General features: G+C 52.7%; 6 protein-coding genes across 39 annotated transcripts; 4 read left to right on the plus strand and 2 right to left on the minus strand.

The window, feature by feature from the left end:
• Positions 1-29,577: 29,577 nt before the first annotated feature.
• Positions 29,578-53,698, plus strand: ELN (elastin). 20 transcript variants are annotated; one of them, XM_072882420.1, is made up of 34 exons: positions 29,578-29,748; positions 36,504-36,554; positions 37,031-37,057; positions 37,245-37,277; positions 38,521-38,565; positions 39,197-39,289; positions 39,925-39,990; positions 40,076-40,123; positions 41,272-41,343; positions 41,586-41,612; positions 41,821-41,892; positions 44,936-44,977; positions 45,468-45,536; positions 45,832-45,876; positions 46,015-46,089; positions 46,180-46,239; positions 47,164-47,265; positions 47,358-47,408; positions 48,852-49,028; positions 49,110-49,169; positions 49,327-49,473; positions 49,584-49,643; positions 50,210-50,332; positions 50,546-50,599; positions 50,827-50,961; positions 51,142-51,189; positions 51,605-51,643; positions 51,828-51,887; positions 52,308-52,349; positions 52,478-52,504; positions 52,763-52,804; positions 53,023-53,052; positions 53,160-53,210; positions 53,314-53,698. In XM_072882420.1, exons 1-34 carry the CDS (start codon positions 29,670-29,672, stop codon positions 53,361-53,363), a joined length of 2,202 nt encoding a protein of 733 aa, XP_072738521.1. In that variant the 5' UTR covers positions 29,578-29,669; the 3' UTR covers positions 53,364-53,698. The 20 variants fall into 20 exon arrangements, with proteins under 20 accessions (XP_072738521.1, XP_072738523.1, XP_072738522.1 ...); XM_072882422.1 differs by having other exon boundaries at positions 52,323-52,349; XM_072882421.1 differs by having other exon boundaries at positions 47,361-47,408.
• Positions 53,699-55,464: 1,766 nt separating this feature from the next.
• Positions 55,465-65,148, plus strand: LIMK1 (LIM domain kinase 1). Of its 8 annotated transcripts, XM_072882352.1 has the most exons (16): positions 55,465-55,635; positions 57,908-58,004; positions 59,867-60,005; positions 60,394-60,503; positions 60,578-60,769; positions 61,599-61,704; positions 61,791-61,975; positions 62,052-62,235; positions 62,381-62,467; positions 62,704-62,835; positions 62,946-63,005; positions 63,083-63,148; positions 63,246-63,402; positions 63,526-63,581; positions 63,669-63,826; positions 63,927-65,148. In XM_072882352.1, the coding sequence occupies exons 1-16, from the start codon at positions 55,578-55,580 to the stop codon at positions 64,078-64,080; spliced, it is 1,941 nt and encodes a 646-aa protein (XP_072738453.1). In that variant the 5' UTR covers positions 55,465-55,577; the 3' UTR covers positions 64,081-65,148. The 8 variants fall into 8 exon arrangements, with proteins under 8 accessions (XP_072738453.1, XP_072738451.1, XP_072738454.1 ...); XM_072882350.1 differs by having other exon boundaries at positions 63,526-63,826; XM_072882353.1 differs by lacking the exon at positions 60,394-60,503 and having other exon boundaries at positions 55,476-55,635.
• Positions 65,149-76,036: 10,888 nt separating this feature from the next.
• On the plus strand, positions 76,037-85,951 carry SEPTIN4 (septin 4). Its single transcript, XM_072881892.1, has 12 exons — positions 76,037-76,108; positions 77,835-78,134; positions 78,356-78,449; positions 78,568-78,654; positions 79,548-79,671; positions 79,870-80,004; positions 80,094-80,211; positions 80,572-80,673; positions 81,052-81,148; positions 81,295-81,457; positions 83,716-83,815; positions 84,107-85,951. Exons 1-12 carry the CDS (start codon positions 76,073-76,075, stop codon positions 84,164-84,166), a joined length of 1,416 nt encoding a protein of 471 aa, XP_072737993.1. The 5' UTR covers positions 76,037-76,072; the 3' UTR covers positions 84,167-85,951.
• A 7,245-nt stretch (positions 85,952-93,196) lies between these two features.
• LOC140661028 (coiled-coil domain-containing protein 183-like) lies at positions 93,197-98,903 on the minus strand. The gene is made up of 14 exons (XM_072882609.1): positions 98,504-98,903; positions 98,280-98,401; positions 98,041-98,118; positions 97,119-97,286; positions 96,878-96,982; positions 96,562-96,684; positions 96,103-96,231; positions 95,900-95,960; positions 95,718-95,818; positions 95,280-95,440; positions 94,722-94,911; positions 94,452-94,577; positions 94,104-94,200; positions 93,197-93,419 (listed from the first exon to the last, which is right to left on the minus strand). Exons 1-14 carry the CDS (start codon positions 98,901-98,903, stop codon positions 93,307-93,309), a joined length of 1,974 nt encoding a protein of 657 aa, XP_072738710.1. The 3' UTR covers positions 93,197-93,306.
• Positions 98,904-99,172: 269 nt separating this feature from the next.
• SBDS (SBDS ribosome maturation factor) lies at positions 99,173-104,658 on the minus strand. Its single transcript, XM_072882135.1, has 5 exons — positions 104,484-104,658; positions 103,958-104,087; positions 103,046-103,246; positions 102,292-102,456; positions 99,173-101,643 (listed from the first exon to the last, which is right to left on the minus strand). Exons 1-5 carry the CDS (start codon positions 104,609-104,611, stop codon positions 101,515-101,517), a joined length of 753 nt encoding a protein of 250 aa, XP_072738236.1. The 5' UTR covers positions 104,612-104,658; the 3' UTR covers positions 99,173-101,514.
• Positions 104,659-104,779: 121 nt separating this feature from the next.
• LOC140660841 (S-adenosyl-L-methionine-dependent tRNA 4-demethylwyosine synthase TYW1-like) lies at positions 104,780-215,078 on the plus strand. Of its 8 annotated transcripts, none has more exons than XR_012045509.1 (17): positions 104,780-104,866; positions 107,119-107,279; positions 107,986-108,126; positions 108,686-108,787; positions 109,583-109,777; positions 110,593-110,874; positions 112,076-112,198; positions 125,825-125,951; positions 138,103-138,155; positions 140,882-141,000; positions 152,515-152,624; positions 158,835-159,012; positions 162,886-163,021; positions 186,939-187,049; positions 200,218-200,385; positions 211,647-211,823; positions 212,831-212,952. XR_012045509.1 is itself a non-coding variant. In XM_072882130.1 (17 exons), exons 2-17 carry the CDS (start codon positions 107,133-107,135, stop codon positions 215,023-215,025), a joined length of 2,232 nt encoding a protein of 743 aa, XP_072738231.1. In that variant the 5' UTR covers positions 104,780-104,866; positions 107,119-107,132; the 3' UTR covers positions 215,026-215,078. The 8 variants fall into 8 exon arrangements, 7 of the variants coding, with proteins under 7 accessions (XP_072738231.1, XP_072738228.1, XP_072738230.1 ...); XM_072882130.1 differs by lacking the exon at positions 211,647-211,823 and adding an exon at positions 214,984-215,078 and having other exon boundaries at positions 212,831-213,028; XM_072882127.1 differs by lacking the exon at positions 211,647-211,823 and adding an exon at positions 214,244-214,869 and having other exon boundaries at positions 212,831-213,028.
• Positions 215,079-217,627: the final 2,549 nt, after the last annotated feature.

Here is a 217,627-nt window from a genome sequence, read left to right on the forward strand (position 1 = left end):
TGGTGCTGAGAGCTAAACATTTATCTTTTCCCCTCTGGCACAGGACCTCTGTTTGCTGTATTTGTGTCTTCAGCTCACAGATTAGCCTGCTCCCGTTGGGTGATGTTGCATCTGCACGTCCATCCCACCCACTGTCCGGGCTCATCCTGCAGTGGTGGGGCTGGGTTGTCCGTGAACAAAGGTGACACCGAGTGGCTGCCAAGCGTCCCTAGGGACAGATCACCTCTGCTGGGAACGGCTTGGCCAGGGGGGACACCCTGGGCAGTCCTGGTCCGGAGCCCTGCTGTCCCACACCTGTCCCCAGTCAAGCTGCCTGCGGGGCACAGGTCTCTTGGGGCTCCCCAGGAGGTGGGGGCTCTGCCAACAGGAGCGCAGACGGACCCCGGGGCTGAGAAAAAGGATGGCAAAACACGAGAGTAAACATATCCCCTGCTGCGGCTGTTTCTCCTAATGAAGAGCAGGGCTTTGCCCAAGCCTGAGGACATGGAGGAAGGGCTGAGCAAAACTCCGCTGGGGAAGCACTCTCCATGCCGCAGAGCTGGTCCCCATGCAGAGAGTGGGGGGTCAAGCTGACAGTTTTAGTGAGTCCTGGGGGCAAAGACCTGCTGGCTGTTGCTCCTCTGAGCCACTTTTCCTAGAAAGCAGACAGCAATCCAGATGGGCACCGTCCGAGGAGAGCTGCCGAGGTCTCTGGCCGGGAGGGAGAGGGATGTGCTGCCAGTCCGGGGAGGTCTGATGGGTCCTGCAATTGTTCAAGCTCTGCACCGCTGCCTCCGGCCAACACTCGGGCTCTTCGGAAAGTATTTCTGAATGATTCCCAGCCATCGTTCCCATTTTGTTCTGTTTAAATTTTTCCTCCAAGACAATCTCGCTCATAATTGTTCTCAGATTTAGGAAACTGGCTCTTCCTGAGACCCAGAAAACATCTTTGCTTGTTGGGACAGTATCCTTCTCACTCACAGTGAGCTCCCTTGAACCATGTTAGTGTCTCAGGCTACTGCAGCATCCCAGGCCAGATACTGACCTTGTTTTTGCTGTCGGTGTGAAGTCCACACTACCACCACCCTGTGCTGGGCAGAAACGTTTTGGCTTCAGAAATCAACTCTAGCTCTTGGAGAGCCACAGACATTTCATGGTGGCCCAGAGACCCTCTGCTGCACTTCTGAGGGTCTGTGGCACGAGGGTGCTCCTGTGGGTGCTTTGGGGCTGTATGTCCCTCTCCCCAGGGACAAAGAGACCTCTGCCGTGTGGCTTCCCCAGCAGGAGAGTGATACCCTGAGCCTTCAGCAGGCCTAAACTGAGCTTCCCAGCCTCTGATTACATCAGGAACAGCTTTCCTTTAAAAATGCATCCTGCCAGTATCTGACTAGAGGATCTGAGCTAAAATAGCTGTTAAATGCACTGCCTAAGCCCTGAGGGGTATTTTACCCCTGCCCTTGGTCTCCTCTTCACCACGCTAAACCGCCCAGGTCCCTGCTCCTCCCTCGGTGGCTCCCAGGCTCCAGGACGGGACCGCTACCAGGGGAAGTTGGACCAGAGACATCAGTCTCCTTCCAGCCAACGCTTGCCACTGGATACTGGGAATCAGTCCCCCACTGCTGGGAGCCCGGTGTCTGCATTAGTGACTGGGAGCTAGACCTCCTTCATCAGTCCATCTCCGAGGCAAGACACAGAGATGCCTGCTCTCCCTTTGAGCCTCCAGGACAGCCCATCCGGGAGGCTGCCCACACTCCCCCGCAGCACCGCAGCGACGTGCTCGTTGCATCTGCCTGGGGTTGCTGCCAGGATTTGTCCATCTGCCCTTCATTTGGCAAAGTGCATGAGAAAGAGCTGCATGGAAATAGAGCGGAAAGGTGGGGAAATGGGGACAGAGGTTGGACTGTTGGATGGGGAGGAACTGAACAAGGGAGGACAGCAAGAGGGTGTGCTGAGAGATGAGCTATGGCTTGAAGGCAGATGCTGGAGCTGGTCCTGAGACTGTGGCCTTGCTAATGAAATTTGCTGGAGTGCCAAATGGGAAAGCATCGTGGACACGGAGAAGGAGCAAATTAGCCTTCTGGAAAGGCTGGGCTGGGAGAAATGTTAGGGCAATGTCAGGTGTCTGCACAGCACCCCCAAAGGTGTCCATGAAAGTGGAAACGGAAATGGAAGAACAGTCTGGGAACACAGGAGCTGCCAACATGGCCTTGGAAAGAATAAACCCTGTTGGCAGGGTGCTCGCAGCGGGGACTGGCTCGTACCCACGCCATCGAGCGGGCACTGCCGAGAGCTGCCCCAGTCCTGGCACCCGGCTCTGTTCACCCACAGGCACGATGAAGGGCTCAGCACGGGAAGAGGTGGGACAGGCGGGTGGAAGGAGAGCTGGTTTTATGAGAGGAGGCTGAAAGCGCTTGGCTTGTTTAGTCTAGGAAAATGAAGGCTGGGAGAGAGTTGGTCTATAAATACATCTGGGAGTAAACAGCAGGAGGGAGAAGAGCTATTTAGGCTAGAGGACAGTGCTGGCAGAGAAGCAGATGGCTATCAGCTGGCCGTGAAAATGGTTACGCTGTGAGCGAGAGGAAAGATCCCCTCCTTGCAAAAGGCGGCCCTCAGACAGCCTCTCCTGGGGTCAAGTAGGGGCAAACCCCACAGCTCAGCGGAAATCCTCGGCCCAACAGCCTTGTTGAAAATCAAGTTGCATCTTCATAGCCCTGAATGCCTCTGTGCTTTCGGGGCGGACATGGAAGGGAAGCCCCTCAGCAGGGCCAGCCTGGGCAGGCACCTGGCAGGGCCACCTGGGAGCATCATTGGGATGATGCTCGGAGCCCCAGGTGCCATCACAGCTGAGATCCCACCATGCTCGTCACTGGTGTGAGCCATGAAGCTGACAGGCACGTCAATTTGCGGAGCAGCTGTGGGGCTGGGAAGCTTGTGGTTCACCGGAAACTTAAAAAAAAAAAAAGCTGGTGCAGATCCAGTTTGGCTGTGGCCCAGATTAAAAAAACAAACAAACACGACATTTCTGGTGAACTAGAAACCCTGGCGCCCGGCCAGCACTGCAAATAGCCCGACTGGTTTCAAGATGGAGCTTGAAAAATTTATGAGGAGGATTAGCCGAGCGGTTGCCTGTGGTAGCAGGGGATGGGAATGGGTCCCTCAGGAGTGCTTCCTGGGCCGGCAATCGATCTGCGGCTGCAGCCCAGCGCATGAGGACACAAACACCCTGCCGCGGTCGGGCTGGGAGCGGTGGCCTGGCCACCCTCCTATGGGACCGCTCTCCTCCCTCCTGCACCGCCCAGCCCTGCTCCGCAGCCGCAGAGACCGCCCCGGGGAAATCATCCCTTGGAAAGCAGAGAGGGAAAGAATAGGTACGTGATTCCTGACCGTGCTGCCCAGGAAGGTGATGCTGCAGGCAGACCTTGTAGCTGATGTAGCTGATGCTCAGGAGGGGCTCAGGGCTGGTCTCTGCACAGCCATGCTAAGGTGATGCTCAAGGGCACCTTGCACATCGCTCCCACCCTCCTTGGTCCTGTTTTGTCCTCCAGCTCCCTCCTCTCATCACCACTTTGCTGTGCTGGGAGCCTCTGCTATCCCGTTACCCTTCCCCACGTGGTCTGGGATCAAATCTTCCCTCACCTTCCCGTGATGTGCTGACTCAGTGGGCTCCCGCAGCCTTTTGCCACCCAATACGCCCTCACCGCAGCATTGCCTGCGTGCTGGGGGTGCATGGTGCTGCCCGATCACCTTCACCCCGTATCCCCCTCCAAGCCCTTTTCCCAGGACTGATGTCCCCCCATCCCACATGCTCCTTTCCTCTCCTCCCACCACAGCCACGTCCCAGTGGGACATTGATAAAAGCCTCAGTGAGGGCAGCCCCCCGCAAGACCCACTGCCCCCATACTGGGCTGCCTCATGGCTTATCCCTGCCTACGGCGAGGTTCAGGGGTGAGACTGTTTTGCTGCATTCGTGGCTTTCAGCAGCTTTTTGGTGGGGATGCCACAGTCCCAGGTACTGATTTGTCCCCAGGGGGATCAGTACCAACACCGATGTCTTTCTCAGCCATCATCAGTGATGCAGAAGTGGGGCAAGAGCCAAGTGGGTGCAGAGAGACCCTGCACCCAATCCTGCACTTGGTCAGGCTCACAGAGCTAGCATTTGCTTTTTCTGGGCCATCATTGCCCCACTTCCAGCTTTTCGATGTTTCTCAGGCTTCCTATAATCACCCTTCCCCATCGCAAGAGCTCCCTGGGCACATGGGAAGACGTCCCGCTTCAGTCCCCGCGCTCAACCCCTCCAGATGCACGGTGGGAGTGGAGAGCAGGTCGTTCCCACCCGACGGCTGATGCATGATGTGTAACGCGACATGCACACCCGGCGCGAGCGCAGCCAGCTTTCACCTGCAAGCCCCAAGGAAGGAGCTGCACATCCCCGGGTGCTCCCGGTCGCACCCTCTCATGACATGTCACCGGCGGGATTCCCAACCCAGCTTCGCCATTCATGGCTTTCTCCATGTCACCCTATTGTTTCACATTTCTTATCAATTTTCTCTTCCCTCCCAGCTGATTTGGATGCTTTATTTTATTTTAACAGCTTGGCCGTTCCCCATCCCTCAAAGCCCAGAGGAAGTGGGAACGAGCTCCGCCGACGCTCTCAGCTGGGCAGTTGTGATGGCTGTAGTAAAGTGTTTTAAAAGAGATTTGAAGTATCACTCACGCTCGGGGGGCTCAGGGCCTCCTTCCAGCTGGTTGGGCTTAAAGCAGGTTACAGCTCTGGGAAATGGGGCCCTTTTAAAGTGTCAAATACACGGTACTTTTGCTTTCCCAGAACACGTAAGATGTAAACCTGCTACCCGAGCACGGCACGCTCCCGTCCCCATAACGTCATCGCTTTCAGACCCCCTCAGGACCCCTCTTTATGATGGGCCCTGCCTGTCTTGGATTCACCGCTCTGCAGAGTTCCCAGGCACAGGGATACACACAAAGATTTTATCTCCTGTGTGGAAATAAAGAAAGATTTTTATCTCCCGCCAGTGCTCAAGCTGTCCGCGGCCTGTGACCATGTCCTTCCTTCCCTGGGGGACCTTCAAACGTCCCTGTCCCATGCCTGCATGCTGGACCTCAGCTAATATCCAGCCCAGGCTGTGGAGAGCAGGGTGGGAAAGGGTCGCAGTTGGGTTTTTGAGTCACCAGCCACTCCTGCCCCTTGCACCAGCCTGTGGGTGGGCTCCACAAGCCCTGGCAGGGTGCAGGAGTCCTGACCCTCCATGCAGGGGACACAGCCACCCTTGGGGGGCACGCAAGCACCCTGACACCCTGCCCCAGGCTGCTTGGGCATCCTGGGCTTCACAGCCTTGCTCTGGCTTTGTGCAGCACTGTGCACCATGGGGCTATGGCAATACCAGCAGCACCGTGGGTGTCTTGCTCCACAGCACCCATCACCCGGGTGTCCCCAGCACCCCCAGCTCCTCTGGGTTCCTGCACACCCAAGAGGACCCTGGACATCCCAGGTTCGGGGCCTGTCTCAACACTTCTTGCACACAAGGTTCCCCTTCCTCTGCAGCCTGGGGGCCCATGGGGCGGGCTGGGTGACCCCCCCCACCCCAGGGTGCTGGCCCATCTCCCCGGGCACTGGGACGGTTGTGTCTGCTCAGCTTGGTGCTCTGAGTCACTGCTATGTTTTGTCTGTCCAAGGCAGCTCTGCTGGATTCAATTAGGGGCTGTGCTGCATCTCGCCTGCTTGTGAAAGCAACTGGGGCTTGGCCCCCTTGGCATCTGCTGCTTCGCCTTGGTGCTTTGCTGTCAGGTTTTCTGCACTGGGCCGGGCAAGGTGGCTTAAACTGCCCTCCAAGCCATGCAGCTGCGGCGAACACCGTCCAGGGCACAGCCAGGGGATGCTCGCAGTGCCGGGGCCAAGTGTGCGATGGGCTACATTGGGTGTTGGCAAGGGCACAGCCTTGCCCCTGCCCCAGCAGCACCCCCTTCTCCTACAAAAGCTTCAGCCTTGCTCCTGGGTCAACAGCCCACCCCATGCACAGTGCCTGGCTTGTCCTGCTGCCCCAAACGCCGGTGGGCTGTGCAGCGGGGATGCGAAAGACAGCAGTGCCCAGCACTTGCCTCTGTGCATGCTCGAGGACTGTGCCATCCCCTGCCATGGCTCTCCCTTGGGACAGGGCAGCTCCTGTCCCCACGTGCCCCACGGTTGGGCATGGGTGCCACGAGGTGCTGGTGCCCACAGCACCCGAACCTGCCGGTGCCTGGGCTGTGCATGGAACACCTCTCCACGCAGGGAAGTCGCTGGGCTGCTGAGTGCCAACCCCCCTTTGTTATGTGCTAAGATGCAAAATATTTTAATCCATGATTCTCTTTTGTGTTTCTTTTCTTTCCCATGCTAGATTCCTAGAAGACAGGGAATTTATGGTGTGAGTCCGCTCCAGCCGCAGAGAAAGCCCAGCCAAGGTCAACACCACGAGACAGGCAGCTCCTGCCAAGGGGGGAAAGAGCGATCGCTTAGTGCTTGGCCAAGGAGGAAATCAAACCAAAACCCTTCCAAAAGAATCTAGATATAAAACACCCCCCGCCCCAAAACCCTTTGGTGGAAAAAGACCAAAAGCCATAAGGACCGTGCCTGCATGGTTCCCCCCGCCCGGCCCCAGCCTGGCCCCGCGTCTCCTGCGCCCCAGCCCTCTCCCCTGGCACCGTGGCAGGGAGGCCAGTGAGCGGGGATGCAGCCGGTGGCACGGGGACGTCCCTGCTGCCATGCCCAAGCGCCATCGCTTGCCCAGAGGTCAGACAGCTAGGCCAGCTTTTGACACCCAGTTTCCAGGCTACCTTTTTTATTTAGGGGCCACTCCTGCGTGGCTGTTGCGTTTAGCATTGCTCCCCAGCGTCCTTCCCTGCATCCCACTGTGGTGCCTCTGCCTGGCACCGCCGGACACCGCTCTGAGACCTGCCGTGTGTGCGGGGGCCAGACATTTCAGCGTCTTGTGGCACACACGCTCCCAGCCTGGTCTTGGCAGCTGTGGGGAATTCGAGCCATTTCATCGCGTTAAAGGCGTGCTTTGGGGTGTTCTCCAGCACATGCCCTCTGTGCCCTTCCTGGTGTGTGTGTGTGTCTGCCAGTGCCTGTGCCGGGCTCTGCCACACGGACCCGTGCACGTGTCGGTGAGGCTGCGCGGTGGGACAGATGCCAGGGTGCTGCCCGTGCTGCCCGCTGCCTGCTGCCTGCTGCCCCTGGTGTGGCAAGGAAGAGAAGGGAGAGAGCATCGGTCCACGGAGTGAGTGGCTCTGGGGATCTGGATGGGGCTCGCAGAGCCTTCGCAAGGGCAGACATGCTGCTCCTTTCAAAGACATAAAACAGCTACAGAGGGGAAGGGACCAGTCTGTTCTCCCCGCTCGTGGCAGGCAGGATATCAAGTGGGCTTAATTATAGTGGGGGAAAGTCAGGTTAAACACCGGGAAAAGCTATCTGAGCAAAGCAGCCAGCGCAGCTCTGCTGGTGTGGAAGTGTCTGGCCCCGGGGCTGGGGCAGGGCGGGATGGCAGAGCAGCCAGGTGCCCTCCCGGACACTGTACCATCCCTCTTGGATCCCGTGGGCTTCCCTGGGCATTGGCGTGGGCACCGGGCTCTGCCTCTCTCCCAACCTGGGCCAGGCTGCTTGTCCACCTTCTGCCTCCTCCACTCTGCCCACATTTCCCTTCCCCTGGGAGTGTCACCCCTTCCCCTCACCCTGGGAGCTGGGATGGGGTCCCTGCCCTGGCCAGGGAGCTGCTGGAGATGGCAGGAGGAGGTGATGGTGGGGTGGGATGAGGTGGGCTGGGGAAGCAGAGGGGTCCCACGGCCAGACAAGCAGTGGCTGATCCCATGGGCTGCGGGTTGCTGCGCTGGCATCACGCAGCTCCTGGCTGCCCTGCCTGCTGGCCTGCCTTTACCCCTTTGCTGGTGTCAAAGCCTGGATCTCCATCCCAGACCCAGGCATGACATATGCAGTGGCCTGAAGCCACTCTCCAGCTCATGGGAGCTGTTGGGAAGGCAAAGCCCCCCATGTGCTGTGGTGTCTGGGACGTTTCTGTGCCTCCCACATCTGCTCGCTCAGGGCCCTTGTCACCACCAGGAGGGACTTGGTCAGGCAGTGCTCACAGCTTGCTGGCCCCCTGTGTGCCCCCAGACCTCAGAGGAGATGCCTGCCTAGGACAGAGGGGGTGAAGATCCCTGTTGCACAGTGTGTCCTGCTCTCCTTCCATATCAGGACTGTTCTCCAGGGCTTCTTCGGGGACAAGCCTGGGGTGATGCACTTGGCAGGATTTCCACAGCCTGCCCTGGGACACCAGCTCCATAATTTCTTACATGTTTTCTGGAAGCCAGAAGACACTGTCCTTTCTCCAACTCTGCGGGATCATCACCATAGCCTTCCTGCCTGCTCAAACCAAGTCTCAGGAGCACACACAGGAAGAGCCCCAGGCTGCCCAGACTCCTGGTGTGCAAGCTCCACTGGGGCAAAGACCAATGCTGGAAGTGTCCTCTGGCCATGGATCTGCTGGGGGGTGCAAGGGACGCTGCAGGGACATCTGCGCACATCTAGGCAGGTGAAGTTGCAGCAGATGAGCAAAGCCATGGTCTGGGCTAGCACTCTGGGTGCCAGTGGTATTGGTCTTCTGTGTGAGTTTCGCAGGGAGGAGGCTGCTTATTACCTTGTCCGTGGTGGTGGGGCTGACTGCTCAAAGCCCTTCAGTTCAGCATGCACGTGCACCCCATGCATGCTCAGCCCTGGCAGAAAGCTGACCAGCCATGATATATTCCTTCCACCGTGGGCAGCTGAGCAGTCTCAGAGCCGGGCACCAAACCTAGCCCAGTGCAAGACATCTGTTGTAAGAGGGGTCCCATGGCACAGGGGAACCCACCGCCTCCAGTGCAGCACATCAGGACCAATGGTGCTGGGCAAAAATCTGCCACCTTCTCCAGCTGGCTCTGCCACGTGTATGTGTGCCCTGTACTCAGCAGTGCTCAGGACAACCTGTGCCCGTGGGCTGGTGCCAGCTTGTCCTCTGCACCTTATCCAGGGGAAACGGCTTTTCCTGCGGGTGTCCTGCCCATCAGCTGCCGGCCGCCGCCGTGACTCATGCAGCCGGTTTCCTCTCCCAGCCCCTTGCACCTCCTGGCCTCTCCTGCTCACTCCCACCCTTCCTTGGCAGGGAAGGGTGTGAAATACTCAGCTTATCGTGGCCCTGCTTCCCGCGATTGCTGTGCTTCTCATGTGCACACACCTCCCTGCTCCACACCACCCAGACCACAGAGTGGGGGGACCGGAGCAGGCGATGGGTCTCCAGCCTGGCCACAACCCTCCTGCTGCTCCCTGAGCAGCACCCTGGGCATCCTGAGCACAGGCACCTGCCTCCAGAGGATGGCCTCTTGGGAAGTCCTTGAACCTAGAGTCTCCTGTGTCCTTGGCCATCTCCTTAGAGAAAGTCCCCTGGCACAACCCCCACACCTGGAGGTGCCCCATGCCCGTGGGGTGGGGATGGAGACTGACCCCCCCAGCTGACAGCTTGGGCACAAAAGGGCAGGTCCGGTGGCAGCCATGTGCCACCCATCAGGACAAGCATAGTCACTTGTCCCAGCAGCTACCTTTGGTGTCTCGTGGTGACCGCTCATCCCATGCCCAGCAACTGCCTCAGGGAGCCAAGGAGGGGAAGGCAGAAATTTTCAGCAGCAATGTTCGTGCAGTCTCAGCACAATTCATTAAGGGAAGAAAGAAAGGTTTTGTGGTTAAAAGTTTGGTGTCTAAGATGTTGGCTTCCGTTCCTGCCTCTGCCACGCTTCAGTCCCAGGCAAGTCACACGAAGCCCTCGGGGCTGCTCTGGAGCAAGTGCCATGGAGCAAACTGCTCCCCACCACCTTGGTCTGCAACGGGGCTGGTTAGACCGATGCTGTCCAAGCTGCTCAGCCATTTGGGTGACAGAGTCCCCCTACGTTTGTCCTAGACCAAGGAAGAGACTATTGCTTGTGTTTACTCCATTTGACTTCTGAAGCTGACTGATGTCTCCCTGTTTGAGGCCCCCTCAGCTCGGCTCCATTTAAGGGGCTTAGGAAGAATTGAACATTGCTGGAATTCTTCTCTTGCTAACTTTAAACATTCATTACTTTAAATGCTAATCCCCCAGGATTATCCCATTGGAGAAAGCAATGTAAAGCAACGGGGGAGAGAACAGTGCGTCTTCTCGCCCCTTGCACACCAGTTGATGGCTCTTTTGAGGAGGGAAGTATGAAAATGACAATATGAGCTTCTCTAAACCTGGCTTGATTTTTACACCTCGGTGTGGACTCTCAAACAAGCCAAGTCTGAAGTCTCTTGCTCCAGCTGGTTTTGAGTCGTACATGTCCAAAGTGTCTCCGTGGAGCGCGAGGGGGAAATGTGTATTTTTCCATGTGTGTGACTCAGAAATGACTGAACCCAGTCGGTTCCAATTTCTTGAAAAATCCACTTTTGGCTTGAGCCCAAGAGTGGAAACTTTCAACCAAAAAAGAGTGGATTTGAGCTCTAAATAAAATAAAAAAAGGCTTAGAAGGGAAACTGGATTTCAACCATCATTATGGCAATCACTTCTCATGGCCCTCTGACAGCAACAGCAGAGCAAGTAGTGAAAGTAATTCCCAAGGAAAATTCACTTGGATTCCACGGGCAGATCAGGACTCGGCTGCAGACGCTTTGTACCGGCCGTTCACGAGCAGGAGAGAGATCAGCCCTTGGAACGGCAGAGGAACAGGAGTGCTCAGCTCCAAAATGCGCGGAGGATGGAGGTCAGCCCCAGGCCTTGGCACCAGCCGAGAGCAGGGCAAGCGCTTTCGGACAAAGGCACAACCCTGTCCGGGGAGACATTTCTCTCTCCCCTTCTGGGTTGTGCCTTTGCTGCAATACACCCTGTTCAGTCAGGGAAGATTTATTCCCTGAGAAGTGCCTGAATAATTTCAAGCCACAATTAATTAAAGACTGCTGCAATCTGCTTGCAAACAGGAAGCAAGGCAGAGAAAAAGACACAATCTCTAGAAAAACCGACGTGTTGTGAATTATCTCTAATCAGGCTAACAATGACGGATGCACCCCCCCAGTGGCTTTCATCTGAAAGCTTATTACGCTGATCATTGCAAAGGCCCTGTGCTGGATGAGGATGAGATGGACCAGCTGATAGGCTGGGTTTCTCCTACATTTCGAGGATGCTGGATCTCGGCATGGAGATGCCGTCCAACTTGGCCGTAGTCACACCAGTAAATCAATGGCCAGGCTATAACCGGCAATGTGGCTCCTTGGCTCTGAAGAGAGGCCGGCAGATTTTCCTGAAAAGAGCAGACTGTTTATATTTGGGGAAAAAAGCTCCATTAATTGGAATGAAAGCCGAGACCGTGTGTTGCTCACCAAAGTACGCAGGACACCGTAGTATGGCACAGAGCTGCAGGCTGGGAGGGATCTCTGGTGCCTCTCATCCAACCTCCTCCTCGGAGCAGGGCTAGCTCCAAGGAGAGACCAGGTGGCTTTGGGCTTTGTCCAGGCCAGTTGTGAACATCTCCAAGGAGGATTTTCACCCTCACTGTGAAAATCTTTTTCTTCACCTCACGCTGGATTTTCCCTTGATGCAACATGTGCCGGTTGCCCCTGGATCCTTTGCTGCACACCTCCGAGAAGAGTCTGGCTCTGTCTTCGTAACTCATTAGGCAGTTGAAAACAGCAATTAGATAGTCCCTTAGCTGAAGAAATCCACTTTTCTCAGCCTCCCCTTGTGCATCGTGTGCTCCAGCCTCTTATGATCTTGGTGAGCACTGAACTCACTCCAGCATGTCACTTTTTTATAGTCATCCCAACCCAAATACAACATAAGTCCCACCAAGATCTAATCTGGGCATGGCACAAATGAGTGAAGGTACAAATCGCCATGGCTCTGCCCCACTGGTGTCACCACCTGATGCCCACAGGTTTCTGCTCACAGCAAGCATGGTCAACCAAGTGCCCAGCTCAAGGGGATGAGAGGCTGGGTAGGCGCCTGGGTTAAGGGGAGGGCAATACTGTCATCAAGCAATATGACTGAGGCCAAAACCATGGAGAGATGTGTGTGCTGTGGCAGAAGCCCATGTAGCTCATCACAGGACGTCTGGTGTGGGACATGGCTGTGGTGAAGGGAGATGTGAGGGGGGACACAGGGGATTGGTGAGGAGCACGGGATGACACCCATGATGGGGAGTGCCGTGCAGAAACATAATACATCAGTGTGGATATGCCAGAAATCTGATCAGATGAAAGGGTTTTGAGGGTTGATGTGGTTGAGGTTTGACTGACTTTGGCTGCAGGCTCTGCTTTGGGAGAAGGAGAAGTAGCTCCAGGACTGTGTAGCGAAACAGGCACCTCCAGAGCACTGTGGCTGCCTCCAGATTGGGATCTGCAGCTCATAAAAAGGAGGCTGTGGACTGAAGCATTGCATGGTGATGGCGGTGCTCAAGTATTTCTGGGTCAACTCAGAGGCTTCCTGTGCTGGAGTCACTGCAGCCACTGTGGAGGAAATGTGATGGGTGGGATGGGGTCCTCTCCATCCCCTGGGGAGCTGGGGCAGAGAGGCCCTGTGGAGGGATGCACTGTCTGAGCTGTGCTTCTCCTAACACAGGCCTGTGGAGCAGGAGCCCAGCACGGTGTGGAGGGCTTATTCATGTCAGTTGTGCTCCAGTCCTTTTTAGGCACCAGAGTAAGCAGTCTGGATATATCCCTTAATCATGACTGCTCATAAATCTTGCTGTTGCAGTGGGAGCCTTTCACTTACAGATATAGATTGGAGAGCAAATGCTACCAACTATTCTGGGAGGTGGCAGCTGATAGATGGCTCCAGAATTTACTATTTTAGACTTGGTCTTTGCTGTTGGGGAGACACGGTAGAAAAGTTGGTTGCAGAACGTGCATGTTGACCATATAGGTTTATTCTAAAACAAACTGAAGAATAACCCCTGCCAGATTAGCGGTTGAGGTGGAGTATTTCTCTTTCCTGTATTGGGAGAAGTTTAGGGACCCAGCCACTGAAGTCCACTGAACTGAAGAGCTCAGAGACTGCATGTGCCAGAGGGTGACAGGGTTTTCAAGGCAAAGGTACAAAACTATTTGGTACCCCTTGCAATAGTGGTTTGCTTATGAAAAATCACAGTGAGAATGAACAGAGCTTAAAGAGACCAGGCAGATCTCCAGGGAAAAGTGTGTCTGAGGACCTGGAAGTGCCCAGCGTAAATAAGAATTGCCAGAAGTCAAGCTGAGCTGGACCTTGTAAAGGCAGCTCAAACAAATAGTGAAAGACTCTCTAGCTAAGTCAATAAAGAGAAGGGGTCGGTATGCGGGGAGAAGAGTGGAGATTAAAGGTAAACTCAGGAACGCCCCCATCCTAAATGCATTGCATTTCTTGTGAGGTCAATGGTGCACCCACCATAGGGTGGCTCATGGCGATGTCCCCAGGAAACCAAACCCAGTGGTGGTCTCAGCCCAGGGCAACCCACCTGCCCCAGTCCTACAAGAAGAATTGGCTCCAGCTCAACGCAGCTCCTATGGAAATAGGTCAGTGTGGTCTGGGGAGGGCAAGCAAGAGCAGGGGGCTCATCAGCCACCCCCAGCCCTGAGACAGGTCTCCCTGGAGGCCTGGGAGCCTCCTGTCCCTGTCCCTGTGAGGAGGCTTTCTCAGGGCAGCAGCTTCTGGAGGTGGGGTGACACTGCACAGTGCAAAGGACAGAATCCTGCACTGTAGGACTAGCAGGAAGGATTTTGAATATAGGTTATTTTCTCAGTTGTAAAAGGTAATTAGGGGAAAAGCCGGGGCAGGGGAGCAGCATAATGGGATGTTGGCTAATTGCACATGACGATGAGACAGCAGCAGGTACAGGAAGAATCAGGACAGAGGGAAAAACAGCTATGAATTGTACCAGGGGTTTGTGTGAGCTCTTCGGGAAGGTGTGATGTCTGACTTAAGACAACAGCTCTGCACTCCAGCAGACACAGATGGGGCCACCAGGAAAGAGATTGCCCCCCTCCAAGACTCAGGGGACTGGAGGAGCATGGCTTACTGCAGAGGCTGGGGGAGGATCAGTCTCTGCATGGCAGCAGGCAGGTGGGCTCTGCAGCAGCTGGAGGATGCTGCTTGGAAGGGGCACAGAAGGGTTCAAGCTGGTGGAGGACACCTTTCTGCTGCCTTGGGGCTAGGAGAAGGTAAGGGCTGGAACAGACCTTCCAGGAGAGCAGTGGGAATAGGAAGGACCGTAAGATGGAGTGTGCTGGGTTTATGAGATACTGATGCTGCTGGGAGGCAGCAAGGTCTGCCCCATGAGATTGTGGTCATTACAGTGTGGTTACTAAATCCATAGACAGTATAGATTTTAGTAGTGTGGATTTTCCCCAGGGGGCTCATGGAGGACATGGAAACACTGACCTGGAGGAGCCATTCTGAAGGGGCCAGCCAGTAATGAATTTTAACTGTTAAGGCAATAAACAGGCATACTTGCACATCCTAGTGAAATTCAGGCACTGCCAGGAATGAGTATTTCATAGACGTTGGGAGGAGGAAATCTCTTTTCAGCGTGCAGCAGGAGTCTAACTCCTTGCTCTAGTTGTAAAGGACGAAGCCCAGGAGGTGCAATCTGCCCCCTCTCCCCTTGGACCAGGCTCAGCTTAGCTCTGTCCCCTGCTCTCAGCTCTGTCCCTTCCAGCACCCCAGCAGGGCTTTTTAGTTTAGCAAGACCCTCACTGCTCTCCCACCACAGCTCTGCCGTGGGACTTGGCCCCGCAGCCTCCACTCCTTCGCAAAGCAGAGCTTGCACCAGGGTCCAGGCTTGGTCCCATGTGGTCCCCATGCAGAGGCACATCGCCTCCAAGGAATGTGCTTTCTGGGTGGAAACTGTGTCATTGGAGAAATATTTCATATTTTCATTCGTTCACATTCCCCAAATGAAAAATGAATTGTGAAGTCTCATAAATAAGGGGCCGAGTTTCTCATTTACATATTTCTGTGGTTGTTGGAGCAAGGGCAGCCGCGGCCCTGCCAACCATGTCCTAAGCCTTCCCCTCATGCACCTTCGCTCCCGCTGGCGGCTGCCTGCGCTCCCTGGAACACGCTGCCCCGAGACCCGCGCACTCGGACGGGCTCTGCGTCTCTTAGGTCACCCTGCCTCCTGCCAAGCATTTCGTGCAGCCATGGGCTGCTGGCACGAGCATGGTGGGGAAAGCATGGGTAGCTGGGAGTCTCGGAGAAATCCCAGCCCGAAGAAGGTTTTTGGGTTTCAAAGAGGGGTTTGAGCAGGCTGGGAGGGTGTGCCGGGGAGGGGAAACCCCACGGCATGGTCCCACCTTGGCTCTGGTGACAGGGCACTGGGGTGAAGACAGGCAGCGGCTGGGGAAAGGGTGGCTGGAGAAGTGCATGAGAGATGGAGCAAGTGGAAGAGAAGAGGGCAGGGATCCCTAGGGGAGGATGACATGAGTGAAGGGGAGAGGGAAGGAGGGACAGGCGGGCACAGCCCAAGGCAGCAGGCAGATGAGCACAGGCTGATGTGGCTCTACCTTTGCACTGGAAACATGTGGTTGTCCCATGGCTCCCTCCTTGGGCACAGCCGACCACTCTGCCCTTGCTCACCATGGCCCAGCTGCACCACCTCTCCATCTCCCCTCCTCACCCTGACCCTCTTCTCTTGCTCCGTGGCCAGGGCCACTTTGCAATTTGTCTTGTCCGTCCTGCTCCCCCTCCCTGTGGGGACTCTGCACCCTCGGGGTCGAATGCGGCACTGTACCTCCTGGTCCAGCACTTGACACGGGCAGGTTGCAGAGAGGAGCAGGGTCTCTGGGCACCCTCTGTGTATCCCCCAAAAGTGTTTGTAGCAAGGCGTGTTGGGACTTCTATCTGGGCCATATGTTTTCCTCCCTGTTTCTCTGAAGAGGTTTGCAGGTCTCCAAGGGGCTCCAGTGGGTGCAGGGCAGCAGGGAGCCCTTCTGGGTGCACAGCAAGACCATCCCAGGGCTTGCACAGGGCTGGGAGCCCTCCTGGGCTGGGAGATGCATCTCCCCTTTGGGATGCAGCTGAACCCAAGCCGTGCACACCAGCAACCCAACCTTGTCCTGGTGCACACCCGGGCTCGGGCACGGGGCTTGGCAGGTGGAGATGCAGCACAGATGCCAGCTGTAGCCACAGCTGTCCTCTGGACCTTCTTGTCCCCAGGCCATGCTTCGCGTTTGGTGGGCCACCTTCTCCTGGCACTGCAGGTGGAGCCCAGTTCGTGTCACCCAAGGGTTAATGGCTATAAACTGTGCTGCTAAAGCCATCTTCTGGTTTCAATTTAACTTTGCATTTGCGTGTGGATTAGACTCAAGGATGTTCATATTCTCTTAATAATCTCCCCACTTAGGCACCGCAGAGATGAGCACTCAGCTGCCAGAGCCAGGGGAGGAAGGGGAACATTTAACGCTTGTCTCCCTGAAAGGTGACCCCACCTTCCCAGGCCTCAGCAAGCAAGGAGAGCCAGACACCTGGCCATGAAGCCATAATGATGTTCAAGGGGCAGGCGTGAGCTCGGCAGAGCCCTCGTGCAAGAGCCCCTGAGCTCTCCATCTTGCTCTTCCAAGGGTGCATCAGGAGCAAGGGACGTGGGGCGGCCACGGTCTCCCTGTCCTCCTGCAGAGCTCCATCCAGGAGATCACGATAGGATGCCCTGAGCCCTGGCAACGCCATATGCGAGACGGAGATTATCCACCCAAATCCACCAAGAGAGGATCAAGCCAACCCTGCTAAGCCCAGGGAAGCCCAAAGCCAACATTGCTTGTGCTGTTCGCCTGGCCCAGGCACACAGACCCTGGGACCTTGCCTTGGCTTTCCCCTGCCCCTCTCTTGTCAGGCTTCAGAGTCGTGCAGAAAAAAAGATGTTTTTGGAGTGGGAGCAAGTGTGTCCTGCAAAGTTGTCTAAACATAGCACAAGGAAACAGGAACGCAGGGCAAGGCTCTGAGCACAGCAAAAATAACACCGGGCTCGTTGCTCACAGCTCAGCCTCCTTGCCTTCTCTGCAGCCAGGTCCCAGGGATGCTGGGCAGGCAGAGCAAGCCAGGGCTGTCCCAGAGCCAAGGAACATGCCGGGTGCCTGACCGGGCAGGGACGTAGTGTACAGCTCTTCCCAAGCCTCCTCTGCTATGCTGGGGCTGGAGACACCACTGGCCCTGGAGATTCAGAAATCCACGTCAAAAGGGGTTGCAATGGCACCAGGAGCGTGCTTGGGCTCTGCTTGGCTCCTTGTCTCTCTGCACATCTTCCCAGCAGGACTGGTGCTGCCACTGACCTTGTCCCTGGAGGAGGGCAAGGGGTGAGGACCCTCGCCCCGTCCAGAGTCCTCCCCAGCAGACCAGTACCGGGGACGTTCTTCCAGACACTGGTCATGGTCCTGGTGCTACAGCAAAGGTAAGTCACAGTGCCACGGGCCTGCAGGCAAGAAAACTGCTGGGAGCACCACAGAGGACCAGGAGGATTAGCTCCACCAGAGGATGTTGTCCTGGCCTTTCTGAAGAGTCCCAGGCTACAGCTCCTCTCCACTATCCATCTTAGCAATGGGACCTGGACATGTTCCAAGTCATGGACACAGTCCCATGGACATGGTCTGTGGGCAACTTGCTCTAGGTGACCCTGCTTGAGCAGGGGGTTAGACAAGATGACCTACAGAGCTCCCTGCCAACCTCAACCAGTCTGTGATTCAGTGACTTCCCCTCTCTTCAGCCACTGAACATGCTGTTTTCAGTGCTATCTTCACCCTCCAAGCCCAGGTTCCTGGTGCATGGACCAGCAGGTGGTTCCTATCTCCCTATCCTTCAGTGCTTGCTCAGAGGACACAGGGGCTACATGGCCTGTGGTGGACCCTTGCCAAGGTGGCCCTGCCGTTCAGCCTGGTGCCGCTGGGCTGGCACACACGTTTCTTTGGGGAACAGCAGATGCACCACTGAGAGGATTTTTCCCAGTTCAGATCCCTGTGCAGGTGGCTGCCAGGTCCCCATTCCTGGTGACCTCCTTGGGCCACATGGTCTCACAATACTGGTGATTCTCCGCAAGTCTGGGCTTCTTGGGGCAGCCACACTGGCTTGCAGGATGCCGCAGGCTCTCTTTCTGCAGCTCCATAGCTCTCCTGCTCATCAGACAGGCACAGCTGCCATGGTTCCTTGCTGAGGGCTGTACTCCATCTCATGTTCAAATTTTGGGTTGATGGCAGCCTGGATACACCTTGTGCCAAAAGGAACCTGATCAGATTAGGTGGTCCTCATCAGAGCAGACAGGGTCCTCACCTCCCCATCTGAGACTCTTTAAAGAAAGCGGAAAGGAGAAAAAGGGAGCTTTTAACATAAAACATCTGGCATGTTATTCTGCCTTGCACACTAGGATGGGAGAGAAATGTGTCCTCCAGGCAGAGGGGAGGAAAGAGATCTCTGGATATATACAGTGACTGGCGCAAGAGCAGCTGGACCAGCCGTCTCCATGTGCTCACTGCCCCATGCTCCCATGTCCCCCCGGGATGTGCTCAAAGCTATGGCTTGGGGACGTGCCCTGCACCCTGCATGCGCCGGGGGAGAGCAGGCTGCAGGGTTCACGGCCATCTGGAAGAGCCTGAAGCCACCTGAAAACTAAACCAGGGACAGACCTGCTGACCGCTGCTGCGAGCCGACATCAGGCGAAGTCCCAAGTTTCCTCTGGGAGATGGAAACTCAGCACCCGGAGTGGGAGGGAGCCAGGAGAGTTAAGCAGGGACAGGCAGGCTGTAGGAGGGTGTTAGAGAACAAACCGTGCCTGGGAGCGAGCTGTAAAATACTTGGTAGTCTCTCAAGCAAGCTGGCAGGAAAACGAGTTCAGACGGACTCAAACATCATTTCCACCTGGTCTGAGAGCGGTCCAGAAGAGTGAGGCAGTGTGCGGAGCCGAGCTGAGATCAGAGCCTTGCAGTGACCCAGACTAATGCTCCCTTTTATCACCCGGCTTTAAACACGCGCTTTTATGATGTGTGAGAAAGGGGCATATGGTTCTCTAATTAACTCAAGAGTGCTGAGTTGTGAAGTGCTGCGAGGAAAAGCAGCTACAGCAGAGATGGCAGGGCGCATCGTCAGCACAGCCCGCTCCCTCTGCCAAGCAGCTCAGCTCAGGGGGAAGATGCCTTCACCCAAGGGCACTGCTGCTCCCGGCACTGTGCGTCTGGAGGGGCTTGACCAGCCCTTCCCTGGGTAAAATATTTGCCCTCGAATGTGTCACCTGAAAACCTCTGTCTGATGAAAATGACGTCGATACAGAGGACGTTCTCGTGCAGTAGTCCCCGGGGAAGCTCGCAGCGTGGCTGTTTCTTCTTTACTCTCATTTTGCTGGGACTTTGCTCTTCTCTTTTGCATTCCGATGCTCTTTGCATCCAGCTGGATTAACACACGACAGCAGCGGGGTGACCTTGGCCCTACGGCGTCTGCTGTGGGTGGCCCCTCACCCATCACGTCTGCACGCGTGGGGCTGGCGGGGACCTTCCCGAACCCACCGCAGAACTCACCATCCTTCCACCTGCTCAGGCTGGGGCTCCCCAGCCCTGTCACGGGGGCACCTCTGGGACTGGGAAACACCTTCAGCATTTCCAACGGAGCTAAAAGCCTGATGTTTATCTGTTTTACCTAAAAACAGTACTTCTGTGATTTCTATCCCTGAAATCAAAACTAAATCCCTAATAATTTGGATTCAAAGTGAAATGCTTGTTTCAGTTTGAAACGCAATGGCTGGGTTTGTTTTATTTGTTCAGCCATGAAATATAACCCAGTTCCATGCTAGAATGAAAAATCCCCCAAATTTTGCTTTGAAAGGGTGAAATAGTTCATTAATATTCTTTTTGTCTGAAGCCTCTTCAGCAAGCAGCTCACCTGGCCTGAGGCAACATTCTGCAGTAAAAGAAGTATTAATTATATTGAAATATTATCCATGTGTTAGCTACAAATTATGTCTTAATTGGCTGAGTTAAGCCAAAGCATTACAGTGGGCAATGGGATCTGGGTGGCAGAGCAGAGGTGAACTTGAAAGCTGTTCAAGAGCTTCATCCATGCATGTCCCCGAGGCAAATAGCCACTGTTTTCGGCACACGGCTGATGCCACGGCACTCACACCATGGGGAGCCGGCATTTCAAACACCAGCTTGCAGGAGCACGTGGCAGGAAGCATTGTCTCTTTTCAGACCCTGCTCTTGGGAATAAAAGCGGCGAGGACCTCTGTTATCTCAGCAGGAATAAAGGACTTGAGGGATGGAGTCACCATTGCTCAAAGCGACAGGTGGAACTTGGAGGCTGGGAGGAAAATTTAGTGATGGCTGTGACCCTGAGCAGAGGGAGACTGTGGAGATAAGGGGTTTGCCTCTGAAAGTGAGGAAGTTCTGGCCCTAGGGAAATGCCCCAAACACCAGGGTATGCCCCAACATACCAGGGGCTGCTGATGGACCTTGGCGAAGGACCGAACCAGAGACAGCCCAAAACCTGGAGGAGGAGATGAGCCGCGCGGCCAGCAGCAGGACCCACCAGTGTCAATTCCCACTCCTGTTCGGTGAGGTTTATCCCCGGCACCGACCGGCTGCCGAACCCAGCCTGGTGCCTTCCATTACCCCCCACTTCCCCTATGCCTGCCTGCACTCCCAGCTCCTCTCATGTCCTCATCTGACTCCTTTTGGCCAGCCTGCCGGGAGGAAACAGCGTGCATTGGTGGAGGGCCAGGGTTTCGCTTGTGCTGGAGCTCGCTGCCAGACTGCACGGCGAACGGCTGATCCCTCCCGGGGGGCTGTGTTTTGGGGCTCGCTCCTCAGCCCAGACAGGCTGATGAGAACCGAAGGACGTTGAGACCTGCCAGGTCTGGGCAGCGGCTCGCAGGGCTCTGCGGGAGGGGAGCCAAACCCCAACAGATGGACAGTTACGGTTTCCCCTGGGAAGCTGAGACCTATGGTGGGGCTTGGTGGAAAGAGAGGAGCAATTCAGTCAAACAGCCCCAAAAATGCAATGCATGCTGCCCAGGGCTCTTGCCAGCCTGCCCGTCACCCCAAACCTGGAGTCTAGCAGTGTTTCTCGCCTCCATCTTCAGGAGGAGACAGCAAGAAGAGGCTCTGGATTAGCCCTCACACATCCCTGGGAGAGATACAGGGGCAGCTCCTCAACATGATCCCTCCTGACTGTGCCAGGCATAGGTGGTGGTCTGGAGACGTGGGGGTCTACAGGCTGATGGCAAACTGGCTGGGGTCCCCCTTCCCTTCCTGTCCTACAGAGTGGACACTCAGAGGGAAACATGGGTTGTGGATGTGTTGGGAGGGATGTTTCCAGCACGGTCACTGCTTGGAGAAGAGCAGGACCATTGCTGGCCAAGTGCCCCACAGCAATGGGGAAAGGCAGCCAGGCTGGGCTGGGCAGAGTCCATCTGCAGGAGGATCTGGTTGCTGCTGCTGCTGCTCAGGGAGAAGGACTGAAGAACAGCATTGACTCCAGAATAATGGGATGGAGATGACCAGGACCACACTGAAAGAGTCTTGCAGGGACGTAGCTCTGGAGGAGCCCCAGGAGGTGTGAGGAGGTCCTGGCTGGTGCTGGGATGAAACATGCCCCTGATCCCACCGTGGACCTCTGTACCTCCTCTGCCCCTGCACTGCTCCCGTCCCTGGTGTCTCTAACCCCAGCTCAGCTCATTCAGGAACTTCTGGGCCCCCTTCCCACCAGCACTTCTGCCTTGGTGTCACCAGCACCTCTGCCTTGGTGTCACCAGCACCTCTGCCTTGGTGTCACCAGCCCTCGCTCAGTCCCTGACCCTCTGTTGTCTCTGGCCCGGTTTCCCTCTCACAAGGTCTCAGCCCTTCTCGTTCCCTCAGTTCCCGGCTCTGAGAGCTGGACCCTTTCATCCCACCTGGTATTTGACCTCTCCTCTTCGCTCTCCCATCTTGGACCAGACCGGTATCTCCTCCTTGGTCACTGCTCTGCAACACCAGGCCACCCATCCCTCTCCTTGTCCCTCTGTGGTGCTCTCCTTTTCTGTCTTTCCCTTGATTTTGGGACCTGGTTCCCCCACCCTCCTTAGCTCCCTAAATCTCTCCTGCATTGATGACCCCTTTGCTGCTGCAGATATCCCAACCGGCAGTGCCGGCTGGGTCCCCCTTGCTGCAGGTCATGCCAGTTGGCTGCCGGCTGCAAACCCTGTTCCAGCTCTCCTTGCCTTCGTCCAGCCACCTTCTCAGCCCACACTCTGGTCCCCTCTGCCCTCTCCTCCTGTCCCCACACCTGCATTGCTGTGGAAACCCCCCACCATGGCTGTCCCACAGACCCATAACCTCCTCCATCACTTCTCCAGGTTCCTCACCATCTTATTTTGTTAGAGACATTAAACCCCACAGCCACATTTCCAGTTGCCTGGGCAGAGCCAGGGCAGCTATGGGCAGCCACCCTGTACAGCAGTGGGTGCTTCCCCAAGGGGAAAAATAATGGGGAAACCCTCCATGGGGGAGCTGCGGGTCCCTGTGCAGCCCAGGGAGGCTGGCAGAGGGACCAAGCCACCAGTTTGCACATATGTAGCCAGTTGCAGCCCCACTGGAAAGCTCATTTTTAGCTTTTTGGAGGATTTCTGTCATTTCCCAGCAAGGAGATCACGAAATGGCAGATCTCAGGATTGCAGGGCTTTTAATCACACATGCGGTGCCTCTTTGGGAGTCAGACAAGAAGGCTGGAGATTACTGCTGAACCAAATCCCCCCCTTGACAAGCCTTTTGGCACAGAGAACTTATCTCAAGGTCACCCCACAGCTGATCTGGTCCCTCCCAGCCTCCAGGTCACCCCGAAGCAGGATGGGCCGGTGTCCTCCCCCCTCTGTGGGGAGTCACAGTTCCCTGCAAGGGGACTTTTTGGGAAAGGACATCCCCAGGGCACTGTCTCTGTGGATCCACAGCCTTGTCACCATTAGCGAATGCATCACTCACCTTGCAGGTTTTTTAATCCCCGTCTCCTGGAGTCAGGTGCCTGGGGGGACTCAGATTTCACTTCGGTGGAAGGAAAATTCTAAGCCCTTCTGGATGCATAGAAAAGCTGGAGGCATAAACTTTATGGCTTAAAAAGCAGAACACAAGAAACCATACCCAGTATTTGCTTTGCCTTTTTTTGCCTTTTTTTTTTTAATAATTCTTAATTTGAAGCTCTGCTCTTGATTTTTGGGCTCTGACTCACGCTCAGGATTATCAGGGCTCTGGGAGCCATCGACTGGCATTTGCAGGGTGCACTGGGAGAGGAGGGAGACAGCCCAGCCCTGCCTGCTCTATGTTTCCCCTCAACACCACAAGGATCTGGCTGCGAGATAATAGAGCTCCACCGCCTTTTCCTTAGGGCCCCTCTGTGCTGCAGACACAAACTGGAGCACAGGCAGTGTCTAAAGTTCATGTTCTGGCTGAGTGTTACCAGTTACATCTCTGTGCTCAGTTGCCCACAACTTGCTTCAGTTTTCCTCTTCTGGGTTGATATTTTCCAGCCTCAGTCTCTGCACAAAGGCGATTTGAAAGGAAAGTCTCTTTGAACACTCTTTGGCCATTTCAGAGTATGCAGGCAGTGAAAAGCAATATCTCCATAATAAACATACCCTTTTTTTTTTTTTTGTATTTGGAAGAATACAAAACAATCTTCCAATTTTTAAGTGGCTCTGCTGCTGAAACTGCTGGGGGTCAGAGCTGACATCTGGCAGGGAATCAGTCCTGACTGAGAATGACCGTGGCGCGTTCCAGTAAACACTGTGTTTCAGTTGCTAAAAGCTATATCCACCCAGGCGCAGCACGTTTTGCAGTGATGGTACCTTTTAATCAACACTTGGAAAGCTCACAGGCAGCCTGGAGAAGTACAAAAACAGCCACTCGAAAGATCTGACCGAAGGTCCGCGGCAGTGGGGACGGAGGCAGACAGAGGAGAGGTTTCACGCCCGAGCTGGGAGCGGGGCTACACCACGGCCTGGAGTTACCTATCGATCGGCAGATGTTCAGCTGTCCTTGAGAAGGACAATGTGAATGAGATGTATGGAGCCAGGACCACTAAATCCCTCCTTGGCCAGCATCGGATTATAACGGTTCAACGATATATCACTGAAGGTTTCCCAGAACTACATAAATACCAAAGAGAATTCAATATAAATCATGGAAGGATTTCGGTTGGGAGGGATGTCTGGAGGTCTCCAGCCCAGCCCCTGAGCAAGTTAGCACTCCAAAGCTGGGTCAGTCTGCTCAGGGCCTTGTCCAGGTGTGTTTTGAACATGTCCAAGGATGGAGATCCCACCACTGCTCTCCCAGGGCTGCACCACTCACAACACAATCCGAGCCTCACAGGTGCTGCATATCCACGTGTCTTCTCAGCACAAGGAGAGCTGGTTGCCCACAGGGGAAGGGGAGAGGAGAGGATGAGAAAGAGAGGCAAAGCCTGCAGAGAAAGCACCATCACAAACATCACCTGGTTGTTCATGCATGGCCGAAAACAGGAACCTGGGTTAGGTGTCTAGACTAGGGGCTGGGGCTGGTGTCTCCCCTTCTCTCCCTGAGGGGACTCCGATGACAAACATTCCCGAGAGATCTCGAGGTCCCTCTGTGGCCGTGGGAGAACGATGCTGTTTCTGTTGATCGTGCCAAGCAAGAGCATCCCACCACCCCACATGGCCACAGCTGCATCCTTGAACTGAGCAGCATCCTTGTGTTGGCAAAACCTCTTCCCATAACAACCGTGGGAAGTGCCTGCCAGAGAAAGAAGAGCTAATGGAAAGCTAACATTGGGCGGGGTACAGCTGGGGTCACACGAGCCTCATTAGTTACTCAATCAAACCCAACAGACGTACGTACAATGGGACCTGCCAGCGATCGGCGGCTGGCAGGGAGAGGCTGCCTAAGCCCCTGCAGTCCCCAGACAGCCCCTGCAGTGCTGGCAACGCCTCTCATGCTTTGAGAAACACCCCAGCACTGAGTGTACAAGGGGATAGCTGAGAAGATCCTGCCCATGCTGCTGAAACGCGTCTCCGCGGTGGCTTCCAGCCTTGTGCCGGGGACAGATGGCTCCCTCAGCTGCGCCGGGCGGCTGCCAGATGGATGTCCCGTGGGGCTGTGGCGTGGGCTGCACAGGGGGTGGTTGAATGTTCCCCCCAGGGAACATGTGGGGCGGATGCAATGGCATGCACAGGGGAGTGAGGGATGGAGACCCCGTCCCCAGACCGCGCTCAGAGTACCCAGAGGTCCTCAAAAGTGGGGTCAACGTTTTAACAGCCACCCATCCAGCCCAGTCTCGAGACCAAAGCTGTGACTTTTGGATGGCTGATGTGAGCAGGGGGGGTGATGTTCCCCTGCTCCAGAGTTCCTGCCGTGCGCCAGCCCAAGCACACGCTCCACCCTGGCCTCCCACTGGTGCCCTCCTGCCTGGCTGCCCCCAGCATGCCCGCCAATGGGCAGGGGTTATCCAGGTTTCTGGCCAGAAAACACCAGAGCTACAGCCGCAGCCACATGCTGGGGTGTTGGCTGGTCACCTCCCTGCTGCCCACCGCTCGGACCTGGCTGCAAATGTCAGAGCTGGCTCAGGAGAGAGCCGCGGAGGCAACCGTGGGCTGGTGAAAATACCTCTGAATGCGGGACTTGACAAGCCTGAAGGTTTCACTTGCCAAAAATAAGACTGAGCAGAGACTTGACTTGATTCCCAGGTACTACAGAGCCGTGTCTGTGCCTCATAACCTGCCTCCCCCTCCTGCCCCATGCCCTGGGAGGCATTTCTCTGGGATGCTGTAGCAGGCAGACTTACAGAGGTCTCCATTTCAGACAGCCTCTTCCGTTCAGAGCTTGCTTTTTGCAGCATCTGCAGGGGTGATAACCTGTTAGTTAACAACTAACAGCTGGTGAACCAAGGCAGGAAAACATAAAGATGCTCAACCATGGGAAGAGGCAGCTTCCCTGTCCCTTGGTGCTTTAGATGAAGACTGCACTGCCTTTCTGGAAGACGCACCATGGCCAAACACGAGGAACTTACTCAGTAGAGGGACGGGCAGGTGAAATGAAAATTTGGCCCACACGAAGGACCAAACCCCCGTATCAGCCTCAGCTTCCCTGAGACCATGACAAGGCCACACTATTTCAACCCCAGCATCCGTGCACGGCAGCAGCGAGGACCTGCAGTGGCTCCACTGCGTCCCCAGCCTCTCCCTGCCCCTTGGTCCCTGCAGCTGCATCTCTCCTGGCACCAGCACTGGCTGCCATGGCTGGTCCCTTGCAGAAATGCAGCCACAGGACACAAGTGTGATGTGTCCTGCTCACGGCCATCTGCTTTGGGGCGAGCAATCCTCTCTCCTCCAGCTCTCCAGGATGCCTGCATCCAAATGCAGAGCACTGGGCCCCTTCTCCATCATCACCTGCATGGCATGTCTCCTCTCTGCCTCTCCTCTCATAAGTTGATGCAAGGCAGGGCTTCCCGTGGGTGCTGCCCTGCGCATTTCAGGATATCCCCAGCTGCAAACACACCTTAGGTCCAGATGAAGAAAATTTCTTCCCCAGGAGGGTGGCACAGCCCCAGGACAGGTCCCCAGAGAGGTGGGGGATCCCCATCCTCGGAGGATTTGCAGCCAAGACTGCCCCGAGTCAGTGCTGGCGACGGCGCTGCTGGGAGCCGGCAGTGGGGCTGGACACCTCGGAGGGCCTCTTCCCACCGGTGTTTCTGTGATCTGCCCATCACACATACCTTTCCTTTGAGCGCATCCCGTGTGCTCCCGCACAGGCACCGTAAAGCCCCGTCACACCCCGTTAGTGAGCGCCGTTTCCTATGACAACGCCGTCAACAGCGCGCGGAGCAGGATTTGGGTCCCGGGGGGCGGGGGTGCAGGTGCAGGGCTCCTCCGTAGCTATGGCAAAGGGGTGTTTACTTCTGTGTTTTGCATGTCAGTGTTACGCCCGGGACAGCTCTCTGTGTGTGCAACAGCAGGGTAAGGCTGTTTGGCATCTCCCCCAGCAACTATGTCAGTATTTAGGGGAACCGCGTGCGACCTACACCTGCCAGCCACTGCGATGGACCCGCACAGGGGACCGGCTGCAGGAAGCATCCTCCTTGGAGCTGCCACGGCTCCCAGCAAAGCCCCCAGCCCTTCACCCACCTCCACGCTGGTACAGGCAGGTCCTGGATGTGGTCCCAGGTACTCTTGCTCCAGCCCTCGTGGCAGGTTTTCCACCCAGATATTGCACTATGCAGCAAACCCCCTCTTTTCCACGTGGGCGCCCCTGCAGGAAACGTTTTCTGCTTTCCCCTTTCTCGTCAGATCGTACCCATATCCGTGCCTTCCCAGCGCAGGCCAAATTGCACAGCTTTTCCCTGACACTTTGCAAACTTCGGGGAACGCTCCCAGCCCTTCCCCGCGGGCAGCTCGCGAAGCACTCGGCTCTGCCCTGGCCAAATTGCAAAGGGCTTGGATCTTGTTCCCCGGCGCGAGTGCCAGGGGCGGGGAGATCTTGCCTCGCATCTATTCTTTCTAGGTACAAAACATGCTTTCAAAAGTCAGAGCCATTTCACTGGCAAGAGATGGAAGCTGCTGGAGACGGCCAGCTGCCCCAGTTACGATTCCCAGCAAGGCCACTTTCCCAGCCCTGCTGTCTGCATGTTTTGCAGACACACGCATTGAGGATGCATCGCTCGGAGCCCCGGCCAGCCGTGACCGGGGTTCTGCATCCCCACGGGCCACATCGCAGCCCTGAGGCCACTGGAACTGCTGCAAAGCTGCCCATTCCTGCATCCGTCCGCTCCCGCGTCACTCCTCTCGAGCAGAGAGCTCGTGTTTAACGACTGCGTGTGTTTTTGCTCAAGCATTACGTCATTCAGCAACGACAGCCGGGCGGACGGATGGGCCAGCCCGGCTGCTCTGCCTCTGCCGATGCTCACCCCCTCTCCGAATCGTGGGGTGCTCCGTGCGCCCCAGCCCTCAGCCTTTTGCAAGGATGCAGGTGAACAGAAAGTGAGTGTCCATGCAAAGCCCACCAAGGGGCCAGTGGCTCCTGCACAGTCCCCCCCATCTCCTTGATCCCCCATCTCCCAGTGCCAGGTGTTGAGGGCAAAACGCTCCGTAATTTCCACCTCCCGGATTTCCTGCGGCCAGAGCCATCAGCACTTTCCCTAAAATAAAGTGGGAGCTGAGATAAGCCAGAGAGCCGGGCTCCGGAGGGACTGTCCTGAACGTGGATTTAGCTCACACTTCTTTAAGTGGGTGTCCAGGTTTGGGACTTCGCACCTCTCGTAGGCGGAGAGGAACCGGGTGGATTTGCTGATAATTTGCTGCCAATTTCCGCAGCCGTGGAAAGAGTGTGGGGAATTGGGGGGGGGGCTGCTCACGGGGAGCCCCGCGGGAAGGGGGTGCAGACAGGGCATCGCCTTGCACATGCTCTCACTCCCTGGGCAGTGGATTGGGGCTCACAGGGAGTCGGGTACCGGGACGAGCAGCGTCTCGGCTCCCGGCAAAGAGGGGAAGCCCCCGCGCCAGCCCTGCAGGGATGGCATGCAGCGCTCCAGCACGGCCAGTGCTGCGGGCTGTAGGGAGAGGGGTGTTTTGCGCTCCTTGCTCTTCATCCCCCTTGTTGAACTCGCTGCCTGCCCCAGCCGCTCCCCGACACTTGTCCAGAGATACCCCATGAGAAGGGGGACGAGGTGGCCAGCGGGGACACGAGGTGCCTGGCTTTGCACCAGCATCTGGTTTTGCGCTCAGAGCTGATGGCGGGTCGGAGTCCGGGTGGCCCCGGATGAACCGGGGCTGGAAAGAGGGGAGCAGCCCAGCTCAGCTGCAAGACACCCCCCCCCCCCGCCCCCCGGCACGGGGCTCCGGAGGTGGCTGGGGGACGCGGTGGCCATCGCTAGCCACGGCCAGCCCGGGCTGGGCGCTGCGTGTCCCCAGGACACCCCGGGGCCGGGGAGGGGGCACCGCTCCCGGGTCCAAGCAGTGAATTTTTCTGCGAGCCGCCGGTTTCACCCTCCCGCCGGCGGCCGCACACCCCGCGCCCGCCACCTAACGGCCACCGCCGGTGGTGCCCCCGCAGCCGGGCACCGGCGCCGGGGCCGTGCCGGGTCCCTTCCCCCGCACCCCGCGCACCCCGCGGCCGGGGGCGGCTCCTCGCCTGACGCCCCGCTTGCACCCCCGGAGCCCCCCATCCCCTGACCCACCCGGTGCCCACCTGCCCCCGCCCCGTCTGCCCGGTGCCACCCGGGACGCGGGACCCCCGGTGCCGCCCGGGGCACGAACCCCCGGTGCCGCCCGGGGACGCGGCGGCCCATCGGGGTGGGCGCAGCCCTCCCCTGCCCTCCCCCGCAGGCTGCCCTGGCAGCTCCCCCCTTCCAGCTTTTTTGGCAGAGGCGCGCCCGGATTGGAGACAGCAGCGACGGAGAGGAATTAAAAAAAAGGGGGAAAAAGGAAAAAAAAAAACCAAACAAAAAAAAACAACCCGCCAGCCCAATCGGCTGGAGAGGCTTGTGTGTGTTTGCCCTTTCCTCATGACGTAGTGTCCTGCGCCTCTCTCCCCCCTTCTCCCTCTCCTTTTCCCCTCCCTCCTTCCACCCCCCCTCCCCTTCCCCTCGCATCCTTGGAAGCAACAATTAAGCAGCTCTGGGATAAAACACACAGCCTGCGGGAGCACGGGGGCATTGCTTCAAGAGATGGCAAGGCAGGCAGCTGCACCCCTCCTTCCCGGAGTCCTCCTCCTCTTCTCCATCCTCCCGGCTTCTCAGCAAGGAGGTAAGGAAAGAAAAGGCTCCTTCCCCCGAGCCCCGGCCAGCGCTGTTCCCCGGCTCTGCAGGGACCCTCCACGGGCACCGGGGCTCGGCTGCTGCCCCCCCCGCCCCCCTCCCCAGCCCCCCGGGCAGCCCCACGTCTGCGCCGGCCGCGTGTCCCCGACTAGGGACAGGGAGCCCCCTTGCCCTGCCTCGGGGACTCCCCGAGGGTGGGAGGGCAGGCCCCCCTGGCTGCCACCTCCCTGGAGGGTTCTTTGCCCCCCAGCCTGGCGGGTGGAGTGTGCCATGCCCGGGTGGGGCGGGGTGTCACCGAGCGGGTGGCACAAGGCAGCCCGGGAATGTCACCGCTGCGCGAAGCACTTGTCGGGGGGAGGCTGCGAGGTGCTGCACCCCGGAGAGAGGCTCGGGGACACGAGAGGCTTGGGGAGATGCAGGCAGCGTGCAGGGCAGGGCAGCGAGGGGTGGCTGCCAAGCTCCCACGGGGATTGCAATTGTGAGGGACTGGGGGAGCTGGCACCCGTCAGCCCCCCGGTGTGATGGCGTGAGCTGGAGGGGCAGTGGGGCGTGCATGCGTGTGCATCCCGCGGTCGATGTGTGCAAGCTGCTGCGCAGTGTGTGGCCGCGACACAGCCTGCCGAATCGCAGGCTCGGGGTGCCTGGGGTGGCCCTCGCGTCATCCTCCTTGCACTTGTGTCACCGGCATCGGGTCCATCCACCAGGGCATGGCACGGTTCATGGCTCGCTGGCCGGTCCCTGGCTGGGCCACGGCAGGGGCTGCGTGACACCCCAGCGCATGCACACGCACATGCATACGCAGCAAACCTGCTGCCGGGGCGGGGAGGCGAAAGCCAGGGTGCAGTGGTGTGGTCCCGTGGTGGCACGTGATGAAGCCGGAGTGGCCAGCGCAGCAGGTGGCTGCCTGCCGGATGGCTTGTGTTTTGTGGTTGGGCCATGAGCACGCTCAGAGAGCGGGGAGAGCAGCTCTGAGCACAGATTTATAGCCCACTGCAATGTCCAAACTGGGCAAAGGCCTACAAGGTGGGGACAGCAGGGTCAGGGATGGGACAGCCACCGCCGGACAGCCAGGCGGTGGTCGCCCCGTGCCGTGCCATGGAGAGCATGCGATGGGCAGAGCCAGCATCAGTGATGGGGTCAGTGCCAGAGCTATCACATGGGGCTTCTCGGCCACAGAGGACCAGGGGAGGGGAGAAGGCAGGATCCCGTGGGCAGAGGAGGGCAGTGCCAGGGCTGTGTGCGGCAGCAGGCAGCTGCAGGCTGGGCCACCCCTTGCCCCGGGCAGAGCCCTCGGGGCTGCTCTCTGCAGCCTGCAGCATCATCTGCTGGTGCCCTGCAGCTCCCTGCTCTGCCCCAGTGTGGTGGGCTCCCGGGACCCTGACCATGGGCTGGTTTGCCCCCGGACATGCAGGAGGCGTGACCCCAGAGCGGTGCCGAGCCAGACAGTTGCCTGTAAAGCTGGGCCACTGTCGGTGCCTGATCCTGGGTAGCTACAGCTCAGGGTCAAGGTGCCATCCCTGATGGGATGCAGCTCTGTCCTGGACACTCTCCATCCCCGGCAGTGATGCTCTGCACTGGCTTGCTGAACCCTGGTGGCTTTGCTCCCCATCTCTCAAGCAGTGGCCAGCTGGGAAAGTCTCAGGAAGACTTTGGCCCTGGGGCAAGAGCCTGCAGCAGTTTCTGAGCGGTTTGGGGCTGTTGGCCCCACTCCAGTCCCTGGCTCAGTCTCCAGGGGTGTTTGCTGGTTTGGGAAGCAGCTCACAGCAGAGGTGGCCCTGGCCCTGGAGATGGTCCCAGTGCTGATGGGGACACCGGGGAACACTTCCCCATGGAGGAGTGACCGGTGTCTCTGCAGCCTGGTGTGCTGCGTGGCACCGGGCAGGCTCAGCTGTGCTCCCTGCCCTGCCAGCCCTCGGGGACTGAGCTGGGACAGAGGCACGGCCAGTGGCACAGGGTGGGGGGGATGCCAGAGTACGATGGGGTGCAGACACCTGGAGAGGGCTCAAGACAGCATCCTCCAGCACCCGCTGCCAGGGCAGCTCCAAACCGGCCTGGCAGGAAAGGGACCCTTGAGAGACCCCAGGGTCGAGGGAGAAAAGCGGTGAGGCCCCCCTGCACATACAGACTGTCCCCGTCCCCCAGTGCCCCTGCCGAGGGGCTGAGCCCCGAGCTTGCAGCAGCTGGCAGTACTTGGGAAGCTCCCAGCAGCGGGTCAGGATCAGCCCCCGGTGCTCTGCACCCCCCCGGGGGAGCAAAGTTGTACTGGGCACCATGGGGATGTGCACGGCCGGATCCAGGCCGCTGTGTAGGAAAGCTGCCGTATGTTTCCCTAAAAGGTGCCAAGTGCAGCAAATCCCGGTGTTTGGAGAGGGCTGTCCGTCCCGCAGTGCTTCCATCCACTCCTCACTGCTTCCCGTGCCAGAGGGGGGACAAAAGGGACCCGGGCGGTCCCAGCCCTGCAGGCTCTGGGACCACGGGGGACAGCTCGGGTGGGTGCAGAGAGGCTGGCACAGGGTGTGCTGGCATCCCTCCTGGGCACCATGGAGACCCTCCGAGGACACCCAGAGTCCCCAGGGTGCCCCAGGGCCAGTAGCGCCAGTTGTGGGGCTGGGATGGCATCTCTGCTTCCCAGCCAGGCACCTCCCCGAGGCACTGGCCTGCTGGGGCGGCTGCCTCTGCAAACAGCTTGCAGGGTGTGCAGCTTGTCTGCCAGGGCTCAGAGATGAAAGCTGAAGCCTTGGGGGGCTGGAGAGGAGCCAGGCTCTTGACAGCAGCCCCCCCTGCTCCCTCCCGAGCTGCTACCAGCGAGCTCAGGCCGGGATGCAACGCAGCTTCAAAGTTGCTTGGAGACTGCATGTTTCCAAAACCGATTCTCCCAAGAAAAAGAAAACAGTGGCGTGAGGGAAGAGGGGAAATATCTGCGGTGGTTATGCATTAAGCCTCCTCTGGGAGCGGTTGCCCACGGGCGCAGGGAGGGCGGCAAGGTCCGCTGGTGGGTCTGAGGTTTGGCCGCCCGGCGAGGGTGTGAGCTTGTGTCCTGTGGTGGATCCTGGTCTGTCTCAAAAGGAGGGGAAAATAAGCTGTCGAGAGAGAAAACATCTGTATTTCTGTCTTGTAAAGAAAGCTGCAAGCAGCGATGCAGGTAGAAATGGTGCAGACAATACAAACAGTGGTCAATCAGAAATAGTGCAGATGATAAAATAGTGCAGATATTGCAAATAGTGACCTGTGGTACAGAGCTATGGAAGAAAAAGTCCAGTTTCTGTAAATAAGGTTCCACACTGGATCCTGAACACCTCCAGGGGTCAAACCCTACCACAGCTGGGGCCGCACATACGGATGCAAATTATCCTGCCCCTGGCTTGAGAAGACATCCCTGGGGTGGGTGCTGGGGTGCTGGGGGCCAGCCCCATGCTCTGCAGGCTTACAGCCAGCCCTGTCCCAGGAGACAAGCTGGGAGATAGGAGAAACCCCCCTTCCCGGCGTCCCGGCAGGCTCGGAGCAGGGGCAGAGGCAGCGCACAGCTCCTTCAGTCCTGGGAGGCTAGTGACTCAGTTTTCCCTTCCCCGATGTGCCAAGGGAATGCAGGATGGAGAGGCCAAAGGGGAGCACGCCACACCGGGGAGCAGACCCCGAGCCGCTGAGGCTGGGGAAGGAGAGGGCTGGGGAAGGACGGGGCTGGGGAAGGACAGAGAGCGATTGCCGTAGCCTGGTGCAGCCTCGGGGCGCCCACGGTGTAGCCAGTGCCGAGCACGTGGGCTGCCGTCAACTTCCGAGCTGCGGTGGTGCTGCCGATGGGTGGGACTGGTGATGCTGGGGTGAATTAGGCTGCTCGAGGCTGGTCCTCAGCCAGAGAGCTGAGCAGGTCAGAGACCCCCGTGCCCCCTGGCAGTGCCCGCACTAGGGATCAGACCCCAAGCTGGGCTATGGGCTCTGCCTCCCCACCAGGACGAGCCTGGCTCTGCCAGTGCCGAGGCAGCTTGTAAAAGAGCTTCAAGAGAAGCGCAGAGCTGGCCCTGTTTGGCAGCAGAGCTGGTCAGGGAGAGCAGCAGGGGGGAGCAGCCTCCTGCGATGCTCCTGAGTGAAAGCCTCGGCTCCCCAAAGCCACATGGCAACCCCACCCCGGCTATCCCACTGCCCCCCGGCCATCCAGGCTCCTGCCAGCACTTGCTGACCCCTCCGCCTCCTGATCTGGGCATGGAGATGGTTGATGAACCGGCACATCCCCTGTAATCCTCCAAAAAGTGCAGACCTGCCATGAGGCACTGGGATGAGCACCGCGCCTTGGCCCTGGGATGGCGTCTGGGGGATGCCCAGGAAGGAGACAGTGACAGTGGCACCACAGTGGGACCCCCCTGCCAGGGTCCGCAGCGCCCAGGAGGGTGACGATGATGAAGGGCTGAGTATGGCAGCCATGGCTGCGGGCAGGTGTCACCTGGACCTTTCTAGGGTCCCCACACACCCCAGGAAGGCTGTGAGCCATCCTGCCTTGTCCCAGCTTCCCCAGGGGTCTCTGCCAGGCAGTGCTGGCACAGGGGGACGGAGGGGTAGGGGAGCTCAGCCCGGGTCCCCGGGGTGCCTGGCATCACCCCAGCACCAGGGACCTTGCCTGGCCATGGGGGGCTGAGGCTGGGGGGCACCACAGGGGCTGAGCGCAGCAGGGACCCTCCTGCTTGGGGGGGGACGGGCATGGGGTCCCTGTCCAGATCCTGGCTATCCTGCTGGCTCTCGCTCTCGGTGGCTGTGGGGTGTCCCCTCCCAGCAGGGGGGGTGGGGGAGGGCAGGCGATGTGTGGACGCTCGGAGTTTGTTTGGAAACAGGCAAGAAGTTGGGATTTGTTTTTCCAAGCCGGCGGGGGTGGGCGGGGGAATGTGCCGGGAAAAGGAGCCGCTCCATAAACCCCTGGCTGGCAGCCGGGCCGGGCTGTGCTGTGCCAGAGGGGTGAGCCGGCCGGCCGGAGTGATGACCGAGCACGTGTCCCCTCCACTCCGAGGGACATCAGCTGCTCCAGGGCCAGATTCGGCCCCTGGCCTTGGCAGGACCCTGGGAGGTGGTTTTGGGGGCCACAGGGCTGAGCCCCGCTCTTTGGCATCACTGGGGCACGTGGGGGCTGTGTGACGAGTCCTGGCACGGGTCCTCCGCCTGCGTGTGCATCCCGATGGCGGTGTGTGCATGCGTCCTGCCGGCGCGTGTGTCCTGACATCGTCTGTGCACGTACGGCTTGGCACCCCTCTTGCATGCGTGTGTCCTGACACACGTGTGGGTGCATCCTGGCACCCGGTGTCTCTGTGCAGCTGGGCTGGGGGTCCACCCCAGGTGCCCTGGGTGGTGGGGGACACATGTGAGCAGGGCCCAGGGGACACCCTCGTCCATGCCACGTTGCAGCAGGCAGCTCTTGGGGCGAAGTGGGGGGCTATGGGGCACAGCAAGGGGGGAACCCCAGAATTTGCACCACATCTGAGATGGAGAAGAGATGTGCAGCACAATGTGTCCCCCACCGTGGCGTGCCAGCCCTGCCACCTGCCTGGCACCTGCCTGCACTGGCCACCCTGCCCAGCCCCTGGGCACTGTGCGGCCTGTGGTGCTGTTGCCAGGGCTGTGCCACTGCATGTGACACATGCAGTGGTCCCCGTGTGCCCGTCCACCCTGAACTCCATCCCCTCTGTGCGGAGCAGGCAGGAGAGCTGGGTGCAGCTTGCCACAGGGGTGCTGGCCACGGCAGCTCTGTGCTTGCCTCCAGCAACCCCCACATCCTCCTGCCAGCCTCCCTGCAAGCCCTGCCAGCTGTCCTGCAAATCCCACTGCAAACCTCGCGGCAACCCCCCCAGTGCCAAAAACACACGCCAGCCAAAAGCGGAGCATCCCTCTGCATTGCAACCTCCTTGTGCTGCCAACCCACCCGCAAGCCTCCACCCCATCCATGGCCCTGATGGAGCAGGGGGGACCACCCAGGGGATGGCTGCCTGGTGGTCTGCAGGAGAGACCTTTGCCAGGGTCCAAACCAGCCAAAAAAGTTTGCCGTGGTGTCTGAGCATGACCTCTGAGCATGAGCTCCAGACTTCCTGGAAAGCAGTGGGACCTGGCTGCTTATCTCAGCTTCGCAGAGATGGGCAGAGGGACGCAGGTGCTTTCGCTGGGTCTCAGCACTGTCCCCCCGGTCCAACACCCCAGTGCTGCTGGCCTGAGCTGGCTCTTCCCGCTGGGACCTCAGCAGGCAGGGCAAGGCAGGGCAGGCAGCTTGGGCATGGGGCAGCCACAGCCAAGCATGCTCAGGCTTGGCTGGGACCAGCATGGGCTGCAGGGATGAACTGGGACAGCCTCACCCTGCCATGCATGACCGTGCCTGGACCCTGGAGGGGTCCATTAAGCTGGAGGTGATGGAGACGGCGCTGGCTGTGGTACGGGACAGGTTTTGGGAAGCAGAGCTGGACACCAGCCAGCCCCGCTCCGTGCCAGCCCCGCGTCCCGCCCTCCCATGCAGGACCGAGTCCTGCTGACACCTCCACCAAGATGCCCTCCCCGGCTCCCGGCTGGTCACCTCCAAGCCCTGTCACCACTGTCACACTGGGGAAACTGAGGTGTGCAAGGCAAGGCAGGGACTGGCCCTTGAGCCCTCACCCCGGGCTCTGCATCCCACCCCATCCGCAGGGAGCAGCTCCCATCCCAGGAGGTGCCCCCCGCCCTGACGCGCCGGATACCCTTGGATGCCTAGCGGGATTTTAACGAGGGTCTCTTCTCTTGCAGGGGTCCCTGGTGCTATCCCGGGAGTGGGAGTCCCAGGAGGCTTTTTCCCAGGTAAGGGGGTCCAGACAGCGTTGGGGGGGGCATCAGCCTGCTTGCAGGGATGGGGCAGGTGCCTGGGGGGTCCCCAAGTACCTCTGAGCCAGCATGGAGGGCTGGGGACCTGCCAGCCGGGATCAGGGGACAGGGAGACATCCTGTCTGCCCACTCAGCCCTGCGTGGCTGCCCCAGCACCAGCCCCATGGCGTGGGGACAGGACTGGGTGGCAGTGCCAGGCTTACGCTGGGGGTCACTGGCCCAGGGCTGGCACCTACACCCTGCCCAGCCCTGGCCACGAGAGGGGCTCAGAGGTCACAGCCTGTCCCCGGTGTTACAGCCAAAAGCTTGAGGACATCTCAGGGGGGATGCCGCATCCCCTGGCACCCTTGTGACCCTCTCTGCCTCCCCATGGACGCCCGGGAGCCTGGCATGGGTGGGTGGGTGGTCGGTGCTCACAGGGATGGGTGCTAAGACTGTGCTGTTGCTCGCAGGTGCTGGGGTTGGAGGTTTGGGAGCAGGTGAGTGCTGGGACCCCTTTGCCCAGGGTGTGCCGGGACGGGGAGGGGGGCAGCACCCCCAGCAGAGCTGCCTTGTGGCAGGTGGGGGGTCTGCCACGAGGCTGGCACCGTCCCGCAGTGTGTCCCCACCTCGGGGGATGCTCGGAGGAAGGATGGCTCTGACCCCTCTCCACTTGCTCTCTCCTAGGACTTGGGGCTGGAGCAAAACCTCTCAAACCAGGTAGAAAGACTTTCCTTGGCTCTTTTGCCATCCCCGGCCATGCCAGTGGCCAGGATATTTCCTGACCCCTGTTGCCCTCATGTTTCTCCCACGTGGCCAAGGGGACCCCCCCACCCTGGGCACCCCCATGGCCAAGGCACGCAGCAGCCGGCACTTTCCGCCCTGCCCTGCCACACTAACCCCCGCCAAGCCCCCACAGCCACAAGGGAGCCTTCCTCCCTCATCCCCCGCTTCGGCGCACTGCCCTCTCCCCTCCAGCCCCCGCGACTGCCCTTTCGGGGTGCTTGCTGCCTGCGAACCTGTGCCAAAGCTTCTCTGGAAGATGCAAAGCCGGGTAACGCTCGCTCAGCCCTGCCAGGAGCTGGTGCCCGTGGGAAGCTGGCAGCACCTCCGCCTGCCTGCGTTCGTGGCCGAGCAGCTTTTGCTGGGGCTTCTGCAGCCCATGCTGGGGCTTGCCTGGCCTAGAAATGAGGGGGCGAGAGGGGGCATCACCGAGAGAGAGACGAGATGCTAGCAGGAGGACGCAGAGCCCGCGGGCACCGAGCCTGGGGCACGGCTGGGAGGTGCTGGGGCAGCAGGGACCGAATGTGCAGGGGGCAAATCTGGTGCCAACAGAGATGCCGGTGCCCATCGAGGCCCCGGGAGAGATGCTTCTTTAGGCGGAGACCCGGGTCTCCGCTCCCTGCCCGCCCCAGGGGTACCTGCTGTGCCCCGAAGCAGGGGCACGCTGCACCCCCCCGGCCCCCCGAGCCGGCCCGTCTGCGCAACGGGAGCGCCAGGCTGAGGCGGGGGCCGGCAACCTCCATTTACTCAGATTTCAGCTCGTGGAAAGAAAAACAAGGCCCTTTATTTCAGCATAATTAAAACCAAACGCGGCGCAGCCGCGAAGCCCCAGCCGGAGCGGTGTCCGCGCCCTGAGCCAAAGGCAGTGGAATTTGCGCCTGGAGGGAGCGAGGGCTGATTAGCCCCAGATGTTGGAAGGCAGCACTGGCCGGAGCCAGAGGGACTCATTCCTCAGCCATAAACATTTCGGCTCCATCCCCTTGTGGCCTGGCGGGGTGGGGGACGGGCGAGGCAGAAGGGGACAGGATGGGGGACCGGGACACCGGCGGGCACATTTGTCACCCATCCCCGTGCCCCGTCCCCAGAGCACGCTCCCGTCCCACCGGGATGGTGCAAGCGGGATGCTCCTGCTCCCCTGGCCCTGGCCGTCCCCCCCGCCTCACCCCACTTCTCTTTCCAGGGGTCGGAGGCCTCGGGGGACTCGGCCCACTTGGCCTGCAGCCAGGTGAGCACAGGCCACCGGCCACCCCCGCTCTGGACTGTCCCCAGGGCGATGTCCCCAGACACCCACCCTGGGGACAGTACATGGCGTGTCCCCATCGGGTGCTCTCTGTAGCCCGCCTGGTGGGTCCCATCGGGGCTGGGCGCCCTTCCCAGACCCGAGGGACCGGCAGCCACCAACGGGCAGCCCTGCGGCCAAGATCACGGCATCAACCACGGCTGGGTGACCCCAAGCAGTGATAGGCGAGGAGGGACACGGGGTCCCCATGGGGTCTGCAGCAGGGGGACAGTGCCCGCGTGTGGTCCGGCCAGCATGCCCGGGCCAGCTGGGGACCCTGGCGTGCGCAGCAGCCGCTGACACCACAGGGTGCCCTGGGTGGCGTGGGCACAGCTGGTGACGGGTGCGATGTGGACGGGAGCAGGTATTTGGAGGGGACGCAGGGAGAAGGCAGCGCAGGACAGAGCAGCGCCTGCTAACCACCGCCTCGCCCAGCCTAACGCCGGCCCCCGGCACCCTCGCGCAGCCCCCCTCGGCGCACGACCCCTGTGCCCGCCACAGCCAGCGGGGAGGGCAGGACACCTTCTTGCCGGCCGCTTTTTGGGGATGCTCACGCTGGTTGTTCTCCTCCCCGCAGGTGCTGCGGGTCTCTTCCCCGGAGGCGCCTTCCCCGGGGGCGTCTTCCCCGGTGCTCCCTCCGCCGCTGCGCTCAAGGCTGCTGCGAAAGCTGGTGGGTGCTGAGGGCATCCAATGCGATGCTGGGCCAGGCGGTGACGCTGGGCAAGGCAGCGATGCTGGGCAAGGCAATGCCAGGGCTTGGGCAGCCCCCAGGGACCCCCGGCGTCCCCTGGGTGCCTGGGTTAGGAGAGCTTTCCCCGTGGAGCTGGGGGGCTGCAAGCGGGAGGTGCTGCTTTCGCGGGGATCCCCGCCGATGCGGAGGGACCCTGGCACATGTTGGTGTGCTGAGAAAGGGGCGTTGGCCGAGCCCGAGCCCCCAGGAGCGGAGGGCACCGAGCTGCCTGGTCCCTGTGCCCAGGTCTGGGGGACCCATCCCTGGTGCTGCCTCAGGGTGTCCCCTTCGTCCCTCAAGAGCTGTCCTGAGCTTGTCCCTTCCTTTGGCACCGCTCCGGCCACCTGCAGCCCAGCAGTGGCACCTCGCACTGGTACACTCCTCTTCCCAATGCCCCCACGTGCTGGCATTGGTGGTGTAGGTGGAATCGGTGGTCCTGGTGGCCTCAGGGTCTCCACAGGTAGGAAACACCCCTCGTCCCAGCACAGCCGAGCCTGGGGTAGACGTGTCTCCATGCCTGCCAGGGCGGGCAGGAGCCAGTGCGCCGGGGCTCAGGGGGTCTCTGCTGCCTGCAGGTGCGGTGGCACCAGGCGGGGTGCAGCCCGGGGTTGGTGCGGCAGTGAAACCCCCCAAAGTACCAGGTAGGTGCACGGCCCCAAAGCAGGGGGCCAGGGCGGGGAACGGCTCCAGCCGGGTGTTCACCCCTGCCTTTCTCTCACCTGGCAGGCGCTGGGATTCCTGGAGCTTTCCCAGGCGGCGTGCTCCCTGGCGCAGGTGAGCTGGGGGTCCCCGCCCCACTGGCAGCACCCTGAGCTCCGAGGGGTCCCCACCCTGCCAGCAGCACCCCGGTTTGAGTCGATAGCCTTGTGGCTAGCTGCACCCTGGGCGTTATAACACTTCCCCTGCCTGCCCTGCCCACGCAGGCAGAGCACCCTGCCCTGCAGAAGGCTGCGTGCAGCCCCGTGCTGCCCGCCTGCCTAACTCCCTGCCTGCCCCATCACTGCTGCCTGCAGTTTCCAAACCCTTTCACTGGGGCCGTAGTGACATTTCCACCGTGCCAAAGGCGAGGGGACCCAGCGTCTCCGGGGGTCTCGTGCCAAGCTCCGCGGGAGCAGGCGGCACCAGCACCGGGAGAGGAGCTGGCACGGACCACGCCAGGGCCGGCTTGCCCAGCCAAAGGCGGTGTGGGAAGGAGGGGGAGGAGGTGGCGGGAGGGGGAGGAATTCCTCACTGCAAAGTAATTTGGGGGAGGAAAACTTGTGAAAACAAGAAGTTTCGACATTGTCAGAACGAGAAGTGTGTTGCTGGTCAGGAATGTCTTTTCCATGTCTGAAAACACATGATTTGATAATGAGAGACATTTGGAAAAGGGAAAAAAAACCAAACCAAACAAAGAAACAACACCAAAAACCCAACCCAAATGGCTGCAAGGCCAAAGCGCTGCCTGTTGCCCTTGGAGGGCTGGGGTTTAGCGGGCAGGACCCCCCCTCCCGCTCCCCAAAGTGCCCCAGCTTGCACGAAGCCACTGCACATCACTGGGGCAGAGAGCGATGCCCGGGCTTGGTTGTACCATGGTGTGGGCTGGTGCTTTGCTGTCACAAATGGGACCCACTCGTGGGTGCCATCCACCCTGCAGGCACCCCGAGCTCCTGATGGGCAGCCTGCCCCCCCAAAGCACAGGCAGCCGCAGGGCTGGAGCAAACCCTTCCCCGGCAGCTCTGCCCGGGGAGTGCGGGGAGGCTGGCACAGGGGTGTCCCAGCAAGCCCCTGGGGGAGGAGGGTACCCTGTCCCAGGGTACAAGGGTTAGTGCTGAGCCAGAGATGGGTGACAAGGACCTGGGAGCTGGGTGCAGGTGTCTCGGGTACCAGCAACGCCACAATGCCCCACCCTGCTTACCTGGCCCCTCCGGTCTCTGCTGCAGGTGTCCGCTTCCCTGGTGTAGGGGTGCTGCCCGGAGTACCCACTGGTGCTGGAGTCAAGCCGAAAGGTCCAGGTAGGTCCTCTCGATCCCCTGGGGACGCCGGTGTGGAGGGCAGGTCCAGGGCTGGCTCCAGCTCTGCCCTCATCCCCATCCTGCTGGGGCTGGTCCAGCCGATCCTTTGGGGTCGCAGCCCCACAGGGCACGTGGGCGAGCAGAGCCGAACTCCGGCTGAGCCCACGCAGCCCACGCAGACTAGTTTGGGCCCCGAGGACCAGCCCTGAGGCTCACGTGGGTGCCTTTGTGTTTCTGCCTAGGAGCAGGAGCCTTCGCAGGAATCCCCGGTGAGTGTCCCGTCTCTCTCGCCCGTCCTTCTCTTCCTTCCCAAGCCTGTTCATCACAGCCATGGCCTCCACACACCGGAAGATGCCTCAGGGCTTCCCAAGCCACCCACTCTCTTCTTCTGGGGTGCCCCGGGGCGCTCCCCTCTCGCAAGGACTGGTGGCAGCCTGGGCGCGGGCTCCAGGTGAGAGTCTGCTGTTGGCTTTGCAGGACTAGGAGGTTTTGGAGGTCAGCAGCCCGGTGTCCCTCTGGGGTATCCCATCAAAGCTCCTAAGCTGCCAGGTAAGCGGCCACAGCCAGCGGGGCTAGGGGTGAAGGACCCCCAGCAGTGCCAGGAGAAGGACCCGCCGTTCCCTAGGGCTGAGCCACGGTGCCCCTGGGTCCCCTGGACCCGGCAGTGTCGGTGCTGGCCCTGGGACAGCAGGACAGAGCAAAGGGCGCTGGGCAGGTGAGTCCAGCAGCAGCCCTGCCTATCGCAGCCCCGTGGGCAGCTGCCTGGATGGTCTTGCTGCCAGCCCATGAGGATGAAGCTGTGCCTCTCTCCAGCTGTGGTAAGGTAGGAGAGAGCGTGTTCCGGGGAATGCTTTGGGCCAGGCCACCCCAGGCTGTCCCTGCCGGCTCCTCGGGGCACGAGGCACAGCCCTTGCAGGGACCCTCTGCTTTCTGCGCCTCTTGTGGGCTTGTGCCGGGCGTCACTGGGCACTCACCTGGGCCAAACATCCCGGCTCAAGGAGCTCTAGCCAAGGCCACCAACAGCAGGCAGGCGGTAGGGATGGAGCTCCAGGCAGCTCTCCCTCCCCACTGTCCGCCCAGATGAGGCTCAGCCCCAGCCCAGGGAAGCCTGGGGGTGCTCAGCACCCCTTTCCCAGGCTGGGCTGCTCCGGGGACCTCCATCTCCCAGCCCTGTGCCGGGTGCCAGCTCTGCCCGTCCCCAGCCGGCCGTGCCCACGCAGGGATGGTGGAGGGATGGGCAGTGCCGGGCAGCCAGTACTGGGTCCTGTGCCCTCCAAGGGCCGTGCTCCAAGAGCATCCCCAAGGAGGAGTGCAGCCAGATCTGGCAGGGGACCCGCATCCCTGGGGTGCTGGGGAGTGAGTAGATCCACGGACATTTTCCCACTTGCCGAAACAAGTTGCTGCGGGCAGGAAAGCCTTGGCAGGGGGAGCCCACCCCCGGGAGCAGGTCCCACCCCGGCACGGGCGCCAGCCCCGGCAGCTCTGCCGGCTTCCCCCCACTGGGGCCCATCACCGCAAACGGCGGCAGAAATACTTGGCCCGCTTCGGCTTCCTCCCGCGGAGGCACAGTTATGCTCGTTAGGGTGACTCGGCCCCGCCGCCATCGGATACTGTCTGGCCTCCCGGCCGCAGCCCGGCCCCAGACCGCCTTTCATGGGGTGCCCGGTGCGGAGAGCAAACTGCCGGAGCATGGCGCGGCCATGCCTGGCTCTGTCCCGCAGCGGCCTCGCCAGTGGCCCGCAGCCCGGACAGGACGCCGCTGCCAGCTGACCCACTTTATGAGGAGCCTTCTTTAAATAAATCAGGGGAGGACACCCATCGCCTTGGCCTGGGAGCCCTGCCAGCGCATCACGCCTCTTGCGGGGACCAGCAGGACAGTGGTGGTGGCCCAGCTGTGGTTTCCGCTGCTGGGTGCTGCCTGGCACCCCGGTCCTTGCCGGGACACTAGGGGATGCCAGTTTGTCACCTCTGAGGGCTTGGGGCTGGCAGTGTGGGGATACACTGGGCCGGCTGTCGAGGGTCTCGCTTTGATGCTGCAGATGGACCCGGGGGCTGCCACCATGTCCCCTGCACTGTGTCCCAGTTGCAGTAGGTCCAGGTCGAGAGGGGATGAGGGGACAGCACGGAAAATAACATTTTCAGTGGAAAGTCTCCTTTGTGGATGATTTACTCCAAATGCTCTAGCCAGCTCCTGCTCTGTGCTTTCCCCGCTCAGGAGGTGGCTCCAGGGCCACCCCGCTTGCTGGGGGCTCAGCCTGAGGCTGTGGCTGAAATCAGGGTCCCACCTGATGCCACAGGGATGGGGACTGCTCCCCGGTGCCCAGCTGTGCAGGGTGGCAACGGTCTGTGTGTCCCTTTCCGTGCCAGCCAGTGCGTCCATTGGCCCTGAGGCCCACCGGCAGCGACGGTGGCATCCCCATGCCGGCGCAGAATGGGAGCGCACAGCCCCGGGGCAGGGGCTGCTCTTGCATCTGGCTGGGGGCGGTGGGGAGCTGGGCTTGGACCCGGCAAAACCCTCGGAGACCCAAGGGCTTGGACTTTTGACTCTTGCAGTCACCTCCACGTGTGTCACCCAGTGCTGGACCCCTCCGCAGCTTTGGGGTGAGCGAGGTGCTGATGAGGTGCCCTGGGATGGGCAAGGAGGGGTCCCCAAGGCGGGGGAGACCCGGCACAGCTCGCAGCCACTGCAGCCTGGAAAGCCTCCGCCTTCCAGCAACGCCGTGCTGGCGTGGGACACGATGGGACAGCCTGGCAGGGTGGAGGGAAATCTGGTCCCCACATGCTGGCTGGTGGGAGGGGACGGTGTCCCGTACTCAAGGGGACATGAGCTTTGCCATGAGCAATCCCGTCCTGGCTGCAGGCAGCTGCATCCCCGCCCTGCCTGCAGCCCCTCCGGAGGGAGGGCTTCATCTGTTAGACACCCCCCACCCTCCGTGCCGCTCAAGGTGTCCCCATCAGGGATGTGGCAGCCCATCACCCCTCCTCAGGCTGCTGCCAGCAGCGATGGGAGCTCGGTGCTGCCGGCTCCCAGACGCACAGTCCCCGCTAAGTCACGGGCATCCCTGCGCCGTCCCGAGCAGTGGGATCCTGCTCTTTCGCAAGGAGACATTTCCCTGGCCGCTATGTTCCGACTCGTAATCCCTCCCCGTCCCTTCACGCCGACCTCCTAACGAGGTCACGTTTCAGCAGAGGCTCCCAAGCCCTGATTCCAATTAAAACCTTTCATTTGGAGCCGGCTGTGGCACAGCCAGCTGGGTACAGCTCTCGCCGCGGGGCTCCCGGGGGACCCCCTACCAAAGAGGGGTCATGGGAGGCTCCTGCAAAACCGGCTTCGGGCTCTACAGCCCTTGGTGCGGGGCTGAGAGCGGGTGGCTCTTTTTGGAGCCGCTGCTCCCAAGGCGATGGAGAAGAGCATCCCCTGGCCCGGCTCCATCTGGTGGGGCTGTATCCCGGAGGATTTACTATCCCGATGGAAGGAGCCCCGAGGGCTGGTGCCACACAGCCGGCTGGCAGAGAGGGGCTACACCGCGGGGCAGAGCGGGCACGGCCACCGGCAGCCAAGTGCTAACCCGCCACCTTCTCTCCTCTCCAGGTGGCTATGGATTGCCCTACAGCACTGGTAAGCTGCCCTACGGTGAGTGCTTGTAGCCCTCACTCTGCGGTTGTAGCTCCTCGCGGCTCCGCCGGCTGCCGCCGTGGCCTCGTGGCCACTGACCCCCGGGGCGGTGTGAAGGGCATCCCACTCCCAGGGCGAGGTGGTCCACAGGGGACCCCTGCCTTGCCCTGCCGTGATGCCTGTGGACCCGGCTGGGAGGAACTCGGCTCTCCTGGCATCCCGCGCTACAGGCCCGGGAGCCGTTAATCCGCAGGCACGCCGCGGCACCGGCAGCAGTCGGCTGGCTGGCTGGCTCTCTGCTAGGACGCGTCCTGAGCCGCAGCCAGCTCCAGGCAGGGATGTTTGAACTGGCATCTCAACCGGGGGGGAGCTGGCTCTGGCATCCCCCCCACATCCCTCGACGCCGGGGGGGGAGATCCTTTGGGCCAAGGGAGCTGCTCCGTCTGCCTCGCCCCCCTTCCTAGGGCCAGTGCCTGACCCGGCTTTGCCTTTCTGTTTGTGATTGCAGGCTTTGGCCCCGGCGGGATAGGAGCCGGCATTGGGGCAGGAGGAAAGGCAGGGTACCCCACTGGCACAGGTACGCTCCCTTCCCAGGCAGCCCCAGGGCAGGGGATTGGCACGGGCGTGGCTGGGGGACTGGGCACCCTGGTCGCTTTGCCGGTCCTCGGATGGGGTGTTGGGCACTGCCCAGCTGTCTGGTGGCACCAGGGTGGCAGTGACGCCCCAGGGACAGCCTGGAGGGGTGCATCACCTCCCAAAGCAGAGGGGGCGGATGCTGACGGGAGGGGGCGGTCCCCAGGGTCCCTGTGGGATGGGGGAGCCGAGGTGGGAATGGTCTGGGGACCTCAGCGGCTGCCCATGTCCTTCCCCAGGCGTCGGAGCACAGGCGGCAGCAGCAAAAGCAGCAGCGAAATATGGTGAGTTGCCCTCCGTGGGCACGTCCACCGCCCATCTCCCCACTGGGGCGGCTGCTCCCTCCCTCCCTCCCAGGCTGGGGGGATGCTGGCTGTGTCCTTGCATCACCGAGCTGACGGTCCTCTTCTCCCCTGCGGCAGGAGCCGGGGTCCTGCCCGGGGCTGGCGCCATCCCGGGAGTGGTACCTGGTGTCGGCGTTGTCCCAGGAGTTGGAGGTGAGGCGATGGCGGGGCACGGCCCTGGGGCTCGGGGATGGTCGCCTCCCCCCATCCCGCACCCCTGACCCTCTCCCGCTATCCCGGCAGTCGGAGGGCCGGCAGCGGCGGCAGCAGCAGCAAAGGCAGCGGCAAAGGCAGGAGCTTTCGGTGAGTTCCCTGCTGTCTCGGACGACCCGGCAGCTGCCTGCGGGGCCGGGCTCACTCTCGGGGCATGGAAGAGCCGTGCATTGGTGCCGGGGCTGCGTGGCTTCACCGCCTGCCCCACCAGCCCCTGCCCCATCTCCTGGGGTGCTCTCCCAGCCCCAGACCCCTTCCCCAGCTCCAGCAGCTGCTTGCCAGAGCTCGGGGCAAGGTGAAGACACTCTGCTGAGCCAGCGGCTTTTGCGGGTGGAAGGCAGCAAGGTGCGAAACCTCCCCGAGGGCTGCAGAGGGGCTTTACCCCCTTGGGGGCAGCTCCCAGCAGCCTGTTGGGAGACCCAGGCTTGGGCATAGCAAAGCCTGGTTTGCAAAAAGCAGCTTTTGTGGCAGCGGCTGGAGGGCTGGCTGGCCACCTCGCACGGGGCAGCACGTCCCCATCATGCGTGGTTTCTCCACAAGAGATGTGGTTTTGCTGTGCCAGGCTCCAGCGGGGTGTCTGGGGAGATGGTGTCTGTAACGAGCCATCGTTCGTTAGCAGAGGGATGCGCTTGGCGATGCAGATCTTGTGTTCGGTGCTCCCCTCGTTGGCTGTTTTATGGGAGAAAAGCGAGTAGCAAACAACTGCTCATTGGAGCATCCAGATGAAATGTGTCAGCCCTGGGAGCAGCTGGGATTTACCACCACAGCCTTGGGGGACCTCGGGGGGCCCCAAGCTCCTGGGTGGCCGGGTGGGCTCCAGACCCCTGGGTTGGGGGTAGGGAGCTGGGAATCCCACTCCTGGGTGCATCCCAGGTCCCCTGAGAAGCTGTTTTTTGTGGAGAGCCCACCTCAAAGCCAGGTGCTCCAGAGCTTCCCACGACACAGGGGGAGACCTGTGCCACACAGTGGCATGGGGTGTTTTGGCGGGGGTCTGACTGCTCTGCTTCCCTCCAGGTCCAGGTCTCGTGCCCGGGGTTGGTGGTGTCCCGGGTCTCGTGCCCGGCGTTGGTGGTGTCCCCGGCTTGGTGCCCGGTGTTGGTGTCCCCGGGGTGCCAGGTGACTGTTCCCAGGAGCCCTGTCCCCACCACCTGGCTCTGTAGGGGCCACAGTGGCTGGTGGCTGAGGGTCCCTCTCTCCCTTGTCCCCAGGAGTCGGGGCACCAGCAGCAGCGGCGGCAGCAGCAAAGGCAGCTAAGTACGGTACGTGCTGTGCGGTGCAAGGAGCTCCCCAGCAGCTCCTTGGGGACCCCTGCTGACCCTCTCCCCCCGTGGCACTCGGCGTGCCCCAGGCAGACGGGTCTCCCCTGGGGATTACTCCTGATGGCCCATTTCGGGGAAGCATCCAGGGACAGGATGAGTGCAGCCCAGCTCCCAGCTGCTGCATCCAGGCTTGGCTTCATCCCCAGGGCAGGACCTTCTCCCTCTCTGGGATTTCTGCAGGCTGCTTTGAGGAGGTGAACAGATGAGACCGAACTCGTGTCTTTGGACCTTGTCTGAGTTCTTGGATTTCATACCAAATCTGTTTTTCCAGCAGCAGACCTGACCCAGGGTCTGATGCCTGCGGGCTCAGCCTCGCTGCCCAGGTGGGGAGAGATCCCTGGCAGAGGGACCCCTGCCCAGGGTCACTGCCTTCTGAAAACCTGGTGGGATCCAGCAAGGGCATCCGACTTGGTCTAGCAAGACCCAGGCGCCCAGCAGGCATAACCACCCCCAAGGGAGCTCCAGCGAGGAGGAGCCCAGCGGGGACGAGGGACATCGCCAAGCAGCAGGGAAGCTGGGAGCCTGGGCACAGAGAGGAGGCAGAAGTGGCCCCAAGGCTCCACGCAGGGCTGGGGGATCCACGTGCTGCTCCAAAAGGCAGTGCCAGAGGTTACATGGCCGGGTCCCAGGACCTTCTCCCGCATCATACTGCAGAGCCCTGGGAGTCCCCTGGGAGCAGCCGTGCTCGATGGCAGCTTTCCTTTGAGTGCTAAACAGTTGCTGGCCATTTCTTCCATTTCTCTTCCGCATCATGTAGAAAAAAATCCCACCACGTGCCGAGGGAAGGACGGCATTTAGGGAGAAACTTGGCAGTGACAAGTTAACAGGTCTGTGCTCTGTGCTGGGGTGCCAGGCATCTGCTGAGCAGGGGGCCATGAGGAGAACCCCTCTGGCACTCAGCCCTTCCAGAAGTGACCCGATGCTTGTCCCTGTGGCACTAACGAGTGCCAGCGGGTCAAGGCTGTCACTGCCCTGGGCAGCTTCCCAGTCTGGCCAGTGCCCAGGGGACAGGCAGCTACTGGGGACCACCAGCCACTTCTCCTCCGTGGCCTGTTTGGCTGCAAGGCCAAATCCCCTCATCCCCATGATGAGGACGATCTGGAGCCCCCCATGATGATGAGGATCGTCGTGGTCCCCTGTGCTGGTGATTTCCCAGCCTCTCTTTTACAACAGCAGATTTACCATCCTCACTGGGGCTGGATGGGGCCTCCCTGAGGCTGGATGTCCCACCAGGGGCATCCACCGCTGTGCATCTGTCCTGGGACGAGGCGGTGGGGTGCTCTCCTCACCGCGGCATGATGACGAGAGCAGACATGTGTCAAGGTCCCACCTTTCAACTGTTGCTGCAATGAGATCTAACTTCCCCCCTCTCGTTGCCTGCAGGAGCTGGCATCGGCGTTCCCGGCATTGGCGGTGTTCCTGGTGTTCCTGGTGTTCCTGGCGTCCCTGGTGTTCCTGGCGTCCCTGGAGTCCCTGGTGTCCCCGGTGTCCCTGGTGTCCCCGGTGTGCCCGGTGTGCCCGGCGTGGCTGGGGTTCCTGGCGTGGTGCCTGGCGTTGGAGGTGAGTGGATGAGCTGGCACAAGCCGATGGGGTGGTGCTGGCCTTGCCGGTCCCCTGACTCTCTCCCTTCTGTCCCCACAGTGGTCGCCCCAGACGCCGCGGCGGCCGCGGCAAAGGCTGCAGCAAAAGCCGCGGCAATCGGTGAGTCACCATCATCCTTTCCCAGGGAGGAGGGATGCTTGCGAATGGGCGGGGTAAGGGGCACCCCTGGCGCTGTGGATGGCGGGGAGGTCAGCAGGACCCCTGCCTATGGAGCCTGCCTGCTCGGCCACATCCCTGAACCTCTCTGCTGGAGCAGGGCGTGTGCCCGGTGTCGGCGTGCCCGGTGTCGGCGTGCCCGGTGTCGGCGTGCCTGGAGTTGGCGTGCCTGGAGTTGGTGTGCCCGGAGTCGGCGTGCCCGGCGTCGGCGTGCCCGGTCTGGTGCCTGGGGTCGGAGGCATACCAGGTGAGATGGTGCCTAAGGGATGCTCGGGATGTTCCCAGTGGTGCCAGCTGAGGGGTGACGGCATGGCCACCATGGTCCATCCTGCCCCTCACGCTCCCCCTCTCCCCCAGGAGTCGGAGCTCCAGCGGCCGCCGCTGCTGCCAAAGCAGCCGCCAAAGCAGCTAAGTTTGGTAAGCCGGCATCTCTCTGGGGTTATCCCACGAGTCCTGTCTCCTGCCGCCTCCCCACCCCAGGCTGCTCCCTTCGTTGGGGCTGAGGCCTGGTGCTGCACACGGTCCCTGTAGGTCGGGGCGAGGGATGAGCTCTCCGCAGGGCTGTGTGTGGGATGAGGTCCTGGCTGTGTCAGGGGGTGCCCTCCAGAGAGCTGGGCTGCATGGAGGGTCCTAGGTTCACCATCCATACACCCTCTCATACATTAGTCCATCCACCCTCCCTTCTACCCACCCATCTGCACCACCAGCCAGCCACCTCAGTATCCATCTGTCCGCTCATCTGTCTGTCCATCCGCACCTCCATCCATTCATCCATCTCACCATCCATCCATCCATTCCACCATCCATCCACCCCACCATCCATCCATCCATCTATCCCCTCCGCATCCATCCACCCATCCACCCCAGCATCCATCCACCCCACCGTTTACCCATCCATCCGTCTGCCCACCCCAGCCTGCCACGCCTTTTCCACCACCTCTCTTCCTGAGCTGAAGCCCCAATCCTTCCCTCTCTCCTTACAGGAGTAGGTGGCCTGGCTCCTGGCGTGGGTGGCCTGGCTCCTGGTGTAGGTGGTCTAGCTCCCGGCGTGGGTGGCCTTGCTCCTGGCATAGGTGGCCTGGCTCCTGGCATTGCAGCTGTCCCAGGTGAGGAGGAGGAAGGCGGGTGGTGGTGGCAGCCTGGCTGGTGCGGGAGCAGGTCTGGGGCAGGAAAGGCGTGAGGAGGACCTCGGTGGTCTCCGTCAACTCATGGCCATCCCTTGGGGGATGCAGACAAGGCAGGAGGGATGAGTTCTGCCCAGCATTGCTGGAGAGGACCCCCCCAGGGACACTGACCCCCCTCCTGCTGTCTCTGCTCAGGGGTTGGAGCTCCGGCCGCAGCAGCAAAAGCAGCAGCGAAGGCAGCCAAATTTGGTGAGTCGTCTGGAGAAGCCCATCACTCGCGGCTCAGCCCACAGCAGGCAGCCCTACGCGCCCCGTGGGCATCTGGGGTCTCCCCATGAGCCCTGGCGTGGCACAGACTGGTCCAGGGGGAGCTGTGGGGCTTCAGGGGTGGGCACCCCACGCCAGGCGCATCATCCCACGGGAGTACGGGGATCACACAGGGGTCCCCCCTGTGCTGCCTCACCCCCTCTCTGCAGGTGCCGGCGTTGGAGGGGTGCCAGGCGTGGTGCCCGGTGTCACCGGCGTGCCAGGAGTGACGCCTGGCGTCGGCGTCGTGCCCGGGTTGGTGCCGGGTGTGGGGGTACCCGGTACCGGCATCCTCCCCGGGGCAGGTATGTGCTTTGTCACACCCCAGTCAGGGACCCACTTGGGGACAGTGGTGCCTGGGGATGCTAAAAGCCACCGGGCCACATGGAGGGTGGCGGGGGGGGATGCAGGCGGGATGGGGGATGGTGGCACACGGGAGGGGTGCAGGGGTGACCGTCCTAACTGCAGTGTCATTTGCTTTGCAGGCATCCCCCAAGTAGGGGTGCAGCCTGGTGCTAAACCTCCCAAATTTGGTACGTATCTCTGCCACCCTGCCCCAGGTCCACTTCAGACCCTCACCGGGCACCCTCCTCTGGTGGCCATCGGGATGCTGGTCTCGCTTCGTGTCCCCTGTGTGCCCCCTGGTGCCCCGGCGGAGGGTGGCTCAAGCGTGGGAGGTGGCGTGCTGTCACCCATGGGTGCAAAGTGCCGCCCGTGCCCCCTCCCCTGGACTCACTGGGGACATTTTTCTCCTGCTCTGCATTGCCTGCAGCAATGTGTCATGCAGGGGGTGAGCCCCCTCTGGGTCTTCTTGCTCTGGGTGCTGTGAGATGGGTGCCAGGGCCACCCAGGATGGGTGTCAGGGCCACCCCAGTGGGTGCTGGGGGTGCCCTGCGCTGTGGGTGCTGGGCTGCGGGGGGACAGGGGTTAATGGTGTCTCTCCGGCAGGCGTTCCCGGGGCTGGAGTCCCAGGGGTCGGCATCCCAGGTAGGTGCGGGCAGGAGCTGAGCCCAGGCAGCGGGATGTGCAGGCAGCGGGATGCTCCCCCGGGGTATGGGGGGAGTGGGGCTGCCCGAGGAAGGACAGGCACGTGTGGGGCTGGGCGAGGAGCAGATCAGATGCTGCCCCGCTGCCCGTCCCTGCTGGCGCTCACCCGGGGTCCCTGTCATAGGTGGCCTTGGAGTCGGTGGCCTTGGAGTCGGTGGCCTTGGAGTTGGTGGGCTCGGTGCTGGTGAGTGATGCCGGCCCCTGGCATCGGGGCTCCCCAGGGCTGGGGTGTGGGGAGCGGAGCGGCAGCAGCACGCTGGCAGAGTGCCAAAAAGGAAAGGGGAGGTATGGGATGCAGGGGATGCAGGGTTGCTTTTGTCCTCTCCCGGTCCCACGGCAAGGTCCCACCCCACACTGTCACCGTGCCCTGTGCCCCATCTTGTGTCTGCCGCCTGCCCTGCTCAGAAAGGAATGCCATCGCTGAGCAGGTACCGAGGGCCATAGCACCCATACCGTTGCCCATGCCACGGGGACAGGGGACGGTACTGTACCATGTCCCCAACATGCAGAGATGCGGGTCCCTGCCTGGGGACCCTCTGGGCTCATAGCGGGGTCTGGCTGCAGCCCCCGGTGGGGGCTGCACTGATGCCCCTCTCTGATGCAGGGATCTTGTATCCAGGAGCCGTTGGGAAACCTCCCAAGCCAGGTAAGGAACAGGGGCTGCTCCGGCTGGGGGGGCTGGAGGGGTGACCCCCATCCCTGTGCCCATCCCTGTCCCCATCCCATCCCTGTCCGCACGCTCCCCGCCCTCACCAGGGCTCTCCCATCCCGCAGGTTTTGGTGTTGGGGGGCTGCAGCCAGGTGAGTGCCGCAGTTTGGGGCTGGGGTGGGACTGTGTCCCCTACCACGCCACGCTCATCCCCACTTGCTGTCCCCAGCACGCCACTGCCCGGGAGAGCACCCCGAAGCCAGGCGGGTGCCCTGGCGGGGACAGGGGCTCTTGCAGCAGCAGGGTTGGGGTTGGGGTGGCACTGCTGGGGCTGGGGTGCGGCATGGTGCAGGCGGGGTTGGGGTGGCACTGCTGTCACAGGCTGTCACCGGCTGTTGCTCTTTCCCCAGGGGTTGGAGTTCCTGGTTTTGGTGTGTCACCGATATTTCCAGGTACCATCCCCAGCTCGGCGCCTTGGCATGCACCCGGGGCACACCTGGGTGCCTGGCTGGCTCGCGGGGACACTCGCGGCCCACGGAGCACGGGGACATGGTCACAGCCTGGGGAGGGACCCAGGGGACTGGGCTGAGCCGGGGGCTGCTCAGACGGGGGTGCGGGACAGAGCAATGTGGGTGCCCGGTGGGTGCTGAGGGCTTCGCTCTGCTTTCAGGTGGGGTCGCCGGCCAGCTGGGATTTGGCGGTGAGTGTCCTGCCCCCAAGTGGGGCATTGTTGGGGTGCATCCCCCCTGCACCCAGCGGCCAAGCTGGCTGGGGGTCCCGCTCACCCTGCTCTGCCTCCCCCCCTAGGGAAGCCCCCCAAGACCTTCGGAGGAGCCCTCGGTGCCCTGGGCTTTAGAGGTGAGCGCTGCCACGGGGGGACCCTGCACCCCCTGCCCTTCTCCCCGCCTCCCCCGGGGTCCGGGGGTGCAGGGGGGGCTCACCCTGCGCACCCCCCTCCCAGGCGGCGTGGGCTGCGCACAAGGGAAGTACTGCGGGAGGAAGCGGAAGTAACCGCCCGCCGTCACCGATGACCTCATGAACTTTGGTGCTACTGCATGGTCCAGAATGTAAATCCCAAGCAAAGCTGAGACACCCCCCCCAAAACCCCGGACCCCCCCCCCCATGCCGGGGCCATCCCCGGTCCCGCGTTCCCAGGAGGGACCCCGCGCCTCGGCAGCGCCCGTCCCCCCACCAGCCCCTCCGGCCCGCAGGGAGCGCGGAATAAACTGCGGGGAGCAGCCGTCCCCCTTGGTGCTATCGCTCCCTGCTGGATCTGGGGGGGGTCTTGGGGTGTCACCCCCCCGGCCCCAGAGCTGACCCCCTGGGGGGGGGCAGGATGAAGAGCACCCCACGTTGGAGGGAGGGAGGGAGGGAGGGAAGGGGGTCCTGGCGGAGGGGGGCTGCGTGGGGGGGATGTCCCCGTTGCCCTGGGGCCCCCCTCGGTCCCCACACTCCCCCCGGCCCGGGGGGGCCGCGGGCGGGAGGGGCTCAGTCCCTTCATGTTACTCACTTTGCTATAACTGGGTGGGATGCCCTACACAGAGGGACTCGCTTCCGACAGACTAATAAAGGACAAGTTTTTAAAGGACTCTGGCTGCGCCCCGTGTCCCTGTCCCCCTCCCCGTGGTGGTGGCGATGGGTGGCACTGCCCCTTGCCTTGTGCCTGGGGCTCTGCCCAAGCCTGGGGACGTGCTGCGTCCTCGGTCCGGGGATGCCATTTGCCCCACTACACGGTCACAGCCCTGGGACACTGGGGGTGGGCGAGGGGACAGCCTGGGGACCCAGGGGGATGCCCATGCCCCGTCCCACAGTGACAGCCTCAGGAATGAGGGGGACGTCCACGTTCTGTCCCATGGTGACAGACCAGGGGATGACCAGGGTGTCCATGCCCTGTCCCATGGTGACAGCCTGAGGGATGAGGGGGACATCCACACCTTGTCCCGTGGTGACAGCCTAGGGACCCAGGGGGACGTCTGTGCCCTGTCCCATGGTGATGGCCTGGGGATGCAGGGAGATGTCCATGCCCCAACCCATGGTGACAGCTTGAGGACCAAGGGGGACGTCCATGCCCTGCCCTTGGTGACAGCCCAAGGGACCCAGCGGGACATCCATGACCTGTCCCATGGTGACAGCCTGGGCATGAGAGGGATACCCATGTCGTGCCCCACAGTGGCAGCCTGGGGGATGATGGGGACACCCATGCCCTGCCCCATGGTGACAAGGACACCCATGCCTTTCCCACACTGACAGCCCGGGGGACGATGGGGACACCCGTGCCTTGCCCCATGGTGACAGCCCGGGGTAGTTGGGGACACCCGTGCCCTGTCCCACACTGACAGCCCGGGGGACGATGGGGACACCCGTGCCCTGCCCCATGGTGACAGCCCGGGGTAGCTGGGGACACCCGTGCCCTGCCCCACGGTGACAGCCCGGGGGACGATGGGGACACCCGTGCCCTGTCCCACACTGACAGCCCGGGGGACGATGGGGACACCCGTGCCCTGTCCCACACTGACAGCCCGGGGGACGATGGGGACACCCGTGCCCTGCCCACGGTGACAGCCCGGGGGACGATGGGGACACCCGTGCCCTGCCCACGGTGACAGCCCGGGGGACGATGGGGACACCCGTGCCCTGTCCCACACTGACAGCCCGGGGGACGATGGGGACACCCGTGCCCTGTCCCACACTGACAGCCCGGGGGACGATGGGGACACCCGTGCCCTGCCCACGGTGACAGCCCGGGGGACGATGGGGACACCCGTGCCCTGTCCCACACTGACAGCCCGGGGGACGATGGGGACACCCGTGCCCTGCCCCACGGTGACAGCCCGGGGGACGATGGGGACACCCGTGCCCTGTCCCACACTGACAGCCCGGGGGACGATGGGGACACCCGTGCCCTGCCCACGGCGACAGCCCCAGCGCCCCGCATCCCCCCGTTCCCCCGGCCCCGCCCTCATTCACCCACGAGCCCCGCCCCGCCCTCCTGGCCGCGCCCCACCCCCGGCCCCGCCTCCCCGCCCCTTCTCCTGGCCCCGCCCCGCTCCCTGGCCCCGCCCCTCGGCCCCGCCCGGCCCCGCCCCCGGCGGCCCCGCCCGCGCCGTGCCGCCGCCCGGCCATCGCCGCCCGCCCGCCGGAGCCGCAGCGGCAGGGCCGGGGCCGGGGCCGGGGCTGGGCCGGGGCGAGGGCAGGGCCTGGCGCGGCGCCGGGCAGCGCGGCTGCATGAGGTTGATGCTGCTGTGCTGCACCTGGAGGGACGAGCCTATGGGAGAGGACGAAGGTGCGTGACCCCCCGGGCCCCCCCGCCTGACTCAGCGCTTCCGCCGCCACGGGGCCCCGCGACCCCCCGGCTCACCCGCACCCCCAGCCAGCTCGCAGCCCCCGCATCCCCCCTGCATCCCCCTGCACCCCCATCCAGACTGCATCCTCTCTGCAGTCTCCCTGCACCCCTGCATCCCCCTGCACCCCTACGTTCTCCTCTGTACCCCCCATCTAGCTTGCATCCCCCATCACCCCCTGCACCCCTCATCCAGCCCACATCACCCCTGCATCCCCCACTGCACCCCTCTTCCAGCCTGCATCCCCCTTGCACCCCCACGCCCCCCTCTGCACTCCCCATCCACCCCACATCACCCCCTGCAGCCCCCATTGCAGCGCCTTTCCAGCCTGCATCCCCTGCACCCCCACATCCCCCTGCACCCCCCTACACCCCTCACCCAGCCCCCATCACCCCCTGCACCCCCCTACTCCCCTCATCCAGCCCCCATCACCCCCTGCACTCCCCTACTCCCCTCATCCAGCCCACATCACCCCCTGCACCCTCCTTCCAGCCTGCATCCCCCCTGCACCCCCATATCCCTTCCTGCACCCCTCATCTAGCCCACATCACCCCCTGTATCCCCCTGCACCTCCACATTCTCCCTGCACCCCCCTTGCAGCCTGCATCCCCCTGCATCCCCAAATCTCCCCTGTACCTCCCATCCAGCCTGCATCCCCCCGCACCCTCCCATCCTCCCCTGCACCCCCCATCTTGCCTGCATCCCCCTTTATCCCTCCCTGCACCCCTGTCCAGCCTACATCCCTGCCTGCACCCCCATCTCCCCCTGTACCTCCCATCCAGCCTGCATCCCTCCCTGCACCCCCACATCCCCCTTCTGCACCCCCCACACTCCCACATCTCCCCCTGCACACCCCATGTCCCCCTACTGCACCCCATCCAGCCTGCACCCCTCTGCATCCCCACCCCCTGCACCCCCACATCCCCCTCCAGCTTGCATCCCTCCCTGCACCCCACAAACACCCTGCACTTCTCTCGCTGCACCCCAGTTTCCCCCTGTAGCTCCTACGCCTCCTTCCCTGCACCCCCACATCCCTACTGTGCCTCCCATCCACTCTGCGCCCCCGGACCCCTCATCCCTCCCCACACCCCCGTTGAACGCGCACCCCCAGTACCTCTGCAGCCACTGTGCATCCCTCGCCTCCCTCCCTGCACCTCCATATCCCCCCGCTGCACCCCCTGTGTGCCCCCGCACCCCTTTCCATCCTGCAGTCCCCCATCCAGCACCCATCCTGCACCCCTCTGTATCCCTGCACTGCTCCTGTACCCCATCTGTGCCGCATCCCCAGCACCTTCTGTGTCCCTGCACCCATCCTGCACCCCTCTGTGTCCCCCCATGCACCCTGCATCCCCCAGCACCCATCCTGCACCCCTCTGTGTCCCCCCATGCACCCTGCATCCCCCAGCACCCATCCTGCACCCCTCTGTGTCCCCCCATGCACTTTATGTCCCACTGGATCCCTCCTTTACACCCCTTCCATCCTGCCCCCTTCATCTCCCCCCACACCCACCCTGCACTCTGTGCACCCATCCTGCACCCTTGCACCCATCCCGCACCCTCTGCCCCCGTCCTATACCCCATCATCCCTCCCGCACCCATCCCGCACCTCAGCCCCCCATCCCGCCCCTCCTGCACCCCAGCCGCGAGCACCCAGGCACTCCTGCATCCCCAGCGTCTCTGTGCCCCCCAAAACATCTGTTCTGCTGCTCAGCACCCTGCTGTGTGTCCCCCCCATCGTCCCTGCACCCCCAACCTGCCTGTCCCCTGTGCTGGCCGAACCCTGCACCCCTCCAGCACCTCCAGGGGACACCCTGGGTCCCCAATGCTACCCCCCGCACCCCGTACCCACCCTCAGCCTCCCTGTGTTCCCCCACACCCCTGTGGGCACCCAGCACCCCCTCCCCGGTGACGTGGGCACCCATGGTCACGGCAGTGCCCCCGGGGGACAGCGGCTCCGGAGGTGGCCTGGCACGGCGCAGGCCCCGGCTGGCACCACCGCGCTGAGCCCCTGCGCTGTCCCCAGCCGTGGGGACATTGGCGCCACGACCTTGTCCCCGTTACAGGGTCGACGGGTGGGGGCCGGGGGGTGGAATTTGTCACCCCGAGCAGAGGGACTTAATCCTGGGGGATGTGCCTGGGTGCTGCTGCGGGGAAGATGGGGACAGCCGGCAGGGTGACAGCCCTGTCCCCCTTGTGTCCCCCCCTTCCATCCAGGGACCGACCTGCCGGTGTGTGCAAGCTGCGGGCAGGGCATCTACGATGGGCAGTACCTGCAGGCGCTGGACGCTGACTGGCACGCCGACTGCTTCCGGTAGGAGCCCGCGGCCCAGCCAGGACGGCCTTGGGGACACCGGGATGCTCCGCAGGGACAGGGACAGCGGACCCCCCTGCTCCGGCCACGGCACGGACTCGTGCGAGGCCATCGCACGCACCCAGATGCTCGCGCGAGCGTGGCTGCGTGTCCTCGCGCCCGCGGGGCGGCGCGGGCAGCGGGGTACAGGCAGGGCTCACCCGTGATGCCGAGCCTGGCAGAGGGCTCTGCTGCCCGTACCCCGCTGTTCCCCCACGCTGCCCCTTCCTGCCCGGTGACGGTGACCGGTGACGGGGTGCGCGGGGCTGATGTCACCCGGCCCCCTCCCTCCCTGTTTCCTCTTTCACTCGTGCCCTCCCGGCAGCTGGAGCGGTGGGAGCCCCGAGGAGGAGGAGGAGGAGGAGGAGGAAGGTCCAGGGTCGGGGGGCTCAAGGGGTGGCTGGGACCCGGTGGGGGTCCCCGTGGGGCTGGGGGTGCTGAGCGCGGCGGGGCACCGGCGTGGCCCCCCCGTCCCGTGGAGGATGCTGGCGGCCGTGCTGAGGAAGAGCCGCGTCCTGAGCGCCGGAGCCAAGTGAGTGGGAGTGGGTCGGGCCGGACTCTGCCCCCGTGGACCCCCAGGGTGCCCTGCCTGCCCCCCCCGCGGGCGCTTTGCCTGTCCCGTGTCCCGTCCCCCCGTCCCCGTGCTCGGCTCCCCCCTCCCGGGGCCATCAGCCCCCGCGAAACCACGGCGGGGCCGCAGCTGGATCCGGCCCCCCCCACGGGAGACCGGCTTCCGGCAGCCCTGGGCTCGCCGCTGCAAAAGCCTTCCTCCCCCTCCTCCTCTTCTTCTTCCTGCCCCGCCGCTTGCAGCCGTGGAAGGGAGCGTGGGCCTCAGCCCCGTCACGCGTGGGAGGCGGCGGGATGCGGCCGCCCCGTCGGGGGTAAGGGGGCGGGGCCGCGCGGCCGCCCCCCATTGGCCAGCGCCCCCCCTCCCCCCCGGGGGAGGCTTCGGGCGGCGGAGTCCTCGCGCGGTGACGTCATGGGGTGGGGAAATTCCGCACCGTGACGTCACGCCTGGTTGGTATTCCACCTGCGCGCGGCGCCCGCCCCCGGCTGGGGGGGGCGGGAGGGGACTGCGGCAGCCCCCGTGCACCCCCATTGCAGCAGCCCCCTTGCACCCCCCATCACCTCCCTGCACCCCCCCTCTCCCTGTCCCAGAGCAGCTGCCTGCACCCCCTGCACCCCATCTGCAGCACCCAGGGCATTGCACCCCCGCGGCTGGCATGTCCCTGACCAGGTGGCGCGTCCCTCCCTGTGTCTGTGACCAGGTGGCACGTCCCTGTGTGTCTCTGACCAGGGTGGCACGTCCCTTCCCTCCGTGTGTCCGTGACCAGGCTGGCACATCCGCGACCAGGGTGGCATGTCCCTCTATCTGTGACCAAGCTGGCATGTCCCTGTGTCTGTGACCTGGGTGGCATGTCCCTCTGTGTGTCCGTGACCAGGCTGGCATGTCTGTGACCAGCATGGCACATCCCTCTGTGTGTCTGTGCCAGGCTGGCACGTCCGTGACCAGACTGTGACCGGTCTGGCACGTCCATGCAGGGCTGGCACCTCCCTCTCCCCATGCCTGTCCCTGCCCCATGTCCCCTGCCCTGTCCACCCTGGTGTCCCCGCACGTCCCCACACTGCCAGCCAGCACTGGCACCCCCGGAGCCACCTGCTGCACCCTGGGGATGGTGACACACGGATGCGGTGGCCCTGCAGCAGGGTAGGAAACAGGGGAAGCAGCTTGCTCAGAGAGCCGTGGGGTGGACGGGCACTGGCTGCCCTCTGGGGTGATGACGGGGATGTGGTGACAACGGGGTCCCCGTCCCCTGCCGCAGGTGCTGTGAGTGCGGGGCCTCCCTGTCCCACCAGTACTATGAGAAGGATGGGCGCCTGTACTGCAAGAAGGATTACTGGGCACGCTTCGGGGAGCTCTGCCACGGCTGCTCCGAGCAGATCACCAAGGGGCTGGTCATGGTGAGTGCTGGGGGGACACGGAGGGGGACACGGATCCCTGACCCACAGCTGAGCTCCCGGGGGAGGGGGTGCAGCCCCCCAGCACAGGTTGGGCTCTGGGGGTGGCAGGGGTGTCCTCTGTGTTTTAGAGGGACCCTGGGACCCTGGGGGGAGTATGTGCCCTCATACTGGGGCTGGGGGTGCAGGGGGGCGGCTCAGGGTGGTGGGGAGATGTCCCTGCAGCCATCCCCAGTGCGGCGGCACGATCGTCCCCGCCACGCCGTGGCTCAGCCTGCCCTTCCTTTGGCCCTGGTGCACCCTTGGGTGCTCCCAGCACCATCCGAGCCCTGGCACCACGCTCGGTGCCCCGGACGCCTGGTTCCCCGGGGCTGATGGCATCTGCCTGCAGGTGGCCGGGGAGCAGAAGTACCACCCCGAGTGCTTCAGCTGCCTCAACTGCCGCACGTTCATCGGGGACGGTGACACCTACGCGCTGGTGGAGCGCTCCAAGCTCTACTGGTACGTCCCGGCCTGGGTGGGTGAGACACGGCCCCTGGCACCCCCCACCCACTCACCTCCGTTCGGCCCCGCAGCGGGCACTGCTATTACCAGATGGTGGTGACGCCGGTCATCGAGCAGATCCTGCCGGATTCGCCAGCTTCCCGCATCCCGCACACCGTCACGCTCGTCTCCATCCCTGCCTGCTCCGACGGCAAACGTGGCTTCTCCGTCTCCATCGACCAGGGCTGCGGCACCGAGCACCCCCGCACCGTCCGCGTCCGAGAGTGCGTCTGTGTCCCCTCTGCCACCGTCCCCTCCCCGGGGCTGGGGGCATCCCGTGCCCTTTCTGCTGGTGGGATCCACCCCACAGAGACTTTTTGGGGTGGGAGGGTGAGGGATGGGGCTGGTGTGTCCCCATCAGCTGAGGGTGGCCAGAGGGGACTGTGCTGGCATGTCCCCAGCCATTAGGGTGGCTTGGAGGTGACGTGCTGGCATTGCCCCATCTGCCAGGGTAGGCTGTGGGTGCCGGGCTGGCGTGTCCCCGTATGCTTGGGATGGCTCGTGGGTACTGTGCCAGCGTGTCCCCATCCAGGAGGAGTGACCCGTGGGCAGCGTGCCTGCGTGTCCCCATCTGGTAGGGGTGACCCGTGGGCAGCATGCCTGCGTGTCCCCAGCTAGCAGGGGTGACCCATGGGTGCCATGCCTCCACGTCCCCATCTAGCAGGGGTGACTCGTGGGTACCGTGACTGTGTGTCCCCATCCCGGAGGGGTGACTCACGGGTACTGTGACAGCATGTCCCCATCAAGCAAGGGTGGCTTGTGGGCAGCGTGTCTGTGTCCCCATCCAACAGAGGTGACCCGTGGGCAGCGTGCCTCTGTGTCTCGGTCTAGCAGGGGTGGCTCGTGGGCAGCTCACAGGCACGTCCCCATCTCGCAGGGGTGACTCGTGGGTGCCATGACAGCATGTCCCCATCTCACAGAGGTGACTCGCAGGGGACGTGACAGCCTGTCCCCATTGGCTGGGGGTGGCTCGTGGGCAGTGTCCCAGCACATCCCCACCCGTGACAGTGTCGGGGCCAGGGGGCTGACCCCTGCTGCCTGCCGGCCCTGCAGGGTGGATCCAGACTGCATCAGCCCTGACATGAAGAACTCCATCCACGTGGGCGACCGCATCCTGGAGATCAACGGCACCCCCATCGGCCACGTCCCCCTGGATGAGGTATGCTCCCCCCAGAGTTCCCCCCGAACCAGCACTGCACCCCCCCAACCCCCCAAACCACCCCTGCCATCCTTTTCTGCCCCCAGATCGACCTGTTGATCCAGGAGACCAGCCGCCTGCTCCAGCTGACCATCGAGCACGACCCCCACCAGCCCCTTGCCCGCGAGTCGGGACTTGCCTGCAGCCCCCTGCCCGCCCCGTGCAGCCCCCTGCACTCCCCGGCCCCCCTGCCCTGCGGGGAGCCCGGCACCATGCGCCAGCGGATTGTCACGTAAGGCCACCAGCTCGCCCCCCTCTGCCATTCAGGTCCCTCCTTGGGGTTGACCGTCTGTCCGTCCGTTCCGCAGGAGGAGCTGCAGCACGGACAAGTCTCCGGGCTCCGGCTCGGTGGGCTCGCCCGCATCCCAACGCAAGGACATCGGTCGCTCTGAGTCGTTGCGCGTCGTCTCCCGTGCCCATCGCATCTTCCGCCCCTCCGACCTGATCCATGGCGAGGTGCTGGGCAAGGGCTGCTTCGGCCAGGCCATCAAGGTGGGGCTGGGTGACCACAAGTGTCACGAGCATGAGGGTCTCAGCTCCCGGGGATGGAGGGGGGGGTATTGTCTCCCCCAGGGTGTCCCCAGAGGTGGGGGTGGTAGCGGGGAGCCAGTGGCTCAGCCCCTGTGCTCCCTGCCAGGTGACGCATCGGGAGACGGGCGAGGTGATGGTCATGAAGGAGCTGATCCGCTTTGACGAGGAGACGCAGAGGACCTTCCTCAAAGAGGTGAGTGTCCCCTTTCTTTAATCCCCCTGGTTTGGGGTGGACACGAGGGATGGGGCTGTCCGATCCTGTCCCCCACCCTGACATGGGGTGCTGGCCACGACACCTGGAGTGGGGGGGGCCAGGCACCATGGGGTGCAGGCAGCCCTGCCTGTCTAATGGAGAACACGTGAGCAGCAGGTCTGTCCAGGTGGGTGCTGGGTGCCTCAGGGTGTCACAGGCACGGGGGGGTCCTGCAGGTGAAGGTGATGCGCTGCCTGGAGCACCCCAACGTGCTGAAGTTCATCGGAGTGCTGTACAAGGAGAAGAGGCTGAACTTCATCACGGAGTACATCAAGGGGGGCACCTTGAGGGGCCTCATCAAGAACATGGTGAGCACTGGGGGGGCAGGTCTGCCCCCCACCACCCCACAGCCCTGTGGGGCTGGAGGACCCCCTCTCCTCTCTCCTCTTCTCTGGCAAATCCCCCCTCCTGCCCCCAGGACAGCCACTACCCCTGGAGCCAGCGGGTCAGCTTCGCCAAGGACATCGCCGCCGGCATGGTGGGTGCCACCGGGGGTGGGTGGGTGGGGGGCCGTGGGGTGGGGGTGCCCCCACTCTAAGCCCATCCTTCCCCCAGGCCTACCTCCACTCCATGAACATCATCCACCGTGACCTCAACTCTCACAACTGCCTCGTGCGGGAGGTGAGTCCCACCTCGGTGCTGTCCTCCCCTGGCCTGGGTGGGGGTCTCAGCCCCCTGCATGGCTCCCCCCATGCCTCACCCCTCTCCATCCACCCAGAACAAGAGCGTGGTGGTGGCTGATTTTGGGCTGGCACGGCTGATGGTGGACGAGAAGAACCAGCCTGAACATCTCAAGAACCTGAAGAAACCAGACCGCAAGAAGCGGTACACGGTGGTGGGGAACCCGTACTGGATGGCCCCTGAGATGATCAATGGTGAGCCTGGCTGCGGTGCCGCGAGGGGGGATATGGCCAGCCAGAGCTCTGTCCCCAAGCAGGGGACACTTGGTGGGGCAGGAACAGGACGTGCGGCATGGCCTGACCCATCTCTCCCTGCAGGGAGGAGCTACGATGAGAAGGTGGACATCTTCTCCTTCGGCATCGTCCTGTGCGAGGCAAGTACCATTGTGTTTGGGGTCTCCCCTTGGGGCTGGGGTCCCCCCTTGGGGCTGAGCCCGCTCCTCCCTCCCACTTTCCCCCAGATCATCGGCCGGGTGAGCGCTGACCCCGACTACCTGCCCCGCACCACCGACTTCGGCCTCAACGTCAGGGGCTTCCTGGACCGCTACTGCCCCCCCGCCTGCCCCCCCAGCTTCTTCCCCATCGCCGTCTGCTGCTGCGACCTGGACCCCGAGAAGCGGTGAGTGGTTGGGAGCCCCCCACCCCGGGGGACCAGCGGGGCTGGTGGCGGGGGGGGACGGGGCCAGCAGAGCTGCCACATGTCCCCGCTTCTCGCTCAGGCCGTCCTTCAGCAAGCTGGAACAGTGGCTGGAGGCCCTCCGCATGCACCTGGAGATCCACCTGCCGCTGAGCTCCCAGCTGGAGCAGCTGGACCGAGCCTTCGGGGAGACGCACCAGCGGGGCGAGGGCGGGCTGCCCGCGCCCCCCCGATAGAGACCCCCCGCACCCCCTCTGAAGCTGCGGGAGAAGGAGCTGCACCCGCCGCCAGCATCTCCTCCGGCTGCCGCACCACCCCGGGGCTGGATCCCTGGGGCTCCCCGGATGAGCCCCCCACCCTGTCTCCTCTGCACGGGTTGCCTGCGCTGCTGCCCGCACCGCTGCCCGCACCGTCCCTGGGAGCTGGCTCTCCCCGGGGCTGCACGGCCCCTGTGCACCCCCCGACGCCGTAGCTGTTACCCCCAGGACAAGCCCGGCCGGCCACACCGCAGGGACCGTCCCTGCGTCCCCGTGTCCCCCGCCCTGCCCGGCTCACCTCGCCTTTGCACGCCTGGGGGTGCGTGGCCACCGCACCCCCACGAGCCCCGTGGGCTCCCCCATACAGAGCCGCGGCCTCGCGGCGGTGCCTTGGCTTTCTGTGAACTTGCACTGCGACGCAGGAAGGACCCCCCGGTTCCTTTGGGGGGGTACACGGCCCCCGGCCCCCCCGGGGGAGCGCGGCTCCCGGGGCAGCCTTGTAGCAATGCCCTCGTCCTCAGCCGGCCCCTCTCACGCTGCTCCTGCTGGCACCCCGGGCTCGGGGGGCTGCCGGCACCCCCGGCCGAGCGAGGGGTCCTTGGAGGGGGGACCCCCCCCGTGGCGTGGGGACAGGCACGTAGCGGTCCCCGCCGCCCCCACGTCCCTGCTGCCCGTGCTAATCCGTGACCGCGCATCCCTGGGAACAGAGCCGGGTGGTCCGGAGGGATGCGGGGACGTGGCTCTCGGTCCCCTTGACCTGGGGTGGTTGGGGGGGCGGGGGGGTTGCGCCGTGCGGTGCTTTTCATGCTCTTTATTCAGGTTCATTTTTCTGTAAGATATTTAAAGAGAAGAGTTTGTATTATTTTTTCATACGATGTAGCGTTTGCCATGTGTCACTGCCTCGGTTCTGCTTTCCCGAAGGGATGAAACTGTGAAGCCTCTCCGTGCACTTTTGCCCGGGAAGTCCAAGGCGACGTCCTCTCCGGAGGCGGGAAGGGAGCTCAAACTGTGATGTACCCCGAGCCGTGAGTCAATAAATCCTTCCCTGCTCGCTGCCCGGCCTGCTTGGGAATCGCTTGCCTCCCCCGGGGGGGCTGGGAGCTCTTGGGGAGACTGAGGCAGGAGGGGCTGGACGCTCCGCTCGGGGCGGTGCGGTGGTACCGGACTCGGCGGCATCCCCCAGGCTCAGTCACGGCCGTGGTGGCAGTACTGCTGTCCCCCTTTGTGCTGTTCCCACCCCATCGGGGGTCCCCTGCCAGCCCTGGGGCTGATGCCGTCGCTGCCTGCACCGCCTGGCCGGGCCCCCAGGGCCCCCCAGCCCTGCGTCCCTTCCCTGCCGGGCTGTGCCCCCTGTCGCCCCACGCGATGGCAGAGCCCACAGTTGTGACAGGCAGGTTACGGAGCTGCGTGACTGGGCGCCGTGGAGTGGCTTCGCCTTCGATGTAAAACAAGCCCCAGGGGACAGCAAGGTGGCCCGTGCCCCACGCAAGGGTGGCCCATGGCCATCCCATGCTGTCCCTCTGTCCTTGTCACCTTCCTAAACCAAATTAAGGTCCCCAAGGTAGGGGATCTCCATTCTCAGAGGGGTTCGAGCATCGGCGAGGGAAAACCTGGTCCCCAAGGAGCTCATGGGCAGGTGACAGGATGGGGACTGGGCGATGTCCCCAAGGATGGCCCTAGAGATGCTGCAGCTTGGTGAGGAGGGGAGGGGGCAGCGCAGCCCGAAGGGGTCCCGGGACCCAGGCTGGACCCCCCCCTCAGGAACACCTTGTGGTTTATTGCTCCGGGGATGCTCAGCCTCAGCATGGGAGGGACTGGGGGTGTTGGGGAGGTGACAGTGGCTCAGTCCCCCCCCGGCGTGGCTCCTTCATCTGACTGCTTGTCCCATGTCACCCCGGTGAAAGGACGGGGGCAAACACCCTGCCAGCGTCACGGTGCCGTCACAGCGCCCTTGGTGACATCGCGCCGTGCCAGTTCTTTGCTCTGGGAGCAGGACACCATCGCTCCCCAGGAACATCGGGGCAGCAGGGGACCCGTTGCGGCTGTCATCCCTGGGAAACACCATGGTCCCCAATCCCCTGCCGCCACAGGACAGCAGGACCCCGGGGGACCCCCAGCCCCGCAGTGGGAGCCCCGCATCCCCGCGGGAATCCCAGTCCCCCCGTAGCCCCTCACCCAGCTGGATGGAGCTGCGGAGCAGGATGTGCCTGGTGCAGCCAGTGCCATCGGGTGACTTGCTGGTGACCCTGCAGAGGTCCCTCGGTGCCAGGCACGGGGAGAGCCAGGCAAGAGCCAGCAGCTGGCCATGGCAGGGCCAGAGCGGTGGCAGCTCGGTCACCACTGTGACCAGCGACTCGTCCCAGACCGAGTCACCGGCCAGGAGTCCCCCCTCACCAGGCAGGGAGGTGGCTCCGGCACAGCCCCCGTGGCCCCACGCCACGGCCGTCACCCACCCAAAGCCCCCCCACGGGGGTGTGCAGCACCCTGTGCCCAAATCCGGCCACCGGCGTGTGCGGCACCCGGCCTCCCGCCGGCCACCCTCCCAGCCGGCGGCAGCCTGGCAGGGCTCCTCGCCTGCGCAGTCCCCCCCAGGCCAGCCCGACACTGGCGTGAGGGGCTCGCTGTCCCCGCTCCTGGCACCTGGCTGTCCCCCTCGGCTGTCACCTCTCAGGAGGGACAAGGGCACCCAGACCAAGCCGCAGGCCACTGAGAGCTGCCCCCGTGCCCCCTGTCCCCGCCAGGATCCTGCTCTGTCCCCATCCGAGGTGGTCCCCAGGGACACCCCTGGCAGGGCTCTGCCCAAGCTCGGCGCCGGCTCGGCGTGGTGGTCCTTGCTGCAGGTGGGGAGCCAGGTCTCCCCATGTCCCACGTCCCCACTGGCAGGCCAGCAGACAAGTGCCACCGAGGTGGTGGCCAAAGGCACCGGTGGCTCTGGCAAGGACACGGCTGAGCCAGCGTTGCTCAGCGGAGCCTCCCCCACCGTCCTCCTGCACGAGGGCCAGACCGAGAGCTCCGGCTCTGGCTGCGATGATGGGGACAAGCCATCAGCCACTGGGTTTATCACCTTCTTTGTGGGTAAGTTTGGGCTATCGGGTGGGATGGAGTGCGGCTTCCCCTGACATCTCAGCAGGGTGGGCACTGGTGCTGGTGGGACCCTCCTGGGGGGACAGCGGCTGCCTTGGGCAAAGGGTGACAGGCAGTAGGGTCCTCAAGAGGCTTAAGGAGATGTGCAAAGAGAGGAGGTGCTAGGGTCCAGTCGGGGCATCCAGCTCCATAGGGATGTGGGGAGCTTGAGAAGGGTTGCTGGGGTCCCACCAGGGTGCCCAGCTCCATAGTGACATGGGGAGCTGTAGAAGGGTTTCTGGGGTCCAGTGGGCACCCAGCACCATAGGGACATGGGGAGCTGGAAAGGGGTCATTGGGGTCTGGCTAGGGTGTCCAGCTCCATAGGGATGTGGGGACAGGTCCCCATCCTTGGCCGCAGGAAGGCTCACCCACACTGAAGGATTTTCCAGCGGCGAGTGGGAGGTGGCAGTGGGGACCTCCGGAGCCCTTTCCACCAGTGTTTCTGTGGCTCTGCCCATCCCTGCTTTGAGCTGGAGGCTGGACTAGAGATGTCCTGAGATCTGTCCTGTCCTACACCGCTCTGATCCACCACCCTATGCCTGGTGCCTGGCTCTGCAGGGTCTCTGTCATGGTTGGCGCCGGCCCCAGAGCAACCCTTTGTCCCCTGGGCACAGCATCCATCCTTCCAGCTCCGGACTGGGGACTGTGCATGGTCCAGGAGCACCTTGAGCCCTCCTTCTGTGATTTGGGCAGAGAGGTGTCACTGTCACAGCCCCACGTTCCCTGCCCCCCAGCAGCCTGGGCTGGGACAGGAGCCATCTCCTTGGGTCGTGTGTGTCACCGGGACCTGGTGGCTCCACGAGGCGAATCCAGACCCCAGAAATCCCCATGGGGCACTGAGGCCAATGCTGGCAGGTCGGTACCCGCCTGCCTCAGTTTCCCCTCTTGCTGGGGCATGGGACGGGGGTGCTGGATGTGGGGATGGGAAGAAGGGGCCATTGCTCCAGCTCCCTGTCCCCCCACAGACGGGGCTGACGAGAGGCACGTTGACGTCCTCTGGACCCTGAAAGGTGAGGCTCGCCCTGGGCAAAGCCAGGCAGGGAAAGCCCGTGGGCCACGCATTGCCGCCTCGCTCGCTGCCGGTTTTTGTAGGGGTTACGTAAACATGGCATTTTTAAGCACAGCACCGGGGATACATCTCTCCCGTGCTTCCCTGCAGCAGAGCTGCCTTCCCTGATCGCCCACCCATCCCTGCCCCTCTCTGCCAACCGGGGACACGTGGGTCCCATCCCTGACGCAGCTGGTGGTCCTGGGGGGAGCACAGGGACCTGGGGGGGGACAGTGGGAGGCCCTGGAAAACCTCAGCCGCTTCTGATGGGAAAACTTGTTTCTCCTTGGTCCCGCTGCCATCCTCCACTGGCTCCGGTGCAAACCCCTTCCCGGCTGTGGCTCCAGAGGAGGAGGTAAGCGATGGGCTGGGGCTGCGGGGTGGGAGCTTGGGGTGACACCGGGATGCTCCTAATTCCTCAGTGCCACCAGGTCCCCAGGCCTGGCACCCGAGATGGGCAGCACCGGCCAGGGAATCCTTTGCAAAGGGTTTGCTGGGGCTGGTGACAAGTGATGAGTTGTGGGAGGGCTCAGCTGGGGGGGCAGGCCCGAGGCTTGCGTGGCCAGGGCTTGGGGTGGGACCTCCTGGGCTTGCGGGTTTGGATGGCTGTGACTCTCTGCCCCCACTGCTGTGCCACCGTCCCATGGAGCTCACCCTGTCCCCTTCTGAGGGGCTGGCACTGGCCGGACACGGGGGAGCGCAGCCCCCAACAGCCCCCAGACCCTCCCTACCCTGCTTGGGAACTGGAGCTGCCTGGAGAGAGACAGCCTGGGGGGCCTGGAGCATGGATGGGGTGACCCTGGTGCATGGGTTTGAGGGGCTGGGAGGCCCTGGCACATGGCTTTAGGCCTTAGGAGACCCAGTGTATGCATTTAGGGGGCTGGGAGACCCTGGCATGTGGGTTTAGAATTTGGGGGACCCCAGCACATGCATTTGGGGGCTATTTGCTGCCCTGCAGGGATCTGTCACAGGGAGTGACCCAGGCATGGGCAGCTCTTACAGACTTGGATCAAGGGAAAAAAGGCAAAGCACAGGAATCAAACCCCAGGCTTTCGGGGTGCCACCCTGAGCACAGACCCTCAGCAACCTGGACCCCCTGCTCAGGATGGCTGGAGAGATCTCGGGGGGGCACCGTGGGGTGCACGATGTGGCTCATCCTCTCTGTGCTGGGAAAAATGAGTTTATCCCCAGCTTGGAGGCTGTTTGGCTGCTTCAGAGACTGGAAAGTGCAGCCTCCCTGCCTGGCTGCCACCTCTGCCCATCCTTTGTCCTTCGGGGTGGCTTTTGGGATGGACCCTTCAGGGCTTTGTCCCCTGGGACATTTTATTTGGAGCAGCTGCGAGGTGCTCCACTCCGGCTGGCATTCCTCGGCCCAGCCTCCACGCTGGGAAGGTCCCAAAACTGGACCCGTTGCAACAGAAAGAGCTAAAAATAGCAGTTCTCATGGCGGATGCAGAAAAGCATCTGAACATGCAGTCGAGGATGGGGCTGACCCCCCAGCCCCACCCCATGCCTGGCAGACGCCCTGTGGCCTCTAGCACCCTAAATCTTCCCCCACTGAACCCCACCTTTGAAAGCCCCCTGGTGCAACCAAAGCCACCAGGACCCACCTTGACAGTGGGGCAATGCTGGGTGCAGGCAGGAGGGAGCAGGCAGCCCCCTGGGTGCGGGCAGTGAGGACACAAGGGGTTAACCTCCCTGCGCCCGCCGGATGCAGCATCCTGGGCTGGGCTCTTTCCATCTTGTTTTGGTTTGGAGGAATAAAAGCTTTGGCAGCGGCATAGCCACTTCCCAAAATAACTCGGCCTCCCATGGTAATTATAGAGCTCTGGTCCCCGGTAGCGGCTCGAAGTGGCTTCTCGGCCCTGCTGTGCCGGGACCTGGTAACACTGCTGCCAGCCGGGGCAAGGGAGACCGGGGTGCCTCAGGGACCTCGGGCATCTCTTGAGCAGCACCAGCCTCCCTTGGCATCACCGTCGCTTCCCTTGTGTCATCCGCCAGCCAAGCAAAATGCAGCCCCTTGCATCCCCCCTCCCAGTGCGCAGCTGATCCCTTCAGCTTTTAATGCTCTATTTAAAGCCTGGGCTGCAGCTCGCCGGCCTTGATGGGCACTAGGCTCCTAGAGCCAGGCCCTGGCAAGCCGGCGGCTGCTCCAGGCTGTGCTCACTGGCATGGCTGAGAACACCCAGCTCATCACAGCAGTGCCTGGCCTGCCCTCCCATGCCCCATGGTGCTCAGCGCTGCTCCTTGAAGGGCAGGGAGAGACAGGGCTGAGCTCCTGGAGCACCCGAGCCTGTAATCCGCAGTAATCTCAGAGGAAAGCACTCGCTGCAGGGATTAGAGATGCAAACGGCCACCCTCGCCTACCTGCCCCTGCCTGCTCCCCTGCCTATGGTGCTGCCTGTAGCCCCCTGGCCTGCAGCGGGCAAGGAAGGGCTGCCAGGCAAGCAGGCTTGCTGCCCGGCCGCCCTAGGTGGACGGGGTCCGGGTGGCCTCTGGGGCTCCCCCACGCTGCATTGAGCCTGTGTCAGTTATTTATGGGAACGAAGGAACACGGAGCCATCTGGCCACAGCCTGGCCCTGTAACATCGGGGGCAACGAGGGCCTGGCCAGTGACAAGGTTGGGGACAAGGCTGAGATGGTCCCTGCAGTCACCCAGCCTTGGTGGGAGTCTTTGTGTGGGGCTAGATCCGGCTTTTCCTGCTGGGAAATTACCACTGCTTCGTCTTATGGGTAGGGAAACTGAGGCAGGGAGGAGCTGCACACAAGAGGGATGCTCTAGGGCTGCATGTGGCTTTGCTGGCATGGGGTGCGTTTGAGGGGGACGAGGACAGCCCCAGTGGGTGGCTGGACCGGGAGGCTGAAATCTGGGGATGGCTGAGCCTCTGCCAGCTGCTCGCTGCAGGCAACAGCCACTGCCGGCCAAGACTCCCCGGCCCTTTTCATGGCCGGGAACACAAGCACCCCACGCCACCCCGGCCGGCTGTGCCAGCGTCCTCCCCTGCCCTTGGCAGGGACAGGGGGGATACAGCCACGTGCCACTGGCACTCGCTGCCTTTGAAAGCACGGGCCTGGGACCGGGGGCATCCCGGGAAGGGGCTGCAACCCCTGGCATAGGATGGGGATGGGGACAGGGACACGGCCCGCAGGGTTACTGTTCCCCCTGCCAGATTTCCAGCCTGCCAGCTGAGCCAAGGCAGGGCTGTGGGCAGGATTGCCTGGCATCAGCCCTGGGAAAGACTCCAGGAGGGGGGGGCAGGCTGGAGTTTTGCAGAAAGAGCACTGGGAAAGACTGGGATCCGGTGCCCCATGGCCAGTGCAGTCCCCAGTCCCTGGTACCCGGCACATGGTGCCCGATGTGTGATGTGTGGTGCCAGCGCGTTTGCCTGGTAATCGGTACCTGGTGCATGGTTCCCAGTGCCCAATACCCGCTAACTGGTACCCAGTGCCCAGTGCTCCAAACACCCAGTGGCTGGTGTGCAGTGACTAGTGCCCAGTGCCTCCTGCCCAATACCTGGTACCTGCCGAGCAAGGCCCGGCACTGGTGCCCGCTGCTGGGAGGTCACTCCCTGGTGCTGGGGCTGTTCCCTCTCACCTGTACCAGTACCCGGTGCTGGGGCCTTGTACCCGCTGGCTGCTGCCCGTGCCAGGACCCTGCGCCCGGCGCATGGTGCACCGTGCTGGTGCCCCGTACCTGGCGCTGGTGCCCTGCCCCCGGTACCCCGTGCCAATGCCCTGGGCCCGGTGCTGGTGCCCTGCGCCCGGTACCCCGTGCCGGTTCCCTGTGCCCAGTGCCCCGGTGCTGGTGCCCCATACCCCGTGCCTGGTGCCGGTGTCCCGGTGCCGATGCTGGAGCCCCGTGCCTGGTGCTGCTGCCTCGTACCGCTGCCCCGTGCCCGGTGCGCAGTGCCCGGCGCCTGGTGCACGATGCCGGTGCCCGGTGCCTGGTCCCGGTGCCCGGTGCCGGTGCCGCCGGTGCCGAGCGGCCGCCCCCGCCCCGCCCGCCGCCCGCTCCGCCCCGGGCCGCCCCCGCCCCCGCCGGCTGCTATTTCTGCTAATCCCGGCGGCGGGGCCCGGCCGTGCCGCTCGGCAGCCGCCGCTCCCGGACGGCGCCCGGCGCCGCAGCCATGGTAAGGCCGGCGGCGGGGGGCCGGGGGCCGGGCCGGGCCGCGCCGCGCCGCAGCGCAGCGCAGCGGGGGGCCGGGCCCGCTCCCGCATCCCGGTGCCCTCCGTGAAGGTGACGGTGCGGCGGGGGCGGAGCGGGCCGGGGCCGCAGCGGGGCGCGGGGGGGGGCGGGCACGGGCAGCGAGGCAGCACCTGCCCGGACCCGGCGGGCAGCAGCCGGGCAGCGTCCCGGGACCAGCCTTGGGGGAGACGGGGGGGGGGGGTACAACGGGACCGCCTGCACGCCGCCCTTCGCCGTGGCATCGGGGCGGGCGCCTCCCGGAAGGGCGACGCTGCCTCCGAGCGGCACCTGCGTGTCCCCGCGACCTGCGGCACCCGCGGGGTGTCCCTGCGCGGGCAGGGGGGGCTGCTCTCCAAGCGTGGGTCACCCCGCCGTGCCTTGGGCAGATCCCCCGGGCTGCGGCCCCGGCGCTGCCGCGCTGGCCGGGCCCTCCTGCGGGGACTGTCGCGCACGCCTGGCGCCTAGCTGCGCGTTGGAGCCGTCTCTGCAGTTACCGGCAAGGTCCGGAGCCGCCAACGGCCTTCCCGGCTCGGCAGGAGCCTGTCCTGCATCGCTTGTCCTGCCTCGCCCCTCTTCGGTGGTGGCAGGTCCCCAGGAGCCACTGGGCAGGGCCACGTCCTCACGGGGACCTCGGGGCACTCGCCATGCCCAGGGTGGGGATGCAGATGGAGGGCTGTGGCCGTGGCTTGCGTGGCACCAGGGTTGCGGCAGCCGGGACAGCCGCCCTTGGTGGGGACCATCGCGGCTGTCCTTCCCCGGCAGCCGCCGTGGGAACGGGACCGGCACATTCCTCTGGAGCAGGACGCAGTGAAACCAGATAGGAGGGCTGCTGGCGGAGCGTGTCGCAACCAGCTCCGGCGAGCGCCTTCCAAAAAGGCTCCAAAATGTGGCTTTGGGGATGGACAGACCCAGGCTTGGAAACATCTGGGAGGGAGGATGACAGCGGCAGCTGGGCGACAGAGAGGAGCTGGGCTCCCTTGGCTGTGGACGTGGGGTGAGCTGGGGCTGGAGACAGGTGTGGATGCATCCAGAAGGACCCGCGGAGGTGGAGCTGATGTCCCCTGACACCGGTGCCACATCCGTCCCTAAAGTGGTCCACGGCTCGCCTGGAGAAGCGGGATGAGCAATGGTCCCCCTTGACCTCTGCTCCTGGCTCTTAGTGGGCTGGATCTTCTTGCCCATCCCCACGTGCTGAGACACCACCTTGCTTCCAGCCCGGGCAGGCCCCGCTGTCACTTCCCAGCTCGCGGGGAGCCGCTGTGCGTGGTCCCATCCCCGGGTCCCTGTGCAGGTGCTCACAGGTCCTCCAGGCTGGAGGATTCCCTGCAGGAAAGGGGCTGGAACTGCTGCACTGAGGGATGTCAGAAAGGCTCTTGTCCCACACGCTCGCCTGCTTGGTGCTGATACCCTGCCCAGGCTGGGGGCCCGTGCCACTGCCTGCCCCTGCATCCATAGGGTGCCCAGCACCCTGCTCCTCTTAAAGCTGTCGGAAAACTCAGTTTCCCAACTGGGATGCTGCCAACAGGGTGGGGGGGGAGAGCTGGGGGTAAGAAACTCTGATTGCAGCACGCCGGCGGGAGCATCCTCTGCGTCTGGAGGCAGGTCGGAGCAGGCGCAGCCCAGGTGCCAGCTGTCCCGGGGAAGAGCCGGGCTCCACAGGCTGGTCCCGGCAGAGCTGGGCTTCAGCAGAGGCCACTGTGCCCTTGTCCCACGTGGGGCTCGTGCCTTTGAGATGGGTTGTTTGTGCCCGGGATGGTCAGCCGTTGCGCCGTAGTGGAGTGGTGGGTGCTGTGCTGTGGGTGGCACATCTGGATGTCACCTTTAGGTGGGCTGGGGACACCTCAGCCAGCCTGGCTGTGGTGACAGCACCTCGCCGGGACCTTCCCTTCCTTTTCCTGCAGAAACAGGCTGGGAAAACACATCCCATGGAAATGTGCCAGGCGGAAAGATGCTAACAGACAGCCGGTGGCTTTCCCAGCTCAGACTTTGCCCACTGCCCCCGTGCCCCCCTCTGCCACGGCCCTCGGGCTGTCGCTGCACGGGGAAGGTGCGATGCAGCGTGACAGGCGGGGACGAGGCAGTGCGTGTGCCACCTCGCTGGAGCTGCCAGGCCGGTGACGGCCCCGGCGCTAAGTGCCGGCTCGCGCGCAGCCGGGCGTGTAATCCGCTTACGGGGGCACCGGCGCAGCCCCAGGCTCTTGCTGCGGTAAATCCCCGCTCCTGCCGTGGGAGGGTTGGAAAGCGGCGGGTGTTGGAGGAGAGCTGCGCTACACCAGGCAGGGGGGATCTGGGGGACAAGGGGCACTGCTGATGGGGTGCGGAGCCTGGCCAGGGTGGTGGGGTGGCGGTGGGATGCTGCAGCCTGCGATGGCAGGGGAAAGGGGCTGCAAAGTCATCGGGGAGGTGCGGTGTCAGCCAGGGATGGTGGCACTGCTCCCCTGGGACTGGCCTGAGCAGGGACGGCTGAGGCTGGGTGGGGACAGTGAGGTCTCTGCCACCAGCATTGGGTGGCCTCGAAGCTGGGCAGGGGGAGATTCAGTGCTGGAGTTAGGAGTGTGTCTGGGACCCAGGGATGCTGGGGATGGGCACAGAAGCATCCGGGCCCCTCTCCACGTCCGGCAGGCTCGCGGTTCATTGCACTTGTCCCAGCACCAGCCAATGTTTCGGGAGTTTTTAGCGCTTTCCTGCTGAACACAGCCCTTCCGTGGCCGAGCGACCCCGGCTCCATGCCTGAGCTGCTCTGATGCATCTCGATGTGCATCAAGGTGAATCACCATCCCAGGTGACCCCCGGCAGTGACAGCTCGGGTGCCCTCGCTGCCACCGCAGCTCCTCCTGAGGCACCGTTAACCCTTTGCTTCCCCAACGATGAGCTGGGGAAGCCAAGGCAGGACCTCTGGAGCTCCTGCCAGGAAACCCTGTGGTGGGCATGGTCCCTGCTTCTCCCAGCCCGGGGCTGGGTCCTTTCCAGCCAGACCCATCGGGCCCAGCTGGAGCAGCGACTTGGAGTTGTGTGGGGAAGCTTTAATTGTTGCGTGCAAAAATGTTGAGTTTTCAAGTAGGCTTTCATGGGAAACCAGGTTTCTCCCCTTGAAGAGGTGGGGGGGCCCTGCCGGGGTGGCTGCAGGGTGCTCCGGGGTGGGGAGTGGGAGAGGACCTGGTGTGCACTGGGGTGGAGGGGGTTTTTGTCCTGGGGTGGAGGGGGGGTTTGTCCTGGGATGGAGGTGTTTGCCAGGTCTGAATGCCCTCCTGGGCTGTAGCCAAGCTGTGTGCTCAGCCCAGGGGGGCTGCTGGTGGGGCTGCTGGTGGGGCTGCTGGTAGTACAGCCCCCCAGGACCTGCCTTGCCACCTCCTTGGCCAGCGGTGCTTTGCTGGCCCTTGACATCTCGACAGCCGGGCAGGAGCCGGGCTTGGCTCTGCCCCGGGGCTCCCGCTCCCCTCCCGCGCCCCCCCGCCGCTGCTCCGCAGGGGCCGTGCCTGGCTGCTGGGTGCTGTGGGCGCCCGGGCCGCGGTGCCGGCCCGGGGTGGGGTTATGCTAATGCCGCTCCCCATCCTCGGCGCAGCCGGTGCTGCTCCGTGTGCCCTCCCGGCCACGGGCGACGCCGGCTCTGCCATGGCCACCCGCCCCGAGCCGCAGCCTGGGCAAGAGGTACGGGGGCAGCGTCCCTCCCTGGCGGGGCGGGAGAGGGGGCAGACGGGGACGGGGGACCCGGAGCTCCCCGGTGCCGCGGGGAGGTGCCGCAGCCGATGCTCCGTTCCCAGGAGCATCGGCTTCTCTGGGGTGGGGGACAAGGGAGAGCCCCGGAGGGCCGGAGCCCCGGGGGATGGAGCGGCAGCGGGGCCCAGGGCGCTTGGCGGTGGGCGGCATCGTCTCCCGTCCCCGCGCAGCCCCCGCCAGCCTGTGCTGCGGCGGGGGCTGGTGCTGAGCCCCCCCAGGTCAAGGCCGGTGAGGAAGAGGATGCTGCGGTCACGCAGACCCGCTCAGCGCTGTCGACCCGCTGGGGCAGAGGGGAGCGCAGGGACCCTGCGGCCCCCACCGCGGGGGCACCCGCTGCCCCCCCAGCCTGGCACCGTGGCCCCCCCACCCGTGCTGGTGGCCGCAGGGCCCCCGAGGAGCGGGGGGCAGGAGTGCGAGCGTGCAGCCCCGGCAGCGCCGCGACCTTGTTTCCAGCCCGCTAATTGCGTGCATCTCGCCTTGCCGCCGGCACAGCCGCCCTCCGCGCTGATGGAGTGGGGACACGGGACAGGGATGGGGGAGGACACGTGTCCCCACGGAGGGCTCTTGCCTCGAGGCCCCCGATCCGGGGGGGGACTGGCTCCCAGGTGTGAGCCTGCAGGGTTGGGGGCTCCCCCAAAGCCTGTGTGCCCCCCATGTGGGGGTCTCCCTGCCCGTGGGTCTCCTGGCAGTTGCCGTGGCGTGGTGCCTGCTGGCAGGAGGGCTTGGGCCCGCGGGAGCCGCCGCCGGACATGCCCTTGGGAACGCGTCTCCTCCCGCCAGCGCTTGTAAACAGGATGTGGAGCCGTCCCAGTCCCGGCGTCCCTGTCCCTCGTCTCAACCCCGCCACCCCACAGGGCCACCAGCGTGGGGACCGCTGCGCCCGGCCCCCCTGGCCCCTGCCTGGGGCTGCTGCCTGCACCAGCTCCAGGATGGGCAGAGCCAGGGCAAGGGGGTGTCGGGGTCCTGGTGCGTGCGAGGACGTGGCCCGAGCGTGGCCGTGGGGTTTGTGGCCCCTCTGCACAACAGGTTGTGTTCCCCTGCGCCCTTTGCCTGTGGCGTTGGTGATGGCTGTGGGTCAGGTCCCCTGCCCTGGCTGTTCCCTGGGACTGCAGGGATGGGAGCCCCTTGTGCCATCACCCACTGAGACCCTGCGAGCGGGCAGGTGGGGGGCACCGGCATCTGCCTCCCCCCTGGGGCTGGCCCCACTGCCGGCTCCTCCACCACTGCTGTTCATCTCTTCTTGGTGTCTCTCCCTCCTCCCCGGCGCCCCCTCCCTGTCCCCCTGGCAGGCCATGGGGTGCGCGGGGGTCCTGGCTACCCCAGAAGACCCCGAGGAGCAGCAGCAGGGTGCCCAGGGGGAAGGTCCCAGTCCCTGTCCCCCGGAGTGCCAGGAGATGACTGCCATTCCCATGCCTCAAGCTGTAAGCGCCCAGGGTGCATGGGACTATGGCTGTCCCCCCTGCCATCCCCATGGCTGTCCCCAGGGTGGTGGCCGGTCCCCTGGGGCAGCTGTGTCCCCCCTCTCCTCCCATCCCTGCCATCCTTGGGGTGCACGTGTCTGGCTTCTGTGGCTTGGGGGCTCATGGTGCCGAGTTGGGTGATGCCACCTCGGGCTGGCACTGCCACCATTGATGTCACCTCCTCCCTTGGTCCCCAGATAAAGCGTTTCCTGAAGGAGGACTCGGAGGAGGCTGAGCTGACCCAGCTCCTGCGGGATTGCCCACCGGCTGACAGCCCCAGGAAGGTGGAGCCCCCGGAGAGCCGGCGGGAGCCTGGCCACCCCCTCTGTGGCATGGGCAGGGTCCCTCCTGACGAACCCACCGACGAGAGGGACGCCAGGATCTTCTCCCGGTCTCGGCCCTTGGATTTCCAGCAGCACATCGCCGCCCCCCCACCCCCCAGCCCCAACCGCCCGCGGAGCCCCTGGGGGCAGCTGGACCCCTACGACTCCTCGGAGGTGCAAGACGCGTCCGCGGGGAGGGGGGGACACGGGGCGAGGGGTTGCAGGAGTCACGGTGGAGGGTGCTCCCACCCTCCAAACCCAAGGGGTTCAGACAGCCATGGGCGCATGCTCCAACCCTGGGAGACCACTCTGGGGGAGGGGGAAGGGGGTGGCCACCCAGGATGGGGTTGGGTGGGAGGGTGGCATCCCCTGTCCCACGTCCCCTCTGCCCACAGGATGACAAGGAGTATGTGGGCTTCGCCACGCTGCCCAACCAGGTCCATCGGAAGTCGGTGAAGAAGGGCTTCGACTTCACCCTCATGGTGGCAGGTATGGGGCGGGCCGACTCTGGCATGGGGATGCTGACCCCACTATGGATCCCAAAAGCCATGGGGGGGGGGGGAGCGGGTACCGGCTGCCACCCCTCACCCTTGTGCCCCTGTCCCAGGGGAATCCGGGCTGGGCAAGTCCACCCTGGTCAACAGCCTCTTCCTGACAGACATGTACAGAGACCGCAAGCTGCTGAACGCTGAAGGTGAGGGGGGACAGTCCCAGCAATGGGGTGTCCTGGGTGTCCCGGGGGGGTAGCAGAGCCCTGCACTGCTCCTGGGGGGCTGCAGCCCCTCTCCCTGCCCCGCCGGGCTCCTCCGGGTCTCCGAAGCTGTGTGGCACGTTGCCAGCTGCCTACCGGCACTGGGGACTGCTCCAAGGCAGCGGGGACCCCCCCTGCCTGGCACGGGGACCCCCTGCAGGGACTTTGTCCCTGCTAGGAAAACAAGCCCCAGCTTGTTGGGGATCGGCTGGAGCCGCAGCAAATCCGGGAGGCCGTGGACAGTTGGAGTCCAGGGCGCAGTGCTGGTTCAGCTGCAGCCAGCTTTTGAATTAAAATTGCCCAAACTTGCCCAAATCCCCAGGGGTTTGAGGCAGTTGTTCAATTTGTTTTGAGGCGGTTGTTTGATTTGTTTCTGTTGCTCAGAGCAAAAGCCAAAACGTGTGTGGCCACGCGCAGACGATGCAAAGGGGCATCCTTAGGGGTGCAGGGACATGGAGGGATCCTGGGGCTAAAGGGGCATGTGCAGCCCCAGAGCCATGGGGTCACACGTGGGGGTACAGGGAGCCTCAAACACTCCTGCAATGATGCCCGGCCCCAGCAGACCCCCGTGCTGCCGGAGCCGGGCTCTCACGGGGTGCCGGTGGCACAGCCGCCGAGGGAGGGGTGCACACCCATGTCGGGATGTGGGAGGCTGTGGCACGGAGCATCCCGTCTTGGTGCTGGACCCTGGTGCTCACGGGGGCTGATCCTGCAAAGCCACCCCAGTCCCCCTGGATGGAGGGTGACACCGAGGGGCTGCAGCATGTCCCTGTGTCACCCCCATCGTCGCTCGCCCGGGGTGTCCCCCGCCGCCTCCATGTCTCCTGCCGCTGCAGAGCGCATCACGCAGACGGTGGAGATCACCAAGCACGTGGTGGACATCGAGGAGAAGGGTGTCAAGCTGCGCCTGACCATTGTGGACACGCCGGGCTTCGGCGATGCCGTCAACAACACCGAGTGGTGCGTCCCATGGAGGGGTGGTAGCAGGGTCTTCCTGGGGCCGGGCAGCGCTGCCGTGGGTGCCAGCAGCTCCGAGGGTGGGACGCCCACGGCTCCTCGGGGTGGGATGCTGGGCCATGGGAGGTGTTGCACTGGGGATCCAGGGAAAGCCCGGGGGTCCTGCAGGGGACTCCAAGGGTCACCTCCCTGTCCCCGCAGCTGGAAGCCAGTGGCCGATTACATCGACCAGCAGTTCGAGCAGTATTTCCGTGATGAAAGTGGCCTCAACCGCAAAAACATCCAGGACAACCGCGTCCACTGCTGCATCTACTTCATCTCGCCCTTTGGCCACGGGTATGGGCAGCCCCTGCCTGCGCTGCGGGGATGGGGGGGTGCTGGGGAAGGGGCTTGGTGGGATGGTGCTCACCGGGCTCCCCCCACAGGCTCCGGCCCCTGGACGTGGAGTTCATGAGAGCCCTGCACCAGCGGGTGAACATCGTGCCTGTGCTGGCCAAAGCTGACACCCTGACCCCTGCCGAGGTGGAGCGCATGAAGAACAAGGTAAGGGGAGGTCGGCCCAGCCTGGAGCCGTCCCAGCAGGTCCCTGGGGATGGGGGTACCCTGGGGGCTGGGGTCCCTGCTCAGCTGGGGGCTTTCTCCATCCCCTTGCCTGGACTTTGCCATGGAGCGTGCTCCATGCTTGCAGCACCGCAGAGGACCATGTTGCCCACATGGCCACCAAGGACACATCTCCCTGGTGCTCAGCTGGGGGCTGGAAGGGTCTGGGGGGGTGTCCATGACATCTAGTCTGGGGGGGGACAGGCTTTTGTGGGTCCTTGGGTGACAGTGGTGCTGTGCGGCGCTTCCCACCCCCTTTCCGAGGGCCAGAGCCCTGCCCTCAGTGGGGCTGTCTGCCTCCAGATCCGGGAGGAGATCGACCACTACGGCATCCGCATCTACCAGTTCCCTGAGTGCGACTCGGACGAGGATGAGGAGTTCAAGCTGCAGGACCAGGCGCTGAAGGTGGGTCTGGCTCCTCTAGCTCCATCTTTGGAGGGGCAGAGCCCCATGGCTGGAGGTCATGTCATCCTGGGGTACCCTTAGAACCCTTTGGGGCCACGCAAGCTCTCCGGCAGCCCCAGCATGGTGGGGTTGGTACATATTGCACTAGCCGAACGTGTCACCAAGACCCCACAGGTGCCACTTGCAGCTTGGTGGGATGGGGCGGGGGTGGAGAAACCTCTGTCATGACTGCTGCCATCCCACCTGGGGCTCTCCGTAGCTGGGGCTCTGGGATATCTTGACAAATGGGTGTGGATATGGCCAAAGAGATGCATGTGGAGGGATGTGGGCCATGGTGGACAGGACCGAGCCCTGCTAACCCCCGCGATCCTCTTGCAGGAGAGCATCCCCTTCGCTGTCATCGGCAGCAACACGGTCGTGGAGGCTAAAGGCCGGCGCGTCCGCGGGCGCCTCTACCCCTGGGGCATCGTGGAAGGTAACGCTGGGCTGTGTCCCCAGCGTCCCACTGGCCTCTTGGGGACAGGGACATTGCGTGCCCTGTCTCCATGCTGCTCAGCCCTGGGGGCTTTGGGGGGATGTGGGGGGCTGGCTGTGGCCCCCTGACCTCGGGCTCCCCTGCAGTGGAGAACCCATCCCACTGCGACTTTGTGAAGCTGCGGACAATGCTGGTGAGGACCCACATGCAGGACCTCAAGGACGTGACACGGGAAACCCACTACGAGAACTACCGCACGCAGTGCATCCAGAGCATGACCCGCATGGTGGTGAAGGAGAGGAACCGCAAGTACGGGGCCGGGAGTGGGGTGCCAGGCGGGGGGGGGGGCATCTCCTCTCTTTGGGGTGACCCCAGCCCATTGCGAGTGGTGATCTCCTGGGGTTGGTGTTGTGTGTGGGTTCATGCTGGGTAGCATGATGGGCTGGGCAAGGAAGTCTCGGCCGTGTGGTGGGGAGCCCCAATGTGGTGGGGGGCCCTTCCCGTGCCATTAGGCTGGGGCTGGCTGGGGGGGATGCTCCGGCAGTGGTGGGGGGACCCTGCATCCCCCCAGGCCTGGGGCTGGCTTGGGGGGATGCTCCAGCAGAGAGGGGGACCCTATGTCCCCCCAGGGCTGGGGCTCGCAGGGGGGAGAGGGTATGTTCTAGTGGCGAGGGGACCCTGATCCCCCTGGGGCTGGCTGGGGGGGGGATGCTCCAGCAGCGAGGGGGACCCTGCATCCCTGCGGGCCCTGGGGCCAGAGCAGCAGCCAAGCAAGCAGCCGGTGCTGGGGCTCTGCTGCTGGCACCAGCTGGATTCATGGCACTTGCATCCCCTTTAGCCACCCCAAGATGCTGGGGGGAGCCCCACAGCAGGGTCCCTGGGGGGACCCTCCAGCTGGGGGCTGGAGTAGTGCAGGAGCGAGTGGAGGCTCTGGGGGGCTGAAGCAGCAGTGCCGGCTGGGGGGGCTGGCGGCGGCTACAGGTGCCTCTAAGCTGGTCTCTCCATACGTGCCGCCGGAGAAGGCGGCATCCCTCCGCACTGAGGCTGTGCTGCGCCGACTGCTCCGCCGACTGAGCCAGGATCTGGCCGGGGCCGTGCTTGGCCCCTGCCATCCTCCTCCCCCTGCCCATCCCTCCGACCCCTATATAAAGTACTTGCTGGTATCCAACCCTGTCTCAGTCCTTCTGTGCCTGCGCAAGGGCCAGGCAGCCACTCTGGGGGAGAGCCGGCCCCGTGGCCACCCACCCATTGCCCACACAAGTTGCCCTCGGGGTGCCGGAACCACTGGTGGTGCCGAGAGGATGCCGTGTGCCAGAGGCATCACCCCGGCTCACCCAGGCAAGGTGGGGTTGGGGTGATGTGTCCCCGTTTGGTGGCACCCAGCTTTCCCAGCCAAAGGCTGCCCAAGGGAAGGGCTGCAGGGCAGGCACCCCCATCGTACTGCCCTCCCGGGGGATGTGATTTTGGGGTGCAGGAGGCAGCGGTACACAGTCTTTCCTGGGCTGGTGAAGCTGCTTGCCCCATTGCTGGTGCCTGGCTCAAGCCTTGTCTTGCTGCCAGGGATGGAAGGAGCTCGATGTGCTCCCTCCGGGTCCCCCCACGGCAAGGAGCCGTGACAACAGGCAGCGACTTCCAAAGCGGCTGAAAACGCAGCCAAAACGCATCCCCTGCCGTGGCACACTGGCACAGACCCCCCGGCACAACGGGACCCTGCAGGGCAGGGGTGGCCCAGCCCACCCGTGCAACATCCGCCACGTCCATCACCCCTTTGCACACGGAGGGGCTGCACCGGCGGTGGCATGTGGTGGTGGCACGTGGCGGCATGTGTGACCCGTGCCAGCTGCAGTGGCGGTGTCCCAGCCGGGGCGGTGTCCCAGCTGTGTCGTCACCCACTGGGGTAGCACGTGGCACCCACAGGGACCCGGCCGGGAGAGCTGGTCCCTCCCCATTGCTGTTAGCATGGGAGAAGCCATTGATTTGGCTGGCCGCAGTCCTGCGTGGTGGGGTGGCCCCAGGGGGACGCCCGCAGCTCCCTCCAGCAGGGATGGGCTTGAACGGGAGCTGATGCTCAGGACAAGGGGTGCAGGGCATCCCTGGGGCTGGCCAGGCAGCAGGGTGCCTGGGGAGCCCGTCCTGCAGCGGGACTGCGGCTGTGGGAGAGAAGGGAGATGCTGAGTTTAAGATGTTTTAAAGCAGCAGAGAAAATATTGGGTGAAGAGAGCCCAACCCCAGCTCGAAGCACCCAGTGGGATGCTTCCCAAAATGGGAGAGTGTGGAGAAAGTCAGGCAGGGCTCTGTGCCCTGGGGGGTCCCTGGGTCCCCCTCAAACTGGTGTGTGGCAGGTTGGGGGGTGCTGAGGTTTGGGGGGATGCCTGGAGCCGCTCATATCCCCCCTGCCTGGAAAAAGGCCCAGTGTGATGCTGGCCGGGGGGCTCAAGGTCTGTGCAGGCGGGTGCTGGGTACCTGCAAGGTTTGGAGTCTCCAGGGCTGCATCACCCATGGGGGAATGTCCCCTGTGGGGGGCCGGCAGGGCTGTGGCAGCATCGCCACCTTCTCTCTGCTTGCAGCAAGCTGACACGGGAGAGCGGCACGGATTTCCCCATCCCTGTCATCCCCCCGGTGCCGGATGCAGAGACAGAGAAGCTCATCCGGGAGAAGGACGAGGAGGTGAGTGTGGGGGAGGGCTGAGCCCCCCCGATCACCCCCGCCATGTCCCCAGCCCCAGCGGTGGCACAGCTGCCAGGGTCCACCCTTCCTGCAGCATCCCAGCAGCTGCTGCTCCTTGGGCCACGGTGAGGAGGTGTTGGAGGGGCATCAGGGGGTTTTCCCACCCCCAGCCCACAGCTCTTGGTGATCCCAATCTGCCTGGGATGCTTGACCCAAATATGTTTGCAAGGGAGCTGGCGTGGCTGGGGGCTGCCAGCGCCCTGCCATGATCCCTGCTCTGCTCCCTTCCAGCTGCGGCGGATGCAGGAGATGCTCCAGAAGATCCAGAAGCAGATGAAGGACTCGCACTAGCCCCCTCCTCCTCCTCCTCACCCCCCGCCCAGATCAGAAATGTTTACATCACGCTCCATCCTGCCTCGGCCCCGCTGCGGGACTCGGTACCAACACCGCACCCGCCACCTTAAGCTGCTGCAGTATCGCCTTACCCAACTGGCCAGTGCCCATCCCGTGGGGACAGCGAGGGGACAGGGCACCCAGCCTGGGGTCCCCTGTCCCAGCCAGATTGCTGCCCCGGCTCCCCCCCCACGCTGGGGACAGCTTTGTCCCCTGAGCTTTGGCTTTCCCTGTTTCCCCCGCAGTCCTGGGGAGGGCCACTGGCCAGCCTGCTCCCCACGTTGTGTCCCTTGTCCTCGTGTCACCTCAGGCTGCCTGCTTACGCTCAGCTTGGCTCTGGCTTAAGGGAAGAGGAAAGGGGAGGACTGGTCCCAGCCCGCCCAAACCCCCAGCTGCCCCGCTGTGGGGGACAGGGCTGCTCCCCCCCGCCCTTGGCTGGCACGGAGCAACAGCAGCTCCTGGGGACCACAGGTGACCAAGGGGACAGAGGGGCAGTCACCGTCCTGGCCGGGGTGGCAGCCAGCACTCAGCCCCTTGGCTGCCTCCATGCCAGCACTGGTGGAGGAGGGACTGAAGCTCGGCTGTGTCCAGCCCTGTGTCCTTGGCAGGGACCCTGTCCCCACTGAGCGTCGCCCCGTGGGAGCGCCCTGTGTCCCCGGGTGGTGGGAAGGGCCATGGCACGGGGGGCACTGGGGAATCACAGTCCCCAGAGAAAGGCCCTTGAACCCCAAATCAGAGGCCAGGTCCCCAGCCTGGCCCCCCCTTGACGTTGGCCCTGTAAAGCAATAACGACTGTCCTGCGCCCGTGGTGCTTCCCGACCTGCGGCAACAGCATCGTCCCTCACTGGCGTTTTGGCCCCTGGTGCCACTTGCTTGTCTGTGGCATCCCTGTGTGTCCCCAGAACGTCCCTGTCCCTGCTGCTTCCTGGCAGAGCATCACTGTGTGCCCCTGTGTGTCCCCCAAGGACGTTCCCATCCATGTTGCTTCCCAGCAAATCACTGCTGCGTGTCCCCATGTTCCCCCGTGATGTCCCCATTGGTGTTGCTGCCCCGCAGAGAGCTGCGGCGTGTCCCCCTCAGGGTGTCCCCATCCATGTTGCTTTCCTGCAGAGTACTATGTCGTGTTCCTGTGTCCCCCCAGGGTGTCCCCATCCATGTTGCTGCCCTGCAGAGCACTGTGTTGTGTCCCTGTGTCCCCCCAGGATGTCACCATCTGTGTTGCTTCCTGGCAAAGCATCGCTGCCTGTCCCTGGGTGAGCCCTGGCCCGCTTCTCCCAGCCAGCGGCCACAGGGCATCCCTGGGGACATGGCCCCCCCCCCCCCAGTTCCCTGCTCCCCCTGGGTACGGGGTAAGACGAAAGGGGACAGCGAGGCTGCCGGGTGGAGGCAGAACTGGGAGCAGTGGGATCACTGGGAGCTTGCTGGCATGGGGACGCGTCCCCTCCCTGGCAGGGCCACCCGAGCCGTGGTCCCCTGGGTGGGTTCACCCCTGGGCGAGGGTTTTGCATCCAGGTGGCTTGGCTGATGGGGGCTGCATCCGGCCGAGGCTCTGGGTGGGTGTTGCGGGGTGCTGGGGCAGCATCTGTCATGTGCCACCCGTGTCCCCGTGCCAGCCGGAGCGTCCCTTGCCCCCCGTGGGCAGGGACTCCACGGGCAGGGCCCCGCAGGGTGTATTAGCGCTTTCCTTTTTTTAATCTTGCTATTTTCTTACAGAAGTACCTACCTTCGCATGATGGTCATAGAGGCATTTATTAAAGGATAAGCAGAGTATAGGTTTATAAATTCTTATAGAGCTAGTGGAAATATTTTTATCCCTCCACAACCGTTCTCAATAAATATGGCTGACCCGGCTTGTCCGCAACCCTGAGTCGCTTCTGCACGGGCAGCGGGCACCCCACATCCCCGGGGAGGTGAGGATGGGGGCTGACGGTGACCAGCCCCGTGGCCTCTTGCTCCTGGCTCCTATTTCCCTGGCAAAGACTCAAAATGGGAATTGGGGGGTTTGTGCTGCACCCAGCTTGGGGTGGGGTGGGAGAGCCCCATGGGACCCAGCTCTGCGGATGAGGGGGGACACAAGGATGAGGTCCCCCCTGCCTGCTGCTGGCTCATCCCCCTCTCACGCACTGCCTTGGGGTCCCCTGGCCCTGGGCGCTGCTGGTGTTGGGGCTGCGATGGGAACTGGGGGGGCAGAGCGGGGACCCTGGGCCAGGGGACGGAGCTGCCCTCCCCGTGCTGCCCCCGGGCATCCTCGCACCCCCCGCGGTGGGGTGAGCCCTGCGGGAGACGCCACGGGCACCGGCACGGCTGGGTCCCCTCCGCGAGTGCCGACGCCCAGTTTGGCTTCACCAGGAGCTGGCGGGGTGAAGGGGCAGGAGGGGTGGGCAGAGTGGCACCGGGATGGGTGAGCCGTGTCTCTACCCGCCTTCCAGTGGGCTTCACCCGCCTGCACCCCGTTACCCCTCCCTGCACCCTGCTGTCCTGTCCTGCACCCTGCAACCCCCCCGCACCCTGCTGTCCTCCGCACAACGCGGCTGGACCCATCCCGCTCTCCCTGGGCCCCCCAGATCCTGCTGCGAACCAGCAGCTCCTGGCCCAGCCCAGCCCTGCTGTGCCCGGCCGGGGGTGGCAGCAAGCGGGGGGTGCGCAGGAGCAGGGGCCGGCGGTCTGGGAGGGCACCCGCACTCCTGCGGGCCTGGCCCCAGCCAGGGCAGCGTGTTGGGGCGATCCTGGGTCCCCCGCCGTGATCCCCCCCCGCCGTGACACCCAGCAGCAGCCATCACGCGCGCGGTACAGACCTGTCCCCCCGCAGGGCTGGGCTGTGGGGTGCTGGGGGAAGCACTTGCCCAGGCACCCCCAGGCCCTCAGAGCCCCCTCCCATGGGCATCCCTGCCCCGATGCCTTCATCACCCCGAGCATCCTCACCCGGCCCCCACCCGCACCCTTGACACCCCATTTGAGCTCAGCAGCCCCCGTGCTGTGGGTGTGCTTGGCCCAGCCCTGTCTTCTGTGCCCACTCCCTTGCTCGTGGGGTTTCCTGGCTTCCCCTTAGGTGTTGTTTTACTTCCATCCGATGGCCGCTGGACGTGCAGCGGGGCCTGCTGCTGCCGTGGCTCCACTTGCTGCCCTGGGATGGCAGGTGCTGGGGACACCCACAGCCCCAGCTCATTTGCTGTGCGCAGCACCCCGTGCTCCCTGCTGTCCACCCCACGGGTAGGAAGCCTGTGGATGGGGGATGACGACACACAGCTGGAAAACCAGCCTTCCCCCCACCCTGGGGGCACCCCCGGTCCCCTATGCCCCCCCTCTGTGCACTGTAGGTTCTCCCCGTCCCTCTTCCCCTGCACATCCTCCCTCCAGTCCTCTGATCCTAAATATCCTCAGCTCCTGTGCCCCCCTCCGCTGGCGCTCACCACCCCCACCCCATATCCCTGCCTGGCCCCACCCAGGTCCCCCCATTCCTCTTTAGCCTGTACCCGAGCCAGCTCTGTTCCCCTCCGCAGGGCTTTGCTCCCATTTGGTCCCCCCCTGCCTAAGCACCTCTACCCCCACCGATCACCTTCAGCTCGGCTCTGGTCCCCTCCGTGCCCACTCACACCCCCTGTGACACCCCCTGCACCCTCTGATCCCCTTCCCCCTCCCCATATATGCCTGGATCCTCTCTGGACCCCTCTGCTTGCTGCTTCCAAGACCCTCCCTGGGTTTCTGTGCCCCCCGTTCTGGCCTGCTCCAAGCCCCTCCGGGGCCATCCAGACCCCTCTGCCCCTTCCTCCGCTTCCCATGCGGCAGAGCCGCCTGCGAGGGCAGCGAGAGCTCGGGCAGGCTGTGCCCACCGTGTCCCCCCATGGATGGGACCTTGCCCCACAGTCTCACAGGAAAAGGAGCCTGGAAAGGGGCTCTGCTTTTGGCTGCTCCCTCAGCTGCTTTTGGTCACCTGCTGGGACGAGTGCCAGCTGCCTCCCTCCCAAGGTAAGATTGAGCCGGTCAGGTCAGCGTGGAGGTTTTGGCAGTCGCTCTCCTCCTTGCTTGTGTTTTTCAGATGACCTGAATCACAGAGCACTAAATACTTCCCATCAATATTTCTCCCAAACAGACACTGGCATCAGAGCCAGGGAGCTCCTGAGTGAGAGCCACGCCGCCCCTGCACCGTCATTTATCCCCGTGTGGATGGCGAAAGCCTGTCGAGTGCATGGTTGTGTTGTTTTCCTCTGCTCAAGTGGCCAAAGCATTTCAAAGGGGCTCCCCAGATGTCTTTGGCAGAGAGCTAAGGCCAGGCTCTGCGTTTCTCTGGTCTCTGCATCACCCAAGACACACCGGTTTTGGTTTTCCACCAAGCTGAGTGGTGCAGTTGATAACGCTGGAGGGAAGGAGTGGCACCCAGAGGGACCTGGACAGGCTGGAGGAGTGGGTCCATGTGAACCTCATGAAGATCAACCAGGCCAAGGGCAAGGTCCTGCACCTGGGTCAGGGCAATCCCCAGTACCAGCACAGACTGGGAGATGGATGGATGGATGGATGGATGGATGGAGAGCACCCTGCAGAGAAGGACTGGGGGATAGTGGTGGGTGACAAATAGGACATGAGCCGGCAATGTGAACTTGCAGCCCATAAGTCCAAGCATCTCCTGGGCTGCATCACCAGCAGCATGGCCAGCAGGTCGAGGGAGGGGATGCTCCCCCTCTGCTCCCCTCTCCTGAGACCCCCCTGGAGCACTGCGTCCAGCTCTTGGGGTCCCCAGCACAAGACAGACATGGACCTGGTAGAGCGGGTCCAGAGGAGGCCACCAAAATGGTCCGAGGGCTGGGACACCTCTGCTATGGAGAAAAGCTCCCTTGTGGGGAGCTGCCAGTCCCATCCACTGCCTGCTGCACCTTCTCTCCTTGCTGTGGGTCAGAGCTGGGGCAGGAAACCAACCCCATGGGGTCCTTCCCTCCTTTCCCAGCACTGCCTCAGTCCCACCATGCTCCCTCCTTCATTTTACAAAGATGCTGAAACCCACCTGTGGCTAGTGATGCCAATACAGGCTATTTATTGGGCCCAAAATCACCATCACAAACATTCACCCTCTTAACATCAACATGGAAATGGAAAATGTTTGTGCTTCCTTGGGTGGAAGCAGCTCTCACCCCAAAGGCTGGGATGCGTGAACTTGCCTCCTCCCGCATCCTACCCTTGCAGCTCCCAGCACTCCAAGACAGACCCCCCACGTTGGTGGTCCTGCCTGCATCTCCCTTCCCAGAACAGCCAACAGAGCCTCTTGTTTTGGCCCCAAACTGGCTGATTTAGCCTGGTTCCCCTTCTCCCCAGAGGATAAAAACCAGTGCTGAGGCTTCGGTGACAGTCCCAGCCTGTGCCTACCCTTCATTGCACTACATTCCATGTGATTTTGATCACATCTTTAAAAATAAAAAACCCCAAACCCACTCAAACCCAGCCTTCCCAGGGCAGAGATATTTCTGTGCGGTGAACGCTCCGATGCAAATTCTCCGATGTCCTATTTTAGGTTTCTCCCCAGCGCCGGCACTGGCTGCAGACATCCGTGCTGGAGCTCCCGTCGAGCCTTTGGCAGTAATTGCGGTGGAAGGAAATAAGGGTTTCTCAGGGCAGAAAAGGAAATCTCTCCCCTCCTTCCCTGGGCTGTGCCACCCCATGCCTGCCACCTAATGAAACCCCAACTGGCATCAGCCCTTCCTTCCCTCCCCTCTATTTATTCATTTATTCCTTATATTATTCATTATATTTTCCCATATTGGAGAGCCCCGTGCAGCCCCACCTCTTCTTCCAGCATTTGGGGATGTGCGCATGGGGTGAGCCCCAGCCTGGGGACCCCCCCGCGTGGCTCTCCTGCCCCACGGTCTCTGTGGGGTGGGGGCAGTGCCCTACCATGCCCCACGCAGCTCCCTGCCCATTGCAGGCAGGCTGCCCCAGGCAGGGAGGGCCCGTATGGCTCAGGGGTCACTTTGGCAGGAGGATGCCTGGGTGCTGCTCCTAACCCTGCTGCTGCCTTCCTGGGGCACCCATGGTTTTGTTGTTGTTGTTTTTTTAATCCAGAAACCGAGGCACTGCCTCTGGTTTCTTCCCACTCTCTCTTGTACCTCTTCGCCACTTGTCACATCCATTTCCACCGCCGCCTCTCCTGGGTCTGGGTAAGGCAGCAGCCGTCAGTCTGATTGCACCCGGCGCCGTCTGCCTGGCCGGGAGCACGCTGCGTGGCTGTGAGCGGTGGGGTGACATGCCTTCCCCTCGCCTTGCAGATGTGGCGAGGATTCGGGATGCTGTGTCCGAATGCATTCAGCGAATGCTCATGATGAAGCAGGTAGCCTTTGTATCCTCTGCTCACAACTTGATGATTTCAGTAGACCTGAAACCTCTATGCGTGCCGTTGCTCTTTCTCTCTTTTAAAGGCAGCTAAAACATCCCAGAATTACCTTGCAGCTGGCGAATGGGCCACAGACCAGATTCTCCATCCAGCTCTAGCAGAGAGAAGTCTTCAACATGTTTTGTGGCTTCTCTGTTCCCACAGCCAGAGTGGAAAGACCAGACCAAGAGCTTGAAACATTTTTCAGGGTTTATCCCAAATGATGGGAACCCCCGCTCTAGGTGAGGAGCGTTCGCTCTGCTCTTCACCAAATACCTTTTAGAGGCTGAAGAGGAGGGAGAGGAAACACCTCAGCATATGGAGGTCTTGCCAAAGCTTTCCAGTGTCTCTTCTTGCTCCTCTGTACATCAGGGGAGGGCACAAGGGACAAAGTACCACCATCATGCTCTAAAAAGTCATCCTTCATTTCTACCAGCCACAAAACGCATATTACTTGCTCCTTCTCTTCTCCTCGCCCTTCAGGCTATCAGAATGGGAGCTGGGACATTCTCAATTGTTGACCAACAGATGCTGGATCTTGGATTCAGTGATGTCACTGCTGAGAGGTGGGTTTCTCGGCTACCTGAGACTTTGGCAGATATTTGTGGGCTCATCTCTGCTCAAGCTGGCATTCTTGGTAAGAGGAGAGATGAAAACCTTTGCTTCCCCTTGCAGCACCTTTGGTCCTCACCAAGAGAGGAAGGGAAGCCCTTCAGAAGGTCCTGAGGACATCGTAAGAGGAAACCACCCCCCCACGTAGCTAGGTGTATAAAGCTAGAGTCTCTCTTTATCAACTGGATTAAAACCATCTGTATTTATTCAGTGGTGTGGTGACTGTGGTGACTGCGTGGTGACATGTCTAATAGACGTGCCCTGGAGCTGCTGCTTCTAAGCCAATTGAGATAAAAATTGATGCTCCGTAGTCCTGCTGTACCAGACCTTGTAAAGGAAGGCAAACACCACAGTTCATGCTGGCTCCTACAGCCTCGTTGTAGTTAAAACCATTTTGGCAGCAGCCGTAGACAGCCTTGAGAGAGAGAAGGGATGGATGGTTTGTACAAAAGCCCATGGACGGGCAGATTTTCCATGATTTCTGGTCAATACCACCATCCCTGCAACTGTGTTGCCCCAAGGTGCCAGGGGGGCACCACGACCCTGGGGAGCACCAATCTCAACATCAGCGTGGTAGCCCTCTGCACCAAAAGCAGAGATGCCAAGCCAGCAGGAGGGCTGGTGTTGTGCGGGTATTTTGCTTCTTAATGACACCTATTTGAGCATAGCCTACCCAACGTGGCCTGGCTAAGTTTCTTCAAACCCTGGGTGTGTTGAGCATGGACAGTTTGAGAGTGGCCCAGCACCATCCACCCTTGCTGTCTGCTTGGCCCCTTGGTTTGCAGAGTATTTTCAGATTTCTGCTGCCACGACTGGGCAGCTCCTCGCAGCAGAGGACTCCCTGGCCTGGACCCCAGCCCACACATGAGAAGGGGACAGGGACAGGTGGTGGATGGGTGTAATTATAGCGTGGTCTTAATTACAGAAAAGCCTGCCTATATGGCTACCGGTTCTGGGAAGCTCCATTAGAGGTGTTCACGGGCACGTCACGCTCTTTCTGGAGCTTCCTTTAAAAACCATGAGTTGTGCTGTATTTTGGCAGTACAATCCCCATACCTGCAGTCACACGAACCCCACCAAGAACATTTGGTGTGACCTGCCAGTCTGCTGCGAGGCTTGGCAGAAACAGCCATTCCTTCCCCCTAATGATGATGTCACAAGTGATGTCAGCATGAAGTACAGGGACCAAGTAGGAATGACAGTGAAAGCTTGGTCTGATGCTGATGTGCCCCTGCGGAAGCAGATGAGGTGCCAGTCTCCTGGGTCTCCAGCTGGGACTACAGGTCCCTGGCAGAAGCCCTCAGTGTTGGGTGTACTTGGGGAAACAGCACCACCTATTTACAGCGCTGTTTCACGAGTGCCTTTGTGGAGAAGACAACGCGGCCCCGGTTGGGTGTCTGTGACCCATCAGCAGGGCTGGGTACCCCACCCTGGAGCCAAAGCCTTGGTTGCTGCTGTCCTAGGTCACGCTGGGTCAGACCTTACCTCCAGGCACCTCCCTGCAGCCCCAAGGCAATGCCTGACGTTTGCTCCGAGTTTAGGGTTACGAGTACGAGTTGCACGAGTGTGTGCAGGGACCAGGGGAGGGCAGAGGCACGAAGGGTCACAGACAGGGAAGACGGCCCCCGCCTAGGGGCTGCATCTCAGATTTGGCTCTCCCTGTCCAAGGCAGGGTCTGTCCTACGCACGTGTGTCCACGCACGGACACAAAGGCACCCACCTTGAGGTCCGATACCCGTACAGGTCTCATAGGTGCCTCGGACAGACACCAGGACAGGTCCCAGAGCTGCCTGGGGGGGCAGAGGTCCCAGGAAGGTGTTGGCCCCACAGGACCAAGCGGGAGAAAGCCAGCCTGCTTGGGCTAGGAAAGCTGTCCTCACCCCAGCCCATCCCCACCTCTGCAGGGCGAGCAGCTGGGCGAGGGGCAGGGGGATGGGGCTGCCTCCAAACCCAGCTCAGCACCCCTCAGGGTTTGACCCCCATGCGGTTGGGTGACAGAACCCGTTCTAGGACCCCCCCGTTCCAGCTTTACCACAGGCTTGGGAGGAACGAAAAAGATCTCTATTAAACCTGCTGGAAAAAAGGGTACAGCAGGTGGTCCGGGGCATCCAAAGCTCTCATGGAGCAACCGCTACTTCTTCTTGCCACTTTTCTTCTTGCTTTCGATCAGGTGCAGCCCCTGCTTCTTGATGTCTTCCCGGGTGAGGACAAGGCCATGGTCTTTGTCAGCAAAATCAAAGGGGTCTGGAGAAGAGAGTGGAGTGGGGCGGGCTGGGGAGGGTCTGCAGGGCCACCTCCGCTGTGCCCGTGTCCCCGGGGAGAGCCAGCACGTTTTGGAGGGCTGGTGGCATCCTGGAGAGCCCTCGTGCTGAGCCCTCGGGCACAGGCACTGCCGACTGGCTCTTCCACCCCAGCATCCCAGGGTGACCTGCAGGACTTGGTGATGCCACCACTGTGGCCCATCTCCAACACTGCTGGGGCTTCCCATAAAGGTCTGGAGCTACGGGGTGGTGGGTACAGCTCCCACTTTGTTAAAAAAAGGTGGTAAGCTGCCAAAAGCTTGTTGTCTCCTCCAAGAGCATCCAATAGGAGGAGGCCACAGGCAGAGCCAAGCACTGATTATTCTTCACAACCAGGTGATTTTGAAGACAAGGGTCTCCCTCCTTGCCCCACAGCATCTCTCCTTGTTCCTGCTGTGGTTTGACGTTTACCACCCCCCTGGCTGCCTTCGCTCTCCCACATCCCCACCTAAAACCACCACCCATGCTCAAAGCCTTGCAGACAGCCAAGGTCAGCCCCAAGGTCTGGAGGCAACTCATGGGTTGGGGTCTGCTGGGACTGTGGGCAACAGGCAAGGACGCCCAGAAATCCCAGCGGGCAGGGGCTGGGACAGTCACTGTGGGACGTGTCTCTGCTGTGCTCTCCTACCTTGGACCCTACTGCCTAGGTCCTCCAAGGAAATCTTCAGGTTCTGTGGATCATTCGCAGTTGTTTTCTCCAGAAAATTTCTGACTTTCAGAAAAGTCTGTGAAAGACACCCTAGGTTAATTGCTGAAGGGGAGGTGGGTGTTACAACCCAAGGGGTGCCCCACCTCGATGTCCCCCTGGGGGGGGACACCCCGCAGTGCCCAGTGCCACCTGGGGCTGAGCTGCTACATGGCTCTTCCCTGGGGCCACCTCCGTCCTCCCAGCTGGGAGCATGGCTTGGGATGGGCCATCCGGGAGATCCCCGTCTGGGTCCCCGAAGACCACAGCAGGGACAGAGTCCCTGTGCACCTCGTTGTCCTCGTCAGGGCTGTGCCTGTGGGGTGGCAGGTCGGCCACCCGCTGCACCAGGTACTGCAGCTTCTGCTCACAGTGCTGGAGCTTCTCCTCCACCCTCCTGGCCTTGACAGAATCATCCTGGAGTCAGAGAGAGAACCACCACCTTGGTGAGGAAAATGAGCCACTTGGGGTGATGGTGGCTGCACCAAGTGTCACCACACAGTGCCGTTGCACCACCAAGCACTGGGCAGGGCCGTGCTCACCCCAGCGCTGCGTGGGTACCTGGCCGGGCACAGTGATGCCATGCAGCCGGATGAAGAGGTTGTCAATGCCGTTTTCAAAGTCGAGCAGGAGCTCCTGGTTCCTCAGCATCTGGGCTCGCATCTGCTCCAGCCGTGCCTCTTCCCACCGCAGGTTCATCCTCAGGTCCTCCTCCAGCAACCTGGAGCCAACCACATTCACATCCGTACAACTGCATAGGGGTGCAGAGACACCCCAAATCTGTTGCAAAAGCTGCTCATGTTGCCCCCCCACAACTGTTGCCCCCCCCAACAACTGCAGACCAGAGATGCTGCCTGCAACCCAACTCCGTGCTGGTGGTACCACTTCCCACACCAGGCAAGGAGCAAGGTTCCTCCTGCTGCCGCAGCGGGAGCTTCGGGTGCTCTGCCAGGACCAGAGCTGGGGGAGCACCCTGCTCAGAAAACCTCCCGGTGCAGGAGGGGTGGGTGGCTGCAGTGGGACGGAGGAAGGGGTGCCTTGTTGGGACACCCGTGATGCACATGTCCCCCACCATGGGTGGTGGCCTGGTTGGCACGACTGTCCCGGGGCCAGCAGCACCTGGTTGTGTTGGGGAGCTGGCAAAACTTCAGCTCAGCCTGCTTCAGCTCCAGCTCCTTCAGCATCTCCTTCAGCGCCTGCTTCTTCTCCTTGCACTCCTTGACATACTGCTCCAGGTCCACCGAGGACTTCTGCTGTGCCAGGAGCCTGCCGGGGATGTCCTGGCCAGGGGAGAGCACAAGGACTCAGCCCATGGCGCTCCTGCAGGGTACAGGCTCTGGGCCGTGGCCTCAAGGAGGTTTCTGCACCATGGACTGCTGCAAGCTCATGTCATGGAGAAAAGCAGCTCCATCCCTGCCCACACAAGAGGCCCTTTGAGGGGCGCCAGGGGCAGAGGAGAGCAGATAACCCCGCAATGAAACAAGGCGAGCAGAGAGGTCTCAGCTCCCCAGGGCTCAAGCAGCCCTGGGTTTTACCGGAGATGGGTTTTTACGTTACCCAGAGGCGGGAGCACTGCACTGCAGCCTTGGCCTTCTCCATCTTCTCGGTCACCAGGGCCTCGTGCTCTATCTGGGACTTGGTAGCCTCCAGTTTGGCGTCTGGGGTGGGAGGGAAGCAACAGGGAAGGATGCCTGCAGCTGTGCCACGTCCCACCCCCCTGCACCCCACCAGGCACTCACCCACCAGCGGGTCCTGCGGCTGCAGAGTTGGGAAGTCGGCGATGAGCTCGTACCTGGCTTGCTGCAAGGACGGTCATCGTCACCCCCTGAGCTGCTGGCACCTGGGGGGAGCTGGCCCTGCAGCCACCCCCTCCCGTCGGGGCTTGGCACTGATGCCTGCCATCTGCCCGCAGCCCTGCCTGTGCCGGGTCCCCCCAGCTCACCGCTCTCAGATGCCTTTCGCTTGCTTCCTTGAGCCAGAATCTGTCGATGTGCACCTTCTGGGCAGCCAGGGAGCGGTACCTGAGCTCTCTCTCCGCAAGGAACTGGGTTTCCATCTCGGCCATGTCCTCCTGGAGCATATCAGAGAAGCCGGAATGGACCTTTGTGAGCCAGCTGAGCTTCTGGGATGGCCAGCGTCAAAAATGAACCTCCCCCCTGTAAACAGGCCGGGAAGGAAACTGGGCAAGTAGGGCTGGAGGATGGAGCATGCTGCCTTCACCATGGCTGGTGCTACGGGCAAGATGCGGGAGGAGCTACGGAGGCACCTGGGTTCTGTAGGCAAGCCCAGCTCAGTCTCTTCTGCTCCTTATTGCAGGAAGACTCACCAGCCTGGGCGTGTGGTGCCGTCCGTGGGCTCTGGAGGGTGGGAGAGGGCCCCAAGGTGCGCCGGACCATCTCACCTTGGTTACATCAGCAGCTTTGAGGGCATCCAAGGCCATGAGCTCCATGTCTTCCAGCTCCCTGTGGTACAGCTCAGCCGTCCCGCACAGGAGGTCCAGGTGCAGAGGCAAGTGGGCCAGCTCCTGGGACACGGGGAGCCACAGCACATCATCCCACCGAGCCCCAGGGGTCCCCGGCGCGCTGCGACAGGGGATGGAGGGGAGCAGGAGGACCTTGCCAAGCTGGGAGGGCGTCCCACCAGCGCAGCCCCTGGGGCACCTCATTGCCTTGGCAGGGGGATCGCGTGGGACGATGGCACGGTGAGGAGCAGCTCACCTTCCTCAGGACATCCCGCACCGCCAGGTACAGGGCGGTCACCTTCTGTCCAGCGTGGATTTTCGTGAGCATCTTCTCAATGTTGTTCTCCAGCTGGCGAATCACCTGGGGCAGAGACGGGAGGGGGGGACATGGGGTGACCCAGCATGCTGAGCCCAGCGCCCACCCAGGGAACACGGAGATGGGTGTTGGATTAAAGCCCCCTGCGGGTGCTGCCACCGTGGGAAAGGGTCCCGGGTACCTGCACCTGCGCCTGGTGCTGCTTGTCATCCATCTGGGCATCCTGCAGCTGCTGCAGCCGCCTCTGCATCTCGTGCTGGGCTTGGCTCCGCTGCCTCATCTGGTACAGCAGCATGTTGCATGTGTTCACCCGGTCAAAGATTTCGGCCCGGAGCTTCTCCTGGGCCACCTGGATGGGCGCGTGAGAGTTCGCCAGGCTGGAGGCAGCGCTTGCTGGGCAGCCGTGGGAGAAGGGGGTCCTGCCTGGAAAACTCCCCCCAAAGCAGAGCCGGGGATGCTGAGACATTGCTCCAGGATATTGTTACTCCCTTGGCAGGACAGGGTCTGGGAGAGCTTTGCTCTGGCGGGGCTGGTTGGGGTAAGGCAGAGGTGGGCATCAACGTCTGCTGACGGCAGCAGCAGGTCGGGCCTAGGGACTCTGTGTAACGCAGACCCGGGGCTGGGTGTCAATAAAATCAATCTGTGCCCCAAATGCTGATGCTGGCAGAGAGTGGCGGCACCGCTTTGTCCCTGCAAGAGGCCCCGGGCAAAGGCAGCTCTGCTGGGCCAGTGTCTCTGTCTCCACGGGCTTATAACCAGGTCATAACCTTGGGACAGGCAGTGAAGGGCAGAGATAGCATCTCTCTCCCAGGGATGCAGCTGGACCCTGCAGGGACCTGGGGACATGCCAGGTGGGATGTCCAGGAGCTCTGCTGCGCAAAGGATCTGCTCAGGGAGCTAAAGGAGGACCTGCATGGATGGGCCCTACGGTGGAAAGGGACTCATGGGACCACCGGTGGACAGCCCATGTCTTGCTGCACCAGCCCTGTGGGGCTGTCCTTGTGCCAGCACCAGGTCCCTCCACTGTGCACCCTGTTCTTCAGAGCGTCCCCAGAGCCCCAGCCCGCTGCGAGCGGCCCGTGCCCGCTGGACCCTGCCGTTACCTCCACCGTCTTCCTGGCCAAAGCGATGCCCAAGTGCTTCTGTGCTCCACAAGCCTCGGAGGTGGTGAGCTTGTTACACTGCGGGCGGGAGAGGGGCAGAGAGAACATCACCGCCAGCCTAGGGACGGTCACATCCTACTGCTGCCCTGCACTGCCTGCTCCTGGAGAGGACCGGTGGAGGAGCTGGCTCTGCAGGGCCAGCACCAGGCAAGGGTACAGCAGATGGGAATTGCCGGTACCTTCTGGACAATGCCCAGGGCACAGATGTCCTCCTGCACCGCCTCACGCAGGCGGGGGAGCAGCTCTCTGTTCTGACTGAGCTTTTCCTCACACGACTGTGTGAAAAACTTCCTCCCTTGCTCTGGAGGACATTAAGGTGCTGCTGGTACCATGCAGGGCGATAGGGGGACCAAGAGCCCCCCGCCCGCCCCGGGCCGTCCCCGCGAAGCCCAAGGGGCAGCACCTTGCAAGGCGATGATGGTGCGCAGCTCCTGGACGCGCTGGCTGAGGCTTGCCCTCCGGCCCTGCGCGGCGCTGGCAGTCCTGCCTCGGCCCTCCGGCCCCGCTGTGCGGGCAGCAGCCATCGCGGCTCCAGCAGCCATGGCGGCTCCGCTGTCCGGTGGAGCCGTCGCCGGGCTGTGACCACGGATGGGGCCGAGCTCCCTGAGCTCCCTGTGCCTGCGGAACCGTTGCCGTGGCACCTCCAACTGCCGCGCGCCGCACACCTCCTGCTCGGCCATCGCCGCCCACAGCCCCTTCCTCTCCGCTTCTGCAGGCAAGAGATTAATTAACAAGCAATTACTGAGCTCTCTGAGGTAGCCGAAGGCAGGGCGGGCAGCGGGGATCCCAGGTCTGTTTCCCATCACCGTGGCTACGGCAGTTGCAACCTGCCCGGCCGCTGGAGCCCTCCAAGCCCCACCAGAAACAGGGCGAGGACAACTTCAGGGAACATACATGTACATGTATACCCAAACACGCTACCAGCGCTCACCTTGAAGCTGCCAGCTTATCTCAAATGCCAAGAGGAGTCTATTACCACCTAGATATGTACCTTCGGAAATTGCAGTTAATTGGCCAGGAAACGGTTGTGCAGGGAGTTACACTCTATTGAAATGGGCAAGAACAAACCAGCTACCAATACTGATATTTATTTTGATGCTTACCATACATTCTTGCTGAACTACAAATATGACAAGAAATGCAAGCATGTACATTTATTTGTTGATAAATAAAATCAAACTCCCTCTACCAGAGAAAATCATTAATGTTTGATTCATAGAAAAAGACTTTATAAGGAAATTGCCTTCCTAGCACCAAGCTCATAAATCAGCTTAGATTAAGTTTCTGTAACTCAAGATCTTTAACCTGCAGCCATCCTGTTGTGCTTGAGGTGTTAAGCATAGAAAACAGAAATTACAGGATTGTGAAATCAAGTATTACCGACACAATGTCATCTGAGGCTCTTACTCAGTGTCTCATTTGCAGATTTATGAATTGCATGTTAGTGCTAATCACCAGTGACAAGCGAACTATAAACATTATCATCTTCAGTGCATCACAAAGTGTGCATGAAGAGATGGCCATCTGAAAGACAAGCAGTTAAGGGCTCGCACACACGAGGCATCTTGCCAATCTGTCCCTGCATGTAGAAATCTCTATTTAGTCTGTGTCCACATGGCAAATGTAGTACTTATGCCACTAAACTTTCCTAGGCAGCATTTAAACACCATGGAAGATTACCTTGGGGACAAGAAAAAGCATTTCAAAATGGATAAAATGATTCAAGAATCTCTGTTTCACTGGCCCTCGGCAAAACTCAGACTTTATAACAGCAAGTCCTTCCAAAATACTCCTAAAGAAATTTAACCCAACCTTGCACAACCTCACGTCAATGGACCGCTGCAGAAATCAGCCTCAAAGAGGAAGCTTTTGACTAAGGATCTAGTCCTGCAGGCCCTCTGCACCTGACATGTCAAACCTCTCCCCCTCCAGTTGACTTCAACTCTCCCTGCATAAATTCTAGAAATTCACAACGTGCTAACGGTACAAAGGAAAAGGTCACGCCAAGCATACAAACCAGCGCTCTGTTTAATTGTCATATAACAGGCAGAGTCACGCGCTCTAAAAGTAAACAGCAAACAATGACAGCAACACACGCTCATCTGGGAGAGAGATCTAGTTGTCGGCTAGCCTGCAGCTCCTGACTTGCTGCGTGCTATCAGCACAGGAACAGGTACGTAATACTAAGGGCTCCTTAAATTCCTGCTGGTTTAGCTTTTAGTCACCCAAGGATACACGCTTTGCCTGGTGGTTTGTATTTTTAGTATCTCCTCCAGTTGTTGTCCTCTCTTCCCCTCTTCTTTGAAATACACAAGTTCAACTTAAAAGCATTTGTTTAACACAGCTGAAACAAGATTTAACAGAATTACCAAGAACTATATACTGTGCCTCAGGAGCTGGCTGGAAATTCTGGGCACGTATTAGAAAGCAGCATAAAAAGACAGAGGATAAAGGACAGCTGCCAGAACTGTTCTCTATCGCACTAAAAAGAAAAGGGGCACATACAAACAGTTACTGCCAGGGAATTACGGCCCAACAAAAGCCTGTCTAGCTCAACAGCCAGAGGCCACCACCGCCTGTCCGAGATTCATTTTATCACATGAACGAGAACAGCCTCACAAATGCAGGCTATGCCTTCAGCCTACGAAAAGCATCACCATGGCCAGAGCTACTTCCTATACTATTAACAAAAATAATAATCTTAGTTCTTTCTGTATCTATAATATATAAATATACGATAATTCATTTTTATTAATGTAGCTAAATATATTTTACGAATAAGTTATTTGAAGAACATTTTTTCTAAGTCAGCAAGTGCTGTTATATCCAGTGAAGGAAATCTTTAAGAATGGTCCTTTAAAGTACTCTAATTATCAAGCAGCCAATTATGGAAGTCTAAGTCAGTTTTCATGCTGCCAAGAGATCGGTTTAGACACAATCCACACTTTGCACCTGTTTAGAAGTGAAAATGCAGCTCCCTTTTCTTAGGGTTCCTCTCCTCAAATGCAAAACCCACCCCTCAGTGACCTGTGCAATCTTCCACTCAACACTGACAACTTAAAGTGAAAATGATTGGCATCATATCAGTCAAACACTCTTCAATAGCAACTCTGAAAGTAAACCAAAGCTAGAGTAACTTCCGTATCAAGTCTTAACTCCATCCTCATTAGTGCAACTCTGACACAAAATGTTCCTACAGGCAAACCCATTTGTAAACCAAGCAAGTGTAAAATGGTAAAAAAAAACCCAAACAAAACAAACCACACTGCATGGAAAAATCCCAAAGGATTAGTGTCAGAAAATATGTGGCAGCAAGAGATTGGAAAAACCATGAAGGCCTAACAGAAGAGAGTGGCTAATGCCACTCATTTTGTAGGATGTTGTTAAAGTAGAACTGCTCCAGGACGGTTTTCGTTATTCAAGCTTTTCATCTCCTTCCTCCACATCTTTCAGGCTGAGCACTTCCAGTGTTCCTTTCCCTTTTGTCTCACTCCGGATCAGCTCATCAATCTCTCTGAAGCAGCCTGGGTCAATAAGGCACACCTGAAATATTTCACATTTCATCAGTCAAGCAGTAATACTTGATTTTCATCAGCCCCTTTTCAAGGTCTAACATGCATTTTCATTAAAAAAAATATTGTTTAGTTACTAAGAAGGACTTTGCAGAGTTGATAAGCAATTTCTATCAAGTAATCTTTCCACAGAAGTTCTGCAGTTCCATTTACCCATGCTGGACATCTCTTTTCACAGTTGGGATTGCTAGATTCTAATCTGCTAATCTGTTCTCAGAAACATTTTTACTAACACTAGATTTTGCTTTACCACAGACTATTTTTTAAAAAAACTAATAAACCACTGTCAAAATACAGGCCCGACCCACCAAATAAATAAGAGTAACAGTCCATATAAGCAGAGAAACTTATCAGTGTTGTAGGATAATCACTGCTAAGAGAAATTACACTGTGCTGCTCCTCAGCTTGAAGCAGCAATCTCTGTATAACAGAGGCTACTTTCAAGCTTACCTCACTAGGACTGTGTGAAATTAAAAACTACAAACTACACCTCAAATTTAGAATCTCTGGTAAACTTGCAGTTTATCTAAACAACTTCCATACATTAATTCATCTTCTAGTAAAACATACAGGTGTAGTCAAATCAAATACGAAACCCAAGGACTGCTTTATTGCTTACAATTTCCAGCTGTTCATGGAAATCTTCATTCTCAATAACTTTAATCAGTGGCTTGAGCTTCTCTTTGAGTTTCTTCCCCTCCTTTGCTGGAAGAATAAATCGCAGCCTCATGTGAGCACGTTCAATTTGCATGGTCTCCTTTAACTGTCTGATCACTTCCAGTGCCTGTAAAGACATTAAGAAGAAAGAGCACTTACACACCTGCTTAAAACACTGCACAGATCAAAATCTCAAATTCTTTGCATTGGCTTCAGACACATTTCTCAGTACTGATCACTGCCACTCTGCTGCAGGGAGTTTGCTATTATGCTATTTTGATAAATTAACAAGAAAAGGCAGAGTTCTTGCTGTTTGTGATCACTTCAAATACTAAAAAAACCCTGTCTGAAACAATGTTAAATAGCAGTTATACTGCAGAACAACAGATACCCACGTGGCTCAGATGCAAAGCCTGATTTACTACCTCAATTAAAATAAACGACAAAACTTTTACTTCTGTTCCAGGCATATCCCTGTTGCTGCTTTAATTAGTTTCTTTCTTTCTCCCTTCCCTGAATTGTTAGGAAACAAACTGCATGAGTTTCAGAGGCTGCTTGTATCAACTTGTATTCAACTGCCAGGCGGCTGAGTAATCATTCTGCGGGCTTTAGACCACAGGGCTTTTTTGATGCCTCTGTGACTGCTAACAGAGAAATTACACTTGAAGACAGAAATTACACTTCTGAGCAGAAGCTGATTTTGCAAGAAAACTAACCTGCTGCTTCGTGCTCTTGTGTGGTTTGACGGAGTAGTGAATGTCCTTCATGGCTCTTTCTATAAGGATTACTGTGTATGGCCTCTTTGTTTCAGGATTCACACATTTGTCAGCCACGATAGTTGCGATGTCTCTAAACATCTGCTCCAGCTGTGTGTGTCGTTCTTTGTCCGATACCTGCAGCTCCCCTTTTGATAAAATCTGGACAGTAAATAATAAAAAAACCCCAGTTAATAAATATCACAGACTTGACTAAAGAGTGAAAACCCAAGTAACTGCGTTAAATTTAACAATTGCTTGAATGGTTTGGATAGCTGTGAACCGTATTAATAAAGTTAATCATTATGACAGACAACACTGGAAAGACTTCAGAGAAAAAAATCACCACCGAAACACAAAACTACAAAAAGAGAAGCGTAGATTTACTTGAATTCTCATCACCCACAAGTATTTTTTGCCACTAGCCATCATACCATCAGTCCACAGTTCATATCCTACCGAGAAGGACTAAGAAATTAGATCTGTTCTTAACACTTAGTTGAACTGTCCAAAGTAAGCAACTGTCCCCTTCCTTTCCCTGCATCCTTAATAATATATCTTAGATGAGAAACTCTTCAGTGCTGGTTAACCTTTTTTCTGTGCCCGTAGACATCAGTGCATAGAAGCTGTACGCTATACAGAACACTCACAACTCTTTTCAACCAGATGCATATATAAAATTTAAGACTAGACAACTGAGTCACCACTCCTTTCTACCCACGTCTTAACAAACAACCCTTTCGCCTACAGCAACGCTGCATTCTGTGAAAACCTTCCAGTAACAAACCCACCTACCATATCCGTATGACCCTTATGTAAAACATTTGGAAAGCCTTCCCCAAGCTTTTACAAAGCAAAGTGATCGAAACCTACCGTCTTACAGATTTCTGTTTGGTCATCCGTCCCAAATGCTTTAACGAGATCTTCCTTCTTCGCCACCTGGCCTTTGGAAACGTTGACAAACACCGTGTGCGTCTGCAGGACCTCGTCGAGATCTTTCTCCCTGGACGTTAGGACAGGGTTAGAAAACCCGTCAAGCCAGCAGCGTAAGAGCGCAGGAGATTTCAGCAGGGAGGAACGGGCCCTGCTGCCAAGGCCCGAGCCCGCGGTGCCCGGGAACTCCCGCTGCGGTAGCGTCCCCGTCGGGGAGGGGCAGCGGCACGGCACAGCGCCGCGGGGCGCTGGCGCTCCCCCTCCCCCCCCGGCTCCACACGGGCCCCACCGTCCCCCCCAGGCTCCACAGCCAGGCCCCACGCGAGCTCCGCGGCTCCACAGCCTGGCCCCACGCGGGCCTCTCGCCGCGGGCCTCTCGCCGCGGGCCTCTCGCCCCGGCCCCAGCCGGGCCTCCCCCCTCCGCCGCAGCCGGCCGCCCTCGGGCAGGCCCCGGCCCGCCACTCACGCTCCGCTGCGCCATCCCATGACCTTGTTGCGGTAGCAGGCGATCTCGAAGCGCTTCCCGCCGCGCCGCGCCCGCACCACGGCCACGTTGGTGAGGCGGATCTGGTTGGTGGGGGTGAAGATGGACATGGCGGCGGCCGCTCCTGCGCCACCGCCGGGCGCGCGCGGGGCGAGGGGCGGGGCCGCCCCGCCCTGCCTCCCCATTGGCCATCGCTACGCCTTCCCCGCCCCCCCCGTCGCGCCGGCAAAAGCCGTCCGGAGGGAAACGGGGAGGAGGTGGCGTGGGGCGGCCGGAAGGGGAGGGAGGCGGCACATGGCCTGAGGCGAGGCGGCTCCGCCGGTCAGGGCCGCGGGACCGGGAGCGTGGTGTAGCGGGGGGCCGAGGTAATAACCCTGAGGGAAGGGTGTGTGTATGTATGTATGTATGTATGTATGTATGTATATGTGTGTGTGTGTGTGGGGTAATAACCCTGAGGGAAGGCTGTATGTATGTATGTGTGTGTGTGTGTGGGGTAATAACCGTGAGGGAGGGGTGTATGGGGGAGTGATAGCTGTGAGGGGGCGGGCGGGTAATAACCGTGAGGGCAGGGTGTATGTGTGTGGGGTAATACCGTGAGGGAGGGGTGTATGGGGGGAGTAATGGTCGTGAGGGGCCTGTGTGTGTGGGTAACAACTGTGAGGGGTGTGTGTGTGTGTGAGGGTGTGTGTGTGTGTGTGGGGGGTAACAACTGTGGGGGTGTGTGTGTGAGGGGGTGTGTGTGTGGGGGGGTAACAACTGTGAGGGGTGTGTGTGTGTGTGTGTGGGGGTAACAACTGTGGGGGTGTGTGTGTGTGAGGGGGTGTGTGTGTGTGAGGGGTGTGTGTGTGTGTGGGGGGTGTGTGTGTGAGGGGGTGTGTGTGTGTGGGGGGGTAACAACTGTGAGGGGGTGTGTGTGTGTGTGGGGGTAACAACTGTGAGGGGGTGTGTGTGTGGGGGGTAACAACTGTGAGGGGGTGTGTGTGTGTGGGGGTAACAACTGTGGGGGGTGTGTGTGTGTGGGGGTAACAACTGTGAGGGGGTGTGTGTGTGTGTGGGGGGTAACAACTGTGAGGGTGTGTGTGTGTGGGGGGTAACAACTGTGAGGGGGTGTGTGTGTGTGGGGGGGTAACAACTGTGAGGGGGTGTGTGTGTGGGGGGGTAACAACTGTGGGGGGTGTGTGTGGGGGGTAACAACTGTGAGGGGTGTGTGTGTGTGTGGGGGGTAACAACTGTGAGGGGGGTGTGTGTGTGTGTGTGGGTAACAACTGTGAGGGGGTGTGTGTGGGGGGGGTAACAGCTCGGGGGGTAACAGCCGTGAGGGGGGTGTGTGAGTAATAACTGTGAGGTGGTTACTGGGGGGACGGGGGAATGGGAGGTCTGTGTGAGGGGCTTGTACAGAGGGGTAGTTACAGGGGTGGGTGTGAGTACAGAGGAGGAATTAAATGAGGTGGGCTTGGGGGGTGCAGAGGGCAGGTACTGGGGTAGGCAGAGGGCTGAGGGCAGCACGGGGGGTGGGTGCCGTGGGGTAATCGCAGGGGGTGAGGTGGAGCGGGGTGCCCAGGCTGCTGCAGGTTTCTGGAGCCCCCCTGGAGGGGTTTGCTGCTTGTGTGGGCTGGCAGCACTGGTGCTGCCGACACAACGGCAAGCGTTCTCGCGTCTTCTCCTCTGGGAAGTTCGGTGTTGCGGGTGGAGGGGTGACGGGCATCCCCTCAAGCTTTTGATCTGGTACTGCAAGTAACAGCCCAGGGGAAAAGTAAGATAACAAAGTTACCAGCCTCTTGGAAATACTCGGTTTCTGTGGTCTTGTCTGATGTCTGCAAAAACAAGATCCAAGAGGACTGCAGATAACAAGAGGAGGATGTTTGCATTTCTCAGTCAATAAGTGTCACAAACAAGCCTTATTTAAGCTCATGAATGTTTTGTGTGAAATAGGTAATCACAGGCACCATGCAAGTGCGCTCATGGCTACAACGTTACGTACCCTGAATGTTCTGAACCAACTTGAAAAATCTTGGTTATTCTGAATCAAACCTTACTCACATGCTAGAATTCTGAAAAAGTACTTTCAATTGAGTCCAGGTTTCAGCCCAGCCTTGAAACTCTGGGTCAAAGCTGTTGTAATCAGTGTGCTGTCTAATGCGTACAAGCAAGAGTTGTGTTCAGCAGCAAGCTCTGTGGAGATGATTTACCCCTTGAAATGGAGCTTTCTAGCTCCAGAGGTCTGCATGTGTCGGGTTGGTGCAAAACTAAAGGCCAGTACAATACAGTGGATGTTTTGCAAGCGCTGTTTACTTTCAGACACTTGCACAGCACCAGTATTTTCTGCCTTTCCTTATAACAGAATCTGCCCTATCTAAGAAAAACCCAGAGTTTCCGTATGACAGTCTAAAATGTTAGCTTGGATACAGAGATGAAACTTGGCTGACATGCCTCTGAGGAGGTGAAGGCTTCTTGATTCAATTGCAGTGTCTTGTCTTTACCCAAAAGCTGTTTTCTGCAGAGTCTGAGGAATAGCTAATGGCATGAGACTGTGGGTGCCGTATGATTATTTTTTGTCTGTTCATTCTAAATTCATACTGTAGGAATCTGCTCTTGCTAAATCTGTGATTTATTCTAGATTTAGATGTCTCAATGGATACGTGGAACTTCTTCTATGCTTGCCTGGTGTCCTTATGGCTGCACAGATTTTACATCTATTCTGCAGTTGCTTTTGGGATCAGCATTTGGATCGTCATTCAGTTCACCACCACCAAAACCAAAAAGAAGGTAACTGAACGTGTAAGTACTTTTTGCCTGAGAAGACCCCAAAAATCTGTGTGTGGAAGTGAGTAGTTGCCATGTAAAGGTACCCACTGGTGCAGTGAAACGTGCTACTTCACTGTGGGCCCACCTAGGTTGTTGCAAATCCCAAATGTGGTTTAGTTTGTCTGATGGTTATAATCCTCAGTGTGGATTATCTTATGTTTGTGGGTAACTAAATGCCTTCGTTGCTCTGATATTTGAGCAGATCTCAGCTAACACTTCTCACTTTGTTAGTGAGAGAATATGTCAGCCTTGGTTGCTCTGTCACTTCAAGTAAATCACTCTGCTTGTGCTTAGTGTTTTCATGTTCATGTTTCCAGTGATGTTAATGACAAGGTTGGACTGGTTTTAGGATGGGAGGAGGATTAGGCTATTCAGGAATTTAAAACCTCCTCGTGCACGTGAGTGAAGTTCTGCTGTAGGAGTTGGGAGGTTCTCGGGTTCAGCTGAATCCTGTTATCTCCCCGGTGTGTGAGATGAGTGTATTGTAGTGTGGCCAAGTTCAGAGAAATAGTTACTCGTGTGTTTCTCTACATGTGAGAGAAACTAAAATGCTTTGATGGTTGCATTTGTGTAGTGCTGAGAGTCTGGTCACAGGATTTGAATTTTAAATGCTTTTGGGAAAATGGGGTTAACATCACTTTGAAAAGGGATTGAATGTGACACAGCGCTTGTTTCATAGGATGAAAAATCCAATGGGAATCCCACTTCTTCTGAAGGAATAGAAGACAAACTAGTAAATGGATATGCCACCCTGCAGGCTAAGGAGGTCTATGTTGCTGGGGTAAAGATTTTCTATGGGTCTCAGACTGGCACAGCAAAGGTATAAGTTACTTTTTTTTCACATACCTGAAGTTGATTTGAAATATTGTTGAGATTCAAGTGTGTTGCTTGACTTGGAAACACTGTACTGTGTAAAAATCTGAAAGTTCATCATGAAGTTCATTAACTCAGAAGTCATTGCCCAACATGAAAGATAAGTGAAAATTATATAAAAAGAATAATTTTTCTACTCCCTGTAAGTGGGACATTGCAGTAGACACATTGATTACGAAGCTTAAACTTTATGCTTCCAATATACTCTTAATTTGCTAGCAGGTCTTCTTAGAGAAGTGCTGTTTTAGGTGCTCTCTCAAAAAGAAATTTCATTTGTGTGTGTAAATGTAAAATCATTAGTCATTAAAACTCATGTAACCCTCTTCTTTCAGCCAGTATACTTCATTTTTTTTAAGTAAGTAATTATAGGTCCAGTGTCCAGTTCTCATGTGTCGTTATTCTTTCTGTGCTGGGAGAAGTCTTGTTACTGGGCATAGCAGGGCTTGTTTGACCCTTACGATAGCTGGGTTGAAGTAATTGATAACGTTCTACATTTCTTTTCTCAGAGATTTGCCGAAGGTCTGGCTGAAGCAGTTATTTCCCTTAATTTGCCAGTGGAAGTCATTAGCATGGGAGACTATGATCCAGATGATTGTTTATCAGAGGAGGTAGGTACGTCATAAACATGAATAATAAATACAAGTTTTTCCTGGGATCGTGAAGGCTGTTTTCCTCTTGTATTTCTCTGCTGTTATCCTGTACGCTGTGTGTTGAAAATTGCTTCCCTTCCACGTAAGCAAGTATAGCCCATCAACTCTCAGCAGAAAATACCTACATTTTGAAAATTACTAGGAAAGGATCACGTAGAATATTTTGATGCTGACAGTGACTATGACTAGTTCTGTAACTCAGGTGTGAGTTATGTGAGAGTGGCTGCACCAGGTCCCCCTGTTCTGTCTCTGACAGTGTACACTTGGGGAAGGGTTAAAACTAGAATAAGTAGATGGTGATACTTCTGCAGCCTTCATAGACTTACAAGTTAGAAACTTCTTGTGAGGTGTATTTATATTGAGTAATCCTTGATGGATTTTTCTTCTGTGAATATTGATAGTTGCTTTTGGAATCCATGGGGGACTTTATTGCTACAAGAGTCTGTTCAAGAAGCTGTTGATTGGGGTGGGGAAGGTAGATGTCCAGTTCTGTTTTACCACCGTGTCTCTGTTAACTAGGGGAAAGACAGCTTGGTCTCTCTTGGCTAATTTAAGATGGCTTTGCAGGGAGGATGACCATTCACCACTGGGATTATCACCTGCAGCATCCCACACCAAAGTCTATTAACCCACTTAGTAAAAATCTTGTTTTTTGACTTATTCTAACTGCCCATGTGTTACAGCTCTCTTCCTGATGTACAGTGTTCTGAAAAATGTGTGATCTTTTCTATTCCGTTCTCTTTGTATTATTAGACAACCAGCAAGAACATTTGTGTGTTCTTGGTAGCTACATACACAGATGGACAGCCAACCGAGAGTGCAGCGTGGTTCTGCAAGTGGTTAGAAGAGACAGCGAATGACTTCCGCTTTGGGAAAACGTATCTGAAAGGCCTGAGATACGCTGTGTTTGGCTTGGGAAACTCAGTTTATGTTGATCATTACAACACAGTAAGTATCTCCTGCGCACCTTTCTTTGATTTCTGCTCCTCTGGAAGCCTAAGCTTTCTTAAATCCTACAAAACTGAAGGATACTGGTAGTTTGTGTGAGAATCGCAGCTGTTGTGTGGACTTGATTAGGGACTGGGTTTAGGGTGTGGGCAATGCAGCTTAGAAGCAATTGTGCTGCCCTTTTAAATGGGAAAGTTGTCCTGTAAGCACTGCATTAATCTGGAAGGTATGGTAATATACTTGGTAAATCCTTACTGAGTTAATTTCTCAGCTTTGAAAGCTTTCTATCTGTGCATGAGGGCACAGTACTGTAAACCCTCTCACTTGCTGCCTTTTTAGTTTAGAGTGCTTTTCTTGAACTTATGTACTTTGCTGTATTGTGTGGATTTTAGCTTTATTTCCTGCTGTAAAATATGACACTATCTTAGCCTGGTAATTAGTTTCATCTCAGTCAGAAAAATAGAGTGACTTGTCACCAGGTTGTTATGTTTGTATAGCTGGGGCCACGTGAAATGTTACACATGGACGTTTTGACCACCAAGCATTGCACAAGAAGCTTGTTCCCAGAACTCATCTCTTATCAGTGTGATAGCAGAGGTATTTTCAGATGGGAGCCTGAGGGTGTGTGGTGGTGTTCAGACTGACTTGTGGCCATGCTCTGAGTCAGCAGGTGAGAGGGAGTCCAGAAGTCCCTGCCTTGCAGTCCTGTGCAGCTCACTGGCTCTATTTCCAGGCTTGGTCCTTGCTTTCTTAGTTGCCTGCTTTGTTTAACTTGGGCTTCATTTAATTTCCCGCTAATTTTCATCCTATCCTAGGTTGGAAGAAATATTGACAGGTGGATGTGGATGCTCAGTGCCAGCCGTATCATGACTCGTGCCGAGGGGGACTGCAACGTGGCCCGGAGCAAGCATGGCAGCATTGAGGCCGACTTTGAAGCCTGGAAAACCAAGTTCCTCAGTCGGCTCCAGGCGCTCTGCAGAGGGGAAAAGAAGCCCTGCAGTGGGAAGTGCAAGAAAGGGAAGTGCAAATCTTCAGGGAAGCAGAGCAAGGAGAGCTCAGATCATGAACGTGGGGCATCAGAATACGAGAATACTGAGGTAGAGCCAAAATCCACAGGGCCTTATTTCTGGTTTAGTGCCCCTTGGAGCACTATTTGACTTCTCTCCATCCTCCTGCAGCCCAGAGGGGTGCTGTGGGAGCTTGATGCTTCTTTGTTGTGGAGTGGAGGGGGAAGAGGGATGAGATTCCATGGTGGATAACAGGTAGAATAAGTCTTCCAAAAAGAGTCACCAAAGAATTAGTGGTGGACGTAGCCTAGATGGCATCTATATGATAAGGGAGTCTTCCCCTTGAATAGAGGGAAGTATATGTTGGGTTCTTATCAGAGTCTTTGCTTTGTCCCATGGCCAACTGAAGCATTTAGTTCCCTGTGAGCAGTTAACTTGCTTCCACTTCAACTTGTTGAAGCTTAGGTACTTTGCCTACATCCCAAGGTTTTTCCAAAGGCAGCTGGGGGAGCGGTACCTGAGCAAGTCCTGTATTTCCTCTGAATGTGTCTGCCTGTAGTCACTGGTGTGTCTTCTGGAGTGTTTGTTGATTGCAGGTTTTGAATAAGAAATCCTCTCTTGCTCTACAGTGCAAGACTCAGAGCTGCTATGGCACTTTAATCCTCCCTGCAAGCCATTTATTGTGGGTTGGAAATGATTGCTATGGCCATGTTGAATTTTGTAGCAAAATAGGGGCTCTTCTGGCTGAGTGGGTTTGAGTGTGTTGGCCGCTGCAGAAACAAGAGGAAGAAATCTTGCTGTTACACCAATGCTGTTGTGCTGTACCTTGGCTGTGTACAGAAAGGGAGACAACTTTTCTGCTCTGTGAAGAGTTTGACTTGGAAGGCAAATCTCTCACGCCCTGTTCCTTCAGGCAGGGGCAGTTGGAGATGTTAAAGGGGTTTAGGCTTCTAGATCATCATAGTATGCAGTGGGAGTTGGACTCCTATCTGATCACATGAGAAGCGATTACAGAGGTGCGTGAGGAAAACAGAGCACTCTGGAGGCAGGATATCTGGACTGAGTTTCAGGTGGTCTGTGTGCTACTGAACTCTTAAAAATACACACTGATAAAAGCCCCAAGTTTAAGTGCATCTCATACAGTATACAGGTTATAGGTAGACTATTCCTTGTATTTCAGTAGTCTTTACTGATTGTAAGAACTGATTTCACTGGTTAGCGTAATGAAAATCTTACATTTAACATTCAGATACATTCCTAATTTTTTTTTTTTCTTGGATCTCTTCCACAGGCAGAGGAGTTGTTTGAAACCAGTAGTGAGGAGGAGGCTGATGCTGAGGAAGCTGGAGGCACTCATTCTGTCATTGATGTTGAAGATCTTGGCAATATCATGAGCCACATGAAGAAAGCAAAGGTACTGCTCTTACAGCAAGTGTAGAACTGTCAGGTCTTTGTCACTGATCAGTTGAATTGATTAAAATATTACCTGCTGGTTTTGAATCTGTAGGGTCTAGTTAGAGGGAGAGTAAAAATATGAGCTATTGGAGAACCTGTCCCAAAAAAGAACATTCTTGGAGGTGTGTTGGATATAGTTATCAGCTAACTGACTTGTTCACTGAGCAAATGCTGCAATGGTAACCTGTTATTTTCAGTCTTGTGTTATTTTCAGTGTTATTTTCAGTTATTTCAGAGGGAAATTACTTCCCCAGCCAACATCCAGATCTGAATGTATATTTCCACCACTGTGATTCATAGTCCAGTGTGAACACAAATCCTGTTACTGTGTCTGCCTGTGGGTATGTCAGCTGAAATGCAGGCATGTGTTGTGCTGGTATGTTGTGATGGGGAGTGGAGCTGCTGGTGGAGTGGTAACACACTGCTGCAAGAGCTTCTGTGTCTTGCTGCTGCCCTAAGATGAGGTGCTATGCTCACAGAGCAAGCCAGTGAGCTTGATCTGACCTGTGCTGAGCCTGTCGGACAACTGTGGTTCCTGCTTCATTTCAGGCTGTTTCTATCTCTGTTTCTGTGCGGTTCTGTTCATGTTTCTTTTTCTGTATTCAAAGAGACTGCAAACAAGATATACCAAACTCATTTATTTGGTTAGCACACAGAAAGGAGTGAGACTATAAATAGCTACTAGGCTAAGCCTTAGCGTGCTCCCCACACTATTTGCTGACCACGCAGTTGGAGGGGAAGAGTTGGCCCCGGGATGGACTTGTGATGTGTCGTGTTGCCATCTGCTGACTCTGTTTTTCCCTCTTAGCCATCTTTCTATGGTCATGTCTTTCCTTGTGAACCCTTGAGCTGATATCCGTCCTCCTCTCAACAAACCTAACTCTGTCTGTAATTGCACCTTCCTTATCTTGCATGCCTCTACAGCGTGGACTTCTCACAGCTCTTTCCTGAAACTTAACAATCTCCTCAGCAGTCTGAGCCAAGGTGACACCACTGGGCCACAGCAAGCCAGGGCTTGGATCACAGGAGGCTGCGTGCTTAGGAGGAAAGGGGGTTGCAAGGGGAGCATGGGGATCTGTGTCCCTTGCCTTAGGGCGGGGGAAGGAGGCAAAACATTTTCTGCTGCTTATAACACTGACACTAGGAGCGTGGCCCCACTGACTTGGGGGCAAGGCACACTGCTGGGTGTGTACTCCTGTCCCTGAGCTTGTATCGACTTGTGTGCTGCAGCTTGCAAGAGAAGGATGGATGAACCGTTTGGCTTTCCTTTGTTGGAGGGAGAAACGATCGATTTTTCTAACTGTGATGTGAAGTGCTCTTCCTGCTCTCCGGCATGTGCTCGCCACTAGAGGTCACTGACAAAAAGGGAACTGCGTTTTCTCTAGCAGCATGCCCTGGGAGGTGATTTAGAGCGGCTAAGGGAGGTGGTGGTGTCTAGCAGTTTTATGAAAAATAAGGCATTGAGTTTTCACTGACTGACAAAATATGGCAACCCCGTGATCAAAGAGTAGAGTAAACCAGGAAAACCGCATATCATAGTCCAGTTTATGAATAAAAAGTGAGCACGGCAATAAAATACTTCCTGCTCTTAGCATCTCATGCTCGTTGTTCTGGTAGTGAGCTCGGCTGAAGTCAATGTGGTATGGTTTTATACATAGGCAGTGAAAATTCATTGCTGTCTATGACTTTGGCTGATACGTGATTCAAACAACTACTTTCTCCTTAGCTTTCTTGTCGCTCTGCTTGAGCGGTGAGAGGCCTGTATGTTCTATGTAAAAGTTACTACAGAAGTGCAGGTATCTCTGTGTAGATCAGGTTCTTGTGGCTCTGACCTAAGTAGCCCCTCTGATCTGAGGGACAGCTTCCATCTGAGCACAGACGCTCATCTGGAGTTGTAAGCTGCAGTTTCTGATCTGCTGTCTTTTCCTCAGAGGAGATGGCACAAGAGTTGTTCTGCTGCGACAGCTGAATGCTGCTCTCTTGCCTCTGCAAATGGTTAAATCCTCAGAGTGCAAGTGTTGATGTGGGACTGGAAGTACACTCTTACTGCGCATGGAAGTGTCCTGGCCCTTTGGATATGAGCTACTGTCAGCTGATGAGACAGGAGGCTGTAGATCGGCCTTTCTTTGTCGCTGATACCACTGAACTGCACTGCCATAGTCATGTCCCACGTTTTTGGATTAATTTTGAAACCTTAAACGATGTAGTTCTCATTACTGGCCCCTTTATTCCTGTTCTGCATGGTTGATCTGCCTAGCTGCAATCTACGTTTCTGGTTTCCTGGTTCTGTAACCAGAGCAGGTAATGGAGAAAGGGCCCTCAGTGGTGACTTTGATGTAAATCCTCAGCTCTCTTGAATGGGGGTGTCGTTTTCAGAGTGATGGCAGGGTATAGGTGTGTAAATATTTCATGAGGGAGCCTGAACTGATGGCTATCCTTATCATTAGCTCGGAGAAAGAATGACTTTGCCTTGGTGGTGAATCTCCTGGGGAATGTGTGCATTGACTTGCAACAGGTTCATGCAAACACTTGAATTGTAAAATGATCCCATAGGTGCAGTTACTTACTATAATGAAAATAAATGATGAAGACTTGATATGAAAGACCAGGATGATCTGCATTTATGAAAGTAATTTATCATGATCAGACTCTCTTGCTCCCAGGCGGGAAGATTTAGTTGTTTAAATCCAGTGCATCTCAGTTTAAGTCACATCCTCACTTTAGTGGCTATGTGTTTGTGCAATGAGAAGTTTTCTTTTTCAGATGAGTTGTGTTGTCCCTTTAGCCATTTTTCCTCTTGCAGAATGCTGAACTGTGTAAAATTAGTCTGACACTTTTGTTTTACACTGTAGTCTGTTGGTTTGCAGTAATCCCTGCCAACACAGGCAAGTGCTTTGGGTTTTTGTATCTGAACTATGCATATACAAGCTAGCAAGTTTGAAGAAAACTTGTGTATTTTGGGGTTATATCACAGACACTTCTTCAGGTAACTCCGCATATGGATTTGAAATGTGTCTGACAGTTTTCAGCATGGGTTTGGTGGATGTCAGTGTTGTGTATTAACTCCTCTGCATATGGGAGATAGAATAGCAGGTTCTGCCTTGTGCAGTATAGTTAATTTGAAATACTTTAGGGTCCGGCTTTGATCTCTTTTGCAGGCATGTATTGCCTCTTGTGAGAATCACTAGCAGATAAGACAGATGTGCAGTCACAGATAGTCATAATTCCTTGTTGTCCTGCCTTTTATGGGATGGCAGAGTGAGGCTGTGGAGGTGAGTGTATCTAATAAATGTTTGCTCACATCTCTGCAGGTGATCTTAATTTAATTTTGCATCCATCTCCTGTTGCTTGACTTGATCGAAATCAAGGCTGAGTTTTGTTTTACAGCTTTTTTTTTTCCCCATATGCTGTGGCTTCATTGCACTTTACAAAGTATTGTCAAAGGGCTTGAGACAGGTAATGGATTCTTGCAGTCATTTGGATCAGGCAGATGGATTCAGGAGTTCAAGGTGAATGCCAGAACCTCTCTTCCTTGTAGAGCTGTAGCTATTACAGACTCTCCCTTGGAAAAGAGATGGATTTTTAAAGAGCTTCTGAGGGTAAGGGTACACAGTTCAAGGTGATGGTGCCTTCTGCACACTGAATCTGAGTGCAAAAATTGGCACAAGGTTGGGTGGCAACAGGAAATCATTCAAATATATAAAAAGATGGATGATACAAAAGTAAATTCCACGCTTTGTTTACCAAATCTCATACTATATGGTGATAACTACTTCATAGCTGCTAAAATCCAGCCCTTTTTTTCTGAGTAAATTTTTGGAACTTGTTGCAGGTGATGCTTATTAGGGTCCTGAACTGGAATCAATCCTTTATGTCAATACAGATAATGCCTGTGCTTTCATGAAGGGAATTGCTAGGCATGAAAGTCCAACAGTGTGTAATATGACCATGGCCCGAAGGAGCGCTGGGGAGGTCTGAGGCGGTCAGCTCTGAGGCTACTTCTCTTGAGTGCCTGATGATCCAAGGCTGTGGTGCCAGGCGGGGCTGGATGGTGCGCAGCTAGGTGGGTTAAGGTCTGGGTTTTCTCTGCATTTACTACCCTTCCAGCTGCTTGTTTTTAGGCTGAGAACCTGGGCCTGTTCTCCATATTGCTTTTATGCAGCAGCAGAAGGCAGTGGTGTTTCTTAGTGGCTTTAATAACTAAGTGGACTTTTAAGTTTACAGTTGTGGCACACTTTCCCTGTCCTCCAGAGTTACTCCCCTGAAATGTATTTATTGGATAAAATGTGAAATCTAATGGGTATGTTTTTGGCCTGCAAGACTGCTATTAATCATAGGGACACCATTTTTTTAATGTAAATTATCTCCCACAGCTGGGAGATTGTGATAAACTAGAAAGACAGATCAATCTAGACTTGTTCCCAGGGAATGAAATGGCTTTATTAACCTTCATATTTATAAACTCCAGGCATGAGTAATAGCAATAATAATATCCTAATTTTTTTGGATGGGTTGGGAAGTAATCAAATGGGCATATTTTGTTGACACAATTTTGAGATTAATGTTCTTGTTTTCTAAAACAAAAAGTTTAATGATGCTGATAGTCACATTTGCAGTGTAAATACAGAAGAGGGGTGTGTGTGAGAGAGCAAGACTGAGACTGAGTTTACAGGAAACAAAATATGTCCCAGAGAGCACGTTCAATAAGTTTCTGTTTAATTCTGTGTCCATTTGCCACAGGGGAGGTTTCCTGATCCCCTTTGGCACTCTTCCCTAAAAAGTCATCCTACGTTAGCCACTTAGCACCACTGGGACTTTAAATCACACCACTTGCAACGTTTCGGAAGAGCCCTTTGTGAGTGTGTGACTGCTATGGAAGACCAAACCTTGCTGACACTGGGCGAAGAAACTTTTAATGAAGTTGGCTGGAGTTTTATTTGAAACGGGGCAGTGATTGTGAAGGTATAAGGTATTTAAGGTATAAGGTTTACAGACAAAGTGTGGTATGCAACTTTGTGTTACAGGCAGAAACTTTTTAGAGTATGCAAGAATTGTTAGCCATATTTTGACCAAATTGAATAAGGCTGGGGTACTTAACTGTCAGATTTAGAAACAACTGAAAATGATGTGCACATTTAGAGCTCTCCAAAAACTTTCTCTAACTTTCAATGGGTGAAAGATTCCTATAGGAAAAATGTGCTCTTATCTGCAACAGCTGTCTCTGGGCTAGATATTGACCTCTGCTATTCTGGCTCAGAATTCAGATCCTACATTTTTAAAATAAGCTTTAAGAAATATCATTTAAGTGCTTGGGGACTACTAGCATTAAAATCTGGATTTGTCACAGGGACACTTCACCCTTCCCTGTGTTCAAATCTTTATTCTCTAAACCTTAGCTATTGAAAAGAATTACAATTCGTAAACAACATTACAAGAGATCTTGAGGCTTGCCTTTTCTATGTAAGACTTGGGAGTGCCCAATGAAAAACAGGAAACAAAAGAAAAATAAAGGTAACCTCTGGCTGGACATTCTGTCTTTGTGTGGTATGATACTGGCTTCCTTGACAAGCCTTTGTAAAGGACTTTGAGATCTATGAATGAAAGACTCTTATTTTTGCCCTGGGTGGTAGATCCCATATCCCTTGCTGTTCTTTAGTCTGTTGTAAATTAGTCAGTAAATGTGTAGTGAAGCAGAGCTGATAGATATAAAAAATTCTGGCAGTCTGAAGTCCCCCAAGTATTTGGCTTCCTCTTTTTTTTTTTAGCAACCTTTTCTTGACCACATCTGTTGTTGGAAATGATCAGGGTTTAGCCTGCAGCAGTCCAGCCCATCTGCTTACCATTTCTCACAAACTTTGTGTGGCATTTCTCAGGTGTTTATTTTTCCTGTGCATTTTTTAAGCCAGCCAAATAACATAGTTGAACAGAAGTCCACAAATCAATGCACAGAGTAATTATGGGCTGATGGTAATTACTGGGAGAAGCATGGAGGAAGTGGCCGATTGATGTCATTGCTGTATCTAAGGAGAGAGCAGCACAAGGCTGTCCTGTGGGAGCACAGCATCTGTTGCCAAATAAATATGCTGTTTGGGTAAGGGGTTAGGAGGTACAGTAAATGCGTCCATGTTCTGCTAGACAAACCCTGCAGATTGGTCATTCAGCAGTGCAACTGGCAGTAAGCCTGTCCACACGTGGTCTCCAATCAAACATTCTTATCTGCTGTGACTGCCCAGTGGTCAGTATAGTTTGTAAGTGGCTCTCAACTGCAACAGTATACATCTTTGTCTTGTTGAGTGTCCTGCCCCTCTGTGTGAAGGGCAGCACCAGTTATGGACAGTGGAAGCTGCTTTTTCTTTCCTGTTATAAGGTGAGCCACAATTTTGCTTCCTTTGATACTTGGGCTGCCAAAGCAGGTAAGGTATCTACCTTTCCTTGTTCATGTCAGAGCTGATATTCTGACATCCCTCCTTTGCTGTTGGTTGCAGAGGATTGGTTTGAGATGGGGATTGCATTTTGCTAGGTGGTGTGGATATGCAGAAGAGATGGAGCCTCTCCTAAAAGCCTTCTGAACAGAAGTGTGGCATAAAAGAATGGAAATAGCATTATCTGAGCTCTACAGAAGGAGCTGGACACTGTAACGTGACATGAAACTGTTTTTGTATTGCACAGAGTACTTACACATGTGCCAAACCATGCTGTGGATATTTCTTCTAATAGCCCAGTTAAGCTTATGCATGAGGAAGTGATGTTCCTTCTTTGCCGCTGGCATGGCCAGAGCGTCTGTGCCAGTAGTTCATGGCAAGGCAGTCTGGGTCTGTATCTGCACTAGCAAGTGATGCCTATGTAGGGGTTCATTCTGACCCAGCTCATTTGGGCTGGGTCCCTATGATGATCAGCACTACCGTAACAACAATAGGTCAGTAGTTTTAGAAAGAGGAGTGCTGTAACGTATCACCCGCTGTAAACAAGCGTGCAGAAGAGACCCAGGTGTGAAGCACAAGGCTTTGCTGGAGGAGCAGCTTGTGAGGTTGTATGCATGGAACTGTGCTGTGTCCCCCTTGGGAGGATGAAACACCAAGTCATTTCTGACTCTCCTTTGGCCTGTAATTTTGGAAAGTGGGGCTTTGGGCCTTGAGGGATGCTCTGCAGGGCTCTTAGGAAAACAGACCAAGACAGATATCCCATTGACTAGTTTACATTATCTTTCATTCAATGAAGATTGATTATGGTAGAAACCAGGCAACTTCCTTTTGACTTTAATGTATTCTTATGATAATCTCGTGGCCTCTCATCTAATTTCTGAAAAGCTGGTTCATGCTTATCATTGAATGGGCTACAGACCAAAACTGTTAATGTGGGTACTTGGAAGACTTATACGCAGCCTCCACTCAGGGAGGAGGCAGGTAGAGAACGTGTAAATAAGGACTTTCCTGTGCTGCTCTCTAATTAGTGCTGACTTCTGCTGATTGTGAGCTTGCATGTAGTCTTTGGTGAAATGGTCTTCCTGGGAAGACTAACCCAAGTGGGGAGTTGTGCTTGGGACTCTCACGGTCGTAGGAAAACTGTGGAGCTCTTCTGCTCAGCACTTTTCCTTGTGTTTCATAATCTGTATTAACGTTCTTATGGTTAGATGCTTTCCTGTGTTACAAGAATTCTGAAGACCAGTGAAAGCTGCATCTCTAAGACTGACCGCTGCTCACTGATGTCTGACTTGTGTCAGTGTGCTAGCATGCACTGGATGCCTCCCTTTCTGTGGAGGGCATTCAGGGTTTGTAATACAAAATAGCAGTCTGCAGTCCAGCCAGCTTTGCTTACAAGGGCTGGCTTTTCCACAACAGGTATTGTTACTAGGACATATACCTCTAGCTGGTATTAACTCAGATTGACTGGAGGCTTCTTCAAACATAGCAAATGATTGCAGCATCAAAATTCATCACACTTTCTTTTTTTAAATGTGTGTATGGTGTTTTGACCACTTGAAAGATTGGTGTTGAGATGAAACACCCTTTTTGTCCTAAGCTGGAAGGAAAAGAAAGAAATTATGGAGTGGAGAAGTCTTTTACAGAGCCATTTAAAAAAAATCTGCAAAATATGGCAAGATGTTATGAAAGGGTGTGTGCTGCATGTTCTGTGTGAGAAAGCAGAATAGACTGAAGTGCAAAATCTTACTGGTTTTAGGTTGGACATTTCAGGACACTTGCTAAATCATGTTACCTGGGTTTTAGTTGTGATTATTGTAGCACAGAAGAAAGGAATAAAAAATGTGAATATATGGCCCAAGTTTCAAATATAAGCCAGTCACTTTTGGGTGGAGACAGACACAGTTTTAGTTTTGATTCTTTTGTTTCCTTTGAAAAATCAGTCGTCTTTATGCTGCGTCCAGGGAAGTTTCCCAAATCAAACAAATGTTGACAGAATCATGCAGCAGTATGTGAAATGGAGTTGTGGTTTAACAACACCTTGTAAAAACCTTCCCTACAGCAGAGCAGTGATGTTATAGCTCAGTGAAGCAATCTTAAGCCCCACTGTAGCCCTGCAGATACACTTTTAGAGTTGTGATCTGGGAATTTTTTGTCCTTGAGGATTGTCGCCGATGTTGAACCTACAAGAAAATGGACGTTGGTGGGATCATTTATCCTTCTGCATTTCACAGAAGATGCACAGTGCTCTTTCAGACTGATTCATTTGGATAGCAGCATAAGTCTTCTGTTATTACTTGTCTGCATGAGTTTGGGCTTTAAAATGCTGTTGTGTATGTCCAAAAATCTCAGTATTGACTTTTCAAACAAAAGAAAACACAGGATTCCCTCTGCGGGGGCTGAGCTGCAGGTCTGTTTAAATAGCATCCTTTCTTTAGATGGCAGCTAGTACCTGCTGCCTCAGAATAATGCGAGGGACCTTCTGTTATTCTACAGCATAGTAAGGTAGATGTGGATGGAGACTTCCTTCCAGCTTGTTATTTAAAGTTCACAAAGGTTTCTATTCCAGGAGAAGAAAAAAAAGTCTCTTCAGAGGCGTTGTAGTGTGTGGTTTTTTGGTTTTTTTTGGTTGGTATCAGTCAGAACTTCTCAGGGGCTTTCTCCATTTCGGGGGCACTTCTTGAAAACACATGCCATGACTTTTGCTTTTGATCAAGCCACCTCCTATTTCAGTCATGGCAAGGTAATGGATTGCCAAGTTCCCCATCTCTCAGCTGTCATGCTTTCAACCCTTGTCTGCTCTTTGCTTCAGTTCAGGCTTTTGTGCTTAACTGGGCAGCGATGTATGGAGTGGGTACGTAGCCTGTGATTATGTAGACTCTAGTAGCTATTACCAATAAGATTTTCTTGCTGATGGGATGTTTGCTGGTTCACTGATTACTCAATCCATGTTTCCAGTATTCGTCTTTGTGCTCACTCGCAAATGCTCAAAGCCATTTTTATTGATGACTGACAGCAGTTAGAGTATCCCATGTCACTGTAAGATTGGCAGAGTGTTTAGTTCATGGACTGAGCAAATTGCAGTTCTGTCTCTATTTGTTACGCTTGCGTTGTGACAGCCAGAGCTTTGTACCTGGAGCAGAAAGGTTCCCACAGTGCACGAGCAGTCTTCTGCTCCTCTTCTGTTGTGTTCAAGAGTATCTTTGTGCAAGTCTACTCCCTGTCTTGTTCTTTTTCCATGTGTTTTAGTCTTGCAGGAAGGTTGCTTTGTAAGGAAATGAGTGCCATTCCCGTGTGCAGCCTGATGTCTAGTCAACTTTCAAAAAACCCCTGTGTGATTCTTGCCTATGGTGCCACTGACAGCTGAGCCTGAACTACGGGAAAGTTGTCAGCTTTTCTAGCTGTCCTCTTGCCACTGAAGTATTGCTTCCAGAGCTCTGCTTGGTGTGAACTTTAACTCTTCATTCATGTAATTCATGAACTTTAATACTTCATTTAATGACTCCCCTGGGAAAGTTTTACTAATACTCCTTGCTGCCAGGCAGTCTTTTCCTGATAGCCCTGCCAACATTTTTGCTTAGTGCTGGTTCTGTTAGTCCTGGCTCCAGCCCCTGATGTATTACTGTTTTCCTAATGTTTGTGCCTTTCATTTTTAAAAGATCTTGGAGCCTTTTGATGGATGAGGCTGTAAATCATGACAAGGCCAGGGGCTCCCTCTTGTTTGACCACTGGGAGATTAAGTAGGAAAGAAGTTCAGTGAAAATTGGAATATTCTGGGTGTCATTTTCCTTCCAGGAGTAAAAACTTCTTGGGGAGCATGCTTTTTTCAGCTGGGGCACATCAATAGATAGAGCCACGAGGCTAAAAATGCTAAATTAAGGTAGTTTAGGGAATACTTTTTTGCATGGAAGTTGTGCTGAACTTGCCTCTCCTTTTTTTTTCTTGCCCCTGCAATGTTAGCTTGAAAAGCATTTGATGTAATAAACCAGAAAACGCAGGGAGAGATCAAGCAGCTTGATGTCCTGGAGGGAGCGCTTCAGAGGAGGAGAAATAGTGGTAGCAGGTCCTGTTGGACAGTCTGACTGTATCTGAATGTGGCTGTGGATGAATTTCGTAGGCATATTTATAGGAAATCCTTTGAAACACTTGAACTGTGACTTGTTAAAGCGGCAGCAACACCTCTGCCTTGGCAGGGAACGCTGAGGTTCTTGCACGTGTCTGTTGGACACGCTTTGCTCTTGACCCATCAAAAATGGGCTTCCCCTGCCTGCCCATAAAGTATGTGCTGCTTGTGTCTGTTGTGCTGCCTGTATGGCAATAAAAGGGAAGAGATATTTTTTTTGCCTTCACCTGTAGAGGAGGTGATCCTAAGTCCTTACACACAAAGTTCGATTGCTTTTATTCAGTCTGCTTCAATGGCAGTAGCAAAAACAAAAAAACAAACCTCCAGCAGGCTGCAGCAAGAGCTGTGCTGAGCCTTGCGGTACCAAGAAATTGGAGTGTATTCCTAGGTTTTCTCATCTGTGAGTTCTCTTGTTTGTGAACACAGACCAGAGGATGACTCTTCAGTTTTTCGGCAGTGAACTATTTCAAGGGCATGAAAAGCTGGCTCTTGTCACTACTTGCTTGATTTGTTATGGAAAGACAGTAATTTGCCTTAGATTTACTACAGGGCTTTCTGCTAAATCACCAGAACTTGAGAAGTTTGCTCTGTGCAAAGTTAACTTTGTTCTCTCCACTCAAACTCTAAATAATAGATATGAAAGGTTTATTAAGCAAATAAGTAAAACTCCCAGGGCTGTGAATTCCATTTCCCACAAGAAATATCTGAAGCCAATCACTTGCCAAACCGAACAAGTCAGGTATTGCAGTTCAGAGAAAAACAAATGATTATTTTGTTTACAGGCTTTCACATCAGGATGCGGGGGGGGGGGGGGGGAGGAGAATATTATCATCTCTGTGAGGGGAAAAATGGTTATTGAAATAAATGTGTTTCTGCCCTGCCAGTAAGGCAATTTTATTTGTTCTTCTTGTTTAGGTGCTTTTCTCAGATATTGCAGTAACAGGCATAACAGGCAGGTAGAAATGCAAACCCTTTAAATCCAGAAGGACTTTTTCTGTATCTGAAGGCTGTCTTGGATGGGATGTCTCATTTGTACTTCAGTCAATTGCTGCATTTTTAATATTATGATGTGCTTCATAATGCATACTTAGTTCTTCTGGAAGAATTAACCTGGTTTGAGATTGTAAAGCAGATAGGCCAGGATGTGTTCACTCGTAAATCCTGTGTAGCATTTTGCTTTAAGTAGCTAACAAACCTGTGCTAAGACAGTGCCTTTCCTTTTTAAGTGGATGGCTGGGCCTAGTTCTGGATTAAATGATAGCCTGTGGGAGGAGAAACTCTTTATTTAAGACTTAATAGTTAAAAGATGAAGATTTTATCGCCTTTTATCTCCTTCCTTCCTTAGGTATGAGGCTTTTCCAGTAATATTAATATTTTACTGTTGAAGCATCTTGCTGATAAATGAAGATCAAGTCTCAAGAAATGAGCTTTTAAACCCGACCAATGACAAGTACTTAATAGAGCTAGCCTTTCAGGGAAGTTTTGAAGTGTTACAGAAACCAATGAAATGCTGTCTAAAAACTCAGAAAAGTGAGTGAAAGGAAGTAGAAGTGGAAGCAGCTTTCTCCTTCAGTAAGGACCACATTGTGTTACTGGTCATTTGAAAATACCTTCCTGCACAAGCTCCCTGAAACTGTGAGCAAAGTTTTATTCAAACTGAGTAAGAAAGGTAATAACCTCTGTCCCTAAATGTTTTGCTTTCCTACTCCCTTCTCAAGTGCTTATTAGGAACTCTGTTTTGTCCTTGAACCTCTGAGTCTGTGGGTTTTTTTTAAGTTTGTTGGTTGTTTTTTTTTTCTTCTGAGGCAGCTTTATTTTCTGAAATTTTGCTCAGGTACAAAATAAATCTGTCTATGTGTCTAGGAACGGCTAGATTACTTTCCCTGTTTGTGAAGAGCACAGTTTGGCAAGTCAAGAGCACTGGTTTCCTTAGTGATGCTAACAGTTGGTGGGTAGACTCAAACTGGAAGCGTTTGTATGAACTTCTTGATGTCTTTGGCACAAAAGAGGCTTGGATGTGAAATAGCCTCAGTTTTGTGAAAACAAAATATCCTCTGGTTTTTGTTTGTTGTTTATCCATAACTCCTTTAATATTTCAAAAAAGCCATAAAGGACTGACAGATTACAAGTTGCATGAAATATCAAAGTCATTATTTACACTTTCATGCTGCTTTGTGGAGACATGAAACAATAAATACCCATAAAGTCTCAGAAGTGACACTTACACAGCGGGGGGGTTCACCATTTCTTATGTGCTAGGGTTTGCTTCTCCTGCTTGCAACTTTATGCGAATACATGATATTCCTGCATTTGGTTTTAAGTAAGCTCCAACGGCTTAATTGAGTCTATAAAGCAGTGTCTGCTGGAAGCCAGACTTCGGTGGGATGCTGCAGCTCCTGTGTCTGGAGTTGACTGTGGGGTGGGGGGAACAGCTTTTTCTTGCAGGGCCTTTGGTGATCACGGAATTTTGGTGGTGCACATGGCTGCTGCCTTAGGTGACTTTTGGAGAACACAGCTTCTACTCTGTAAACTCCTGGGCTAACTCGTTGTAGTGATGTGGCTTTCTTCCCTGACCTGCCCCAAATAATTGGGACAATAGCTGCTTGTCACTCCAGGCAATTGCATGTCGGGCACAAAATGGTTTGTTCACTCTGGTTTGTGTTCTGCGGAGAGATGAGATTATTGTGCAATCGTGAAACACTTGGGTTTAAATCCTGGAGTCCCTCTCACTCTCAAATGAGATTCAAATACCTTGTTTCTTAAAATGTCCTAGAGAATTTTATTTCTGTGTTAGTAGAACACATCTTGTGTGTTGTGTGGGGTTTTTATTTTTTTATTTTTTAAAAAATTTACTGTCCTAAATTACTGAAGGGTCAGTGTCTAATGAGAAGAGGGATAGGATGCAGGATTACACGAATGCAAGAATTCATGTGTGGGCACTCATGTCAGTTTTAAGTTTAGCAGGTTTGTGGCTGAACTGTGCCAGAGTGTTTAAAATGTGATGCTTGAATCTAAATGGTTGTAATTCACTGTCTTTAAACAGAGAGAACGTGAGCTCGAGGAAGGAGATGTTGGAACAAGTTTGACTCAAGAGGACGCTGGGAGGAAAGAGGAGGGTGAAAAGAGAGAGATGATTACGCCGGCTCTGAGAGAAGCGCTCACAAAACAAGGTGAGTTTCTATGAAGACCAGATGGTAGACCAGGCTTTGAAGTCTTAGTGGTAGACTTTTAACAGAGCGAGTGAAAGATGGTGTTCTTTATGTTAAAGATACTGCTCTGGACCCTCAGTCATGGTAGGCTCTAACCAGAGGTGGGACAGAGATTAGGCAGGGGCTGTCTGTACCTCGTTGTTGCAGGGGAAGAAGCTAAAGCTGGGTAATACGTCTCAGTATGATGCATGCTATAACATGTGGAGAGTGTATTAGAGTTCACAGGTTTTAATGTATCTGCTAAGGCAGCTTGAGAGAGAAGATGATAGTCCCACATGCCTTTAGCTCCCAGAGTGTAGGTTTCTCAAAGACTATTTAAAAATCAGCTTTGCATCTCTGTTTTGCATCTTAGTACCCTGCTTTTATTTCAGTTTCAAACTCTGATTTTGTTACTGAAGCTTTGTTTCCAGAAAAGGAAGTAGTTCAAACTAACTGTAACAATCCACTAGATAATTAGATCAGTAGTTCTCCTATGAGCTGTAGATGACAGTTTTGATGAACTTAATGCCTTTTTTTAAAACAAAGGGCAAGCATGAGAAAAGCCAGACTGACAACCTTATAGTTCAGAAGCCTCGGTTCTGAGTTGCAGAGCCAGGAGAAGGGTGATGTGAGCTCCCTATGCTGCTCAGCTGGAGACTAAAGGGAGTTTAGTGTCATATCTTTTATCTCTTAGGATGAGAATGTGCTCAGATTTCTTGCCTGCTAATCAATAGTATCTCTCCTGATGTGTCTGAGAGGCACTTCTGGTTATTGCAGTGGAGGTTCCTTGCTACAGAGCTGGGCTCTGAAGTTCTAACTATGTTCTGTGTGAGTCCAGCAGCTGTGGGATCCCAACACCTTTGCTCCTCAGGATCTCAGCTGTTCTCCAGCCTGAGCTTTTGTAGGTGACTGGTGTTGTGTTCTGCCCATCAAGTATCTGACATGTTTGGCTGTTGGGGTTTTTCATTAACCTTAGCACAGCTCTAAAATAAAGAGCCATTCTTTAAATTTGTAGTCTGAAGGAATAAAGCAAAGGCTTGGCAAGGAGTGGCAGTGACTTTGCCTCCTCTTCATATCCTTAGTGGTGCTGCTGCTGGCTGGGACCAGTGGAGTGATTGTAGGAGGCTGGTTCAACACATCTTTTCAGCTTTGACTCTGAAGGCTGTAATGTGGTGGCAGTTACACTGCAGCATGCTGCAGAGCAGCTGGAGCACTGTTACAGCTTTTTATTTTTATTTATTCATTTATTTAGTTACTACTGTCTGTGTTTGATCCAGAAGTCTAATTGTTCTGTCTGCCCGCAAGGATGTTTGGAGGACAGGTGGATTTGGCTAGCAGGGCTGGGGGAGTGGGCTGCTGGAGACACGGCTGTCCAGAAGTAGGTAGCAGGGAGGTGAGCGTGCTTGTCCGCTGCAAGTCCCCTGTGTTGATAGGTTGGAGGGGCCGCTGACTCCATGGAAGGGTGCACCAAGTCCTCCTGACATCTCAGGTTTTGCTTTGGGACACAGGAACCCTAGAAGGGCTGTGGAGACTGCCGTTCTAGGTAGACTGTGACTACCTTCAGACTGTGGTACTGACTTCTGAGAGGGGAGTAGTGGGTGGTTTTCAGCACACTGCCCTGGCTTTTTTGTGGTGCAAGGCTCTGTGCTGGCTCTGTGTTGTGCCATGGTAGTTGTAGGACTGTTTCACACTTCCTCACTTTCAGACCCAGTCTGTATTGGTTCAGGTTTGGGGAATGAATGTAATGGTGCCTTTCTAATGGTATATAAAAAGTGGTCATTTGAAAAATGAAAACAGTGCTGGAGGGAAGGTCACCTTCCTACCATAATTTTTTTGACACAAAGGCAAGCTCCCCAGAGAACTCATATTTCCTTGTGATGTTCCAGGGACAGGAATTCATTATCCAGATAGGTAGGTATGTATTTCTCCATTCCTTCGACATTTGGGGTAGTGCCAGCACTGGATTACCTAGTGGGATCCACTTACTTAAATCTGCGGTTGCAAAGACTTAAGACTATTGTCTGTATCCTTACAGTTACAGCTGCCTCTTGCTGGCACAACCTTCCCCCCTTTCCTCTGCTACTCACGTAATTCTTTAATGGTCACTCAACAGTGAAGAGAATCTGCCTTTCTTTTTTCACGTCATACAACATTTTTTTTTCTGCAAATAACACACCAAGACAGGCTTATGTGGCTATAAAAATAAAACAACTCCCTCCTCCTCTCAGCACCATTCCCCACAAAATAACAAGTGCAATGTAGTCAAAAGATAATCTAATTTATTTAGCAACAACTGCTTTCTTTGGGTGTAGGTTCAGTGTCTTTTCAAGATTATCCCTGAGGGCATAATTAGCCCAAGAGAAGGAAAAAACAGTACTAGTGATTCAGGAGAAAGCTGTTCTTTTAAATTGTAGTTGCATAACAGAAGTTTGCCTTTGAACAGCATCTTTTCAGTCTATTGTAATGCTCACTCTTTTTATTTTGACTCACCTTCAGACAAATTTACCTTCCTGTAGGTAAACTGAATATTGCTTAAACAATGGTTTTATTTTAGCACTGGCATTGAATTTCAACTAAATATAGCCTCACCTATTGGGTTGTATAGGTGTTAGCTCTTGTGGTTGCCTGGTTGCAAATACTTTTGTAATAGTTGCTTTTAAAGTCGTAGCCAATCTTGTGTTGTGAGAAAATGCTGATTCCCTTTCTATCAGTGTTCAGTTTTGCATAAAGACGAAATACAGCACAAACTATTTAGTGCCTCCAAGTAACAAATATAGCTGGAGAGAGAGGCTGACAGTTGAAGTATTTGGCTCTGTGTTATATTTGCAGTGGTACCATTTTGCTGTGTTAATGCTTCAGTAATTTCATCTGTTAGGTAGATGTCATGAAATAAACTGAAAATAGAAGCAAACTTTTTGTATTAATGTTTCCTGTGATGATTAGTAGATACAGCCTAACATGTTCTCATTTGCTTTCTGCAGTTGCTTGTAGTTTCTCGAAACAATCCCTGCTGAGCTGAAAGGTTGTCTTTGTTTTGCTTGGACTGGGTGCCAGGAGGATTTTGTACACAGTGAAGTCTGCCTTTCCAGAGCTCCTGATCATTGGGCTCTTCACTGATTTTTCACGATTTTCACTGATTTAAATCCTTCTTTAGCTTTAGAAGGAGTCTCAAGCTGCTGCCTTAATAGGAAAGGTGACTGTAAAAAAAAAAAAAAAAAAACAAACCCATTGTGAATCCACGAAGGGTTCCTTCAGCGTCCCCTGTATCAGCTGTGCTTGTTTTACAGGTACAAAAATATTGATTATCTTTTACATTTTCCTGCTGCTATAAAGTCACTACAGCAATAGTGCAAAGGCCTGTGCTCTGTTTGGGTTGTTAACCATCGTTAGTCTTCACCGTTCTTTGATTTGCCAAATGTTTTATTGATAGTGATGGTCAGACTGAAAGCCAAGCAAATTGTCGTGTCGAATACGAAAGCAAAGGCTGGCAGTTGGGGGAATCATGGTTTTACTGCAGCTGACTTCCTGAAATATTTGGAGGTCAAACATGATGTCGCACAGTGACAGCCAGTTTCATCATCCCAATCAAGGTACAGTTGTATTTAGCAGTGCTTCAGGTCATCTTTGTGCTTCTCTTAAATGTCCAGGAATAAAACAGAGAAAAAACAAACTCAAACCCCTGAAGAGCTGATCATTTGCTTAGGAGGTTCCAAGGACCTGGATTTCTTAAGCTGCTCATACAATGTATTTCCGACATGCTCTTTGCTTTGTTCTTTTCTACAGTAGCGCTATTAAATACAACGGTGCTTTTTGTGGTAGGCAACACAATAGGAATGGATTAATGATACCCAAAGACTGATCCCACTGACATTGTATAAATTATTCTGTTGTGTCTCTGCTACCACAGGTACAGTTTTGCTGCAGTCCAGTTGGATTGTTCTGTCTTTACTGGTTAAGTGAGCCTACAATTTAGCACCAGGGTGTCCCGAATACCTCTATTTTACTTGTATCCAAAGGCAAGTGGTATTAGGAGACAGCTTGTATCTGAAATACTGTGGACTGCTTCAGTAACTGCTTGTTTTCATGCTTTGACTTCATGGTTGATATAAAGATATACTTTGATCTATGTTTTTCGGTGTGTATGGGCAATCAAGAGGCTGACTTCAGAAAAAAATATTGAAGACTGGGCTTTTTCAACTGCTTACCAAGCTTGTTTGAGATTAGGCTTTTAAAAGTACTTGGTGGCTTCTGCTGTCCATTCTTGGACTGAGGTTTCCAGTGCCTGCAGCTCTGAGCTCTTCTGACCATCTCAGCTTGTTTCACTGTGCTGAGTTTTTTGAGTTTCCGGACTTTGGAAATGACGGCAAAGACGTTGCACAGAGATTAGTGCAGCTGGATGTATACTTTTGCAGGCCGTGTGCTAAAATGTTTGGGTGCATCTTCAGGATTCGGCATGATTTATGTATAGCTATACAAAACTCCAGGTGGCACTAGCAGCTCACGGCTGGGTCAGGGATTAGTAACACTGGTGCAGTCCCTAAAATGTACCACAGAATTCAAATATTGGCCATGGGAAGATTAAAAATTAGTTTGCAAACCAGAAAATTATTCTTAGCAAGCAGAATACATACAATGACCAAAACCAGACAAAGTTAAGCCTACTAAACTTTCTTGCAGTTCTCTAGACAATGTCTGTGTAAATAAACAGCAAATACACAGTTAAAGGGGAAGAATCCAGGAAGCAGAAGATGCTGAAGTCCCACAGTGTGGAAGCTGCCAAGAGCTGGTGGTGAGCTGACTGCAATACTAATTTGCTGGTGCAGATGTAGCAGCTTATCAGGAGCAGAGTAGATGGTGAAAGCTCTGTTTTGTGGGCCTGATTCTTCCCTCATGTAGTTACTGGGGCTGGTGGAATTACCCCATGTATAATAGAGGAAAAGAAGCATAAATGCATTTATATTAGAAGTGCATCCTTTTTTTTTTTTTAAGGTTTTGGAAGGGCTTTGGAGAGTATTGGTCTTTGAAATTAAGTCTATTAAGCTGGAACAACATACAAGATATATTCAGGCAAGGATAAAATTTGCTGTCCTTTCTTTATAACATGACACTCTCCACAAGCATGGGGACAGTTCATACAAGTGGAAATGTGGAGAAAGAAGTGTGCCTGGAATGACTGAAAAGGAGAGACTCAATAAAACACAAACAAAAGAAGATCTTGTCTGTAGCAGCTTGTAGTTCTGTCTCTTACTCTTTATGTATTTGTTCTGGGTACTTGAGGAAAAGTGTTGTACAGGCTGGCTGCCTTCTTCCACTAGAAACTTTTCAGCCAAAGTTGACACTGATGTACAGTTCTTAAAGATGTTAAGTTCCTGCAGGTTTCTAGAGAGTTTTCTGAAAAAAGAAGAGAGACTGAGGCTCTTCTCCTCACTGAATGATGTGACCTCTGAGTTATGACCCATCCTGTTTGGCCAGCTGGCTACTGTCAGTTGGCAAGGATGCGATCCTAGGCTAGGCACACGTTTGCTGTCTGCTGCCCAGCCATCAGGCCAGCCAAAATAGGTAGAAGATGCAAGGGGAGCTGGAGGTAAGAGACAGGGCTACAGAAGACACTGGAGGGACCCAAAGGCCCTCTGTGGGAGAGTAGGTGAGTGTGAGGGGAAAGCCCAGGGTCCTGACAATGGAGCTGTTGCTTTGGCCCTAGCAGGGGAGCTGGGGCAGTGCAGGGCATGTGTTTGTAGGAAACTGGTTCTTCTGTGAGACAGCCTGTTCAAGAGTCCTGTCATGTTGCCTTTTTTTTTTCTGCTTGCTTTACAGCCCAAATGTGAATTGCATGTGCTCTCCTCCTCAGTGGAGCTTGTCTTCCCAACCTCCCAGACAGAGGCGTAGGGATCACTTTGCTATTCAGAACATTTGAGGGACTTTTATCTTGCAGGTCTTTATCTTGGATGCAGTGCCTGAGAGCAGTTGGAAGGTGACTTCTGGAGATGGCTGGTTAGTTTTGTTTTCTTAGGATTGTTCTGGTGCATGGTGATGGATGTTTGCTTGCCGCTTGCCAAGCCCCAAAGATCCCTTTTTGGGAGTAGGGGAGCAGCTGGTCTCTTGGGATGGCAAAGCCAATGTGGAATTTGGTGAAACTACTTGTGCTGAGGAATGGACATCTTTTCTCCATCTCGCCTTGGGTGAGAGGAGGTCTCAAGAATTTGCAGTTAATTCAGGGGATGGATTAAAATGGGATGGGCTGCCATGTTGAGGCCCATAGCCTCACTTCTGTAAGACGTGCTTTGCTGTGGTTGTTACTAGTGGAGGTCACCAACATGATGCGTTCATGGCAAATATTTTGCAACAGCTCAGCAAATGGTCTGACTTACCACCTTACTCTTTGTCAAAGGTGCGGCATACAGAAGGCTTTTCTTTTGTTTTTTCTTCAGTACTAGTTAATGTAGCTGAAAATATCAGTGGCCTCTGTGGCTGTTTTTGTCAAAGGCATAGTTTGACAAGAAATTATGCATTTGAGTATTGGAGGTTTTGTATTCCTACTGCCCAGGCAGTTCTGTGCTGCAAAGGAAAAGTTGCTCTTGAATTAAAATGGGCATCTGGGCTTAAGTGAAAAGCCAGATTTTAAGAATTTTTTAGCTCTTTTATGATCAGCTGTATTGAGGCTGGAATTTATTATAGCTACTGGCATTCCCACCCTTGAACTTTGCCAGTCTCATTTTCTTGATACTAGGTTAGGTTTGGTTTGCCTGCTGAAGGAGCTGTATTTCTTTCAGTAACCTTAGTAGGCTTTTACTATGTGTTAAAAATGTTCAAGATGTTCTTCGTTATGTGTACGATGAGAAGGATCTGAAGCAGCATTTCAGCAGCTCCACTGGAAGACCAAACAGAATCACAGAACTTTCCATCCATTTTGGAACGACAGTATTTTTGCATGCAAGGTGCAGTCCTGTAATCCTTTCTCGTGTTCTCACTCCTGCTTTGAGTTCATGGAAGCAAGTCTTTCCACAAATCATAAGCCTTTTGTACTTTAAGAGCACTTTCTTTTTTCAAAAAAAGAGAAAACCTAAAGAGTGGGTCTTGATGGGCTTGGCAAGGGTTTCTTGAAGATTGAGCAATGCTAGGAATGAAACTGGGGTTTCTCCTATCGTGCTTGGGCAATCTGAAAAACTCCACTACCCAGATTCCACTTCCTTCTATTTTGGTACAAAATGCCGATGTAATTTGATAGGTTCCTTTCACCAATGGCATTTCTTGGGTTTTTTCTTATTTTCTAGCTTTAGTCAGAACATTGTCTTTTGGGCCGTGGCTCAAGTGCGGGAGTTGGGTTACAACTTTCAGATGGTCCTTAGTGGTGGATTACTGCTGTGTTGCTGACCTTCGGCTCTGGCCCTGTTAAACTGCACTCTTGCAAGGCAGCAGGAAACTAGAAATTTTTTTCCCTGTAAGTATTCTCCTAGTGTGAAGTACCCCTTTCTGCTCTGAGTTTCAGCTTTAACAGATAATCATTGCTTCAGACCAGAGGGCTTTTATCGAAGGAGATTGCTTGATAGAACCATAGTGACTTGCCAGCTGTATATTAGTCTTAGAAGAAAAGCCTTCTGAAAGTCAAAATTTGAGTTTGTGAATCACAATGTGACATCAGAGCAGCTTTTACCAAGCTTACGGTGACTGCACTCTCAAAGAAGGATGGCTAAGTCTTTTTCTTGTACCTTTTGGTGATTTTTCAACCACTGATCTACTTCATTCTTTCATAATTAAATCTTTTGCTTTGTGCTTTCAAAGTCTTCGATTGAAGCAAACTTTTGGTGGTGTAGAGATCTGTACTGGAAGGTGCCTCTGGGTTTTCTTCTGAACATTTTGCCACGTTGGGATAGTCAGCAATCTTTGAAAGCTGTTCAGTATGGCTCTCTTAGATGCATTTTTTTAGACTGTGCAGGTATCACAATACTGTTTCTGATATGGACAGTTGTATTTGTAGAAATTTGGTTTATCTTGGCTATATCTGTTCTGCTTTCAAAATTAAAACAACATAATTGCTCACATGCACATAACTCATCCACGTTCAGGAGCTTAGCCTTGGTACGTGTTGGGCACTGGTAAACTAGCAAAGCCACAACCAGAATACCTTTATATCCTGGAGCATGACATGGATATGGTATATAGATAGTAGCGTCCTGTCTCAGGAGCTGAGAGCTCAGTAGGGTCCCTCGATGAAACTCAAAGAATTCAGAGAATGGACTTTAAAACTATTATTTACATGATAGAGTTGAAATGCTGCAATGTAGTTTTAAATGGTTGCAGAACAGTTTTGCCCCAGACAATGGAGCAGTCACCATCTGCGACGCTGGCCATCTCTTTGATTAAAAGTCTGTCTGTGGTCTGTTAAACTCCAGTTGGATTGTCAGGGCGAGCAATCACCAAATGTTTATCAGCCTAGTGTTATTGCCTGATAATGCTCATTTCACCCAAAAGCCTGTTTAAAAGCTTAATTCATGTCTTACTATAGTTAAAAATGACACTTAATTTCAGTGAAGTTTGGCAGGCTTCTAGGTCATTCAAAATTTATCATCTAGAGCAGGATCAACTAACACAGAGACTGCTGATTAGATGTTCTTGTGCCTGTAGTCAGGACTTGAGCTGATTACTTTGAGCCTGCTTATTATTTAAGGAATCCTTTGAATATTAGGCTGTAGAAATAATAAAATGAATTGGTTTTGTTCAGCCTTAGTATCTGTAGATACACAGGGACTGAGCAGAGTCCCATCAAGACAACAAGCTGTATTGTTTGGAAGGTGTTGTATCCAAATATTCACTTACAGTTATTGCTCACGAGTAATATGTCGTAAGAGCAAAGAAGTGAATGTGTTCACAGTGAGTCCTGGCATACATAGGTGCAGACTTCTGGGCCATCAGTAAGATTTGATTCAACCACCATTTGCCTTGGCAGAGCCACAGTGAAGTTGTGGCAAAGCTGATGGAAGACATGAGCTTTCAAAAGGGTTGTTCAGCAGAAGCTGTGATGTGGAAAGAGAACTGAGAAGACCCTCAGACTGGTTCTCAAACACATTTTCAGCCATGTTTGGTTTGAAACTCAGTGCTGCTTGGTTCTTGTACTTTCCCTTAACCCTTTGTCCTTTCTTTTAGCCTGAATTGGTTTGCTGCCTGTGTTACTAGCCAGCAGTAAAGCAAATACTTGAAGAAACAGGCTTTAGAGAGGTGGAAGGACTCTGCTCACTTGGAGATGTGTAAAGAGTGTTCGGCCTTGGTCACTGACATTTTATTGAATTTCCAAGTCTGAAAAAGCATGGCACAGCCAGCGTTCACCATGATGCCTTAGCAGGGTAACTACACTTTCTACCAGAGTTGCCTACGTGGTGAAGGCCTGAGTTCAGCAGCTTCGTACAGTGCTTTTAAGAAGTTCTGCAAGTATATGCTATTTCTTCCTGTAACTGTAGCTGTGACTCCTGGCAGCAGCAAACAAGATGAGTAAACCCCTTCTCATCACTAAAACTGGCTGAAGTTTGTAAGACTCTGTTTTGATGTTGAACGTGTACAATTTTCTTGGCCTTTATAGGAAGCTGTGGGCGCTCCACATGGTGGAAGTTGATTTAAGTAACTTAAGAGAAAATGCCGCAGCTTTGGGCTCCAGAGCTTGGCACCTTGCTCGGTTTAGCTGCTTCCTCTCTTCTCTCAAACAACTCAGTAGCAGATCTGGGCAAGCATGTCCTATTTCCAATTTCATTTTAATCTAAAACCCATTTTATAGCAGCCATATTACTTCCACTGACAAGTGATCTGTGAGAGAATAATCTTACATGAATGCTGTTGCTGGGTTATGAAAAATGGAGAAAAAAATATGGCTAGGGCTGTGCTGGTTGACATCAGCAAAGAGTCTGGCTTGGACAGCCATATTAGCAGGAGGAGGAATGCATCGCCCTTTTCCATGCTCATCAAGAAATCCTCTAAGGACATGAATTCTAGCAGTGGAGGGAGGTCTTGGTTAGATTAGACCTTGCTGGACAAGCCTGTTTGCAAAGAAATGCAGAAGAAATAAGCAGGACAGGACCAGGGTAGGAGGAGACGATGCGATGCAGTCAAATGCAGTTGTGTGTACTTAGCTGTGCCTCCGACAAGCGTCAGTCAGAAGTTGCCACAAGGTCTTCTGCGTCTCATCCAGTCCTAGGTAAAGGTGTCCCCAGTATTGCATGTGGCTTTGGAGACGATCAGTTCCATGTCACAAGTGCTGATGAGGGTTACAGTGTTGCCTTTCTCCAGGAAAGGATTGGATTATCTGCTGTGTGAAATACCAAGGCTTTTTGGTTTATAGCAGTTTGTTCTTCCTTGCTACATTGGCTTAACCCTGAAAATGCATGTGAGCCTTGGAGTTATTAATTTAGGGAGGAAAAGGTTGAAATACTGTTCATTCCTACTGAGCTGGAGGGGGAGAGGGAGCTCAGGACACGGGAGCAGCCTGACACTGAAGTCACCAAAGCCTCACTTAATCCAGCAATTGGCCCCTTTGCCATCTAACGGGGGTCCCTACTGCTTGCTCCTGCCAGCCACCTCCTGTGTGCTGGCCCAAGTGTTCGTACAGTCTCCTGGAGAGTTACCTCAGGGAACAGATCAGGCTAAAATTGCATATGTCCTAACCCCTCAGCAAGGTTAGAGCCAGCGTGAGGAGGCAGGAACAAACAGCAGATCAAGGAGAAAGAGGAGACCGGGCAGATCGCTGCTGGATTTAAATGGCAGAGTGACTAGAGCAGTGTGCTCTAGATGATGTATGACTTCTTGTTAGCCATGTGTGTCTTCAACTGCACCAGGTAAAAATCAAACCATGTGTTGTGGCATCTGCTGTCACTGTAGCTCCTGGCTCGCTCGGTGTCCTTGGAGGTGGAGGGGACTTTGGGGCGCAGTGGCACTCCCCTGGGATCTTGCTGTGCAAGAGATGTATGGTGATAAATGAGCAGGGCAGGGTAATTGTGCCACCTTTTGTTGTAGGAGGTGAAGGCCAGTTCTGCTGAACAGAAGGCTTTTTTTCCCCGTTAACTTCATGCTGGTTGGCAGGAAGGAGACTTGATACCTAAAATTTGATTTCCCTTGAATGTATTATGAACATCAGCCTAAAGCAGCTAGTTGAGATGTGCTGGGTTTGGGGACAACCAGGCCATTGACGTATAAATGCTACTGTGTGAATGACAGAGTGAGGCTTCTCAAATCCCTCTTATTTTTATGCTGATTTTGAAGTGACTTTTAATCCTTCAGACATATTGGTCTCTAAGCACTCTTTTCAAAGAAGAAAATAACCCTACTCAAGCAGTTTGGGTAATAATAGTACTTAGTGCTTAATGAACGTTGTGGAATTAATCCTCCTGGAGCAATAAATTTAAATGAAATTGTGTTGATCTTGGCTGGGGAACAGGGAAATGATGTGAAATCAGCTTTCCTTTGGGCGCAGAGGAGCAGCTTCCTCACTGTGGCTCCACCATGGCTAGTGGAGATGGAATTGGTCAGATTGGTGAACCTGTGAAGTTTGGGTTCAAGCTGAGCCCTGCATTTCAGTTCTCTTCCTCCACTCACAACTACGCTGTGAGTTAGATGTCATTCTCCAGGCTTGGTCAGACCTGTTGAGGAACAGTGGGAATGTGACTCCTTGGTCCTGAGGAGGAGTTGGTCCTGGGGTGACTGCTTAGGGCCAGGGAGATGCTTCTGGTTCCCTCCCTGTCCTGCTCCCTCCTATGTGCCGTCCCTTGGGGTCACTGCAGATGTCTTGCATCGCTGGGCTAGACCTGTTAGTCTGCTGTCCTGTCATATGGAAAAGTCTTGTGGCCACCCCCTGTTGGTTCAAACAAGACTGAGGAATACAAATAAATCTCCCATTAAGAGAAATGGTTTCAAGTTGGCTGAGGTCTCTTGGGTGGCCATGGCCTTTGCTCTGATGTGCAGGCCCCCTGAATCAAATGGAGAGCACTGTGGGTGCGCACCAACATCTTGTTGGTAGCGTCACCTTTGGGCCAACAGGGAAGAGCAGCATTGAGAGGGTGATGCTTAATAATTTTGTGTACCAATTTATTTATATGCTTTGTGTATCAATTATTGTAAGTTAATATTGGTGGTTTGATTTATTTCTTGTTTTCAGGTTACAAGCTGATTGGAAGCCATTCTGGGGTGAAGCTCTGCCGATGGACAAAGGTATGGTCTCTCTTCTGATTTTATAAATTAAAAAAAAAAAGCTAGAGACTTATTCAGGTATTACAATTTCTAGATGAAATATCCTTTAAAAATGTAATATTACTTGCACAAAAACGAATTTCACCTTCCAAGCTGTAGTTTTACATTTCAAGCTATGAAAATCCTATTGCAAAGACTGAGAACGCGACCATGGCAAAGAGCTGGGAACATAATTTTCTGTTGTTTTTCCTGGTATTCTGCTGTCTGCTAAAATATCTCTTGCCTACTGAAATATATGGCAGGAGCAGAACACCGCAGAGAAAAGTGGGAAGGTTACGTCACTAGCGTGAGGTCTTCTGAAACAAAGATAACACAGTCCGTCATGACACTCGAACAGGCACACAAGGGCATTTGCGCTTGTTGTTCTGACTGATATATCTGGTTTGCGACAGTCAGTGCTCCTCCACTGCCTTTCAGCATTTGTCAAGTAAGATTTAGATAGCGAGGTAACTGTCACTTGTTAACACTAGGACTTTTTAAAAATTACTCTGTGGGAGTGTGTGTATGCTTATAGTTGTGTATAATACGTCTGTGTATGTGTGTGTATGTACACATATATATGAAAACAGTCATCCTCCAAGCCCTGCAGTTGTGTATTGTAGGCTATGTAAGCCAGTGGCTTTTCAAGTAGTTTGCAGACTTGAAAATGTTCCCAGCAGAGGCACAGAAACCCTGTAGAACAAACTTCAACCACTTCAGTATGTTTGTTGTTTCAGCTGTCCTTTGCAGGTCCCCAGGAAGCTCAGAAGTTGAAAGCTGGTCTATAATGTTATACATTCAGGGAGTAACATTGATATAACATACGAAAGCCTTCAGCATTCGTGGGATGATAAACTGTGGGAATCATCACCTCATTAAAATGCCAGCACATCTCTAATTCTTGCGCTGTGGCAGTGATCAGTCCCTTGGTCTCTCAGCTCTCTTTTGCTGCATGATTAACTTTGTTTATTTTTGAAAAGAGCTCTTTGAATGGCAATCACCAAAGTGGGTGGCTGCAGCGAGGTTTTCTTATTGAAATGCCTGGTATCAATGAACTGTCTCATCAAAAGCCTTGTTCTTGTGAACAGTTTAAAGAGCCCACCGCTGTATTGTCATGAATATTTGTGAGATGTACTGATCCCACTGATGCTTCTGCTGTTTACTCTTGCAAATATTTCTCTTCTATCATTTTTAGTGTCAGAGAAGGCCATGAAATGTTTAAAGAAAAACTTGTCAAACTTCATTAATGCTGTGACTGAGAGAGAAAACCAGAGAACCTGTTTTTATTAAAGAACCGGAATTTAATGCAGCTCTGTAAAGCCATTTCACAAAATAAATAGCAGCTCTGTGCGCTTCGATAGGACCATACTATTTTTAGCTTAAGCAGGAATTGAATGTAAAATGTTCTAATAAATTGAGCTGAAGTTGGTTACAGGCAGTGGCTTTGACTCAGATTCACACCAATATGTGAATATCTTCAGGAGGCTTGGTTGAGATTTGTATCAGCAGAAAGCAGGAGCAGGGCTAGAAGGATTAGTATTAAGTAGAGTTTCATAGTGATATCTCAGATTAAAATGATTGTATTCTGTCATATTCTGGAAAAAAGCATAAACCCTGCAAATTTTAGGAAGAGTCTGTTGATTTGCCTGTCTAATGAAATCCAAAATATAACTTGCTGTCCTAGAATTTGTGAATCTCCTGACATCTCTATTGTTTGAGGGATGGGTAGAATAAACAGCATTTTCCATTTTGTTTAATCTCCCAACTGTATAACAAGGCTGTGCATATGTTAGGGATTACCTCTATATTCTTTTCCTGCTGCTCAGTGGAGACTTTCTCTTGGATCACCAGTACTCTTCAGGTAGAGCAAGGTAGATTAGACATTACTGTGTCATATTTCAGAATCTGTACTACTCTCAAGAGAAAATTTTTCTCATGTATTATTTAACTGAGATAATGAAGGACAGTCTTTGCTCCAAGCAACTTGCATGCTAAATAGGAGATACATCTTGGTGAGAAGGCTGCTGTGGTTCTGCTGTGAAGGAAAGAGCAGTGTCCTGCTGGAGCTGCTGACTGGTGTGGCTGAGGTATGACATGAGTCATACATACCTCACATATGAGTATGAATGAGTATGACATTCGTTATAAGGTCAGGGTATTTATTTAATGTAGTGCTAGAAGAAATACTCTACTAGAGAAATGAAAAGAATTGAGTGTTCAGTAGCACAGCCTTGAAATTGATCCTTGTTACTCTTTAGTGGGCTTCTACAATAATATTTCTTGCAGCTTAAGTGGCTTCACCTGCTGTCTTTTGTTGGCTGATTCAGGTAAAAGTTTCAGTAAAGCACATTGTTATGCTGTGGTGTTGCAAGTGAGAAGTTATTAATTATGTTAAAGTTTCTCTCCTCTAAAACAGTTGTAAATTTGACATCATAAATGCCTTGTTTCTGTAAGGATGTATATAAACAATCAGACTGTATACTGATCTGTGTGCTATGAATTTCTTTCTGCATCTGTCATTATTCAGACTTGCTCCACAGCCGTGACCTTGCTTGCAATGTCTGTCACAGGTGACTTTGAACACCAAAGTTACTAGTGACTGGAAACTGCAAACTGCAAATATGATTTCAAACCTTTGCACTCAGTTTTGTTACAGATGGTGTGTTTTAACTTCCTTGGTATTTGTATGTGTCTTTCTCTGCTGTTAGTCGATGCTTCGAGGCAGAGGAGGCTGCTACAAACACACGTTTTATGGAATTGAGAGCCACCGCTGCATGGAGGCCACGCCGAGCCTGGCTTGTGCAAACAAATGCGTCTTTTGCTGGAGGTAAAATACTGATGCAGTTTTACTTTGGGCCGGGGGCTCTGTTCCACTCTGTCCCTCTCCTGTTCCTCAGACCTAGAGTAGTGTTACTTGTGTGCCCTTTACACTTGGAAACTGGGGGAGGAAGGGTTTGAAAGGGAGCAGTGTTGCTCCCCCTTCCTACCTGTACTCCTCCCCTTCTGAGAGCTGTGGAGCCCATGGGTCAGGGATGGTATGGGGTGAGCTGGGTAGGTGGGCTCCACAGCTCAGAGGCTGAAGAGGACCTGAGGCTCCCCAGGGCCACCTCCCCTGAACTGTCTCCTGTGCAGCCAGGTCTTGGGCCCCAGCAAGTTGAGACTAGCCAGGGACCTGGGGGAGGCAGGAGATGGACACCTCTCCATCTACCACCCTGCAGTTCCCACTACTGTCTGCTCCAGGCACTTCATAGAGGTTTGGTTCCCTGTGGAGATCACTGTCTGAGACTCCCCATGGCTCCTGGTGCTCTGAGAACATGGGCTGGCTCATGTTGTGCAAAGCCACCAAGGTGCTAAGCAATGGGAGTATCTTTGTTTTGAAATTGGACCATTTTTCGTATTTAAAGTACCTTCACCCCCACCAATTCAATTGCATTCTCAGTGAGTGAAAAGTGATGACTTAGTAACGGTTGCCTTCCTAAAACAGTAGCTAATAAATGACTTTCCATTTTAGTCAGTAAAGTGACTCCTTTTCTCAGAGCAATTACTTTGTTGTTAATTCTCTAAAGGAAATGAGCTTTGCCTGGATCTGAACTGGGAGCTGCTCTAGCACTGCTTACTCACTGAAATGCCTGGATTTCCGAGGGAGGTTTTTGCTAGGCTGGGGGAGTGCAGGATGGGATCGGTGAGAGAGAGACTGAGAGGCTCAGCAGAAATAAAAGCAGTGACGTGAAAGTGTACTGAGTGGGAGGACATGGAGGTTATTCTTTGAGCTCTTTTGTCTCCTACCTTGCTAGCTAATTCAAACCATGGGGGCTGTGCTTCCTTTGGTATTTATGCCTACCCCAGGGGGCTGGCTGCCAATAACACCCATTCCATCCCTAAGCCTGGGTGTCCAGCATCCCAATATTTCCATACAAAACCAGTCAAATTCCTCTGAGTACCATTTTCAGTCTTTCATAGTCTTCAAGTTTTAATAGTGCAAATATTTCATGAGAATATTTAAATGACAGCATCAGTGTGAAAAAACTGCTATCATTTTGGAGGTACTTTGAAGCTGTCTCCCCTGTTAGCGTTAAGTATAAGTGTTAGACTCTGGTCATCCTGTTAAGTTTGCATTTGGGAGTCTATACCAAAATGTTAATTGGTGCTCTTGATGGGCTTTCATCATATCCTGGCTTGAAAGGACACAGCAAATGGCATATTTAATGTGCAAGTTTTGCTGCTTTTCTACAGAGCAATCTAATGACTGGGAAGAAAGTGTACTGCTCATTCCTTTTTTCCAATATATTAGCTAGCAATGGTGCATTTAATTCTGCAGTGGTGACTGTACTGGTAGGAATAAGATCGCCATGCATATTATACCTCTGTCCCTACACAGAAGGTACATAAACACCAAATAGAAAGCAATACCATCACCAGAATGAGCTATTTTGTTCCCAGTATTGCACTGCAGACCATTTAACACTGTTCCCCTTCAAAATGACCCAACTCTGGTATTTCTTAGCAGCAGCCTGTGTCTGGAGCATGGGACTGAACTGGGGAAGTCAAACAAGTGTAAGCTGCAAAGTGCAGTATTTGGGATAAATTGCCATGTGTGATACCTTCCATGTGCCTCTCACTCAGTCCTATAGCTGTCACTTGTCACTTCTAAGAGGAATCCTGGAAACAGTAGTCCTAATGATAATGAATGCTTATTTTACTAATGGTAACAACCTGAATGCAAGGAAACAGCTTTCCAGGGGACTGTACTGAAAAATATTCTCATTTATTTACCTTCTGCGGGTGAAACGTTGTCGTGGTTTAGCTTCAGTTGGCAACTAAGCCCCATCCAGCTGCTTGCTCACCCTCCCTCCCCGGTGGGATGGGAGAGAGAATTGGAAGAGCAAAAGTGAGAAAACTCTTGGGTTGAGATAAGAACAGTTTAATAATTGAGAAAAAGAAAAAAAAATTGTAATGAAAAGGAAAACAACAAAAGAGAGAGAGGAAAAAACCCCCAAGTGATGCAACCACTCACCACCACTCATAGGGTGTCCTGTCCCCGAGCAGCGATCGCTGCCTCCTCAAGCTCCCTCCCGCCCCCCGGTTTCTATGTGCGGAATGCCCTTTGGGCAGCTTGGCTGTGCCCCCTCCCAGCTGCTTGTGCGCCTGGCAGAGCACGGGAAGCTGAGAAGTCCTTGACCAGTATAAGCACTGCTTAGCAACAACTAAAACATCAGTGTGTTATCAATATTATTCTCCTACTAAATCCAAAACACAGCACTATACCAGCTACTAGGAAGAAAATTAACTCTATCCCAGCCGAAACCAGGACAAATGTGTTGCAGTTGTTAGACTTTTCCATATGGACTGCAGCTGTCTGTCTTCTCTTCAGACCTCTACTGAGTTGGAAGACTTAAGGCTCAGTCTGAGACTCATGCCAAGGTTCACTTTATGTACACCTTAAGCTTGACATAAAGCAGAACTGAAAGAGGCTTTCTTTGCTTTGGTTGCTTTTTCAGACCCTGCGCTTGGGCTGCTACAGCCTTCGTGTGGCTGTGAGCTGTTCCAGGTCAGGCTAATTTGGTGTAGGAAGAGGAGACTTCTGTGTTCACTCTCCTCCCTACCACTTGCATGTCAGCACAGTTCACAGACCCTGCAGCCAGGACTATCTATATATTTTTTTAAAATTATTATTATTATTTTAAACCCACCATGCCTTGCAGATTCTTAATCCTGTGAGATTAAATGTAAAATCGCAGGCATGGGTGGCTGGGTAGGATAAGCATGTTACCTTCTTCTTAGCAGTTACCATCTATGCTGTTGGAGACATACGAAGTGATTAGTTTTGATCTACTCTTGGCAAAATCTTTTTAATACAGGTTTTGTGCCTTGCTGGTCTTGTGCAGCTCTGCACACTAAGTTGCAGATAAGACCGCTGTGATTCTTTTTTTCTTGATCTCTTCTTTCAGGATTTTGACATTTGTAGAGTCTGCCAATGTTTCCAACTGCATAACCACCGCAGCTCTCCCAGGATTGCTGAGGAAAAGGCCAAGGAGCCTGTTTGTTTTCTCTTCCTCACTTTGGCAAGAAATGCTGTAGTTCAGCCACTTTCCCTGGGAATTGGATGTCATCATAGTTGGCTGGTCGTGACTGACACATCTTGGCCCTGAACCAGGAATCATGGGTGGAGCCAGCATCCAAACACCCTCAAAAGTTAGGTTTTTTTTATAAAAGATGTAGCTTGACTCTGCACTGGCAACCTTCCTTCTCCTCCTTGTCCCTGGTAGATATCAAGCCTGCCAGTGCCCCCTTACTGGTGTGACTGCTAGCTCATGCTTCCCTGCCTCTCCCCTTCAGAGAGCTGGCTGAGAGTTTGGTGATGCAGGTTTATAACGTGGCAGCTTCTTCAGAGGGCAGGAGAAGCAGAGTGTTCGTTTGTATGGCGTTCCCCCCGCAAGGCAGCCATCATCCTGTGTTGAACTCCTGAGGCTGTTGCATCAAGAGCGGGGGGGGGGAGGGGGGCAGAAACACCTTAATTACTGCAACATCCCTAAGTCATAATTCTCCCTACAAAAATAGTCTGTCACTATCCATTATTGCTCTCAGCGGGTCTCGCTGTGTTTGTAGTGTCTCTTTAGCTTAATTGTCTAAATGGAATTGTGCAAGTGACCAAATCTTTTAATCAATTAGAGCAAGTGTGGGAACTGAGGCTTTCTGACACTGTGTATTGCGGCACAATCACCAGGCAAACCTGATTTGATTATGTTTTCTGGCGGAGTGTCTAAAGCCCAATCAATTATTGTGGAGAGATGGAACAGCTAAATAAGATTTAAATTAATAGGGTTTATTATTTTTGCATCTGAGGAGGAGGCAAACCAGACAAAGTAAAATATCCTGTAAAGAAATTGGTTCATATTTCTTCTTCTGTAACTTTATGATGTTTATACCTGTACTTGAAGGTTTCAGCTTTAACTTGTACAGTAGACAACAGCTGAAGTTCTGTTCAGACAATCTAAATAAGTGTGTGGCCAAAAGCCAGTGATCACAGTAAGCCCTGCAAAATGAAGATATTAAATACCTCTCCTATGGGAGATTATTAATAAGGTCTTTAAAAAATTAAGAAGAAACTGAAAACACAGAGTAAAACAAAAGCTTCTTCTCATTAAGTAGCTTGACCCCAGAGGCTAAATTCTTCAGGGAAATGTGAAATACTATGATATCAAAGGAACTGACACTGCAGCTTTATAAAACTTAGAACCTGAGCCTGAAAGCTCAGAGAGTCTCTCTGCATCTCCAGCCTCCTGTCCTTGTTCTGCTAAGCTAATACTCTCTTCTTCCAGTGTTTCAACTTGGTTATTTTTTGTTTACAGAATTAATATATTGTGACCCAATATATAATATCTGTTTTCTTTGTGAAATATTTGATTCTTCACTGGTTTGTTGTCCTTTGGGCCTGTCTGTCTGCCAGGAGCTCTTGAAGTAGCCATATAAGTGGGGTGGGGGACAGGACATCATAGAATATAGCTAGTTCGTGCCCCTGTCAGTGGTAAAAAAAAAAAAAAAAGTCTTGGTGCCTCTATGTGCTGCTCTGCCAGCACTGTAATACTCTGAGGCATTTCTGGGAGAAAATGTTAATGTGATCCATCAGGTGAGGTGGGAGCAGACCCTGGTGGCTGTCTCAGCTGGGTGCCATTGGCACTTTGCTAGGGCGCTGGCAATGCTGTTGGTGCTTGATGTTTGCGCAGGATGGGGTTGCATCAGCTGCTCAGTACTGTGCAAAAGGGTGCGCTGCTCAGGGTGGCTCTCAGACAGACACTGTTTTGCCAAATCAGGCAAAGGGGTAAGTCACTGTAAATGCAGTTAGTCCCCAAAGTAGTATCTGCTGTGTGAGGATTCCCAGCTTACACTGTGCAGTGGGCAGTATTTTCATTCCTGTTATGCAAAAGGGTTATGATAAGAAGAAAAAGTACCCTGCCAGCAACTTAATGGGATTGAAATGTATGCTTTTCATCTTATAGCAGTGCACATATTCCTGGTCTTGGACTTGTTGAAGGCTTTTGTAGTTTTCATTATTAGTTTATGTATTTATGGCATCAGTAGTGAATATAAGCAGATTATTGGCTATGAAATGCTCATGTGTGTGTTAATAGTGGCTGCAGGTGGTTGGTGACTTGGTACCCAGTTACAGTAATCAGTAATGTGATGGAGTGATCATGGGCTTTGAAAGCAACCTTATACATCCTGACATGTAAGCTAGTTTTGAAATAACCCTTGAGACTGCTGAGCATGGTTTGCTGGGAAAGGAATGAAAAATGTTGATACAAGCACAGGGCAGACTTCTGGGAGGTGCTCAGCATTGCCTGCCTTTCTAAAAACTGCTCCTCAAAGTGAGCATTTTAGAGTTGGGATGTAGTTTTTCAGTATGGGGCATCTTCCATCCTTAAGATTTCAGAAGTGTGAGTTAGAATCATTTAGGTTGGAAAGGACCTTTAAGATTGAGTCCAACTGTAAACCCAACACTGCCAAGTCCACCACTAAACCATGTCCCTAAGCAGTACATCTACACATCTTTTAAATACCGCCAGGGGTGGTGACTCAACCACTTCCCTGGGCAGCCTGTTCCAATGCTTGACAACCCTTTCTGTGAATAAATTTTTTCCCAATATCCAGTCTAAACCTCCCCTGGTGCAACTTGAGGCTGTTTCCTCTTGTCCTATCGCTTGTTACCTGGGAAAAGGGACCAACGCCCACCTCTCTACAGCCTCCTTTCAGGCAGTTGTAGAGAGCGATGAGGTCTCCCCTCAGCCTCCTTTTCCCCAGGCTAAACAACCCCAGGTCCCTCAGCCGCTCCCCATCAGCCTTGTGCTCCAGACCCTTCCCCAGCTCCGTTGCCCTTCTCTGGACACGCTCCAGCACCTCAATGTCTCTCTTGTAGTGAGGGGCCCGAAACTGAACACAGGATTCGAGGTGCGGCCTCACCAGTGCTGAGTGCCAGTACCAGAAATGGGTTCCTCTAAAAATCTTCTGAAGTTCAGTCCCCTCTCAGTTCAGAGGAGCTGGCAAAACCAACGTGGTCTAAAGTCCTCACTGTTGGTACTATCATGAGTTGCTGCCAGGTGTTGTAATATGACCAGGTAATCTCACAAGGAGAAGACTAGATTTATTTTGATTGAGCAGCTGATTTGAAAAACCTTAAGAAGTTAGCGAGGGTTCAGCTGCAATGCACTCCTAGTGAAAATGTAGAAGTTATGGGTTGAATTATTTTGTTTAATCTAAAATTCATCAATTCATTTTGGGCTTTTTCACCTGTTTCTGAAAAACTTTTTATTTATGTTGATTTTAAAACATGAGAAAAGCCCAAATTTTCTTTTGAAGATACTGAATATTTTGTCATTTTAAATGAGTTTTCTTTGGGTGTTCAGATATCCAAACATTTGACTTCAGCTTTATTTCCCCAATTTTTTCTTCTCTAAAATTGTTTAAATTTATCAGCATTTGGGAATAATTCCATGCCTTTTAAAAAGCTTTTTTCTCTTCCCAAATTTATTAATAATAAATGATTATTTTTCTCATTCCTACAGCTAACAAAAGATTGCTCAGAGCAACATGAGAGATAATTGTCTGTTATTTAACAGGAAATTTCTATAGAAACATTGTGTTCCTCAGACAGCAGTCTAGATAGGGATTTTTAAATTGTTGTTCTTATCAAAACTTCTCTTTCTTTTTAAAGTGAGTGCCATCTGATTTGTAGAAAGTAAATCTGAGAGTTGAAGTCTTTACTTTAACCCTGCCACATTTGACTGCAAAATGCCTATGTAATACCGTAAATATGGTGATCTCTTTAATTGCATGTTGTCCTCCCTGAGTTTGCATGCCCAGCCAGGTTGGTTCCACCTCAGATGTGGTGAGCCTGCCTCCTGAGCCATCATTCAACTCTTGGGGGCTGCTGAATAGGACCAGTCCAGGACAGAACCCTGCAGATGCCTTTTGGGATAGATCTAGTGTCCTACTGAACCAGTGGTAACTAATCCTTGTTTCAAGTTTTCCACTCTGATTTGTTCTCTTTTACAAAACAGTGCTACTTACAGAGCGTTTCTTTGGGCAGGTTATGAGAATATTGGGTAAGATGGTGTCAAAAGCTCAACAACTTCTCCTTTCACTTTGTCTACAAGGACCAGTGATGGTCTTGGCATGAAATGTTCTCAGCAGGTTCATGGTGGCTGTTAGCTATCTCAGTGCTGTGTTCTGGGGCTCAAACACTTATTTAATCCAGTGTGTCCTGAGGAATTGAAAGTTAAGAGGGTCTGGTATAGAAATCTTTGGCTCCTGCTTGTTGCGGCCCAGGGGGTGAACGGAGAAGAACAGCACACCAATATGATGTGGAATCAAGCTCCTTTATTATCAACCTTTCCTTTGCTTATATCTGTTTTCTAAACTGTCCACGCGACACATTGAGTACGTGCACATTGTGATTGGTTATAAGCTTCTAGCATGCAGGTGCCATGCATATTGCGATTGGTTAAAAGCAACTTTCACGCTCCTAGCACGCGAATGCCATGCACATTGTGATTGGTTAAAAGTAGCTTTCATAGGCCGATAAAACAAACTGCAACAAGCAAACTGCAACATTTTGCTTACAGCCGCAGACTTCCTTAAACTAAGGTGTCTTTGTTCTTCTTCAAGGCGTCTTTGTTCTTTGTTCTTCTTCTTTTCCCTTTTCCTTACCTAAATCCTCTCATATACGTTCCACATATTCAAAGCCCCAACACCTGCTAAAGTGGGCATTGCATTTGCACTCTTCTGGTGTGTTTTAAATCACTTTTATATGCTCCTCACAAGCTTTCAGCTTATTGCTGGTGACTGATACTGTCATCCAATTCATCCAACATGCTCTATCTAGGGTGAGTTTAACCATCCTAGTGAAAACATTTCATTTAGATTAAATACCTCTAACCTGTCCTCTTCCTCATCCAATCTGGGTTCTTCCCATTGCTGTCAGGAGAAAGTAGAAGAAAAGGTACAAACAGGTTTCTTCTCATCAGAGAGAAACATTAAATGTTGTTTGCTTGTGCATTGGATAAGCTTTTTCCTTGGTCTTCCTCTTACTCCTCACATCATTATAGGAAAGTCTTCCTTGTTAGCCCTTTTATATGTCCTTTGCTAGTTGTATCTGATTTTTTGCCTTGACCTTTTTGATTATGACCCTGTGTTCTTGTGCTCTTCTTTTTATCTTCAGCTGGAGGATTGCAAGGTTGCAGAAGAGCCTGTGATTCTGCCAGACTGGTTTGTTGCTACTCTTCATGTCTTTGCTTTTTATTGCTGCAGTTTGCACTTCTGCCTTAATAGGGTTTAAAAAACTGCCAGTTCTCCTGAACTCCTTTGCCCTTAAACTCTTCTCCTCTGGGATCTCACCTGCCGGTTCTCAGGGTTCACTGAAGTCTGCTTTCTTGAGCTCTCTTGTTTTTCTTCTGTTCTTTCTCTTCCGTCCCTTCCTGGGAGCCATGTGCTCTGTCCTTTCATGATCACTGCCACCAGTGTTTCTTCACCTTCAGGTTCCCCACCAGGTATCAACATCAATCAGTTGATCACTGAAGTAAATGATACTTTATACCTGTGCTGCATTTTCCCTCAAAGTTTCTTGAAAGACTTCATAATACTCAGCATTGCTCACAGAAGAGAGTAACTATTTTAAAAGAGGGTATCAAGCAAAAGCTGATTTATTGAAATAATACACAAGTGACTGGGGAGGGGGATGCACTGCCCCACTGAAGAATACGCCTCCACAGAGGTCTGACTGACTGCCAGGGACACTTTGGTAATGCTGGCAAATAATACTGGTAGATCACAGGTCTGATGATAATGCAAATAAGGCTGGATTGGAGGCAGTCTTGTTAGCCAGGGGAGAGCAGGAGTGAGCTGGGAGCTCCCCATCGTGTTTCATGCAGTCTTGCATTGCTCCGTGGTGGTGGGGTGCTGTGGCAGTGATGGCTTGTCTCTGAAGTATCAAATCAAACCTGTTTTGCACCTGGAATCTCTAATAAAATAAGGGTTTTCTGGTGTGTATGGTTTTGGGTGAGACTTTTTTTGCTTGTGTTGTTTTGGGAAGGGAAGGAATACCATGCACAATTACCTGTTCAAGACTTGAGTAGCTGGTGAGGCAGATGATGGGGGGGGTGTCACAGAGCCTGCAGGGGAATGGGAAGGTGACAGTGAACTTCTCTCTGTGCCAGGGACTGTGAAACAATCTCATCAGCCACAAGACACTGCTTTTTTTCCCCCCTATTAGAAGAGAAACTGATTTTTGCCAAATATGCTGCTTTGTAGACATGACCTGGTATGTTTGTTAAACAGTTAGAATATGTTAAAAATTCAAGGACTGTTAGACACTAATAATTAATAGCTGTCCAGCATTCATCAAGAGCCTATTGATTTTCTGCCAACTTGCCCTATTAAATATACAAGGTACAAGTTATGTAGTTAAACATGCAAGAGTTTTATAAACGCCTTTTATAGTTGGCATTCAGAAAACTTTCCATGTTGGCAGACATAAAAAAGGGGAAATTCAAAAAGCAAAGCTGTTTTAGCTTAAAGGATCTTTGAGATGGTAAAGTAGTTTGAGAGCAGCATTTGAATCTTTGCTCTTGAAGTGGATGAAGAAATGTTTGGGCCAAAGGGCTGTTTTTATTGGTGCCAGGTCTAGAATTTGTGTGGTTTAGCACCGTCAGTGTGGAGCTGTGGGTCTTTCTCACTTTCTCACTGGAGAAGTCAGTGGGAGTCTTCTGATTGTCTTCAGTGAACACTGGACCAGCCACTTCATTCTGAGAAAGTGCTTCCCTCTGTCTTTTCTTCTTTAGTTAAATGCTGGGCATCATGTCCTAATGCCCGTGTGACTGGAAGGCTGAATACGGCAGGTAACCTCACAGTCATCTGTGGCTGACTTCTGGGGATGATGGAGAGTGGTGGAGGAAACAGATCAGCTCGTCAGAAAACAGAGTTTCAGGAGTGTATATGTTGCTTGATCTTGTTTTCTTGTCCAGAGCTATGTTAATCTAATAGTGCTATTTTGAAAGACACTACAAAATATGCTACTCTGCTATTAATTATTCTGTGAGCTGCAGTAGAATTGGTAGGGGAAAAGTGGAGGAACTGTTGTAGCATATTTTGGAAAAAAGCAGGAGAAGATGGAGAGAGAACAAGGAGGTGAAAGCACAGAAATTCATTGATTTTTCTTAGGATGATACTTAAGGGCTGAATTATCCCTGTTTGATACCAGTCTAAGTGCAGCAAGGTTAGTGGGAAATTCCTCTCACCAGGGAGAGGTCTGTGCCCTTGTACAGGCGCTCTGGGTTGTGTTTGTCCAAGTGCGAGCATGATGGGTACCACACCAGTTGCTTGCAATATTTCATTTGCTGGTCAGGATGCATTTTTTTTGCAGATGACTTTTACAATGGCTTTGACATCCTGTCATGCTAATGAAATAGGGAATGGGGAGAAACTTCATATATCTTCCAGGTGCTTGGGTAGATTTGCTTGGGTAGGCTTTTTCTGTTTTTGAAGAAAACAAAATATGGGTACAGTGGTCCTTTCCGGGTAGGCAAGGCGGGCTTCCTAACCCATTGTGACACAAGCTGTCCCTCAGATGGAAGATCAGTGTTTTTTATCCTGCAATCTGCTTGGCTCAGATAAATTAACATTTTATTTTTTGCATTTGGATTTCAGTAACGCAGTAGCTAGCAGATCTCAGAAGTGATGAGAAGCCCCTATTGAGGAAATCTGGGAGATTAACCAGATCCACCAGCAATGCATCTCTGGCGTACTGCAGACTTCCTAATCTCTTTCATATAGTCTGAAGTCATCTGCTCTCATCTGTCTTGTTACTAGAGCATTACACAAAGATTGGGTTAGAAACAAATCCTGTCCTTCTCAGGGTGGCAGTTGGTACCTTGGCAATGGAACTAAAAATGGCTTAGGACCTTGCTTTTCTAGTGCTTTGTGCAGCTGTGGTCAGAAGAGGAGGTAGAACCAGTTTTCCTTTCTTTACAGAGGTCTTTCTGGTTGCAGAGCATCATTTTAGCTTAAACCTTTTACCTGTGGTTCAAAATAGGTTTGTTAAGTTTAATATAAACTGCAAGGTCCATTCTTCCTTCTGGGGAGACCAGAGCCTGGAAGGAGAGGGGTATGAGAATGGTGTTCAAAGATGACATCCGAAAGTTGTGTCAGAAGCTAATGTGTCAGAGGGTATTGCTGAGAATTTCTTGTGGCTTTTAATATTATTAAACAATGCCGAAGTCCCCAGGGCGACAGGTGGGTTCTTCCATGTGTGTTTCAACTGACAGTGAATAACTGTCTCTCTTTCCTTCAGACATCATACAAATCCAGTGGGCACAGAGTGGCAATGGAAGATGGACCAACCTGAAATGATCTTGCAGGAGGCTATTGAGAACCATCAGAATATGATCAAGCAGTTCAAAGGTAACTTCTCCCACTTCTTCCCCATTAATGATGCTTTTGGAAGATAACCAGCAGTAGCATCTTCAAAGCATAGATGAAAATGTTCTGGTCATCTCTGATATGCTGGGAAGGAGGCATGAGATTTATAATATCAGAAAGATGGGTAAGTGAGAAGAAACTTTTGTGGCACACTTACTGTTTTCTGAGATGTTCTGCCTTGTTTTTGACGTTAGAATGTGAGTCAGCCATTGGGTATCTACTGCTGCCTTGAGGGAGTAGAGTGGAGTTGCCTGATAGGAAATACACTGCCCAGCCTTAATCCCCTGTGAGCTTTTGTGTTAGCTCTGAAACTTCTGGACTGCATTTTCCTCATTAATGAGTGAGCAGTAGCATTCAGGGTATTATTATTTTCAGGAATTATTCAGTACATCTGTTTGTGACTGAAGCTGCAGTTATACAGCACCTCTGAAAAGTATTGTATTTTGCTTCCCATAGGAACTCCTTGTGAGTTTGTTATTTATTCATTATATATCTATATATATAGATGGTTGGGGGTGTTTTCTGTTTTTCCCAAATGTGATTAAACTTGGTTACTCTGCCAAAGTCAGCTTTGTGTGCTGGGAGGGCTGGCCAGCTTGGCAAGACAGGTCTAGGACTCTGTTCTTCCTAAACTGACAGCAGAGGCTGTGCAAGCAGCAGGAGTGGAATGAAGCATCCATAAAATGTGCAAGATGAGCCTTAGTCTTGGCTGTCATTTTGGGAACCCGTTTGTTTATGTTGGCTGTGCACAGAGAGAACCCAATGGATTAAAAATGTGACAGGCAAAAAAACCTTCTGTCAGCAGAGCAGAGTAGCTCTGTCTCATTCACTGGAGTTATATAATAGGCGGAAAAATAACTCGAGTTAGGGCCTCATGAGCTTTGTTTTCATCAAGTGGCTGGTTTGAATCATCTTACACTCTCAGACCAGCAGCTCCAGGCAAGCCAGTTCCCTAGGAGCTCCTGGGCTGAACTGGATAGGGAGCAGCCAGAATAACCAGACCTGGCTGGACTCTGCCTGTTGCATATATGCAGTCTCGTGGACTGGATCACAGCTCTATAGCTCGTCCAGGGGAAAGCAGTGAAGGTGCTGTGGTGGGATAGGGAAAAATGGTGTTAATTTGATAGGGGAAGCTTTCCTTGGGGAAGAGGTAGCGAGATGAGAGGAGTCAGTGTGGGAGGTAGTTGGTCTCAGTAGTGCATCTTCCTTCAGACTCAGAAAAGCACAGCTGTCAGTGCTCGAGGCAGGGCAGTCTACAAGGAAGTGCAGGTCTCATTCCCTAGCCTCGGTGTTTTCTTTTGCACTGTAGCCATGTGGGCAGTGTGGGGAGAGTGCTGAGTTAAGGCAGGATGCCTGCAGTAGTGCTGCCTGACTGGCTGGGCCAGAGCTACTGCAAGGTTTCGTGGCTGCCTGTTAACTCAGCTGGTGGGATGCAGTGCCAGCACAGCAGGAATTTAGGGACACGTGGTTTGCATGAGGGAAGAGAATGTAGGATGTCAAACTTTGCCTGGAAGGCTATAACAACCATAGAAGACTGTTACAGCTATAAACAAGAGTATTCATGTTTAACGCTCAAGGCACTGAGCACTTTTCAAACTCTGCTCTTTTATTCAGTCTATTCTGGATAGCCAGGCTCTTAGATGAGTTGAAGTGTGGCAGGGCATGCTGAAAGGGTTGTGATCAATAGCTTGAGGTCAGTTTGGCTGATAACAAGCAGGGTAATTCAGGGGTTGATCTAGGAACCTGTGGTGTACAACATCTCCATCAACAGATGATGGGGATGATGATGCTAAATACACCCTCAGCAACTTTGCAGGCAATACTAATGTAGGGGAGGGTGGCAGGCACACTCAATGGCACAGCTTTACTTCAGTGGAACCTTGAGAAACATGATTGTTGTGCCAATAGATGCATGTGGAGTTCAGCAAGAAGTGGAAGGTTCTGTATGAGAGTGTTATAATCCCATGTTGGTCCATGCTGGGAGACCCACCTGCCATGGTAGAACAAGGAACAACAGACTTGGGTTTCTGTTTGAGAGGTTCAAGTTAGACATCAAAATAAGCTTGTTCAGCCAAGGTGATGCCTGGAGAGGTGGGGGACCCTCCAACCTTGGAGGCTTTCAAGTCTTTTAAGTAAAGCCATTATCACCCTGGTCCTAGTCCAGTGGCAATTGTGCTCTGTGAGCAGGAGGCTGGACTAAAGACCTGCAGGAGCCCCTCCTAACCAGTAGTTCTGTGATTTTTATTACGATTGTTAAAAATGGAAGTCTTCAACAATAACAACCTCCCTCCTTTTTATGAGGCAGGACTTGACTCAAAATAGTCATTTATGTTTGATTAGGAAGAAGCCACATGTTGTTTAAAGTGATGACTAGATTTGCATGCAGTTCTGATGGAGTATCGAGGGTATACTTGTGAAGGCAGGAATTGCCCTTGAGCTGTGCAGTACTGGTGCAGCGTGATAGAAGTCTTGCCCCTGCATGACAGAAATGCGTGTTGCTTGCACTAAAGAACGGTGAAAAGCAAAAGTTATCTTGCAGATGTTCGAAAGCCCTACCTTCTTCTGAAAGCTGAGTCCAGGAATCTGTTTAAACCCAACTTTAGACTAAGCAATAACCCCTTCCTTCCCTTACTACCCCATGGTGTCTTCCCAAAAAGGGTTGGGGAGAGGATAAGATTATAGATGGACTTGGCAGCATCTGAAAATATTCTCAAAGTGTCTAAAGGCCTGTAAGGACAGCCCAATTCTCTCTTTTTATAGCTTATTTTTCATTAAACAAATTCGTAAATATTCCCTGAAAATTGCACGTGCATCCTCAGCACAGTTACCCTTGACCTGGAACTGTGAAAAGGAGAAAGACCAAAAAAAAAAAAGGCTCTGGACTAGAACCGTGCTGCAAAGTGGAAAAAGAAAAGATGTGTTACTTTCTCGGAGTGATAGATGGCAACATGCTTCTTGTCTTGGGAGCCTAAAAGCAAAAGGTTTATTAAGGAGAAGAAAAATCAGGAAGAAAAGCCCAGTAGCTCGCTGTTACGTTTTTGTGAATTTTACATTGTTGCTTCCCTGAGGTGCATGTGAAAATATTGTTAGAGTAGAATCAGTGAAAGCAAAATTGAGTTGAAACACTGTGTGGTAAGCTGAAGCCAGGGAGAGTTAAAAGATGCGCAGTGTCTTGCAGGACAGAAGTCCCCTGGGTGCCATGCCAGAGCTGTACTCTGTCCAGGTCGGAAGTGCCTCAGGCAGAAAACTTGACTGTCTACTTCCAGCAAACTTAGCAGCACTCCGCAAATAGTAGGTTGGATTTTATTGTGGCTGATTTTAGCAGAAAAAACCACCACAACCCCACAAACCACCCCAAGGCTTGAGCAGTGAGATGGACTAGATTGCTTTGTTGAAGAGGGTGGACAGGTTGCAGCTGGAGTCTGCAGGGCTGGCTGGGCAGCCACAGGGACTCCAGAGGAGTTTCCAGCAGGGTGCTGCGTGCGTCTGCTGAGATGTTTGAACGCTGACCCCCAACATAGAGCAGACCAGACTATTTGGGCTACTGGAGAAGAAAAGCATGGGGAAAATGTCTTAGCTGGAGAGCCCTCAAGGCTCTTGAGTGTCTGGTAGTGCTGGTCAGATAATACCCAAAGCTATTTGAACAAACTGGTGCACTTTCTAGTACCAGTATGACAGCTTTTCATTCAGGTACATGCATACAGACATCTCAGTGCACCAAAGGAAATGGTGAGGTAATCTGATGCTTTATTAATTCCACGCATTGTAGTAAAAATGAGGTCATCTTTGAAGGAACAGAAGAATTCTTGGGGACCCTCTATCCTATAGGATAGGATCCTAGAGGGTAGCCCTCTGTCCTGTAAGACTCCCTATGCATGCTTTTAGAGATGATGATATGTTGTCTTCTCTGTTATTGTTGCCATAGTTTGTACTGTTTTTGAAGACCACAAGTGTTAGTTAATGTCACATAACTCTCTTTCAGAGTAACTGATACAGAGACATCTTACTGATAGGGAGCTAAGGTGTGAAGTAGTTTATTTGATGGATGCTTTTTCTTAGGTAGTGACTAGTAAATTTCTGTGCCCTTGCAAAGGGCACACACAGAATGGAAACGTAATTAAAAAATAGGAGAGTGAGAGTGTCTGATAATACAGCCCTAGTTCAACTTGGGGAAAAATGAAAAAAAAAAACAAACCAAAAACCAAAATGCATGACCTGAACTAGGAAATCCTAAGACTACCTGTGTGTCTTGCTGTAAGAGTGGATAAAACAGGTTCCTTGTCTCCCTAGTCACCCAGGCACTTGTGCTGACTGGTGTGCAGGGACTTGTACAGGGGTACCCGAAGTCAACAACCAGCCTCTCTAGGGTGATGTGCCAGATGATGCTTTTCTTTCCCAAATTTAAGTGCACCAGTCGGAGAGCAGCTGGAATCAGCTTTTCAAAGGAGAGGTGCTCATCAAAGGAGGCTTGGCTGCATGCTCTGCTGAGATCTGAGCTCGGCAGGAGCTGAAAGCTGTACGCCACTGCCTCTTGCAGAGGCTTCTCAAGTTCTGTGGCTCCAAGCTCTTGAACCTGTGTTGGACCTGCTGCATGCCATACAAAATCTGCCCAGGCTCTGACTTTGCTGAAGTTCATCAACTGAAGACAGAAGGAGGCAGAGGTTGAGTGCTATAGTAGTACGGCAGCCAAAAGTGCAGCAGAGTTCATGCACTCTGTGGAATACCCGCTAATCCTGTTTAGTTTATCCCTGTCTAGCTTGTGATTTATATTGTCAAATGATTGCATACAAAACCTCTACCCTCCGCTGGAGTGTATTTACTATATGCCAGATTTGCTGTAAACTGTTTTGAGAAAGTTACTCTCAAACTTTATGTGATGTTGGAATTCTTTTCTGTCTGCTTATAAAGCTGGCACGGTAATTATTGTAGTCTAATTGCAAGATGCTGAGAGAGAAAAATTAATTCCAAAAATTACTTACAGTAGCTTTAGGAATACGAAAGTTAGTCCTTTAATCTCAGTGTGTGGTTGAGATGCTTCTTTCTTTTCAAATAAAGTTCTCATTTAGTATTGTCAAGTTTCTGTGAAATAACCATTAGTCCTGTCACTTATTCAGGACTGAGCCTGGCTGGTTTAAAATGCACTAAGCTTCACTCTGATCGCAAACCAGCTTTTCTATGTGAGGCTGAAGCAATATCCATGAACACCTCTTTTTATCTTGGCTTTGCAGCGTAGCATGTAATTTTCTGTACTGCCTGAGCTCCAGCATCTAGGCAACGAGAGGTGAGCTAAGGACCTGGTTTCAAACTCAAGCCTCTGTTTTTTTAAAACAGACCAACCCCCAATCTAAAACCTCGGATATTATTCGAGTACATCAAGGCATGTCAAGGAAATGTGAAGTGACATATTTGGAACAAAAGGTTATTTGTAGTCAGATGATTTCATACGAGGTCCTAAGCACTTGGTTGGATGTGGATGGGCTGGAGGAGTATTTGCCTCTCCCCTGCCCTCCTGTGGATATAATAAATGTGACTGATTGGTTAAACCTGCAGACAGCATTTTCACGTGGACGCCACAGTTGAGCTCTGTGTGTGTTTTTCTATTTGTTCTGAAATGTCTCTCGCTGTTCAGAACAGTGTCATGTGTTGGGTTTTCTTTTTGAATGCATCCTCTGGGGAGTTGCATTTCACGTGGTTGCCAATATGGATTCAGACCTGGTTGTTGGTGCTCTACTTGGTGAAGTGGGCCCAACTCCTCTGGGGTGCTGGTCTTCATGGGGCTGGGGGACCATGGGGGGTCAGCAGCAGAGACAGACATAACCTGGTTTTCTTTTTTTAAGATGCCCACTTGAAGTGGCATTAAACTGGCTCCTGTGTTTCTGTCTCAGCATTCAGGCAGCATCATTGAGGTCTTAGCAATGGAAAGCTTGACTCAAATGTTACTAGAAAATTGCTTGCAGTAGTTAACAGGGCACGCAAAGCCCCAGGCTCCACATGTCTGGGCATACGCTGTTTTGTGGATTCCTGCAGAGCTGGCTCAGTGGGCGCTGGCTGTGGCCTGGTGTCCCCTCTGGTTCAGGAGGGCTCCAGCTGGTTTTGCTCAGCCTTCTGCATGCCAGGGTGTATTTTAGACATGGATGCGTGGTTTGGGATTGGGGTTTAGTTGATTTAAGTCTGTTTTCCCTCTTTTTGCAGGTGTGTCAGGAGTAAAAGCGGATCGCTTTGAGGAAGCAATGACAGCAAAGCACTGTGCACTGTCGCTGGTGGGAGAGCCCATCATGTACCCGGAGATCAACCGCTTCGTGAAGCTCCTGCACCAGCACGGCATCTCTAGTTTCCTGGTTACAAATGCACAGTTCCCAGATGAGATTAGGTAAGAGTTGGACAAAATATCTCCCTACTAAAACATTTGAGTGCTGACCTGTGTTTTTAATTCCATTTTATCGCTCATCAGACTCTGCATGAGCACTGACAATGAAAAAGCCCATTTGGCATCTATTTGATTTTAACCTTAATCTCCCTGTGCTCTTTCTCGTCTCTTTCTCTCCCCCAGTTTGATTTTTCTTTTCTGTATCTGTTAAAGTGTGATTACTTCTGAAAGTGAAGAGAATGTAATATAGTACCTCCCAGAGGTGCGAGGGAAGGAGAACAGCGAGTGAGCTGCTTTTTGTGCTTGGGGACGTGGATAACTGGTGTGAGTGTTTCTGGCAGCTAGAGTAGGAGACTGAACTCATAAATTGCCTTTTTGGTTTGTGTGCTTCTCTTGCAGTCTGATCTTTGCTCTGACTTGATAAGATCAGCTGTAACGGCTCAAAACAAAGACCTATACAGCCTGGCATCTCCAGCAGGACCAAGAGTGCAGGATAAGAACAGGTGAAAAGGACACACTCATCTGCAAAAGTGGGATCAGTAGTTTTTAACTTCTCTCTGAGGGACCTGAGCTAAACGTTCACAATGTGTTAATGAACTCTGAAAGAGTCTTTACAAATGCAAAGAATCCCTGTTTCTGAAGTTCTTGAGCATCCAGGCTGCTTTTAACAAAACCTGAAGCAATGTGGCAAGGAAATGCAGTGCGCAGTGTGAGCTGCAAGGTGGCCAGGAACTCGTCAGAATACAGTCAGCTAATAATGCTGACAAAGTCCAGCCCTGGAGTTACGTGAACGCGTTAGCGGAGCTGTACACAGGGTGGTTTGGTATATTGCTCAGCTTGTCATTCCAGCTCAGTGCCTCTCTGTGTTAGCACTTTCTGGTAGAGCTTCCTTTTCGCTTCCTTCTCGTGGTCTGAATATGGCAGTGAGGGGGGAGGGCATGCAATTTTTGAGTGAGTAATTATACACTACAAAGGCATTCCAAATGATTGAATAATTGTGTAATCAAGTTACTTTAAGTCATGTATTATGTGCCTGATAGACAGAAATTGCTCTTTCCTAAAAATAGCATTTTAAAAAGAGAGCACACACTATATTTTGAAGCAGCATTTCTTAGGATCTGTTGAATGTTTTTAAAAAGAAACAAAAAAGAAAGTGATAAAATGCTAGTCTTGCTGTCTTAAAAATTGCAACTGATCTTTGGCTCATCAAAGCAAATGATTGCTTAATGTGGGACTTGAAGTATGCACCAAGCTCGCTTTTCTGTTGTCAGCAGAGGGGAGCTATAGTCCAAAAGTTAGTCCTAAAATAGGCAGCACAGCATCCAGCATGCAAACGGGGAGCGTGGCCCGGGGTGTTCGCTGGGTTTAGAAGAGGGGCCCACTGGCTCTGCAGACCCCCTGGCTGGGTCTCCAATATGGTGCTGCCTGTGCCTTCCTCCCTCCTCTCCTTTTCCTCCTTTTGTATTTGGACTGCAGCTTTGTCTGCCTCCAAGCACACTTTTTTATAAAGTGAAGGCGATTTTGTGGCACGTGAGCTCGTATTGAACAGTTACCTGGCTCTTGTCCTCTTCCTCCTCTTGTTTCTGATTAGTGGCTGTGAACAAGAACCCGTGCGTGTTTGCATTTATGAGCATCAACAATAATAATGAGCAGATGCTTATTAGTGCTCATAAGCAAATGCTCGTTTTTATTATATTGATGTTTCTGTTCTTTGTATCATTGACTAGGCTGTGTCCTCTCTGGCTTGTGAAACCACCTCATGGCTGGTGGCCTGAAGTCAGTTTATTGCTCGAGTTGTGCTATGTGCTGTGCTACTTGGTCATGATTTCTGCCCAAGTTCATGTGTGGTAAATGCTGTGAATTTGATCTCCTGGATGTGATCTTAGCTGTCTAAGCTAGCTTGGAAATTACAACCAAAAATTAAGGAAGAATGTTGGAAAATCTGTTCTAGTACTGTGCAACTAAATTTCCTGTTAATTATGAAATGTAGCTGTGTTCCAGGAACATCAGTTTGTGCTCTGCTTCTCCCTGGTGCCGGCTGGACCCGTGACTGCCCTTTCTCCTTGTTCCTCTTTGGCAGAGCATGCAGCTCATGCTCCTGGCTCTAGTCTCAGCCATGGCAGAGCCCTGTGGACTGCTCCTTTTTGGAGCAATGTGGGGCTGAAATCCCTCCCTGGGATCTCTTCTAATGCCTTAATTTTCTTCAGTATAACAGTGAGTCTGGCTCTTGCCTGTCCTTACGATTGAGGTCCTCAGAGAAAAGATGATTGTTCTCAGCTCATGTTTTGAAAAACACTCGCTCCATCTTTAGTGGGGCCCCTTTTAATTAGACAAATGCAGCATTAAGTAAAGAAGAGAGTATTTTGGCTATGTTCTTTGAAACTGAATACTTCAATCCACTTATGCCTAGAACATTTGGTCATTTTTGGAGATTGTGGCTTTGGGCTGCCAGTCCAGACAAGCTTGTTTACAAAACAGATATTTTTATTTTTTTTAACCTAAAATGTTAAATTTTTTCTGGGCTATTTCATTCTTCTGTCTAAATACATACAGAGAGAATATGTTTAGATAGGTTGTTTGAGTATCCATGTTAAATGGATTTTTTTTTTTTCTGGACACTAAGAGCTCTGCTCAGTCTCATTCTTGACAGTTCTTGTCACTTGGTCACCTTTGGGGAGGGCAGGGGGTTTGTATTTTTTAGGTGGCACTGTTTGGCAGCTGAACAATAGTTTCTAATTTCTTCTCATCTTCTGTAAAGAATCAAATCAAGCTCGGACTATAGCCTGCTCATTAGCAGACTTCACAAAAAGTGCTTGCAAAATGTTCTCCTAAAACTGTTAAGAGCTAGAGAGTTACACGGTACAATTAGGATGCTGTCATTTCATCTCGACACCGGGATGGAGGATGCCACGAGGGGTGGATGTATGTTACACTCGCTGGCTTTATCAGTTTTGTCTGTGACAAGGGAGCTCGTTTTAGCTTGTTCCTCGTGATGCCCTTCATTATCCTTTTGCTAATGGACTGCGGCGTTGCTGCTTCTCCTTTATACCCTTGGGGTTTATGGAAAGGATTAGGCTCGACCCAGGCTCTTCACACAGTAGAGGTGGTTTAATCTTTTTAGAAGTTACTGGTGTTGAGCTCACAGATGCTGTGCTCACCGGCATTATGTGACCAGAAAGACTATACTGCAGGATTTATATGAAATAAGAGCCTTGGAGGTGGAAGGAGAACACCTTGGGGGATTGTGCCTGGTTTTAGTTTCTAAACAGCTTTGATTTACCTTCAAAAAATGATTTGACTGATGATGCCAGCTGCAGGTCAGGTAAGTTCAACATTTCCACCAATAGAAACTGGCTGGATTATGGCTGTATTTCTATTGAATGGGATTATTTTTCCATGGGCCAGGAAAAATAGGACTTGGGGAAGGGGCTGAGCATTATGGTTTTTAACCATGGGGGCTGTGGTGAGAAGCAGACCCTTTCAGTGCCCCAGGTGAACCCCTGGCAGCCTGCTTTGGGAAGCCTTTCTGAATGTGTTACAGCTACACTGGAGTGAAATATGTTCCAGTTCAGTGAAGAAAGATAATTAAAATGTCAGCCAAGGCCTCTGCATGTGATGTTCTTAGCTTTGGGGTGTATTATTTGTTGAAAGTAGGTTGTAACATCTTGCTATTAAGATGATGGTCGCTTGACAGAGGTGAACCACTGGACTTTGATAGTTTTCCCTGTAAATGCTGTATAGTTCCTGTTGCTACTGGACCAGTAGAGCAGTTTGTTCGGAGACACTGCATTTTATGTGCACTTTGGCAGGAAAACACAAATTCAGCTAGCAGTAATGTCTGAAAACAACAATTCCCTTCTCCTTTTTATTTCCAAGGAACCTTGAGCCAGTAACGCAGCTGTATGTCAGCGTGGATGCCAGCACCAAAGAGAGCCTGAAGAGAATTGATCGACCCCTCTTCAAGGATTTCTGGCAGAGGTTTCTAGACAGTTTAAAGGCCTTGTCTGAAAAGGTACCCAGTTAAGAATGTATTTTTAAATATTTTTTTCTTCCTTCTGCACCTTACCTACTCAGGACAAAAGTAGAAGACTTGAGAGGCTTAAGATGGACTGTGGAGTGGGTTCTAGATGTGTTGGGAGCATATTTACATGTTTTGTACATTAAGGTGTATAAAGTCCAAGTTTGATCAGTTTTCCACGTGGGGAGAAATTTAATGACAAAAGGAGAGCAGAATGTGTATCAAATGGGACAGTAAACTCTGCTGTGAATATAAAATGCTATGAGAGATGAAGAGATTATAAAATAATAGATGATCTCCTAATCGTTTATGCTGAAAGGAGGCTGCTGAAGGAAAACTGGAAATTCAGGGAAGCCTAGGAAGAGTCATAAAATCCCCATGTGGCACTTTGCACTGGTTCTCAAAGATTCCCTTGAAATTGCAGTACATAAAGGACATTAAAATGTGTGTGCTGGAGTTTACTAGCTCTAGTCACCCTCCTGCTACATAGAAATCTGCTTATTTCTGGAAGATTTACCCCAAACAGTAGATCTGAGCATAATAGCAAGGGTGACCCTTTACACTGTCAGTGGTTTGTAGTAGTTTGTGTCCGTCTGAGACAGCTGATCAGTGACCTGAAGGCACATGGGATCATGTCTGCTGCTGTCAGCTCAGAACTTAGTCTACCATTTAACAGTTTTTGTAGTAATTAATGAAGCACTCGTGGTTTCAGCATCGCATGAATTAAGAATATCGCTTCATGAGCATGTCTTCCCTCTCTTATTTACTGATACTGTGCTCTGATGGAAGCAAGTACTTCTGTTTACCGATTTGGCAGAAGTTGACATGTTACCTGCTGAGATGAACAGCCAAGAGAGACTGTTTCATTTGAATAATGAGTTTTTCTGCCTTCTGAGGTGACAATGTTGGACCATTTTCTGCCAAATGTACTTATATTAGTAGATCTGGGAGACTCAGTGTAATTGAGTGATGCTTTCTTCTGCAAAGGTATGTGAGTAGCTTGATCAAGCTGTTTGCATGCAAGTGTGCCGGCTGATCTTGTTAAGCAAAATCTCAGGCCAAACTCGGAGCTTACTGAAATCAGACACAAACTTAGTAAGTTCTCTGTGTGAGTAGAGGAGGCTGTGGAAAGAAGGGGAGCTAAAATATTGAAGGGAAAAATATTGAAAAAGTCTTTTGGGAACCTGCTTTTCCCCATCAGTTCTTTCCTTCTGCGTCTCTTGACCCTGGATAGATACGGTTCATTCATTGCTGTGTGTTGTCAGAAATTTCCTTGCAAAGAATTGAAGGTGAAAGTATTGGCAAGTCTGTCCATACAGCTAAAAATACTCTGGTCAAGGTGAAGAGGAGAGAAGAAAGAAGCTCAGCTAGCAGGTGCGTTTTTTCCCCTCAAAGCAACTGCACTTTGAAGGGTCCTTGAAACACTGATAACACAAGAGCCAATTAATGGTTGCTCCAGTTGGCAATACACTGTTCTGCCAGTCCCTGCTCAGCTGTGTATCGCATCATCACACGTGGGGGACAGCAAGAAGTCTTGGGGAAGCTGCTATTTGTTAGGGTTTTCTCTGAATGTTACACATCGTTGTGGTACCCCAAAATTATCTTGAACTGCTTCTGGGCAGAAGCACCCTCCTCTTTTCCTTCTGAGTGCATTGCTTGGTGTTCATCTGTGATGTTAAGCACCGTTCTGTAGGACTGTGATGAGTGAAAGGTGGTAAAAGCTAATGCATCTGATGATTCTTGAGAAATACGGCTCCTATTTCGGCATAGGTGGGGAAGTGCTGATGCATTGTGTTGGGAAAGTGATGCTAATATATCTGGAAACAAAATGCAAGTCCCATATTTTCACACTGCCTGACAAACCATCCAGGCTTATTCAATTCTCCTGAGACTGAGACAAGCTGGCATTGCAGCTGATATGAGTCACTGCTAATAAGAATCATGGATAGGTTTGATTTCTGCACATTTAAAAAATAAACAAAAATGGCCGAAGGGAGTTTTTAGAAACACAAGCTGTACCTTGCTGTGCTTGCTGCTGTGTTGTTTGGCAAGTGCTGTTCCTGCACTGTTACCCCATGTGCTTGTGTGTCTGCTGGCTGTCCCTGGGGCTCGGTGCTGCCGGGATGGGTAGCTAGAGACAGGTCCTGCTGCAAAATGTTGATAATCCAAATAGATGAGTAAGAGAAAGGAAGAGGAGAGGACACGGTCCTAAATGAGAAAGGGATGAGGATGTCCTTGGCTGGTCTCTTTCCTGCCACCAAAAAGCAGGCTGATTCTTGTTAAAAATAGAAATGGAAGGGCCTGAACAAAGAGGTGAGTTTCAAATTAGTTGCCCTAGTGAGAGGTAGTTATACGGATAGTGATTTTAACTGAAGTTCTGTGCAAAGTTCTTGAGCCCTTAATAAAGGAGCGAATTTACTAATGAGTTGTTCGCAGTATGATTTGACAGCATCATACAGCATGTTGCTACAACACTTTCAAAGGCAGTTCAGGAATAAAAGAAAAACAATCTTTTGTGATATTTCTTTCTGCAACAAACAGCAAGAAACCTCCTCCGCTGCTATTTGGAGAAAGTTTTGTCCTTTCTAGAGTGATTCTGATTGAGATTATTTTCATGTTAAATTTTTTTATGCTGAGAAATGTTTCTTGAGAGAGGAGTTTGTTAAACAGCAGATAGACTCCCAGAAGGCTCCATTTGTTTCTTGTCATGTGTCTTCCACCCTCCAAATTAAACTGAGAGGAAAAAGAAAGATGTTAACATGTACAATTTAGAACGTGCCCTTTCCAAACGTCACATTTGAGAAGTCTTGTAGTCTTGTCCTCTGACAGCCTTGAGTTCATCACAACGATTGAGAGGTGACTTGACTTGATGGACAAGTGCTTGGAGGAAGCACTAGGGATGTGAATCCTTATTCTCATCGTAAGGATGAGAAATCTCTGTTCCAGTGGCTGAAAGGCATTTCTTCCAGCCATTGCTTCTTCACAATGCTATATCCAAATGAGAAATGAAGTACAGATTAATAACGAAGGTCCAGAAGCTCAGGAGGGAAGAGGTAGGTTTTCCATCCCTTGAAGTTTTATGATGTTCATGCTTTTTTTCAAAAATACCATTAACCAAACGTGTTCTCTGAGCAAGAAAATAAGGAACTGATGTTCTTTGAGCTCTCATCCACCAGCAGCCAGACTTGTGATCCATTTATGTTTTGACTTTGTGCTCTGTTTCCCTCAGTGTTACTAGACCAGATTCTGTAGGTTGAGAGATTTTGAAAACTGTTGTTGTTCTTGTTGTCCATAAATCACCAAGTGTTTTCCCAAGTGATAGGGATGTTGGCTGAGACAAATGGGAATCCCCCACTGAGCTGCTGATAAATGAAGTGGGGATGCAGTGACCTAGTATGGCAAAAGTCCTTACGGATTTCTACCCCAGCACTTTGAAAATAACTGGAGAAAAGATGATGTTGGACATACCAGCGGAATGTGCCCTGTTTGTGGCTCAACACTACATTGCAACATCTCTGAGCGTGCTTTTTTCCACCTGTTGAGAGAGTAAGACAAGTCTTGAAGCAAGTGGCAGCTGCTCCATGGATGTTCATGGGCTTTTGATGAGCATTGGGGAAAAGGTCCCTGGAGTCGCTCATGTGCTCTGAGGAGCACTCTTCCAACCTTGACGTGGTGTCGCCTCTTCTGTCTGTATCTTCTTGACTTAATCATGATAAATCCTGTCCAATCTGCTTGGTACACTGTACCTTATAATACTTGCTGTGCTGCCAGACACCAAGTAGGCATTGCCGAACTGCTTTAACTTTCAGGGGACAGGTGCCAATGTTCTCTTAAACAGATTGGAGCCACGCACAAAGCAAACAGGGGAAAAACCCTTTAGGTTAATAGATGTTATGACGCTGCGGGAACTGATGATGAAGCAGAACCTTATCCTTCCTGTCCTTCCAGGAGGGTCACAAAAAGCAAAAGAAACAGCGTATTGGCACTTTCTGGAGTTCAGTTAGACTTGTGTCTTTAGACATCACATGCAACTCTTGCTTTACATCTTGGGTAAGACCTTGCCCTCATTTTTTTTTCTACTTCAAGGGAATTAAGATTTTCAGAGAAACAGGGTCATGGCTCTGTGGGCAAGGTGTAGCAAATGTCTCCTTTTTTTCTCCTTCCTTTTCCTATTAAAAAAGGACCAAAGAGGAAAATTCTTAGCTCTGCGTGTCCTGGGATATCACATATTTGACAGTGCATGGATTTGGTGCCTGTGGCTATGTACTCCCTGCTGGAAGGTGCTAGAGATGGTTTGTCCAGAGAAAGGCATGAAAAATAAAAATGTCTCCTATTACCATCTTCCAGTTCTGCATTTGCACGCTGCTTACAGGTAGTTGCTTTTACATTTCTAGATGATGAAGACGCCAGCTTGCATATTTAAACATTTTCAGGCTTGCATCTGGTGCTGTTTACTTTAGTCTTTTTTTTTTTCTAATGTGATCCTTTCTTCAGAGTTACCCTTGGCTTCTATGTGGTTACAAACGTAGTGTAAATACATTGAGTTACATCTTAAGCACGTTTTAGTGCTTATTATATAATCTATGACAGTAACAATTGCTTTTATGAAAAGAGCACATTTGATTTGCATGGAGATTATTTATGTGGTTACTAGGGGAGGGGAGCTGGTTTGTAGAGCCTAGTCTGATGTTTGAGCTAAGTGACTTTTTAAGGAGAATTTAAATGTAAAATTTGCAACAGATGTTAGAATCAGTAATCAATTTTGCCACTATAAATTTAGAAGAATTTGACTCTTCTGCACAGTAAATGCTCTCCACCAGCTGTGTGCTTGTTTTAATGGTTTTGCTAATGAGACTTCTGGCGTAAGCCTTTTGAAATGCAATATGATGAGTGTTACAAAGGTATGATGTTTAATATTAAGTTATTGTCTCTGAAATACATCATCTCCTTTCAGTTTAGCTTACAGCAAGCAGCAGTCCAAATGAGGCTTCAGTGAGATTCTTGGCCACGGAGGGAGTGAAATCTTGTTTCTTCTGTCTGTTCCAGTACCTCCTGGTTTGCTTGCAGGCAAGAAAAGGGGAAAAATGTTCATAAACACGCTTCACAATCAAAATGATATGTTAGTCCAAGCTGCTGGTTGTTGCTGTGCGTCTTATGAAGGCAGGATAGTGAGGCTGGGGGGGGAAGGCAAGGTGCCTCAGGCCACCCAGCGAGGCAGAGGTGGGGGGTAAAATCCGTGTTGTCTTAGCCCTTGCCCAATGCTTTGTCCATTATCCCACATCAATCCCCTCCTCATTACTGCCTCGTGCTTTGGGGTAGCCAGGCCCGTGGGCTATTTGTTTGCTGCTTGTTCTTGCCAGGGGAGCGGTTATAGCTACAGAGAGGCTGCCCAGCTGCCACCCTTGTTGTTTGGTGGAAGGCACTTCTCCCCTTTCCCATGTCTTTTGGAAATGGGCTCTGACCTATGAAGTATAAATGGGAGAAACAGAGGGCCCTCCTTCTCCTCTTCCGAGTTCCCCTTTCTCTTTCATTCCTTAACTAGCACACATTATTTAGCTTGCCTAGCTTTTCTGCTACTTAACATTTAAGAAGCATTTGCTATTCTTACCCTTTATTAAACATGATCTTTCTTTTGCCTTCAGCTCTTCCTTAGAGACTGCATGAGAGATGCCAGACTTGGCTTTTAGAGATCTTGGTTCAAACCAGTCTCTATTCCTCCTTCCAGCCCTTCTGTTATTTATTAACCCAATCGCTACCAAAGGGCTGCTGTGTTCCCGGGGGCTTGGCTTTGGGAGCCAGAACTCCCAGCTACCCCAACAGGCTCCATGGTCTTGGGGACGTCTTCTCACTTTTTCATTCTTTAGTTGTGAAATAGAGCAGTAGTCTTCACATAAAAGCACCCTGAGAAGACAGAGCATGTGTGTGTTTTTATGTGAACTCTTAAAAAGGAAAGAGCGAGCCTAAAATTCTGCTTGTGGCAACTAGGCAAAGGAAACTTGTATCTGCACTTTATTTTTAAAAACATGTTTTTATTTAAGCCTATAAAGTTGAAGTAACTGGGCCAAATGCCATAGATGGGGATTGTGCAGAGCATTGCATAATATTCCATTCTGCTAAATGTATTAGCTGTTGGATTTCTCTACTCACTGACCGATTATCAATGGCTCTAGCATGATGATTCAGATAAGAAGCATTTAATGGGTTCATTGAATCTATTCATTTGACATTTCAGGAAAGATGAGTTGACAAAGCATCTGCAAGAGTGATCTATTTTCTCATCTCGGATGTGACTGTATAATTCAGGCAAAAACACTGCAAACAAGAAAATGGATTTTATAGGAATATGGTAACAGGTGTGCTGGTGCTCCTCCGAAGCAGAGGGACATACTCACGGACTTGTGCAAGGCAAATAAAATCAGGAAGAGTTATTGCTTTGGAGTGGGTGAGAAATCCTCTAGTAAGGGGTTAGCTACGATGGACTGAATAGTGCGAGTGTGTTCAGATGACAGAGGCCGGTCTGCTGGGTCCAGGCTTGCAGAAGTAGCTGAAGTGACACATGCACTTGGTGCCCTGGGACTGTTCAGTGCTGCGTGTCGTCTGGTGGGGTGCGCTCTGGGAAAGCTTTCTTCCCTTTCAGCGTGAGATCGGTGTGCTTGGCTCAAACTGCTGCTGAAGGTGATTTGAACTAATTTAGTTGGTTTGGGGCTGAAGCAGCTGAGGAGGGCTTCGTCTCTTCCTCCGGTTTTCCTTTAGAGCAGGATCCTGCAGCAGGCAGGTGGTAATAGAGCTCAAGGAATGGTCCTGTCTTCTGTACTCTGCTCGTCAGTGATCATCTTCCTCAGCTCCCATTTCAGCTTCTTGGGGTTACCTGAGTGCCAGTGAGAGCAGAATCTGACCCTAAACTTCCTTTGTCAGATTGATTTTTAGCAATAAACCAGCTCATGTAAAGAAGTGCTGTTTTTCCTTGTTGCATGCAGACGTTTGTGCCTTGGCCCTGTTCCTTTGTATGGCTCTCCCCCCTTAAAGATCCAAAGGGAGCCGGTGTTGTAACTGTAGCTTGGGACACCTGTTGGTGGGTGTAAGCGATGGTTGTGATCAGTGGGGTAGTCTGTAACCTCCCAAACCATGTGCCCCATCCATTGTTTCCATAGCTGCTGAAGTTACCCATCTGGAGCCTTGTTGGCTTGTGAGTTGTGTGCTTGAGAGCCAAGTCCTGCATTTTCTCCTTGGATGAAACTGCTGTTAGGTTTGCCAATGTAAGAAATACAGGAACTACAACACATGGATTCAGAGTCTCCTCTGAAGCTGCTAAGTTGCTGGAGCATCTTTTGTATAAATTTGTGGAGTTTGTCTTGTACATACTTGAATACAGAAAGCCAGTAATTAGTAACAGTGACAAAAGGTCAAAGCAAACTGGCAAATCAGAGGTGATTTATTTTTCATTTTTTACACAATTAAGGCCTTTGTGATGGGTAACCTTGGCTTCTCTCAAATTTGTTCAGCCATTTCTAAGTGCAGTAGTCAGGTGCAATTACTGTGCTGACTAATTTGGGGATCTCCCTTTCTTGTTATCCCAGAAGAGCACTTGGCTGCTCATAAATCTGTTTGGTGGAGGAACTGATATTAGATGCACTGTAAATTATCTCCTCTAACTGCTTAGCTCTAAAAACAGAGGAGCATAGAGAGTATAGGTGGTGATGAGCCTTGGAACTGGAGAGTTGATGATCCATAGCACTAATGCAACTCTTTACAGACCTGCAAAAATGTGTCTGCTTCATTGCATTTATCTCATTCTGGCTTTGTGTGTTGAAATTTGCTTAACAATCTTGAGGAGCCCTATCTCCCTGTAGGGAGAGGGCTGGACTCTGAAGAGTCCAGCTTTCTGTGAAAGTAGGAAGATCTGAAGGCTTTTCGTAGAGACTATGTCTCTAAAAGAAAGCTTTAATTGGAGATGTCGGAATTTCAGGTAATGTCAAGCATGTACCCCTGAGGGCAGGCTCCTCAAGTGGGAGTAGAAGTCGCACTGTGCATCTAGAGACACTTAGGACTTTACTAAACCCTTTGTCATGATTTTTTTAAGAAGCAACATAATTTTTAAATCCATGTATCAGGCTCATGAATGCCTTTGAAACGTGCAAGATTTTATTACTGTTACGGATTGGACTCACTCCTTTACAGAAGGCAAAGACTGCATAGCAGAGCTATCGTCTTCGTCCAGCGTTTGCTAGGCAGTGTTCCTGCCAAAGGCTCTGGCTGTGCCAGCAGTTGCCCAAGTAGAAAGTTGCCATTTTTGTTCAGGCTGCCAGAGGGACAGATAAGTTACAGTTGTGGAAGGTGGGTAATTTAACAGTTAAACCTGTGCCTCAGTGAAACGAGGTGAGGAGATGGAGCTTATCAGTAGCAACGGGTGGTGCCTCATGCCTGGGGTTTGCATTCAGGCAGGTCTGTGAAGCTGGCCGCTCTGCAGGAATGGGACCTGGCAGTTAGACCCTGACACTAGCCCTGGTTTTTGCCAGGACTTTGGATTGCTTCTACAATCTGTTTTAAGAGATTCATTCTCCTTTCTTCTTTACCTAGCCTCTGTTGCATTGAGCAAATCCCTCTGATTCTGCACTAAATACTCCATTTTCATGCATTGCTTCTGTTGCAGTTGTCTGTGGGGAACTGACTTGCAAGTCTGTTGGAACAATACTGCACTTTGAGCCAAGTGGGGACAGCAGGATGCTGCCTGGTGGCAAATGAGAGCTCTTACATTTTGCATGATGGTTCAAGATAAGATTATCTGGTAGCTTTCAGAGATGCTCAGTTACTTCATGCTCATGTCTCTGCACTTGAGAGCACATCAAGCAGGGGAGTAGGGCTGAGAAGAGATGAACTTTGCACATGCCAGTGACTGACCTCCTTAGAGCTGGTGTACACATGGATGCCCCTCCTAGTAGGTATATGCAGTCCAGATCAGGGGTGCAGTCGGTGATGGCCACCCAGTGGTCGTGGGTCATGTAAAAGAGCTTGTAGTGGTTTTCATCATGTCGAGACAGGAGAGATGGCTGCCTGCAGTGGATTGCTGGATGCCTCTTTGCGTGGCTGCAAGGGGAGTGGAGTGCTGTGCAGAAACATAGCGGCAGCTCCTTTGCAAGGAGAGGTGATGCTTGCCTCGTGAGCTGCCAGTCTGCAGTCTCTCCAGACGCTGCTCTGCGATGCTGACCTACCTGGGCTGTGAGACTGGGGTAGCCAGGGGGGTAAACTTTCTCAGCAGATGGAAATGATGGGGCAGGGGCTAAGGAGTTCAAGTACTGTTGCCTGCTCTGAAGTGGTGATACTCTACAAATTTTCCTGGAGTATATCTGTAGGGAGTAATCCTGTAAACCAGTGGGAACTGAAAGGAGTCCAGCTCCTTGAGGCTAAAGCTCAGAGGCTAACTGCTCAAAACAAAGAACCAGATACAAAGCTTGCAGGAGCTGCTAAAAGGCTCCTAGTGCTGCTCCTGAACACTCAGGTAGGTGCTAGGGAGAAGTGTTTCGAGAGGGGTTAACAGCAGCCACTGGCAAACAGCTGTTTTGTAGCAGGATTGATCTCCAGACCCCAAGTATGTTGCAGAGCCATTGTCCAGGGGCTGCTTTCACAAGGCCACCCCTGCAGAGCATCATTCCCATGCATGCTCGGATGGGGAATGTCCCCTCTCCACGCGTCACCTCCTGGGACATCTCACCCTGCCTCAGCACTGTGCAGGAGCACTCTGTCCCCAGCTCAAGCTGGAGCTCGACTGTTTAATAGGATGGGCAGTTAAAATATTTAAAGCCTATTTACCTTTCCATAACGTTTGTTACTTTAGAGCCTAAATCCTGAGTTAGGGCTTTACAAGAGCAGTAGTCTTGCAAAGACTGTTTAATCGATAAGAAAGAAATTTATTTCAGAGTCCTTGTTTATGTTGTTCTTTGTTAAATGAAATGGGCAGGATTTTCAGCAAATCGTGGTGGGGCTTTCAGTTCTATTTTCAGATGATTTGGACAAAACCCAGAAGAAAAATATTATAAATCCTTTGCTTTGCAGACTGCAAGAGTGATTTTTAACGAGGTAATTATGTTTTTATGGCAGATTAATCTCTGCTTTCATCATTTGACTCTTGAAGTTGCATTGCTGGTTTGTTGTTTCCTGAGATAACGAGTGTCAGTTTATTCTCTTACATACAATAGTCCCTTCCCAGGCTTCGGCCAAGCCTGTGGGCCGTGCCATTAGTCAGGTGTCCGTCATGTCTGCATCGCTGGCTGCTGCTGTCTGATTATACCCAGGAAAGTGCTGACATTTTGTCAAATCATGGATTCTCTTTTTAACTTACAGACGTGATGCCTCTTCATTTTTTCATTATCCTGCAATTGCTCACTTAAACCATCATTATTACAAGATTATTTAAAATGCAGTTTATTCTTCCTTCCTGTATCCCCTATTGCTGAGCAAAAAGCACTGATTTTGAGGAATATTCTTCTACAGCCCTGCAAAATTTCAGTGGGATGTTGTTTTCCTGACTGAGATTTCCAACTACAGAGGTCCGTAAGGAAGCATCCAAGTCTCCGGCTGTATGTATAAATAACTACTGGGATGGCTTAAAAATACTGAACACCTGACAGCTGACGTGGGGGAGATTGGGTTCCTCCGTTGGATCTGAAGAGACTTTGGTGAATGTTCAGTTCATTCTTTAGCCAGAAGCGTTTGGCTAAAGTTGGACTCTGTTTTTAAACTGCTGTTATCCTTAATTTTCTTTTTTTTTTTTCCACACAAATGAATGCCATTCAAGTTTGTTTTTTTTCTTGCAGTTCCCCAATTTGTGTGTTTAAGATATTTTGCACATTACTGTTCAAAGCAAACTTTCTTCCTTGTCCCCCTCTTTGGGGCTCCCCCCCTTGTCCCCCTCTTTGGGGCTCCCCCCCTTGTCCCCCTCTTTGGGGCTCCCCCCCTTGTCTGTAGTTTTTTAATATTGTCCTTCTCTTGACTTCCTTGCATTGCCAGGGTTACAACTGTGCGCTCTTAATGTTTGAAATTGTGCCTCTCCGTGACCGCCACACCAGGTACCACAGGCTGCCCTCATCTCTGGCCAGGGAGCCAAGCCTGAGACACCAGGTCACGGAGCAAGAGGGACATGACAGCACGGAGCCGTAGCTGGGACATGTGCCTCTTTCGGGGAACGTGAAACAAAAGGAGGCTGTGGGAACTCCCAGAGGGTGATTTCAGCTTTTCCCCATCACAGGACTGGATCTGAATGCCTCTTCTCTTCCCCACACGTGACCAGACACAAGTATGTCTACCCCATCCTGTTACCTTGCACGCAAAGTGCTGGCCCAGACAAAAGTGGAGTGCCTACTCAGCTTAAATAGCAATCATTTTTATGGTCAGATCAAAGCAAGTCAGTGAGCCTCCTGGATTTTGCACCTCTTTGGCAAAGGGGCTGTTTGCAGATGGCATGCAGCCGAGGGGCCGAGCAGGTCGGCTGCTGGCCGAGCTCCTGTGCTCGTCCTCACTTTGTGTTGAGGAGCGGCAGCTGGAGCCAGCCAAAGTGCTTGTCACTTGGTGCCTGCTTGGCAGGTCCCTGCTGCTGTGGCAGCTGCTGCTCCGACCTACGGGGCTGCTGCCGCACTTGGTTGGAAGATGCCTGTGCGGAAAAGGTCCTGATCTCGCCTATATTTGGGAGCCTTCACAAGAGCATCCCCTGTCAAGCTTCTGGTTTAAGTCCTTTCAAAGTCAGGGTGGCCTGGGCACAAACTTGGAGTGTCGCTGAAGGCTTTTTTTCCTGGTGAAAGGGCTTTTTAGTTACTGTCCAGGAGTTCACTTTCTGCTCAGATTTGAGCCTGTCTTTGCATGTAACAACTCCTTGGTGCAGGGCTCGGTGGGAGCGCTACCCAGGCTCGTGCTAATGCTTTTTTTGGCTGTTTGGTGTTAAACATACTCTATTTCCCCAGGAAACGAAATATCGTCAGGCTGTGTGGTCTGTTTAACAGTGTTTGTTTTTGCTGATGATTTGATATGATCTGTTTTAATGCTATTCTTCTATTTTAATTCATGTTGCATTGGACTTTTTTCCCTCGGTATAAATTTTACATGATAATTCCTTGAAAATGCCCTAGAAATATTGAAAATAAATAATCGCTGGGATATTGTCGGTGCTGATTTACAACAGTAAGTGTATTAAAAACAAGTCCATGGAAAATGGATAAGGAGCAGTCATGGTTCTGGATTTACTTAAGAAAAACGTTTTTAGGGCTCAGAACAAAGCTGTTGCTGTACTTCATTTTATTTCTAGATATTTTTAACTAAATAAACTGATTAATTTCTACTGAAGTGTGAAACGATAAAGTAGATTACAAGCAATAGGTGGCGAGTACAGGAAGAATGATTATGGAGGGGAATGTGACTTAGGATGCTGGTTTAGGAAGGTAAGATAATGAAATTTGATTTATTTTTCTCCCTCGTTTCCAGTCTGGATCACTTATTCTTGTGCTTCGTAGATCAGCAAGACTGCTCACAGGCTGAAGGGCTTTTCTGGTTCAAAATTCTGGCTTGGGAATTAGTGCTGATGTGCTTGTCTCACTCCAGGATTTTTTTTATTTCAAGGCAGAATTTCAAAGCTGGTCAATACAAACCGATTTTGTATGATACGAGAACAGTCATGTTGACTGATTTCTGTCTTTAAAAAAACCTGGTGCAAACCAAAAGTCTAACTTTCATCTTTTTGTAATTATTATTCATGATGTTTTTTTCATCTTATTTTCAAGGCTCTAGAAGAATAAGAAATTTTGTATGGCTTTCAGACTTGACACCTCAGAATAATAATAATTTTTTCTTACACAAGTATATTAAAACTGAAAGAATTAGTCTGCTTTGCTCTTTGGCCTTTGTCTAAGGGAACCGACTTGGGATCCAGGTGTCAAGATGAGATGTAGGACCAGTCCCTCATCATTTAGATGCATGCACCTTGTAATTAGTTTTGTTACCCGATTCTTTCACAAAGAGCAGGAATGGCTTTTGTGTGAAAAGATAGTACCAGGTTTGTGGGGATATTTTAAAAAGCTTTTTTTATTTTTTATTTTTTTTAAAAAAAACCAACCTAACATCCTAGTTTCTTTGGCATTAGAACTCGAATATTGAGCTGGAGCCAGTGCAGGGTCTTTGCTTGCTGCTTTAAAAAGAGGGTGGTTGTGATGAGGTTGGTTTTCTCCTTGGTCCTGGGGATGACATGGGGACAACTGTCATGCTGCTGCAAGATCCTGGGTGAAGACTGGGGACTTCGGTGCTGATCTGCAGGTAAATGCTGGGGTTGAGCGCTCTCACTTTTCTAGCAGTAAAATCGAAGTTCTGAGCTTTGCTCTGATTTTACAGCAGAGTAGCTAATGTGTTAATTATCCTATGGTAATATGCACCTTTTTTAGCAATGAAGACAAAGCCTCAACTTGCTTTGAACTGGTGTATTAATAGCAAATGCTTGAACAATGTATGGTTTTAGTAGATACCTACGCAGCATAACCTATTCAGGTTTTTTGCTTTAATGACTGTATCAGCCTGAAGAAAGGAAGCTGAAAACTTTTGTGCTCTGTGCTGAGTTAATCTTTAAAGGGAAAAAACCTCCTCTGCTGTGCAAATCTGCCCAGCAGAATGCTTTCAGGTGTTTGCAGTGTGACTTTTAGGAGGACGTCATCTCTCCAGTACCTGTGTTCAGGACTGGTGGTGTAGTGATAGATGAGCCCGAATGAAGTGATGAGCCCTTTATTTAAGGGGAGGGTCCTGGTTGCCAAAAGAATAGATTAATCTCCCATCCTTTCAAGGGCACTGAGTTCCTGGTGTTCTGGAGTGTGATGGGTGCCACAGCCCATCTGCAGAGCTTCTGGGAGCCTGGAGGCTCAGCAGTGCTGGATTTGGGAGAGGCAGAGGTGATCCCCAGTCCTCTTACAGAGACTCTGTCTCTGGGCTGAACTGGAAGGGTTTGGAAAGCTGTGAAATTTCGGGGGTGTTGGCATCTGAGATTTCCTTTTGCTGCGTTTTGGATCTTTTATCCTTCGTGGGGTTTTATGCATAAACATGCGTGTTACTGAACATGGTGGATAGATACTTGGCTGCAGGGTTTTTTTTCTGATTGCATCCCTGTGACAAGTAATTTCCAAGTGTGAAAATTGCTTTGATATCTTTACTCAGGACTTGCTCACTTAGTAAGGCCTTGCATAACCTGAACAAGGGAACTGAATCAGGTCTTTGGAGAGGATGGCTTCTCCCTTCGCAGGGGCTGTTGCTCAGAAAGGGCAGCTCCAGCTCGCCTGCTGCCGCTGCGCAAGAGCAAGGAGCCTGCCAAGAGCACCAGCGCTGCGCCGGGCTGTGGGATTGCACATGCATTTCAGGTTTTTTTAGGCTGTTTTGTATCGTGATCATAGCGGATCCTTGCCAGCTGGGAAGCTCTGAAAATGTGTCATGAAGTCACTTTGCAAGTTGAGCCTTTCATTGAAGGCAATAAGAAATACTAATGAAACTAAGAAGCTGGCTTTTGAAGTGGCTTCCTATTCTTCATCTAATACCTGCAAAGGATCTGTGAAGCTGTGTGAAAGAAAGAGCAATTTCTGGTTAGAGTCTGTACCATAATTTCTTCTCCCCCAAGAGAGCTTTTTCCATTTAAGCAAAGCAGTGTTTCTATTGACAATACTGGTTTTGTTACTTGAGTTTCATTAGCTGCAAAATATGGATTTATGTTGAGTTGTCTGTGAATGAAATGTCATTTTCTAGCAATAAAATTATTTTATCTATATCTAAGGTAGGTATATGAGCGTTCAGAATATCTGGCTTTAAGGTAGTGAGTAGAAATCTGGGTTTTGTTGGGTTCGTTTCCAAACAGTAGGACACTGTTACTGTGCTTTATCAAAAGAGCAAGTTCAAGTGACGTGATCCGAGGTGAGGGTCTTGTAGGACCTCGGTGCATGGTTTGGAGGCGGAGGTTTGTCTACTCTTTGCCCTTTCTCCCACCCTTCTGCAGTCCCATGAGGTCTAGTCCTGCTCCCGATGCCTCCCTGCCCCGGCTGGAGAAAGGAGATACTCCCCTGCCCAGCTGAACTTATATCAACCCATCAATCCAGCAAACTGCTCTTTACAGCACAGTTGACATGTTCACCCCTCCCTCTTCCTCCTGAGATTAGACCTGGGATGTTTTATGAAGAATAATTATATTTGATCTATGAAAAGATGAATGTTGAGGAGGAGGGAATTAAAAAGAAATGATAAAAAAAAAAAAGCAGTCCCAATCCCTCTTGGTTATTGAAGCAAGAAGGGAGCACTTTGTCAAACTGACATGCGAATCCTTTATTTTAACATCTGGGCCAGCGGATGCTGGGAGAGCAGTGTCACCTTGTGGGCTTGGGTTCAGTCTCGGGTGTGTTCGGTGGTTTGGCTTTGAGATTTGGCCATCGGCAAAATATGTGCATGCATAAAACGCTCATTTGCAAATGTTACAGGACTGGGAGGTTTTTAGGATGGTTTCAAAGGAGAATGTAACCGCCTTGGAAACAGGCAGAAGCGTCAATGCTGCTCCGAGGGCTGGTCTTTGTGCTGGGCTCGGCATAGCTGGGGGGGTTGCCCCGCTGCTCTCTGAGCTGGGCTGCGGAGCTGCCACAGCGCCTGGTGTTGTGTTTCTGTGAGCTGCTGGAGGCTGCGAGTGTGCAGCAGCCTGGCAACTCATCCGTGGGGTCACCTGAGTCTCGGCTACCCTGCGGAGGATGGAGGAGAGGAGCCGCGTCCCCGTCTGCTGGCCCCGATCGTGACTTTGGGCTCTGGCCATGGGGCAGTGCTGTTGCTGGGACCAGGGCATGAGACGCTCTTGAGACAAAATTTTGGACTCTCTGTCTGCTGAGTGAGAGACCAGGATCTCGGGTCCAGTTAATGAAATACTTTTTTTTTTTAATGATAAGTATCCTTCCCTCACCTTGTTCAGTTTATTTGTTTTTTTCCTTGTGCCCTATTCTGGCACTCAAAGGATGCAATGCTTTTTGGGGTAGTTTGGAAAGATTTTAGCAAGAGTTGCCTGAAGGGAAAATATTGCTTTTCCCAGGTTGGTTCTTCGTTCCTTTGTCCTCAAGTCTAGTTTGCCCTCAAGTCTTTGGGAACAGAAGGCTGAGCTGGCCCCTGTTGACTTGCATTTTTGAGACTCCGTTATAAAAGGGTGACAGTTGCTACATAGTTTTCAGAATGCAATGAGAGAGAAAGGGCAATATCTTTCTTGAGCGTGCTGCCAACCAAGATGTAGTTTGTGTCCTCCAAAGAGTAAGATTTTAAAGACTTGGGGGAACAAGTCATAGTGTGGTATGTGCCAAAGTGGTTCTCAGTGTTTTTCCTTCTTTTGAGGCATTTCTTGGACAATATTCTGTATTAAAGTGCCTTTAATGGACCAACTACCACATACAATCCCACAGAAACTGCATGTGCTGTATTGTAGAGAAGTCTGCTGTGATAACCTAAGCAATGGTTTGGGAAGTCGAGGGGTATTTGTATAAAATTGCTCAATTTCTACCCATATGCTCAGTGTCCTGTTGTGGGACAAAAAAGCCTCCTATTAACTGCCTTTTATACCTGAGATTGTGGGTTGGGAGTTGCAGCCCATCATAACTGGGCAGGATCACAGAAACACCATGTCCCTTTGCTGCACTAGCCTGAAGGAACATCTCCCAGTGTGAAGGACTCGCAGAACCTGATACTAGTTGTCCTTAAGCAGCAGCACAGGCCCTTCCTGGGGCTGTTTTGGCAGCTCTTAAGGATGGGCTTTGCGCTTCCAGCAAGCGTTGTGACCTGTGCTCGTTGCTGTTACGATGATGTGCTCTGTCAGAGTAGCATCTCCTCCTGAGTCAACTGATGTACTGAGGGCAAGAGTAAAAGCATTGCTGACCCCTGAGCTTTGGGACAGAGAGAGGATTTCCTGGCAGAGAAGAGTGGTGCTCCAGGGATGCTGCTCCCTGGGGCACAGAGCACAGCTGGGTGCCGGGAGGAACCCAGAAGTGATGCTGCTTAACCTCTTGGGAGGCTGCTGAGATTTTCGGCACGGCCTGACTCCTCCATCCTTAGCCCTCCTAGCTGCATGGTGAATGTGCTGTGACCTGCAGCCATGCAACAGTTTTGTGTACTTCACAGAGACAGAGATGACCTCTCTTCTGCTGCTTAGCTGCAGATTGGAGCAGAAGCATTGAAGTCCAGCACAATGGTCTGCTGTGGCCCTGTGAGGAGACCAGTTGGTCCTGGAGTGCAGCCAGAGAGGCTTCATTTGGCTTTCAAGTGTTCACAACAATTTCAAAAAATAACAACCCTTTAATAGTCAGTTATTCTGTTTCTGCGATCAGCTCTTTGTAGAGCATGGTCTCAGTCAGGAAAAGGCTAAAGATTGCTGCTGGATACTCTCCTTTTGCTCAGGCTGGATAAGCATACTCAGTGCTCAGAGGGTTGTGCTTGGAGCGAGGATGCATCCTGCTTTTCGTGCAGACCTGCGGGCATTGTGCCATATAACTGCTCTGATGAACTCCATGTTTCTCATAGTATTACTTTAAAAGTTATTCTGGTTTCCCCAGCCTTGAATAGATTTGCTTCAGCATACTTGACTGCTGCTCTCTCTGTGCTCCCAGCTCTTCATTGAGGTCTGAATTGCTGGTTATTTAATCTCCCTTGATTATAACCTGATGGGGAGTAGGGCTCTCCGGCTGTAATTAGGCTGCTTTGGCTGCAGTGTGTGCTGTTTGTTGCCCTCCCAAATTGTTGTTTTGTGATGATGCTCGCCCAGTCTAAGGGAACCTTCTCTAAAAGCTGCTGCTTGTTATCCTTCCTCATGGAGGTGGTCTGCGTGCTGCCCTTGGTTCTCCTCCTGAAAGGCACTTGAGAAAAATCTGCAACTCTAGATGGGCAGGGTGGGAGCTGTTGAGGTGGGAAGGCACCTCTGTGCCTTCTAGTCCAGCCTAGTCACCTGCTAGTCCAGCCTTCCTGCTCAAAGCAGGATCAGCTCGGTCGGTTCAGTGCTGAATAGCTCCAAGCATAGAGACTCTGCAACCCCTTCTGGGTGTTCAGTCACTCTTGTGTAGAGATTTCATTTAAAAAGGCAATTTTCTGTGCCTCAGCCTGTGCCCATTGCCTCTTGTCCTTTCCCTGGGCATTGCTGGGAAGAGTCTGGCTGCATCCGCTTTACTCCCCCCACCAGGTATTTGTTTGAGGGCATATTCTCTTGTTTTCTTTCCCATCTCTTATTTTCCTTTGCCACCCGACGGGCATGCGCAGTCCTGCTGGGCCCCAGAACTGTCCCTTCCTTGGGAGGCTGATAGTCTGCATAAAGAGCATTTGGCATAAAATAGATGCGGTTCCACACCCTCAACTTTCACCCATTTGAAAGGCTCGTTATCATATTAACTTTTTCTTTTCCGCTAATGTTATTCTGATGGCTGTCTGAAGTGAAATAATGGTTGCTTTTCCTGGAAACACGGGGCGTAAAGCATTGCAGTCTGGTTTTATATCCTGATGGTTTAGATCATTAAATTCTCAGGGCTTAAGCTCTTATTTCTTGTTTTTCAGTGCTTATAAGAGGATCTCCTGGGGCCCTATTGTACAGCCAAATACAAATAATACATTAATAAAACAGGATCGTGTATTTGTACTGCTGGCAGTCTGTAAGGATTACTTGTATATAACATTTTGCAGTATTAGGCCCTTAGTCATTTTGATCTGTCCCTTTTACCACTTTTTTTTCAAGTGGCTTTTCTCTCTGCTCAGCCAACGCTTGAGAGATGTTGCCCTCTGGAAAGAGGTTTCTTCAGTCGCAATATTAATTTCTGATTTTTTTTCTACCTTTTTTCTGTATCCCTTTGGCAGTGTTTTAGTTTCTTTACCTGTTTCTTTCACCACTGGTCGTGATTAGTTAATACAGTTTGTGATAGTTCAGTTATTGAAGTGATGGATAATACACATGGACTGCAGTTATTACTTGTCAGTTAGTGCTGCCCTATGGGGGGGAAAAGCCCTTTCAATGCGCTTGTAGCAGGTTTAGTTTTATGAAGTACTTGAACTTTAAAGTTAGACTTCTGAATTGATCTATGATGTATATTGGAGAGTATTAAAAATGAAATTTAAACAGGAGAAAACCCCTCCCTTCATGCAGGTGTTCATTGCTGTAAGAGCAAATGCTCGTTGAAGCATTGTACTTAAGGTATGTTAGAAAATGTTGTGATAAAAGTAAACCGATAAGGTTTCATCCTCTCCGCAGAACTGTTCTTGCAGTATTGTGTTTACTCAGCTCCGCTAGCACTCCTCATGCATTGAGCCTGTCGACCTGAGCTTTGAACCATTTTTTGGTGGCATTTTGTGTTTAGGCCCTCTGCAGTATTTTTTTTCCCAGGAAAAGTGTTTGCATGCCTCAGCCCAGTTCCAAAGTGGGAGAGACAACAAGCTGTTACAAGAACAAAGCACGGAGAGTGATTAGGCCCTAAAACCCATTTTTTAGATTAGAGGGGAAGAAGTGAGATGGTCTCAGCACTTGCAGGCACAGAGATGCTGGGCAGAGGGTGTCCCCACTCGCCCTGGCTGGCAAGGTGACAAGTGACTGGACTTCAGACACCAGAGGAAAGGGGAGGGAGGGCTGGCAGACTGCTTGATGGTGGTCACTGCACATGGATGCCCTCTGCCAATGTAAGATTTTTTGCAAATGTTTGTATTTTTGCAAAATTTTTGCTGGTCCAGTTGGGTTTTGGTCATGTCTGTGTACATGTCCGGAAGCAGCTGTTGGTGGCTATGTGCCAGCTCCCATGCCACAACCACCACCAGCTTTCATGTCGCAACCTCCCTTTGTATTGGTGGCAGCTGCTGGGAAGCAGGGCAGCTCTTCCAGTTGTGGTCAGTAAATCGTGGCCTTCCCTGCACCTTCCCCATCTGCTCTGGCAGTTGCGGGGATGATTTGGGAAACACCCAGGAGTGTATAAAAAGTCGACAAGTGCTGGAGGCTGTGCCTGTGATCCCGGGAGGAGGCAGAGCTCCCTAGGGTCAGTCCCGTGTTTCTGAACCCCAGGGGACCCCTGTCTTCTGTGTTGGCAGAGGATTGAGCCATATGTGTAAGAGCAAGCAAGAAACCTTCCTCCGTGCTGCCTCCTGGAGAGCTGTCCCAGGGAGAGAAGTCCTGGTGATGGCCGTAAGTGGTTCTTACGGCCACGTAAGGGCTGAGGACTGGTGAATAAGAACCAAGTGTGTATTTGTTTCTTCTTTAATAATCGCGTATGTTAATCTTTGCAATTTGATTTCATCCATTTTTAATAGATTGGACTTGGATTTTTTAAAAATATTGCTTCCACTATATTTTGGCAAGAAACATGATCTACAGGCAGTCCCTTCCAGTGTGGTCTCCTATGGGGTGTAGATGTGGCTGGCAGGGATGGAGGGGTGAACCGGTGTGACCCCCCAAAAAATACAGAGTGGTCCTCTGAAGTCACAGCGTGGCACTCCCAGAATCATCTCCCTGCAATCAGTTGACTTCAGTTTTTGCTGCTAAGATACTATTCATTTTTTATTGCTGCGAGTGGTCCTTTCCAGCCTTTAGAAAATGTTTTTCATCCTTTTGGAAATCTCATAAAGGAATTGAACCTTGGGAGAACACTTGGAATTTTCTAAGCTTGCTCCAAGCAGTGTGGCAGTACCGTAAATGACACTTGTCACATGCGTGTCCTCCACAGTAGGAGATGCCCTCCTGAACTGCTAGCAATTCAGTCCTCGCTGCTTGGCAGAGGTGATGTGCAAAGCTCTAGTCGTTCCACTTCACACCTGGGCTAGGTATAAATATTTTTCTTTAGTCTATAGGAGCTTTCCATACATCTATTGATATAATTCACTACCCTTAATTCCAGCACTTGAGACTAGTTTATACCTGGTGCAGTGTCCCGTTATCTGTATGTTGTGTTCAAGTTCCCCAAATAGCAAGTATCTGCTGTCTGAAGATCAAGTGGATTTTCTAAGACTTTCATCCCACAAATGGATTTTCTGTGTTTTATTTCTCTGTGTTAAGGTTGAGATTTTATTTTCTTTTTTTTCCTGTTTTATATCCTCTGCTGCGGCAGAGTATTCAGCCAGCAGTGGCGATGCTGCTCGTGCTGGATTTAACAGGATGCGCTGTCCCACTTGCTGTGTGCTCATTGCCAAGCTATGTTTTCTATGCATGACAGATGTCCAGAAATCTGTTCTTAATTTTAGCACAAAACCATCCTGCCAAAAAAAGACACCCCTAAAGGCTTCACTTCATGGTGGATCCCCCACTCTGATAATTTCACTGGGCACCCGACGTCCCAGTCTGAGGGCTGGGTCTGGATCAGCAGCCTTTGGTAGGGGCTGGTATTAAAAATATGATTCTTATTTACTGTTGCCTTGAAGCTGCCTGCATTTGTTTACCACTGTGAGCTGACCTTTGGGGAGATATTTCTCGATTAATTGGGTATGTAATCACTTCAGACAATTGACAGGCCTGTGTGTATTGGAGTTTTTCCTCTTGTTAGATATTTTTCCCTCTGGTTTCTTCTTTCCCTGTTATATGGCAAATGATGCATTTATTTTTTGTATTAGTTCTTTCATTGTTTTTCTCTTTAGTAATTAACTGTTGGTTTCATACTTGCCTGTTGTCTCTTGGCCTGAACCTTTCTTTTGCCAATTCATTCAAATCATATGAGTTTCTTGTTCTTAAATATATGCTTATATGCTACGGGTAGAGTAGAGGCCAACTATTTTAATTCTTGTAATATTTGGCCTGCAATAATTCTCTCAATTCTTTAAAGTTACTCTCCACAGACTTTTTTTAAAGGAAGCTCTACCTTTAATTATTTTTTGAAGACACTGACTCCTTGTAGGTATTGAATCCTTGCTCTTGTTTACCCCCCAGAGAATTTTGCACGTTTACCTACTGCCTTAGGTTCCCAAGATGACAGGCAACAGGCAGTGAGTGGGACGCTTCTGCCCACATTGGGTTTGGTTCTCTGTACATATGTACCCTAAAGACCTACCCCTGGCTCTGTTCAGATGTCAGTGGGAGGAAGAAGATGCTCCTGTTTTTTATTTGTTTATCCTCTAGTTATTTGTTAGTAAATAATCTGGAATGTTTCCATAGCAAACTGGTGTAGAATTTTTTTTTCCCTCTTTGGAAAACAGAGAAATGTGTTTTAGGTAAGTGATGTTTGATTTTTATACAGAGGGCAAAATTCACTTAAGTAGCATGTAGGTCAGAGACTCCGAAGAAGTAAAACATGGCCAGATTGGGGATTGGTCCTGGGAAGTATCGGTTTTATCTGGGGAGGGGTAATAACATGAACTTTTTAATAGCCTTGGACTGGAACTCAGGGTCCCAGGATCTGTCCCTGCTTTGCCCCTGGCCAGTGGATGCTGTCAGAGTATCGCAGTGGGAAACGGTCTGAGGTTTAGTGATGGAAAGTTCAGCTCGGTAGCAGATCTCCTTATTAGCTTATCCTTCTGGTTGAAAAATGTCACAAACTGAATAGTGTGCGTGCTTCCCATGCACATGCAACATGAAGTTCAGGTAACTTTGTGCCATGGGCATGTCATGGGTAATAGGTAAGGGAGAATCTCTTAACTCAACCTGAGTCTAAGCCTGTCTTTCTGGAGCAGGAGAATTTGATTCCAGCCCTTGCTGCGCTGTGAAGTCCCAGCCCTGGGATAGAGCCTGGCCCAGCTGTGGAGTCTTGGGTTGCTGTGGATTTTTTATGGTGCTCTTTCGCCCTGGCTAAACTGGTGCTTTTGTCCATGTTTTACAGTCTACAGTGTGCCAAGGAAGGAAAAGGAGTTAATTCAAAAAACAATTTTGCTGGAAGATTGCTCTATAAATAAATTCCAGAGATAAATGAAATAAAACATTAGTGGAAGATGAAGGGAAGGAGAGGGGAAAGATGGAAACAAGTAGGTGTAAGCAGTGAGACTGGATTTGTTCCATGGCCAAGTGCTTGTATTGATAGTAGAAGTCCTTTTGTCACCAGTAACTTCTTTGGTGAGCAGCCCTTAGAGGGAAAATGAGAATAACTCCAAGGAAAGAAGTTCTCAGAGTGCTGTCTGCCACTGTGCCCAGAAGTAAGTCAGGTCTGGGCATCTTGGAGAGGCACCGGTGTGATGAGGAGCTGCGGTGCTCAGCAGCAGGATGGAGAGGACAGATCTGTGCAGGGATGCTGCCAGGCAGAAATCCAGCTGCCCTGCTGCAGGGGGTAATGAGGGGTGGATGCTGCTCTTGTAGTCATTAGCACTGCAGCTACTGTGTTTGTTCCTAATGGTTTGCACCACACTTTTTATAAGGCTAGATCATAAGCGGCGTATTTTCAGTGTTTCCCGGTTGTGATTTTAATTGTCTCTTTGTGCTTCCAATAAAATGTTCTGCATAACTGATCACGGGAGAGCCTTTTGTCTGCGATATTGTACCTAATGTGCTGGAAGAGTTCACAGACAGGGCAGACAATGGTCTGTCTATTCTTGTTCGTCCTGTCCAAAAGTCACCAATGCCAGATGATCCAGCTGGAGGAAATAAAATATCTGTATAGCAACTAATGGTGAGATTTTTATACCTGGGGAAGCAAATCAAAGAGAGATAAACTTCCTGATTATTTTCCCATTAAATTAAAGCTCCTGTAAAAACAAAGTGCCTGGGATATATAGGGGGAAGATAAGTCTTTGTACAGCAAAAGGTGGCTCAGCTCACAGGTGCTGCAAGCAGCTTTCTTGAAAGAACAAGTGAGGTGGCTCCTGGTTTGGGTCTGGTTTGTTTCACCCCTGGGGTTCTTCAAATAAATTAATGTTTTGGTTTGGTTTTTTTCCTGTTTGAAGCTGTATGGAAGGCTGGAACATCCTCCTTGTGTCAGAATGTGTTCCTAATGTAATTTTTCCTTTATTTCAGCAACAGCGTACTGTTTATAGGCTGACACTAGTGAAAGCTTGGAATGTGGATGAACTCAAAGCCTATGCTGACCTGATATCTCTTGGTAAACCAGACTTCATTGAGGTTAAGGTGAGCTGGACGGAGCTATTTTATTTTTTCCATCAGTATTTTACTTTTTTCCTCCCCATTCCACCCTCCCCTCCACCCTGGTCTTAAACTTACATGAGTGATTGCAATTCTTCCAAAGATTTCAGTGATGCATAAGGAACTTATCTCTTGCCTTTAAAGTTAAGCAGACTGATTTCTAATATTTTATGTGTGCATTTGGAGTAGTCTTCAGTGTTATGCAAGACAAGCTTTGTACCAGCCAGCATCAATTTCTGCCCAACGGAATCATAACCCTCTGCTCTTATTTGTATTTATCATGAGAGCAGAGACTGATAAATAGATATTCCTTCTTTTATGTCAACCATCATTTTAAACAGAATATTCTGGGACAAGCTGGTAGTTTGTGGTATTATTCTTCCCATCCTGGCCCTGAATTCTGCTGGGGAAAGAGGTGATAATGTCTGGTTTGCCGATGTGGTATTTGTCAGGCTGTGCAAAACAGGGGGAAATACTACCCTCTGGAACTGGAATAGCTACTAATAGAAGCATGTGAGATACAGCAGGGAAGGAGGTGCATTATCTTGGGATTAATCTATTTAGTATATAGAGAATGTAGAAAAGGCACATTACAAAGTGTTCTGTAAAGACTCACTATCAGCATTTTCATCCAGCAACTCCCCTGCAGACGAGCACATTTACCTCAGGTCCGTATTTTTGCAGCTCTATTACTTCTGGACTTTCTTTCTGTCCTCTCTTCTCTTTTCTTTCTCTTTCATTTTTTAACCTTTATTTACTGCTGCTTTGAAGAAAAAACCTGGAGTTTGCTGCAATTTCCTTATGACACAAAACCCAAAGGTTTTGATATTATCAGTATTGAGAGGTCCCTTTCTCTCTGAATGTGCTGCTGAAGTTGAGAGCTTAATACAAAATAAGACTTTGAGTACAGTTTGGGGAAAAAGCCTCAGTTTTACAATGTGTACCAGACTGTCTTCTATTCCTCAGGTAAAACCTAGCAGGAGGAGTGCTCCTATGGGGCCCTTCCCACCTTGCATCTCCTGACTCTTACTGCAGCTTGGTAGTACAAGATCTTTTCTTCCAGTGTGCAAGGAGGGCAGAGATGAGTGTGCATGCCAGCGTGGAGTATGAGGCTCTCAGTGTACGTGCTGCTTAGCCTGCTCTGTCATGTGTAGTGACTTTAATTAGTAAAATGAGTCAGGTGTAAGTTAATCAATGTTTCTGAGCGCAGATTCCCCTGAGCGCTCTCCAGGGCGAACATCTGTCTCCTCCAAGGCAGAGGGCTTCTGTTCCCTTTGCCTGGGGAAAGATTCAGCCTTGCAGTCATGGTTTCCCAGCAGTGTGGAGCTCAGCTCTCCCAGTGGCTCTTCCCTGGCAAAATCATGCCTCATACTGCCAGGGAAATACGTGAGAAAAGAAGTGGTCATAGAGGTATTCCCAAGGTGGTCGTAAATGTACTCCTGGCTCTTCCAGCTGGGACAGGCTCCTCCCCAGACGGCTTCAATCGAAAATGTCGTTGTTGCACTCCAAGTGCTTCAAAGTGCTTTTCAGATCTCAACCAGCGATGACTTTCTCCGAGGAAGGGGTATATGTTGAACACTTCTCCCTGTTTGCAGAAGTATGAACTGAGGCAGAGAGGGGCTGGGTGACATTCCCCAAAACCACGTATTATGGTCGTGTAGCTGGGGGTTCAGCATCACTCGTGTACCTGCCAACATCAGCTGCAAAGGGGGTTCAAAAGAGTGCAGGACAAGGAAGGCAGAGGGATGTACCTGGCACCTGCTGGCCACATGATGTTGGGTGGGTTTGGGTCTTTTCATGGGCTGATGTGAGTATAAGTTTGCAGTTTGGTGGGTTTTGGTTTTGTTTTGGTTTGGTTTTTTTTTGAAAAAAGTGTATGCTGTTTATTGTTACTTAATTGAATTTGCAGGTGGCATGCTTTGATCTAAATGTCACTTTTTCAGAAATATTCCAGCAGGTAAGTGAAGTTCTGCAAGTGCTGGAGGACAGAAGTGTCTAACAGGGTGCTGATTTTTGTCAGATCATGGTGTCTTCAAGCTAAGGGACAGAACATCTCTGCCTCAGTTTCTTCTTCCATGAATGGTTTAGCATTGTGCCTATATTAGGGCCACAAAAGCAGTCTGTGGTTGGCATGTAGAAAGTCTCTTGTCTTTCCAATCCCGAGAGCAGTAGTCGGGGGCATGGGAAACTCAGGTTTAAGCCTTTGCAAAGGATGCAGCATCTCTCTCCCTTGTCTCTGCCAGTTGCTGTAGTTAGGCTGACAGGGATGGGGAAAGTCTTCCCTTCCCCGGTTACAGCTCTCATTACAAACCACAGTACAGCGCTTCACAACTTCATTGCGATCTGTAGACTCAAAGTCCAAAAAAACATCTTCTACAGTTTGCTCTTTGTTTCCCGTCTAGTGGAGGAAGGATGACTTTCCAAAGCTCTCAAAACCACACAGCAAGTCTGACAGTAGCTAAGCGCCCCGCAAGACAGAAGTGAGCAGCTGAGTACAAGAAAACACACTAATTCCTTTTCAGCTTCAGCAGCAGAAATTAATTGTCAGGGCACTGCTCCACCTCGTTCACCAGCAGGGTCTGAAACAGTCTCCAGTTTTTTCCATTTAATTGAGCTTTTAAATAGAGCTGCGCTGTTCCATTATCTTAATTTCAAAGACAGGAAAGCAGGGTCCATATACTTGATGCACGAAGCATGCCGTTGTGAGCAACATTGCTGGAGCACCCGTTCGCAGCAGGAGCTGAACTGATGTTAATCGCTGCCTGAAACAAATGGTGCAGCTCTGTGCTGGCGCAACATTTGGGGTTTAAATGGCATTTCCATCCCTTTTAAAAGTCACAAAATGTTGTGATGGCTTCCCTGGAGCAGGGGATTTGCTTGACACTAGGTTGTGTTTAAATAGACCCCAAGTTGGATGAAATGTCTTGGTCACAGATTTTTACATGAGATGTTTTTATGTGAGAGCAAGGTCTGGTTTTTTTTTTTAAAGTTGCCTTTCTTCCTTGCCTCTTTGGAGCAAGTGTAATGTTCTAAAAGGTGTGCACTTGGTGCTCTGCAGAGGGCAAGTAGCTCACGCTGAATATAGTATTAGCCCAGTCAGTGGCCTTATTTGTTTCGCATAGTTTCATCTGCCAGTTCCTGCTAAGCAGCAGCATTTCTAAAGTGCAGATGATTTGCCTTGGTAGGGAGGCATAATGGTTTTCTCCTCTTGCTGCACTGTCTCTGTGACTTTGAAATGTGAGGGGATTACATGGTTTCTCACCTCAAGTGTGGAACCAGTTTTTCCCTTTTCTTGGCCAGAAGGAGTAAGAGGTGTGTTCTGGAGTGGCTGATGAGCAACGAGTTGTGTTGCTGCAGGGTAGTGAGAGAGTTCAGCCAAGTACCAACAGGAGAGGCTGACGGAGGGAATGTCATCTTAAAGACGGCTTCCTTACTTGGCTGTCCTTCTCTGAAGTGTCGATTGATTGCTCGTGGAGTGGTGTTCCCCCACGCTGCTGGAGATGTTCGTGTTGCTGCTGTGCCTGCACTCAGACCCTTACCCTGTGGTCTGACCTAACTAAATTAGTAGGTTACCCTCCTTTGCATTCAGCTGTGCGCTCTGCAGACAGCTTGTTTTCATCTGATCATCTTTAATCCTGGCTTGCAAAGCTCTCATCCAACGCCCTACCCATGAGATCAGCCTTCTCTTACGGCAGGATCGCTGGTGCAGATGGCTGCTGCAGTGGTTTCAGAGGCATCTGAGCTGTGCTGTTGAGCAAACTGGAGCTGAGAATGCTTCAAGGTGCTTCGTTGCTTCTGCCTGTGCACCTGTGGGGTGAAGCAAAGAGCCGGAGTCTCTGTCCCTGCCATGTTTGACTGCTCTGGAATAAAAGGTGAGCAGATCTCCTTCTCAGCAAAAGAGAACAGTAGAAGAGGAGCTACATCGTATCCCCCCAAAGCCTGGGAGTTTGCAGTTGTGCAGGCAAAGTGTACATAAGCAGAGTGATCACATAGATATAATCCTACAGCATTCAAAGTCATGCTTGATGCAATAGTACGTAAAGTCAGGAGTTAAATTCTGACCCAAAGACAGAAAGGTAGGGTGGAGGTGCATTCAAATCTAGCACTCATTATTGCTGTTGGTATTCCCTTTCATGCGCTCTATGTATTGATCTGCACTTAGACAAAAACTCCTGCCAGTGTGTAACTGGCCTTTAGTCCAGCCCCAGCAGTTGTGGTGTTACACAGCATTTGTGACCTGGGAATTTTCCCCAAAAGACTTGATATTTTTGATTAAAAGTAATTTATTGTGTTCCTTTGAGAATGAAACATATTGAAGAATCTATTTGGCATGTGGATGGGGCTTAGTGTTTTTTTTTTTTCCAAAACCCCAGTGTGATAGGTTAAAAAGGCAAAGACCAAGTCCTGCTCAAAGCAAATAAACAAAAAAATATTACAAGATACTGCAAAGCATCTGATAGAAAATGAGGCTCATCTCAGCGGGATTTCCTGGTTAAATACTTGAGGTAAATGACGTTCATTTAAAATGAATGTAGCTAATCCCCTGTTGCTCCGGAGAGGCTCATGGGGTGGAGTGGATAGAGATTTAGATTCTTGCAGGGCTTAATACTTGTTCTCATTTACAGGAGTATCTTACAGCAGTGTAACTCTGTGGGACCCTATTCTCTTATTTAAGCCAATAGAAATTAGCCTTGATTACCCTTGTGTAAAACCCAAGTAAATGAAGAATCAGTCATGTGGTTATTAAATACGCATCAATCTTATTTATTGCCTTAGTCTCTTTTAATGCCATAATGTCACTGCCATAGTTGTACGAAGTTGATTGTTATATTTAAGATCTAGAACATGCAACTCATCCTTTTGCAATGTTACTCTTTTTGTTTTAAAAGCCAGAGGCCTGTGTTGGCGTGCAGTATTTTACCTTCTTAAACCAAAGGGGCAAAAGGATTTTGAAGTGAAATGTAAGTGGGTCCTAAGGAACTCATTCAGCTATATGTGAGTGGAGTGTGCTGCAGGGTCACGTTAGTGCAAAGCCAGGTGAGTGCACAGAAACCCAGGATGGACCTTTGGTCACTGCAGACAGCTCACGGAGCAGCTGGGCACACTTGTGTGTTTAATTGTGGCTGTGTCCACACATCCTCTCTGCACTGTCAGTAGCTTTAAGGTTGTGCACGTGCAAGCGTGCATGTCGAGTGCTCAGCCTTGCAAACATGGCTTTGCATTTCAGAGCTGCTTTTGCAATGGTGAGGGAGATCAGGTTGCTCTCGTCAGAGCTGCAAGTGGAATGACATCGCTGGGGAAGTGGTCTTTATTTGCTAAAGTGAAGCTTCATCTTGCAGCTCTCAGTAGCAGCATGGCTTCCTGCCTGAGCAGAGCCTTGCTGCTTCTCTCCATCCGTTTCAATTTAAGAAAGAAAAAAAAAGCCTGCCTGGCTTGTCCTTTGTTCGAGGGCTGTCCATACCATGGTTCTGTCTGAGGGCAGGACTTGGGCAGAGCGGAGATGAGTGTTGTGGCACTGCACAGAATTTCCTCAAGCCTTTGTGAAATCAGTTTTCAGCTACTTGAAAGCACTTATCCCTGATGATTGTTCTGCAGCTCCGGCTCCAGCGCAGCACCCTTGTGCCGAGCTCGTGTTGGTGGATGGGCTCAGTGTCTGGCAGAACTAAGGATGATGTTCTGGGACTGCAGCTCCTGCTCTTGGCATCTGAAGCTTTGCTATGAAATTAAAATGACCAAGTAAATGTCTGGAAGGAAGGACCAGAGGGAAGTACCTGTCCCAGTCTGCTCAGTCTTGTCATATTAAACAGTAAAGATTACTTAAGTGCTTAAAATAATGAGGAAAATGAGCTCTGCTTTAATGAGCTTTTAATTGCATGCAGCAAGAGGCGATTGCCCCCACCTGTCAAAAAGCTGTATTCAGAGTCTTGCTGCCATTCCAGTCTGCATTTAGATGAAGAGAAGGTGAAGTTAAAATCTCCTGTCCTAGTGCCTGCTATAAAATAAATCCAAACAATGTGTAATTTCCATGCCTGGAAAAAAAACCCACTGACCACTTGCTGTTCTCTCTAAACTACGAGCCATGGGTCTAATAGCCTGCCTGCATGTCCCAAGGACAAGGCACGAGGTGTGGATGCTCTAAGGCCAGGTGGGCAGCGGCAGGGCTGCGCTGGGCTGCTCAGGGGGCTGCGCCACCTCCCCATCGTGCTGCAGGGCAGTCGGGCACCCAGGGGCTCTGGCTCTGCTGGGTAAAGCCCCGTCGCCCTGGGCTGCCCCTGAGAGCTGCCTCCGAGTGGGCCCTGAGCAGCCCCGGCTGAAGGCTGCTTCTTTCCTTCTTGGCATCTGTGGGTTCCAGAGGCAGGGACCCAGCTTGCTATTTCTGTTGATCCAGCTAAAGGTTACAAGTTACTAATAGATGTGTCTGAGGAGTTCGGCTTGACATCAGTGGGTTTTTTCATGCTGTGAGTACATAGTAAGGCTCTAACAAGTTTCATTGCAAACATAGCTGAATGGTTAAATTTTGAATTTTCAAGTGACCCTGCCACACAGTTTCATGGAAAAGTCAGTCTTTGATCCAAACCTGTGTTAATACAAATACCTTTCTGAAACTGAGGAGGAATTTTTGCAGTCCAGTACTGGGCTTGGGTGCAAATCTAAGCCTGATGAAAATCCAAGCTAAAATGGATTGTTCTCATCTATATTTTGTGTTTCAGTAAAGGTTAATATCCAAAGTAAGTGGGAAGTGCAGGGCATGGAAATTGCATTAGGCTCGTGAGGCTTTTAGATATGACCAAGGGAAGCTGTAGAAAATAAAGAGTGTATGGTGGCTGGTTGTGTGCGATGGCCCAGTGCTGCTGTACTCAACTAACAGTCTGTAAATAGTAACTTTCTGTCCGCGGCTCTGAGTGCTTCCTTGCAGGAGAAGGGCTTGCACCGCGTACTGTGTTTTGCAGCTGCAGAAACTGAGGCAGGGTAGGAGTGGGTCGAAGCAAAGCAGGTCACTGGCTAAAAATTCACATCCTGCCTTCCAGTCTAAGTCTTTCTACTCCTTCCACCTCCCTCTTTGCAATCTCTGTTTAACAAGGCATAAGGACCAGGGGGTGAGTGATTTAACAGTGGCTGTTTCTCTCTCAATATCTATATGGCTCATTTTGAAGAGCTGGAATCAAAGGCTGTGACCAGCATTTCAGAGTTTAGCTTTTACAGGAGGAGTTCCTTTGACTTCAAGGGAGTTGCTGAAGATTTATGGGCTGCTGTAGTACCGATCTGCATGTAGCCATGTGTGGTACATCTGGAGAGCTGGTGTTAAATATTGGGGTTATGCTGCATAACTAACTATTTCCGTTCCTGCTTTTCAGATTTAACTGACACAAACTGATGTCCTTTGTTAAATCAACTTGAAAGCGATTATTAAAAACAACCAATGAGCCCGAACCCACTCCAGCGAGGAGCAGACGTGCATGAGAGCTTGTGTATATAATTTGGACAATGCTGATGCTCGGATCATAAGCATTTTTATTGCAGAGAGTGCAATCTATCAACATGTTATTTGGGGCTTTTTATATTTGTCTTGGGTCAGGGCTGCCCCAGTTTTTAAACAGTGGCTCTGTCACTCAGCAGCTTGGCTGACACTTTGTTCTTCTGTTAATTCACACGAGCCTCAATTAAACAAATTTATAATTTGTGGGCTAGGAGTTAAGAAAATTCTCTTCTTTGGTAATTAAGTTGGGAAGCCTGCAGTTTCAGAGTTGGGAAACCAAGCACTGTCTTATTTAGTTCTCCAGTAATTTTTTCTTCATAGCCCCATGGATTAAAATGATTGCTGGCTCTCGATCTCCGTCAAGGAGCCAGATCGCAGTGGAAGAAATGTGCTTCTCGCTGCAGCGATAATCATCTTGGCACAAGGGGTTGCTTAAATACAGTTGTGCACGCTAGGCTCTGTTACAGCAGCGCAGAAATCCAGAGCACGTCCAGCGCAGTTGCTCTGGATTTGTACCGGCATAACCGAGAATAGCTGAGATGCTTTTCAAAAGGCTTCTGCATTTCAAGGTATTTGGCCAAAGCTATGTGGCATGATTAGGATGCTAAAAGCATCCTTATTAAAGACTAATTAAGAGGCAGCATCATTGATGTTGCTGCTGCAGGGAAGTTGGTGTAAGAGCTTAGGGTGTACAATAGAATGGTTTCTTTTTTTAATACTTGATGTCTTAATAACTGTCTCCGTGTATTACTGAAAAGTATAACATGACCGCCCTAATCGACTGTTCACATTTTTTAAGTGGTATCAGCACTGTTAATTAACTCAAGTTTTAAGAAGTTGGGGAAGTTGAAAGCTGATGTGCTTTCACAACTTAGCGGTGTGCTGCTAAGCTGATTTTCATTGATTTGTGCTTGTGAATTAATCAGCCATTCGAGCACTTAGTTATTCCATTTGCCTCTGTGCTTTCTTTGCTTGTAAATGATCTCTCTGAAGTTTATTAAAGGAATGAGTCATGTTGTAGCTTCCTAAGAATTTTCTCCCTCTGTAGTCATACATTTTTCATGCTGCTCAAATCATAATCTGTATAATGAACGTGGGGAAAATATTGCTATATGGAGCTGCATCTATACAGCTGAACTTTGGAGATACATATCCTATTATTTGCGTGGCTGGCTGCTCTAATATAAGAACGTTTAAAATCTTTTTCAGACTTTCAAAGCCAGGCTAAAAAATTAATGTACTTCTCTGTTTAGCACTCCCCCGGCTTGTCTGCAGTTGTGCATAGTCAACCTGCTTCCACGCTGGCTCTGAGTTATGGTGCGCAACTCTTAATATCCTTTGCTTGGGCAGATTAATAGAGGAAGTCCCTCATAAATTTACCAGGGAGAAAGTAACTGCTTCCAAAACTTGTACAGTTTCTAATTAGTATGAGTCTGTTTCTTTTGTAGCCCTACTTAAGCACTGTGTGGTTCACCTTGCTCTAATTTTAAGTGTTTGCAAAGGATCTGTCTCTGTTTATTGCTGGACATGACACGTTCAACTTTAATGTAGGTGAGTTAGGTCTTGGGAGTGCAGCATCAGCTGGGACCAGGTGCCATAAACATAGCGTGGATGCAAATGCCATTTAAAAGAAGTAGAAGTGTTCTTCACAGAGGAAAAACATGAGAACGCAAAACATAATCATCCATAAAATTGTGTGCGCTCTGTTTTAAAGATGGGTGCTTGATGGGATTTTGTGACTGGAATAAAATAGCCCAGCCAAAGAGCAAAGGTGGTGATGAAATCACCTAGAGAGGTACAGAGGAGTTGGGCTTTTGTCTAGAAGAAAAGCAGTTTCTTGTGTGAGCTTGCCCTTTTGGGTGCTGGTGGGTTTGTGACCTGTCTTGTGATACCACCAATTAAACCAGTTGGATAAGTGTTTAATGGATTTTATCTGGAAAGAAAGAAATAAGCAAAAATACATCTCAGCAAGCCACATACTGCTGAGCTAATTTATGAGAATTTTACTAACTTAATTAAAGATGGAACAAGGCAGTAGTGAATTTGTGGTCATGGCTAAGACTATGTCAGTAATTCAGGAGGTTCAAGTGATCAAATCGCCAAATTAAGAGCAGCTGATCCCAAAATGACGAGGCTGAAGTTGGGTGGACTGGGGTGTAGGAGAACTTGAGGGGTTGCGTTTGCTGACCAGTACTTGTTGCAGGGCATGGAGCTGGCTGCTGTACGGGGTGGGTATTGCAGTGACCCAGAGGCCCCCAGCTTCTGATGCAAGTCAGTCACCCACACCAGCGCTTGTGTCTTGGCTTTGTGTAGGGCACAGCAGGAACACGTGTCCCACTCCAACACGCTCTCCTTCGGTCTGTTTGCTCTATCGGGTGGTTGGGAAAGGAGCTGGAGCAAGAACCCAATATCTCTGCTGACTTAATACAATTAAGTCAGCAGTGAAGGTGTCTTTTGAACAATGCTACTTCTAAATTAGCAGCTAGTTTTGAGCGTGCTTCCAGAAAACTATCAGAAAAGCTATTTTCTCAAAGACTTGTGCTCCTGCCTGTTCGCACTAGTGAGCTACAGAGCTCTGCAGACCAATGTGTGGTGGGGAACTTCTCTCCGTGCTCTGCCCAAGGGATGCTTGTAGTGCTTGTCACATCAGATTGCATGTGCTGGGTACTTCCCACCCCGTGGATTAGCTTTTTTTTGGGTGCAGATACAATGTGCCAGCACTGTGTGACCTTTAATTCTGCCAAATCAGGGGAAATCAGGAGCGATGGGGGCTTTGGGGGTGCATGAGCGATGGTGCTGGCCTTTCGGCTGGCAAACGGCATCGGGTGGGAGATCTGCAGTCAGTGCAAATCAATCTTATAAAAAATCCCTTGGTGTTTCCTGTGGACGTTCGCTCTCAGGCGACTACTTCAGCTCTCAGCATTTCACAAAGCAGCACGGACTCTTTGTGGAGTGGTAGGATTATAGAAATTCCTCAGTTGTTCTGGTGGCCTTTGACCAAAACAACACAAGCTGCTTTTTAATGTCATCAAGTCAATTCTACTCATCAGTAAACAATAAGAGTTCCTCTACAACAGCAACTCAAGCCTGGATTTTCACCCTCCCTCTGCGTGTGCGGGAGGTGCAGGCAGAGATGGACTTTTTTCGAAACAGTTCTCAGTATTTACTGAATTAATTTAAGCAAAAGATAGTAAGAATGAGATGAGCTGGAGGGAGTTTTTACAAATGCCTTTATATTTTTGGGTGCTTGCTCGTGTACTCAGCCCTGAAAATTAATCTGCGTGTTTACTGACTCTGTTTGCACTGGCTTTACTGTGCCAGTGTTATTTCTGTATCTAGCTCATGACCCTCGATATCCAAGGGGGTTATTGAGCAGTTTGGACAAGTGCTCCCAATCTCTCTTTTTTTTCTTTCTTTTTTTTTAAAATTTTTTTTAACAAGGGTCTGGAGCACTGAATGCCCAGCATTTGCTGTAGCTGCCTTCTCCTGTAGGTGAGGTCTGGGGGAAAAAGCTCAATATCTTCCTTAAAATGCTACCACCCCCCCCAGGCACTTGGTGAGCAGCCTGCAGACCTCCATGTGAACAGAGCTGCTGATACCAAGCCAGAGAATTAAAGAATAATATTGGAAACCGGTGACTTGTGTTTCTTTAACTAGATTGAGGAGGTTGAGCAGAGTTCTCCACCTGGTTTCTAGAAGGACTTAGCCCCGTGAGGTTTCATATTCATCCTTTCGTGTCGGCGTTGAGGGTCTTGATGGAACCTTGAATCACTGGAGGTAGCAGCAGAGCCAGCAGCAAACCAGCTCTCATGGTCTGCACTGTGGTTGCCTCTAACAGCGAGCTCAATGCTGAGTGACTGGGTACTTCTGTATCCCAAGGAGTGAATGAACAACGAAGAGCAGCACCTTCCTCTAGCCTTGAAATTTTCTTATAGTTTTGTAAGTCTTTTCTTAAGTGGAAGTTGGAGGAGCAGTGCTGCCATGGAGAGGAGCAGACCAGAGGCGAAGCAGGCTGGATTAGGAAGATGAGGTTTCAGCAGTGCCACGATGCTGTCCGGGGCGGCCATCCTTCCTCCCCCACAGCTTCCCCCATGGCCCCATGCAAATCTTTGTCTCCCTTTTTGCCAGGCTGTAAAAAGAGGGTAAGAGCATGTCCCTCCCAGAGGTGTTGACTTGCTGGCTTCGTTAAGGATTGTTAGGTGCTTGGCTACTGCAGAAAAACAGCTTAGATGAGCGGAGGGGCAGAAGCAAAGCCCTGTTTTTTCTGGGGGAGCTCTGTTTTTGCCCCCAGTGAAGATACTTTCATCCCCATGGAGTTGCTTCTGGTTTAGGAAAGGTCTCCGAGAAGGTAATGGGTGATGTTGCGCTAGACCGTGCAAATTCACCATTCCTCCACCTTTAAAGCCCAGTTCCATCCCTCTGGTTTGAACCTAAAATTAGCACTTGTCTGTGAACCTTGAGGTCTTCTGAAGACATCCTCTGCTTTGTCCCACTTTTGCATTATTTAAATTTTTTAGTGATTTTGCTCTTTGTGCTCTCAAGAATCACACGCTTTGTGCGGGCACAGAAGAGAAGGATGTTTTGCACACTTGCAGCTATTCCCCCCCCCCTTTTTTTTTTTTAAGGAAAGGCATTTAAAATAAATCTGTTTCTCTGGGCTCAAGTTGCTGTACCCTGCCAGCATCTGCATCTATACCTTTCTCCTAATGAGCCACATCTCTGCCAGTGCTCGGTCTGGGCACTGCTGCCCGGTGGCACTCATTCTGACCCATCTGCACATGGATGTGTAATGCTTTACAAATGCCCATTTCTTACACCAAAACTGGGAGTGTCTTCATTTTTATCTAAAATGACCAGTAGTTGAGATCTCAAGGTTCTTCCCAAGATACAAACAATCATGTGAATAAATCTCCAATATACATATTCATAGAGCCCCAGGTTATTACCTGGGTCTCATTGCATGGGCACCACAGGGAAGACAGAAAATGGGTTTCAGAGTGCAGGGACTGTCTTTTCATCTTCATTGCTGACATGGTCTTGATCTGGGGCAGTTACAGCAATTGTCTACAGCTCAAATAGGCGTTTTTAATTCTCTTGTAATTAAATTGAACAGCTGGAAGCAGGGAGAGCCAGCAATGTACAGCTGGGGGAGCTTCCCTGGGCACAGTTAGGGAGGAGGGCAAGTAGGATGGTTATACAAGGGACTGGAACAAGATTTGTATGGATACTAGAGGACAGTGGCAGAAATCACAGCCTTGGCTTGGAAGAGGAGAGGTCCTTACCTCTGTGGCTCATAGGACAGTTATCTCGAAGTGTCACACTCACTTGTTGTATTGGTTGTTTGCGAGACTTTCTTCCAGGCATGTCATGTTTGAAAACCAAGGGACCTTCAGGACCATCCTCTATTTAAATGCTTTTAAAGCTACTTTCCAGGATAAAGACTAACCTGTGTTTTAGTGCTGGGGAAGCCTGGGCACACAGTGGTTTGGTGATGTGTCACTGAAGGAGAGACCGATTTTTGATGCCATCTCCAAATTTGTTACCTTTCCATAAGATACAGTGCGAAGGGGGGGCAAACCAGACCATTTTCAGGGTTTGCTGTGGCCGATGTGACAGCACTGCCCTGAGCTTGTGAAGGGTCAAGCTGACAGTGACAGTTTCCATGTTTCTTCCCAGGGTGTGACATACTGCGGTGAAAGCTCGGCCAGCAACCTCACCATGGCTAACGTCCCCTGGCACGAGGAGGTGGTGCGCTTCGCCCGGGAGCTGGCTGACCTCACCCCTGACTATGAAACTGCATGCGAGCACGAACATTCGAACTGTCTCCTGATAGCTCACAAGAAGGTGAGACTGAGCCAGGGTGTGAGACCAGGCACTGTATCTCCTCCCTGGAATTGTTGCACAATTGCCTTGTTCCAACACATTTTCTCTCTAGAGTTAGCTGGATGCTTCTTGGGGAAAAAAAAATGCATAGCATGTATTGCAGAGAGAGCTGTAGAATAGTTACTGAAGCCGCTGCAGGTTGCAGCCGGTTGTGATAACTTGCAGCACTACCGCAGCAATCCAGGCAAGAAGCATTTAATGGCTCCAGGAGGAGTTCAGCGCAGTATCTCTTGTGCTTTGTCAGAATCGCTGCTTTGCATTTTGAGAAAAGCAAGAACAAGTCTTGTTGAGGTGGGTCAGCTGGTTTTGTCTTGTTTCTGTTTTTTCATGATGGTTTTCAGTGGTATATACAGCTCAGTAAGGAAGTTACACCAGAATAGGCTAGGGGTTTGCTTTTCCTCTTCTGGATCTTTGATACCTGCCAAAATTGTAGACCTCCTTCCTTTCAACCAGAGTTGAAATAATGTATTTTCTTCCCTTAGAGAAGTAACTTTGGCAAAAGACATCGATATGTGGTTGTTAACAGAGGATGCTTTCCTTTTGCACTGGAGCTGCCTTTCTGCAAAACTGTTTTGCAGGACAAATGAAGCAGCTAGAACAATTATACGCATTCTCCATCCTAATGATGGGGAAGAGGTAGTGGTGCTGCCTTCTGATACCAGTCCAGCATCCCTTTACGCTACTGGAGTGCTTTGCAGGCCAAGCATGTCTCAGCAGCCTGGGTGTGTGTAAAATGTTTTGTTTCAAACTTGGGTTTCTTCATAAATACCATCAGCACAATTTGAAATACAAGTGAAATGCCAAAAAAAAAAAAAAATTTTAAAGGATGCAGGATATTAAAAATATCAAGTACAATTTGGTTTTCTGAGCTTCAGAAAAGCTTAATAGAAGGATAATAGAAATGTATAATAATGTGCTAGCTAGGCAACTGATGGAGCAGCTACTTATTATGTTAATTGTGATGATTTTGCTCTTTGCATATTCTTCGCCTGTGTTTGCTGAAGTCTCACAAGCGCTCGTGTCCCTCACTTAAGCAGGAGCTGGTTTTGGTGAGTGGTGGTGTAGGGCTTTCCATGCGAGGTGATTCGCAGTACATGCAGGGAATAACTGGTTAAAATCACCGCTTGCAAAAGATCTGAAATATTTTAAATCCATGTGTGAAAATTATTAGAATCTCATTGTTGAAAACTTCTGCACAGTGACAAAACTGTTGCTTTCTTTTGCAATTTGCAGTTTTACAGGAACAGCTGTAAAGGAGCAGAGAAAAACAGGATACCTGGCACTATTTTTGCTTTAACTTACCTTAAAGTTGCTTTATTTACAGTCTCTGTCTTGGTTGTTGCCACTGGCAACTGTGCCTAAGCAAATCCTTGAATGAAAAATATTCTTTTCCATTCTAAGGTGAAGGGCCCAGGGAAAGAAAGGAAACAGATTGCCACCTAACTTATTGATGCATAATTTAAGTAACATGGTTAGTAACAAGAATGGATTGATACCGGCCCAGGAGGAATTCAACAGCTGCTTTGCTTTCCAAAGCCATTAGGAGAGGGCGTCTTTTGGAAGCAATCTATATTCGGTACTAAAATAACTAATAAAAAATAAATTTATTTCTATTATGTTTAATTCTGAATTTCAGGCTCCAATGGAGAATAAAATTTGTCAGTGTATATTATTTGCAGAAAACCTGTACTCTGGGAACAATCAAACTGTACTGAGTAATTGCAAAATCAAAGGTTTCTTTAAAAAGTTAAGGAGTTGCAGGAAGACGGTAATAAAAGTCATTAGGAACTGTGATTTATTTCACTGTGGTGTTCTAGGTCTGAGTTTTGAAGTGTTCAAACAATGCTCATTAATAATTTTAAACACCAATATTGAAATGCCAGCCTGTGTGAAAGAGTTTGAAGCATCAGAGAAATAATGCATCTTGCTTGCAGCCTCTGCTCCTTGATTTATGGAGAATCATTGATTGGCACCTTGATGAATAATAGTTTAGGACTTAGGCTCTGAAGTCTACTAAGGCCAGGGATTTAGGTAGAAAAAGGGATTTTAGGTAGAGGAAACTGCAGTTTGTATGTCTGGTGTTATTTTCTTTTCTCGGGAAGTCAAGAGGCAATACAGAGATAGGAGCTGTTGCATTTTTGGGGTACTTCAGTGTCTTAGAAATCTACCACAAGGCTTCCAAGTCTCTTCCCACACACACGTCCACCCCCCTTTTTTTTCCGTGTTGACCAGAAGTGGGTTCCTGGTGCCTCAGCGTCTGTCTGCAGTTACAGGTGAGCTGCTTGTGAAAGCCTTCAGGACTCGGTGAGTCTTGGGAAGTGAGATGTGTCCCACTTAACCGTGGAGAGCTTTGGATCTGGCACTCCTGCACTGTCCCAGGAGAGCTTAAAAAGTCTCATATACAGCAAAATGTTTGTTTTCCAGTTACCCTTCATAGAACCCTAAAAAATAACACAGAATGCCTGCACCCCACTCACCGTGACCTAAAAAACCATTGCTTACTGGTATTTCCACTTTTTTTGGGCCAACTGGGTATCAGCTTCTTAAGCCTGAAGGACAAGCGAGGACAGCCAGGGCTGAGTGCAGCCCTCCCTTGGCTTGATCTGGGCTCCCATGGGTGGGAGAGCTCCTCTTCCCTCTCTTCCCTGCATCCTCCTCCGAGCTTTCTACTCCCCCCGGATGCTGGTTTCCGTCTCTCCTTGAGAGGTGCCTTTGATTCTTTTCTGTAGCAATAGTGCTAAATTCTCGAGTAATTATATTTGCTTTGTAGCAAATCCTATAGACACCATGGTACAAAAAAATCGAATTTATTACAGCACTTTTGAACTAATTGGCTGAGATATTGAGACAGAGGCAACTTTATAATTTAACAGTTAATTCAGGTAACCTTTTCCAGAGAGAGACCTTAGGCAACTGCTTTTCCTGGGTTGTAACAATAAATATATCCTTGAGACGACCATAAGAAGTGCCGAAGAAGGGGGAATGTGCTGCAGCTGTCGTGCAGCAAAGACTTTTTTGAATGAAAGTTAGCATCTTGGTAACTTCTAGAATAAAACCCTCTGCCCCGCTTTGTTGAATTGGCTTTACGCATGTGTTTACCACCCGCTCCATTGTGTCGAAATGCTTCCCTGCCAATTATCTCCTATTATGTTCATTTAAATATCTACCTTGCTTTTGCAAGTGGATTGTTTTCCAGCCACGTTATCCCTGTTGCTTTACAGCCGTAAGTTTCTCATTAGTGCAGTTTGTATCGTGTCCTGCTGCTCGGTCTGGTCCTTAAGCAAGTCTGCTAGTACGTGTGAGCATCCCTGCCTCTTCCCTTGAGCCTGGGATTGATTTCCATGTCAATTAGCCATGCATAACACAGGGAGTGGTCCTGAAATCCTGTTGCTTTTTGGTCTCTTTGGAGGTCTCAGTTAACAGGGTGAAATGAATGGCTGGTGGGCTCAGAAAAGTGGCTGCCATCATCCTTTTTTGCCTTAATAAATGGATACGCCTGACCTCCATAAGCAGATCCTAGTCCATACCCTGGATCCAGATGTTGCCTCGTGGTGCAGGTGCAGTCCTGTGCCCCGGACCTCCCTTGTCTTACCAGTTGGATTCTTTCCCTGGTGGATGTGGTCTGGGTTAGCGTGGCGTTCTCCAGCGCGGCAGGGTGAGCCTGGCATCCACAAAATGACCCAAGGCAGATGCTTTTAGGAAGATCCCTGTAATCATTTCATTTCCCATAACCAAAATGCAGTGCTGAGGGTACACAGGGTACATCCAAGGCAGGTGTCATGGGTAGTTTGAACTGAAATGAGTTGGGGGGAGATAGTAGCCTGGCCAAAGGTGCTCATCTCTCTCCATCAACCAAGAAATCTTCCCAGCAAAGAGGGAATCGACCTTTTCCTTCCCACTGGGTTTTTCCTTCCCACAGCACCACCCACGTCTGCCGTGGGGGCTCAGATGGGATGCGAAGGCTTCACGTGCGTCCTGGCTGTGCTTGCAGAAGGCTTGAGAGGTTGGGTGAAAGGCGTTGAAGTTGTTCCATGCTGAGCATTTCATCTATATTTAGGGAGGAAAAGGAAGCACTTAACTACCAGCTGCAGATTGACTAACAAGGGTTATATTAGAGAAAAATAGTCCATCACATTTTATTTCCTTCCTGCCTTGCAAATCATTTGGGGAGTGTAAGCTGTCCTTGTGATCCAGCATCCTAGATCCAGAATTTGGATCATGTTCTCTGCCTGCTCGCCCATCGCTTAGCCCATACCTGCAACAGCATTACAGTGCAAGGGGAAAAATGAACTTGGGTTGCTGCTTTGTGTCAGAAGGTCACCAAATAGGTGTAAAAGCCCTGTGTCTGCAGCAGAGGCAGGGGATGGGGCTACTCCCCGGCTGGGGACAAGGTGTCTCAGTAGCTAAAGAACAGCCTTGGTGCAGGCGTGAGTATGAAATGTTATGTTTCCTAAGGGTTTCTGTCTTTCTGTTGTCTCCTTCCAAATAGGAAGGTGGCTCTGCTGTGCTTGATCTGTTAGTTATTAAAAGAAGATCACAGTTGTGCTAAAGTAATCTGGTTTTCATCCATTGGAATTAAAACTGTCTGGATGTAGACCTGGCTTAATTGGCAGATGAGATGTTCCGCTCTGCAGCGGGTAGGGATTAAAAAAAAAAATCTGCAATAATGAATCTTTTCTTTAGAATAACTCACACAAGATTAGATGTAATAAGTAGAAGGGAACAAGTTGCAGAGGAATGGTCCCACAGGCGTAGAGCCGTACAGCGCTGGGGAGGGACGGCGCTTGCCCAGCAGCGCACGGGCCGGGTTGGCGTTGGTTCGGTGTCCGCCTTTTTGTTTCACTCTCTTGGAAAACAAATAGCGAATCCCATTTCTAGGCATTCTAGTTGCCAGCTTTGGAAGGTGTTTCATCTACTTCAACATGTCTGATTGCTAATGAGCACTTAAGTCACCGAACGTATAACTGCAAGGCTACTTTTTGTTTCCATCTAAAATTGATGGAAACTTGGTACTGTTAACTGTTCATTGATACTGTCTGCAAAGTTGCTGAGGGGTTTAAAGCTCAGTTATTCCCAGGGCTTGGTGTCACTGTGCAGATTTTCATTTAGCCCCACAGACATGGGATGTAGTGAGACTGTTACCTCTGCGTGCCTGGTGTCCTGTTGGATTGGTTATTACCTTCTCTTGCACGCGTTTGTAACTTAACCAGCTTAATCCTAATTTCTTCCCCCTAAAGCCTGAGGTTACAACTGGTAATCAAAAAGAAAAGGTTTTTCAGGTTTTTAATATGCAATATGACCCTGTTAAGATTAATTAATCTACAATATTTCTTCTTTTCCTGAGTGACTCGAGTTCAGTCACTTTCACTGTCAAACAAAGGGAGCCTTGAACAATTGTGAGCCTTAGTTACGTGAGAAACTGTGTGTAATAATGAATTTATTTGTTTGACTTGGAGAGCTTCATACTGGCAGGTGGCGAAAATAGTCATAGCAGTTGCATAATGTAAGTGCTTTGCACTCCCATTATATATGATCTGCTTAATAATACCCTGTATGAAAGTGTAAAAGCTGTTTTGTTTATTGCAATGATGGGCTGTCTTCAAATTTAAATTAAGGAGCTCAGGATTGGAGCCATCAAGATCATTTTTCCAACTGCCTTTTTGATGTCGTGCCCAGAGAAGTGGCTGACGGTAGAGACCAGCAACAGAAAACCAGTAGCTGAAAGCTGCTGCATTGCAAATCTGGAGTGGTAACTAATTCCCAAGTAACACATTTGACGTGGCATTACCCTCTACTCAGACATCTCCTATTTCAGATACCAGCGGCCATACATGCTTCTAAGCCAAGCGACCTTGGGAAGTGGTGTGGGAAGATGGGATTTTATGTTTCAGAAGGGGAATCATAAAGGTAGACTGGCAAGTCAGCCATGGTGAGAGAGGGATGAACCTGCCTGTCCCGGCTTCGCGCGTGGCCTCGGCTGCTGCAGTATTTAAATTCCCGCAGCCTGCAAGAGCCCAGCTGCACAGTCTAGACAGTTCATGAGACTTCTGTCTGTCCATTATAGAAAATCCAGATGTGTATGTTACCCCACCAAATGCGTAGATGTGGTTCACAGAGCGATTCTCTGCAAGCTTTGTGCTGTTTCTTTAGGACAGCTATGCTGCAGCAGACCTGGGGTCTGTAAGTGTCCCCTGGTCTCTTTGGTGACAATGAAAATGTAAGAGGAAATAAAGGGGATGATGAGTGTTAACTCCTGCCCTGCCACATGGCCAGTTGTGGCCAGCATATAAAGTAGCTGGGTCGGATTTATGTTTGTATTCATATATTCACATATACATATGTGAATATTCACGTGTATCACTGCAGACTGATTAAACTTGCAGTGTTTTGATGTTGCTGAGTTGTTCCAGCTGCTGCCAGGGGTTCTAAGGAGAGGAGCATTTATACTACAGATTTTTTTTTTCCCCCTCAAAATACTCTTAATACAAGCCCTGTAGCGTGCCCGTGTGGACGAGTGGTCTTCAGTGAGGCTGTGGGTTGTGAGCATACCTGACCTGAGATACACAGTCTGCACAGCTGGCAGGAGGCTGCACGGATACTTGCAAACAAGTTTTTGAGTTTCAGGACCATCGATATGTAAGCATGGAATTAAAAATAAATAAATCTGCTTAAGACCTGTGCACAAAGCTGCACTCCATCTCCCCAGAACAATGCTTTTCCTTAATAACAAAAGTATTTAAGCTCAGCAAAGAAAGTATTTCAAGGAGAGCCACTCAAAAACAGACTGAGGATATCCTGACTGCTTCTCCAAAGATAATGCAAAGATAAGTTTTCTTCTCAGGGAAGAATATGAATGGATTGTAGTGTAGTGGGTTTTTTTAAATCCCTCTGTGTGTTTAAATGCTCGGGCAGTGCAGGGACTGTAATGCTTGCAGGCTCTGAATACATTACTTCCTTTAAAAAAAAAAAAGTCTTTGTGCATGAAATGATGTGGGGGTTTTGTTGTTGTTTTTGTTTGTTTAGAGAGCAAGCCCCTGGCTGCAACACCGAATGCATCTTGCAGCCCTGGGTCGCCAAAGCCACGGGCAGCAGCATTGCCGTTGGTGCTTGGGGGCTGGTTTGCGGGTGGCAGCCGGGAAGGGGCTGTGCAGAGGGTGCTGGATCCAGCCACTCCGTGGGGAGCACCCTGGAGCACCCTGGCAGCACAGAGCCCCTGTGTGAGCTGTCAGCTTGTGTTGCTTGGCTGGGATTTTAACGCTCAGGCAGGGAGAAGATTTAATTTCTGAATGTCTAAGAGCAGAGCTGGCAGCTGGGCTTAGTTTGTTTTTCAGGGTGGGACATAAAAAGTGTGGACCGGGAAGCATCGGACCTGCTGGCCTTATAAAAGCTGAGTTGCTGAGACTTGCTTTTGAAAAATGCTTCTTTAATGTCTTATGCTATGCGCAAACCAAAATAAGTGTCGACTGAAACATTTGGCAAGGCCAGGTTTTAAAATGCTGGAAATCACAACTAGAAAAGCCATCAGAGGAGCAGTGGGCTCTCCCTGCCCTCCTGTGTGATGCTACGCGAGTTTCTGTGCCTCCCTGCAACTGAAGCATGTGCTGTTTTCCCTGCTTACCGCTGATTGATTTTTTTTTTTTGTATGTGGTCTTTAAAACTACGCATAAAGCTGCTGTATTTAACCATTAAATCCTGTGCATCTGCCTGGGGAAGAATCAATTTCTTGGACTACTAAATCTTCGTGTCCTCGAGTAGTTAAAGAGTAGCTGTTGCAAGACCCAAAGCTCTGCTTTCTCTTCCCAGTCTTCCCTCTGCTCCTTGGGGATGCTGCGTTGCAGCACAACTCATTGGAGAAAGGTTTCCCATGGGTCCTCTCCCCATCAGGGATGGACTCTGTCCTTCCAACCCAGGGTTTGCTCTGCAAGGATGAGGTCTGCAAGGAGCTGCAGCAGGCTTTGCCCCACTGCTCTGCTTTATTTGCTTATGTAGCCCATACTATTTAGTCCTTTCCTGAAAATACATTAATTTTTTTATTTTAGAGAAAGACCAGAGTGAACGGATGAAGAGAAGCCGCCTCGTTTCAGTGTGTTTTTCTCTGAAGAAAATATAACATTATCCTTGTTAGGACAAACTAATTGATTTTTGGCTGACTTCCATTTTTCAGTGTTAGTGTTTCATGTGTCACCATCTCTGCCTCTCTTCTATATTTTATCCTTTCGTATAAACCCTGTGTTTATTTCTTGGCAATTATGCATGTCTGGAGGAATGTAGTAAATTGTACTACTATATTGTCCTCAATATATGCATGTTTTTACCCCCAAAAATTGCTTATGCAAATATGTTGATAAGAAAAGAAATACACAGTGTGGCTCTTCTCCTTCATGAATGTTGATGGGTTTCTGTAGCGAGAAGCTTCTCTGTCTGCAGTTGGAGAAGCTGTAAACCTACTGCAAAAGGTAATTTCAAGACATTTCCTGTTCATATCCACTCTTCTGAGTTATAAGAGAAAAGGGAGGTGTTAGCCACACTCTGTCGATGCTCCCAGGTAACTTGGTTCTCCATTTTAGTCCTGCCTCCTGATAGTCTTTGCAGTGTATAGTTAGTTTTGCTATAGACTGTTTGAGGGACTGGCCACGTCCATGGACAACACAGCCCCAGGCAGGTAGCTCTGTCCTTTTGCACCATTGCCCTGTGGCTCCCCTGGGTCCAGCCATGCCATTCCTGGCAGAGGTGCGTAACCCCTTGACAAAAGTCCCCAGTGGTGATCCGGCATCACGCCTAGATCTGCTTTTCTGGTCTTGAAGACCATTATGAGTTTCCCCTCATTTCCTTTGCCTCGTTTTCCCAGCATTAATGCCTGCTCGGGGCAGTGCTCCTTGCCCTGGCTGTAGGATCTGCAAAAATCAGACAGGTTTTGTATTGCTGTGCACCGGTGCCATGCCTGTAGGGAGCGATCAGTTGTGGGACCATGGGGACTGGAGCTTGGGGACCAGAGCTCGGGGACCCTGGGACATGAGCTCTGAGGGGAAGGTGCGCACTGGCTCCCGTGTCATCTTGCTGCTCAAGGAAAGCCCTTGGGGAGGGCGAGTTTGCCTTTCCAGACAACACAGCCTGGCTTGAGAGCCAGCTGAAGTAGCTTTATTACTTTTTTTTTATGATGCTAGCTTAAAAAAAAAAAAAAAAGGGTTTCAGCCATTTGTCTTTTGTCGATGTATTTATCACCTTAAAAGACTTAACCAGGTAGTGAAAAATTCAATAAAATACCTGACCGCATTAGTCTGAAATAACACCGATGTTTAGCATTGGCTCGCCTGTTATATGGATGTTGTGAAAGTATTTTGAGTCTTAAATCTTTTGTTATCGATGGAATAATCACAAAATTGTTAAAATCCTATCTGTAAATCTTGTGGGCAATTGAGGCTGTTCTTCCCCACCCCATGTTTGTCTGGTTTTTTTACTCCTCAGCAGAAGTAATTGCTTTCCATGACACTCTTAAAGGATTGCTCCCATTTCTTCATGTTTTATAGCTGTGCTATTGCAGCACTAAAAATATTTAATATTATTTAATCTGCTTTTGTAATGAATCCCAGGCAGCCTTCATTTGGTTGTTCTGGTGGGAACAGTATTGTCAACTTAGTCTGCAGCAGGCGGCTCCCAGCCCTAATAGCTCAGTCGTGTCAGGAGCTGCACGTTCAGATGGAGTCAAAATTAAATAGCTTAAAATCTCACTTTGGTGACCTAGCCAAAGTTCAGGATGCAGAGCAATGCATGTGTTTTATGCAAGCCTGGAGGGTTTTATCCTGCAAGGGAGTGGTTTTATCCCCAGGAAAGCATACGTTATGCTAAGGGGAGCAAGCAATGAGGGGAGGAGAGGGTAGAGGTCCCTTCCAGCCACTCACCCAGCCCCACCTCTCAGCGTCCCACCTTGCTCAGGAGCACAGCCTGAAAGCTGGCGGGTCTGGGCACGCTGCCTTTGGGCCAGCTGCGTCCTTGCTGGCTCCGCTGCGCACTTCCTCTGGTGGCCTCTGAAAGCTTTGCTGCCCAACTCCAGGTGATGGGGACTTTCTGGGACTGGTGTTGGGAGATCTTCGGTTTTATTTCCTTCTGCCGCTAGCCTCATCAAAGGTCACTAACTCCATGGAAGAACACCTGATGTGGTGAGATACAGCCATGGCATGATATGTGGGGGGGTTTAGTTTGCTTCTAAAAAGAGAGAAACCATCTGATTGTGTCCCAGAAACTCCTGCCAGACTCTCATCCCTGTACAAGACCGCTTCTGCCCTCGGCTGGGCAGTGACAGTGTTATACTGATGTTGAAGCTGCTGTGGGTGATGAAAGCAAGCACCAGCACTGATGCCAGCCCATTCATAGGATGGCGGTTTTTTACCCACCCATTGCCAATTAAATCGGTTGTAAGTGCAGCTGCATCACCATTGACTGGCTTGACACAGCAGTCGTCTGAGTGGGGCTTCTTCTAGAAATGGTCTAGAAATAGTTCTCTATCTCCTGCAGGTAATCGTTTGCTGTTTTATGCGGTTTCTAGCTTTAAGATTCTGGAGGGGCAGATATCTGTGTCAGTGTTTGGGTTGGGGGTGGTCTCCAGTAGCCTGCAGTCCATACCCTTGTTTCAGCTGGTCTGGGTGGCACCAGTATCTGCTGTGGCTTTGGTGCTCTTGTTGAGCCACTCTTGACCGCAGGGTTAATGGCTTGTTGCAAGCTCCCCCTTCCATCCTGAAATTAGAGCATCCCGTTGGTTTTCAAGGAAACAGCCTTTACCGAATTATCTATTCAGTGGAGTTCAAGTCTCGGTGGCTTTTTTGTTCTTTATGTGCTAGGTTTCTCTTAGTTGGCCTCAAGGCTATCTAGGGACCCATCTGATGTGTTAGGAGTGCTCCGTACCCATCATGAGAATAAGCTCAACAGCTCGTGTGCTAAACAACTCTCCCATGTGCCATGTGTGTTAAAGGCCTTGCTGGATCCTGTGGGTCGGGGTTTTTTTGCCCTTAAATTTGTGTGAGAATTTGCTGAGTGTTAGCAAATCAAATTTGAGGGGAGCAGGGAGTCTTATGCATGGTGTGAACTTGTCACTTAGCACCTCCACACTCATTAGGAGGGCAGTTCAGGTCTCCTGAGCCTGGATCCTGTATGGGACCTGCTGCTTTACAGGCGATAACATTGTCTCCTCTGCTATTGCTTTATTTGCGGCCGCACGCACTGGAAAGGACATGTCGCCTTGGTGAAACATGGCCTCCACCTTAGCGTATGAAGAATGAGCGCTGGGCAAGTTTATTTACGGCGAGACTTGTTCCCCGCTGTTATGACTCTGCAGTCTCACATCTCTGCTCCATGTGGAGGATGACTCCTGCAAGAATTCGCTGTGATTACGCAGGCAGCAATAGGTTAGCATTAGCAATGTTTGATTGCAAAATTTTGTAGCTGTCAGCAGTTTTTCCAACCAAAAAAGCTTTTAGCTCTTGGGCAGAAAGTCAAGTGCCATTTTAAATGCATAGCCATCAGGTTTTTGAAAAAAACAGGGAGTCAGTCTGTTTTCCCTCTTTTTTTTATTTTTATGAAGTGCATAATAAGCTCTTGGCTTAGATAAATCCTAATTGAGGATTCAGTCAAGGCTGTTGCTAAATTAGCAGAGCAGGTCTGCTAGACAAATGCAGCTTCAGCTTGTCAAAATAAGCAATTCTTAAATTCTCACATGGAAAGAGGATTCATGTCATTAAACCTTTTTATCTTCCCCTGTTCCCAAACACAGCCCTCTTGCCCCTTTCAAGAATTGCCCAAATCCATCCCAATCACCACGGCACATGGCTCTGGTGTTACTCCTGTACCATTTTGCCAGGCTGTGGCTGCCCTGGAGTCAGTGTCACATGCTCGGAACAGGGGCTTTGGTTGACCTTGGAAAGGTCCCTTCATCAAGGGGTACCTGGGCATTGCTCTCAAATGTACATGTTTTCTCCAGGGCTCTTCCAGTTCCCCAAACCAAGGTCTTTCAGGTCTAAGTGACACCGGGAAAGTGCAGACATGCCTGGGAAGGCTTTGGGATGCACCGTAGAAGTGGAGATTATCTGCTCATAGACAGCACTAAATGACTAAAGCTGTAAGAAAAATGGCCATCCTGTATCTGTGTGTGTTGTCAAACCCTGTGGATGAAATGTGGCTCAGAAACAGTAAGTTCTGGGTATTTGTCCACCTGAATTTCTTTTTTTCTATTAAAGCAGTTATCCTACATTAGCTTCTGGATGGCTTTACCCTTGACCTTAATGTGGCTAGAAAATTTAAAAAGACCACAGCTGGGTAACCAATTTAACATGCACCCAGCTTGTCTTAGCATAAATGTGGTATTTGGTACTCCTCATTGCTCCCTGGCTTGGTAACATCTTTCTTTTCCTTCCAGTTCAAGATCAATGGCGAGTGGTGCACCTGGATCAACTACGACCGCTTCCAGGAGCTGGTGCAAGAGCACGAGAGGAGCGGCGGGTCCAAGACATTCACGGCAGCCGATTATGCAGCCAAAACTCCTCGCTGGGCGCTGTTTGGGTCCAGAGAAAGGGGATTTGATCCCTTGGACATAAGATACCAGCGGAAGAACAAAGTGAGAGACATCTCTGGGTGCTGAGGTTTGGCTGGGGCTCACCGAACTCTGAGCTGGCTGGCTGGCTGCTGGATTTTGGTCTCTATTTCTAGGCTAACACCGATTTTTTGAATCTATTCACTTAGATTTTTCTGACATTTGATATTGAGATTGGGTAAAGCCTATATTTAACCCTTCGCTCCTGTTTTTAGGGCTTTTTGGATGAAAATATTTATAATGCTCTCTATCTCAAGATAAATCACAAATGGTGCATGCCAGCAACTTATCGTAACTGGCAACATGATGAGGGAGGCAGCGGCTGTGGTCTCTGCAGCAGAGACTGTTTGGAGTTGGATGTGGAGGGGGAGCGATCGTTTGACTTCTGTGCCCTGCTGCGAGGAGAGCCTGGCACGTGCTGATATCCAACTCGGCAGCAAAATGTTCCGCATCCATAAGGATAAGTGCCAAGGGGATTTCAGTGCCACAGGCTGGTTGGATCTGTGCAGGTGGGACCACAGAAGGATCTGGATCTAAAAGCCTGATTCCTGCTGGAAGTATCATTGTACAGACAGTAACAAAGATTTATGTATTTTAAACGCTGGTGCCAATTCCTATAAAGACCCCAACCAAGAAACTGAAGCTTGGGAATGGTATAAGTAACAGCACCGCTCTTAATACCGTCTGCAACTTCTGGTATCTCTCCAAATATTTTCCAACTTCATGGGTTTGGCAATGAATATTTTCCGAGTAGTTTTATCCCACTCCCCCAGCAGCCCTAAACAACACATATAATTCTTCAAAGCCCCATTAGGCTCCTGCTGTGTGTGTCCAGTGTCCTGCTGATGGTGAGGACGTGCTCTGGGGAGCCAGCAGGCTTGGGGGTCAGCAGGTGGCTTCCTTCACTCCGCACGGGCAAGTCGACAGTGTCACTGCTGGTTTGGGTGGAGGTGGTAATCTGATGTCAATGAAAACTGAATCCAGTTGAGATCTGTTGTGTCAAGAAACCAACTCTCTTCGTTTGGAGAGGTGATGTCTAGGCACGAGGTCCAGTGATGTGTCCCTGGGTGTTGCTCTTGGAGACCCTGAGCTGTGCCTGGCACTCTTTTGGAGGTACTGCAGCCTGGCTGGAAAATTGCATTTAAATGAGAGGAGGGCTGGGTTGTTTACTGTTGGGAAAATCCCCACTTTCATGTGCTGACGATCTTTCCTTTTCTGTTTATGCAACATCCGCGTCAGCTGCAGTCCCTGACGAGTTGCAGAGGATCAGTGTGCAAACACCCGGGGCAGACCCCCGATGTCCGGCTGTGCCTTCAGTTGCCAAATGGCTGAACTAGGCTATAACGCTACCGCTTCCCGGCTAGCCTCCCACGCCTCTGCCAGTGGCTTCCACCCTTTGGCAGCCCCCGAGGCACGGGGCAGCGCTGGCTGCTGTCCTCCTCCCTCCCTGTGCCCAGCCAGCCTTTTGGGGTGAACGGGCTGGGGTGTGGGAGGGCAGCGGACAACAGGGCTCCCCCATTACCTCAGTCTGCTGCGTGGTGGCTTGACCCTTCAGCTGAGGAGTCTGTCCGACCCAGCTGCAGAGAGAGCTTTAACTTAGACCCAGAGGTGTCAGCTGCTGGTGGGAAGAAAAATACAGTCGTGCTCGAGTGGTTTTTGTTCTCCTGTTGAACTCCAGGAGCACAGATCAGAGGCGTTCACAATGCTTCCACCTTCACAGCGAGGTCCATAAACCTGCAATGCCCAGCGCCCGTGGCACTGTGGATAGGACTGTTCTGAGATCGTGATTATTTTTTTAAAAAGAACCTCATTTCTTAAACTGTAAAAAGTATTTCTAAAGAAGAAAGAAAATAAAGTAATTTTCCGTAGAGCACCTTTGTTGTCATTGCTGTATGAGACTTTGTGAGAGGGGATGCTAAAGGGATTTTAAGGAGATCAAAAGCACAAACATTGCAGAATATCTTCTTTTTTCTTGATAGCACGTGGAGTGGAAGGGAGAGCATCTGTGTATCCATGGATGATGGAGAGGGCTTGGCTGATGGGAGGCTGCTCTAGCAGGTCAGTCACCTGGTTCCTCTCCCCAAAGCACTGAATGGAGGTTGGAGGTGGTGGTAAGAAGTCACTGTACTTCCTCAGGCCCATGCCAAGCAGGACACAGAGGGCACCAGCAAGCCCTGGGAGGGACAGGACACTTTCAAGCCATCTGTCCATCTTCCTACAACAGAAACCTGACACGATAATGTTGCTGCTGTGTGCATTGCATCACCAAAGTCCAACTGTGGGACTCCCAACCCCAAGGTGTGATTGCATCTGCCTGGAGGCTGAGCTCGGTGGGCCGAGTGTCCCAGCCAGGCTGGTGAGACCCTGTGCCCAGGCCACTGTGTGTCATGGCCAGTCTTGAAAGCTGCTGTCGGGGTGAGCCAGGCCATGGTCATGGTGAGATCTTATCTTCTGGGCTGTTAGTGCTGCTTCCCAGCTAAGACGTGTCCACATGTTTCATCCTTTACAGCCCCATTCGTGGGAGCTGGCGAGTACCAAGCTGAGCTGGAAGGGCACCTGCTTGTTGCCTTCTTCCACCAGAAAATGTTTTTTTGTGTTCTTGGGGATGCATTTTGCTGTTCAGTGAATGGTGGAGGAGAGACATGGATTCATTAAGGCACTGAAAACTCTGGGTGAGGATCTTTTGGGTCAGTGGTGGGCACCTGTCTTCAAGCAGGGTCTCCAAAATTACTTTTTTCTTCCTTTCCTGACTATATTTTAAAAAAATACCTCCTAAATCCTCATGGGAGGTTAGTCTTAGGGATTTGATTTCCTTAAGAAACAGGCTAGAGAAAGGATGCTCTCCTTTTTCCTCGGGGAGAAGGATTTGTCCTGTTCTCACCACGGCTTCACTAGGGCGATCCCGTCCTCTGCTCATCACTCTGTTCTCTTGGTCACGTTTGACACCGTTGAACTCCTATCTGGGCTTTGGGGTGAAGGTTAGCAGTATGGGAAAGCCTAGATGTTCTGTGCTGAAAGATTCGAAGCTGTTAACAGGAAAAAATATGTTTACTAGTAAGACCTGTACTCTGACTCTTGCTTCTGATGGGAGGGATGCTGTGTGGAGAAGGTGACTTCTCAGAAATTCCCAGTGTTGGACCACGTTTGAGTTAAAAACTGTTGTGTTCTGGGCTTATTTTGCAGAACGAATGCAGCTTGAGTAAAAATACCAGGGCCGAGATGCAGCTACCTGAACACAGATGTTTAGTAGGTGCATAGACCTCTCTAGCCACCAGCTGTGCTCTGCAAGACTCTTGGAAGACCTGGCTCACATTTGCCAGCCCAGGCAGTTGTCCCAGGGCATCTCCCAAGCCACCAGATGTATGTTTAGGTAGTGGTCTTCCCTGTTTTCTGATCAGCTGTGGGGTTACTGTCATCCTGCCGTTCCTCTGTGTGACCTCTTGTAAATGTAGAGCATGGGGGGACCTTCCTGTAGGACTGTCCTAGGGAAGGGAAGTTGTTCATGCCATAAGAAATAAAGGTCCACAAGTATTTCACTGCCTCCTCATTACCAACCTCCTGTGGGTCAGGTTAATTGAGGTCGTTAGCAGCTTAGGCAAGACATGAGCTTTTTGTGGGACTGTTGTTAACCCTGGAGCATCAGTTGTGTGTGGCCACAGCTGGAGCTTTGGGCTGGCTATTTGGTGTCCACCATAACCCACCAGATTCCCCTCCATGGATGCCAGCTCTTCTGCACCTATTCCTCCTTCCTGGGACAGACACCTCCATCCTGCACCCACCTCCCTGACAGATGAAGCAGCCATAAATCACCAGTGTTCACCCCAATCCCTTGCTCGTCCACGGTGAGCCCTGGTAGGAGCCGGTGCTGCCCTGGGAGAGGTGGCCCCTGCGCTGGAGGAGCCCTGGGGCTGCTGCCCTCAATGGCTGCTGTGGTGTAAAATGCTCCATAAAACCCTGGCAGTGCCTTCCCTTGGAAATCCTGGGGGAGCCCTAAAGAAAACTGTCTGTGTGTTTTCTCTGTGCTGTGGCATAAGCACTATTTCTTCTCCCAGCCCCCCCTTGGGACGCACAAATTGCTGCTGTTCCCGTTACACAGTGCTTCTCTGCGGGCCATTTGGCTCAGCTGAAATAACTTGTTGGTGCTGTAAGAGGCCTTTCTCTGATCCTCCCTGTGTCCCCACGCTCCCTTCATCCTCCCTGATCCTCCCTGCATCCTCACACTCCCTCCATCCTTCTCCCTGATCCTCTGCACCGTGCTCCGGGGAAAGTCTCTGCTGAGCGGGTGCTGGTGGCAGGTTTGCAGCCCTGGAGATGGGGCTGATGGGGCCACCACCCCTGGGGCTTGGAGGAGAGGGCAGTGGAGAGGGACAAGCTGGGTGACCTGCACTGAGGCCAATGCTGCAGCATCCCCATGCAGATTGGCAGCTGGGATGTCTTTGAAAAATCATGACTTTCCCTGCTCAGTGGCTAGAGGGAAAACACAGCCCCCAAATACCAGGCAGGATGGTAACCAGGGCTGCGTCCTGCCCGCTTGCCCCCTCTGGGGCCCATCTGACATCTGGAAGCTGCTCTGAGAGCAATTTGGGCAGGATTTGCTCCTGCAATTACACTTCAATTGCCTTG

This window comes from Ciconia boyciana, chromosome 17 (assembly GCF_034638445.1).
Source record: "Ciconia boyciana chromosome 17, ASM3463844v1, whole genome shotgun sequence".
Classification (NCBI taxonomy): domain Eukaryota; kingdom Metazoa; phylum Chordata; class Aves; order Ciconiiformes; family Ciconiidae; genus Ciconia; species Ciconia boyciana.

Bases quoted from the DNA above. Each gene is read 5' to 3' on its own strand.
- ELN (XM_072882420.1), top strand. From the start codon at position 29,670: ATGGCAAGGCAGGCAGCTGCACCCCTCCTTCCCGGAGTCCTCCTCCTC. The intron at 39,991-40,075 runs GTAGGTGCACGG...CTCACCTGGCAG, and splicing joins GAAACCCCCCAAAGTACCAG to GCGCTGGGATTCCTGGAGCT. The intron at 44,978-45,467 runs GTGAGTGCTTGT...TTGTGATTGCAG, and splicing joins CACTGGTAAGCTGCCCTACG to GCTTTGGCCCCGGCGGGATA.
- LIMK1 (XM_072882350.1), top strand. From the start codon at position 55,578: ATGAGGTTGATGCTGCTGTGCTGCACCTGGAGGGACGAGCCTATGGGA. The intron at 61,705-61,790 runs GTATGCTCCCCC...TTCTGCCCCCAG, and splicing joins GCCACGTCCCCCTGGATGAG to ATCGACCTGTTGATCCAGGA. The intron at 62,468-62,703 runs GTGAGTGTCCCC...GGGGTCCTGCAG, and splicing joins AGAGGACCTTCCTCAAAGAG to GTGAAGGTGATGCGCTGCCT.
- SEPTIN4 (XM_072881892.1), top strand. From the start codon at position 76,073: ATGGCCACCCGCCCCGAGCCGCAGCCTGGGCAAGAG. The intron at 76,109-77,834 runs GTACGGGGGCAG...CTTGGTCCCCAG, and splicing joins AGCCGCAGCCTGGGCAAGAG to ATAAAGCGTTTCCTGAAGGA. The intron at 80,212-80,571 runs GTAAGGGGAGGT...GTCTGCCTCCAG, and splicing joins TGGAGCGCATGAAGAACAAG to ATCCGGGAGGAGATCGACCA.
- LOC140661028 (XM_072882609.1), bottom strand. From the start codon at position 98,903: ATGGGAAACAGACCTGGGATCCCCGCTGCCCGCCCTGCCTTCGGCTAC. The intron at 97,287-98,040 runs GTAACGGCAGGG...GCGCCCATCCAG, and splicing joins TGGCCAGGAAGACGGTGGAG to GTGGCCCAGGAGAAGCTCCG. The intron at 93,420-94,103 runs GTAGGAGAGCAC...TCTCTTCTCCAG, and splicing joins CCTAGGCAGTAGGGTCCAAG to ACCCCTTTGATTTTGCTGAC.
- SBDS (XM_072882135.1), bottom strand. From the start codon at position 104,611: ATGTCCATCTTCACCCCCACCAACCAGATCCGCCTCACCAACGTGGCC. The intron at 104,088-104,483 runs GTGAGTGGCGGG...CCTAACGTCCAG, and splicing joins ATGGGATGGCGCAGCGGAGC to GGAGAAAGATCTCGACGAGG. The intron at 103,247-103,957 runs GTAGGTTTCGAT...TTTACTGTCCAG, and splicing joins AAACAGAAATCTGTAAGACG to ATTTTATCAAAAGGGGAGCT.
- LOC140660841 (XM_072882127.1), top strand. From the start codon at position 107,133: ATGGATACGTGGAACTTCTTCTATGCTTGCCTGGTGTCCTTATGGCTG. The intron at 159,013-162,885 runs GTAAGAGTTGGA...TTTATTTCCAAG, and splicing joins CAGTTCCCAGATGAGATTAG to GAACCTTGAGCCAGTAACGC. The intron at 163,022-186,938 runs GTACCCAGTTAA...CCTTTATTTCAG, and splicing joins TAAAGGCCTTGTCTGAAAAG to CAACAGCGTACTGTTTATAG.